This window comes from Pholis gunnellus (assembly GCF_910591455.1).
Source record: "Pholis gunnellus genome assembly, chromosome: 8".
Lineage (NCBI taxonomy): Eukaryota > Metazoa > Chordata > Actinopteri > Perciformes > Pholidae > Pholis > Pholis gunnellus.
The window spans coordinates 21,396,504-21,673,936 of NC_136534.1; the positions used below are offsets into that span (position 1 = coordinate 21,396,504).

At 41.7% G+C, this 277,433-nt stretch overlaps 17 protein-coding genes and 1 long non-coding RNA gene across 20 annotated transcripts in view; 5 read left to right on the forward strand and 13 right to left on the reverse strand.

Annotated features, from left to right (window-relative positions):
* The window catches only part of LOC306699461 (uncharacterized protein), an 11,941-nt gene extending 11,797 nt beyond the window's left edge, over window positions 1–144 (forward strand). For both annotated transcript variants that reach the window (XM_079164085.1, XM_079164086.1), the window contains one exon: window positions 1–144. This exon is cut by the window's left edge and continues 1,613 nt beyond it. The gene's annotated coding sequence lies outside the window, so the exon portion shown is untranslated.
* Window positions 145–13,476: 13,332 nt separating this feature from the next.
* Window positions 13,477–14,912, forward strand: LOC306700510 (free fatty acid receptor 2; the record flags this gene model as incomplete). The annotated part of the gene is made up of 1 exon (XM_079165541.1): window positions 13,477–14,912. The coding sequence occupies one exon, from the start codon at window positions 13,477–13,479 to the stop codon at window positions 14,482–14,484; it is 1,008 nt and encodes a 335-aa protein (XP_079021667.1). The 3' UTR covers window positions 14,485–14,912.
* A 2,036-nt stretch (window positions 14,913–16,948) lies between these two features.
* LOC306700511 (tyrosine-protein phosphatase non-receptor type substrate 1-like) lies at window positions 16,949–21,002 on the reverse strand (the record flags this gene model as incomplete). Its single annotated transcript, XM_079165542.1, has 4 exons — window positions 16,949–17,049; window positions 17,888–18,319; window positions 19,942–20,256; window positions 20,903–21,002. The coding sequence occupies 4 exons, from the start codon at window positions 21,000–21,002 to the stop codon at window positions 16,949–16,951; spliced, it is 948 nt and encodes a 315-aa protein (XP_079021668.1).
* Window positions 21,003–30,374: 9,372 nt separating this feature from the next.
* On the reverse strand, window positions 30,375–123,455 carry iglon5 (IgLON family member 5; the record flags this gene model as incomplete). The annotated part of the gene is made up of 8 exons (XM_079164092.1): window positions 30,375–30,478; window positions 32,733–32,884; window positions 33,965–34,085; window positions 34,362–34,493; window positions 41,120–41,239; window positions 42,954–43,186; window positions 45,655–45,733; window positions 123,395–123,455. 8 exons carry the CDS (start codon window positions 123,453–123,455, stop codon window positions 30,375–30,377), a joined length of 1,002 nt encoding a protein of 333 aa, XP_079020218.1.
* A 42,512-nt stretch (window positions 123,456–165,967) lies between these two features.
* hamp (hepcidin antimicrobial peptide) lies at window positions 165,968–166,533 on the reverse strand (the record flags this gene model as incomplete). The annotated part of the gene is made up of 3 exons (XM_079163977.1): window positions 166,417–166,533; window positions 166,239–166,316; window positions 165,968–166,075 (listed from the first exon to the last, which is right to left on the reverse strand). Exons 1-3 carry the CDS (start codon window positions 166,501–166,503, stop codon window positions 165,968–165,970), a joined length of 273 nt encoding a protein of 90 aa, XP_079020103.1. The 5' UTR covers window positions 166,504–166,533.
* An 8,177-nt stretch (window positions 166,534–174,710) lies between these two features.
* On the reverse strand, window positions 174,711–187,106 carry usf2l (upstream transcription factor 2, c-fos interacting-like). 2 transcript variants are annotated; one of them, XM_079164336.1, is made up of 11 exons: window positions 186,952–187,106; window positions 186,419–186,459; window positions 186,058–186,161; window positions 184,095–184,214; window positions 183,246–183,399; window positions 181,633–181,720; window positions 179,793–179,831; window positions 177,451–177,509; window positions 177,007–177,101; window positions 176,785–176,913; window positions 174,711–175,780 (listed from the first exon to the last, which is right to left on the reverse strand). In XM_079164336.1, the coding sequence occupies exons 1-11, from the start codon at window positions 186,984–186,986 to the stop codon at window positions 175,691–175,693; spliced, it is 954 nt and encodes a 317-aa protein (XP_079020462.1). In that variant the 5' UTR covers window positions 186,987–187,106; the 3' UTR covers window positions 174,711–175,690. The 2 variants fall into 2 exon arrangements, with proteins under 2 accessions (XP_079020462.1, XP_079020463.1); XM_079164337.1 differs by lacking the exon at window positions 179,793–179,831.
* A 2,095-nt stretch (window positions 187,107–189,201) lies between these two features.
* On the forward strand, window positions 189,202–195,132 carry etfb (electron transfer flavoprotein subunit beta). Its single transcript, XM_079165555.1, has 7 exons — window positions 189,202–189,342; window positions 190,704–190,862; window positions 191,778–191,936; window positions 192,499–192,561; window positions 193,169–193,327; window positions 193,495–193,710; window positions 194,541–195,132. The coding sequence occupies exons 1-6, from the start codon at window positions 189,289–189,291 to the stop codon at window positions 193,663–193,665; spliced, it is 765 nt and encodes a 254-aa protein (XP_079021681.1). The 5' UTR covers window positions 189,202–189,288; the 3' UTR covers window positions 193,666–193,710; window positions 194,541–195,132.
* A 904-nt stretch (window positions 195,133–196,036) lies between these two features.
* On the forward strand, window positions 196,037–199,869 carry vsig10l (V-set and immunoglobulin domain containing 10 like; the record flags this gene model as incomplete). The annotated part of the gene is made up of 10 exons (XM_079165544.1): window positions 196,037–196,123; window positions 196,413–196,742; window positions 197,105–197,347; window positions 197,443–197,721; window positions 198,317–198,409; window positions 198,814–199,038; window positions 199,151–199,270; window positions 199,380–199,420; window positions 199,621–199,707; window positions 199,795–199,869. The coding sequence occupies exons 1-10, from the start codon at window positions 196,051–196,053 to the stop codon at window positions 199,867–199,869; spliced, it is 1,566 nt and encodes a 521-aa protein (XP_079021670.1). The 5' UTR covers window positions 196,037–196,050.
* A 6,971-nt stretch (window positions 199,870–206,840) lies between these two features.
* On the forward strand, window positions 206,841–209,548 carry lim2.5 (lens intrinsic membrane protein 2.5). The gene is made up of 4 exons (XM_079163860.1): window positions 206,841–207,021; window positions 208,420–208,569; window positions 208,834–208,968; window positions 209,354–209,548. Exons 1-4 carry the CDS (start codon window positions 206,844–206,846, stop codon window positions 209,413–209,415), a joined length of 525 nt encoding a protein of 174 aa, XP_079019986.1. The 5' UTR covers window positions 206,841–206,843; the 3' UTR covers window positions 209,416–209,548.
* Window positions 209,549–209,739: 191 nt separating this feature from the next.
* On the reverse strand, window positions 209,740–210,663 carry LOC306700515 (free fatty acid receptor 2; the record flags this gene model as incomplete). Its single annotated transcript, XM_079165546.1, has 1 exon — window positions 209,740–210,663. Exon 1 carries the CDS (start codon window positions 210,652–210,654, stop codon window positions 209,740–209,742), a length of 915 nt encoding a protein of 304 aa, XP_079021672.1. The 5' UTR covers window positions 210,655–210,663.
* A 1,257-nt stretch (window positions 210,664–211,920) lies between these two features.
* On the reverse strand, window positions 211,921–215,973 carry LOC306700516 (myelin-associated glycoprotein-like; the record flags this gene model as incomplete). The annotated part of the gene is made up of 5 exons (XM_079165547.1): window positions 211,921–211,953; window positions 212,890–213,053; window positions 214,489–214,752; window positions 214,861–215,160; window positions 215,625–215,973. The coding sequence occupies 5 exons, from the start codon at window positions 215,971–215,973 to the stop codon at window positions 211,921–211,923; spliced, it is 1,110 nt and encodes a 369-aa protein (XP_079021673.1).
* Window positions 215,974–217,255: 1,282 nt separating this feature from the next.
* LOC306699978 (uncharacterized protein) lies at window positions 217,256–220,328 on the reverse strand. The gene is made up of 4 exons (XM_079164828.1): window positions 220,158–220,328; window positions 219,109–219,187; window positions 218,340–218,439; window positions 217,256–218,246 (listed from the first exon to the last, which is right to left on the reverse strand). Exons 2-4 carry the CDS (start codon window positions 219,177–219,179, stop codon window positions 217,911–217,913), a joined length of 507 nt encoding a protein of 168 aa, XP_079020954.1. The 5' UTR covers window positions 219,180–219,187; window positions 220,158–220,328; the 3' UTR covers window positions 217,256–217,910.
* A 7,163-nt stretch (window positions 220,329–227,491) lies between these two features.
* On the reverse strand, window positions 227,492–229,984 carry LOC306700517 (sialic acid-binding Ig-like lectin 7; the record flags this gene model as incomplete). The annotated part of the gene is made up of 3 exons (XM_079165548.1): window positions 227,492–227,772; window positions 229,427–229,738; window positions 229,888–229,984. 3 exons carry the CDS (start codon window positions 229,982–229,984, stop codon window positions 227,492–227,494), a joined length of 690 nt encoding a protein of 229 aa, XP_079021674.1.
* A 250-nt stretch (window positions 229,985–230,234) lies between these two features.
* Window positions 230,235–239,817, reverse strand: LOC306699710 (uncharacterized protein; the record flags this gene model as incomplete). Its single annotated transcript, XM_079164431.1, has 11 exons — window positions 230,235–230,238; window positions 230,661–230,934; window positions 231,084–231,434; window positions 231,828–231,875; window positions 234,869–235,183; window positions 235,470–235,733; window positions 237,389–237,700; window positions 237,904–238,200; window positions 238,570–238,875; window positions 239,253–239,378; window positions 239,772–239,817. The coding sequence occupies 11 exons, from the start codon at window positions 239,815–239,817 to the stop codon at window positions 230,235–230,237; spliced, it is 2,343 nt and encodes a 780-aa protein (XP_079020557.1).
* Window positions 233,031–234,518, reverse strand: LOC306699979. The gene is made up of 2 exons (XR_013767185.1): window positions 234,469–234,518; window positions 233,031–234,342 (listed from the first exon to the last, which is right to left on the reverse strand). It is a non-coding gene; the product is annotated as an uncharacterized lncRNA (long non-coding RNA).
* Window positions 239,818–243,406: 3,589 nt separating the features above from the next.
* On the reverse strand, window positions 243,407–247,027 carry LOC306699711 (B-cell receptor CD22-like; the record flags this gene model as incomplete). Its single annotated transcript, XM_079164432.1, has 4 exons — window positions 243,407–243,687; window positions 245,777–246,088; window positions 246,463–246,588; window positions 246,982–247,027. 4 exons carry the CDS (start codon window positions 247,025–247,027, stop codon window positions 243,407–243,409), a joined length of 765 nt encoding a protein of 254 aa, XP_079020558.1.
* A 1,295-nt stretch (window positions 247,028–248,322) lies between these two features.
* Window positions 248,323–253,662, reverse strand: LOC306699712 (B-cell receptor CD22-like; the record flags this gene model as incomplete). Its single annotated transcript, XM_079164433.1, has 8 exons — window positions 248,323–249,504; window positions 249,631–249,736; window positions 250,054–250,317; window positions 251,216–251,527; window positions 251,677–252,024; window positions 252,409–252,720; window positions 253,098–253,223; window positions 253,617–253,662. 8 exons carry the CDS (start codon window positions 253,660–253,662, stop codon window positions 249,396–249,398), a joined length of 1,623 nt encoding a protein of 540 aa, XP_079020559.1. The 3' UTR covers window positions 248,323–249,395.
* Window positions 253,663–270,141: 16,479 nt separating this feature from the next.
* LOC306700368 (NACHT, LRR and PYD domains-containing protein 12-like) lies at window positions 270,142–275,879 on the reverse strand. Its single transcript, XM_079165377.1, has 8 exons — window positions 275,850–275,879; window positions 275,396–275,750; window positions 274,870–274,947; window positions 274,677–274,727; window positions 272,758–274,567; window positions 272,388–272,474; window positions 272,073–272,240; window positions 270,142–271,948 (listed from the first exon to the last, which is right to left on the reverse strand). Exons 2-8 carry the CDS (start codon window positions 275,721–275,723, stop codon window positions 271,615–271,617), a joined length of 2,856 nt encoding a protein of 951 aa, XP_079021503.1. The 5' UTR covers window positions 275,724–275,750; window positions 275,850–275,879; the 3' UTR covers window positions 270,142–271,614.
* Between the last annotated feature and the right edge of the window lie 1,554 nt (window positions 275,880–277,433).

The window sequence follows — 277,433 nt, forward strand, 5'->3', positions numbered from 1 at the left end:
ATCCTTTAAATCAAAAGACATAAACTGAACATCCACATTTGAAAACCGACATGAATAAATACACAGCACATCTGGCAGATCCAACCAAACATCTGGAGCCTGAGATTTACTTTACTGCCTTGAAAAATAGTGCTGTTTTTCAGAAAAAGGAATGCTTGTACATAGTTAATACAGATGTTGAATATTCATGTGAGAAGCTGCAAGCACGGTGTTTCAGTATCTTTGCTCCTCAGGAAAGGATTTGTACAGGAATTGTTCCAAAATCATATTTTCTCAATAGTAATAAAGTTTTTGTAGAACTTGGGTGAAGTCTACTGCTCAAACTGTTCACTCAACTTCGGCGCATTGTTATATTTCCACCACAGTTGAAGTCATTTGTGTAGACTATTCACAGCGCAATGCACAATCATCACTTTATTTTACCTCTACTTTCAAAACACAGCACATTCTCCCAAACATGGGGATCTTTTGATTTTCAGTACAAAACACCTCCTTGTGCATGTTGAGAGTAAAACATCTATTTATTCTGGTGCTCCTCTGAATCACAGAGCTGTTTGCAGTCTGAGCATATTCCTGCTCACTGTGTCTATAGTGCTAATTATGCATGGTGCCTGTGTACGCCGAGCGCTGTTGTTGATTCTCCTCAGATGAATCTGTTCCTCTGGCTTGTTGTGGAGGTGCAGAGCGTGTGTTTGGATCACAGCATCATCAGTCTCCCAATCCCCTGCTCCCACTTGTACGTCACCTCTGATGAACAGTCCTGCTGCTCACTATTGGAGACACTTCACGGTAGTCTAGCACCGTAATGAGTGGAGATGGAGTGCATTTGAGTACCTGGTGCTAGAAAAGGTTGCGGCATTGCCTACACCGGCTCCAGATGAAAGCTGTGATTTATGAAAAGTTTGGAGCAGTTTTACAAAATACTGTTCCTGCCGTTTTTCAAGTGAAGTGAATTACAAGACCCTGTGACGTCTTAAGACGCACAACACAGTAAACCTCAAACGCTGATGTGGCCTCCTTTCCTCGGCCAATTTGCATGCAAATCTGCTGGTGTTGTTTTATTATACTGATTTGCCGTGATTTACTGTGACTGCCGCAAGTAATTGTAATTGTTTACGCATCCCTTTGGAAGCATAAATTAAAGGCAAACATAACTCAAGTGCGCTGTGTGCAAATAGGCATTTTTTTTTTTTAGTATTGATGAATGCTCGTTTTTTGGTGTGTGTCAAACTGCAGCAGCAGAGAGCTTTCCGGCCTCAAGTGTGTTGATTTTACTCTGGAGACTATTTGCACAGGAAAACTTAATACAACAAGATGGCCAATACAATCTGAATCCAATTTTAATTTAAATTCAGTCCAGCTCAGCAGGCACACACATATTTTTCTGGATTTGATGGCATTTTGTACTTTATAATAACATAGGCGGTTCTATAAGGCCCAGACAGAATTAAGTCGAATTAGTGAATCCCCTCGTGTGAACAAAAAGTCATGATGCCGCCTTTATTTTTTGTTCTTTTGTTCACTGCAGTGATTATTCTCTACCACCACAATAGTCCTCAGAAGTCCATGTCATCATTGAAGTGAGCGGGTTAGTCCTTTGATATCCATGAGCCCATCCCTGTCAAAGTGTCCTTGAGCAAGACACTGAACGGCTGCATCTGTGCACTGACCCCCCCCCCCCCCCCCCCCCCCTCCCCCCTTTTAGTAAAATGCCACATGAGTCTCAGAGGAATATGAAATGAAACAAATTCATGATTAAACTTTACACACCAGGGCAGCTGAACAAAAAGACCCAACATGTTGGAGTGTGACAGCATGACCCTGAGTTTATAGCTTGAGTCTGTGCCACGGCCATCTATCCAGTCGAGATGTCCTTGAGCAGGACAGTGAATCCCCAACAGTTCACTGGCTGTAAATCGCTCTAGATGGGAGTGTTAAAAATGTAAATCACACAAACGGCACTGTGGCAGCCAGGGACTCCATGCCTTGTCATCCCACAAGGGGGAGCCGTGAGAGAGGATTTTTTGAGGTTATCTGTTGATCACTTTCCAACCTTTTTTTTTTTTTTATCCTCAAGGCCTTCACCATCTGTGCAACTTTGATGCTGACTGCTGAAATTAAAATACAAGCCATAGGCAAAGCTATTCCTGTCTTTAGTCCGGCACACAGAAAAGCAAAAGCAAAAAAAAAAATCCAGTCGTGTGCAGCAACAAGGAAATCCTCAGTTGTCATTTGGCGTGTTATGCTTAAAGGTGAACTGTTGCCTTCAGGGATGCATATCAAACACAAGAACTTCAAAGAGTTTTGTGTCTTATCGTAATCTTTTGTTGAGTGTATCATGTCGTGTTTCATATTGTCACCATGCTTTCTCTTTTGAATAAAGACAGGCTTATTTACTGATACTTCTCAGTAAAACAAAACTGAGGAGTTCTTGTTGAAATTCAGCGCTTTAAAGCCTTTGAAATAGTTCTTTTGATATCCTCCGTGGCTTTAAAATAGAATAACTTGTCCTAGATAGTATTGTAGTTTAGATACACATTCATATTTACAGATGGTTTCCCTTGTTGTAAAGCCGATGTTTAAAGCAATGATGTTGCATGCTGAAAATGACACCAATCATAGCTGCACCCATAACACCAAACCACTAAACACTGTTTTAACGGAAACATAGAGCCACGGTTTAGACTGAAACCACAGACGGAAGGTGTGAAGAAGATGCACAGCGCACAGACGGCTTCTGTTAGGAAGTTCAAAGAAACGGCACTTTCTTCGAATTGCAGCGCAGATAGTTCTTCTCATAATTAAGCCATGTGTTGCAGCAAAAAAAAAAAATCCAAAGTCAGCAGAAGGAAAGAAAGATGATCGTACAAAACAGAGCAGATGCACGAGTCACTATATATGAGCCAAGAACATAAAGGAAAGCATCGCAGTTACTTGCCGTTAGAGGAGGCGTGATTAACAAAATGGAGCTAATGGCTTTTGCACAAGCTCTCTGTTTATATATTCCATTTTAATGCGTTTTGATCCGCCTTCTGCGTTTCTAGCGACGCTTCTTACGAAGGCTCAACATAAGAGAGATTAGTGTTGGTCACAGCAGAGCAATTGAGACAGTAGCAGCAAAACCAGTGTATTGATTTGAGCAACAGTGTTTTCTATTGCTGTCATTTTCTTTTTTTTTCATTTGTAAAAAAAGAAGAACGTGTTATTTCTTCCGTCAAAAGTGACATAGGTCTGTGTGCAATGCTCGCACAGCACACTCCAGTAATTGCGGAGCCTTGTTCAGACTACACCAAACACTGCTACAGGCCATGTAACCAACCCACACACCTCAAAGTAAACAGGAGGTTCAAACATCCCAACAAACCAACACGAGGTGACAGAGATCAGTGTATGAATCCAGAGGGAGAACCGCAGCGTGTGGACGGGACAGACGGCTCAGCTGAGTGTGTTTGTGTCTACTGTGCAGATTAATAGTGGAGGGGATGAAGAGAAAGAGAAAAGTTGCCTTTATCTCTCCATCCCTCTTCTGTCATGCGGAGTAATGGTGCTGCAAGTGGCAATACGAGGCTGATCAAACAAGCATTTCTGTCCTACCTGCCATGCCTGAAGTGTAGATCCATATACTTTGTTTTATCATAAGTCAGTGGAACTTTAAATACCCTGCAGGATGGAGGCTAAACTCTGCTTTTAGCTTGACTTATGCTTACACGACACTGGGTGGATGGATTTCAGTCACTCCTCGTCTGGTTTATGCCACTGGCCTACTTTCCGTAAAGTGAGACCGTAAAGCAGAGCACACACAATCAGAAGTACTCATAACAAAAGGTACTGTGTGTGTGTGTAACTGACGGCAGGTTTATATCTGAACCACTGTGTAACTGCACCAATATCTGCACAGCTGCTCTGCAAAGCTCGCATGCTGCAGAGTAGCCTCCTATAAACTATAGAGGCAGTTATGATGTGCTCAAGTGCTCTTCCTTGCACGGTGGACTGTATACACGTTCAGCCATCACCCATGCCAATACGGATACCAGTCGCCTATTGTCAGCCGATAGCATTGGTCAAGCTCTTGTGGACGTCCCTGCATCCTCAGCCATGTGGATGAATGTGTGTTATTTGATATGGATGTGTTGCCCTACTTATTTGGGCTCAGCAGCTCAGTCTGACTACTTTTTAAAAATTCTAAATATATCTTTCTACACCCACGGGAGGAATGGAGAATGGATGTGAGTGACAGATTTGCCGACGGTAATTAATTTATCTGAGCTTTAGCGACTCATTTAACACTTCTGATTGCAGTATCTTGTCAAGTCAAATTTATTTGCATTGGTTTCAGTCACAGTTGTAGTCTAAAAAGAACATTAGGGGTTTAAAACAATGACAACACGCACCCACACACACACCCACACACACACATACACACACACACACACACACACTCTCAGTATATGTTGAGAATAATATGCTGTGCCATTAAATATGATTACAGCTGTGTCATACTGTGTAGTCAATTATTCATTTACTGTCTATACATCATTACAGATGCTTCGAATGAGAAGTCGTAGTTTTCACAAATTCATTAATAAACATTTAAATGGCCCTTTATCTGCCTACGTCTACATTATAGTGTTAAACCATTTATACAATGCTAAATAGGGAGGTTGAAATAAAGGAGCCGGCTTGCTTCAGAACTGCTTGTTGGGTGGTTGAATAGTCTACTGACCGAGCTGTGTGGAGGTGAGAAAGGAACAGAGGGCATCCCTATGAATGCCTTCCAGGAGAGACCGTCTGAAACTGTGCACCGTTATCCCCATAAACATAAACAGGATACGATAAACGTCTCCCTCCTCTACTGCTACTGCTGCTACTCATATAAACACGTCATCCAGTATTGATTTTTGAGAATCTATTCATTGCTTTAGTCGTACATAAAAACTACCAAACCTGTGTTCTTTTTAATTTCATTTGGAGCAATACGAATTAGTTTATTTCCAGAAGTCATTTCCTAACATCGCTTTAGACTCTGCTAAATCCTGATGGGCTTTTGTCATCATCTCTGCCATTTAAAACCAAGTGATTAATCCTGAAAATATAATTGATAATCAAAACAGATTGGTTGCAGACCTGCGAGTACCAACATGTTCCTGCTTATTATTTTTTTTGTGCTTGACCTTATGTTGCAAAATGTGGCCCAGAAAGCCCTGGAATGTCTCTGCCCTTCAAAATGCCACCGTTGAGCCACGTGACCTCATGTTCAGCAAGCCTCCAGGGGAGTTAACGGTGACATTTACAAAATGTTTTGGCAGCGCTCACTTATATAGAATTGCTCACTATCATATATTTTTAAACAGCATTTGATAAGGAGAATATTTTCAAAGGGACGTTGAAGGTCTTTAGGAAATGACATTTTTGCTAACCTTAAAAAAGTCTTTCTATCAGCCTGACTAAACAAAAGCTCTTCAAAGGAGCACTGTAATTTACATTTCTTAGTATTAATCTTTCCATTCTGCACTGGCAAAGATTTACAAGCTGATGTATAGAGCCCTAAAAGTCGGAATCTTTATGATACACTATTCCTTAACAGTTTAAATTATTAATGCATTTTCAGTTTCCATGTTGATACTTTAGAAGTCATCAGTACATCGATGCTCTAATCTATGTATTGATACTAGTGTCTCTGAAAAACACATTTTCCTTAATCCGCTATGAGCATCTGGGTCCTGCAAGTACTCTTTTTCTGTTTGTCAGAAACAGTTTAAGATTTCTGCATTTGTGTTTTTATTCAGTGCTCATCTCGCTATTTTGAGGTGGGTGGAGCTCTGTTGGAAAGAGCCGATGTCACATAATCCGTGTTCAGAATTTAGAAACATATTGTAAGAGTGCAGTGAGGTTCTAAGTGCAGTAACTGACAGGACACTGGTGAACTGTTTCAGGAGTTTAGTTTTCTTGCAGAACGACATTCAACAAGGCTCTCTTACTAAATCAGTTACGACCGTCAATCTACGGTGCAGAAGTACTGACACGTGTATGCAAATCCAAGATTCAGCAAGCAGATAATACTAACAGGAAGTATATATATATATATATATATATATAGTTTCATTTTCAAGAAAATGAATGCTTGTACAGCTCAATCGGACCACCAAGCGTAATACTGACAAACACAAGATGATAGTCTATACAACCATTTGGTTTGAGGCTATCATCAGCAAGACACGCATTAAACTAAAGAACTGTTTCTCTCTCCTTTGACCTTTTGAATGTATTTTTATGTCTTAATGTGCATCCCAATAATAAAAATAATAAAAAAGTAATAAGTAATAAAAGTAATTTCTCGTAAGAAAGGGAATAAGGAAGAGCAGTTATTGGTATAAGAGATACGTATTTTTTTTTTAGAAGAGTGTTAGCGTGAAGTCATCAGCGGCTGACTTCTCATCCAAATGCTCTCAAATGTTACCAAATGTTCCCCACGGCGATCATTAAAATTTCATCTTACCTGAACACGGCAGCTCAGTTGCTTCCCCGCTCCTTTTTTACGCTGCAAAGATATTAAAGAGGTGTATTCTGTACATGTATTGAGCAATTTCACACTCTAATCAGAAGAGCAGGGACTTTCAAGTTTCATCGACCTCCAAGAATGAGCGTGATGCCGCCGTCTCGTGGCTCCGGTCCAATCGGGGCTTCCTTTTATCTCGCCAATCACCCACTGTTTGACAAAACCATTGATTCAACTCTCTTTTGCTCCCATAATGAGATGCATTTTAAGTGCTATTCTTTTTGATCTTTTAAGATATTATCTTCTAAGCTTCTGGTCTGAGGATCAGCAGCTTCTCAACATCAGTTCAGTGTATTTATCGCTCTGTGCAGTTGTTCAATGAACTAAATTCTATTGGCTCTGAACTGACTAAAAGCATTTTTGTATTAAAGACCTTGAACCATCACTGATTAACTGGGACAAGTTTTGCCTGAAAGTCAGAACTATATTGGTCATCAAGGATGTTTGGATTGTAAATAAAAAGAAGACAAATAATGGAGGCCCGCTTTTCAAATAAAGGCAACATAATAGACTGTCTGCGCAGAGAACGGCTGTACAAGCTCTGTAAACAATTAACAAGCTGTTTCCCGTCGTGCATATTCATCATTTTCAGGCTCATAATAAAGGGCTGATGACGCGAGAGCATTATTGCTTCGGAACCTCAAACATGAACGCTGCGCTGATCTCTGGCCACTTGTCAAAGCACGTCCATACATCCATCAACTTCCATATCGGCGGTGCTTTTACAACCACTTTGTGACTTCCCAGCAGCACCAGATAACCCAATAAAGGCCCGTGACTTGGATTCATTGTACAGGTGTGTGACTTGGCCTTGTTCCCAGAAGGGAGAGAAGTTTGGAAAATCTTCACTGTGATCATAAGCTTTAGCGTAAAACTAATCTTGGGTTTTCCGTGTTTACAAGACTCACACAAAGCCCGGGTATCGCCACATGTTGTTGGCTGAAATAATAATTGCACATGCTGGCAGTGAGAGGAGACTGCAAAGCGCTTTGAAATGAGACTACACAATAGTTTCCTTTTGATATTTCTCTTTAAAAGGAATTGATGTGATGATTATAAAACTGATTAGTTGGTATGGGCGGGGAGCCAGGGGCTGAAAATCTATTTTGCCTCCATGGCTTTCACACTGCCATCTATTTTTCTCTCAGATTTCTCTCCTCGTACATTCGTTCTTTGGACTCAGGTCAGAACTTGATAAGGCTGCCAGCCAAATGTACAAGATTATCTTTTCAACATAGCCAGCTTTATTTTATGAATGTGTCACTGGGAATAAAATGAGTCCAGCTACTGTATATTGGAAGCAAAGTCACTCTTCAAATCACAATATGGTGGCTTAACAGCCACTGAACTCTTCTGTCAGGAAGGGAGAATTATATTGTTATTTTTTCTTCCCTCCTCTGCCATAAATATAAGGAAGCTTATAGGTTCATGCTCTGGGTATTAACAGAGGGATTAGCAAGGAGGCTCAAGTCCGTGAAGCACAGAGCCACAATCTCTTCATTGTTGAGATATCTACTTGAGGTAACACAATTAACTATTTATTTCAAATGCACTGGGGTCTTAAAGAGGCAAGATGGAAGTGGATTTCAGTGGCAGTCATGTGTCGCGTCTGACCTGTTGTAGCTGTGCTCACAGTCCTGTGTGAGACAATGGCTATAGTCTCCTCGGAGGCCGACCAAGACCAATGTGCTGATAAGAGGCTGCTGAGTCTGTCCACATTAAGATGCTGCTCTGAAAATGGAGAAATCAGCTGTGTGAGGTAGCAAGCCTAGCTGTTTCTGTTGTGTTCATTAAAGTGGAAATAGTGCAACGTATTACAGTTGATATCAACGACATAATGCAAATTGATAAAGCCCATTAGGCCTCAGATAAATGCAATGCTATTAGAGGCCAGCAAGTTAAATATTCTGTATAACCAGTGCTGTACCTAAGTAGTACTGTACTTGGGTACAACCTAAATGTAATTGTACTTCCTCTTATTGAGTATTATGCTGCTTTTATATTTTGTTCTCCACAACAATTCAGCAGGGCATGTTAGTTTTCAGATTAATTTTTAAGATTTAACACAAAAAAACATGACAATCTTACAGAGTATTGTTTCATCATCTCTCATTAATCATCTTGTGTTCCCTCAGGTTTATCCTGTGACCCTTTAGAGGGCCCTGGCCCCTATAGATTGGGAACCACTGTGCACTACCCAAATGAGCTCCGCCTTGAGCAGCTTCAACAGTAAGATAGTGCTCATAAACACTGATGGTCAGTATTACAATGCCATAAATAACAACATATCAGTCTCATGAGCCAACATGAGTACTTTTAAAATGATACTTCAAAGGAGCTGTAATCTAATTTCAGAGTCTGGTCAGGATTTCCTCCACATGGCTCCCTCTAGTCTGACTGACCAAACAACCAACAGAGCGGCTCAGATAACAACAAGCACAGAGGGAGAACGACTTCCTCATTCTCTGCTCAGAACACCATTACCTCACTTTATCTTTAGCAAATAGCAGTGTGCGGCTACATTAATGCTCTGTATCCTGTATATAGAACCTTTAATTTTTTAGCAGACCTAATAACATCTGTTTATTTATCGCAATATATGTTACAGCATACTTTCCAAATATGCAGCTCTCATTTTTACTGCCACTTATAGATCATATTTGTCTTTAATACAGCAGCAGAACTCAGTAGCAGGTGATGAAAAAATTTAACTTTTGTGTTTTCTTCATATGGAGTTTCATATGTTGACACCTCAACAGAATCTTTATTTTTGTTCCTTCCTCTTTCTTAGAAGTCACTAGGAAGCTGAGAGGTTGTTGATTTACTGTAAATGATGTAAATACAAAAATCAAGGAGGGGGAAGCGGACAATCACGTCCGCTTGTTCAGCCACTCCATCGTCTCCCACCTCCTCTTTCTCCTCTTTACAGCTCTCCAACAGGCTGTTGACGACATGCAGAGCAGCTCTTGTGCACGCTGCCCATGTTTGTGCTCTTTAACAACGCAAGCACTCTGACACTTGGCTCGCAACAGCCGTGTCAATTGAACTTCAAAGTGGCCTTTCACAAAGCAGAGGGACGCAGACGGACACTTTATTTTCCGGTTCATAGTCCAGAATGGGGGCTCGCATCAAGCTCCAAGCAGGTTTCTGAAGGCCGACACTAATTCCTCTATTTTTTCGGTTTATAATTTCGGAGTCTGATGTTAATTAACACAAAAACAATTAACTACTTCCGCCACATTTTATTCCGTAATGAAATATTCAGAGACTCCACTGGAAACACTCCTTTAAAATACTCATGAATGCAATTCGTCTATAGTTAGCAGCTCCATTAAGCACTGTTGCCCACCCTCTCTATTTAACCTCTAGGATACTTAAGAGGAAACAAACATAGTGAGGGCAATAAAGTATATCTGTTAATATATAAAAGAGAAGAAAAAAATCATTTATGGATTGCTCCGATGTGGAGAAATTGCTTCTGATATTTGGGACCTGATACATTGGCACGCTAATAAATCTTTCTACTCCTCGGGTTTTTGTAATGTATGATTCTATTCCTGCTGCTTCAGTAACCACAGACTTCTGCTCTGCAGGCTTTTCTCTGTACCTCAACACTGTGCGTCTGAGCCGTGTCCTTGTTCTATTCTGTGTGCTCCTTCACAAATATCACTGTTTGTTGCATCAGCTTTGTCTGACTTCATCCCCAGTGTCCCAAACTCTGAAAAGCCCCTCAGGGTTGTGGGTCTGCTGCTGCCATTCACGACCTGTTTTCAGACACTCAACCTGTCTGACGCTACTGGGGAAAGTCCATTATTTCCCCTTTACGCACAAACACAACTGCAACACCTGCCTGGAACCTCCTTCTTTGTTTGTTTTGTTCATTTATAAACACACAAATCAACTCGGGAAGAATGACTCAGCCCTCTCTGTTGCCCCAAAGGCTTGTCATTGCCCCCTGCAGTGCCCTACTGCTACTGCTGCTGTCGCTGCTGAACTGCAAACGCTATCTCTGCACTCATCATCATCATCACTATTGCTCAACAAGTCCTCCAAATGAAACCACAAAACACGTTGTTTGTCCATCCTCTCTAAAACAACACATTTCTGATTTTAATTTACATTTGACTTTTACGCCAGCATAAAATAAGGCGACTTTTTGTGGATTTGCATTCAGACCTCCATGTTGGCAAATATGTCATAGTTTCATGTAAGGTACCTGAACAATATGGTACATCTAAATTTAGTCTGGGTTTATTTTTGCGGCCCTGCTCCACCTCCTCCTGCTTACTCTGATAATAAAGATTATATGAATAATACATTATAATAATTATTGCACTTAAAGCTATCAACTAAATGAGTAAATGTTTACTGATCTATCCTTTTTATGCTTAAATTCAGCTCCATGTACAGTGCATAATCTTCCTTCGGCCTTGGCTTCATGTGAACAGTGATATTCTGCCTCTGATATCATTTGAGAAGATGAAAAAAAGTCAAATACGGAAAGTGAAAGTGCAAAATGGGACTCCGTCTACAGATTTGCTCCTGTGTCTCTTGCTAGGAGGGAGAATAGTCTCTTTGCTATACTTGCTGAAGAAGATTGTCCTGAAATGATGAAATATCACCAAGCGTTGCAGGGAAGTTTGAGCTCAAACAACATCTCAGAAACCCCCCCCCGATGTCACTCTGTAAAACCAGCTCTTACAGTGGAACACACCAGCTTGCATAATACAATGTGATCGTCCAAATGTATGTGTGGAATACAAATGTGATGATTTCAGACAAGAGCACATTGCCTCAAACTCAAACATTTTCTTCCGTGGTTGCTCGTCTGGGGTGCAGAGGCATGCAAGAAGTTGAAAGAGGGTTTCAGAATGAGATTAATAGCGTGGGGCAGGAAGTGACTGACGTCGTAAAGGGGACAAATACTTAATAAGGACTTGAGTCATACGGGTAACAAAATATCCCAAACTCACACATGGGAGTCAAGTGTTTAAGGACTTAGCTCAAGTGAAGGTGCCTCAGAGTGATTTACATACATTAGCCAACATCAAATAGACTCTTTGTACACCTCTGAGTCATTATTGCTTCAAAAGCTCGTTTCTCTCACTTTGTGGAATTAGCCGTGACTATCTGCGCTTTCACCTGTTTCACCTATTTTATAGAAACTTGACCCCGCTGTGATATAAAGAGGTAAATATAAAAAGGCCATTGATCTCTAACATCCCAGGGGGCTTTTTTTTCTGCAGCATACAGAATAATCTCACAATGGGAAGTCTAATCAGTCTCTCTGAATAAACCACAAGTCATGTTTTTTTTTTTTTACTACTATTGTGTACAGTATATGGCTTCTCAAACAACTGGCCTCTGTTTGGATAACCATACAGCTGGCCCTGCTGCCCTCACCACATGACGTAAAGGGAGGGAATGCCCTGACAGCCAGCCATCACTTTTGTGTCAAATGTCTTTTTCTTTCTTTCTCATAATAAAGAGGCGTCCATGGAAGCAGTAGGCACGGATAACTAAATAAGGTTTAATAACCTATGATCAGACCGGCTTGCAGGGACCGTCTGCGCCACTCATATTGCAAAAAGGCCAGTTGTTTCCACAGTAACCGTGTTTGGCGAGCGTGGGAGATAAATTGCTGCTAGTATCTCCCTAATAATAGTTTCCATTATCTCCGCTGGTTGTTTAGATTAGCATGCAAATAAGGGGACGTGCCGGCCGGCCGGCCGAGAGCAGGTAGGAGCTGAAGGCAGGACATCAAATAAAACAGTTGAGCAATCACCACATGTGGGTGTGCCAAGAAACCCGCAGCGGAATACGGTAAGCAACGATTACTACTTTTTCTTGACATGGTTTCTTTTTTAAACTTAAATAGGAAGTGTGCAGATATTTTGTGAAATGTGTGACCTGAAAAACCACCACCGCAGAAAAGGAAGTTGCTTGAATAGGTGGCAATTCTTCAGTTTCTTCACACGTCTCTGTAAAGCATTTAAAAAAAAAAAAAAACTCCCCTCTGGACTATAAGAGTTAACTTCTGTCTCACATTGCTCACTTTTATGTGATGCTGCTCATTGCATAAAGGGTAAGAAACTAGCTTTCCTTAATTCTTTTCTTAAGATTATTTTCTCTTGAATTATTTATTTTCTGCTAATTTTACAATTTTGCTTCGGTCTTTATTCTCTATTTCCTTTTATAAAGATATGCAGGAATTAGATACAGATGTTGTTTTGATGAGAAAAGTGTGTTGTGACGCTGGACCAGCTAAAGCGTTGAGACACTCATTTCCCTGGTGTAGTTAAGTCATTGTGTTTATGAGGGTCATCATTTTCTCAACATGTCTAGTAAATGTGCATGTACTGAAAACAGGGGCTGGAAGTTAATGATAAAAGCATCATTGTACTGTATTTACGACACGGAGGAAGCAATAACACAGAATTATGGTTTGTACACAAACACATGCGCCAGACCAAAACACTGGCTTCTCATTAAGAGATAATTGAGCTTCACAATAAACTCTGAAGTAGGGTGATAGAAGGAAATTAAGAGGGAATATAGAAAAAAAAATGAATTAGAGTTTATCTCTCTTCTTCCTGTGGTCTTTCAGCTTGTAGGCTAAACATGTAAAAGTCTAGCAGTGCACTCTTAAATCAAGTGTCAAATGGACAGTAGGTAGAAAGACTGTGCTGTGCAGTGTTGTAATCTCCTTCCATTCTCTCTTATCAGCAGAGCTCAAAACCCTCGAGGAAACGATGAGCGTTGGTTTATCGGTTGGGACAGGAAAACCACGCTGTCTCGCCGGGTTTGTTCCAGGCCACTGACCCAATAAAAAGCCTTCGTCTCCTGCGGTAACAACTGCCCGGCGGATCAAACCTCCCTGTGCCGCCGTGTATTCATTCCCCCCCGGAGTCAAGGACATAATGTGCCACCCTGGACTGTGTCTGCCTGTTTACATCATTACCTTTGTGCTGGGCTTCCCAGCCAACGTCCTCGCCTTCTACACCTTCTGCAAGAAAGTGAAGCAGAAACCCACCCCGATTGACATCCTGCTCCTCAACCTGACCATCTCTGACCTCCTCTTCCTCATCTTCCTGCCCTTCAAGATGCAGGAAGTGGTGAACAACATGCGGTGGAACATGCCCTACCCCCTCTGCCCGCTGTCTGGCTTCATCTTCTACCTGACCATCTACAACAGCACCTTTTTCCTCACTGCGGTCAGCGTAGAGCGCTACCTGGGCGTGGCTTTCCCCATCCAGCACACCCTGAAGAGGCGACCAGTGTACGCTGTCGCCGCCAGCATCTTCTTCTGGATTTTCTGCTTCATCCACCTCAGCATTGTGTTCATCGTGCCCTTCATCCCCTCTGACAACTCCACCTCAAGCCACGATGCTGCTGCCATTGGTGGCGACAAGAGGGAAGTGTGTTATGAGAATTTCACAGAGAGTCAGCTGAGGGTCCTCCTGCCTGTGCGCCTGGAGCTCTGCGTGGTACTTTTCTGCATCCCCTTCCTGATTAGCAGTTTCTGCTACATCAACTTCATCAGGATTCTGTCCAAGCTGCAGCACATTGGCCGGCGCCGGCGCCTCCGGGCCATCGGCATGGCTGTAGGAACACTGCTGGTGTTCGCTTTATGTTTTGGCCCCTATAACGTCTCGCACATTGTCGGTATTATTACGTGGAAAAGTCCCGACTGGCGAGACATAGCCCTGCTGTGCAGCACCTTTAACGCTTGTCTAGACCCCCTTATTTTCTACTTTTCCTCCTCCGCTGTGAGAAAGACCGTGGGTAGTGTGATGAAAGGGGTTAGGCGTCGCCTTAACAGGTGCATGTCCTGTCACATGCTCTGGGCCATGTGTGGGGGGATTAACAAGACTGCAAAAGATAAGGAACAAAAACAAGAGGAGATCAATGCTATCGGAGCAGACTGAAAGAAAGCCGTGAGCGGCTGCCTTCATTCATTTTGTATTTCTTCATCCCTGGAAGCAGAAAATGAATGTCATGTTTATGTTTTTACACGTGAGAAAGGGACTTTGCAGACTATATACAGCAAACTGTTTGACTCTCTGATGAACTTCCTATTAGGAAACGAGACAAGAGAGGACACTGGCAGACCACAGCCGTTTGTATGCATTGTAATGAGCAAGCCACAGAGACGGACCACTTTGAACAGTCGTATTCAAATGAAAAATACGTCTTACATAAGAGCAGGATTTCATAAGAACTCCGTGCAGTCAGGTGTTTTGGAGTGCTGCACCAACAAAATCAATATCTAAGCAACAGCTGCGGACGTCACGTCTTAGCAATAAGAGATAATTCTTTCCTAACACCTTTGACCATAAACAGGATATGTCGTCTGTTTGTAACAACATGCTCATTATGTGTCGACTGTCGAACTGAAGTGTGAGATCTTGAAGAAGACTCAAGTGTCTTTAAAATCAAATGGCTTTGTACAACCTTACAAACACACATGCAGCTAATATGCAGTTTGCTTTTAATGTGAACATATATTTGTGTATTTTGTATTTTGCATTACATGGCTATGACCATTTTCATGCAGATTCTAGTTTACATTATTTTTATTTTATTACATGATATATATTATAACTATATGTGGAAATAAAGTAGCATAAATGTTTGAATATATGTTTGAATGCATAAAACACACGTCTGAAACGTTGTATGACAGGTGACAAAATACAGAAGTACTATTTTCATACACAAATCATGTAAATAATATATTTTGCATAATGTAATTGTCATATAATAGGAGATACATGTGTGAGCGCACATGAGCCGAAGAATAGAAAGTGACAACATCAAGACAACCGCTATTTTCACAAACAAATCATGTAATAATAATAATATAATCATACGTTTTTGAAAGAGTAACGAATGTGAAAATTGCATTTAAATATGTAGATGTGATCACCAGATCAGTCATGTATACAATTTACACCTTTTAAAGAATGACGTTCATAGAAAAATAAAGTAAAAAATAAGCATGATTTTTGAGCGATATCAAGTTTATTGAGCAGATTTTTGTTGTTGTTTTGACACCTCCAAGCTGGTTGTACAGTAGATACATAATCTTGCTGTGAATGTAAAGGTCACTACTACTAGCAGTATTTGGTGCTCTTGGTACGGTGGGCAGGCCTAAATTAAAAATCAACTTTCCCCAACACATGAACCAAGATCTCACCCCGCACAGGTAAACAATGCTATCACACCAGCGAGCGCTGGCGTCGGCTGTAATCCCGTTTTGCGAGGATTAGGCCTGCGCGGAGGTTGAGCCGATCGCTGTATCTGTTTGACAGGTGGATCATGCATGAGGCATTCATTCTTCTGACACACGGGCCCGAGCGAATGACTAAGATGTGCGAACTATGTGTATATACTATAGTGGCACAATTGAGCAGATACCAGAACAAGCTAGTCAGCACGCCACGGCGATAAGGAGTTACAGAGAAAAAATAGCTTTGATGTGCAGAAAGACATCAGCATTGCATTAATGTTTAAAGGGATATACAGTGGGAGAAAAGCCAAGCAGAATATACAGCAAGAGGTTTAAAAAAATGGGAGACAGAGGGGATTTTACGCAGTTACTCATAGTGCAGAATAAACCGTCCAGTCAGTAAATTCTCATTTCTGAGCGATGACTCTCTGGACATGATTTGTGTGATGTTGTTTGTCAAAGGTTGGTCGGCTCAGATGAGTCGCACTGAAAACCCAGCGGCCCTTTTTTTGTTTTCTCTCCCACTTCATTTTGTATTTCCTGGAAGACAATAATTGGTCATTGCGTCGGTGTTGACTTTTTCCAAACAATGTGTGATAGGTTACAGGGATAAGGCAATAAGAAAACACAGCCCCGTGTGTATGCATTTGTGTGTGTGTGTGTGTGTACATGACTTGTTTGCCAAAGGCAGAGGAGAAAATTGTACTCACCTGGCAGACATCATTTCCCCTTCGCGCAGAAATGTTTGACTGCTGTTGAGAGCAAGATCACATAAATTAAATATAGTCTTTCAACTGCTTCCTGTTATTCTAGCTGAGAGGTTTACTCATATTTACCTTCCAATAAAAAGACGACGGTCATTGCAGAGAGGAGACACATCTTCAGAATGTTCAAGTGTACAATCAGCTCGTTAGGGGAGGCATCTGGAAAGTAGAAGAAATAAAGGCAAACACTGATTAGCACTGACTTATCATGCTATTGAGCACGAGATAATTAAATCAGGAAGGTTGAACTGGCTTCGGTTGATGGACATTCGCCTCCTCGCTGGGAGGAGAGAGGTGTTTAAACATTGATTGGGTAAATCATTAATTTGTTCAAGTATGCAGTAATGCAGGCAATCTGTTGCCTTGGAATGATCGATGTCTGACCCACATTAACAGTCAAGTAGGGCAAACACCGACCAAGCGACATGTGGTATGTGAGGCACTGTCGTCCCGGAGCTCTGTGTCAGTGCAGACTGTGTTATTTGGAAGGAAGTTGCCTGTAGACCCGCAAAGAGGAAAGAGTACAAATCCTGTTCACGTTCTACAAGGTGCGGTGGATCGCAGTTGTATCTATCAGTACAAGAGTCAGCTGCATTAGTCAATGATGTAAGTCTGTGTACATAAAAACCAATATTTGTATATGACTAATGGATTAAATGACTGTGTAATGTGAAAGGAGTTGCATGTAGTGATAAACCCACACAGAATTGTACTTCAGCTCTCCTTCAGTCTTTCGGCTATTTCATTTTCAGCTTTCTGGCCCGCCACATCACTGTTTAACTTTTGGTTCAGTCTCATCGCTCTCATCGAAAGTATTTTCCAAACAGAGGATGCAGCAGTTATTTAAAAAAAAGTTATTTTTTTTCTTATAATGTTGGTGGAGACCAAATCAGAGCTAAAGGGACTTACATTTACTCTAACAACATGACCCCAAGTTAATGATAATGTCCACAACATACACGCATTATCAACTTTGTAAGGTGTAATATCAATGTTGTATTTACAGTTTACTGCAGGCTGTTGTTCTCTTTCCCCCATAAATGCATTGACATGTGCTCCTCATTTGCTATACCAGCGATTTATAATATTTTGAGACATCTGTGACACCAAACTGTTAAAAAAAAACATGATTCAAGTTAAATAGTTAAATATTTAAAACTGGTTGGCATAATAGTTCCATATTACAGTCACATTTTCTGGTTGAAATTGTTAAAAGAAAACTTCCAAATGGGAAATTAAACTAATAAAAAAAAATAGCTCATGCCTCCAAGACAAATTTCAAACTGTAAAAACTGATCATATTTGGGAAATGGATTGAGTCTCCTTTTTTATTACCCCAAGTGAAGGAGGCAGTCAGAACCGTGGTCATGGCAGGGTGGTCCTGCACCCCACAGGTGAAGGTGATCCCTGTTTCCAAAGACTCCTTCTGTGGGAGGCCAAGCACGCTGAAGAGATACACTTCCCGGCTGTGGTTGTCCATCACCTGGAAACACTTTGAGTGGCTTGTAGGCATGGACTTCACCAACCAATCTGAGGACAGCGGGGCTCCGTCGGCCGGGTGTTCAGACAGGTTACCGTGAGGGTTGAACGCAGGAAGGGTGCAGTTGGTGACTGACAGGTGATCGATATTGGCTGCTGCGCTCTGGTAGGTCCAGGTCAAGGTGAGCTCGCTGGGGTGGAACCCCCCAGTGAGACAGAAGAGAGCCCACTGACCAGTCTGTGGGTCCGGGGGAATCTGGAGGTAAATCTTGGGAGCAGAAGGCGGTGCTATAGCAGTAGAAAAGGGATCAAAAACAAAGTGGGTAAATAGTCTTCAGCACTCAAATAAGTGTTTTTAATGATGCACAGCAGCAAAAGTAAACAGACGTGTTTCAGCCCTGGGCTTTCCTGAGGGTTTCTGAGACATTTGTGTAGGAGAGACCTCTAAAACAGGAACCAGCTGTTGATTAACACGCAGCGGATACACCTCATAAATAAAAATATAAATTATAAGGAAAGTTAAAAGAGAAGTTATTTCAAAAAAATTATATTCTCTTCTTGCAACAACTAGATAAATGACCAATTGATTTACACGCATGTAAACCCATCATGTGCATATAACCTACAGATACAATAAATACAACAATCAATACAACATCATCAAAAGACACTTTCTCACTAGTAAGAAAACTAAAAAGGTTTCTTTCTGGTGATGTGACAACCAGATAAGTGACCACTTGCACTCTAACAGTAAGAAAATGCACATGACATCAATAAACATCATGTACATCGATAATGCTCATTTGTATTCATATAAACAAGAAAGCAGTAATTCCTCATGTACGCCCCCAGGATACTCAATAGACCTCTCTTTGGAGAAGTGTCCTCTCCTTAGCTCCTCCCCTTAACAATGGACAAACAGCCTCAATGGCCAGCAGAATTCAAGTGTTTACAGGACACTACTCTTCATTTTAATATGCTAACTTATTATGCTAATCTTTTAACTGACTGACAAACAGGTGAGATGATAGTAGTCAGGACAACAGGCTATCGTTTTCCAGGAGGAGGATTAGGTGCTTAAAAGACATTTTTTTAGGAACCTTGGACAAACATGCATTTCAAATTCTATTTTCTATTTTTAGATAATAGGCACCCATCAATATCTAAAGACGATTAAGCAGAACACGCCAGTTCCTTACAAATTAAAAACATCAGATGACATAAACTCAGAGTGTTAAATCAGGTCATTGTAGCAGCAAATAATAATACGCAGCAAGGCCAAATACAACAGAAATATGAAAAGTATATATATATATATAGTGTAGTGGTAGTCATAATGCAGCCATCTATTTAAAAACAAGGACAAATTAAGATCAAACGTGTTGATGAAAAGTACAAGAACACAGTATGGATAGTGCACAACATGCACATTTAAACAATTAAACAAGAATAAAAGAGGTATAAACATGCAATATGGATTGGTATTTCGGGGAGGCAATAATGCATTCAGAGAAACTCAAAGGAAGCCTTTTTTTCTGCATGAATGATTTCCACATAATAATTTGGCCATCCCTCCATGCCTTGTTTTCTGGTGAGTTTCAATTCCCTGGGCAAGATCGATACAAGGCACTGCACATGGAGCCGGGGTGATTATTTCTAGATCTGTCATGAAACTGCTCAGGCAAAAAGATGAACTCTGAAGGAATTTCACATGGCTTGATTTCTTTATGGATTGAGAATGGCCGTTCCTGTTATGGTGAATCATGGTCCTCCCCGGCGCTTGTATCGAGCTGCCTCACACTAAACACCGTGGCCCTCTACAAATGAGACATAATTACCGGCAACATGGCAACATCACCCAAGCACAGCCCACCCTAATGAATTTCTGAAACGAACAATTTGTTTCTCACCCAAGACGAGCAGCTCGGTCCCGTTGCCACACTCTGGGTCTTTCTGCAGGACGTTCACCTCGCAGTAATACCACCCAGAATCCTCCAGTGCTACCTCGGTGATCACCAGGGAGGACGTTTGATTCTTCTCCACAACGGACGTCCTGGGTGACTTTGGGATGGGCTGCTTTTCCGACTTCAGTTTGAACCACTGAACCCCGTACTTGAGGGACTCAACTTTGAAATGACAGGACAGGGTGGCCGATTCACCCCGCATCACGCTGAGAGAGGGGGGGTGCTGTCTAACCCTCAGTCCCTCTGGAGTTGCTGTCAGGGCTAAAGACAGAGCCATTAATAAAACGTGTCGTACGAAGAACTTTTAAAAAGTCTAGAGCAGACCTGCGGGTCAACTATAAATACTTTAAATGTGTGTTTAGTATTCCTGGGTGACAGAAAACTCAAAGGACTAAATTGGAAGTCGATTCAGTACAATTTTATAATGCAACAAACACTTATTGAATGTCTTTCAATGTGACAAATTTCACCGAACAACACATTTTTTTTTTCAATCAAAAACGAAAGCACTCTCAAGTAAAAAACGATTTTAACAGCTTTGGAGTATCTCTTTGATTGTGGTGACGGCTTACCTTGCTAAGTGTGATGAAGTGATTATTAAGTGCGATGATGCAATACTGCAGATAAGATAAGCAAAACACTCAGACGCACACAATTGGAGTGCAGCTGAAAAAGAAGACCAGCAAAAAGCAGGTTGCGTCTCTTTACCTTCTACTTCTCTCTCTCTGCTCTAATTAAATCATTTTAAATAATGAAAATATATGCTGTATAATTCCAAATGTCATATCAAGCTTTTGAAATGGATATTGAAAGAATCTAAGGAAAAGACAAGCTCAACAAAAGGTGGGTGACAGTTTATACAAAGCTAACACATGTTGTAACATGACTGACGTGGATTCGGACTGACCTGGTACTTGGCCTGCCAGCAATAGAAGCAAACACAGGTGAGGCATTTTTGCCATGCTGCTGTTGTTCCCCACTCCAATCTTGAGTGGTGGTGAAATCATTTCTCAGGCAAGTCTGAAGCCGGCTGTGCTTTAAAACATGATGGTGTCAGCTTGTTTTGTTGTTGCACTCTATGGTTAGAGATGATGGTTCATTAATAGGTCACTCTTCAAAAGAAACCTGATTTCTGGGTGAAAGAAACCGTCAAATGTCAGTATCTTGCCAAACAAATAGACACACTCTGCTGAAAGAAACCACAGTGCAATATTAAGCAAGCGCTGCGGCCGTCATGCTAAAGGTTTCTGTTTTCATCCACGGTAGTGCAGACGCTCTTTTAATCATCATTATTTAGATTTTAAGTAATTACAGTAATTTGGAATGAATGTGATGTTTTCCCCAAAAAGCCTCAGGTTTGTTTGAACTGCTTGTTCAAACAAACCTGTAATACTGGGTGCATGATTGGGAATACTCTGGTTAACCATATTATGTATGCAGATGAGCTTGTGATTTTTTAGTCCATGCAGCGCTGGTCTTCAGCAGCTCCTCACCATATGTACTGTTTATGGTGTGGAACATGACATCAAACACAACGCCAGTAAGAGTGCTATCTTGATCTGTAGAACCAAAGAGGACAAATGTCTAAACTTCCCTGACTTCAAATTGCCTGATAACAATCTTGGTGTGTGTGATAAAGTAAAATATCTTGGTCATTTTATAACGGAACACATGACCGACGATAACGACATTTCCCGGCAATGTCGTGGGATGTGTGCACAAGCAAACAGTCTCTCACGCAAGTTTGGTATGTGTACAGATGGAGTGGAGATGTCTCTGTTCAGAGTATATAATGATGCCATGAGATTATTGCTAAAGAAACTGAGATGGAGTAGTGCCAGTGTGGTGCCTGAGAAACAATTGATTAATTAAAAAAATAGCCATAACACAAAGGACCCTTGGTATTGGAAGAAGCAATGATTGAGTATTTTGAGTTTTGTCTTCTATTTTGGAGGATTTGCAGCACATTACATGTTGATGTATTCCAAAACTCTTGTTTTGATTTTGTTTTTTTGAGTTTTTCCTGTGCAATAGCTGTAAATATGAATTTCCTGAGTGGCCTAATGAGCATAGTGAGTGTAATGAATTCAGATCTGCGTCCTCCAGGGGGGAAGGGGGGGGGGGGGGAGACTTGTGATACTAGGTGCAATCATCATCATCATCATCAAAGCAAGACACGCAAGTTTAAAAATATGAGTTCAACTTGAGGAAAAACAGTCTGCTTAAAACTTTTCACTCTAAATTGAAAACGTCAGATGATAAAAACATTGAAATTGCAATGACTTGAAGGGGCATTACGTAACGCATTACTTTGCTGTTTGTATGTCAAGGGGCTTTAAAAAAAAGCGACACGTGTGACCCAACTTAAACAATAAAGTCACATTCCTTTCAACAGAGAATTATTCCAAATAAGAGAGCAGCAGTGAAGTAAACATTTCATTACTTTTCAGATTCACATTGTTCTTTAAAATGCCAATATCATTTATGGTCGCAGTATTGGTGAAAGTCAATGTCACCTTTTCAAGTCCAACATATCCAATGAACACAACCCCGACTTTGTAATAATGCTCCAAAGTTAGGCTAAATGTTGGCAAAGGAAAACGGTCGTGGCGATATTTAAAGGTGTTCCTTGAGCTCTCGCCTCAAGATATGTGGATGAGAATGGGTTCTATAGGTACCAACGAGTCCCCCCTTTACATACATGCTCACTTTATGGTAATCCAATAAAGTTTTAGGAAACAAAATCAAGTTTTTTTGCAAGCAGTATATGTGTTATTTTTGCTTATTCTAAAAAAACTTCTGCATACTGAGGTCCCTAAAGAGTCTTCGAATTGCACTAATTTGATATCACTGCAAAGCTGAGACTCTTGTGGATCCAATGAACCCCGAAGTATTCATGTGTGACGATGGTATTCCCCATAGTGTAATAGTAAGACCATTTTTTGCAATGTGACGTCCCTACTTTAACAAATGTAAGCTTTAAATCTATGTAATGAATGGAATAGACCCCAAAATTGCTCCAACAACTTATGAGACACAAGGGATTGGCCATCATTTAATTCCATCATGTTGTTCTAAGCCCCTATATATGTTCATATTTTCTTTTAATTATCTAATTGATAATTTCATTTTAATGTATGATACCTTGATACACACTGCTAAGCTGGATCTCAAATGAATTGTTCGGTTCCCAGCTTTCAGATGTTGTGTATCACTTGTATGCGATATATACTGTTGACCTGCTATCTCCCCCTAAAAATCCCCTTCCTCCACTAAAACAGACTAAAAAGGGGTCTATGTGGGTCTCTAAGGGTTTTAACAAACAGAATATTGTTTCAATATAGAAATGAATTAGAGCAGATTTGCTCCTGAAAATTATGATCGATTTGATTGATAATTAAATACCAAGTGGAGACCTTCCTCCAGCCTGTAATAAATTAACATGAACAGAATGACAACAGCCAGTGTTAATCAAAATGGACAAACATTTTCCCATTAATGATTGATAATCACTGCGGATCATTTCTATTATGACGTTCTCACCCACTCATAGCATTTAAATCATTTGTTGTCAAGTGGTTTGGTATGAGCCATTTATTCTGACAGATGCTCATCAAACTGAACATTCAGACATTTGAGTAAAAACAAAAAAGAAACTCTGAGATGAACCTGCAAACTCAACAAAAGCAGAGGATCTTTACTCAGCAGGAAGCAAAAAAACAAGCTGAAGCAACTCTCCTGACCTCACCTCCTTTCCAACCACAGGGGCCAACAGAGAGCCTCGCTTCCAGCAACAAACCACACACAGCGAGTTCTCTTAAAAACAAAACAGATTTTTTATTTTTTTGTCTCCCTCCACATGATATGATTTTTAACTCCACTTCATGGATTTTGAAAAAAAAAAAAAAAAAAAAAACACACTCGGAAAGAAAAGTCAAAGAAGACACGTTCAGCAACTAAACGGATTAAAAAGAAGTACAATCATCGCTTCACAGCACTGAACACCTGTCACGGTGGAAGGCAAATGTTTTGCTCCTTTCATTGTTTTGTTTTTTTGTCTTGTGTGTTTACATTGATGAGATCTTGAGGAATGGAATACTGTCTGTAATTCAGGTCTGTGTTATGAAGGAACCAAACACGCCTGCCCTGTGCAGCTCAGAGAATACACACACAAACACACAAACACACACACACACACACACACTTCTGTGCTGCTACACTGTTCAACTTGTTGGACCTGTCCTTTGTCCTCACAAGTCCACGATGTCCTCAGAGTAAGCAGGTATACTAGAAACGTCCTCATAATCCGGCGAAACCAACACACACACAAATACTAACACATCATTTATATCACAAACAGCAGAGTGGGCAAACCTGGAGTACTGAGAGGTGAGAGAGCTGGACTTCATCACAGGTTATCACAAGAAATGGAGGACAGGAAGAATGAAGGAAATGTGTGTGTGTGTGTGTGTGTGTGTGTGTGTGTGTGTGTGTGTGTGTGTGTAGAGAGAGGGAGAGAAGAAGAGGAGAGAGAGGGAGATGGGCTCCATATTCCACACTAACCTAAGACAACTCATTCCCTCAATTATACACGGTTGGTTCTCTTCTGGTAAAATGTGTTATTAGTTTCCAAATGGGTCATTTTCCATTACTCTGCAGTGAGGTTTCCTGCAGTCTGTTCACTGTTATTGCCCTCTTGAGGCACAAAGCACATGGCCAGCCCCCTATCATACATCCTGTCGTGTATCCCAGCCTCTAGCGCACCTAACGCGGTAATAAGACACTTGTAGCCCGCATCGGTGCCTTCACCACAGCCCCGCCGACACAGAACCGCAATACAAATCAGCACAAAAAAAACACCAGTTGGTGCTGTCACTTGTGAAAGAAATCCAAGTTTCCCCTGTCAGTTCTCGGCACCACAACCAATATTTACCCCTGCGGTTGATTGACAAGCAAAATGCCAGGCGTGGGCTGGTGATTCAGAGAGGCCAAGTAATGGGACTCCTCCTATGTTGGGAGATGTGAGGTGGGCGACTTAATGACTAGGGGAGACGTGGTGGGCGAGATGCCTCCATTGTGTTGCCTGGTCCACGCGAACGCTGCTCAACTGGAGGAGCGCAGCACGCCATTAATTAGCCAGACGCTCCTCTTCTTAGAGAGGTGAGTGATTGACAAGACGCCATCTGTGGTCGCGCTGAGGAAGAGGGCGAGGCTGGCGTCTCTGTGACCAGGCATCTTTGCTGCAAGCTGAGGTTTCAAATATATACAGAACACCTATTTATCTACTCTTAACAAAATGCTAACACTAAACACTGCATTAAAACATCTATCTATCTATATATCTATCTATCTATATATCTATCTATCTATATATATATCCCAATTAATGAACACGAATCCCGATCTACACCTTCATCTTGCAAGTGTCATGCGACTCTTTAATTAACAAATCTGAACACCTGAAGTGTGCTCATGCTCACTGAGACTTTCCGTCATCACAATCCCGTCTAGCATGCTGTATACTAATGCACTCATTAGCTGTGGTAATGGAAAAGTACTGGGCCTTAATAGACTTGCAATATGGACTTTGCCCATGAGGACTGAATGAGCCTGTAGATAGTTGGTAAACAATGGATAATTAGGATAATATATGGGAATTAGGCGTGCTTTGCTGTAAAGGACGTGAGCAGGGGATTTAGAGCAATGATAATCATTCATATATAATTGTCACTCTGCGTATATAGCCTTTTGGTATACTGACTCTGGTGCAGCAATGTTTGCAATTTCTCACATCATTAAATTATGATCTTTCTCTTTGTGTATTTTACATCCAGAAATAAGCCTCTGGATACAGAATGTCAATAGCTGCTGACATTGGCAACCGCAAAATGATGCAGGTTACATCTCTGTCATTACTAATAAAGTCTAATGTAACATCACAGCACCCACTGCGCCTACTGTTTAAAAGCCCAGTGAGCGTGTACGGTCAGAGCAAAACAAATACCAGCCTGGATTGACTTGAAAAACAAATGATTAATTCTTCATTCCCTGGATCTGAACCGTAGCTTTGAACACATAGTTTACTGAGCTGACATTACAGCTTGCCAAAATGGTTTTAGAGAAGGGTTTAAAAATCAATGCGCAATTAGGGGTGTCTTGTATCAGGCATGATGAATTATGCTCTCTGTTCTAAGGCTGGTCTATAGACACTTGATCAATTCAGCTTCTGGGGACCTGGCAAGGCCGGCCGAGGAGAAATTGCTCTATTCCAAAGCCATTTGGTCGAATGTATTGATTAACCATTGCATTCAGAATTGAAAGTCGGTCCTGGTTCTGTTCCGCGTAAGGGAGGGTGTTGTAGGAAAAGCCACAGCACGAGCCGGCCACATACAAAATGAAGACAGCAGTACATTCAAACCTTCTTCAGGCTTGCACTTCTTCTGCCATTCTACAGTCTTGGCTTCAAAGCACCATAATTATTTTACAGTTCAGGAACGACGTGCGGTATCTTTCCTTACACTCTGAAGAGCTTAATTACCTGACTCCTCTCTGCAAAGGCACAGTGCTCTGAAACTGTAACAGGTCTTTTACAAACCCTATACTCCAAAGTTCCTGTCGAAACACTGTACTGATATGTTTATAAAAGCAAAAAAGGGCCATTCATTTACAGCTATATACATTCACCTCCTTTTCCGCCGGTGTAAATCCATAACTCAAATCTGACCGTAAACAAAAGGTACAGCTATTAAAGTGCAACACAATGCTATACACTGTCAACTGGCGCTACGTGCTAGTTTTGTGAGCTCAAAATAAAAGCTTTGTGCCATCTTATTAACAAAGATTCTGTAAACAGATCACATAACCTTCAGCTGCAAAAGCCAATCAACACTTTTCTCATCAGGGTGCGCCGAATGTAATTAGAGGCCGAGCAAACGTCTTGTTTATATCACTGTAAACTCATTGAACCCCAGTCGGGGTGTTATTTATACACTTGAAGTAGGCCAGTCTGTGTTTGCGATCAAGGCTATGTTAATGCTGTTCATGTTACATAGTGCAACCATAAATAGTGTGTGGTACACCTTCCCCTGGGAAAGACCACGGCGCTCAAGTTTGGAAATGCAATATGAGGGCCTGTCTGTCTTCTCCCCCTAACTGGAGGGTTCACAGCCTGGTTAGTGTCATCCCATCTCCCTCTGGCTCTCTGCTTTTGGATTTGCATTGTCAGGGTATCCTCCCACAGGCCCGTCGGACCGGGTGCTCTCTCAACAGCATCCTCTCCTACCCTACCTTCAAATTCTGCACCCAGGGGATGTGCTGCCTCCTTCCCCACACCCTCTCCAAGTGTGATTCATTTACATACGTCATGACTCATGATTCTTTAGCTGCTTGTTTGTACAAATGCCCACATTCTGTTCATCATCACTCCACGATTTCAAGCCATGTTGCCCAAATTCCCCCCCATCTGGACCCCGTTACCCATAAACCTGAACACAACAATGTTTGCTTGTTTCTTTTTTTCATTTTCATTTTTTTTTTTTCAAAATCCACCCATACACCAACATTGACGTGCTTTTTTTTGAATCCCACATTGAGAAACATGACAGTATGTTATTTTTTTTTGTCCGTGTTTTTTTTGTGGATGTTTTTTTCTTCCATTTTTTGTTCTTTTTCTTCATCAAGGACAGATTATGTACATAGAGATGTTATATGCCACCGACAAACCCAGTGGGACGCTGACATGGAACAGTAAACAGTATTTGAGTGAGAAACAGAAAAAAAAAAAAAAGACCGAGATATTGAGAGGATGAAAAACAGAAGCACTGACCAAACAACCTGCTCTTGTGCTTGAAATGGAATCCGTCATTACGTTTGGAGCAACAAGATGCATGCACAAACAGTGTGTGCTGTCACACAGACAACCCGACTACATCGCAGAGGGCAAGACTTTTTGAGTACAACATGTAGTGTTTTAGATTAAGGGCCATTTAAACAGAGCTTCACAATCATTTCAGAGTACTGTACACAGTAAAAGCACAACAACAGACTTATTTGATATACCTTGGTAATCTCTTCAGATATTACACCACAGCTTTAACCATATCTGATACTTCTCGCACAGTAGTGTTAGGGGTTATTGCTGGTTTGAAACAAAATCAAACATAACACATTCAGACAATTGATTCAATACTGAGTAATTCCCCTTTAAGGTCGCAGTAGTCAGGGTTCAGCGGGGGTAAACTCATCTCTCCGTGCAGGCTCGTTATGGCAAATTTGCATATAGTCGCTGCATGTGAGTGGAAACAGTGTTTCAGCAGGGAAACGAGTGCCACCGTATTGAAATATGGGCTTACCTCCCACTGTTTGTGCTGTGCGGGGGTAGTGGATGGATAATTGTGCCATGGGGGTTTTGTAGTGCCCATGCCTGCATGTCACAGGTGACACATTGTAGGGAGGACTCGTGCACCAAGGCGGGGTTGTCCTTGAAGAGGATTCCTGTCAGTGGCAGGTATGAGCTTGATTTATGGGGGCCATCACTGGCTGGCAGGAGGGACAGGTGGAGCCCCGACTCCTTCACTTAGCCAGCCACAGGTTACGGCTAATTACATCTTTATCTCCCTGTGGTCTGGCCCAACAAGAACCGACTTACAGCCACAATCGGAGACTTGACATGGATCCAAATCATTTATCTCTCTGGTTGGAGAGAGACAAACACTATGAAATATGCTGTAAATCTGTGATGCAGTTCAAAGCATGGAAAAGAAATAGTCCAATACATAAACTGTTACAAATTATAAATAACATCATCATTCACTGCTTCTTGACTTGGATGAAATAATCCCTCAGACTGTTTCAAATGCGTTTTTAAAAAGCTTGTCATGGCAAAATAGAGCACATCACTTCGAAAACTTTACATGTCTCTTTTTTTCATTTTTTTTCATTGTGGTTGTTCAATGTGTGTGACTTCTCAGAGTAAAGTACAAAAAAAATCTTTTTTCCCACGCACGGCTCATTACCATCAGATTTTGTTCTTTTTTTTTTCTCACATGGAATTACTATTCATAGTTATTCAAATACTTATTAACATCATCATCATCATCTGTACTATTATTAACACCAAAAAAGTAAAAGCAGGTAACCTTGCAGAGTAAAACAGACACAGTGCAGGGAGGGAGGGGGGGATGGGGGAGGGGGGGGTGAAGGGAGTGTGGACTCACAACAGGAACATCTCTAACCGGTACATGCTATCAACAAGCGACAAAGAGGATGGGAGTCGCAGCTTTGAAACAGGAGATATCATTGTCACTGGACAGTCTCTTGCTGCTTCGGAAAACTGGAGCGCAGTCGAGGCTGATGGGAGACGTCGTTCAGCGCCGGGCAACTCTGAAGTCGCCGGCGTGGCCTCTTAACTGCATATATTTACACTGGAGGGAAGGAGACGGAGGGAGGAGGGGGGTCGACACGGAGCAGAGAACACTAAAGCGATGCGGAGGGCGACTAGACAGAGCACGTTGAACAGAAGGGCGCGGGGGGGTGGGGGGGCTAAAAAGGTTTGGGTAGTGAGGGGGTCTACATGCGAAACCTTGGTATAAACCCCCAAAGTTACATAAAGGGGTAGTTAAGACTGACGCCATCACCACCCACCCTTTTTTTAATACATTTTGACATCATTCATAGCAGCTTCACTGCTACACAGTTAAAATAAAAAATCCATACATGTGTGTGTGTGTGTAGGTGTAGGTGTGTGTGATCAGAGGGTGACACTCCACATGGCCACCAATTGAACAATTTTCAAAAGGTCACATGACCGTTTTTAACACATTATTACTATAATTCTATAAATATCCACCATTAAATTGAGATTTTATGTGTCATTTCCATAAGGCAAACATTGTAGGTCAGTCATTAGTCTATGTATATTACATAAATGATCGTCCAGTTGTTAGATTATCTACTTTCTCATTGATCACCGACACAACAATTGATTGTTAATATACACTCTCTATTAACATCGGCCCAGTGGTAATAATGAGGAGGGAAGTACCAAGTCAGACAAATCTGCAAGGCATGCTGGGAAACGAAAAGAGAGAGACAGACCGTGTGTGGGAGAGAGGGAGGAAGAGATGATGACAATGGTTTGACCTCGAAATTGAATCGAGGCAGCGGGGGTTTTGGGGAAGGGAAGGGGGGGGGGGGGGTAATGTGGTTGTGTGTTTGATGCAATGATTCAATGGCTCCTGGAATAATGCATATTCTTTTTGTTCACAGTGATGGGTTCGTAATTAAAGAATTTCATTTCCTTCTTCCTTCCGTAGAGGGGGAGAGAGGGAGGAAGAGGGGGGAGGGGGCGTTTAGGGACAATTCCAAGTGGAGCTCGATCTTCACACCTTCAGCAGAAGAACAGCAGAGAGGGAAAACCAAAAACACGCGCTGGCACCCATCCCTGCATGTAGACCGGTCCCTCGCCCTTGTATGGCGCCCGGTCCTGGACGAAAAAGGAGAGAGGGGAAAAGGAGAAATGTGTATGTTTGAATATACACAGAAATAAATCATTACTGTTACAATTCTAATTCCTGACCTCCACGCGTTTTCCGAGTTTACAAGTAAGAACATTGACTTTAAATTGCGTCCCATTGTACTTTTTCCAGCAGCATTAGCCGGCGTTTTTTCCAAATTGTAACTAAATTTCTAATATTCCAACAGCTTCACACTCATTGCACCATCTGAAGATGTTTCGTTAAAGCTTTGCTTTTCATGTGAGAGAACGACAGAGCTTCTGGATCCCATTTAACATCATTCTTATACTTAAAATGGACACAATATAGAAGGCTGTGACATCGTGAACATGATGGCTCTGTGTTTTTTAGGTGTGCCAGGAAGCCGCACTACTGAAACCTATATGCACAAAACATGCACCCTGGAACTACAATGTTGCCTATTTGACACGTCTAAATGACCTTCGTGAGAGAGGTCTATTGAATTTCTCAATTTGTAACATGGTTAATCTCAAGTTTACAAAGCAATGACATGCTAGAGTTTACATGTTCTATGCATTCAGCGCTGACATTTTGACGTGAAACGATTGACGTTAATCATGGCTCTGTTCCATAACCGTGTGACAGGAAGGCAAGTCGCTGAGCCTGTATGCGCAGTACAAGAACACGGCCATTATTAATGTTATTAGTTCTACCTATTTGATACGTCGAGATGACCACCGTAAAAAAAAAAAGGGTTGATTGAATTTCTAAATTTAGAAACATATATGTGGTTCAGGGCTTACATTCTGACTAACAGGTGAAACTAATAACATTTAGAATGGCTCTCCTCCATTTGCGTGTGCCAGAAATCTAAACCAGCCAGCCAGCAAACACAATACAAGCACCATGGCACCGGGGCAACTCGATGAAATGCAACCCTTGTTAATGTCATTAGTTACACATGAGTCTGACAAGTCAAAATGTCCACAGTGACAAAAGTCTATTGAATTATAAAATTAATTTAAATGCTGGAAAAATAACATAGAATGGTTCTCCAACAAGCAAATAATTCAATTTACCATCAAGAATATCATATTTGGGCAACAAAATCACATCACGATTTAATGGACAACTGGAAAAAAAAACACGCTTTAATTACATTCTCTCTTCCTGTTTTGTGCCATTTTGTCAATCTAGTAGATTGACAAAATGCAACCTGGTGTCTTATAATTGAACAGTGTAGAGTGAAAGCTGGTACAGGCTGCCAGTGGCCTCAGTAATGGGCTCATTACATCAATTTTAATGTGATGGTGGGTTGTTAATAATAAAAATGCTACATGTTGCACCTTTTTTAAAATGGTTAGGTACAAAAGGAACAAAAGCACCGAAACAAAGATGGCAGGGAGGCAACGACAGCGAGGAGCAGCGTATCAATAGAAATACCACAAAAGTGATTATGGTCTGATTTTCCGTGTCTGGACCAGAACAGAAAGGGGTTTGTTGTGTTCTAATGATGGCTGGGGGAGATTAGGAAGGAAAGAGGAGGCAAAAGGACAGATGACGGAGAGATAGGCTGACAGAAGTGGCAGCGGCGGTGGAAAAAGAGAGCAGGAAGATGTATGGGTCTGAAGAGAGAGTGAGTCATTGAAGGGAGACTGGCCGGGATAATGGGTAAAGCAATGAAAGAAGAAAGGGGATAGATGAAGGACTCACTTAAGATGGTAATGCTGAATGCACTAAAGGGGTGGGGGGGGGGGGGGGGGGGGGGGGGGGGTGCAAGGGTAGGAAATCGCTCATTGGGGACGGTTAATGTGAATTGGGCATGGAGAGAAATGACAACTTCTTGGGTAACGGGAGAGAGCAGAGCGACTGTGTGTGTATGCGGGAATGTGTAAGGACGAGAGATGCAGGGTGAGAGCGTGAACGAACGAACGAACGAGAGAGACGGTAATATAGGCAAGCAAAGCTTTAATGGGGCGGAGAAGGACGGAAAATGGGGAGGAAGGAGGCAGGAGAAGGCTGAGAAAACGCTGTGCTGTGTGCAGAGCTAAGATGAGAGTGGGCGAAGAGGGAAAAACAGTGTGTCATTGCATATGTATTGTGTATTTTTTTATTTTTTTTTAGCATGTCACGTCTGTTTGATAGTCACGTCAGATAAATGCGAGTGCACTTGTGTTCTTGTGGCAGCTTGGGCTTGCACACATGTGCACACTGTGTCATTGTGTGCACGCACCTGCGTGTGCCTTCTACGTGATAACTTACGAAACAGCAGCATGCTGGCGTTGGAAGCTCCCAGACGGTTTGAGGCAAAGCAGGTGTAGTTGCCAAAGTGTTTCTCTGTCACGTTGGTGAACAGCAACAGTGAGCGCGTCTTCTCGTTTTTGATCCTAAGGGTGTTGTCACTCTCGACCGGCCTGGGTGGTAGTGGTGGGGGAGCAAAAGCGAAGGAGGGAAGCGGGAAGAAAAAGAGAAAAAGAGTGTGTCAGAAAAAGTGAGATAACACAACACCTAGAGACTCAGCCAAAGAGGCTTTTTGTTTCTCCGTCTCTCCAGAGACGACCTTGAAATACAGTCCCCCTCCACACACTCTGTCTCACCTTGTACTAATAGTGAAATCTAACAGTCCATAAATAACAGAGACCTCCTGCTGGGGCCCATTATACTCTATTAACAGCTCTCTCTGGCTGGTAAAGGCTTGTCTAAGTACTTCTGCGTCTTATTTTGGCTGATGCCAAATCATTCGAACTCTTCTTCCCTCTCTGGGACCTTTTACAAACTTGGAAGGACAGATTATGTGTGGGTTATAGAGAGCAAATAGGTTTCCAACGAGCTAATATTTCCCCAGAGATGGCGAAAACATTTACAATTATCTCAGACCTTTACTAATGTCAGAGGGTAGGTGAATGGATGGCAGCCAAGAGTATACATATGTCCGCAGTAAACTGGCTAAATGTGAAAACGTAACTCATGTGGGAAAATGACTAGATTGTTTTTGTAAAGATCTCATGTCCCCACTAACAGATGCAGCCCAATTGCACATCTGTTCTGTTCCCTCCTTTTCTCTGTTATCACCTGCCGTATCTGTTTTTTAATATCGCTGAACTCACAGTTCAACAGGTCTCATTTACATACTTTCTGTTTGTGTTGTCAGGTAAATGATTGGTGTAGTAATTTGACGTCATTGTGGCTCATAAAAGCTACATATTAACCAGGCAGGCTGTTATTCCTGTGCTGCTGCACTGAGACGTTGACCAATCAACGACGTTACAAATCAAAACCTCTACAGCCTCCAAACCGTGTCTTTACGGCATTGTTTCAGAAGCTGAGTTTTAGACATCAATACTGAAATGCAAGGCCAGCGTTTATTGATTTATTTCACTCTGAAGTGCATTTTTCAAAAAGGTTAATTTTGTGCGTGAAACGCATCAGCTTAGTGAGAGCTGGCTTAAAGTCTGGACCAGAAACATGAACACTGAACTCTTTGCTGGTCTCACCTGTGGTCATCTTTGTACCACTCGAAGGAGGCTGGCGGGACCGCCATGGCTTCGCAACGCAAGATGGCGGTCTTACCCAAATGCGCTGGCATGTTCTTCATGTCTGTGATCATGGGAGGGTCTGGCAGAGAAAAAACGAGGGAGGAAGAGGGAATTCAGCAATTAGTATACATGTGCATTCACCGAGAAGTCGAGTCAGGTCAGTACAGGGTTGCAAACCAGGTTGAAAACTCCCACCGGAGAGAGCAAAATTAAGATGTATGAATTCATACATAATAATGCATGTTTAGTATTAACATAAATCATTTATACACCATTGTGCTACAACACTTGGAGGTCCAGTGTGACTTGAATTATCACCGTTGGGCTGTTGTGTGGCACAGAGAGGAATACTTACAGTTGACCGTCACCTTGACTTTGCGCTGATCGGGTGAAGCCACTCCATTGTTGGTGATGCATTCGTAGTCCTCGGCCTGCTGCCTCTTGATCTCTGTGATGTCTAAGAACTCGCCGTCACTCACCAACCCGTCTATTGACATAAGGCAGATGTCAAGGGTCACTATACATCAAATGCATGGTGACTCAGGCTACTGATTTAAGGGTTACCGTGTGATACTGCGACAGGTGGACAGACAACCAATTTGTAGATGAGATGATTTATGAGAATGGGGGAGGCACCACACATACATCAGATATCAACATGTAAGGAAATCAATATCATGATTTTCATAAGAAATTGATGTATCAAAAAACCAGATTACAGATATGCACATCAATGTTTAATGCAATGAACTGAGTTTTATGTCTCAATTCTTTTCTCCCTTTTCTTACATTGCGTCTTGGAATCATTTTTCGTCGTTTGTATAACATGAAATCAATGAAGAATTATGACACAAAAAATAAATAAATATGATGACACTGATTTAACAACAAACCCTGATTAAATATCTGTGATATCTGTAAGAACAATGTATTACATTTTAATAATTTTTGTCCCATGACCCAAGCTTAGTGACTCAAACGGTTTTGTTCATTCAAATAATGGGTCGGTTGGTGAATTTTTGTATCGATGCAAACATGACTTGACAGCAGTGACACCATTACTTTGAATGCGTCGGGGGAAATTGTAAGCTCTTCTTCCATGCATTGGACACACCAGGGTGATCGCCTGTTCTTTAGATTAAGTATTTGGAAGAATATTTGACTCTTATTTGATGTTGACAAACTCCCAGGTGCACCCAAACCGAATTAGTTAGTCTCTCACTCTTTTTCCTTGGAGCGACAAACAACCATCGAATGTCTTCAGAGGGGAGAGTCGAGGAGACGGGCTACAAGTTATTGCTCCTTCATGTGAGGGAATGGATGTTGGGAGTGTTATTGGATCGACAGCGGCAGAGAGAGAGAAGAAGAATGAGAATGAGAGTGCACCCCCCCCCCCTCCTCCTCCTCCTCCTCCTCCCTGCAAGTCTTAGCAGCCAGCTGTCTCATAGCCTCCAAAACCATTAGGCCTTCTTTTCCTCCCCTTTACCCCATTAAAGAAGTCAGACTGTGGAACATGACATAATATATAATCTCACCACTAACAAGGAAATCCAGCACTTAAATTGCCGCTCACTTTTCCCTTTCAAAGCCCTCCTAAACATACACACAACCATTGTCAATCAGTGGACCTTTACTTGCCCTCGCAAACACACAAATGGCGCCTGAGCGCGTTTGTGAGCAACACCGACTCAAAAACACACACACTAAAAAGACGCTAAACTCCATGATTATTCCTGTCAGAGATTACCGCGCCGGTTCTAATTGAAGATTATACTGGAGGATTATTAGTGTGGCTACTGAGCTGGAGACGATTATTTGCAGCTGCTGCGGCAGAGGCTGAGCAGCAAGCGACAACCGCGGTGATGGCTGCTTGTGCCACCCGAGCAAGTGCAGGCAGGCGCGCTTGCTGATGTGGTGGGTGCAATGGTATTCACTCATTCCATTAGTTTGATAAATATAGCTCTCCTGTGACATCTCCGTCAAGCAAGCAGGGCACCCAACTTTGCCAAAGGGGTGGGGGGGGGGGGGAGCTGAGGCGGTATCTCGGGGGTGGGTGGGGGTAGCGGAGAAACAGGTATAATCAGACAACTAGCACTGGAGAAATTACACACAAGGCTGTTACAGATGACTTCCAAGGAATAAAAAGGACAAAGAAAATAAAAAAAATGAGAGCAATCGAGCGCTAGAGAGCGCATTACAGACACGGAGAGCGCAGTAATTTGCAAGCGAAACCGAGCCAGACACTGAAAGAGATACACGGATATAAAGATAGAGCAAAAAGAGAGAAACAGCAACATAAAAGTTGAGACGTCAAGTTGAGTATTTGATGTGGTCAGTTCTTTCATGGACTTTTCATCTTCGGCACCTATGTGTGATGTAATATGACAGCGCAGAGCAGCCCTCTCACACTCCCTTTCCCTCCCTCCCTCTCCCTCCCTCTCCATCCCCTGAGATCTCTGGTCTGGCATTGCACACCTCTCTACACTTTGGTGGGAGATCATATCTGACTGGAGCCGGCCCCTGGCACTCCTACAATGGCCTGTAAAATACATCTCCATCAACCACTTATGGCTTTTGAAGGAGCCTGACTCCTGACCACCAGAGATAGTTGGATTGCACCTGAGAGAGAGGGGGGGGGGGGGGGGGGATGATCAGGCGCTCTGGCCTGCCCTACAGTGAAACTGTGCTCTATTTCCCCGGCAGCACTTTGAGCCTGTCTAGATCATCAGGGCAATTGATTTCTCTGCTCCTCTTATCCATTTCCATTACAAAAACTACCGTCCAGGCAGAGAGGACTGATGTTGGGTAACAACAGAGCAGGATGGACAGCCTGACAGACTAAAAAAACCTGTCCTTTGGAAGAATGAAGAGATGAAAGGTGTGTTAGTCGAGCTAAATGTAGCTACAGCTGAATTTAAACCAGCAAGGCCACTTTGTCCCAGGGCTTCTAACGCGCAGATACCTAAAATGAATCCACAGTCTTCCATTCAGGTAGTTAACTACACACTCTTTCCACAGTTACATTTCTTTTATGGAGCCTGACACCGGTATTCTTTATTATATTTTCTTGTGGTCAACAAATCCCATAAAAAGACCAACAATAAATCAATCCTGCATAACTAAAGCCTGATACATCTTATTCATTGATTTGTATTAAGTAAGTGTCCAGTCCTTGCATTCAAGTCCCAAAACAAGCAAGTCCTGAACAAGTAAAAATGCATTCTTCACCAAATGTAATACCATTTGCAGTTTTGCATACTGCAATTCATTTGTTGTTGACCACCGCATGGTTTTTGTACAAGGACGAAACCATCTTTGGTATCTTTTGGTAATGTTAGTTTCATGATTCTCTTTGGTCTTGGCGGAAGATATAAAGTATTTTAAAGTCAAGAGGCTCAAGTCCAAGTCAAGTCTCTTTGATTTTGTCAAATCGAGTCTAAAGTTATCATATTTGTAACTCAAATAGAGTCCACACCTCTGGCCAGAGACCTCCATTGATACACCTTTGAATCGTTGACATGTTTCTTCATCACCATAAACATGGGCACTAGTTTATCTTTAGTAAATCCACCGTCCACCTTCCTGGTGCTGTAATGTGTCTTAATCCACGGCAGAAAAACAGTTCCCAAGAAACCCAATATTTACTCCTGTTTCAGTAACATTTGCTCAACCCTGCAGTGCCTGACTGTTATAGGAAATCATTTGTCATTTAAAAAAAGATTAAGCTGCATATTTCAAACCATTTTTTTCCAGACATTTGTCTTCAGTATGAACAAATGCGCTTGAGGCTGAGGCTACCCAAAGGGAAGAAAAGTTTCAGACACGGATTAAAGCACTATTAGTTTTGGTCTTTTAGAAGAATATTGCCTTCAACTTTAACATAATAAACATTTTGATAAGGACCCAATACATGCGTTTACTTAAGTAATTGTGACAAAAATATGTACTGAGCTGGACAAATTACAGTTCAAAAATAAACTTGTGAGTGCTCTCTGGCAACGCTTTCCTGCCTTTTCCAATCATCTGACTTCCACACTCAACCTGCACACCTGCTATTCATTCTCTCGTAAAGCCACACCTGTCCCTCATCAACTCCACTCAGGATATATGCCCACACACGAGCGCGTCGTTTTTTAACATCAGCCTTGCTGCCATAGCTGTAGCACAGCATTTGAGTCACTGTTCATGATTCCTGTCAGTTTCTGTGTTTTACACGTGTCCTTTTTGGATTTGTTTGGGTCTGCTGACTGCTTGGCTACCTTCCCTTTTCAATCCTACCTGCTCTGTTGTCGTCAGGCATTTGGATCCACACAACATCCAAAACGTTTAAGTCTCAAAAAATCTAACTCCCTCACAAATGTATACACTCTTTATGCTTATTATGTTCCTTACTTCTAAGTGAATCGTGCATGCCTCCTCCTCCACACCACAAGAAGCAACCATGCATTCATTCGTTCAAGCTAAGCCCACGAGTGTTTTAACGGATGGGATGTCAAATGATAAGGCCCTGATGCGCTGGTGTATTTAACAGAATGAGACAGCGTGTCTGTATGTCTCTTGAGTGGGTCAGCTGATGGATGCCAGTGAGAGTGAATGGGTGCGACAGATATCTGTGCTTTGGTGCAGATGAAGCTGGCGGCGCCTGCAACGAGCGCAGATTAGCGCCACTATCTGTATGTAAGAAACCGGTAACCGCTCAAGTTGCAAAGGACTTGAAGACTGAGCAGGTCTCGGTCTCAGCTCTAAGGTGTTGCACCTCCTCATCTTCCACCACCGCCTGACACACAAGCACATTTTCCACTCAACCTCCACGTATACTGCTCGCCACAACCCCCCCCCCCCCCCCCCCCCCCCCCCCCCCCCCCCCCCCCCCCCCATGCAGTTTCTCTATGCAGTCTCTGAGTAATGGGGACAGATGGCTGGCAGCTTCTTGCTGTTTCTTTGGGCTAGTCCGCCCCCACCTCTTCCTCCAAACGCCCCTGGTCTCCTGCAACTGATGGCTTGGTTGCACAAACTCCCACGGAATAGCAATGCAGCCCCTATCTCTTCCACTGCAAGCTGAGGGGGTTTTTGAGGGGGGGGTGGCTAGAGAGGGAGGATTACTGCTGACAGAGGAGAAATGCTGTAGGCTTGCATATGAGGACAACCGCACAGTTTGTGATGTAAGGTGGTGTGTGTGTGTGTGTGTGTGTTTGCTGCAGGTGTGCGTTCTTGAATGCTTTACTTTTCTCCTCTATTTTTGGGTGTCGATGATCACTATGGGCTTGTCCCTTTTTTGAGGTTCTGTGAAGGTTCACAAACACTGACTGTGCAGAAAAGGACATTACATGCACAGCAGACTAACCCAGGGACAAACAAGGGAGAGAGAGGAGGAGGGACAGACCTTTTGAGCAAGCCCAAAGCTGTCTGCAAGTACAGCAGTGCAGTATAGACTGTGCATTTATTTGCAGTGTACAGTATGATTACAGCGTGTTGAGTAGTTGTTCACACTGACCTTTTTATCATTGCTGTCTCTGTGCTGCAGTTGATCTGCGTTTCTGCTGCTGTCGTCAAGCTACAACTCAGCCAATACTGCTGTGTGATGAAAACGCTTTAACCAAGACTTTTGCGACACGGATACAACGCCAGCCGCACAAGAGTCCATAACTTAAATTTCAAAACACAGAAACCTTTTAGAATGAGGATTTTTTTCTGTAATATCTCCCTTAACTGTTGAAGTTCAAAAGTTCAATCTAAGATAAACTTTGGAACTTATTGGCATACATCTCGCACAACAAACAAAATTCAGTGTCATGGAGCTCATGCAATATATTTGAGCCAAACTGATAGGAACAACAAATAATAGAACACTACATAAGTCAAAAGAGATAAACATTCTTTGCTTAAATGTTGAAAGTTACATTAGGGTCATTTGAGTCATAGCACAATTGTATATTCAGTACAGAGCAATTTTCTTCATGTACCAAACAATGATACAGCACTGCCTTTACAGTTTTAACAAGAAAGGCGTTTAGGGTTGCGTGGTGGCTATCTCTGTCGACTCAGAGCAAGAGGGGCCTTGACGGCCCTTCTGTGTGGCGTTTGCATGTTCTCCCCAGCGTAGGTTTTCTCTACATTCTCCTCTCGCCCACAGTCCAAAAACATGCAACGTAGGTTAATTGAGGACACTAGAGAGTGTCAATGTCCTGATAAACCAGCTGATGTGGTACAGTAGAATAACGTCATTCATGCAGATGTATAATACAACGCAATTGCACGTAGGGCATCCAGATGGCCAGCAGCTTCACTGGCAGTATCAATACGGCCCTGGCAGTATCAAATAGGCAGTATAAAAGGTGTTTTGAGAGAGTGTGAGTCGCTGCAACCACAAGAGGTCCTTGATCATCTGTCCATAAATGAGCGCCAAAAATATTATGCAGTTTGATGTAGCACTATGCAAGGTTAGCTGTGGACAGACACGGAGATGTGCACACACTCATTCATACGACCGATCTCTTTATCTCTTGGTGGAGATAAAAAATATAATAAAATCTCTAAAAGCCATGTTTTGTTTTTTTGCCATTTGTGGTGATAAAGGTAGGAACAGAGAAAAAGGGAATAAATGCAGTGCTGAATCTAATGGATTTAACTTCAACTATCAAGTCCTGCATCCTGACCACTCTGAACTAGTTCTGATTCCACACAATGATGGTTGCTAAAAATAGCTGATTTAAGTGGCTGTTAGCGTAGGTTGGCATCGTGATGCTGGTTGACAGGGTGGATGAAGACAGATGCTGATGATTACAGGTGGCACGGTGGGAATAATTACGTATAATGTGTGGTTATTTGGGAGAAAACATTGGGACATAAGGAGACATACCGAGAGTATGAATTTAAGATGGTGACAGACTTAACAGCTGGGTTTAAGAGTGATGACACAGGTATGTGGGATAAAGACTTGGACATGAGCTGAATGCTGATAAGCCTTTAGGAAGAAAATGGGGAGGAAAAAATAAAAGACTATAAGACTATAAAAGAGGTTAGGGATGAATGTGAAGTCAGGGAGATAAAGGTGAAGCTGTGAACAAGAGATCTCTGGATGTGGTGACAAGCACGAAAGATGGGGTGGCTTACATTTCTGGTCTTTCCAGGTGACGGTGGGCTCTGGGCGACCCACTGCCAGGCAGTAGAGGTTTACATTCTCGCCTTCGTTCACCGACACATTTTTTGAGATGTTGACAATTCTGGCCGGCACTGAAAAACAAGATCATGCCATTAAAATATGACCTCAAAATCCCCCTTTTATTTCATAAATTATTGATGAGGTATGGCCCTCAGCCTATTAAGGTGCTTAAGGTATGATGCAAATCCGTGCACCTAAGACAGAGAGGCAATCAGCTGATTAATGATCACTGCGCTCACTGAACTGTGCAACAATATGCTTGTCTGTCTGCTTAAAATGCACTGAATTCTAAATTACTGCAAATGGGAATTGAGAAATCTCCTTCTCCTGACATTTAATCCATTTTAAAGAAAATTCATAGAAGTGGTTGTCAGAATTCTGACTTTTTAGGTGACTGGCCACTCCTGGATACTGCTTTGCCCCGAACTCACAAAGTGTTGGCGCGCTATGCATGTATTTAGTTTGATAACATGATGGCCTCTTGAATTTAAATGGCCCATTATCATTGCTTTTAATGAGCTCGGCCCTGAAATTGCTTTTTTTTTGCAAGACATCTACCGAGGATCCCATTTTTCTCTATCTTGCTGGAGTTGAATACTTGCAGCGATAAAGCACAGATTGGAGTGGCGGTAAAGCTGCTCCTGCTTGATGCACTGACTTGAGGGTATAATTATTTAGTGTGATATCAAGCTAGGACTCGAATTGCAGGCGACTTGGAATTAGGTATATATGGTCATCTGTGCCAAGCTTTGCACCCTGCAGACAAGAGTTGTTTGTTTGGCTGCAGTACGATGTGAAAACTCTCTTAGTAAGCAGCTGACATTGTCTCCGCCACCCGTGAGCTGTGAGCCAGACCTCGTGTTTTTCATCCCAGCAGAATTTACCCTAATATAGCCCGTGACAAATTTTTCACTTTCATCCTGTCGGTGGTGTATTAATGAAATCTGCACAACGGACTATCCAAAATATGCAAAAAAGTAACACATGCAGGGGGAACAGGTCTGAGATCCATCCTCTGGGCAGTTCTGTGCCAATACATCATGTCACTCAGGATCAGTCAGACTCTCACTCACTTAGTTACTGACTTGATGACTGAGCCCCAGTCGTGGTCCTGCACTGTCAGTTATTAAGTCAGGCACTATGGACAGCCCCCCCCCTGTGTACCGCATCTCCTCCTCATCCATCTGATCTTCCTAACTCTTATGAAGACAAGCAACCCTACCTGGCCACATGGAAATAACAAATGAGCTTAGACTTGGCCTTGTTATTGAAACTGACTTTCTGCTTATCTGTCTGCTGCAGTAGACCTTCTTTACTGAAGCCGCACACATACACAGGCCAGCTAAGCTTTCAAAACACCAGCAAATAATTGCAGTTTGATATAAGCATAAATACCAACCTTGTATACTCAAACAAGTATACAAGGTTGGTATGATGGAAAACTATCTACCTAGTTTTCCATCATAAATGTAACTCTGATTTAATAGAAAAGGAACACTGAAACGTAACCATAGAAAATCTTGTTTGCTTCCCCTGCTGTCAAACCTCAATCACACCCAATACACAGCACTACGCTTGGATGAATGACGAAATGCATAATTAAGCCATTTAATTTGTATCCAAGGGTGCTTACAGTAACATCGATGCACACATTGCTTTTATTTGCATCACATCTGCAGGCTCCGGATATATCAGAGAAATGAGTCACTTATACTGGAAACAGTAAACACTTTAAAATCCCTTTTTTATAACCGATTCCTGTTCAGTCTCGACTCGGCTGTTCACCTTGGACAATGAGGTAGACGTGGGCAATGCGGGGCTTGTTATTGGCCTGGAAGCTGCAAGTGTAGGGCCCCTCGTCGGATACTTGCACCTCGTCGATGTGGATGGAGAAGTCACTGTTGTTGCTGTTGGCCAGCGTCACACGCTTGTCCAGCGACCACTTGTCCGTCCCCGTGAACAGGATGTTGGAGCGGTTCAGCCAGGCCTTGTGGGTCACCTCCTCGTCGATCCGACATCTGAGAGGACCGGAAGTGAGAGACACGAGTAGGGTTGATGCTATATACCGCTGAGAGGTTTTTAATCGTTACATACAGCTGTACAAACGGGTGACATGTCAACATAAAAGTGTTTTGGTACAGTGTTGCACACAGCTGACGAGCGTCAATGCACCTCAAAATAGTTGGACACCATTTTCCTAAAGTATACTCCCTCTTTTGGTGTGTTTTTTTTGGTGGGGAACGCTGAAAAACATGTTCGTCCAAAATCTCCCATTGGTGTTCAAATACATGGGAATACACAATACAATGGAGAAAAATGGGTCGAATTATAAAAAATACGGCGGGGGTCAGTTATAGGAAATCCAAGAGGTTGTGAGCAAAGCGTTGCATGAAAAGTGTAAATCATTATTCTCTTTACAGCTTGGTTTTGTCTTTAAGATAACATGAATGAAGTCCAAGATAGAAATGTGTGGAAACAAGGAAGGATATGAGTGAGTGTGTTGATTAATAAAGTGCAGTAAATCCCTGGCGTTGTTCCAAAAAGGATGTGGCACGCTTCAAAAACAGGAACCACGGTCCAAAGGTGTGACTTCAGTTCTTGGCTTGGCCACTAGATGTCCTTACCCAGCTTCAACTAGCTGCAGGGCCAGGCCTCTATTGTCCTCATGTTTAATTGATGTGACCTGGATAAATATCAAGGTTGAGGTAGATCACTTGCCAAGTCAGTGGCAGTGACACCACAATGCAAAACAGCTACAGTGCAGGTTAGCCTGGAAGTCTTTTATAAACTGGGCTGATGGTCAGGTGGACACGTGACCTGAGGGCCAAGCAGGTTTAGAAAAAGAGCAAAAGAAGAAGAAAATACTTCATGTTGATTAGGTTTTGCGCCTGGTTAATTTAGATAAAGAGACGCTAAAGTAAGAAATCCCACCATAAAGAAGATCATTAACTGTGTACAAACAATCTATTCATCTATTTTTAAAATTAATCACTTCTGCACTGATGGTGTTGCTACAGGACTGCAAACCCAGAGGAAATGAGCACCATAATAGCATCAAATGTGCCTCGTCTTAATGGGCCGCATCAAAGCCAACACAACGGCATTGTCTCAAGCATAACACAAGTATTTGTGCCACTTGGGCAAAAGTGATTTTACATGAAAATGGATATTATTTATGAAGCTGTTTAGTCTGCTGTTTGTCAGCTACCGACTGTCCAGAGCAGACTAAACGTACACGCATCTGATTACAGAATGTGCCATCACATCACTACTGAGTGTCTGTACCCTGAAATCAAACTTCCAGAATAATATCTGGAGCATCGCAAGTACAGTTTTGAAGCGGGTTGTGTTTCGACAGAGGGGACTCCAAGGACACGAGCCTGAGGCATCGGGAGATGGTCAACAAGAAGGAAACTCAAGAAAACATATTTCTGGCAGAAGAAAAACCAGGTTTATTTTTTCAGACTTTGATCTCATTGAGTTATGTTACCTCTTTAAAAGTATTCAAATAAAACACTGAAGGAATAATCAGCCTTTGCTTGAAGTGGTCAAGTGTAGACTCAAGCAACATGTATAAAAGGAGCCACAAGTAGTGGCACAGCTTTATGTTTTCACAGTGAATAGTCCAAAAGGTCGGCTGGTTTAAAGAACTGAAGGGGATTACCACTAGCCAATAAAAAGGATTTGAATTTGCTCGAGCACAGCTTTACAGATACCAAATTGTAAAGGAATAAATAGTGACATTGAAAGCACATATTTTCCCGAAACCCAAGTGCGTTCAGTTTAGAATTGTTGGTCTTTAAACACCCAGATAAATTCTATAGATTTGACTTCTCCACTGCGTCAATAGAAGAGCTTCAGGCTACACGTCCTGATCACATTATAGATCAGCCTTCATGGTTGTTTGATTCCCAACTTTGAGAGAGACTTGTTGATGTTGACAAATATTGACAGACCTGTAATATGTTTGACTTTGGTGGAAGGCTCTTCTTGCAAGAGAAAACTAAACTTTGTTCAGAGGCTTAAATGTGATGTAAGTAATGTTGACTTGGATTTTTTTTTTTTCGCTACTGAATGCACTGCCAAGCCTGGTCACATCCACACGACAGGAAAAAAAACCCAACTTGGCTATTTTTCTGCTTGGTTGGGAGCCGGGGAGAGCTGTGATTTCTACTTTACCACTCACAGTTAGTCAAGTGTGGTTGGACGCGGAGGAGGTCCGCCCACCGAGCTGACCCATACATCATTATTGTTACACCTAAGTAAAAGGTGATTGCAGACAGACGGCATGACTCCAGCGACATGTGACAGTCATTATCATTCAATTAGCTACAGGACAAATATGGCACAATTTGGGGCGCCTAATTGAAGTTATGTGACGGAGAATTGGCAATTAAACCAGCATGACAGGTGGGGGGGGGGGGGGGGGGGGGATGCAAACGTTTTTCATGTAATTAGTGGGTGCAGGTGTAGGATCAGTAGTTACCTCAAAGTGACTCTTTCTCCTTCCAACACTGTAATGTTGTCCGGCAGGTGTCCGAACTCTCCTCCGTGCACACTGGAAGCTGCAGAGAAAAATGAGAGAAGAGACCGGTGAGCATCCAATCATGGCACCAGACGCTGGCGTTCATCAATCTCAGGTCGGGTGCTTGAGAATCGACTACCTCGCCCAATGAGGTTGGGCGGGGGGGATGTGCTCCGTATCCTGAAGGGAAAGTAATAAATATACTAAACAAAAGAGTCACAACGTCTGCACTGACCCCCATACTTGAATAATGATTTGGTTTTACCCTGCATTCTGGTGGGATGCGCGCTCATTGAACAGCGCTGATAATGAGCCAAGGGAAGAGGATTCACGCGGAGCTGCCGGAGCGTGAAATGAAGGGACAGCAACGGTAACAGAAGGGATGCTCATCCTGCCTACCAATACACACACGCACTCCTGAGAACAGAGGCACATGCTTACAAAAGCACAAACACGCACACACTTACTGAGTGCCATTAGTTGAAGAGGAGATTCAAACTTGGCATCTGTGAGATGTGTTTCACTCAGGTGGGAAAAACACTTTAAAGTAGTTTGAAGTAATTTTTTGTGAACTTGCTTGGACTGCAAACAAAGATAACCAAAGACCTTATATGCTGGCAGTTATATTGCTTACTGCGACGGACTGCTCCCCGGTAAGACACCTGGCTCGGTCCATCTGGACTCTGCCAAATCACAGCATGACACCAGATACCTCAGCTTGTGTCTCCCCTCCATCTCCAACAATCTCTTTCTCCCTCTGCCTGCAAAATGACCTCAATATCTCCAGTAGGCCTTTGCTGTGTTCTAGCCTTGAGGTTTAATAAATGGTGACTTTATGAAATGAAGCCGGTGCAGTGAGTAGCTTAGAAGCACCTCAAGGTTTGTTGAATAACCGCACAAGGACATGTTAAGCATGCCGATTAGGAAACCCGGGAAGAGATGCGACCCAAAATGAAGGCAATGCAGCACTACAGCTTTGAATTAAAAAAGGGTCTTTGTGGAATCATGGTTTGATTACAAAGAGTAATTGGAGAGGCTTCAGAATTATGATGCACTTCGTGGATTCCTAATCAAAAGGTTTTCAAACCGCAGAGCTGAAAGACCTGAGAACTGCCAACTTCTCTAAATATGAATTAATCATCTTTCAAATAAAGACAAATTATGCCTTTTCTGCGTGTTTGCGAATGCAGCGCTGTTTGGCATATTTCTGTGGCTATTTCACAGTAAATATAGGTTACATTGTGTATTCATATATTCATGTGTGTGTGTGTGTGTGTGTGTGTGTGTGCACCGGTGCATGGTGTTGCTCAGCAGTTACTGTAGCTGTCTGCTGCTCATTTGTGTGAATGTGTGCGTTTTGTTTGCTGACATACCGGTGGAGAACAAGAAAGGAGGACAAACTAATGACGCCTCAAAAGAAAAGTGGCCCTGAAAATCTCCTGCTAAAAGCTGTAATCGCATTAATGGGTGCTGCCGCTGCCACTGCTGCCGCGCTATCTAGGCCGGCCAAGGATCCCAGAACTGGCTGCATCTTTCTCTCTGAAAGCCTGGGGGGGAGGGGCTTGGCACATTGGCCATTGTGCCCAATGTTGAAAAACTGTCACAAGCTTTCGTTCATCTCTGGCTTTTATTACAGAGTAATGTTTCATCGCTGTGCTAATGCTTCCTGTCTTAGACTCAGACAGTCCTCAGCTCAAGCGCTCAGCTGTTCCCTTTCAAGTGCTCTGTACTCTACACACAAGACTTTATTTAGGTTAATTCAATTCAGTTCCAGGGCTTGGGGCTTGGAGACGGGTGTGACACGCTGTCATAAACACACACTACCCCACATTCGCAATCGCAGACACACACGTAGAGAAAAGGCGCTCTCTCTATCACATAATGTAACCAGTGGGACACGCGTGTGACGCACACATTTTGATTGAATGCATACGCTGGATGCTCCAAACAACACTGCGAAGGTTACAAACCAGTGGGGAGCAATTCCCATTTCCCTACTCAATTCCCATCTTCACAGCTCGATTGGCACCTCGCATTCTAAAACCTGTATCACCCCGCCTTCACTTCCACACGCTGCACAACACGATAACCAGGCCAACACATTCGGCCCATATTTCCTCTCGCACACTGCGTCACAGGACAAATCACAGGACGTGTTAACTTACGCAAACCTACGCAAACACACTCATCGACGCGACAGACGAGCTGTAATGGAGGTTGGTCTGAGTTCATTGTGACAACGATCGAAGCAAAGATCCAGGAGACAAACGCACACGGATATCTAGCATTCACTCTCCCTGCTTTATGCACACTGTAAACGTTTTCTGACCCCCCTCACTTACTCTGAATGCTCCGTGTGCAATCAAAGCTTTGAGCTTGGCACAGACGCAACAGAAAAACTGTTACGGATACCAACAGCTTGTGTAGAACACATACACAGGACCAGGATCTGTATTTGAGAAATGGGAGACCAGCTCTGTCCTGAGAGAGAAGTTGGCGTTCATCCTCCTCTTTTTTTTCTCCACCGTGCTTGCAAAGCATTGCGAGATATATCAATATTTGCTTGACAGCAAAACTACTTTGTTTTGGCACCTATAGAAAAGCTAAAGCAGACCACAATGCGTACAACGCAAGGCCTCAGGAAAACTGTGGACTGAATATAAACTGGCTGCAGACTATAGTAAGGTCGATGACCATAAATTCAAACAATCATGAAAACATGCACACATATGGGGTTTATGATTGCTGTGGCTCCACTCTTGAAATTCTCTTGAGAAACAAAGACTTGCAAAATACTTATTACCCCCAAAATGTATGTGCAAAACAATAACTCACTTGGGTGTCTTACAGTTAAACAAGACTAAAATAGCAGCACTGCCAGACTGTACTTGCCAAAGTATGTTTTCTACTATTTTGACGACGAAATGTGTTATTGTTTGACAGCATCATCTGACACTTTCTTTAGGTAGATGAAATTCTGAATATATGATGCATTCCCTAATCTGTTACACCTGTTTTCAATCTCCATGCTTTCCAGCCCAAAATGTAGGAGTGCAGGACTTTGTCTGAAGAGTATCGCACATTGGTAATTCTTGTTGTTCAAAATTGGCCACAGCAATCAAATCAAATCAAATACTATAACGGTTATTGCTTCGACAGATAAATTAATCTAAAGTGTGCATCTGCGGCGCCTCATTAATAGGACAGTGGGAGTGTTGGGTGTAAACATCATCTGGCTGAATGACAGCATGTGTTGCAAACCCTTTGATGTAATCCACATGATTTATCCCTTTTTCAGGAAATCATTTCAAATGTTGCCGTCCGAACACAGCGGACATGATCAAACAGAACAATAATGAGTCCAGAGTGCATCCAGCAGGCTGTTGCTTGGCCAAAACAGAATCGTCAGACAATACTACAATCACTCCCAATTCCTGGGCCACTTTTGGCTTTATTGATCTCTATCTCAAATTCAGCTTTTTTGTCTCTGCTCCCTCCCGGGGCTCAGCATGCAGGCTGATGAACTGCACCCACCAGGAGGATTCAGGAGTCTCGCCCATTGACACTCTAGAAACGAGGCTGTGCTTGCCAACAGGGAAGCTTAAACCACCGACTACCCTGCAGACTCTAAATGCGGAAACACAAACACAATGGGAATTCCAAAAGAAAGCTTTTTGTCTTCAATGCTTTGGTACCCTACTTTACTAAAACAAAAATGGATTTGTTTAGGAGAGAGACAAATCCCGAGCCTATATAAACCACGAGTGAGCAGAGTATGACTAGAGAAATGATAAATAACCGTGTAAGAACAGTATTGCTGGTGAATACTGCAGTGGCCCCCTGGTGTTGGGGAGAACTCAGGCATATTAAATCTCCCTGCTCACTATTGTCTACAGTCCGCCATGGCTACCCGTATCTCTTGTCCTTGCTATGACCTGCTGTTTTGGCACACAAAAGGAAGCCCCGTCTCCATACCATACATGCGCGCGCATACACACACACACACACACACACACACACACACACACACAGACACACACTTGTATTCTGTCCAAATGACCCCCTGCAGCCTTTGTCTGCACACAACATTGAGCCTCTGGGCTAGATTTGTCTGGCGTTTTTAAGAGAATAACATTTTATGGACATGCCTGAGGGATTACACACAGGAAAATACTGTGCTAGTAGACCATTACTTTACCGGTACGGGAAGTGTTTCGTCAATCAGTTCAGCCGTTTCACTGCAAAAGCAAAAATCTGTTTTACTCATCTGTGGATAACACTTTATCTACTGCTGGACCCTAGGTAACCATTCATAAAACTCTCTCCACTTGTGGTTCAGTGTTATAGTCTCTGTGCTCTCTCGCATTGTGTTTTTTTGCAGGAACGCAAGGCTGCTTGCTCAGTACCCATGAGATATCTATTACGTGATCTGTATTCTCTTGACTTTTACATGTGCCTGTTTGTAATTGCACTTGCTACTGGCAGACACTTATGAGTAGAGCTCTATAGAGCTGTACAACTTTAGCCTGCGTAGTCCTTGCAAGGCGGTCTTTGTGCTGTTCATCTATTTTGCATTGCCCTTGACGATCGAATACACACAGAGAGGAGGCAAAGCCACTTCTGAAAGCATGATTGGCGTCAAGACGGATAACAGCGGAGGCTATAATGACACCCGTAACAATAATCCGTTTTAACGGAGACTGCCGTGGTTTTGAAATTGAAAGGAGAAGGAGAGCGGCACAGCGCAAGGTTGGAAGGGAGCGGTGGAAATAGATAACCAGGGTGAGGTGAGGTCCTGAAAACAAACGGCAATCGAGAACGAGGCGAAGCTGTAGTAGAATATGGAACTACAGGATGTTGCGTAGCAGCAAGAGGTAGTTATACAGTTGTAGCGGTGTGAGGTGATAATAGCAGTATTGGTGTTAGTAGTAGTAGCAGAGAGAGGGGGAGCAATGAAGTGGCATCAATATTAAGAGGGGAGGACAGTGCGAGGACACAGTCAGTAACGCTGGGGCATAGTGCAAAGCAAAGGAAAGACACACCCGCATAATTAACATCGGCATGCTGCAGCCAATTAAATATTTACAGAGGCACTTCCCTCCGACACCTTGATGATGAACAGAGGCAGCCCAAGGATTATCAGATGCTGGGAGCCTCAGGCAGGAGACAAGGGGTTGGGGGTGTGGGATTAAACATTAACCGGCACAGATATCCCTTTCTCTTCCTCGTCTGATCCCATTAACTCTGGACGGCCCAAATCCAACCTCGTGTCCACCTCTCTGGAGCCTCATCTTCCTGCCCTCCTCCTCTCCCCCTCTCATTCAGCCCCTATACTCTGCTGATGAAAATCCCTGACTCCCCTCCTGGCTCCTTCCACCCTCAGCACCACCTGTCAGGGACAGAGCAACGGGAGAGCGAGGAGTGAGAAACCACCTGGGCGCCACGCTCTCAGAACCAGCACAACAAGATGGATATACAGGTCGCCTGCTTTCCACGACTGCTGGTGAAGCAAAATGGATGTCAGCAGGATCCCAACTTGACAGGAAATCTAAGAAATGTCGGAGAAGTCACGGTGAATGAATTGTTTTGAATCTGTTTGGTAAAGTCATTTTTCCACCCTCTCAGACCACGGATGTTTTTTTTTGTTTTTTTCCTCTGTTGGAGGAATGTGGTGGAATGACGAAAAAGGAGCGTTTACGTGATCCGTGGCTCTGGTGAGCTCGTACCGACTCGTCAAGAGGATCGATTACACACTTTGCTGCTCGTCACTCAAGGTCATACATATATCTAGCTGCTCTTCTTTGCCCCCCATTCACCAACCATTCTGACACGCGTACAACTGCTAACACCGCTTGATCTCAGAAGCATGTCAAAACCATCAGCATTTACAGAGAAGCATCACCCTCGGGTGTCTGACTTGGCCTGTACCAAAGATGTGACATCTGCCCCTTTTTTTTTCTTTTTTTATTGTAGACATGCTGAATCCACAATTCTGCCTCTGGTCGCTCTGCCCATCCATCCCTCCCTCCCTCCCTCCCACCCAGCATCTCCTCCACTCCCTCCCTCCTTCTCACTAATCCCTCTTCACACATCAATCAATAGAGCACTGCAGAGAGCACAGAGCCATACAGTACTCAATGCAGCAGTTGTACAACTTCAATGGGCAGCCACAGATCTTTACCATTGAATCAAGCGTGGCTGGGGAGAAAAGCCGAGCGTGCTAAAACCAGGGACGAGCCCCACTCCGCGTTCTTTTACCCCCCATTTTCCTTGGACGGACGCCTAAACCTCTTAGCACTCTTGAAATCAATACAGTAGTTAAACTGTTACTTCCTTTTCCAGTGAGTACATACACACGCTGTCCTTACACAAAGCCCTGCAGACCGCCCTAAATACACCCCGTGCACTGGTAGTTTGACAGATTTGTGGGCAAGTGCTGTCACTGTTTTAAAAGAGAACCTTTAAATACTGATTCACCCCCAAGTAGCTCTGCATCTAGCATCCTCTGACAATAACACACATTTTAAGCATCGAAAGTAACTTAACAGCAGCATGGGGCCTTCACTTCAATGATGCTGAGTAAATCTGAGTTCACATATTAATGTCTACATTTTAATGTTATGTTATAGCGAAAGCAGTGTACGAAATATGGAGGGTTGCCCTTGAATGACACTTCCGTTAAAGCCTCAACAAGAAATTGTTGGGTGGTCTCTGCATGGACAAAAACTAATTCACTTGCAATTGCCTCTAAAAGTGTCTTTCAAAATATTACTCTGTCCAGTTCAATTATTCACAAATGTGAATAAAGACAAATATTACTGTGGTGTTTCCACTTTCTTCCATGGGTGACGCTGTTGCAAATGGCCCGCGATGCAAGTGTTTTGTAGTTTGGAAAACCCTAACCTCATATTACCCGAAAAGCAGTGGATGAAATTAAGCTGCTTCATCATCATGATTACACAAAAAGATACGAACTATTAGCTGTGACTGAATTGTAACAGACTGAATGAGGGGGAAACTTGTACAGCGAGAGACGTGAGAGTCCTGTGTGGATTCTGTTGCAGGGTATAGATATTGTGGAGTTGTGTAGTTATGAGCCTTGTTGATGTGTGTTTGAAAGTGTGTATAGTAGTAGTTGATTGTCTTGACTTGCAACCATGAAATCTTGGAGGCATTTATTGCTTATAGAGTCTGTGTAAGAGTTCAGTAATACTGGAGCTCTATGTAAGGGGGACAGCATGATTGACATTGGTATTTCGCACATTTAGTAAAAACATACAGTTACGGTACAGTGGATGGAAAGGCTGAAATATTAGTGTCATTGTCAGTTTAACGTTCACATTCATGTCTATTGTACTGGATATTATGTGTTATATTAAAGTTACTCTTGAGGGTTCTTACAAGAAATTGTTATATACATGATTATGTTTATGTAGTGGCTCGTCCCAAATGCATTTTGTATATCCTTGAGGTCTAACAAACGTGTTGATTTAATTTCCTTCCACAGGGAACTTTTGCAAAGATGTTTTGTTTACATATGTGTCTGAATGCCGTCAATTTTCTCCCTGCCTGCTTTTTATGGATCGAACGTTTCTTGGTGCCAAACCGCCACTGACGTTACATAATCGGCAGGAGTGTGTATTGGGTTCATATGTGTGTGTGTGTGTGTACTAGAAAACAACAAGATACAAACACAGCTGGGACCTGCTCTTCAAATCATTTCTCCATATTGCCATGTCCAATTAGACATTGCGTTTTGGTTCAAATATACGTAGTTCAAAAATGACAGTTGTGCCGACAATATGCTGTTACCACAAATGGGCCTATCAGCTAGTTTGCTTACGTTTATGTAAGTAAGTAAGATTTATTTATAAAGTGCTTTTTACAGACATAAGTCAAAATGCTTAACGGGCAGAATTAGAGACATAAAAAAACACAATGTGACCATATAACGGCCAATAATTTACATACACACTGAAAAAGCTAAATTAAAACATGGTTTAAAAGCAGGCCGAGGACATGAGTTTTTAGTCAAATGCCAGTCTAAACAGGTGTGTCTTGAGCCGATTCTGGAATGAATTCACAGAATCTGTGAAACACGGGTGCAGGCAGAGCATTCCACAACCTTGGTGCTACTGCCTCAAAAGCTCGGTCACCACGGGTCTTAAGGCGAGAGCACAGGCGGGTGAATAAGGGTGAAGTAAATCAGTAGCATATGTAGGAGCCTGGCCGTGTGGTGCTCTGTAAGTGAGAGTGAGAATTTTGAAATGGATCCTAAATGCTACAGGGAGCCAGTGGAGAGATCGGAGTACGGGGGTGATGTGAGATGTCGATTTGTCCTCGTGAGTAATCTGGCGGCAGCATTTTGATTTACCTGCAAACGGTTAAGAGCAGATACACTGAGTGATGAGAAAAGTGTGTTACAGTAGTCGATGCGTGAAGAGATAAATGTGTGTATGATCATCTCTAGGTCAGGTGTTGATACTACAGATCTCAGTTTACTGATATTTCTTAGGTGGAAGAAACATGATCTGGACAACATGGATGGATCAAAAATAACCCCTAGATTGCGCAGGTTGCAATGAGCAGCAGAGGAGAGTGGACCAATACTCTGCTTGATCGTAGGGACAAAGTCATCTGGAGCAATAATTAGAACCTCCGTCTTATTGTCGTTAAGTTGTGGGCAGTTTTCTGCCGTCCAGTCTCTAATAGCATTTACACAGTCCAGGAGCCTAGTTAATGCGAAAGCCTCATTGGGTTTGAATGATAGATGGAGTTGGATATCATCTGCATATAAATGATAGGCAACATTAGAACTTTTTATAAATCGGTCCCAAAGTAACAAATATAGAGAAAATAACAGAGGCCCCAGAACCGAATACACATAGTGTATTCAGCAGCTTTATACATCCTACAAATTAAAAATAATAAGTCAACTAAGTCTAAAAATAGCAACAACCCTCAACATGGACTTTGTCACTCTTAATACTACGTCTCCTGACTTTCTGACAGAAAGCCCTCAAGCAGATTCCTCCCATGTCCAAAGACAGCCTGGAAGACTTTTGGGTCTTACAAACACCACAGGTTTAAAAATGAGACGGGGATATAATTTACACGTAAACGGCATGAAGTGTTTTTAATTGTTTTTAAAAAATGGTTGACGAGTAATACTTGTCCAAGGAGTGGACGTCCCAGTGCGGCCATCTGATCAGAACCACAACCAAATCAAATGTCAATCAAATTTTGGTGTATTTAGAAAAGAAAAAAAGAAGACGCATGCATTTGATCAATATTCTCTGGTTAGTAGGAGTGTTTTTTAACTGGACTATTATTGGATGTGGAAACGTCACCATCTGGCCGCCCATCTCATAACCACGTTGCAGTTTTTGGCGTCCGACCGAGACCATTTTTGGCCAGGGACATGATAAACATGACATATGGCAATATGCAAAAAACTAGTCTAAATTACAATAAATGACACCAAAGTGTTTGATCCAACATGCTGGACAACATCATTTATCAGTTGTCTGTTTCAAATCGCTTTTGCACAAATTAAATACTTTTCTGGCGTTGGCTGAAACAACCGATTCTGTCATTTTTCTAAATAAATAAAACCGTGTAATTAAACTGTGAATACATTCTGGTGTGCCATATTTTTAGTGGTCATAGGAGCTCTTTCAGATGCTGTGAGACTGAACAAATATTTCCAGCCATGCGGTTAAGCTTCCAGCACAGTGGCGAGGCTTACCCTATAGTTTACACTCGAGCCTCTAAGAGGCTACAATAAAAACAGCAATTACTGGGCGATAGTGACAGGAGACAAAGGAGTGTAATAGCATGGGAGCAGTTATTTCGATAGGACCATTGGCTCTAAAGTGGAGTCAAAAAGAATGAGGCATCAAAAAGTCAGTTGAGTGTTGGGCAGTATGTGTGTGAAATGGATGACCAGGCAATGCAAGCTGCCAATGGCCGTTCATGACACACTTGAAAAGTAGGACTAATGGGAAAAAACAAACTTTGAGGGCTTGAGAATTACTGCCGCTGTTGTTAATCTGGACATTCATTTACAATGAAAAAGCTGAAATCATGCAATTTCCTTTTAAAGACAAAACACAATGTGCTGAAAATGCATTCAGTGAATTTTGAACAAAATCGCGATTGTGGGGCTGAATAAAAGATCTCATTTAGCTTTTGTTTGGATGTTTTTTTTGCATGCATGCATAAGCTTTTACGGCACCACCACTGACTTAGCTTATTAATTCCCCCCCCCCCCCCCCCCCCCCCACAATTCATTTCATACTGATGACATATTTCTGTGGAAATGTGCAAAATATGTAATATACTCAAACAGAGTAATAAGACCAGTTAATTGTGATGACTGAATGAGGGGCAATTTGCCGCTGTCTGAAGCCGCCGTGATAATGAGCAATCTAAAATAAGTCGTTCTTTGTCTGTGCCTTTTGCAAACAGCAAAACAAAAGGGAACAACATTTTGGCTTCAGGGGAGCAGGAACATTTTCATATCAACACACTCCATCTCAATAAATGCAGACAGTGTAGTGCTGGAACGTGGCAGGTTTCAAGTGCACCTGGGTTACATCTCAGCATGTGGGCATCTATGTGTGTTATGTCCTGGCATGTGTGTGCGAGTGAACATTTTTAAAGTGTGTGTGTGTGTGTGTGTGTGTAGGACCATCTCAGCATGCATGTGTGTTTGCTTATGCGTGTGGGTGGACTGATGTGGTGTTCTGGGCAGCTTGTCCAGGGGTCTCGCTACCTGCACCACAGGTGGGGTTGGTGAGAGAGAGGATGAAAGGAGGAGGTCCAGGCAGGGAGGGAAGGATGGGGGAAGCAGGATGCAGGCAAAGAGAGGCAACAAAGTTGGAGGCAGAAGAGGGGCGGTGAGGGCCAGTGCCCAGGAGTAAGGTGCTGTCAGGATAATTCACAGCAGCAGTACTTGCTGCGAAGAACAAAACAGAATTACCTGAGGGAACAGAAATCCGCTAACACCTGCTTAGGAGGGAGCTCCTGAGGGACGGAATGGGAGAAAGGGGGGAATAAAGGAGGGAGGCATGGTGCAGTGCATTGGGAAGCTGGCGAGTACAGATGAAGTAAGCATCAGTGTGTGTGTGTGTGTGTGTGAGAGAGGGTCAATGAATGTGCATTTGTGTATTTGCAAGCTTGTGTAAATCCGTTTGCTGCGTGCGTGTTTATGAATCTGTGTGTGGTTCAGTGTTTTTCATGCACGTGTTTGCATACTTCCGTCTGTTTGTGTGCAGTTGGATTCTGCCTGGCTGTGCCCACAGCCATCCTTACAGCTGTGGATGGGCTTCATTTGCATTAGGAATCGCGGCAGCTCTTGCCATTGTTGCTCCACTGCTGTGACTCGGCACCGCTAGCTCCTGCGTGCATAGCCGCCGTGCCAGTTATGTTTGGCTACAGCTGGGCTGGAGAGCTTGTGGCAGACATTCAAACCGCCACCACCAACACCACCACCGCCACCAAGCTCGGGCCTAGGACTGTAGGTTGGAGGGAGTTTGGAGGGGGCTGTTCCTTTTGTGAGCTACCTGGTCCGCTAGGAGTGCACTCTTCTCAAACATGTCTCCTTTTCTCTGTCTCTCTACGTCCCTGTCTCACACCAGATGGAGGGCAGATGACACCCCGGCTAGCTTTCGGCGCCACCGGCGTGCTTGTCACTGCTCAATTGCAGGCAAGCCCCTTCCCATTCTGTGTGATGGTCTTGCTCACATGCTCCCCGGTTGCTCTCTTCATCTTGTTGAGTTAAAATTATACCCCGACTTTGAACACCAGTCTCCCTCCCTTTTCACCCTCCAACCCCTTCTTTCCGCCTGGGTGATGACATGCTTTCGGTATTACTTTGGAGAGAGGCCGGTGTATTAAAAAGCAATCGATAGAAAGCCCATTTAATCTTTGCAGCTGAGCAGAACTGAGAGGGGTCTCTTGTATGACATGCAGGAAAAAAAACACTGAGAATGAAGAAAACAAAGATGAGACGAAAGTTAAAAGGTGAATTAAAGTGTCATAGTCTGTTTGAGGAGGAAACAAGCATGCAGCCAGGTACTTGGGGCGAAGCTAAGCTGTGTGTTTATGTCAGCCCTGATGGACTGAGCCACTGATGAATCTGCTGGCTCATCTTACTGATAAAGCTGTTTTACCAAAGCCTGAGGCCATTGAGGAAATCAGTGGCATAACTAAAGCTGTGATAGGAGTAATGTGTAATTAAATACAATGCCACTAGCTAATTTGCTTTTCATTTATCACTACACATCAGTTTCTCTGCTGTTTTCCTCTTGTGTTTTCACGCAGAAAGGGTTGTATAACTCATATTGTGTGGGGTTATTAATCTTTCAGCGCACTGTTACAAACATAAACACATTTCTAAGTCACCATAACTTATTAAGGGTCCGTCTCCTCGGAGCTGTTTGAGTTGGATTAATGCTCCTTCATGTGGAGCACTGAAAATGATCTCTGGCTCCCCCTCTCCCTCCTGTGAGAATGAGCTGCAAAAATGTGATTGTGCCACAAGCACACACAAGCATGTGAAGACTGCGGACGTTCTTTATGCATTGGCATATACCCACACCAAAATATACAAGCAGACATTCTATACACATACATTCCCACTTGAAAAAAACCTGGAGAATCTTTTGAATTTCAAGCATCTCACAAGCCAAACCTTTTTGATTGTGGGCCATACACAGACAAATATAAGAAGTCATGGGCCAAACAACAGTGAAATACGTAGTTTCCAACCAGTTACACTGCAAGAAATGTGGGTTTCATAGCGTGTTCTAACGTTCTACTCTTTGATCCCCTTGACTTCTGTGATCACTCGCTATCTTTCATCTTTTCTGTTGCGCCATGTTTATCCAATCCCCTGAGGTAAATGTTTTTCATCCACGAGTAATCAATTAAGGTCAAGTAGTTGTAAATAATGCCAGCAATATCGAGTGTTGAAACTAAGAAGTGCAATGAACATACAGTGCATTATATTACAAATATGCACAAGCCATATTGTAGTTTCTTCCTAAAACTTAACCGCAGGCCGTGGTGTGGCCACCCAAGCTTTACAGCATGCAATACTCTACGGAAACAAACGGGCATCAAGACGTAGCCATCAGACATGAATTGAAATAATAATAATAATAATAATAAAACAAGCACAGCTGCCAGGATGTATTGCAAATGCCAAAGACTAAGAACATATGAATGGGCATTGCAATGAATCTTGCTCAAGTGAAAGCTTTTTCTGTGCTGTAAGAAATATTTCCCCCTAAAACACTACAAAATGAACAGAACCTTTAAGTGTAAAAAGCTGCATGCTAATGTAGCAAAGCGGTTGTCATATAGCCTCAGTCAGTTTACAGTAGTGTGAATCACACGGATAAAACCATCAGACAGCTTCCTTAATTGACATGTCATTCATTATTACTATTCAGCAAGTGAGCAAGTGCATGTGTCGTAGCAAGATTGCTTTTTAGCACATCATTTCGAACCTTTTTACGAGCGCTCTCATTATCTTTACTCACGCCGTACTTCATTTGCAAATGACCCGGCAAAACATTAGCCAGATGTTGATTCCTTACATTTGCACAAGAGTCTGGAGTAAAAGATTGAAATCAACTCCCCCCGAGATATAAGTTAACCTCCAGCAAGACTTTATTGCTCAATACATTCAGAACCTGATTGAAAAAAACATTTTAAATAAAAAGAAGATGGAGAAGATTGGGTGAATATTTTCATGGAAAAATCCTACCTCGGATCCTCTCACACTGTTACGTAAGTTATCATCGATCTGTGATGTTCAATGTGTTCCAGGAGTTATTTTGTGGTAATGTAATTAACTCTGTACCCGCTTTGCCGCAATCTGCCTCATCCACATTTATTAAAGCTAGAGATTTCATGTGGTTCTTGTAAATGATTATTCAAAATATAATATGTCCTTGAAACTTAACATTTTTTTTTAAACCTGCTTTGCATTTTGTTCTATTTAGACTACTGTGAGCTGAGTAATTGGTATCTTAGTCAAGGCTACACTGAATTTCTCCCTTTAATTTTGGTTGGCCTTGGTGCATATTGGTGAGTCCTGGAGAAAAACTGTCTCTGATTAACTAAAAACTAAACTCCACTTAAGTTAATACTATTTCCCCAATAAACTACATAAAATACCGTAATATATATTTTTACATATCTAAGTAAAGTGCCACAACATGAGAATATGCTATAGTGCAGGCTGTTTTCTGCAGCCTATTTATTTTTATCACATTGTGAGATTGCATTTTGATTATTTTCCACTAAATATTGGCCGAGTGGTGCAATCAATGTTAGTGGAGGGGGATATAGATTCTGGCATGTTAAATTGGCATTAAACATTTATTTTATTTTTGTGTATGATCACATCCCCTATATGTCTGCATGAGGAAAAGACGAGTCAAAAGTGAAATATTGCTCTACTTGATGAATTTAATAAAAACATATTTTATTATATATGCGAATGCAATGATTATGTTACGTTTTTTTTGCTCTAGATGTTATTTTAGCAGCTGCAGGAAATAGTGTAACATGGTTCATAGTCTATTTAGGCAGACTGTGACCCCCCCCCCCGATTTCCCCACAAATCGCATCATGTTTAACAGCATTAAAAATGTATTCTCCTTGAGGAGGAGGATGATCTAAGAAGCTGACAGGAAGAGGAAGCAATAACAAATGGAGAACACTCTAAGTGGCAGCTCATTGGTGTTTTTTCATACATTTTCTGACCTAAAATGACATTTTACCTTCTGCAGTTGTTTTCATCAGGGGGATTTTTATTCAGTTTAAATCCTGTACACACTGAGCTGGACACATTGTCAGAATCAAATTCGATGTTTTTCTCACTCTGCTTTCTCCTTACTTCTCTCGATAGCTGTAACAGTTTGCATAATTCTTTAACATTGTGTGCATGTCTGTCATTCTTTGTTGTTGCCATAGGGTACACAGTGTATGTTTGCATACAACGTTGTGAGCTTGCATGCAAAATAAATCTGAGGACTGATAATACAGTTAGAGCTAAACCTCTCCCCCCCGAACACATTTATCCAATAGCAGCCTAGCAAATAACACTCCGGCGTAAGTTCAGCCAGGAAGGCTATACTCTTGTGTGCTCGCTTGTAGTTTATTTGTCATACATCTGCCATTCACTCCTCACGCATGCGTAATTTCCTTGCGGTCGTTGTTCGGGGCTGTCAATCTTGATATCAGCTGGTGTCTTCTATCCAATAGCACAATGAAACAATGACATCGTTGCCTATCATCTTGCTGCTGTCTCTTTTTAAATAGGATTGTCTCTCTACCTTCAGTATGTTCATACTGCTGTTAAGCGGCCCTCCACCTCCCAATCGTCGCAGATTCATCAGCTTCATCAGCTTCATCATTCTATCAGCCTCTTCACCACCAGTGTCTGGACTCCACGGGGGGATTTATGTTGCTGGTGCTGAGGGCACACGCCCCTCCATTACAAATCTCCCTGTAGAGTCCAAGCGCCAAAGACTCTGTCATCACATATCATCTGTTAGTAATAAACTATCTGTTCTTCATCCGACTTGTCTCTGATGATTGAACTGTATTTCTCCACATTGTGATTCAGTGTGCATGGGGATGCAGTAAGAACTGGATGTTTTCAGATTTTAGCGTAACGTTAGCAGCTGTCAACGTCTGCCAAGCACGTCTGTCAGTTGTCGTCTCTTGTTGCATAAAATGGAAAAACATATTTAAATACATGGGAAAAATACCAGAAGTATGTAAGCTAAGCAGCCAAATTGGCTTTTATTAGAATGAAATAACCATCTGATTGTATTTTTGGTTGTAGCTTAGCCGCAGTCTTTTAGCACCGTGAGAGTGAAATTAAGTGCATAGTTAAGAACCCGTTAAGATTAGTCGGCCGGAGACAGCATTTGAAATCAATGGACACATTTTTAAAATAACTTCAACTTTTTAGAAACATCTGCCAGCGTTATTGGAAAGCTTGACAGGTGTAGCAACCGTAAATACCCTCATCTCTTTACTCTTTCCAAATACTTTCCTCATCCTAACCCAACCGCTTTGCTTTCCCTTTGCCGTCTTTGTTCAACCCCTTTTCCTCCTCTCTTCTATACACCTCCCTGCATTCTTATCTTCTCACCTGCTCGCTCATCTCCTCTCCACTGCAACGCCACAGCTGATCGTCTACACTCTCTAATTCAGCAGCTTATCTGGGCATGCAAGTTCCACAAAGCTCCATGATCCCTGTCACCTCGCAGCCATCATGGGGAATCATGAGTCAGTGCTGCGGATAGATGACGGTGTGAGAGCCGGTTGGGGGGGGATAAAGGAAAGTGGGAGGTTGAGACGGTGACAGAAAGAGAGGTGGAGGAGGAGGAAGAGCAGCCCGGGGAATGCTGAGGAAGACACAGAACGATATGGAGCGAGGGAAAAGCAATGAAGTGCAGAAAAGAGGGGAAAGATAATAAAAAAATGAGAAGTATGAAATAAAATAATGGAAATGAAAGCGAGAAAATAGGTATCCTATAGAATGGGCAGCATAAACTAAACGCTTGGGCTTCCTGTCACAAATCATCACTGCAGATTGTGTCAGCTAAAGCAGATATGCCATGGAGTAATTCCAAACAGAAGCAGGAGAGAAACAAAGCAGATGTGGATAATGGTTATAAATTAAAAAGAATATGGAGAGAGTGGGAGACGAAGCTCCCCAGATAAAGACAGAGACAGACAGAGTGTCGTCGTTAGAGATTTAGTACAGACGTGTCACACAAATCCTGATCTTTAGTCTTGACAGGCACAAAGAACATCTCGCTGCCATACAGAGGCCCCCCCCGTTAGTCCTCCTCATCGCCTCCCCCTCTTCGGCTCCCCATCTCCACAAGCTTCTCTCTCTGTTGTCACTTCCTCATTTCTCGCCTCATTTCTCCATTTGCTTCACTCCATTCCTCCCGCTTTTTTTCCCTCTTTTGCTCTGGATCATCTCTCACTTCTCTCGTTTGCTCAGTTCACCTCAACCTTCTCGACTTAATTGTCATGCTCTGAGTCCGTCTCTTTCCCTCTCGTCTCTGCTCTGCATTCTTTTGAGAGCGATGTTTCAATCAAACGCATCAAAAGTCCGTTTCCGCTGCCCTCTCGGTCCCCTCTGTTCCCTCCCTGTCTCCCGTTGTGTCACTCTCCTGGTGGATTCTCCCTTGTCTCTCTCCACTAATGAATTTTGGGCACTTTGCAGCCACAGATGGTGCAGCAGGCGGCCGCTGGCGGCAGGGCCCTGGCTTAACAAAGAGGGAAAGGGAGAGAAAGAGAGTGCTGCAGCGATAAACCGTCTGCCATTACCTCTTTTAAAAAGGATGATAGAAACCAACACGTCGCTGCATACAGTATGCCCACAACTAAACCCCACTTCCTAGTTGCATGGAGATACTGAAATACGCACTTCAGCCAGAGAGTGAGCACACTGACCACTTACTCTCTTTTAATGTACTTTCTCCTTTTGCTCTTTTCTCCACCGCCCATCTTTCTGGCTAATTGTAAAACCTTGTTTCTTTCTGGCAAGCTTGTAACATCGTTCCCTGCAAGGGAGCCTTCGGGCAAAAAACAACAACCCTGAAGTCCTACTTCTTTTCACCCAGCAGCACCACTCCCTTTCCTTCTTCTTCTTCTTATTTTTTATTCCACTCGCACAACTTGCTGGATTCAATGCTTATTTCATTCTGCCCTTGGTCTTTGAGAGTCTAAAAAAGCATCAGAGTGGGTAAATGAACCAGTAATGGAAGTTTGCTCACTAAGATGACGGCGGAAGCGGGGTTTAGAACAATTACCTCGTCAATAAAAAAACATCCAAGGTCTCCATGAAAATCTTAAGCATTATTCTTGTCTATTGCAGCTTGAATCTTATTTTTGTGGTGTGATGAATTTTCTCTTACCAAGGTTATTGCTGACAACTGCAAACACATCAACATGTAACATACCATACATACAGTATGTATGGTATGTTAAGTGTTGATATATATATACACACTATATTATCATACACAACTCAAACAACATCATGAAGGACTGCAAGTCGACACGGCTTCATTTTAAGGGATCAGAATGTCAAAATGTTTGGAGCCACTTACATCAAATTTAAGATCCAAACTAGATTATTTGGAGGTACAAGTAATTGTTTGCATGCCCAAATTTACATTTGATGTGATTCGGTGAGCTCACTTTGCCATTTCCAGATTTAAAAATCTCAGTGCTTAACTTGAGTACAGTGTTAATACTGACAGGAAAGAGGGTGAACAAACTAAACAAAATGGGCTCCATAAACATAAATGATCCTTTAAGACGCATCCCCTTTAGCCTGCTGCTGCCCTGATAGCTTTACCGTAGCCCAACCCTCAGCTCTAACATCATACTGAGAATACTGTATACAAGGACATCAGAGAGTAAACTGTGTTCACTCAGTGTATGTTGTGTGGGCGTCCATATATGGTCAGCACATCCTGAGGTAACACTGAATGATTTATGAATTCTGGAAGATTCAACAAGCTCAAATAGTACCGCTCTAGACTATTCTATGGTAACCTCTATAGGGAGCTATGTATAGCACCAATGGGTGCACAGGTTAATTGTGTTAACTCAAGGGCGTCCCAGCTGTGGTGCACTGGAGAGTTCTACTAAGATACATTTTAAGGCCAAGCAAGCCTTCCCCTAAAAGCTTTCCTTCTATTCTCCCCTTTTCTCTCCCTTACCCTCCCTTTTTCTCATGCCTCTGTCCTCTCTGCAAACAAACCGCCTAGTCATCATCATCATCATCTCCCTTGACAATGCTGGTTGCTTTCGGTGCCCCAGGTGAAAGCTGTTCTCCCACGCAGAGGTCAGAAGTTCAAGTCCTCTGTCTACTAAAACTTTTTGGGAAAGTAGGCAGCATCACCTTGCTGTGCTTTTGTACTCTTGACATGTTAGACAAAGCACATGTGATAAAAAAGGAGGGCAAAAAAAATATGCTGGACTCAGGATGTTCAGGGACTCAACTGAGTATTGAGGCAGACTTGAAGTTACATCTGTTCCCCCTGGTGTTACATGGTTTTCTGTGAGGAACTTTCACTTAAAAAAAATCTCACAGCTTTTCTGGAGGTGTAATGGCTGTCACATGCTGAAACACTGACAAACATGTTATATAAAAATGTATTTAATTCATTTTTAATAACTGTCTCGCATGTTTTTTCAGAGCATGTCTTGAGCTGCTTGCTTTTAATCAAACTGAGCAGTGGGCGATATGAATATGTAATATTATATCATGGTAGTGATATATTATGTGTTAAAGTACATTATCGAAAACTGTGTTAAGTTTAAGATAACAAACTAGCTAACAAAATTAATTTACATAGCCCTTTTTAAAACATGAGTTACAAGAGACAGAAGTCAGGAAATGAGAACAAATACAGTGTATGATCTACAAAATGACAACAAAACAACGAATGGGCTTCAAGATGGTTTTAAAAGACGTGCACCAATGTGGCTCCTCTGAGACTAAATAATAGAAATAAGAGATGGTAATGTCTGTTTCACTAAATGACAAAGAAATCATAGCAATCAAATTAAACAAATTATTTAACTTTTCGATTAATCAATCAATCAATAAATAATTTAGTCGGAAAATAAAGGAAAATGGCGATCACAATTTCCGTTGCCGGTCTTTAAACCAGTGCAAAAACCCAACAATATTCCATTTACATCGATAGGAAGCGAAGAAAAGAAGTAAATCCCAACATTTGAAAAACTAAATGAGTAAAACGGTCAATTGACCCTTCGCTAACCGCGCCCCCTCTGCTTCTCCCTGAAGCTGTCAGGGTTACCATGGTGCCCACACTGTCACTAAATGCACTCACTGAATAAATATTATGTAATTCTTTTGAAAAACAGAAAAGAATATGCATTTGAAGGATATATTCAGGATGTCAAACTCACTTAGCAGCAACATCAGGTTAAAAAGCTAAAGATAGAAGCCTATAGATCACAGTATAAAAGTGAACCACAACATTATCACTCTGTCAAGACAGATGACAAGGAACAACACTGTTCCTGCAAAGCGGGGTATAGGTCTTTATTCACTGTTTCAATCATTAAAAAGCAAAAGCAGCATGTGTATGCGTTCAGCAGCTCAGCATATAGATAGTTAATGATGTGCTAACATACTCTGCTAATGTTAGCTTTGAATTCCACAAAACCAGCCTGAAAATAAAGACAATCTGAAACAATTGCATGAGAGTCTATGGAGCAGAGCCGGCTAGTTATTGAACCGTGGCCGATGCTATGCTATACTATGCTATGATTGGTCAGTCTGAGTCCGAGAGGGGACTTTAGCGAAGGGTCATTTATAAAAGTAGACGAGCTCACCGATTTCAAAAGCTCCAAATGGACAAGCAGTAGTTTTAAAGAAATAGCTACCTTGGTTAAAAAAAACAAAAAAACACAGCATCTCTAACCAGTTGACATATCGCCTCAGGATATCTGTCTTCATATCGCCCAACTCTAAACTGAACTTAATTACTGCTTCATCCAATCATGAGAGCAGATGATGACTGTATCATCTCCTCTCTTGCCCATACTCAACACTCCTCCCTCACTCATACAGACCTTGTCCCTCCTTCTATCTCCTTCCCAGAGGAATAAACAAACCACAAAACAAGTTTGCTGCAACTTTTTTTTTCTTCTTTTTTTCCACAATTCATCTCTCATCATTGCGTCTCCCTCTGTCGTTTTCTCATTCTCCATCATTCCCTGAGGTAGGCGGCGGTACGGGGGAAACTGACAGCCATCATTGCATCGTTTGTCGACTCGGCTGCTAATCTGCATGGCGTTAATAATTGATTGAAGCCTGCAACCACAGATCTATGATGGACTCTCTCCCCCTCCATCTCTCTCCCTCATTCGTTCCATCTTTTCTCCTCCGCCTCTCAATATACTCCCACTTCACTTCCCCCATGCTATCAAAAAGCATTTTTCGAGCATTTTTCTTCATTCTCTCTCTTGATGAATCTACTGAACCATCCTAATTCTTTTTTTCTTTCTCATACATACACAAACACACTCTGTGCCCTCCTCTCTGTCTCTCGCTGTGGAACCTCTACATCTCTGTTTCAGCTTTTCATCCACCTGTTCAGGTTTTCAGATGAGCCTTTTCAAGTCGTTCAGCTGTCTCCGTCTTGTGAGGTGGCTTTATGTATCCCTTTTTCAACAAACAGCATCTGAACAATGCTGTGTCAATGCCTCGCCACCTGTCCTACCTTAGGCAGCAGCACTTTGGACACGGACACACACACACACACACATATATCACATTTTTTTACTTGACAACATAATCCTGCCATGCTGCTGTCTGTGATTTATGAGACCCAGTTAAAAGGATGTGAGGGTTCTCTCTTGCCTTCACCTCTCTCTCTTTTCTTATATCCTCACCTGTGTGTGTGTGTGTGTGTGTGTGTGTGTGTGTGTGTGTGTGTGTGTGTGTGTTGTGAAGGAGGGGGGGCATCTATATAAGGCGCAGGGCGAATCAAGTCACTTGTGTCCCCCTGTGATTTCTAACCACAAGCTCTTGCACCAAAGCACTGCAGTGCTCATCCTTCACCTGCCAAGTATGCATACAGACGCACATACTATACACACCAACATAAAGGATGCATGTACACTTGAAAAAAAACACACACAAGCACCTACACCCAAACAGAAACATGTAATAATACACATCTATACCCACCCACACAGACACACACACACACACACACACGGCTGGCCTTGTATACAAACGCTGGTATTTATGTATTTGTGTCTGGATTACCAACCAGCCAACATAAGTGCCCTCGGTTCATTGTGTAGCAACTAGTTTGTGGATAAATTGCATATAAAGTGGATTGTGAATATGCACAATTTGAGTCTCGTATCATCAGAAATGCCATGGGCCTTAAGGTAGGCTGACCATATTTTCATGTGTTCAATTCATACGTGTGATCCATTGTTTGTTTTTGTATTGGGTTCGATAATAATAAGTGTGAGAGAACATGATAAATGTCTAAGCCTTGAAAACGAGTACTAAATAGTATAATCTAATTTTTATTTTAATTCTGTTGAAAACCAGGACAATTTAGTGGTGAGCATGTTTTACAGATATTTGTCCTCAGGACACAAACTGGGAAAATCCCGGACTAGCCAGGATGTCTGGTTACCGTACCTTTTTAAAGGAGCTATAGAGCTGCCATATCTCAATCGTATTTCTTATTTCTAAGGCTAGGTATTGGACCCCCGTACTTTTTGTATACCTACCTTAATGTGTCCATATTAACATTTTCTCTACTACACTACAACTCAGAGGCAAATATCGTGCTTTTTGCTCCACTGCATTTATTTCAGAACGTTAATTACTTGTTACTTTGCAGGTTAAGATCAATAAAACGATGATGTGTTGTTATAGGTTAAGATAAGATAAGCCTTTATTGATCCCCTGGGAGAAATTCACAAGATACCATGCAGTATATAAAGTAATTATAACTGACCCGCCTAAACCACCTGCAACATTAAAGTGATGTCAATCAATAATGCATTTAATAGGATGATAACCATTAATACATTAATCTGAAATGGACCATTTTGGTTATTTAAGTTTTTTACTTCTGTACTTTTACTTATGTAAAATCTTGAATGCAAAGTATTTCTACACTTTGGTATTGCTACTTGTACTTAAAGTAAAAGCACGTATTCAAACACAGTTTGTATACCAACAAGTATCAAAAAAACACTCACAACAGCACTGCTATCAGAGAGCGTTAAAGCCGAGCCAGAACTAAATGCAAATATTTGTGTTTGTGTCAAATTACAAACTAATTGACATAAAACAAACCTGAGGCAGTATAGTATTCTACCAGAGCATAGTACTGGGTTACAGCATCTCTATTCTGTTATGTGCACTGTACCTGATGGATATTTAAAGGCAACAGGTTGCATACATAACGGGAGGTCGTAACGAGGGCTGAATACCTATCCTGGGGCCCCCCTGCAGGGTAATACAGCCCTAGCTTAGCATTTTCCTTTGGAAACAACATACATGTTTTTGCTGCTGCGGTATTTCACGGCTGCACAATCAATCTCACCCTTTCATATAGAGATACACTCAACACATATATGTTTGCTGCACTCGCACACACATTTCTACCCTGCAGACACATAAATTCATAATAATGTCTTAAGGCAGCCATCCACAGCAACATAAACCCATTTAGAGGAATCTAAGCAGCAGGAGACACCGTGATGTGTGCGCGCGCGTGCGTGTGTGTGTGTGTGTGTGTTGGGCATAAGGGCTTGGCTGGGGCCGGGGCTTTGGCGGCAGCCAATCTGCCCAAGCTGTTAGTCACGACGCTGTGACACCCCCAGCTCCCAGGCACTGCACGGGCCATTAAGGAGCAGCAGCACAGCCGGAGGATGACCTCACACACACCCACACATGAGCACACTGGCACACATCAGCACACAAACACAAAATATTGTGTTTGTTGTATCCATCTCTCAGTCCCCTTTACCCACACGTGCTTCCTTCCACAGGGGGAGCTGGCATGGCATGAGCCAGCCAAATGAGAATCATCTATTCAATTTACTAAATTAAATCCAAAGCCCCCGACGGCCTGGGAGACTCAGGAGGAGGCTAATTGAGAGGATGGGATCCTCGCAGGAACCCCAGTGTTGATCTAAATCCTGACCCTTGCCACTGCATGTTACTGAGGCCAAGCAAGACAGCATGGGGACAGGGCCCAAGATAAGATCTCCAGAGTCAAAGCGAGAAGGGTCAGAGCTGTATGAATCAATGAGAGAAGTGGATTAGAGTTGATTTCTGCTTCCGTGGACTCAACTTTGAACCTAAGGTAGGGTAGCAACAGGATAGATAATCGTGAATAGTTGGTTGGGCAATATCTTTCCATTTAGACCCCCAGAGAGTGGCTGTTTACTGTGGCAAGGGAATAAAGGCATTTTTATGAACCCTTTTTTGGACTTTAATTGCGCTGATCTATAGGTGCAATAAAAGAAGCTGCAAAATAATCAGTGTTCCAGGGAGTGTTGAGTGGTTTCTTGGCCACCAAAGTGAGATGCTCCCCATCCGGAGGGGAAAGTTGTTTCTGTTAAGGGCGGTGAAGGAGTAGGGGAACAAGTTAAAGGGCTTTTAATTAAATTTGAATCAAGAGATAATAACCCCTTTCCCAAACTGGTTACGAAGAAGAATTGGATAGACCAGAGTAGAAGGAGAAAAAGGGAGCCCCATGATGGATTAGATGTTTAAACCAGTAAGAAAGCCCACCACTTGTTAAAATAGAATTGATCAGTTGATCCTCGATGTAGCTGCCAGATCGTAAAAAAGATGAAGCCGCTATAAAGGTGAACTTCTTCCACCCGGCTTGGCCCTACTCATCTGTGGATAATCTCTCGGGGAAACCTGTTGCTTTAACAACAGTTCAGCGTGAGACAGATCTTTGTAAGTATATTTCTGCTCTGAAAATTGAATCCAATTATTGTTGTAGTTTTTTTTGGAACTCTGACATTATTGTTAATAATGCCACCACCTTCTGTACAGCCAACACCTTAAATTGGCAACCAACAATGACCCGACCTTTAAGCAAAGCCCATTGCTCAATACGACTTTATTACTTTATTGACTTGACTGGCCTAGCAATGCCAGTGCTGCACAGTAGACATTTCATCCTGAATGTCAGACTGCTGATGTCATAGTTGCTGGACCCATCTTCATGAAACCATAGAGCCATGTAATCATCTCAACTCCCCCTTGCTTCGCTCCACTCTCTGCTCTTTATGAGTAGGTGGGACGGGCCGGACGTATTCTGGCCCGCAGCCTGAACCCAACATTACATTCTCCTCACTGATGTGCAGCAATATAATAATCACCACCGGTAATCACATTATTACATTGACGGCAGCATCTGTGTGACTTAAAGAGGAGCGTTGACAAGCTGCGAGCTGGATGTGGCATTGGATTACATTTCAGCTGAGTGTTTCCTGTCGTTACGGCTGGCTATTACTATTATCACCTTTCTCGCTAGGCAGGATGGGAGCGCAGTGGCACAGAAAGTGAAAATGTCACGGAGGTTTTAGAGGGTAGGGAAGAGGTTTAGAGGGGGAGTGTGGTAAGAGGCTCCGGTGCACAGGGCAGAGTGTGTTTCTGACATGGTGTGTGACGAGGGGCAACGCGCCGACCCCTGCTCATGAATAAGACATTGGCTGAGAGGGCTGCCGGGGTGCCCGCTGTCCATTTGCCATTTGCACGCTTGGCCAAAGCCATGGAGGACGACTGGTGAGGGAGTGCTGTATGGAGTCACTCTAGGAATACAGCGTGGAGATACAGAGTACACAGAGGAGACTGCTGCATGCAGGTGTGCCATTTGTGGATTGAGGTTTTGAGGTCTACTACACTACCATAATTAATGAGTGGCTTTCCTGATTACATGAGCATGAACAGCATGTCAAGGGAAAGCATCTGGGATTCTAGTTTGCAAGGCTTTGGGTCTCCACATCACTTTCCTACCGTATTGGATAACACACAATTCTCCATATTCCTGTTCAGTTTGTGTCAGGTATTTGACACCAGTCTAACGTAGAAAAATAGCTGCAGGGGAAGATATAGTAATGAAGTGCAGAACATCTCCAGTGCCTTCTTTGGATACGGATATTTGCCTTTATCGTTTCCGAATTTGGCCTTGAGCTCACAAATTGATTGAGGTAGCTTTTGGAATTAAAACAACAAACTAAAGAATTACCGTTATTTTGTTCCTTAAGCTCAGGCTGGAAAACCAGAAATGGTTAATGACTTTCATCCGAAACGCATCCGACCCATCCCCCCCATGGGAGGTCAAGCGAACATCGATCCACCACCCTCCTTTCCCGTCTTACTCCATTTTATCTTTTTCTTCTCCTTGTCCACCCGACCAAGGCAGATGGAAATCAATAGAAAATCAAGGAAACAGCCGGAAAATAAGTTGGTCGTGAAATGTTCCAGCCTGAACTTTTACTTCAAAAAGGAACTTCTGAAACGGGGAGGAAGACTGATATACCAGTCACAAGGTCTTTGAAGCCTAGGCCTTGTGGATGTAAAGCGGCAAATTGAGGTGAAGCGACAGAGGGGAGGATGCTCGCAGCTCAGATAGAGGATAAGAGTTCAAAAACACTATGGATGAATGGGGCAAATAAGTGCTGAGCTTTTAACTCAACCTGACACATGTGCAGAAAGTCTAACCCCTGTTCAACATGGCTGTTCTTTATTCTCTGAGCAAAGGTTTGTCAAGAGGGTTTGAGGGTTTCCAGCTCAAACATATGACCAGAGTGTTGCAGGTAAAAAATTACTTTTAGCAGTCACTAACTTTATATAATTTCGATGCAAAGTGGTAACCACTGCATGTGAATGCATGGATGGGTCTGGAACCAGGCTCCATTTAACCGTAGCTCTTGGACGCTCATCTTCGATAATATTCACCGTATTGTCTCCGACCGATCGCGGTTCTGCACCCACGTCCTCCTTCTTCCTCTTGAGTGGTGAAGAGCTCATCCGCGCAAAATAGGAGGGCACGCATCCTTCGGTTGGTGCTTATGGTAAAAAAACAATGTCAGGCAAGTAGATAGTAGCCCAAATAGAATATAAAAAGCGAAGGGGCGATGCTAGTCCATTATACAAAGCGGTTAGAGTGATGAGATGTTGTCAATATATTGTTGTCATAGAAACAACCCACAAGCAGCGCTGAAGCGCTCCCCAGGCCCCTGCGAGGGATTTTCTGCCTGAGACACATGGACACATGGCCTGAGGCTAAACAATAGTTCCCACCACTCGATTTGAAATGATCTGCGATACACTTGAGCTCCTGTGCTTTGATTACCTGCTGTAAAAACATTCCCCTCTTCATTTTTACGATGCCTATAGTCACACTTTAGCAGTTATTTTGGTGAAAGTGTAGTACATTACTTCACACAGCCAGTAATATTGTAAAGTAATGTATATGTAATATGTAATATCACATTTTGGAAGAAAGTTGCCCAACACTGATAATGACTGGAAACACAGCACCAGTTCTGCCTGCTCTGTCTTTATTTTGGAGTTCTGATTGGAGTCTGTGCAATCCTCCTGCACATCAGTGTGACACCTGCCTGCTCTCCTGAAGGCTTGCTCAAATGTAAACAACTCCAACTGGTTGACACAGCCTTAACCTCGAAGCCCATGAGTCTCCTCAAGCTTTTAATACACCTTTTCAACTGAAAAATGGTGTACTTCAGGAGGCAGCAGGATAGTTCTTGGGAGCGGTTAACCACTGACCTTGTGGCTCACAGTGCCTGTTAGTAGATTGACACGTCCAACCCAAATACACTAGGCCAAACAAATTAGGCAATACACCAGGCAAAGGTCTGGAGGCACCTAGCTGAAAGCTTCAGCCACTACAGCTTCAGTTGGGTCCAGTAGACAAACAGCTGCAGCCCCATACTAAAATATCTCTTGTATAAAGAATTGCTGCAGTGTAGGAAAACCCCCAGATTGATTGGTTCCGTCTAGACAAACCTGCAGAAAAACAAACTCAGAAGTACCACAGCCCAGAGTTTTCCAAACCTCCAAGCTTTTTAACCCATACGTTCCAAAAGGAAACACAAGTTTGGCTCAGTGTGCAAACAGTTGGATTAAGAAAATTGAAACTTAAGTCTTTTAGCTGATCCGGGAAATATTGCTTCAGTGCTGTACTAGAAGACATAAGACTAAATGACAGAGATACCCGTTAGCAAGCAGTAGGCACTCATTATGTAACAGATACGTATTTAATTAGATCACAGTACAAGGCTGCTGCACGCTCAAGGATGAGGACAGAGAAGTAGAAAATGGGTGTTCATATCAGAGAGCCTTTAATTAGAGCCGAGTGGAAAACATCTAGCAGACCAGGAAAGCGTGCTCAGCGGGGACTTTGGTTGGACGGGAGCAGAGGAAAGAGATGAAAAATATCAAGAAACAATTGGATGAAGAAAATAATTTGCAAGGGTACACTGCTGCTGGAGCATTGATGGAGTAGTTGGAGGTGTAAGACAACAGACGATCCTCACTCTGTATGAGGGAGAACTTTGGTACTTAAAAGTGATAAAAGAAGACTCTTCTGAGTGAGGAATGTAACGGAAGAAGGAAGTGGATGGAAATAGATTGAGGTGCGGAGGCACACAGGTTGAGGATGGGGACAGGTGGCAGGGTTGGTGATGTGCTGTGGTAATTGGTTAGCAGGCAGCTATGCTGAGCCTATTTCTACACTCTGGGGCAGTGTGTGAGTATGTGCGGCAAATGTGAGAGAGAATTGACCATCAGATTTGTTCAATCCCGTGGAAAGGCTGTAGGCCGGACAGGGTACTAAGTTGTCAGAAGAATTGGTCTTGTGTAAGTTACAATCAAGGGAGAACAAAGGTAAACAAGGCAGACATGGGGCATGAGAGAGAGCGAAAGTAGTAGAGGGAGTGCGCTTATGAAACCTAGAGAGGGGAGCAAGCCACAACACAGAGAGAGAGAGACACACTGACTCATGGGAGGATTGGGAGCCGAATGCAGTGGTGGAAAAATAAGAAACTCATTTCCAGAAGCCGGTCAGAGGCATCTTCAGAGTTTTTGGAGTCTAAGAATTTCAAGCTAGCCAGCCAGATTTCAGTGAAGCCACTCCGAATGCTGGTCCACTGAGAGAAAGACATCTTTTTCCATTCAGGTGGCTCCGACAGCGGAGGCGCATTATGTAGTCGCAAAAAATTGTACGTCCAACTCCAATTCTCTCCAATCTTTCCTCACTCTAAATAGTGCAGCACTGCTTTGACATTTTTTTTTAACAGGAAAGGCAGGGAGGTTGTTGAGATTTTCTGACTTTCTCCCAGAAGGGCAGAGGAATTGGAGTGCTGTAGCAGAGCTTACTGTGTGATGAAGATTGAGGTGTAACTCTATGATGAAAAAAAGCTTCTTTCCCTCCATAACCCTGGCCACATGCCTCAGCAGTACTTTCTCAATCTGCAATGCTTACGTGGACTGTCAGCGAGAAGCATTATCAAGTATCCCAAACGTCTACTTCTGTACAATGTTTGAGTTCAACCTTCACAAATACTATCGGCTCACACCTACACACTCTACACTTCACCTTGTGAGCCGGCAGATAAGTGTGCAAACCTGTAAATCCATCGGGATCAAGTGGAGGAGAAATGCTGTGAATGAAATGTCTTCAAACGTGTGTATATGTCTGACTTTAATGGACAAAACTTCATTTTTAAAAGTCATGTGTGCTGTGGGATTGCTCTTGGATATGTCAATCAAAAATCATTTTGAAGTGCAGCTGGAGAAAGAAAGCCACCGCGATAGAAGCAGGGGTAAGGCGACGGCAATGAGCGGGAACGGGAACAAAAAAACGGGAAGGTGAAAGAGAGACACCAAGAGCAACGAGCCGATGCAAGGGAAAGCTCAGATGTTTGTCGCAGTCACATTGCAAATGTCTCCGGAGGGGATGTGAGGTGAAGGGAGAGGAGAGCGATGAGAGACATTAATATTGCACTAAGTCAAGCAAGACTTAGGTGTGAAAATGGCCTCCAGTTTGTTTCGCCAGTACAACTGCCAAACTATCAGCCTATCCCTGACAGGCAAATTCTCCACAACACAAACAGACACTCGTATTGCATGAAATATAGATTTTTTTTCTTGCAGCAGATAATCAAGCTGCAGTTGCACGGTGCTGCATTTGTAACGAGTTTTTCCATGCTTAGGGTTATAATTCAGGACTGGAGGATAACACAGCCTTGGTCACTCTGCTGTCAAGATTGTACTGTAGGTGAGACATTGATAAATATTCCATGAAACCAGCTCAAAAGTGAGCAGAATAATTATACAAGCGCCGAGACAGGAGGGGAAAGGACTTCAAGGAAATGCAATGGGAGCGAGAGACGGAAAACAGACACACTGGAAGAAATGAGCAAGCTGTCTATCTCCAAGCACCCTTGACCTACATGTCAGGACTTGAGGCTGAGCCATAAAGCCCACCCCTCATTTGCATGGCAATACATTTTGGCAGCAGATGCTTTGATGTCAATCGGGCGTCCTTGATGCATTTAAACAAACTGATTTATCTGAATGAGGGAGCGCAAGCCAGGAAGACGGATGAACAGAAAGCACCAGAGAGGTGTAATTTAAGGCTTGAAGGAAAGGAAGAGAGAATAATTGGTCACTATTGAGACTGTACAATAAACTAGCATGCATCTCCCGTCCTGAAACCTGCCCCCATCCTGCAGCCACCCTCTGGAACCCGTAACTCTTTAACTCCACCTCCCCCAACCATCTCCCCCTGCCCGCCCCCTGGAGGCCGCTCATACTTCCTGTAAGTTTCCACTTTTCAGTGCCAGAAACTGGAGCTTGTTGCCATAGAAACAGCCTTGTATTGGAGGAAAAAAAAAAAAAAAAAACTCTGCCGCATTGCTCGACTTGGATGAGTGTTTTGTAATGTGTGTGTGTGTATGTGTGCGTTTGTCTGATAGAGACCTTATGAATGAGTGCACAATCGGGCACTTGTGGAGACGGGATGCTGTGTGTTTCTGTACTATGTTTGAGAGAGACATACAGACGGGGAGGGAGAAACAGAGTGCGCTTATTAATTATGTTTCAAAGTACATCGTAAAGTAAAGTTAAACCTCAACTGTCCATCAACCTACTTTGGATGCTGTGTGTGTGTGGTCGTGTGCATCCATTAACGTGTGAATGTGTGTTACTGATCTTATTTCCAGCCCATTAATGTATATCATTAATGTAAATGAGACAGGATGTTTGAGCGGTGACATCACTTACATTTGCTGCATGCATGCCAGGCTCATTAAGCACCACGGCCCGTTTAAAGCATCTCAGTCAATCCAAGAATTGCTTTGGTGGAATTGAATCTGTTCAATTTGCTTTTGGATCCCAAAGACCTTAACAGCCTTTTCTGTTGATTGCCCCCCCCCCCCCCCCCCCCCCCACTTCTCTGGCTCAGCCCCTCTGGTAACTGAGGTGACATAACGTATTAGACCATCACAGGAAGGTTACGGAGCCTTGGTCTGCGCGCCCCACCCCCCAATTCTCATTCAGGCCCAGCCTCGGCCTCCTTCGCCTTTCCAGGCGCTCAGTAGCCTGGCAGCCCCCGTCCTCTATTGATCCCACAATCTCATCAAGCACGTTTCCTTGAAGATGCAATTTCCACCACATCAACACACAGGGCCGGAGCACTTTGTTCTAGCCGCACTCGCCGTGTCATTGATCTAGCTCGCCGCTTGCTCACTGGTTCCTTATCCTCTCCTCCCCATTCCGCCGCCATTGCATTGTTGTCAGCGTCGCACAAAATCAGACACTCCCCGCCCTCCGGCGCCACGCAAAGCACACCTCTCCACCCTCCCTCCACTTTGGCGCAACGTCCACCCGCTGTTCACTTTCCATCGCTGCCCGCGCTTTTTACTGAATACGGTTCAGAGGAGCGGTGAACCATAGTGCACCCGCAGGCACGCACACACAATGCGTATAATCCCACACAAAATGCACATGCAAACACGCAAAAATCCTCTACTGAAAACTGTCGCACTCAATCAAACCTTTACTGATACACACAAACAGCATCTCTCAACCGCTATCTATTTATACTTTACAGTAGACAAATCTGCCAACAAAATCATCCCCAGTATATTAGCTTTATAGCTCACCTTTATTCCCTTTCATCCCTCTGTGTTTCACACGCATCCACACATTCTTTAGAACACCCACAGATATGCATATACACACAAAGCCCTCAGCTGGGCTTCAGCTGAGGGGTCATGGCGGTCTCAGTCTACACCTCGGGGCCTCCGAGACCTCATCCAATTCCTGCCTTCTCCTACTCCTTCTCCCATTTCTCCTCCTCCCCTCTCGAATACGCTTCTATTTTCTTTCTCTGTAATCGTGTCGCAAACTCGTTTCAGATATGACTAACACATCCTCCCATCCATTCCCCTTTCTTCCACTCCTTTCTCGCCTTCTTTCTTTAATTACCGAGGCAATTATATTCACCAATCCCCCCCACACACACACACACACTTGTTTATCCCTCCCCGCAACTGTTTGAATATTGAAATTGCAATATTTATTTGTCTTCACTACTTTACATTCTTGGAGAAAAGAGCAAATGTAAGACGGAGTCGTGGGGGATTTAATTGAGTGGGTCAGTGGCTTTAGGATGAATTATTAAATAAGCAACAAACTTCACTGACATGCAGGCGGCCGCACTGGTAAATTTGTGATTAAAAACGCCACACGCTCTTTCTGTATCCTCACTCTGCTCCTCGCCTCCCCTCCCTCCCACTGCTTCTCACCTCATCCCCCATATTGGATGTCAAAACTGTCTGTCACAGTTCTTTTTAGCAGGCAGACAAGACACAGACTTCGCTGCAAGTGGCTTTTGAGGCACTAATGTCAGTGTTTATTTTCCTGTGCCCACAATTATGCCGCACGATATTTGATGACAGTGTCACCTTGAGTTACGCCATTAAAACGGGGTGGGAAAAACATGAAAGCCAGTGAGAACTCAAACAAATACTGAGTATTTTTAGGCACACGCAAGACATTTGGGTGCATGCATGTCTTCCTGATTTACCTGCTGCCGCTGGATGCCTCCTAACTGATGCCGCAAAACTCCGAACTAGACAACAGTGTTCCTACTTTTCTAACGATCACACATCTACAGCTTTTATGGCCTCTGACATTGTTTTTCCTGCAGAATAAAATACGATGGGACCAATTATCACGTCACTGTTCATGCACAGTCTCTCACACCATGGCAGGTGTGCCATTTCTCCTGTGTAGAGTAGTAACTGCATACACTAAGAGATCCATTTAAAAGGATAAATAAGATGACAGTTGCTTCGATGAGTCACAGAGCAGCAAGCCGCGTCCGCTATCTAAATTGAGAATCATTGGCCGTGGCGCAAGCGTAACCGGACCGTCATCAAAGGCTGTCACTGTTGACACGTTTGGCAATCAGCACAGAACTCCTCTGGAGGCCGGCCTGATTACCCCGTAGGGGGTAACGACATTTCTGAGTGTAATTAATCACGTGTCGAGCACCACTTTCCTTGGCAGATGTGAATCATGCGAGACATACATACTGAGAACATTTTTTTTTTTTTTAAAGACACCTAGTGACTACTTTTCCCAGCTTGTGTTCCATTTACATCCAATTACCTGGTGGTGGGAGAGACACACACATAAGTGGGCTTTGTTTCCAACGATGCATTGACCTTGTTTCTCCTTGCTTATGAAACCGAAATTAGAAAGCCTCCACTGTCTGACCAATCCCTCCAAGTGTCTCATTGCCGTGCTCTTGGTTTTAATCAGGAAGAGGATGGGACTTGCTGGCCTGTCTGAGGTAATCAACATCAGGGTCCATAAAGCGATGCTAATTGAATGGTCTCCTCATTGTCATGCACAGGGGGTATCTCTCCTCACTCCCTTTCCCTCCCAATCCTTCTTTCCAATCTGACTCTCCCAACCCTTTTTCTCTTGTATGCCTCTCATACAAGTCCCTTGGAGACCCTCCATTGCTGGCACTGGCTTTTCCCACCGACAGCTCTAAGAAAACAGGCCTTGTTTGAAGTGGATGGAGGAGCTGCTGAGAGAGTTTAGCCCCTGTTTGGATCCAAATTTAAGGAGGGAGGGAGAGGGGGGAGCTACCGATGAGAGTGGAGGAATTGGCAGAAATGGTATAAACATTCTAAGGAGATCAACAGAGCAAGTGAGGTGAACATGCACAAGTGGGTGTCAGTCGGTATGTGTCAGAAATACAGTATGTGTGTTAAGTTTTCCATGTGGTAGGTAGCAAAAGACGCTGCCTACACAAGAGTTTGTATTGAATTTCACTTTTATTTCAAAGATTCATGAGTTTATCGATTGGAAAAGTTAGTCATGTGAGGAATTCTACTTTGGCTTTGCTGAAACTGCTAAAAGGTATTGACTGTTTTAAGTGTTCTTCCCTTGCAATGGCCCCTCACTCAGACCCACACTGTGAATACCCATACAGACAGAGCCAGAGCCGTGACCGATCACATTGGCTAGAACAAAAGGCCACTGATTTCATATCCAGCTTTGCAGATGAAAGGAATTAGGGTTACATCATGTAACAGGGTATAATGGCACAACAGTGACTCAGACTGAAGCAAATATTGTGGGAGGATATGTTTTTTGTTGCAGACGTTGTTTGACAAATTCATGTGGTTGCATAACAAGTCCGCTTAACCTGAACAAATGGCGTTGCTCACACTTAGATCACTGCCTCTCCCGCATATGGAGGCGATTCCGCATTGAGACTTTCCTCCAGGCTACCATGGCAGAGGGATGTCATATGTGAAGGCATGCTCGCTACTTCCAGGACCAGAGGCGGCGTTCTCCAGCGATGTCTACAAAGCCCAATCATCGTCACAGCACCTCCGGTGACAGAGCGGAAAACACACAGCAGAGATGCTGCTTGTGTGCGTCACACAGCGTCTCAGCAGGCAGAACATAGCTTGCTGCCGACAATTGATTTTATTTTCTGTGTGCCCATTTTAACCTGGAAATGCAACAAAACTGTAATCATCCCCACGCTCCCCATCTTCCTACCCGGCAACCCCACCCTCCACCCCATCACCACCCACTCTCCCACCCCCAGGCAGCTGCTGCTCAGGCTGCCATCTGGAGAGAGGCTGACCACCGCTTATCAGCCCCTGGCTCATCACACAGCTGGCACGGTGAGACAGAGAGAGACAGACAGACACAGAGACAGAGACAGACAAAAGAGATGTAGCTGTGGAGAGATAAATGTGGGACTTTGGAAGATGAAGAGTGACAGAAAAAAAAAAAAATGACAAGAAGATGGAGTAGCTGGACAACGTGACTGCCAAATCAGGAGATAAGCAAAGATAGCGCAAACCAAATGACAATGAGGGGAAATCAGAGGCGAAAGGGTAAAAAAAAATAGAAAGAAACGGGAAAAAAATAGAAAGAAACGGGAATCAAAGCAATCTCAGGGGCAGGGGGTGGGCAGTTGGAGCTGCACCAATGTGTCTGTCCTTTATGCCTCATAAATTGTCTTTCAGGGCATCATTGTAGGGACTATTGATCTGAAAAAGACTAACGCAACCCCCTCTGGTCTGGGGACACAGTCGCTTGTTGCCTCCATTGATGATGTCGCCGTTCCCCCACACTTTCATTACGATCCATTCACCTCTCGACTAGAGACGGGCGATCTTTACACACAACATTCTCTGTTGGACTCTCAGCATCCTGGCCTACGCCTCCAAAAGAGTAGGAGAGTAGGTGGCTCCAGGAATAGCCTCCTGGGTCTCCTCTCCTCCCCTCTCTGTAATGAGACTTTGTGTTGCTGTGAGTCACTATGTCAGTCAGCTCACTGGAGGTGGAGGCAGTGTGTCTGTCAGACAGCCAGCGTGAATCAGGCAGTGTGTCATGTGGGTTAAATGGTACACAGTCCACTGTATATCTCCCCATCAGCTGTCACAAAGTGCCTGACATTGATGCAGATTAAATCAAAGCCCCCTAGCTTTCCGTTTCCGCCTAAATACCCCAGCCTTGTTTATGAATTTGAGGGCTTCTCTCTGTCGGATGGTGGACGCTGCATGCTTGGAGCTGCGATTTCCCCGGAGGCTTGAAAACCTGCCTCTTGTTTGGCTGTTGTGTTCCGCCTCCTTGTTACCCAACACGCATTTACATCAAGGCACTGTTGGAGTGCTTGCATAGCACATGGAGACCCAGTTTCATTCCTGCAGGATTTCATGATGAGATCAGTGAGTAGGACTGGCGAGAAATGATGTGTTTCATATGCTCAGCCAGTATTATTATTTCTATGATTCAATCGTCCAACTTGGCTCTAAATTGGTCTTCTAGTGCCGGGATCTCCTACTGGGCCTGCAGCTGTGGGAGCATGTTGAGGCTCTGAGGGCTTGGGCAACTTATAGGTTAGCCAGCACCAGGTGTGGTCCGACCACCTCCTGAGAGTCCAACTGGCTTGCTCATTTCCTCTCCACTGCCGTCCTTAATCATCAAATTCAACTGGTCATTTGGATAATAACTCACACTGGCTGTTTTATTCAGTTTTATAAAGTCTTGCAGACATGCCCTAATGAGCTGATAATTAAACAGTACCTGAACTTGTGTGCCCCCCAGAGGAGTGACATTATCTCTTCCCTTGATTACACTAGATCAGTGAGATGCTGCTTGTCGCTGCCAGAGCTTCCTCCTGTCTTGGAGGCAGGGAGTAAACCCTCTCGTTGAGAGACAGCCAGAGCAACCTGATTAAATCAGCAGATTTATATTTCTGTGTTGGTCCCCGTTGTCTCTTTGTTCAAGTTTGCTTCCTTTCCAGAATGCTTCTGATGGGGAAGAGGGGAAACAAAAGGAGCAGCAGCAGTAGCTTTCTTCTTCTTCCCTCTAAAGAGATTATAAGTGCTTGTGAAATGACTTCAAGGAAAACCACGTGGAATTGTCTTTTTTTCCCCTTCATATCAGCCCGCAACTATGAGCATGAGATGGCTTCCGGGGAAACAAAGTGGCTTCAGACATCTAGCAACACACGCAGAGTTGCAGCACACAATGGAGAAGCCTTGTTTTAAGCCTGTTCCCACAGCCCCAGTAACCATCTGGAAGATCTAATGGCTTGTTAGCCTGAATCCAGTGGACCAGTCAGCGGGCTTGTGTAGTGAGGAGAGTTGGCCGGCTAAAGGCTGAAGGTCAGAGTGTTGGACGGGGCTCGCCCGCCTGGCATCCACGGAGATGATTTACAGTGATCTCTTTAATTAGTCTGTTCAAGCGTGTTACTACTTCCTGCCATGCAGACCAAGAGCTGACTTATTACACATGCGCTGGACGGGCAACACCAATGAACCGCAGGCTTGGATTTAGAAGATGTGTAGGGGGGGGCTGGGGAGCTTCATTTGGGATTCCTTCGTTTAACGCTGACCACACTTTCTCTGTGCAGCTGAATATGGCCGGGGACAGCCGGTGCCGCTTTGCCAGGAGTTAGCATTACCGTGGGTTTAAAGCTCATCCATCAAAGCTGGTGTTTTGCGATGCTCCTTGTCTCTGATGCTACCCGTTTCCCACCTGATCAGTCAGCTAAGCCCACACCACCATCCTAACGCTCTCCCTTGTGAATTGCTTCTCCAATCCAAAGTGACTGATCCAATTCCACATGTGATAAAAAATTCTGGTTCTGCATGGATGTGTGGGCTCCACTCGCTCAAATCGTTGAAAGTCAATTGTATCGCCAACTCCCTGCTCCCTCTGTCCCGTGACACTCATTTCTGCTCGGTGGAAGATCTAATGAGTTTTTGGCACAGCTTGGGCTGAAGCACGAGGCGCTGATATTGGAGGAGACTTTCTTGCCAGGTGGTGCATTGCTCTGTGGAAAAACACTTGGATATGGTTGTCCTCGGGAAGAATCCTATCCAGCTGTATTGACAAATTAAATTTAATGACTTAGTTTATTTTCGAGTTCGAATTAAATTCAAAAGGTGGTTCAAAAATATGGATGTGTGCAACACTTAAAGAATAATATCTGAGTGGTACCCTGGTGTTTCCTTTGTTCTGAAAGCCAGATGACAAGAAAAATTTATTTTTTGAGTCAGGAATCATATCAAAATATTTTGTCACCCGTTTCAAAATTTTTCTCAGCTCTCGAAACTCTTTTCATTGTATTCATTATTTGTAGTAAGAGCAAACGGTTACAGTGTAGACATGTGTTTCATGAAGTCAGTGAACATGAATCAAAGTTATTAATGCTATGATATTGGTAACTATTACAGTGGATAATTACCACTTCTGTGTGATTATTAGCCAATTTGTAAGAAAATAAATGGATACAGTGTTGCCCTCATAAGCACCGCCTTAGTTATATGGATAATGGGGATTTCCTGTACTGCAAAGAAATACATTAGCTCGGACATAAATCTTGACACAACAATCCTTTCTGTGTGCAGATGAACTCTCGTCAGAATGAGGGAAAAGGGGATATTGCTAATTATAGTTATTAAATGCATGCCTGTCAGAATCAGCTTGCTAGGAGGCAAACATTATGGGCTTACAGACTGATATAAAGAAACCACTTCATTTGCTAATTATCGGAGCAGCCGGGGCCACTTATACAGCTTCCGGAAAACATGAACGATGAAGCAAGAGGTTGTGTCCGTCACTGTCAAAAGAGGTTCCGAGCTGCCTCTTAGTGTGTCTACCCTGCTGGGTCAGGACACTTTTTAAAGTCACATAGATGGCTATATCAACGTTCATTTCCATTTGATGGAGGCATAAAAATGCACAGCGGCCGGCCGCTTAATGTGAGGACATGAAAAAACAGAAAAAACAACTGTCAACATGAGCGACAGCCGGCAAGCCAGAGCCGACGCATGATTGCACTCCACAAGCCACCTTCTGGGGAAAGGGTCAAATGAGACGGAAATCCTGACAGGATTCTGAAAGTCGGCGGGCTCATAACTCATAACTAAATATAATTTCAGGACGACAACAAGCGCTGCAGCTCAAAATAGCAGCTAATGAAACAGCCCCCGGAGTTGTGTTGTGGATGAAGTGACAAGGGGATGATAACGTGATGAGACATTTGATGGGTTGAGAGTTAAAACTGAAAGCAAGTAAGAGGAAAACACCACTTATTTTCTCCTTCTCCGTCTAACTGTCTTTCTCATACACACACACACACACCATGAGTACATATTGACTGAGTCAAGTAAAGCAGTCCCCAGTATTGCCCTGGGTGCTGCCCATCAGGGACAATTAAACCCAGTGATCTGTGACCTCCTTGCCACTCCATGTCACTGGTTGCCTTCTCAGAGATATACAGAGACTCTTGGTTTCCCCGGGATTCACTGGAGGCTACAGTCGAATCAAGGATATCGTGAGTATCTGCAGTGACTCATACGGTGCGTTTTCTTTCTCTTGTTTTCTCACTCATTGTCTCATAACCTTGCAAATGAATTTCCATGTCGCCTCTTTCGGTGACTAAATTTGAAATGCAACGGGTTGAGAGAGAAAAGCATGTTTTATTCTGTAATTAGAAGTGAATGAGCATGAGAGCAGGATATAGAGAAGAGGAGCGGAAAACTCCCCACAATGATCCTGGGTGACAGCGAGGAAAGAAATGATGGTGCCATTAGATAATCTCGCAATTGTGGTTGTTTTCCTGTTGTTCTTTTCCTGCTGTCTATCAAGTCCATCGTCCCACCGTCGCCCTAAACGCAGCACGCTGGAACGCATGCGAATTGGCTGATTTGTTGCCTGCTCTTATTTTCCCTGCAGACTCATTTGTAAGGCCTGGCGTCTGCCGAACACGAGCTGGATGCACACCAGAAGGTTCAGAGTCAATTAAACAAAACACAATGCTACAGTGATGAATAGAACGCAAATGGATTTGACGATAATTTTTGCCCTTGTAACACCATTTGTGAAACTTTTGCCTCTGAATCGATCTATGATGCTGTTATCACGACCGAGAGAAAGAAGCGGAAAGAGAAAGAGAGACAAATCCCATGGTGCTGCTAGCATCAGCATTCCACTTGTATAACAGCCAGCTAGTTATGAAAAGCCTCGGCGCGTGTGGGTGTTCTGCTTTTAGTCAAGTGCAAACATTTTAGCCTTAAGAGGGAGATCTGCTGGAGTCCACTGCTAATATAAATGCAGCATCGACGCCCACTCCATTCCCAGTTACTCAAATACACACCTCATGCATATGAACAGAGCAACAACACATGCTTCAAAACAAGCTGCATTTACTCATGTGTAAATACCTTTATGCTCTTATGTGAATTCCCACATTGTACGACCATGCAAATACGCACATCGAGTTAATTAGCGCGTTAAATCACAGCATACAGTGCAAAGCAATATAGAGGGCGATATAAATGGTGAACTAAAAATATCGATATTTTTCAATCATGAACCAAAGCCAGACAAACCCTGCATCAAACTTTACCATCGATTTACTAATAAAACTCCTGGACTTCAGACTTTTTAATGAGTGCTTTCTTCCTTTTTGATATTTCCTAAAGTGATTTCTTAGTTCATTAGAAAACCTATTGACTTCTCCAAAAAAACTCATACTGTATTAGCGTTTTGTGATATGCCAGCGCTATTATTGAGCTACGGTTATAATATAGCTACTAAGGCTACTTGGTTAAGGTTGGGAGAAGATCCCCGTGTTGGTTAAGAAACCACCTTTCCAGGAAATACTTAATATATTAATGTTATGCTTATAGCTGGGCGATAAATCGATTTTAAATCGGTTGATTGAATGAATCATGTTTAAAAATGAAAAAAAAGAATTTCGGGATGGAACTTCCCTGAGCTTTCGTAGTTCATTCTCTTCAGACATATCAATGTGGCAGCATGCCTTCATAAAAGAGAAGACTTGGTCGCAATAAGGTACCGGATCCTCCAACACATTCTAACTCCCAACTCGTCAAATGTCGACGCATGGTCGTGGCGCCACTCTCTCCTCTAGCTTTAATTTTGGACGTGTCAGGGACAGCGCGTCTTTTTAAAAGAAACTTTTGTCTTCAAAAGGAAGATAGGTTTAGGGAAAAAACACCTGCTGAGGTTTAGGAAAAGAGCATGGTAGTTAACTTTACTGACCAACGATTGACATCACTAACAACTCAAGTGACAAAATATCAATGTTCAACAGTTTTAGTTTAGCACGGGACAGACACAGCGGTGTCCTGGGCGAAAGTCATGTGTCCCATCCACCTCGGGTCCTTGACTAACCCTCGGCATTTGACAAGTTGGGAGTGAGACCAGGTTGCTCCTCAGCGAACTCGAGAAAAACATTGTCCCTATGTCTAAAGTCTGTGGCAACTAAAACACCTGCTAAAAGGCAGGCAACATTAGCGGAAACACTCTCTCACAATATCCCGTATGAGAGGAATGCGAGTGCAAATGAAAACACTGGAAATTCCACCTGCTGGTCCCCCGTCAGCTACAACAGCAACTAAGACTTGTTGTTTGGGGATAAGGCTTGAAAGCAAAACGTAAACCTAGGTTGCCATTTTTTTTAAGTCAACTCCTTTGGATTGTAATGAAGAAATAGATGTTGGACTTAACCTGAGATTTTACCTTTTCTTAATAAACTTTCCTGCTCTGAGAGTCGTCTTGAGTCCTTCCAAGCCACCGCTCCTGACGGCTTCCTCAATCAACATGAATCTCCTTCAATCAGAAATGTTTGCAGCTCTCTGCTGAACCAGTTCTATGAAGGAAACGGCGAGTGCAGCAATAAGGAAAATATTCTGCACCGTGCACCTTGACTTGTTAAAATATGTTTTACATTTCGAGCATTAGGAGAAACACGAGTATAGTAAATGTTTTGGGGAAAACACCATGTGATAAATCTGATTCACCCATTTGTAGAGTCAATTTACAAGCAGAGACAGCGATGCGATGGAAGTGTTCCTTTGATGCTCCAAACCTTGTAGCCGACGGCGGCATCATGCACAGGTCGCTTGCAATATGTACGACAATGAAAGAAATGTTGACCATATTGCTGGGTAATGAGGGTGATAGTGATTCTGGGCTGTCATGTGTGCACTCTGTGGGTCCCCCATCTGTAGCAGTGAAGGTTACAGCGACACGGCGACGGAACCAGCAAAAACCTCTCACCCCGTCACAGTGACGGGCAGGCGATGCTGCTGGTTCCCATTACAGATCACCTCCTCGCTGATTAATTAGGCTCATTCTGCTAATTGAAAGTCACCCCTCACCCACTGTTCCGCTGTGAGACTGAGGGCAGACAGAGACTGTGACCGTCCCACTCTGGAATGGCGAGCCACTGAACTGCCACAGTTTATTAAATCAACCAGCGACTGCCACATTTATTCTCACGGCGTTTTCTCCCCCTCCCTCCCCTTCGTGTCTCTCATTGGTCCGGACAAATCCCCCTCTTTTACTGTTTGTGGAGGCCCTACGATGAATGACAGCCAACCCACACCGGCTGCCCTGGGAGCAATCGGCGTAATAAGCCAATTAACTAATTAAGACCTCGTTTGGAAGCCTAACGAGGAACACGGACACTCATTTGTGTAAATAAACAGGCATTTTTTGTGTGTTTTTTGACGGCATTTGGAGAGCTCAAGTGCGTGTGTGTTTTTGCGCAGAGGTCAATAAATGAAAAACAAAATAACCGAGAGTGTACACAGGTTTCTGCCAATAAACGCCTCCTCATGTATGCATGCAGCGAAGAAGCAGAGACGGTGCAATATGGTGATTCATTTATTCTAATGATACTGCTGACATCAGCCAAGCGAAGGAGCGGATCAGATCTGTCTTATCACAGTTGGGAGAGGGAAAGCTCTTAGCATTCTGACTATCAACTCATTGGCAGCCTTTGTATCATAATGGCATGGCTGCATACCAAATTGTAAACAGACGCAAGCTGAATTGTTACCGATTCTCCTGCCGTCCGGTATCAAGCTACATCAGGAGACATGACGTCCATTAATCCCACAGCTCGGCGCAGGCTTTGATGAGAACGTTCAATAAATTAGGACTGTATGATGGAAAACTGAATGCCTTGCTTATTGGAGAGAGAATATGCATCGGATCTCACAGGGCCTCTGCAATGCTGAAAGGCGTCTGAGAAAAAACGTGTCAGCCATCGTCAGGAGATGCACTATTAAGAATCCTTTTACAGGTCAAATAGAATTCCTGATTGGCGATTGATTTGGAAAAATGGAGCTTATGGACTCTCAATTGGGGAAATGAGTAAGTTGTTTAAAAAAAAGGGTATATCACAGCTTTCTTTCTAGCAGAAAGATAAAATGTTAGATATTCTAGGGCACATCTGCCAATAATGCACAGCAGTGGGTTGGCTCTCCTTGCATCTTTCCTGTAAAAGAATGAATGCCCGTTCTCTGTTCCTCGATCTGTTTTATATTTGAATAGTTTTATTCCAAAGTGTTATCCATTTAGAATTAGCAAATAATGATCTGAAACTTATGATTAAATAGAGTAACTAGGAATACCAAGGGGACAAGTTAATCATCTTCAAAAATACCTTGATTTGTTTTAATTTCCGTCATAAATATGTTAGGATAGGTTTCAAATGCATCATATCTCCATTGTAGTGAGCTTACTCCCTGATTTTATAAGCTTGAGATATCTACTGACTGGAATAATGTGACACCTGGAGGGCACCAGTTAATGGAAGATGATGGGATCCGGTAATTGGCACATGACAAAACCTCTTCAGGTTGAAATGTTTTACTGGTGGTGCAGAAATGATTTGCGATGTGCTGGTCTCTCATTACTAAAATATCTTCATAAAAAGGACACTCATTTGAAGACAAGTATACAGCATGAGCAGCCCTGCCTGCCCCATAAAGCTGAAATACAGACATCAGGCTCAAGACACCAACATGTGTGTTATTAAGTGTCTTGTGTAAATCTTCATGCCACAGATTCAACTTTGGCAACCGCAGAGACTGTGATCAAGTCTGTGGCTAATCCCTTATGACTGAGCCTCCAATGTGGGCTACAAACAGCAGGTGGGAAGACAGTGAGAAATGTGTGTGTGTGTGTCTCTGATTACCCCAGGCGGGCCCTTTTATTCATATATTTCATTCAATTCAGGGAAAAATTTATGAAGTTAATTTAATTTTGTGAAAGGCTGTTTGTATCATGATCCTTATGCAAGATTCACAGTTTATTTTCGATGCCATATGATCTTCTTAGTCCCCACATACAGTGCATTTGTAATTTCGCCATTCATGAGTAACACCTCTCACCCCCTGCATAGCGTGACAGCACATTTAGCAACAGACGTATTGGTTGAAAGTTGTATTTGAGCTATATTTTATTCATGCTGACTGAATCTGGTCCAAACCCTCCCGGCCACAACAGGTCGATAAGCCCACGCTACAAAACATTTCAGGGAACCATCTGGAAAGCTTGAGCCGCTCTCAGTAGTTAAAACAACTGACAGGGACCGGGAGAGGTGGGGTGATATGAGACAGAAAAAAGCAAAAAAGGTAATATACCCCCCCCCCTCCCTCCCCACAGTTGAGTCTCCTCAGGACCAGCTGCTCTTATGTGCACGCCACATCAATCAACAGGGGCCAGTGAAAAGTTCCATTAATATTTACAATGAATTTTCATACATTACAGTGGATGAAGCAACTTTTAATCAGTCTAATTGTTTTTTTAACTGGAAAATTAATTTTGGGGAGGTTGATGAGGTAAATGTGGGGCATGCATTGCATCCTAATGCCCCACCTGTGTGTGTGTGTGTGTGTGTGTGTGTGTGTGTGTGTGTGTTTGATCGTCTGTGTCGGTGTACACGGGCCAATAGATGTGCAGAGCGAAGCAGAAAGGAGCAGATGCAAAGAGGACAGGGTGAAAGATAGATGGGCGGGAGGTAGAAATATGAGAGATGGGAAAGGAAATTGGAAAATTGGATCTTGGAATGAAAAAAAAAAGAAATGCTGAACAGGGGAGCAAACACAGGAGAAAGTCATATCTGATATTGCGTAAGTGTCGTCGAGAGAGAAAAGTGTGACATGGAAAATGGCAGGTATGATCATGGGGAAGGAAGAGAGGCCAAAGAGAGGAGGAGTGACCTGTATTGTTGATGGTTGTGATAACGTAGAGGTGGGGAGTGAAGAAAAGAGTTTCTTTATTTTCTGCCTGGAGTCAGCAGGTTTGTGTGTAGACTGCGGGCGAGCGGATCGATGAGAGTTTCAATAGCCAGAATACTCTCCTCCATCTCTGACAACCATCATGACGGCGTGATAGACCAACGGGATGGAGGCAGCAAAAACAAGTGAATTAGGGAACGGGAGAAGGCAAAGTGAGCATTTATGCTTTTCTAGTCACCGATCTCTGATAATGTAAAATTGTAAACAACCAATCCGTGTTTAAATTGACAGGATGAGGGTTGGTGAGGTTGGCAGCATCGCTAACGGCCAACGTACAAAGGTTCCGTTCAGTTACATTATTCAGTGAAAATGAGTATTGGGAGAAGGTAAATTATAACGTTATCATGATTTCAGTCAGGAACACTCTCGTCATAGATTTTAACCATTTATTGCAACAAATGGAAATACAGTTAAACTTGGCGCTGATGGCTCCGCTCTTTGAATGCTCATCGGATTAGCCAGCAGCTACCAAGCCAAAACGGGGAGCACCAACCCCCCCCAAAGGGTTTACAGGAATGAGCCAGAAGTACATTTTTTAAAATACATTTCAAACATTTGCCATAAAAGATGAACTCTGAACTAAAACAGGGTGAAGGCTGGGGTTGGAGGAGGCAAAGCGTTGCCAGCAGTATGGTTTGTAACAGCGTAGGTGGAGAATGAATCAGTGAGGAGGGAGTCATATTTAAATAAACCTCCTTGAAGTGAGAGTGGGCTGTGGCCGATTGGAAGCTATGATTCAATCGGCTGGCTGTCAGCCGGTTACAGCTGGGGGCGTATGACGTCCGTGTCCTGCATGAACTAACGCGATGCTTCATGTGTTCACATGTAATCTCCTAAAATGTAGTGTTGGTGAGAAACTTTAATAAATCCAGTTGCTTGAAGGGGATGTTTTCACAACAACATAAATGGATATTAGAGATGAATTATGAGCTGTTTACACTCGCTCTAAGCAGCCTATATTTTATTTGATTAAGATTTTAAAAAATGACTAACAATGTAAAAGGTTAACGATTATATATTTTGATGGTTTACACTGAGTTAAGCACGGTTTACATTATTTCGATTTTAACTTCAAGTATCGGCGGGAAAAAAAAACGTAACAAGGGATCTCTAAAAGTTATATTTTCTCCCCTTTTTTTTTTCTTTTGTGCTGATCCGTGATATGACTTGCTAATTTGCTTTCAAGCCATTAATATCTTTGACGCATTAACACAGCTCTACCTGAAATAATTCAGATCCCTTCAAGAGCCACCATCTTATCGAAGATTCACAAGTTGTAGGAAGACCAGAAAGCCAAAGTAGCATGGAAATTGGGACTACAGTGATTGCGCTCAGAGGAAACTATTGACAGGAGGAGAGGCCCTTTGCTGAAGCAAATTATAATCATGAATACATTAACGACTTACAGAAACAGGGTGCAAACTCCACCTTCTCTCTCACACACAATAATCGTCTCAGTCTTCAGTCCAAAAGTCACAATGTTTGGTGGCCAGATACGTACATGTATTCGGTAAAGAAAACCAGTGAGACATTACAAGCATACAACTACGTTGGTTTTGTACAAAACGTCAAGTTTAATAGCTTGCAGCCATGGACATCGGAGTTAAGACGGCCACACGTTAAACTGAATTCTGTAGAATGCAACAACCTAATATTTTGATACAGTTAATAGTTTTAATCCAATGTTTAAAGCTTTCTTACTTTGAGTGAGACTACGGGAACTTCCTTTGCCAACATGCACACCAGTACTGTTGATGATGTTGGCTGTGAAACGGTCTATACTTGACAAATCTCCTTTTAAAAGGTACATTTATAATGATAAAGTGTGCGATTTATTTGCAGTCAACCGTGAACAATCATGCGATTACGCGCGATTCATTATTTTAATCAATTGAAGGCCCTAATACAATATATTTTTTAAGTGTTAGATTAAAAGGCTAGCTAACATCTGCTTTATTTTCTATGTCCTCTCCCTGATAAATCTCACCTGGGCTGTTTAATCTACCAGCACAGTGCCATAAGCAAAGCTCAAATATTAAGTCCTGAATACTGAATGTAAAGTAAGGTCTGGCCTTGTACTGCCAACCCAGAACTTAACAAGCTGTATTAAGCGAGCAAGGGGAGGGTCTCTGTACAAGGTTGAACATACTCATCAGGGCTGAACATGTTCATAAACACAAGAAATAATGACACCCACACACACACAAACCCTCACAATTCATAATCTCCATTCTGCCAGATACTGTATATATATATAATGTAAATGTTAAGCCACAACTGTGTCATTTATGAGATAGCATTATGTTCTGGCTTAAGGGAGCCACTGAGAGATTTATGTTTGTCTTTATTTCCAGTACCACCTCACTCTGGGCCTTTCCCCTCACGCAGTGTGATATACTGTCAATAAAAGGGAAAAAGTCATGAAAACAAAAGGCTGTGTTTTGGAGTAGAACCAGGCCATTCAAGCCTGCAAATGAGTTTTGAGCCCCCTATTGAGGAGGCCCAGCGTGTAGTAGCCCTTACATCCACCTCGCACTGGGGGTAGAAAGAGAGAGTAAGAAGTATATAAGACAGCGGATAAGTCCCAAGATGAGGGAGTGTGTAACAGTGACAATGCCCTTCAGGAAGGTCCTTAACCTGGCCCACTCAGGCAGTACTAACTCGCTAATGTGCGCTGTATGAAAAATGTAAGTGGCTTAAATTGCATTAGATTAAGGCAGCCATGAAGCGAATAACTGACAGAATAAAACAATAAGTCTCAATGGGAGTAGCACCAGCAGGGGAAAAAAAAAGCATGTGGCATGTCGCTTTAGTCCCCAGGCCTGCTGCTGCGGGCTCCACGCCGCCGACAGCCAGTTGGACACGCGCCACAGCCAGGTGTAGGGGATTTTATGCTCGTTACCTTGTCCTCTGTGTGAATATTGAGTTAGATTACAATCCTATAACCCTCAATGTGCTCTAGCGACTTTGTTTTTTATTTATTTACTGTACCTCTACGGCAATTTATATCACAGAAGCGGCATGTGGCCGCGACACACCTGAAAATGGATCAAAGTGCCGTATTGCATTTTTTTTTTTTTTCCTCCACTGCTTTTACTTTTCTGCAGTGCCAGGTAGAACCGTGCTCGGTATGTATACAACACAGCAAATCACAGCCAACTCACTTCTCTTTGTCCCCAGCTGTGTCCCCTGATCCCAAACTGCTGTGCACCAAGTCTAACAGCGAAGAACCTTGAAGGTAAGCGCAGGATTTGCTTCTCGACACATTTGAGACACATCGATCCTGTACCCCTATAGAAAGTAGTTCTTTCAGATTAGTTATAAATACAACCACTTTACATCAATCCTCTTTTAAAAGCAGTGCTAGAATTCACAACGACTGGTGTAAAGACACAGATGTTTGTCAGAACAAAGACAACAGTGCAAGAAAAAGCTGCAGGACAAACTCCACTCTACTCTACTCTACAGGCTCAGCTGCAGATGGGATACAATGAGACTTCATTAGTGCAGTGCAGCATGAGGGAGTTTTAAATAAGATCAAACAAATCAAATGTGCTAAGAGGATTTTACAGCGTTGATGTGAATACTGAGGTTGTGTGTATCACGCCGACATAATGTTTGCGCACGTTTCTGCTGATGAACGACAACTTTGAGTATGTGCAACTGCATATTTCAAAACTTGAAGTGTATCTGTTAACACCCACACAGGTGTTTCCAGTTAGTCTGGCTGAATAAACCTCTTCTCGGGCCTGTGTGGGTGTGTACAGACTGTAGTTGAGTGACGTCTTCCTGAGTCTACTGTTGGCTTTGTTGCACCTGTTGGGGCGGGAAACATTACACCTTCATCATTCTTATTGGTAGATGGAGATTTGTTCCTGAAAAAGGCTCTGGCCTACTCTTAACCTGAGCAGAGGTCCAATCAGGCAGAATAACTGAAGACACCTGTGTGGCTGTTTAACTAGCAGACACTAAGGAGTTGTAAAAGAAAACAACAACATGTTTCTGCCACAGCTTTTAGTGGCCTATAACTGACAAAGATAATTAAGTAAAATTCTCAAAATAGAGAGTAGTAGGTTATCTCATTAGAGCAGAGCCCCTAAAGTATAATTTACTCAACAGATAATATATCACTAATTGCCATTTCTTAATTTGGCGCAAGAATGAGGTTCTTTGTCTTCATTGCTTGAAATGTTTTACATCCATCTTGAGAGTCTGAAAATGAAAGTAGTTCAGAAAGTCTGATATCTAAGCGACCGCTAATATTAGTCTTAAACTGCAGGACAAAACAGCTACCCACAAGTTGTGCTCATTTTGTGCTGTTAGATGGCAAACAACAAAATAATGAACACATCTTAAAACTTAAAGACATGAAGAATTCATGAGAATTTCTGATGTTGAGAGAAGAGGAATGTCGGCGAGAGCAGCGCCGACCGAGGAAAGTTCAGTTAAGTAGGCCAAGCATGGATGCTCCCGCTCACCTTGGGGCTCTGTGTGTGTCTGCCAAAGATCCACTATCTTAAGAACCAGAAACAAAGCCAATGTGACTTGTAAATAGCAATGTAATGAGTGAAAACCTTCAAATATACGGAACACTGTGCAAAAAGAGGAGACAGTGATGTTTAATTCTGAATTTGTTGACTAATTTAACTAAAAGCGAACAATGCAATTACCATAATCATATTCCCATTTGGATGCTGTGCTGCAGTGGTTGTTATTATCCCAATATTTACTTACTGATAACATTCTCTAAATATGTTATTACCGGGTGAAAAGTATTGAATCTAATGAGTCAATATTAGTACAAAAAGTGGCTCATCAAATAGATTTTGAGTCGCACATCCTCCCAGTCATCTAACACAAAAGTCCTGCCTGTAGACTACAGCACAATCAGCTGATTGGACAGAATACAATGAAACGGAGTTGAGTATAATCGTTAATTTATTCCCGAGTGGAACGGCTTTAGCTTGGTTCATTGGCCAGTTCCCCTCGATGATCTGAAATGATCCTTTCCCAATGATCCCCTCATAATTATCTGAAGGGCAAAACTAATTATATATTGCCTCCTCTAGTTCAGGATACCACCAGCTCAATGCTGAACATTGGCATTTAAAAAAGAGTTTAGAATAATACAGACGCTTTTCAGGAGAGGATATTCACATGCTCTATTGTCACAAGTTGTCTGTGGCTGAATACAAACGTGATCTCATGGAAAGACGAATAATTAGCACACCGCTTTTAAGGACATTATGTCATCCGACACATTTTAAGCTTCTTGCGTGTCATTTCACGCCACGTCGTTCACATGAAACGTTTTCAGTTATGTTTAGGCAACAAAACTGCTTTCAGGTTTAGGAAAAACATCACGTCACGAACGGAACTTCAAAATGTGTCAATAAGACTTTTCACGTTTCACGTAAGGATATCGGTGTCCTGGGTGAAAGTCCCAACCTCCTACTGAGTGGTCCCTCACCTTTTTATATTACGTCGCTTAGGCTCCCTCACTTGCTGTCTCGTTATTCTAGGTCACTAGCTCTGAACGTAGCATATACACGCTAGATTGGTTTACATTCCATAAAAGGCCTCAAGAGGACTTTCTGTGGACTTCCTGATAGTTTATTTGGGATGCAGAATTTGCCCAGAAAATTACCCCCAAATCTGGAAGTGACCATGGTTATTTTATAAGTTTATTGATGAGATGTTTGAAAATGCACACCATGGTTGAATCATTCGGATTTGTTTGTTGAAGACTGATCAAATGTGCAAAGTTTGCTTTTCATCCATCTATAGTGTGAGGATCCTCAGTTGAGGGGTTAATGTAAAAATAATATTAGCAGCTCATGTAAATTGTACTGCACATTGTGACCATATAGACATTTGGATTTAGCCTGTCTCTCTGTCCCTCCCTTCAGCCTCAGACCTGTATCTTCTTCAAGACCTGTTATTGAGCATTTCGGTCTTCGCCATGTCCACCAAAAGGTCTCAGATCTCCCCAGTCACCTGATGTCAACGCCCACCTGCACACCTGATCCTCATACCGTCATCAAGCTACACCTGTCTCTCATCAACCCCAATCAGAATGAATACCTGCCCACATCTTCCACATCTTGTTATTTGCCTTCATCCTTTGTTGAACTTGTTTGCCCTCGCTGACGTTAAGCCAGTTGCTGACCTGCTTCCTGAACATTCATCAAGTAAACCTCTTCATAACGTTGCCTGATCGGCCTCCTCTTTTGAGTCCACCCAGAAAATCCTGTATCAAAAATGTTTTTCTTTGTATTATTTACTTACTCTTTGATTAAAAATATTTTTTCTTGATCTATAAACAATTACCCTATAATTGAATATTTAGAGAATGCTCTTGTGTGATAAAGATGACATCAAACACTGACGCTTCGTAAAAGTTGGCATATTTTGTGAGATCAACAAAAGCTCTTTGAAGTAAACGTACCTTCAAATTCATTTCAAGTGTTGGCAACAAAACTTTTGTTTGACGTATAAATATTTAAAAAATTGGCAATCCCTATCATTTTTCAGGCAGAACAGCATTGGCGACGAGCATTAACGTAGAAAAAAACAGCCTAAAAATAAGTCAAATGTTTCCTATTAATACAATATTCCTGTGAGAGTAGAACAGCTGTGCGGAGTCAACTCAAGGTACAACGTTACCTATCAGAGTTGCCCTGTGTATTACAACCTTTAAGCTGTGTATAAAAACACTTTCACATCAGCACTGCCACAATCTGAGCACATCTCTCAGCACTCATCTAATTATGGGGGTCAGTCAGCACTGCAGAAGGAAGGAAAAAAACTTGACAGATTTGCATTCATGTCAGGAGTGGAGTTCAGATCATTTGCAAAGCCATCAACTGGATGTCCTTTCATATCCTAAGTCTCTGCTGTCCTATCACTCTTACACGCTGGGGATCTTAATGATGGCTCTCTTATTTGCAGTTATTTCAGGAAATTCAATGCCTTGCTTGCCAGGGTCATGAGCAAAATGAACAAGACAAGCATCTTTGAAGATTATGATAATGGAAACGGAGGGCAAAATTGGAATTGTTTTAAAATTCACCCACACGTTCCACATCTTATTATCCTTCCACTTGGCAGCCACCCACTTTCAAAGGCGTGATAAAAATACACATTAGATACATTCACTGCCACTGCTATGAAGCAGAGAATTTTATGGCCTGTAAAGTTTGGTATTTCAGGATGAGGAAAAATAAACACTCTTCACAGCAACAACTAAAAGACAGGAATCAGATCTACAGGGAAGACGGATGTTGGTCCATCCACAACATAGTCATTAGGATTTACTCAGCGGATTAAACACAGTCTTACATCATACCATTTCCAAAGGTTTCTGATGCTCATTGCTACAGACGCCCAAAGTGAGACGAAAATTGAAACCTTCCGTTCTGGGTGGGGGAATGACTATTCAGTGCTTGATACGGCACTGAACTGAGGACCAGATGGTGCAGACTAAAACATACTTTAAGAGGGAGGATGTTGTTTCAAAAGGCAAACTCATGCAAATCAGTTCCACAGTGAGGCTGTTGACTCATGCAATTTCACAGTGTTTACCAAAAACAAATTGGAATGGAACATTATTAGTGCTTTCTGTGCAAAACCCCCCGATAAAGCGAAATGTTCAGAGGAATGTGTTATTGTAGCTGACCTCAGAACCGAAGAGCTATATTAGCAAATTATGAAAGGTTTAGTAGGTGCCCTGCATGAAACGACTGGTGAGAAAGGGATGCATTGACCTCAGAAAAATACACACACACATTATTAAAGTTGCCGTGGGGAACTTTTAACTGGTTATGAAACAGCCAATTTAACACTGATACCTCAATATGACCTGCTAAAGTAAACGAGACCATCAACGAGAAGATAATTCTATACTGTCAGATGAAATCATGCAGGTTCACCGTACGCTACCACTCTCATCCACAGGGGCTGCACCATCAACACAAAATGAAAGTTCCTTGTCGTAACTTTAAGAAACTGTCAGTAATGGCGTTTGATCTTTAAGAGCTAAAAAGCTGATGTTCAATAGTGCCAAAGACAGTCTGCCTCACCACAAAATCATTCATATCATTCAGAACCTGCTGCTTCTGTGATTCATTCTTCCAGCCACTAATTAGAATTGTACCATATACTGTAAAAAGAAGTGGACATAGGATCTAGAGGAACATTTGCAACTGGAGAAGTCTTCCGCATTGGCTTAACTTTCCAGAACCTGGAGGTTGCTGCCTGAATTACACAGAATGAAGAGTTTGCATAGTTTGGACATTGTTTTTAGTAGGAAACAGAGATTTTCATGTAAGTGTAAATCATTTGAAACACATACGAGCATCTTGTGAGCTGTGTAGTAGTGTTGAAGCATTTACTTGTCTGACTAGGCTATATTTACAACATTTCCGCAACCAGCTCCCTCCTCCATCCTGTTTTTCCATCTGGAGTGCAGCAGTAGCTAAAGGAGGTTGGAAGGACACGGCAGACTGCAGGGGGAGACGGCTGTACAGTATGCGGGGGCGTGAGGCAACCAGGTGCTGTGAAGTGTGAGGCTCTGTCCTCCCAGCTGATGATCAAAGACAGGCATAACTGCCACTGATGACCGTGGCTGCCGGCCAGACCAAACGCACAACGTGGACTGTGATGATGCAGACATGAGCTGAATCAAGGCAATGCCAGCTATAGAAAAAGACCATCATTGCTGGCACCACAACGCCACAGTGGATCCACACAGAAACAAAAGCTGAATAATGTCTCATCAATTATCTATAAAATCATTTTGTCTGCTTTTACTAACCTTGAGTTCCCTCATTTAGCTGGTAATGACCACTTTGTGGTTGCACATTTTTAAGATGGTTTCGAGGACATTGCTGTGGAATTAGAGAGAGGATATGTCCCTCCAGCCAGTCGGCCAAGATAATGTTAATGATGTCTTGTGGGATCCTCGACTAGAAGGACTGTTGATATAGATCCAGGGGGATCCACTACGAATTCTGGGTCCACTCCGGAGCTCCAGATAACCCCTATTATTAATTCCCCTTTAATACAATTAAACTCTTGTAAAAAAAAAAAACTTTCCATAGTGACTGGGAATGGGAGATAAATGTCACGGTGTCCCAGTGCTCTATTATGTATAAGCATCTGTGTGAACCACATAAGAAAAGACCATTCATTGAATCAATGGCCTCGGGCGCATGATCTGCCGTCCTAAATGCCTTCACATAGAGGAACATTATATTCCATAACGCTAAATCAGAACTGCCTTGTAAGGCAAGGTCAAGAGTGTTTCAAATGCAAAGTGCCTTTAAGTACGTTGGAAAAAACAAGGAAGAATATGAAATACAACAATTAGGCTTTAAAAGCACAAATTTAAAGGATGGAAACAAACTAATTAAAATAATGAAACAAATGATTTCAGAGAAGGGAGTTCAGGATGTAAACTTGTTTTACAAGTATTATACCGTAAAGAGGATTTTATTTACTCCAAAACCAATTGGCAGTATTTGCAAAAATCCTGTCATCCTGGAATCTCGTGAAGAGACCTGAGAATTGCAGCAATGCACTCAGTAAGGTAAAAGAGGGCTGCGTGCTGCCTTCATACCATTACGTTCCATTAGTAAAGTTGGAATTTCATGAAGTATTCATTCGACATAAAGATGCATTGACAGCAATGCCGTACATTCTGCGTGCAGCCTCCACTATGTGGTCATAGTGCACCATGTCTTTAAGCCTTGCCTGGGTGTATTCCATTGTCAGGGATGACACTCTACTGTATAGTAAAAGCACTGAGAGATCAATGCATGCAGGGGCACCACCTGTGCTGCCTGGAGCCCCACTAAAAGCCTCTGTGTCTCCTCTGAAGACGGAGCTGGCATCCCCGGGGACTCACCTTACAGCAGACAGAGGGAACTCCCCACCCCCCTGCATCAGAACTGTGGAAAGCTCGTACAGTCATCCACTGCTGGGAAATCAACGCGACTCCTAGTAGCTACCCCATACTCTCCTCTTTTTTTGTCTCACTTGTGTGGTTCGAGCAGGCCTAATTAACTTTCTGTAACAAAGGGCTTTACCACCGTCGCTCCACAGCCCGAATTTTGGGTGAGCTTGCGGCGCGATACGAGCTGAATGTCACGCTCTCCTTGGGCCGATCAATTCAGGCGATCAGATATCAGACACCTGAGGGATGGCTCCAGCCGCAGATCACTCACGCCCACAGGCACGCGCACGAACGCAATCGAAACACACTGTCGGGCACGTTGCAGGCACGCACACAAACGCGGAGGAGCAACACAAGCGTGCGCCAAAAACCATGGCTAGGGGCCAAGGGCGAGAGCTCGAAGGAAGACAGACGCGCTGAACCGAAAGCTTTTCCCCAAACGTTCCGTCTTTCTCCTATTTCACTCATATTATCTGCACGTCAGGCTGATGAGATAACTCCCGTCTTGATAAGGCCGCTCTGCTCAAACGCAATTGCTGCACTTGTCACATGCTTACTGACTGAAAATTGTGCACCTTGCTCAAGGTCACAGACAGTGGTTTTCCCCGGGGTGGGAGGGGGGACGGAGCCAGACGTGCAACTCCCTCTGTTCACATGTCTACACCTTTGCTCGATTTCTAATTGCCTCTGCGAGAGGTTATGGCCTGTGGTGAGGGGGGGGGGGGGGGGGGGGAGTGGTACCTACATCAACAAGCAGTTTGTGTTTGCCTGTATTAGTCATTAAAAAAAACTATCAGCGATGGTAAACATGCAGTTTGCCCTCCCTAGGCGTGTTGATGACAATCATTCTGTTTGTAGATCATCTGCCTCTAACCTAGAGGGATAACAACGACTCCCTTATGTAAGTCTATGAAGCGATGTCGCTTACAAAGTTAGGATGAGCTATACACACTGCTCAGATATACTCGCTATATAGGCTCTGGGATGTTGTTCGCTGCGGAGAATGAACGCTTCATTCGTCTAAATAACACTGTTGTCCTCCCATCCGTTGCTCCTATCCATCAGTTTCAAGACAGTCGGTGTTACTCTTTATTTTTTTCTACCTCTCAGCTCGATCAATATGTTCAGCAATAATACATGACTGGAGCATGCGTCTGTATCTGTATCTCGCCCTTTTCTCCGTCTCCCTCTCTGATTCTGTCTCATCCTCGCAGTACAATGTGCCGCTGTCTTTTCCACCCTGACCACCTCATTACCCCCCCCCCCCCCCCCCCCCCCCCCCCCCCCCCCCCCCTCTCCCCACACCTCTTATTTGCGCCACTCTCCACTGAGGCTAACAATACTCTTCAGTGTTTCCGTCATCAGCAAAGTGTTTTCCCCCTGCCGACACTGGCATGACTTCTCGTCTCCATTAAAACAAATACTCTTATTTTTCTCTGTCTCCACATTCCCCTCTCCACTCTATTTCCTCCCACTCGGTTCTTGTTGAAATGCAGGGGAGTTGACGGGACCCCAGCCATTCTCTGTGGCGCATCCACGACCCCTCTTAGCAGCAAAGGAAGGCCACGGTGGACAGGCTCCGGTCTCCCACTGAGCTGCAGCGCTAATCAGCCTGGGGAATCGCATCAAATAGAATTGCTCTCATGTGTCATTTGTGTGAAAAAAAAACAACCCACGAAGCATGGCTAATTATCCTTGCAGATGTACTTCCTGTCGAAAATTCACCGTCATTAAATGGAGTAGCCAACTGCAACTGCAATTCCTTTGAGAATTCCACCACAAGTCACCATAGATGACGCGTTTGTTGGACGGCGCTGCACAAACACGGCTCTATAGACATATTAGGGTTGATCTGCTTGGGTTTTCAGGATAATTTGGCGGCCAAGGGAAACACTGGCGAGTAACAAGCGCTCCAGTGACGCTTGCTGCTAAATCAATCCCAATCTGAGCATGTCCACTTACTCTCCTCTCGCTGCACTGCCAACATATTGAGCAAGCATCTTCCTGGACACTGGGGTAATCCAATCAAAATACATCGTGGGCATACCATTATGTGCTCATTTGTACAGCGGCAGAGGATGCTCTTCGAGGAAATATGCAGAAATCAATAGCTCAAAACCCTTTCCTCTCTCAGCTTTTTTTTTTTTTAAGAGGTTCAAATTAGGTTTGCAGAGGAAATCAAATGAAAGTTTTGTTTTTACTCTCACAGCTGAAAAAAAGGCCTTGTGCCGATTTTAAGTACAACAGCAAAGTGAGTAAAAGGTTGTATCGCTCAATCTGAGCGCGGGATTTGCTTACACAGTTAAACTGGTCAGAGAATGAAAAGGCAAAAGATAGTCTTGGAGCGCTCATGAGATGCATCATTTTTGCTTCCACTCGTTCCCTTTCTGAAGGGAAATGGGCTTAGGAATTCAATCAGCTTTGGAGAGCCAAAGCTGCGTGTGATCCAGCTCCGCCTTGGTGTCCTGCGTACACGAGTAAAAAGAAAACAAACAAACAAAATAAAAGATCAAACCGAGGAAAAAAAAAGACATTCAACCAAACCGCAGCAGAGCGTAAAAAATAATGCTGTTTCAAAAAAAGCCACAGACGTCCTGGCTGCATGCACGTAAATTACTCTTTCAGGAAATGTAGACAAAATTAAACATACAACACTTATTTTTTTTACAAGACCATTTTTTTTTGCCATCTGGCTCAATCGTTTCAATCTCTGTTACACCTTTATGCTTTTGGCTGAACACAAGCGAGTGCTGTGGTATTGATCCAGTCGTATACCCCTTTTTATTATCTCTTCTTCCATCCGAAGGCAGCTTTCCGCTTTGATAGCACCACTGTCGCAGAAAAGCATAAATTCTCAAGCCCATTTGCTGTGAGGAGGCGGATAAATGGATGTGAAATCAAGCCATGAAAAGCCAACATGGCATGGTGGGGAATTTTATCCTGAGCTCATTAGGAAAAGCATGTTTCCTTATTCGTGCACCGTAATGTTGCACAATATGCTGATAGAATAATTTTTTTCTCTCTGCCGCCCACATTTTCATGAATGCTTTTTTTAATTGGGAATGTTTGTTTGGGCTTTTGTTCTGCAGATATTCTTTGGCACACAAGCCTTGGGAGAAATCAAGCCCGGCTTCGACTTGTCAAACCAACAGTGGGCCATAGAGGAGTTTGGGAAGAGGGTCCCCGAGACTCTCCGTGCTTTGTTGTGACAATAGGGCAGCTGTGTGTCAGGGAGACCAGAGTAAATAGGGCTGTGTGGAGTCACAAAGATGCCCTGATCAAAGGCGTCTCTCTCTGTTTGCTGTCACAGTTTCTAGTGTCCTCTCTGCTGCTCCTCTGCCCAGTCTGCATGGCTGCCTGTCAGAGGTACTGGCCTAAAGTGAAGGGAGGATAGCCCCAAAAGAAAAACTGAAGCCATCGCCTGCAGTACATTATTATTATTTGGTAACAGTCTGTGTGTGAGTCTGGAGGTGCAGGTTTGCTACTCGCGCTGCCTTTTAGGAGCCACTGTTGTCTTATATAGCTAGGGAAGGATCTAGAGAAGAAATCATGGGACGGCGGCATGGAGACTTTAAGTGTTGGCGCTGGCACAAACATCACACATATGAATAATTGCTTGAAAAAGAAAAAAGATGTTTCAACTCAAAAGCATTAAATTATTGTGACACACAAGTAGAGCGAATGTTCCAAAACTAAAACCAATACAAGTACAACACCAGTAAAAAAAGATAGAGACTAAAAGTTGGGGAAAATGAGATGGAAGTGCAAACTCTCAAGTGTTCAGCTGTGAATGAACTGTCACTGCATTGCTGGCTTACGTGTTTTTTTTCGTTTGGGTCTTGGAGCAAGTGCTTTTTTTTTTGGTGTCTTTTTAAACTGAGTGCTTTTATATGTTGCACATGCACGACTGATTTAAAATGTAGACATGTTTGTCTGGAGTATGAGAAGTTTCAGAGATGTTGGTAGCTGCAGGCAATCATAAGACACTCGTAAGCGCCGGTGAATGTTTGGATTTAGTCGGGTTTAATCTGTCCCTCACACAGAAATGGGTTACTATTACAAAACAAAACATGCCTCAACAAAACAACCCGCCACTATCCATCTGCGGCCGCTCTGTATTTCTACTAGTGGAAGTTGGCAACCCTACACACACATCTAGCAGGAAAGAAAGCCTTTCGGCAGTTGTCTTGTGTGCGGCTGGGATTGGGAGAGGCTGCACAGAAAGCTGCCGGGGCCGGAGGAGAAAAGCGAAGTGCTGCCTGCTTAGTCCAGGGGACGGGGAGCGTCATCTCCTGCTGCATTCACTTGCTCTCTGACATCGACGCTTTGCTATTGTAAACGTCCGACCAGCCACCATTTCCACAAGGCATCATAAGGCCTGTTGTTTTCTTTCAATGTACCTCCACCACGCTCGCCCACCTCTATCTCCTTCTCCCTCTATGTTTGAGAAAACTGCATATGTGAAAAAAAGGCCTTGAGGTTCGTGGTTCCAACAGGTATGCTAATGGGATTCACTAGAAGGAGGAATTTCTCTCTTAGATTTCTTTCCTCATGGCTGTGCCACGCCTCAGGGGGCCTGCTATGCATATATTACATTGCTGCACATGGTGGAGTTTGTGGAAGAATATGTATGTGTATGTGCTTTTGCATTCGTACATTTATGCAGAAGCTCTATGTTGCGTACCCTCAAAGAAAAACATACCCGCAAAAGATGCTCTGAGGGCTTGCTGTGCCACCTGCCCGTGTTTCATCCCCTCCTTCTTCTCCTTATGTATTTGCTAGAGCTGCAGGCCATCTCCAATTAGGAGAGCTACACAGCCCAGTGTGCATATCTCCCGCTCTTTCCCACATGGTGGGATCGCAGTGAGGTGATGCGTGACTGCTCATGATTGAGCCCTCCTTAGCTAACAGGTGCTATCATGTCTGCAAACGTCCGCCGACGCCTCACGCTCACTGTCCCCACAGAAGGTGTAAAGGAAGAACAAATGTATGAATTGTCTGATCACAAAGAGAGGCACAGCGTGAAATCCCAGACTGAATGATCATTGAAAATGGGCTTTTGGACTTCAGTAAAAGAGCAAAGAAAAAGTGCTGAATATCAGAGGCGAAGGTGGTTTCCTGGATATGTGTAGGCAAACCCTGGTGATTTCGAGAACTGATGGGCCATACCGAATTGTCTCAAGAAATACAATCAACACTGTGTTAAGATAAATTAGCCCAGCTTTTAAATACTGCTGCCCTTGAATTAGGACGGGTGTTAGAGGTGTTTGCTCCCGACAAGCTCCTTTTTTAAAATGCCCAGGAATAACCCAGAACCCCCTTCGTTCATCAGGATGACACATCTCTATTGGCTTATATTCGAGAGGAGCGGGTGCTCGAGGAATTCTACAAGGTGGCTGGTGAGAGCCTGGCTCTGTAACCCGGACAAGGTTTAAGAGCTCCCTCTCTCCATGTCCTCCTCTCCTTATCGCTCTCTCCGCTTCTCGACAACATCCTCCTCCAGGTTTTGCCTTCGCTTCCCTCCCTCCAAATCACAGTCTTTGTGCCTGTAACCCATGGGTGAGAGATGATTACACCTTTCCGAAGCAAAAAATTGAACTGAGAGGTCGACCCTGACCTCATATGCACACCTCCACCCACCTTGGCTTGGAAACGTCAAAACAGAAACCCTTAAACATAAGTGTACACCTGCAGAATTGAGAAGAACCCTAAATAGGATTAACATTTGTCGCATGTAGTACATATAAATTGGGCACCATGTCGGCATATCTTCTCAGACATGCACTTGCTCTTTGTCCGTTGATAAGCACGTCACTCCACGACCCCCAACACCCACAGCTGTTTGGAGATAGCAGGACAGTGGATCAACATGGCAATTTCTAATTCACTTATCCGCAAGGCCAGATGTCAGGTAGCCAATGTCCTGTTTCTCTGCATGCCAAATCTTCCACGGAGTTGGCGACAAACTAATTTATCCCACTAGAAAGAATCACAAAGTCTTTGTTGGCAAACTGAGAGAGCGGAGACAGAGAAAGAGGGAAGTAGGTATAAACAGCAAAGGGAAATTGAGGTTGAGGGCAAGAAGGAAAAAAAACTGGGGGAAAGACGTGATGGATTGAAAAGAAGGGGAAGGGCGGTTTGAAGTGAGACGAGATAGCGTCAAGGTGGGTGGAGGGAAGGGGAAAGAGAAGGGGGAGGGGGGCACTGAGAAAGCGACACACTTTCCGGGCTTATTTACACGTAGCTGCCAGTATGACAGGTAATTTGGGCAAATTCTCCACAGAGCCTGCAGCAGACGGCGGGGGGATAAAGACGAAAGGAGAGAGCAATAAGAGAGAAAAAAGGGAAGGGGAGAGCAGAGGGGAGGGGAGACGCTCTGAGGGGGACGTGCGCAGACTACCTGACACGGCCTGAGTTGGGTCTGAGCGCACGACAGCAAATGGGTTTCCAGATTCCAATCAGAGGAGAGGGGTGGGACGGGAGGTGGGGGCAAAGAGATGGAGGCAGGAGGGTAAAACGGGGGCGGAAATCATCCTTTTGACAGAGTTTGATCATTTTATTTATCTGCAGCAAGGAAGAGATATCAAAAGCCATTTTTAATTCAATTTCTCTTTTCCTGTTGAGACTGAAAGATCAAGCAGAAGGCAGGAACGGATGAGGCAAAAGAAAAGAGGGGAAAAAAAATACATATCCAGATCCCCCGATTTATTCAGGCTCTGATTTATTCACTTGTTTGTCTAAGTCGCGCTTCGTGTGTGCGCATATGTGTGTCTGAAGACAGGTGTGCATTACTCTCACTACACTTCACGTTGGGGCGAAGCAAGCCTGTTAGACTGTATTTATAGAAAGCTCTTGTACTTGTTTGGTGCGCGGCTGTCTGTCAGTGCTCAGGGCCAATTAGAAGACACTTGTTAATGGAGCAAGCGCTCCTCTTCCCGCTCGGTGTGTGTGGGTGTGATGACTTTATTCTCCCTCGCAGTGATGGCAACGGAGGAGAGGACGACGGTAACAGAGATGACAATAAAGGGGATAACGAAGCGTTTGTCCCTGTAGGTGGAGGTCCCCCTCAGGGTTTTGGGGTTGCACACTGCACTGGGCCTTCCGCTGGCTTCCACTTGCTGACTTGGTGACTCATGCGTTAAAGGGGGAGGGAGCGATTACCCTGTGTCGACCTTTTTAACCCTGCCTCCTTCTGTGCTCAAAGCCTCGGGCATCACAGACGTGACCCTTCCTTTTCTCCAGTCACACACACTCCAGTGTGCATGCACAACCATAGCCCTCCTGACGGTCCTCTTTCCAGGAATCTGGATTCATTCAGGCCACTTTCTCATATGAACTCCTGGACAATTTCCGGAGAATCCGGTCCGCACATTGTCCTGACTTTCACATAATGTAGCACACAACAGGAGACCGTCCGTGTCAGACCCATTCTCACCTGCTGGCAATACTCTGTTTGGTTTAGGTGAGTGATACAGCGTGGGTAGAGCGTGCAGGAGGCCTAACATGACGCGGGTCTCATAGTCGGTTCATTTTTTTTGAAAATCTTTGGACAGATGTTCCTGAATCTCCGCACAATGAGCGACTCTATTCACACGTGGGCTAAAATCGGACATTACACAGACTTAGTACTAGGGAGCTGGCAGGGTAAAGTCTGCCCGCCCAACAATTGAGACATTTGATAATTTCAAGGTTGCAGTGCATATGTGAAAGGGGCTTTAGACACACACACTGAGAATAGGTCTATGCACATGTACACGTGCATGAAGGCAAAATACGCACAGTACCCCGCCATTTCAAATACCAGTACCCCTGTTACACAAGATCTGCACCCAGCGCCCGGTGCTACTCAGCAACCTCAGAGAGGAACACCCAAAGGAACAGAAAGAGACTTCACAAGAGAAACCACAAGGAAACGGGTTTTAAAGAAGACATACACTGACATAGATGAAGTGGTAACAACAGGGACCTAGAGTCAACAACCGACACAAAGAGGTCAGGACAGATGTCCACATCTGGAGGGTGCACAGAGGAGGCGGGTGGGTTGAAGAATGAGCGCAATGAAATATAATCAAAGACAGTGAGAGAAAGGATTACCTCCTTTGCTTCAGTGAAGTATGTAATTGTGGTTAAAAACACAGGGACTCGCTGTGACAACAAAACACAATTGTGCTGCAGAGACCCGAGTGTGATGCTGGAAGTTAGCAGCAGTGATAAAGATGGAGATAACGGTGAGAAGATGGGGAGGAAAGATTCGGCTGATTATCAGTGCTGATGATAACAGTGTTGGTGGTTATCATAATGAAGGTGGTGAGGATCAAACGTGGCATAATATCTTGATGATATGAGCAAAAAAAAAGAACTTGATTAAAATTGCTAGTGATGCCAGCGATGATAGTGGTGTTTTGTTGGGTACAATTTTAATCACAGAGATTCTAGATTTTACACATTCTGCCATAATTCAGTATGCTATAGCGGAAAGCTGTTTTACATCACATTATTCCCTTTGGTTTTTAGCACTGTAGAACGCACTCCTCCATATTACTTCATGAATATTCAACCACCAATACTGCCCTGGGGTATCAACACTGGTGTCACTCATTTGCTTTTATTTGAAATCTAGTATGCCTGCCAACCCTACAAATTAAATTAGGGCTACGTGGCCAATTTATACCTAAATAAGTGACATTTTTAGATTCAATAAATTGCAATCTTTTGAGCTTTTCCAACCTCAGTTGGTGAGGGTTTCACCCCAACTATTGCCACCCATACTGATGAGCTGTCCACTATCTAGCCTGAGGCTAAGGGTACGCAGCATCCGTAAAGGCCCGCACCGGTGTGGAAGAACATGAAAAAAAATGGAAATTGGGCAACATCGATAAATAATTTTACATGTTTTGGTTTCAGTTCTGCCTGGGAATGTTCAGCCCAAGGGCCAAACAACTGGATGACTTGTTAAGATAATGCCATGTAGTAGAACATCTATCCAAAACAACTCCAGTGCCAGAGATGTATTACAGGCTGATTAGAGGAAGGATCTTTACTTGGGTCCCTTGGTAGTACAGCAGCACATTACATTGTGCTGTCTGGATTGAGGATATCAAGTGCTGTGAGTGGGGAGGAACACGTCACGAGTCATGTTGTATGATTATTTGATCCTCATACATGCAGGAAATCAAATTCTACAGCGTACAAATCTGTTTTCACAAACTGGAGCTACACCAGTAAAGGTGTGTGTGTGTGTGTGTGTCTGTGTGTGTGTGTGTGTGGGGGGGGGGACTACACACCTTAACATTTTTGTGATGCCAAATCTGTCCATGGACGTAAAATGGAGACAGAGTTTGTATGAAATGTGCTTTGTGAAAAAAAAAAATGTATTACTAATGATTAACCATGACATCCACAATGTTTTGACTTGTACACAATTGAAAATGTGCAAAAGCACAAGCAGGATCATAAACAGATTGATACGGTATGACAATGATTTTGTATTATTTTAATGTCAGAATTTGCATACTGTAGGTTTCGGGTACCCGTGTACCAATCTGATAATGTCGTCCTGCTACCTTTAACTGGTATGTCTAAGGTGACATCCGCACGTGCATAAACACAGCTTTGATTAAGTGGTCTTTACTCTGACCCCAATCTTAGAGGAGCCCAGATATGGCCTAATTCTGCGTTGTTTTTACACAGGTAATGTATGGCAAGGTCATCCGTCAACCCTGTGTAATTAACTGGCTGGCATGAAAATGCGCCTTTAGGATACCATTAACCCGTGCTAGCCTAACGAGGCTGTGCAAACACAGACTGAATACACCAGCAAACACACATCTGTGAATGGAGTGAGTGGGAGAGCAGAGAGGAAAATCCATTTCATGAATATTGGATTTCATTATGAGGGTGAAGAAACAGCTTTGCTGTGGATCATTCTTTAATGACCCAAAGTCCACATGCATGAATCTTTTAGTAGTGGCTGTCTGTTTGATATGGGGAAAGGACCAGGACAAAAAAGAAGGGAGAGCCGTTTTCCCCTGTGGGTTTTGACGCACCATGAGACGAGACTAAAGTTTGAGCACCTGGATCATGGACTCAGACATCTCAACAGGTTGGTCACCCTGTTGAAAAACAGAAAGACGCCAAGTGGAGATTCAGGTCTCAGACACACTTGTTGCGTTTTCTCTTATTTATTAAAACTGCAAAAGAGAAACAATTGATTTCTGGTCCAGATTTAATGTTTGTGTGAAATCTTACGATGTGACTTTTGGGTGCTTGAGGATGGTCAGTTGTCTTTGTTCGGGGTTTGTTTTTAAAATGAGAGAGAAAGCTTACCGCTGAGAGTCTCTTCTTTCCTCCTCACTGATTGGCCAAGAGGTCAGACCCCTCACTTTACTCCTCTCGTCTCTCGAGCCACTAGACTCCACCGCCCTTTAGTTTGGTTTGTGGCTGGCAATTTACAAACAACTCACCTTTCTGGCCACATTTGCCCCGACCAAATCTTCCGAGAATGTGACGACAGATGTGGGAGTCCGATTTGTTTGCAACACAAATTCAACATCCAGATATTTTCTTTGTGTCTTATTTTGGCAACGGAAGGCTGTCATATTTAATTCATTAAGTCCTAACATATATTTATTTTCAGTCTAACAAATTTTCCTTCAATCAATCGGTAACTCGGAGGTGATTCAACATTATGATGAGTACCTTGAAGGAACGCTGGCGAGAAATAAAGCTGACATGCCAGGGAACATGATGCAATCTAATAATAGTGCCACCTTTAGTTATGTTGTAAAAAATCAAAGCAAATCTGTATTCAACGATACAAAGCAGAATATCTGAATATCTTGCGTGTGCACAAGATCAAAAGCTTAGAGCCAATACTCCAAAAAAAAAAAAGCATATTATTAGTCACTTGTAATTACCTTAAATGCCACATGGGCATTGCTTTTATTCATTTCTTTTCCCGCAGTTTGAGGGAAAGCAAGTGTTTCCAGATTATGGAGATACTTAAAATCCGCAGCTTCAACCGAAGTCGCAGGTGGAGTAACACAGGCATGAAATGAATGTGGCAACCAACCTGGCAGAGCTAATAAATAAAACAACCAACCACAGCCAGACACAGCCCTCCATATGGTGTGCTTCTGTGTCAACCAACTCTATCTGACTCATCCATCCTTTTATATAAGGAGTAGCCGTACCCTGTCCAGCCCTGCCAAGTATTACCTCCTGTAATGCAGCATTCTTCTCTTACCATTTCCTTACATGCAGGAGCCATTACAGGTTCTGCCTCCACCTAAACCTTCTTTCAAACGGGATGAATCAGTTACCCAGAATCCATTGAATGACATCTTAACATCAGCTTTTTGGGGTCTATCGAATTATTGAGACATGTGAAATGAAAAATTTGATCTATGCAGTTTTTGGAATGAAAAATTGTCCTTGTTCTATTAGTTCTTGCAACTGCCAACTCGCTATTTTGTCCCGGGTACGAAGTAAACAATGTGTCTCCTCCGAAACACACGGATCCCTCACCAGCTTCCCATCAGCAACATTGCAATCTGTTGAAATTAGCGCCAAGCTGGAATCACTGCAATGTGATTCCAGCTGTGTTATTGAAATGAATGGAAAGTGTTTTATAGTATAACAATAAAGTTATAATAATCCCAATACCATATCAAATGTAAATCCTGTTTTCACATACATTTGCACAGGAATATTGCAAGATGTGCAAAGTTTTATCAAAGTGTGACTTTTATTTACAGTGTAATGTGTATGGCTAGTTCCTGGTTCTAATGAGCGAAGTACCCATCAAACCATCGCTGTTTTTGTTTGTGAGTGACGGAAGGCTGGGCAATAATTCAGCGTTACTGTATCTCAACTTTTGGTGGAATTGGACCTTAACAATATGCTCAATTGGGTTTTCAATTAACAAAATGTTAAACAAGGCAAGTTAAATTAGAAATTAACAAAATGAGATGGAAAGGTTTTCCTTTAGTGAAGCATTCTGTACAAGTATATACAATTACATTAGTTTATAGAAAAGTTTCCAGTCATTTGCCGTGTTGGAAAAGTATTTCAATTGTTATTGTGATATTGCTAACAGTCACATTGCCCATGCCCTAGGTTGATTTCAGCATCATGTAGTTTATTCCCCAACACCTGCTGTGACATACCATTTACATGACAAACTATTACATGGTGTCATCCTTTAACGAGCAAGGCATGAATCAAGTTATTCCTATCGCTCCCTTTTAAACTTGCTGCACAGGGAGCATGTTACAGCGGGCACCGCAGCAGGGGAGCCGCAGCTTTCATTACTTTATAAGTTGTGAAGATGTGGCGTTCCCCGGGGAATCGGGGCAGACTCAGAAAGTTGACGACTCTGATGGTACTTTTTTATCACATATGGCCGTATACCTGTAGGCATCCAGTTGCCCCAGAAAAAGCAAACAGATGGCCAAAGGTTGCGCGCTCGTGTCTTTAAGTATGAGCTGAGAGCAGGAAGTTGCATCGGTGTGAGTGGGCACAGTCAGAGGGCCAGGGGATCCCCGGGGGCAGAGCACCAAAGCATAGCTTATACAACACAAGTTGGCTGGGTTTCACATTATCATGATTGTATTGCAATTCTATCCAATTACATGTTTGACTGTGTAATTGCTGTCCTCTGAATTGAAATGTTGCTATTTCAAAGCCTCTGTATTTCAAAGCCATTCGGTCTATATGGCTTGACAACTTGTGTCGCGCCATCTTTGTGTTCAGCTCGCGCAGCACACGTCTATAAAAGAGAATCTCTGCTCATTTAGAAGTCCCCGCTATGAGAAAAGAAAAATCACTGCGCTGCATCAAACTGCGCTGTCAAAATGCTGACAACGGACATCTATATACTTGAGGATAAAACCCCTTCTGTGATGAAGGGAGTAGAAATGAGGCATTAAATGACACACATTGGCTAAAGCGTTTTCTTATTCAGTGCTTGATATCAAACATATTTGCTCAAGTGCATCATATTCAGCGCAATACCAAATTTAAGAGGCAAAACAGCCTTTAATCAAGTGCAATCAATTTCACATACGATGCCATTGCTTTGGCTGTCTGAAGTAATTGAACCTTAAGGCAACTCTCTTCCTGCCATCATAACTCCTCTCATTAATTCCCCACACAAAACCAGTCCAGAAAAAAAATCTTATTAAAAGGAAAATCAATCGCACCAGCAGAAGTCCTTCCAACACTTTTGGATTTAAAAATTTAAATGCAATTATTTGCACAGGAGTCGATCAGCTCCTATCTTTCTTTTCTCTCTCCCATCAAAAAAAAAAGGGTTAGGGTTAAAAAAAAAAAACTTAATAGAAGCCCAATGTCAATAAGGCTTGATCATGATGGATTCAAGAGCGGATCAATCACGTCGCCCTGATTGAGAAAACACCTGCACTGTCTGCCCCACATTTGTCATGTCTGATTTAGCTGCCTCCCTGCAGTATACAGATCAATTCTGATTACAGCTGTCAAACCCTAAATAACAAACAAAGGTAACTGCAGGTTTGATAAAGCAGATATTTTACGATAAATAGGCCAACATGGAGCTTCATGGCTGAATTGGGTTGTTTATCTTCTACGCTTCAGATATCGTCTGATTCAAATCTTTAATAAAGGGTCTTGCTCTGACAACAGCCTGATTTTGTTGTTTTGCAAAACAATTTTTTTCAAATCTTGAACCTTCTCATGTTTAATTTGGTATTGGTGGCCTCTCGCCACATCATCACTCAGTCTATGTCTAGATTTGTATTATATAGTATCATTTAAAGGCATCTCTATCACTGATTTACTTTCGTCAAGTCGATCGCAGCAGAAATGCATCTTTTTTTTTTTTTTTAAAGGGTTGTGAAATCGGTTTAGCGGGACATAAATCAACAAATCCATTTCTATAATGTCAATGATTCCAATAATTCCCCGCGTGTCTCAAAGCACAGCAGTTTCTGTCAGGTATAGATATTGACTTGTCAGCACAAATATGTTGTAGTAGAGTACTGTTGCCCAACATTAAGCAACTAATTGCCCCTCTCTGACCCTCTCATTATTCCCTAATGGAACTGGAGGTCTGCTGGCCAGATAAAGGTCACATTGCTACAGTCAGTGCCCCCTTGATGGGGAGAGAGAGTGATGTTTTGCTGCTGTGACAAAATTATTTCACAGTCTGAAGGGAGATTAAAAAAACAAAACTGTTTTTATGTGATAACCCCATTGAGAACTTCCAACACTATATTTGATGAGTATATCAAACGTTAGCCCAGAACATTTTGGGAATATTTTGGGGTTTTGGCAATCATTTTCATTGATACATTTACATATATGCTATAGTGTTGAAAAAACTGCTGCAACTAGGAGTACACCGCAGCTCAATAATGATGAGGAATGTTAACTGGAAATTTGACTTGAATCTCTGGAATGATATTGTGCATATTGTTTGGCCACATTCCTTTTCCAAACACATGAAAAGAGAACAAATTTGAATTAAAGTGAACCACAGCCACGAACGGCCTTGAAAGGTCTAAAGAAAAAGATTTTAAATAGACAAAATAACACTAACACACATATATAAGAAAGATATCACACACCAAATTAGACTAGCACTATCCACCTATATCCCTCCAATGAATAAAGGGACTCGAATGTGATTGAAACACAATTTAAAAGCACACCATATCCTTGAAATGTCTTAAATATTGTGGGAGTTGAATATTGTGCGAAACAACCGCCCCCATGCAGGTCCATGCACTAATGGAATTTCACTCACTGCATTACAAAACTGGGAAGAGCAGCACAGGCTTTTAGCGTTATCCAACCCCACATCTAATTAGTGAAATATCATAACACAATAACACAGCAGCGTCTTCCACTAAACCCAATTAATGGTCTATTGCTGCACAAATGTTTGATGAAATCTCACCTAACATCCCAATTACTACATTAGCGCCACAATATCACAAATATGATACTTTGTTGAAAAGAACTCCCTCTGATCTTTTGCTTCAAAATGGGTGCAGCAGTTTTTGACGCCATGGTGAAAGGATCCACCGAGGAACATTTTCTGCAAGTCCATTTATGGGCTGTCACAGCCAAATCTTTTGGTGAAATTCTGCTTAACTGAGTCTTACTGTCAGGATGTCGCACTAATATGGACACTTTATTACAGGAAAATCCCACCGGCACCTTCACAGCCGGAGCTGGACCCGCGTACCGGCCTTAGACGACAGGACAATTGTGGCATATCTCTCAATCGCAGCGTACGCTCCGAGTGGAGGGCAACGACTACGCCAAGTACCGACTTACCACTGGTCATCGGCACAGTTTGTTTTCGTAATCATGTAGCCTTCAAAATAGCGACCAAAACATGCAATGTTTCGCATTTGATTGCCGCGTGTGCTGGCAATTTTAAAGAGTGTCTAAATATAATGTTTTATGTAACCTGTGGTTTCTTGACAAGCTCCAAACCGCTCATTATGATGTGGGTGCACTGTGTGAGCGTCTTATTAGAGGTGTGCTGCCTCGCTGGAATGACTCCCTAACCAGCAGCATATCACATTAGCACCAGCTCCTTGATGCCGCAATATCACACAACAAGTGACCCTGAAACAATTTTACTACTCCCACTCACAGTGATATCACCCAAACACGGTTTACATTAGCAGGATAAACCTGCCATGTTTTTGATTCCACCTAATCATCCGACTGCAAAAAATCGATCCATCTTGATCACTGCCTGTTGCGGGTCTTTGAATCCCTCCTCCTCTTCCTCCCTCACACCATCTGTCTCTCTTCCCTCGCTTCCTCCCAGCAGCCCTGCTTCAATCATTTTTTCACAACTCCTCCATCTCTCCAGCCTGTCCACCCTCATAAGCGCTCTCTCTGTCTTTTATCCCCCGCTGCTTCTCACTCCCTGCATTAATAAAACATACACGCTGCATGTGAAGTGCGTCTTGTGTGTGCAAATTTCACGGCAGTGTGAGGAGACATCGGCTAATGATCGTGGGCATAGTGGCATCGACACTGGCCACGTCCGCAGCAGCAACGCATTAGCCGTCTCAGTTGCTGACCGGCTCATTATCATTTAGATCTGCTCGCTGCACAAGCTACACACACCCACACGGTATGTCGCCAACTCCTGACAGGAATTAGAATTATGTGAGAGATTCTTGCACTCACTATTATGTAGTGCCAAAGTCCAGGGACCCAGCCTCTGGTACGCCTTTTTTTTTTTTTTTTTTTGGTTCCCATGGCAGACAATGTTTGTATGTGCTGCTCGTTAGCACACCCTGTGTCGCTTCTCCACCCCTCACTCATGCCCCCTCTCTCTCTCTTGTCTATTTAAGTCTGGGACACAATTATCCCCATTCTCTGCCTCTCTCGTTCACCCTCCATCTCTCTCGCCCACTGTGAGTGAGAGTCTAGAACGCAATTACCCCTGTTCTCTCTCTCTCCCTTTCTTGCACTTTATCCATCCATCCCTCTCTATCTATCTCTCTCTCTCCACCTCTTATGGCTTCAGGAGGAGTCTGTGAAGGGAGCAGCTGCTGAAATATTTATTGATCTGTTTTCCACAGTTTTATTTATTTCCCTCTCTTCGCTCTCGCCCTGCCTTCCCCTTTGCACAGACACAAGCGACACCTCCAGCGCCATGAGATGTCGGAGGCGGCGGAGGGTCTGAGAATCCACAGCGTGAAACCATTATTTAGCATTTGTTGCGCCCGGTAGTTTTACCTGTGTAAACAAAACAAGAGGCGGGAGGATGGCATGACGGTAAATGTGAGAACAACGGCAGCGTCGGCTACGGCGAGAACAGACGCGGCACGGATTGAGCCGTGAGACAGGTGGATTGTTTGGCATATTTTGATGCCGGCATCCACTGCAGGGGGTTGTTTACAGGAAATGCCAAGGTGCTGCTCTTTTTTTTTTATTCTCCAGCGTCAAGGAAGTTGTACACAACTGCAGGCTATTGATGTAGTAGTAGTCATGGCAACAATACCCTGAGTAATTAGAATTACAACGGTAACAAATGATTTCACTGATGAATCTGACGTTATCTCTGCTTTATTATTAAAGGGCTTCCGTGCTGTCGCATGACCCCGTGGTAAATATCAGCGGAGTTAACCGGGAGTTTTGAGGTTACTCCAACTGCGAGCAATTCAGCAGTCGTTTGAAACTAATGTTTTTCTCCAGCCTTCTGTTGTAGCACAAATGATTAAACTTCCATGCACATACACACACAAGGGAAGGGTCACACACATAAACACGTGCACACACTGAGACACAAAAAACACACAAAAAGCTAAGTCCCATCACCAGGCATGGCCTGAATTAGTGCCTAAGCCTTTTCCATTGATTTGCCGGCGAGCTCCTTGTCTTTTGGTAATGAGGACAGGGAGAGAAGCGGGACCCTCGTTCCTCCCGGCTCCCACAGGACAAGCCGCCTGCACTAATCTGAATTGTGTTTCCAATGATGCTAACTCCCTGGCACAAAAAAGACTAGAAGGAAGAGGAACAGGCGCTCTCTCTCTCTCTCTCTCTCTCTCCCCCCAGTATTCATTCCCCTTAAATGTGTAACATCTGCACATCACCAAACAAGAAAACAACTCTTTTTCTCCCTCACTCTTTTTTTCTCTGCAGATAGCTCAATCTGCAGTGTGGACTGAAGCCTTGGAAACCAAAGGGCGGTAATTTGCACTGTGCTGAGACTTATTGATCTCTTTTTCAATGCCGTTCATATGAAGAAAATCCAATACGAGTTTTTAATATCCACATACGTATGTGAATACATATATATGTCCCCTTGAATCCTTCATGGCTGGGCTCCTTTGACTTTCCATTGATTTACCGCTCACACCTTTGGAGGGGAAATTGTTGAAATTCATCTTCCCAGTGGCCCATGTAAAGGGGCTATTCCACAGTGTATGCATGCATACGTTTATTTCTCTGTGAGGGCTGTGTGTGTGTGTGTGTGTGTGTGTGTGTGTGTGTGTGCGTGCGTGCGTGGGCGGTGGTTGATGCAAGTACACGAGCTGCCACTTATTCCTGCTTCTACAGCCACTCTGCTCCCTCTTGAATGATCCTTCCCCTGCACTAAATAAAACATAGCCTTTTTTCCATTTGTTAAAGTGATAACCCGAAGCCAGCGTTCATATTCACACCCGGACCGACGCAGGTCTTTGAGCTGGGACTGGGACGCTGGGAGGTTGTAACGAAGCAAATTACTACAGTAATTAAACACAGTACCTGTCCCGAGTTGAGTGCCGTCCTAGTTCCTTTTCCATTGCACCAAACTCCATATATTATAACTGTAATTATAATTGCAAACAAGCCTTGCTGTAATCATTATTTATGACACTGACACTACGTGTAATTGCCAACCCCCCGAACCAATATGTGAGGCCCAGTGAAGTGTTTATCAAAAGCGACAGGAGAAATCTCAAGGGCAGCGAGGTGGTGCCGCGGCCGCCTACCGTCCGCAGCAACACTGTGGCTAGCCATCCTCAAAGGATTTGAACCTGTGACCTCTCAGTCACCTGCTAACACTATGAGATGCAGAGTTCAGCTTCAGCCTGGAAGGTCGCGGGGTCACCAGCTCAGGGGTTATTCATCTCTGTCTATCCTGTAATTGGAAACGCTGCAAAATCTACGAAGTGAGGGCATGATAATGAATATAATTCAACAATCCCCTCGGTCCTGGTCGTTTAGTGTTGCTACTGATACCTACCACCCCTTAAAGAAGACGGTTTGAACTGCTTCCTTTAGGCTGGAGGAACATCCTCTCCTGAGCCAAGTCAACATTGACTTATTTTAACTTGCTTTTTCTGTACGTTCTTGAACGTAACGGCACCTAGTAGTTATGTAACAGGCATAGTTATTTTACACAACAAACATACTCAAACCACAATCTTTTCCGAAACCTAACCAAATCGTTTTGTTGCCTAAACAACTGGTTCTGTACTACAGGGGCTTGTGCAGGCGTACTGATCGCACATGCTGCTGGAAATTTGTAAAAGAACGCATGAAAAACTGAGAAACAACTTTTCATCAGATACTAGATCCCTTGCATGATGATTTGTTGGTTTTGGCCATGCTGCAATCCAAATGTCACATGAGTTACAATAATGACTGAACTGAACAGGTTGTATCTTACAGGCCTTGATGTGGTTCCTGAACACCTTGAAATCCAATGAGAATACTGTGAGTGGCTGTTACAGTAGGAATGACAGGAGTCTTTGCATTGTATTCAAAAGGCTGAAGTCACGGTACAATAGCTGTTTTAATTCTATATTAATGTGAGTAGTAATTTAAGTCAGATAATCAAAGTGATTCTACTGAATCTTGCTATTTTAACTCTTTTCAAAAACTACATTTTCCGAGTGTTTCTGCTATTTAAAGATGACATCTCAAGATTGTTCTCATTCGCTAATGCTCTTACCATAATAGCACCTATTCACTTGGCTACACAAAACAGTGGAATATATCAATAATAAACCAAATTCAAAACATGTCTCAAAACTGCTTTTCAGCACACCATCGCTTTATTCAACCATGCTGTCTTTGTCAGGTTGACAACGTGTTTTGATTTTGATGTATCAATTCTTAACCATTAATTCAAATGATGTTTCCATACAACACCAATTTGTTTTTACATCACAGCACCTGTCTCTGCCAGTCCTAGGTCAAAACGCAGCTAGATTTTCTTAAGGTTACTATCTCGGATCCACTATGTGCAAGGAATAGCACCACAGGCCCCCACACAGCAGCTAGAGAAATACAAAAAAGTGAAACCCGAGGGAAAAACATTCAGACCGCAGACCCACTCCAGGCTGGTTAAACCTCCAACCCTTGTCCCCCGGGCTCTTGAGACCAAATCCAGGCCCTCTCACTCCAACACTTGCAGATAAATAAAACCCGCCAAAATGGCAGGGCATTTCTAAGCCAAACATGGAGCACAACAGCACACAGAAACCATGGATTTCAAACGGAGAGAGAAAAAGCAGAGTCCCCTCCAGAATAAGAGCGCAAGGCATCTGTTGATGCTGGCATCTCTATTCTCTTCATCTCCAAGCCAAGACTGGTGATCCAGTTGAGTGTGTGTGTGTGTGTGTGTGTGTGTGTGTGTGTGTGTGTGTGTGTGTGAGGGCAGGGACGATGGAGGGTGGCTACGTGCTAACATGTGCGCTGCGCATTGACCCCACTTGGCCCCCATATGTTGCTGAAACAAGAAGGACGGCGTGCGACAACGCGACCCCACCTGTTTTCACCGTGTTCCATCCTTGAACACTTCCTGTTAGCAGAACCTCCATCACAGCGGTGCATGTGGGTGAGAAGACCCATCTGTAGTCTGTTTTACATTAGTGACAAACGTGCAGCATACAGTACAGTGTGAGAGGGTTATTCCCAGCAATAACTGCATAACTGGATACTGTAAGGCAGAAATATGCTTCCTAAATATCTAAATATTGCATTATCTTTGATATGTAACCTTAAACGTCCTCTGCTGTGAACCTATCTAGCCCCGAAAGCAGAAACAATTTCTCTTGTCATCTTCACTTTTCACTAAATCAATGACGGCATTATTCTCATTATCCGATCTTGCAGGTTTCTGTCACAACAGAAATCCTTTTGAGCGGAGGGTAAATTGTTTAATTTCGTGTGGAGGTGTTTGTGTGCGTGTGTGTGATACACTCGCAGCCTTAATGCTTCATAAGCCACACAGTGTCTGTTCTCATAGATGAAATGGGTTTTGATTTATTGCAGACAGCTTGTGTGCCAGAAATACATAGATGATATTTTACTGCATGTATGACTGGGCGCTTGGATGTTCACCTTTCTAGAGTTAAGGTACTCAAAGGGGGAATAAATGTGGAAAGGAAACAACATGCCAGGAGCTGGTCATTGCACCCATGGAGTGGATTGTACATTCACATGCCAAGCCATTCGCAAACCTTTTGAATAGCCTAATTGTGTTTCGCAGCAAAGGAAAAAAAGCCCTTTTTTCAACCTGGTTGGCATGCCATTGTACCGGTCTGAAACACATTTTACTAGTTGTTTCTGAGGGTACATGGAAGGTGTAATGGTGCTCTCTCTTAATAAATGTGTTGTGCATAATGCCAAGTGGCTAGATGAGTGATAATCTCTTGTCAAGAAGGAGAAATACCTTTTTAGGCTATTAAAATGCTGTACAGTCATTCAAGGGAATATGTCTTAATCCTCGTTAACCAGGCAATAACAACCCGCACACAATCTGCTAAACAACGGCGGTGAAGCATTTAAGCGTCCAAACTGGCCTGCCTCTCGGAGGCACAGATACAAAGGATTATTTCACTGCTGCATGATTTATCGAGCAGCGGACGGTGCCCTTTTAACAGCCATGTTCTTCCTTTTTATAATGCATGCTTTCTACTTTTAAAAGACGGACGTGCTGTGGACCTACAGCAGCTCAAAGCAGCAGGCGGGATCCCTCTCAACGGGATGAATCTGCTTCACATGTGCTGCAATGTGCACAACTCCCATCAATATCCAATCATTCCTCAACTGCGTCTTACATGATTGGTCACACCTTCACGTCACAAACCCCCCCCCCCCACAGGTTACAAATTCCCGAGGAGTAATGAGACTCGGTATGGCTGTTTGCGCGGTGCTGAACCCATTGCGCTTGTGTGCTGTGTACGTCCTGCAGGGCCGGCCGTCTGCTCTCTGCCTGGTGTGGAGAAGGGGCTTGCTGTGGCAAGCCAACCATGACCAGCTGGGCTCTCCTGCCCACATTGAGCGCAGGAGCAGGAGGCTACAGCCCGTCTGCATCTGCACGTTGTTAACCTCGCATCTTATTGCACTGACACATCAATTATTGTTATTAAGGGCCAGAGTAATTTATTTATATACTGATTTCCCACAGGATGAAGGCAGGACTAATTGAGCCAGGTGTGTGGGTGCGTGTGTGTGTATTCATGCTAGATCGGCAAGGAGTACATGGTGAGAATGCCGTGCGCAACTAATATATGGTGGGACATCCCATAGCATGGAGAAATTAGGAGGTCGATAAAAAATGCAAGTGGATGTTAAATATTCCCTGGTCAGCGTTCCTCGTGGGCGACAACAACATAACAACACTGTCTGTTTGTGTTATTAATAATGAAGCGGTTTAAAATGCCAACTGAATCTTCTGGTTGGGCAAGTTATCTCAACACTGTAAATGAGCGGATGAATGAAGTGTGTACGTCCCTTTTGTTGAGCCGTAGGGAAGATGTTTTACGCCAGCGATAAAAGATGATGAATTTGAGCTTCACTACCCAGTGCATGTTTTGTCCAACTGCCCATCTTTCTCAATTTGTCTCTCTCGACCTTGGTTTTTGAAGAGAGAGAGAGAGAGAGAGAGAGAGAGAGAGAGAGAGCGAAAGAGAGGGAGAGAGAGGGAGAGAGAACAAAACACTGGCTTTCTCTCCTGAGTCTCTCTGCATTGCTTCTACCCGTACTTAAACCCCACCACCACCCACAACCCCCCACCCCCCTTCTTTGCGCTGCTGGTGCGTCGTGTGCGTGGGATACCAGGCCATTCAAGTCACGTAAAGGAATGTTCACAGAAGACTGGGGATGCGAGGGTTTTTTTTCATAGTAAACATCTTAACATGCATCACTCGTTGCTTACACTGAACCACGAGGTTGGCTTGGAGATGAACCAGGCGCTGCGCTCGCACGCACGCAATCACGCGCACACCCAGACGCGTGCACACACAGACACACACACACACACACACACGCACACATACAGCATCGCAGTGGCACAGCAGACACGCTTGATTCACAGGCAGGTAGATCATTAGTATTCACCTCCACAACCTGCTTTCAGAAAATGAAAGGCGAACATACATGCGTCGTGGCGCAGCAGCACACGGAGCCGTCAGCGCGTCGCTAAAGTAGCTCGTAAGAACTTACCTTTCGACAGCAGAACCAGGATCAAACCAGCAAACGCGTTCCGCAAGAGGGGGCAGCCCATGATGGAGTTCTGATTGATTTTCTGCTTGTTTTTGCAGCCTCGGTATTCCTCCTTTGTGGTGCCGTTGCGGGTACTCTGTTCCCCTTATTTAAAAAAAACCCGAACCAGTGGATGAATGTCAACAGCAATAGTCCAACGCTTCTTCTACATGTGACTGGACGAAAACATCAGTTTTATCCACTTGACTTTTCCTTCTGATGACCGGAGAGAGAGGCAAAGGGGGCTGTTTGTCTTCTCCTGTGCAGACTCTGTCAGCCCGAAAAAAATATCAGAGCAGAAAAGAAACACATATCCTGAACACTTAGTTTGGCTCTCAGTGCCTTGAAGGAAAAATATTTAGAGAAAACGCATGGGAAGAAAAGGTTCAATGTAAACTGTCCAATGACGTGATACAAAATTATCTTTTGTTGTTGTTGTTGTTGTTGTTGCCAGCGAACAAGACGGGTTCTGCGCGTCCTAGCCGGTCGTAAGTCGCCACTTGAGCTTAATTAGCCTGCTCCCGCGTCTCTCTGTTGGTATGCAGCGCGTCTCGTCGCTCCGCACTCAGCGCGTCGCAGGGAGCAGCAGTGGATGCGAGGCGCACAAGAAACGGCTTGATTGACAGTTCAAGGAGAGACCCTTTCTCCCAATCACCGGCCCCAAGGAAGGAGGCGGGATTTACGATTACACCGATGTCCCGCTCGGAGAGGCCGGCCGAGGAGGCTCACCGGCCAATCGGAGCCGCGCGATGGGCGGTGGGGGGGGAGGTGAGCGCGAGGCGAAGCACGGCGCGGTGATAATGCAATGTGATTTATAGCGAGTTCGGTGTTGCTGCAGTACTCAGAGAAAAAACATTCCACAGGGGGACAGGCGGGAATAATAACTACAGGGTGAGTGAGGGGCAGGGGGAGCCATATGGGGTTTTGGAGACGATAGCCTAAATGAAAACAGAACGAGGTAGAATGACAGGTTCTGCTGCTGATAAGCAGATGTTACTCAATTTGCTGAAAATGAATTCTGTCAGACCGGAGGTGAAGTTGTGGGTACACTATGTGGACTCTGTAGAGTGTCGGAGCAGATTGTGACATTCCTGCAGAAAGCACCCCCATCTGACTTAATCACACTGCTGACTTAATGGCAGGCGACACGAACCCATGCAGGAAGACACTTTGTATTACGCAGAAGTACTAATGAGCCATTTATAAACATGTTGGTCTCTTAGTCTCTGCGCTGCATCTGGCACAAAAAAAGTGTGCGAAGCCATTGCTTATAGTGAAGATCTCATTTTCTTTAAAAGGCCTTTCACGAGGTGATAATGATCTTGCGTGAAGCCAGAGACAGACGCAGACTACCACACAGGAAGCTGTGAAAACCAAATGTATGCATACTCCCCTAACGTTTGGCAGTTCGTTACAGACATGTTGCATCACATCAGCGGACCTCCTCGGTCAGAAACACACAACATGCGGCTCACGCAGTGCCCTCTGGGTCCACTCCTTGCAATATTTACTGCATGTCTGAGAGGATTCTTTCTGTATTAGCTGATGTGTTGCTCTTTTGACTATTTGTTTCTTTATTCCCCAAATAACCAATTTGTGCTTTATTACTGCTGTGTGCATAAGTAACAACCTATTTGCTGATTTCTAGTGTTCAGACAGAGTTACAATAAAAGCAGTTGGGGATTAACTGACTGCATATCTGCCTCAGATTTGGGAGATGGAGAGAAATGAGCGGGCAAGGCATGCCGAGAAAACCAGGACTGATTAATGAGTCAGCTAATCAAGGCCCAGCATTATTTACAGCGTGTGATTTGTTCGTAAATAATAATAATAATTATTCCCTATTAATTAGGTTTGACACAGAGGAGTGAATAGGGAGACAGTCACTGGCTCATTAGGCCGTTATATTTGTATTGTCACGTTTATATTTTTGGGTAACTGATGCACAATTAATGATTTATGGGTACTGTAGGGGGGAGAAGAGAGAGAGAGAGAGAGAGAGAGAGAGAGAGCTTATACACCCTTTACTATATGCTTTTGTTAGAACAATGAATCCTTGCACATGCAGCATGCCACACTGTTCCTCTAATCAGCATGTTCGCTGCCTCCTCTTCACATACAATATTTGCACTGAAATGCCGCAGGACAGTTATTGTGTAGCATCCACATTAGCATGGAAACATTATGCGTGACACAAAAGAACTCTGATCCAAACAAGAGATACTGTACATGCAGTTGCGAAGCTTCATTAGTGATATTCATGTTTGCAATCAGTCATTCAGCTGGGTCTCCGTCAACACACAGACATTATTTATAGACCTGTCGCAAGTCGCAGTTTGTTTGTACTCAGTTGTTGCAAGTTATTCAATAAAAGTAGAAACACCTGCGAAAATGTTGACATGAATTTGCATTTTGACTCAGATTTTGCAGAGCCAATTACCCTCGGACCTCGACCGCTCGCATCACACTATGACATCCTGAGCACAGTGGGAGCGGGCTTAGAAGAGGACAGAAGAATATTTCTTCATTTTGCAAAGACTGACATGCATCAGCATAGGGAAATGGTGCTGCATTTTGCATTGTAATCAAATGCAAAATGTGGATACACAGCAGGTTCTCGTGTTCTTACACGCTTTGAGTGTCTGTTACAGTCAACCCGTTCCCACTCCCAACTTGTCAAATACTTGGCCAGTGACCCTCGGTGTTTGATTCCGACGCTTCGGGCTTTTAACTTACTCCAATGTAAACCCATCGGCGTCATTATTAGATGGTGGGAGTTTTGATTGGGTGGGTCCAACAAACACAGGACTTTCACCCAGGACACCGCTGATTGTGTCCCATCTGAAACAAGTCAACGTCGACTTATTTGACCATAGTTTTGTTATGTTACTTCTATAATTTGTTAACACCATATACATAACAAACTGATTTATTATAACCCAACCCAAATCGTTACCTCAGCCTAACCAAGTACTTTTGTTCCCCGAATCTAACCAGTTTCTTTGCATAAACCTAAAAAAAGTGACCCAAAGTTGGAAGTTTATTTTGAAAATACACTATGCATGTAATGAGCACAAACTGTACCTATCCTGTGAAAATGGAAGTTTATTTTGAAAAGACACTATGCATGTAAGAAACGGAGACTGACGCGTCCAAAACCGACAGTAGAGAGGTACCTAAAGCGCCATAGTTTGAATCTTATAGGCCCACTGACCAAGCTGCGGGATTTGACGTGCTGAGAGTGAGAATGTGTTGTAATACTTCTTACAGTGGTTCTCTATTTCAGCAATATCCTAAAGAGGCTTTCTTATCTGAACTTTAAACAATGCTGATGGGTGGAAAAGCACTGGGTGCAAAGAAATACACTGTATATGACACTTTCTGACTGCTGGGGAACTGCTGTGAGCCAATGGACACAGTCCCTGTTAGGGATGTGAGGAATCTTCCTTCACTACCATGAAGATATAAAAGAAAATGCAATTCGTTTTGCTGTGTTTTTATTTCTTTTTTATTCAAGATGTGAATGGAATGTTCCCAAAACTTTGGTTAGAAAGAAATTTAAAAAGCAAAAGAATCTGTCAGAAAGGCATACAGAAAGCAGATTGTCGAGTACAATTGGGCAGATTTATCATTATCTTCAGGCTTTTATAAAGCTTTAGGGAGACTTTAGTTTCACACTATACGGTAGAGTGAAACAAAAGGTTGCTGGAGGTCAGGGTGGGGAATATGCTCATGTAGCTTAAATTAACATTATGGACCAGGCTCGATCCATCGAAAATTACATTTGTATCTATGTTTTTGTAATACTTTAATTGAGTTGCCTAAACTTGACCAAATTGGTTTATTACTTTCCCCTAAATTCCACCATATTTTTTTTCCAGAATGGCTATCGCAATTTGGAGCAACCAAAACAAATATGTTTACTATCAGTGGAGAGCTGGAATGAAACTGAATTGGACATGAGCAAGTTATTATCTCTTTATATCTTCTGGCTGCTCAGTTTAGAGTCATCTTGGCTGTTAAGTCTGCTGCTGTGTTTTGAAATTGTCCTCAATTTATTGTATTCATTTATTTTTTGGATCTAAAAGCATTATTGTCTCAGATTTTATCCCTGAAGGCAACGCTGCAGAGAGGAACATGAACAATCATATTAATCCTGCCGCCATGTGGAGGATTAATATGAACATCCAGCTGGACTTGAGGGCTCCAAGAGACTCTGAAGGCCCGCAGAGACTCTAAAAGACAACTTACAGAGACTTACAGTGGACACTCATTTCCGACTTCATGCACGAGGAAGACACATATTGGTGGAAGGGGCAAATAGAAAAAGGAAAAATTCAAAGATGGTAAGTAATGTTAATTTAACAGTGGTAGGAAAGTATGTTTAAGGTTAGAAATGTGTGTGCTTGCTCAGGGTATTGCAAATGTTGGCTGAAGGGACGAATACAAAGTAATGCAAAACACATGTGGGTAATTGTTTAAACATGAGTCAATGCAATGGTCAGGACTGCTTCTCACGTGTGGTAAAAGAAAAATGTTGCAGTAATCTACTTTCAGATGAGCCAGGGAAAAGTTTGACTTCAAGCTTTTCCAACATTTCTCCCAGGTCCTCTTACTCACAGAAAAACACGAGACTTTTTCTGAAGAGGAAGACCTCATCTTCTTCAGCGGCAGCGCTAATTAGAGAAGTCATCTTAGACCTCTGACCTTTTGACGATCTTCTGTTTTTACAGCCAGTCTTTAATTTCTTTTTGATTGAATGTTCTCATAGCTGCCGCACAAGGTTATGATAACTACTTCTCGATTTAATAATCCCAATCAATCCTGCAAAAATGTTACACTCTCATCATCTGCATTTTTCATGACTTCGGTGACTGACCGTTTTCATGTCGTCCGACTTGTACTGAGATAACAAGCTTTGCCTCGCTGCCGTGGCTGCTCAGTTTTAGCATCGTTGAATCATTATTTAATTCCCTTGGCTTCTTTGAGTATGAGGTGAAATCTTCGAGCCACAGTAATCGGGGTTGCTTGATGCGTGATGGGGTCACGATGCAGAGAGTGTGATTGACTGTCCACGATGCCGCCGAGTGCATCATAACTCATCAGAGGGAGGAACAGTGAGGTTCCTTTTGAGGGATTGTAACTTAGCCACACTTTGCCGCAAGCTATTTATAATTCTGCAAGATACATTGCAGCATAATGTGTGCATATGTTTGTCTGCATCAGCTTATACTCAGGACTCTGAGGTCTTCACACTAGCTTCCTGTCTGTGAAAGAATTCATTTTCAAATGTCACTGTTGGTTTCTAAAGCACCGAGTGGTTTATTTCTGCTCTTCTGCTCCATTATGAACCATCCAGGTCGTCTAAGACGAGGCTGCTCTCTGTCCCCAGAGTCAAAACTAAATAAGGCGTTCAGTTTTTATGCACCATATATCTGGAGCAAACTCCTAGAAAACTGCACGTCAGCTGCAACTCTCACTTCTTTTAAATCAAGACTTTCTGTACAGAAATAATTTCTTACACTGTACTCTGACTTTTATTATTGTTTTTTAAACATGTCTTCTTCTATTTTACCTTGTAGCTAATATTCTACCCTTTTGTGGTGTGTTTCTTTTGCACTTTGTCTCGATGATTTTGCTGCTTTACATTAATTAAAGCACTTTGTATCGCCTTGTTGCTGAAATGTGCTATTTAAGTCAACTCGCCTTTCCCAAAGCCTGAGCCTACTCACCTATCACCCACAGTCAGAGTCACTGAGACACCTTGAGAGCCTGAGCTGAAATGACCTGTCATTTCACACCCAATTAATATAGAATAAAGCAGACTCGTGCTATGATGTCAGATGTTGGCACCTTGACAGTAAGGACAAACACAGAAGGACACTTCGCCGAGCTTGTTTGATGGTGCAGTTTATGCAAACACGTCTGACTTGGATTGCGTCTGCTTGGGGGAACATGCCCCTGAAGTGTCTGCTGTAGAGCCACCAGTCGGGCTGCGACGCCCCCATCAGCCTGTTTAGTATGCTAATGTAGGGAGATACGAGCATGGGCACTTTTTCCCCTCTTTCCCCTTGCTCCATCTTTAAGCCCCACACATTAATTGGCATGGCAGGGGCGGCAGTGACTTGGTTGTAATCATTGTCCCTCAGAGAACCCCAGTGAGAAGGAGAGAGGGATGGAGGGAGAGCAAACGACAGCCTTTGGTCTCTGAAGGCTTGTCCTCTGAGTTACGTTATCCCAAGAGGTGCAAGGAAGACTGGGAGTAGGGGAGTGGAATATAAGGAGGGAAAAGAAAGGGAGAATCTGAAGAGGAAATTGTGATATAAGCTCCCCTGCTCTCGGAGAAATGGAGGACTACAGATGGGAGTGGAGGAGAATTGGATGGGAGATTCATGTAGGGGATTACGGATGGAGATTGATAGCTGGATCTGTGGGCAAAGGGGTGGGGGAATGGGGTTCAGAATGTTTGAGTGACATGAAGATGATGAGAAGGAAAAAGAGGGGAGTGGTGGGTCAGAGGAAGATGACAGAGGTCGATTGATATTAAAGCTCCACCTGTTGTACTTAAATTGGTTCCCATCGTCTGTAAACGTTCCAAACTGACTGAAAAAGGAACACGCCTCACATTTCTAATTCAAGAAAATTGATTTATTAACCGTGACCTATTAATTTGGATAATTTCCACTGCCGATACAACCCTTGCGGTTTAGCGCCTCACAAGTTGTTGTTACATCCACTTTAAGCACACAATTGTTTTTCACCGATGATTGCTGCCGCCACAACACGCCACGCTTGTAAAGTACCTTGAAATTGAGGCGCTGCATCTGAATCGGAGGAGGAGACGACAAAGAGAGCCTGCAAAAAAAGAAAAAGTCGAAAAATAGGAAAGGTGAAGGTTTCTGCCTTTGAGGGTCAACATGTAAGTGTTGTGCTCCGTCTTGGCCAAGGCTGCTAATTACCTGAACCAAACGATGAGTGCATACATTGGGGCACACGCAGACATGCACGTGGATGTGTTTCCCCAAAGGCGGACAATGATGGATAGTAAATGAACGATGAAAGCTCGGGGAGAGTCACCTTTCTAAGAAGCGAATGGAGCCTGAATGCGTCAGAGAGTGCGGCCTTGAAGCCAGATCAAAGCCGCGAGCCGAGCTATAATAGATGATGGAATTTAATCATGTCTGCTGCCCAACTCTCTCTTTCTCTCTCATTCTCTTTCTCTCTCGCTCTCTTTTATTTTATGGCTTTCAAAATGCAACTGCCACTTTTCATTCCTTTTAATTCGCCACTCCATCAAACTGTTTCCTTCACGGCACTCTCAGACTTTCTAGATCCAAGTCCCTGACATGGGTTATTGAAATACAATGACACGGGGGAAAAAAAACCTATCAGTGTCATAAGTTTATTAGCGTAGACTGATGTTGGATCGGCCGGCCGTGTTTCATGTCACATCAGTGCCTCAGTTAGCGTCCGCTTGTTTCCTTTTGGTCATGAGGAGGCCTTTGCTGCTTCGTCGTTTTCCATCAGTCCGGTAATAACTGCTGCGTCTCACTATACAAACCATCCCCTGCTAATTGAAAACATCTTAATGACGGTACTTCAAGAGCATTCCTCGTGCCATTTATCATCCTAATATCTCATAGATCTTGAAACAAATGGGCAAATGGAATAAACTTTTCACTGGTTGGTGGAAGAAGAAAAACGTGCGTTTCATTATCATCAAGAGTACTTTTGCATTCATTTGTATCCATAACTGTTGCACTTAAGCAGCGACTCATTAATCAATGATGCATTTGTGGGGATTCTTGAGCTCTGACTCAGCCGGCAGGCAGCAGAAGGGTCCATAAAAGGCCCTTTGCTTGGGATCAGTCTAGTCAGAATCCTTGCAGGAGAGGCCATGCAACACTTTGCTCTGGCTCTCAATTGGTAGTCTTGCAGCCAACAGAAATGTGGCATTGATGAATAACTGGTATCTGAAGGTAGATATCTATCATGGCTAACCATGCCAAGTGCCATAGTTTTAAGCTCTGAGCGTGTCTGCTTATGACTGGCTCACACATCATCTTAGCCACTCCCGAGTTCACTAATGGATTCCCTGCCCCTGTCGTCCGTCTCTCTCTGTCTCCTTTGTCTATTTTTTCATTTAACCAGACTAAAAGCGAATCACTCCTTATCTCAACCTTTCTTTGATTTTTCTTTTTGTTCCCAGTTGTTGTCTCTCCCCTCTTGTTTTTTTTTTTTTTTTTGGTGTATTATTTCCATCTCTGTCACCCATTTCTGTTCGTCTATCCCCCGTCTTACTTTCTCTGCTTCCCAGCTTTCGCTTGCCGTCTCCCCAGCTTGATTCAGCAGTAATGAGTGCAGCTTAAGGTGGGGCTGGCCTGAGGTGAGCTGGAGAGAGGCAGGGAGGTTAATGAGGATAGCAACCTCGCTTTTTGCCTGAGGTGTAAAAAGGGAGTAAATGGAGGAGAGAGAGGGAGAGAGAGAGCAAGGGCCAGGGAGACAGACAGACAGACAAACGGACAGACGGTACTAACGTTTGCAATAATGAATTTAGCTGATCCACAAAAGCAAGTGTCTGAGTGTGACTGCCAGCCGAGGTCAAAAGGTAGGGTGGTGCGTTTGTGTCCAAAATAAGAATATATGTTGAAATCAATAACTGTTTTATAGAAACCTTTTTAAAAATTCACAACAATCAATAAACCAGCATTTATTATAATCAACCGTCATCAATTATTAAAAAAATGTATTTATAATTTCAGTACGATAAACTACTTAACCACGAGGGATCCTCAGAGTGATTCCGTTAATTGCATCGCCAAGGTTCCTGCGGATAAGAAAATTAAAAATCAAACAAGGACACGCAGGGAAATACATGAAGCTGCCCACGCGGTTCAGCAGCTCTGCCAAGAAGAGGCGAGCGAATGATGCTCCTTCTCATTCATCCAAACAACCACCGGGGACCGATTTTCTTACTGTGAGTTGGTAAGTAAGGACAGATGAATGAAAAGGAAAATTGAGAGAGGAATTAACAAATGACGGCCTTGCTTCAGATCTCAAAATACAAATTAGTCTTCAAACTGAAACTAAACTGAAATGGAAAATAAAAAACATTGGTACACAATAAAGCTTCCTTGATTGACACATTAAATGTAAGCAGAGAAGGTGTTTTTTGTGCTTATTTCCAATTTTGACGTTCTGTCACGTCCACTTATGGCTTCCAGTCACCTATAAGGGATATCTCACTCTTTCCTTCCTCCCTCCCATACCTGCCCCTGTCACTATTTTTCTTTGTTTCACTCCCAAATCAATCTCTCATTTCGTCCAGAATTGATTTCGCCACCTCTTATCGTTGACGCAATCTGCTCTCACAGCCTCATCCAGTTCTATCCAGCTCCATCTTTTGCTCTTTTTCCTCCTCCTCTATCTCGTTCTGCATCTATCCCGCTCCGCATCCCACTCTGGCTCATTACAAATGGGGCTCCTTTGCTCTGCACTCTTACTTTGTAACCTCTGCAGAGTTGTGGAACAATGTCTTGATTGGATGTGTCTGGCATTGCTAAGCATTCTGTGCTGCAGACTTGGTGCCATGCATAAGATATTATGTTGGCAGCCAGCAGTGTATTATCACCACCACTGATACACAGTACTGGGAAGACAGATAACCAATCAATCAGGATGGTTGTGTTAAAGTATACTGATGCACTGCATTTCTTTTTATCTCCAACTTATTTCTTGTCAACACATCTATCTCAAACATTTGAATACCTTGTATTTTACCATTTGCAGTGTAATTACATCTGTAAACCACATATGTCTGTAGAAGGCAGGAACTCTCACTGCTTCATTAACATGTGTTCAGAAGGCCCGCATCTGCTACAAATTGTAATTTTAGTTATACAAACACAGAGCTGCTCCAGCAGCAGAACAGTCACATTTGTCGACTGGGCAGTGCCAAAGAGCCGTGGCCCCGGGGAGGAGTGGGCAAAATCCCACTGCACATGCAAGTCGTGATGCTCTGAGGTTTAAAGAGATTTCATAAAAAAGAAACAGCTGTGACAATATAATGACTATATCCTGGGCATCCGTTTTTTGAGAAATATCCTGGCACTGTATTATCCTGACATTTATATTAGTTTATTTAATAATATATTCATTTATGAATAGGAGATTATTGATACTTTTTTTGTGTTCTGATAAAATAATAAAACATCATCGAGTCGTCTGACAACATTGGTCTTGTATGCGTTGTTACGGCCCTGGATGAATTTCTCATCCAGGGCCGTAAGCTGTGTCCAGTTTGCTGCTGTGTTTTTTGTGGCAACGAGAGTCTGTGCTCTGTTCCTGCACGGATATTTGATAAATATGTTAAGATAAGATATACAGTATTTTAGCTAGTGAGACTGAACAATTGTAATCAATAATGGGCCTCAAAAGGTAACTGTATGGCCCCTTCCCCACTTCCTATCCCCCTGTTGCAGGCACTCTTGTTTTGACCACACCCATCTTTAAACTCTGCCTTTACATTGATCTCAACTACACACCTGTCAAGTTTTGTGACTACACATCGGGCCAGGGGTGTAAAATGTGCCCCTTTGCCCCCTTTACTCGGACCACACCCATCATCAAGGTTTAGTGACTGTATGTTGCACGCTTGTAATTAAAAGAATCTATCAACAAACAGACATACAGACAGAAATATAGGCACTCAATCCCCCCCCCCCCCCCCCCCCCCCCGTGGTAGTTCCTGCTCCAGTAGGTGTCTCCAGGACCACATTTTGCCATGATGACAGAAACACAGGCTCACAAGGTGAAAACAATACAAGCTGTCGAGGCTGGTAAAAATGTCTCCGTTTAATCCAACCAAAGAGATGAAGTCTGCCTCTGAAAAATGCTTGTAGTCCTGAAACTGCAATCTGTAAACATCCACTGAATGATGAATACGGCTTTCAACACTACAAAGACGCGCTAAACATGCACTCACTTGTTTTCTACCATTAACTTCAGTGCTGCGTCATTGTATTACAAACAACCATACGTACGGGAGAATGCAGATATTGATTCCTCAACTTAACCCTCAAACTGAGTTAGAGAATAAACTAAATGGCCTTGCACACGGATGAGTTGTGATTTCATTCTCTTCTCTTTGATAGTAAGCTGTTGAAGTAGTTGCTGGGAAATATTTTCCTCCTGGAGAGGCACTGCCGTGTGTGATGTCTGATGAAAACAATGAATGACTAATTGATAAGCAGCTTCTGGATTGACAGCCAGAGATACAAAAACATATACATTCATTATTCCCGATAAACCTCTCGGTTTGAAGATTTCAAAAAATATATGTTTCATCATTTATTTCAGATTTTCACAAAAGTGCAGCAGAAAAAAAAAAAAAGCTACAGTCAGCTGTTTGTGCAGTGCAATCAGACAAGCATATATACTGGTAGATTTATCCATTTCCCCTTAACCGCTCAGCAACATCCGCGGTCTCCAATGCATTAGTAGAGACCCATAATCAATCTGTGCCATACTATATTTTCACAGAAGAATTCTGCTGTGTTTGTAATGCTAGAAGAGAAAAGAAGTGAAGAAAATAAAGAGATGGAATTGAGAGGTGAAGGACGATGCAGAGAGGGAGTTTCAGAAATTCAATCATTTTTGTGCACAGTTGAAGTATTAAGGGTTTCAACATGATGGTGATAGAAGCATTACATTTATCCCAAAACAGATTCGGCGCTCCTGAGATTTAACTTGATGGCTTTTAAAATTGATTATTTTCAGCCAACCAAGTTGCTAAGTGGAATGGAATGTACAATTAACTGTTTGATTGTTTACGGTGCTGCCATTCATTTCGCCGGCTCTCCCTTAACCCGTTTGCCACGGTCCATCAATACTCATTTAAACAGTCGTATACCGGATGTGTTATGCTGTTAATGTCACGGTTCTGGCGCATTTGCGTTGCACTTGGAATGATTCCCGGTAAAATCATTAATCAAAGAAGGACTGTCATCAACATCGCTGTGTGAATATTATACGCGCTGCCGTAATGAATCTATTGATTGTAGACGCTGCCAATCTCCTCTACAGTTTGTGTCACAATGCCGCTCATTCCCCTCTGCGCTGCCCTTGCTCAATCCTCTTAACATATACCCCTTGTTTTGCAGGTTAATTAAGAATATCCTTCCTTTCCCAAGCACGAGGGGACACTTGTCAATATACTTTGAATCGAAACTCCTCAGTGCTGATGTGGAATCTGTTCTGGCTCTACAGAGTGCCAATCAATGACGCATCACCCGGCTTCACAGCTTGTCCGTCCCTGTTGCTCTGCATCTCAATCACTCACAGCTGAAATCATCTCTCTCTCGCTCGGTCCCTCCAGCCTTTTCTTCCATCTCTTTTGACCTCCATCAGAAGCTCTCTGCTGGATACCACATTGATCATATTTAACCAGAAAGTTTTAGGTTGCAACTGTAACGTCGTTACTCAAAAGATATGAAACAGTTTGGAGCTGAAATGCATGCTCAGACTGGGTGCTTTGTCTTGTTTGATAGAGTTGTCATAACAGGTCAGCAGCTGTTGCTCTAACGTAGTTCTCTGACATTTGTGAAGCAAACAGATTTGCAACTCAGTGTGAACCTCATTATCATACATTTGCAAGTGTGCATCACCTTTTAGGATGATCTATTTTGGCATCAGGACCATGTCAGCGTAGCACCTGTTTAGAGAAAAAGGACGTCTTTTCCAGAAACAATGGGTTTCATTGACAAAATCAATTTGTATAAGGATAATGGAGTTTTTTATTTATCGTCTCCAAATACTATGAAAGACCAAAAACAACAATGCATTAGTATGTCCTTCACTTCCACTTTCTCACTTCCTTGTCCCCTCAACCCTATGTCCCCTTGCCTCTGATTGGCTTACCCTGATATTCTTACCCTAACTCTAACCAATTTCTCTCCTCATGTCAAAACCAACCCAACCAATAAAAGCAACAAGTACTGTTGACTTTTTACAACCCGTGAACGTAAGTTCCCATATCTGGACTGCGAGGGAGTGACGTAGAGAAGCTGTTTACGGCTCTGGTAGTCAATCACAGTAAACCTGCCTTAAAGCATACTCCCCTTTATATATTACTAAATGAACATCATGCCGAATTGAAGAAGACTTGAAACTAGCGATTGAAACTCATGTTAGCAACGTTTACTGAGGTCATAAATCAAGGGAGAGGTATGGTAATTTTCTCATAGACTTCTATACAATCCAACTTCTTTTTTTTTTTTGTCCCTCCCCCCCCTTAAAAATAAAAAAAAAAACTTTTCTTTAGTGCCACCTTGAGGTTGATATTTGTGGCCTGGATTGAAATGCCTTGACAACAATGGGATGGATTGCCACTCATGTTGCTATAAAGTTAATTTAATGACTGCGATCTAGCGGCATCATCTGGTAAAAAATTGTATTTGTCCGATACTTTTGTTAATAATAGCATGCCAACACACTAAATTGATGATCAAGGTAACCTTGTCACTGAGAGCACGTTAGCATGCTGACGTTAGCATTTAGATCTAAACAGCATGGTGCCTGATTACAGCCTAACGGAGCCTCTAGCATGACTGTAGACTCGTAGCTTCGTTAGCGAACGTTGCCTCAATGGAAGAAGTGTATGTGTTTGGGACTTCATCTTCAGCTGCAAATAAATAGACATTCATTTCACCAGTATGTATATGCACTGTGTTAAGAAGATAGAATCAAAAATGAAAGTGTATGGTCATTGTAATAAAATAACATATCACCCTGTACAACAGTGTGGCTCTTTGGTTTTTGATGGAGCTCTATGCTACAGGGTAAATAGTTGTATTAGGCTTTGGCTACACAGGCAGTGCTAGGTTAGTTTTTATTTTTTTATGGGATTTGTTGACGATAAGAAAAGTATAATAATAACAAGAAGAATATGATAATAAGAAGAGTATTGCCATACTTATCCTTTGACTCTCTCTACTGTTTTTGTTTTTTTGCATACAGCCTACAATGAAAATCTAACTTTGTTGTTGCTCTTTCCCCAACTGTTTTGCACAATTTTTATATTCATGGGTTTATGTGTGTGCTATGTATATATTCAGCTGACTGTGGTGCACATGAAAGTCAAATATCCAGTATCCTAGGAAAACAACTGAAGGTGCACGGAGGGAAAAGGGCCACATGTGCCTCCCCAAGCAAAACAGAAGGTGAAACCTGACCGAGTCATTACAGTAATTATTCCCTTTACCCCAACTAAACTAGTAAACATTGATATGTTAATTAGACAAATAGCTCCATACCGTTGAAACACAGGCTGACTGAATACATGTCAAGTAGAATTTATCCTTCTTTATATATTTTGTCAGTGCTTTCAAGTGACCGCTGGGATTCACAGCCTGATTCTTTGTGAAATGTGCTGCGCTTTGATCTACATCAAATGCAAACTAAACTCAGGGAGGGAAAACCAAACGATGTCTAACAGCACAGAGAGATATATGTCAAAAAGAAAAAAAAAGTACTACTCCTGCTGCAGCTTATTGTTGCTACTGCATTCGTATGAAAAAGGGCTTTAAGCTTTTACTTGATGTTGGATTCAGTCCGTGGTTGATTTATGGCAGGGTTTCTGGGCAAAACTCCTGGTGCATAAGCAACTGTGCAGAATGCTGATCAATGTAAACTGGTGTGAGAATGGGCACTGTGACCTTTGGAAAACTCCTCTCTGGGAAAGAAGAGAGTGTTCACTGATCTTATTCTGTGTCCTTTTTTAAACACCCAGTGCTTTCAGAAAACCCCTGCCACAGCAGAAACGCTCTCCAGCGCGGTCTTTCAAGTGACTGAATAATAGCGGAGAATCAGACTTCTCCAGGACTTCTCTGGGCCTTTTGTCTTTGACGCAACAGGACACGGGGCTTTGACACTCTTAAAACACTGCTTAGAATTTGACTCTGTAACCAAAAGAGGATGGTGAAAAGTGGCTTTGGCAGAAGGTGTCAGTGAATGATGGCCCTCATGTTCAGTCCCAAGGGCTTAACGCTCACTGTGAAAAGCTCCTCTCATTGAAAGCAGGCAAGGAAAAAAACTGCCAAGGTTTCTCTGCATCTAGATATGTTACTTTGAAGGTGTTGAGTTTATCACAATGCTCTGCTGATTGCAGTGTGACATAAATTCCAAGACTAAAAGGTTTACAGTTGACTACCTCCGAGATATACTGAAGTGAACTGTCGGCGAAGGCCGAGATGGAAGCTATAACTGAGCTAGAACCTCAGGCTGTTCCACCACCCAATCTGCTCCTGGCTAATGCCCGGTTGCAGGAAAACTCAAGCTAACCCAGTATCGGGAGGTCGGTGATGTTGTGCCAACATCTTTACTGAGACCTGGCTCCATCGTGGCATCCCTGATCAAGCTGCACTTGACCGGTGGATCGCAGGAGAGGGTGCAGAACTCCGGTGTGGCGAGAGGAGGCGAACCCTGTTTACATCAATGATGCTCGGTGCTCAAACATAGTCCAGGTTGATGGACAGTGTTTTCTGTTAAGATGTCGGCCATATTGCCCAGAGAATTGTCTTGTTGCTGCTGTTTGCATTCCTCCTGACGCAAGATTAAAAAGATTTGTTGTTTTTTCTCGTGTAGCAATGGGCTACAACTGCACTTTGTTGTGCATTAACATGATTATCTTTAAAACATCTTGTATTTCTCAGCTCCTAAGGACTTATCAAAGTGTGCTGTATGACAAATGAAATTCCTACTAATCTCTTGGTATCTATCCTCCACTACTAACAGTTCATCAGATAACTCTTGACATCCCTTTGCTTCATTCCTGTCTCTCCCAGGCTTCTGGAAGATGGTCAGAGCTGCTAACTAATGCCCTGAATGGACAAAATGCACCTGTAACCCAAGACTGCAGCTGGTGTCTGATGCTGAGCCTGCTTAAGGAGGCCAAAAGTGCCCATTCCCCACAGTTAAAATTGACTCTGAGTGTGGAGCGGTATAATTCTAGCTTCAGGCACCACGTCTGGGTGGCTGCTTCCAAAAGCTTAGCTTTAAGATGCACTGCTGGTCTTCCATCCAAGTGGGATGCATTTCTCTGCTATGCAAAGTTCACCGGTAATGCTGTATTCTTTTCATTCATCCTTGGTACGATGAGATATGGCTGGTGGGGAGTCATCAAGTGTTGATTTTTTTATTTATTTTTTGGCTATGAATTATGTGTTAAATCAGTTTTAACATACAATACAAAATAAATGTGACTTTTTGTAAATATTTCTGAATACGGACCGCAATCACTGACCTAAACTAGCTGAATCCAAACTTGATTTAATTTACATTTCATTAACACTTTTTAAGCTGAGGAACTGTGATAATACTGCAGGTGTTTTGCAGAATTTTCCATTTTGCAGCAAGAGGGTCAAACCGTTGTTTGGACATATAATTGTGAGACCATTTTCTCAGCCTCCGGCCTCAGTAAGTGTGAGCTTCCCATGATAGCGGTTGAGCGGTTAACATTTGCCCCCTCGCAACTGACTCACTCGATAGCAGGGCTGCCAATTCTCCCGCAGTTGCACTTTTAACACGCTCCCACGCCACAAGTCCATCTTCTCACTTAGGTAACAGAAATGTATATCTAATAAGTGCATGGACAGACAAGACAGAGCAGCACAGCGCGACAGCAGAATCATGAAACACTGCCGTCAGAGGAGCCGTTGTTTGAGAAAACCCAGTCTCGCTATAGCCACCGCTTCAATTTTGATGCACGCGTATCATATTGTTGCTGTTACAGTAGGCTACCGGTGCTCGGAGCGGCCAAAAAGGACGAAGAAAAAGCATTTCAGCAGTAATATCTCATGTCACCGTCAGCAAAGAAGTTCAGATTTGATAAAACGGTTTCCAATTAAGAGGTTTTGTACTGTCACGGTACAAAAATTAACTAAACGTAAAATTCTTTAAAATATAGAAAAAAAGTATAGAATATACTAATTTCTTAACAATATTTGTTATGTAATTGTATTACAAAAAAATATTTTAGTTTGGCTTTCAGACACGTCCCAAGCCTAAGGAGTTTAATATTGTTATATATCTGAAAGCAGCAACATTCAGAGAGAGAGCTCTGGGGAAGGTGTGAAGCAAAGCCAGTCGTTTTGGAATAAGCGATCAGCTCATTTGGCTATTGGCAGACCGATATATCTTTAAACTCGGGAGATCCCACCAAAGCTCAAAAAGTGACAAAGCAGGTGACATATATTAACACCTCTGCGGAATATTTCGGCATGATCTCATCTTGATAAATGAATAAAAGTGACCTGCAAAGCCGTTGTACATTCTCACCTAAATGTCACACCCTGTCAGCATTCCCTACTCTGCTCCATGACATCCTATGCCCTGAGGCAGAAGAGAGGCAAAGAAGTTAAATGAAAAAAGAAAAATGGGCAGACAGACACGAGGGGCTGAAGACTCTGTAGTCGGAACAAAATGTCTCGGGGCGCAGTGATGGAGGTGAAGAGAGGTTTTGTAAAGACCTGGGAGATGTATCAGGTAGCATATTTGATGGACCAAACTCCCTGAAGAGTCACCGATGTGGTTAAAAAGACTTATTGGACTGACACTTTTTTTTTTTAAATGATGGTCACTTTCTGTTTTGATGCATCCGAGGTTAATTCGGAATTGTGTGAAAATGGTGTCGGTATATTAAATTATAATTTGTGTATTATTTATTATAGTGGAGATGCAAAACCTTTCTGTTCTTGGTTCCACCAATAAAAGCAAATGCATGGATACATCCACAATACCGATGGCAAAATAACTGTATCTTTCTATGCATGTCGGACTCGCATTGAGCCGGGATTAGTTTTTCTACCTTATTGCTGAGCCGTGTCCTTTTTTCCCTTGATTACAAAAGGAAGAAAGGGAGTATTGTAGGTTGCAAGTCCCATAACTACTATTCACTCAGCTGCTGGATAAGAAATTGGAACTCAAGAGGTTATAAGGTGTTATGGGCTGAAAAAGAACGTGTGTCATGTAAGGACCCAGCTTTGCAGCCTGTCAAAGAAGAAAAAGAAGGAAAGGACAAATGAAATGATAAAGCCTAGTTCCTCTGTGTTCAAGTTTGTTTGGTTTCTTGAGGTTCTGCTGTGACGCATGCAGTTTTTTTTTCTTTTTATCAGCCAGCTTTATTTCCCCACCTGACGGGGAAGATTTCACTGATGACAAAGTAATGCATACATAGTGACAATGACTTTTGTAAGACTTGGAACCTATTGAACATCTCAAGAGAAAGATGTTGCTACCGAGTGGGTTGAAGAAATACTAAAACATATTCTCACTGTATTGAGGTCTCTCTCTGTGGCCTATATGGGATCACATGCTTCTGAAAGTTTCTTAAGACTGATAACTATACGTTCTCATGAACATAAAGACTATTTATCATGACCAATCTCATAAATAAATTGAATGCACTGATTGTGTGAAAGATCGCACAATATTGACAAATGACATCAAACTTTCTTCATCCAAATACAAATGTTGATAATTAGGATGTATGTTTATCAGTCTCACTTCCCTATTGAATGCATCTCTACATACATTGTTAGAAAAACCTGACCCAATTTAAAATGAATGAATGGAAACAAGACGTGAACAAAACACGTGTGTATCTAAATAATTTGTTAGCAAACAGCCTTTGGGGTCATTTTTGGTCACCTGGTGAATATAAGTCTCATTTACTCTCTTTTTAGCTCTGATTTTAGTCCCCACCGACTCCCGAGGGAAATTTCAGGCTCTTTTGTCGCTTCACTTGTTACTCGTTATATTATATACACATTTGGTCGGATCACAGTAGGCAGAAGAGAGGAAATTTCAATCCCTGAATGGCAATAGCAATGACTCTTTTCTATATTTGTTTTTCTGTTTATTGTTTCAGACATGATTAAATAATTTAATACGTATTTACAGCTGAACAGTTTCACTTGAAACACAACCTTTTTTTCCCCATTCCACTCTCCTGTTTGGATGCTGAGTGTCAGCTCTGGATTATCAATTATTCCAGTCTACCTACTGTAAGCCAATACTGCGCTGTGTCTCTCTGTTCAGTCTCTGCCAGGTTTTCTGCCCTCTACTCTGCCCTCTTCATCCTCCCATCCTCCCATCCTCCTCTCTCTCCTTACCCTGCTGAGCACCTGCACACACACACACACACACACCAGCATACACATGGTGACAGATGACACTGAAGGTAGGGGGTCTCTGCCAGTCTCACCCCTCTAGCTTGGCATATGCCAGCCTCTGCACCAGTGCAGCAATCACCTGCTCGACTCTCCATTAATGGCCCAGGCAGACAGAGATGCAGCCCCTAAGTACTTTGCACTAAACTGTTTGACTTTCAGTCGGCGTCCCAGGGCTGTCCATTTCAGGGATTCAGTCGGCAGCCTCCGTCTTTGTCTCTGTCTGAGCGCATTTAGGGGAAGCAGGGAAGACACTTCCATTGATACAGCCTGCTAGCGTATCGCCAGCCGTCAGGCTATTCTGTCACACATCGGTGCTTCCTCTCTGCTCTGTTGGCATTAAGGTGCACGGGCACACTCAAGTGCATATAGTCCCAGGCTTGGACCAAAGTGAGATTTTCTCTGCATTATAGACGAAGGAACACGCTAGAGGAGGAAGGAGAGATTTGCTCGTGGACCGTTATGCATCTATTTACCTCCAGTCTCTGCGATTTGTTAAATATTTTAACATTGTGAAATTAAAGCTGCACAGAACATTTTTCCATCACTGGTCGGCAGAAAGTATAGACTCCAAAACAAACTCACAGGAACAAGCCTTAGTAGCCGATTTCATTTCTAACCTAATTCATCACAGGGCTAATGTGTTAGCAAACAATTGCCAAACATTACTCACACATCCAGAAGAAACAGAGCAACATGGGCATTCGGTTCGAGCTCTCCTTCTCACCACCTGTTTGGAGAAGTCCAATATTCACTGGCGCTCTCTCCCCAATTTCGTGCGCCAACTCCTGAGAAAAACATCTGGCCCTCTCTGGCTTCCTGGTTGTTCGACTGTGTTCACCAGCCACTCAGTTACTTTGGCTCTCCACCATTTCACGCTGGGCAGGACGCCTAATCAGTTTGTGTGTGGATGAGAGCTGAGCGCGGCTGCCCACAGTTCTATGCGCATGGGGGTAGGTTGAGAGCCGGAGTGACTCAACAATGTGGACCAGAACAGTGAGCTGAAAGGGGCTGAAGCTGCCCCGTGGTGCAGATGTAAATGGCTACCTGTGGGATCAGAGTTACAGGGAGTCTTTTGATTTAATGTGTAAAGTATTGCTTAACAGACCCTTTTGGACTTTAATACCTCGTGCTCGCAAAATGTGAAGTTTCTGCTGAAAAGCTTTTTACCTCCTTCAATTGATGCCACTATTAGCTGCCTCCACACGGGGAAGATTACAACAGTAGACGCGTCAGATTCCCTGTGGATTAAAACCGCCATCGAGCACAGCAATTATTACAAATCACTTGATGAAAATTGTGAAATTAGTCCCACGTGTGTGGACTTTTCCCCTCTTTCGATCGGTCTTTGTTATATATTTTAGTTTTTGTCATTAGGCCTTCTTCATCACAATTATGTCTCAGTTTGGAACATGTGCTGCTGTTGGTTCTGCGCGACTTCCTGTTCCTTTGTTGTCTGTGTTCGAAACAGTAAATTCTAGGAATCAATTAATCCAGGTCTTAAAACAATAATCTGTTTTATCTAAATAGATTTCAACAGTTTATTTTACACAGCAATGATTCAACTTGTAACCAGCTCACACAAGGCCATTTTTTCCATTCTTTGTCGTAGCAGCTGGTGCTGGGTGAGGTCTTTTCCTGGTCTGATGCAGCTATTTAGAATAAATAGAAGAACAAACAAATAGACGAGGAGCTCATGCAGAAACTCAGACTTGACTAAAAGTTAAGACATCAGCACTATCCACACTGATTTACAGGAGCAATCCATGATCTTAAGAAAAAGGACACATCAGCAAAATTGAAAACACAAGATTGGATTGTGCTTTTAATCACAAATCTTTACTACAAAAAACCCCAACTGTGTGCAATGTTTTGTGATGCAGTTAAAGGTCTATTATTATCATCATATGTATCTTTTTTTTTTATCAAAACATTATCTGGGGTATGATCCCCCACACTCCCCTACAGTCGACTAAACCCGAATGTTTATGTCAAGTTTATTTTTTACCGCGTCTACATCTTGGCAGCGCTCCAGAAAATAGCGGCGTTGCACTTCCTAGGCTGCAGTCCAGGTACGCTTCATTTCCACTGACCTGTGTTAACTGTCAATGACTTCACTGTTGTTTCCAGATCATTGAAAAGGTGGTTTTAATTAGATGGTAAAAAAGAAACAGATCGGGTCTTTTAATTTGCAGCCCCTGTGTACTAAAACTGACGTTCCCAGACACACGGGGCACAGGGCTTTTACCCAAACTGCTGTTTGTGTCCCGTGTGAACCATGTACGTTTGTTGAAAAAAACATAAGTCAGAGTTTTGTTGCATTTTTAGTTTTCTTTCAGTTTCGCAATCATTTTAAGCCCCATCATGATGTTTTTACTAAACCTAACCAAGTAGTTTTGTAACATGTTTTGTGCTGTTTTATTTTCAATTTCTGAAACATCTGTTTCATACTGATCCAAAACGTATGGAAGCCCATTTCCACAACTGTGATGAAAATATAAAGATCGTGTAAGTCATATAATAAGAAACTTTCTCAAAATAATGACTTAGTATCTCATAATGATGAGATACTAAGTTATAGGTATGAGATGATAAGTCATAATTATGAGATGGTAAGTCATAGGTATGAGATGATAAGTCATAATTATGAGATGGTAAGTCATGGTAAAGGTACTCATCATGTTGAGAAAGGTTCTCATTATAATGACTTACAGGATCAGTTTTTTTTTATGGCAGTGGTGGAAATAGGCGACCGTCATCGGGAAGAATCACTTTTTCCTCGAAACGTCATCGAGAGAGCAACTTAGTTGTATGAAAAGGTAATTCTGTGAGAGACAACGTCGCTCTAAGTGCACTGCAAACCAGCACAGCTAGGACCACATGAATCTGAAAAACAGGGGATTTTGCAGATTACCACTTAAAACGTTCTCTCGCCCATCAGTGCAGATCCAAACTGCAGCCCCTCCCTGGGCGCTCGTGGTTAGCTACTCTTGCTGGGTTAATGGGCCTTGTCCGTCTCTTCTCCTTTTCCTTCAGCTGGTTCTATAGACCCTGGCTGCAACCGTCCCAGCTCCCACAGCCCACCCACCCCTCTCCCTGACCCAGTCGCACATATCCCCACGACACACTCCACTGGGCCCCCTGGCTCTATTCATTTCATGCCCTTCACTCCTCAGGCCACAAATCTCTCTCTTTCATTCTTTTGCCATTTCTCCCTGTGTACACTATCTCGATCTGCTTGATGTACGCTGTCCCATTTGCCGTACCTGTGATGTCAATTTCTGTCTGCCTGTGCTGTGTGTGTGTGTGTGTATCTCCTCCCACTACTCCTCCTTTCATAGCAGTTTGTCTTTTCTTTCTTTCTTGTTCCTTCTGTTCCTCCCTCTCTCATCTTTCACTGCTTCCTCCCTTCTTCCCTGCGCTAACCCCCCTGTTTACCATTCGTCTTTTTTCTCCAAATCCCCCAATGTGCTTTATTGGTACGGTGTGCAACTCATTGCCAACACATTTCTCATGGTTGAGGTGTAGCACCACATTCGAATATAATATAGAATCTGTCATGCAGAAACATTACAGGACATAAATATTTATTCTCTGCTCTTCATTGCTGCTTCCTCTATCTTCATTTGTTCCTCTCCAGGACTCTCTCTCTCTCTCTCGCTTTATTTTTTCCATAATCTTTTTTGACTGCTCTCGTTCCAACATGTGCTGGGTGAGGTCCAAGCCTGTGCCTGTGCTCACGCAGGGAGAAAAAGGCCCTTGTTTATCAAAGAAAAACACTTCTGAAGAAAATTGATCCGCCATATCAAAGACCTTACCCCTTTAATGAAAAAGAATAAATCCATTTCTGTGGTGCAAGCCAGCCCAAACAACCATACAACTGATGTGTTTTTGGCTGTCTCTGTGGGACTGGTAGAGACAGCACATTTAAGCAGATAAGAATAATACTGTGTAGGTAAGAACTGGGAGAATGCAATCATCTTTTTGCCTGTATTATTTCACATATCTCTCTAATTATCTCTTTCTAGTTCCTCGTGGCCTTTGAGGGACGGCATCCCTTGCAGAGGATCTCAATGAAAGTATATTTTCTGCTCGCAAACAATAAAACTGAATTGGTGTCCTTGATTACATTTGGCCACTTGCTTCAATTCTTTATCTATAGGGAAAAATGAAAACACTTCATTGGCTCAGACTAAACTAAAATTCAGTATCAAGATAATTTGCTCATTAAGCCAGAAACCCGCAAACAAAGCGACCTGAACAATTAGAGCAGAGTCCCACTAGCTATAGGCTTTGTGTGGCTGGTGTAATTAGAATGCTTATACTTTATCTGCCTCTCTTTGTGTTAAAGCAATTGACTTTTTTATGCTTTACCTGTTCTTTGATCTGTTATACTTTGACAATGTTTCTTTATTCACTCTCAATTACTACATTCACGAGTGTTTGACAACCGTTCTAGATTCCTCGATGTATTCCTCCTTACAAACACTGTACCTCTGACATGTCCGGGGCGTCTCTCACATATCTGATCAGCTGGTTGACACCGTGTGCAGTCACGACTGGGTCCTGAGTGAGTGACAGGAAGACGCACTACCTGGTAGGAATAAGAACCAGTGAAGTAGAGAGTTGGTTCCCATAGCGCCCGGAGCTCTGAATCAGCACAGGGACGAGCGAGACAGGGCATCAATCACAGTGCCAGTCTGTGTCAGCCTTTTTCCTCCTTTCCCTGTAGTTCTCTGCAGGATCAGTGCAGGTCCTACAAATGAGTCAGTGGAGCGATAAAACATGAATGACAATAGGTTTTGTGGTCATACAGGACGTTGCGTTTTAAGAGAAAGATCGATAGTTAATGCTGGTTCGTTTGATACGAAGTGGAAATAGGATTTACGCAGATGTGTTTTCATGCACGTGCGTGGCTTGTGTAGTATAGTATAGTACTGCATTTATGGTGTTTTTTAACACTAGTGACTGATTTCCTCTCCTCTGCACCCGAGTTCCATTTTATTTCTACCCGGCATAGACATTCGGCGCCCATCCATGTCAGCACGATGTACGAGCGTGAGTACGTCAAGGTATTTATGATATTGCTCGATGTATGTGTGAAAGCGAGTGCGTCTGGATTAAGGAGGTTTCTGCTCTGATGCATCCGTGTTCACCAGGGCGTTTTCTCTTCTACCTGTCCTTGTTACATGACTGCTGCCTGTAGCTGGCACCACCTGCAAGTCTGCGGTAATTAAAGTGTTTGATCTCCTTTCCCTCCCCGCCGAGACACACATTTCCAGACCGGCAAACACTGCACTATTGCCACTGTGATCAATGACTGAGGGTGAAGCGAGAGTCACAAACTGACAGCGCAGAGATTGAACAAGGGGGTGCGGGGACGGCGAGGGAGGGCGGCAGGGTGGAGAGGCGAGGCAGAATAAGTTAGTTAAGAGGAAGAGTGAACGGGACGGGGGTGAAGTGAAGGCTGATGAGATGAGATGAAGAATGTACAGGCTTCACGTTGGGCTGCACATTTGGGAAAAACATCAAAATCTCATTGTCGCCGCAATATTCATGTTAATAGAGGCTGCATTGTCCTCAAAAGATGTTTCACACTGCTCCCTTTACAAGAGAAAACATTCCTCCGCTGTACGAACTTCTTTCCAACACAAATCAAGTGTCATGACAGAGAAAATCACATTTTGGTTAAAGCGGATCCTGTAAGCAGTTGCTTGCTAAAAATGATGTAATTTAGTCCTTTTTATTTAAACTGCATGAGCAGCAAAAAAAAAAAAAAAGAGCCACATGATTTGCAGGCCAAGCTCTAAGTGTAAAGCTTAGCCAACACATTTAGAAAAAAAATAAAATGTTATGTGGTTTTTTGTTACCCTTATGGGGCACAACATTGATTTTGCTGAGCTATACTTACTCAGCCGCATCCACTAAGAGATGATCTAGTGACATTTATACAGTACACTCATGAGGCCCACATACGCACACTGACACTCAAATACACACAGTCACTGAAAACACACACACACACACACACACACACACACACCTAAACATGTGGGTGTAGAGAGATAACGGCGATAGCCGAAAGCATGTTTATCACAATCTCGATAAATACAGAGGTATCAGGTATCAGAAGAAAACAAAGACACCGTCACACATCAAAATTGGCCTCCACACTAAACGCGTCATTGTATTCTGGTTTATTAAAGCTGCTGTTGGTGGGGAAAATGCTGTATATCTTTCGCTTGCATACCTTAAAGGAAGCACTTGCTCTTTGACTCCAAAAAACGGAAAACGAAAACCTTGTAAGCCAGACGAGTCTTCCAAGTCTCATGTGGCTGGTCACATCTGGACCTTCCTCCCCCAGACAAGGAATAAGGTGGCAAAAAGTCCAGTCATAGTTTTAGAGAAAGATCTAAAGGGGGCAGATTAAGCCACCAATGATGCAGAAGAGAGACAATGGCAGCGTTAGCCAGTCAGTCTTGATTATAATTGTCCAAGAGATGTCACATGAGCAGTATACAGTTCTACAGTTTAGAAAGCTTTGAGTTTTTCCTTCATCCCCAGATCTAAATCCTAATCTTCACCAGACTAACCAACATTTATTTCTTAAAAAGGCTGAACACTCACATAGTTAAGATAAACTAGAAGAACCTCAAAGAGGTCAGTTTGATGGATTAACATTAAGTGTCGCATCAGAGGCCAAGTTGTTTTTCCTTTTTTTAAATCTATAACGATAATCTTTTCTTAACCATGGGTTTAAGATACTTAAAGTGCTATAATACTAAACACACAAAAGGCACATGAAAATCAAATCTGGGGTTTGCAACACTAGAGGGACCAGCAACAGTCAACTTAATCCAACTGAAAAACCCAGCCCAGTGTTGCCAACTCCAATGAAAGTAGCTGGCAGCACCAGCTCCAAACATTGCTAAATCTAGCAAGAAAGTCGGCAAGTCGGCAAAACACCGACAGCTTGTCCCTTCCAGCCTCCCTCTGAAGCCACTCCCCCACGTAAACATATAATGAACGTGAACGACGGACACAGCTATTGTTGGTTAGTGATGCGTGTCAGTGGACTTTGCAAAGCCATTGTATAAAGGCACAGAGAGACACCAGATACAGCAGGAGCTCATGTTTTCATCTGAACCAGAAGCAGGTTAATAAATAATGGCCATTGGGGCTACATATATTTATTAATAACTTTTGGGGAAAACACCAGAAACAATAGTAGAAAATATTACAAGAGAAATGGGCTTGTGGCGTATAACAAAGGGGGTGTGGTTACACAAAAGTTTGGAAATATTGGTGGAACATTCCAGCGTTTTTAAAAGGAAATAGATTTGTGCTCCTCCATGGACCAGCCCTAGGTTTGTTGTATTATTTTGGATACACAGTAAATCTATAATCGCAGCCAGCATCCACTAACTACTGCCTTATGACAAGTGATGGAAAAATGTTGCACTTGCTTTACTCAGTAAAATGTTGCCAGTGAAAATGATCTTGGCAGCAGCATTTATGTTTCCCTCAAAATGTATTTGGCAAAACAAATAAGGAGGTATAAACATAATTTATTGGAGGCAGAGTTGCACTGAGTGTAATCGTGGATTATGCTGAGGCGTCCAATATCAACGCTCCATTTTGGCATTTGAAAAAAAGGTTATCAAGTTGTTTGAAAATCAAATCTGTTCCCACAACGATGGAATCAGAAGTACGCTTATGGACAGGGACAAAAACACACTGTAGATCTCTCCCTTCAAGTTCTCCATCAAAGTCGATAGTAACTTCTTTTCTAACAGCAGAGTTGGGTAAACGTAAAAGTTGGCCCTGGTTTCATTCCGCGAGGCTTTGGAAACCAAAGCGAGACCAGCGCACTTAACTGCAGGTGAGCCAAGCGAAGCTGCATGGCGGCGGGCTCCGTGTCGTCGGCATGCCGGTGACGTTTGATGTATTTCTCACACAAAAAACACACACACACACACACACACACACACACACAGGACACACAGAGGGCAGACGAAGACCTGCTCAGACCCAAGTCATGTACCTTGCTTGCAGACTCCCTGACATCTGTCTTCCCCCTCTTTCTCCCTCTCTCTCACACACACACACACACACAGAAGCATATATACTTTCTCATCTCACCTCTGCCTCTGCCCCCGTGCACCTCTCTCTCCCCTCTCCTCCAGCCAGCCAGCCCTCCCAAACCTGCATTCCCATTCTCCACAACTCTGTGGCTGGCTGACCTTGGAGCAGCGAGGACGGATCAGAGACAGACAGGCCGGGAGAAGGAGCCCGCAATTCATCTTATGTCGGCGTGCCAGCCTGGCCAAACAAGCTTGGGGAAACAATCCCTAGCTGGGGAGAGCTGCAAGCATCGCCGGCCTGAGTGGCACGATCCGTCAAATTACCTGAGCTCTCTGGACTGAGGCCCGGCCACATATCGAGAGGCCGGCTGCAGGCTTATGGCCGAGCACATAAACACACACAGATGTATAACTCTCCCTCAGCAACTTGGGATCACAGTCTTTTCCATGACATTTATTTTTTTGGCAGTGTTGCTCCTCTGTTGTTGATGCCTTTATGCCTCTGACCTTGTCTCATCGCAGTGTACCCATACTTCATGGAGTCTTCCTTCTTCGCACTACACATTTGAAAATCTCATAACATCTTAGTTTGATAGTTTTTTTGGAGGGATGGGGCAGTTGAGGCTCTCTCGTTCTCGCTTCCCTCACACTTATTTTTTTTAGCTTGTCTAAAAGCAGCTCACCCCGTCGTCTTCTGTCACGCCCCATCCTGTGGGATGCACCATCACAATCAGCGCTATTGTAGCCTTCTTTTTTTTCCCCATCCTCCCTCTCTTTTTCCTCCCCCCCTCCTCTGCTGGCTTCTTCCACTTTCTGTGGTATTTGCTTCTTTTTTTTGGAAAAAAACCTGACACCTCTTCAGATCCACTGCTGTGTATTTTTTTTTTTTTTACATTGTAATCAGTTTGCAAATCAGCGCGGTGTCAGGGAGAGTGTTGCCAAGTTGTTTGGATCACTCTGCCTTAATCTGCGAGACGGCAGAATCGTTGCGGACTGCGGAGCACGCTAGTCTGGAGTGGATTTATGTTTTAAGGGAGGCTCAGAAGAAGGGATGGCGGAGAAGAAAGAGATATTACATTTTAGAAATGTAGTGCTCTATAAAAGCACCCACAATTCAACAGAATAAAGAGGCACAGTCATAATACTGTTCTTCATGATTCATTGATGAATTATATTTCTAAAAAGAACCAGTTGGATGGTTAGCTTTCCATGTACTGCTGTCCCACTCCGGCTGCTGTTTCTCAGTTTTTAAAAATGGCAAAACTTCTCAGCGTTAATAGAAAAAGTTTTCAAGTTTGGAACAATAACTGGTGGTGTTCTCAGCATTGTAATTAAACATTTTTATGTATGAAATCATCGATACAGATTTTATTATTCTGTTGTAGCATCCACCAGGAGTAAATAGTCACTGGTAAATTGTCAATGGCTTTGTTTTGTCTCGCCACGATAGTCCACAGAAAACAGCTAAAGGTCATAATGGTTTACAAGCTAAGAAGTCGATACTTTATCAGTCCTGGTAGACTAATGGAGACCATAAAACTGGAGAAGCAGGAGGTGGGTTTTTATACAAGTCACCCCCAGGGACCTTATCTTACCTCAAACTGTTTCTAGAGAAGATGAGAAAATGAAAAGGCTCTCTGAGTGTGGCGGTTTCTCTTGATAGTTACTTCATTACAACCAGATACCAATAAATACACACATTTAAAAACCTGGTTCTTGGCAATAATAAATTGTACGTGACTAACTGCTTGATTGCTTATTGAGTATAATGAATTATACCATATGACATATCAATAAATAGCTGCTGTTTTAAACGTCAAATAGCCCACAGCCATAGACAATAGGTCCCTGGACAAAGACCTGTAGAAGGCCCCCCACCCCATCTACATAGTGCAACACATTAACACTGAAAGAGACACGCAAACATGCTGTAGTTTTGTGTCTCTGTGGTAATTATTCGTGGTCATTTTGTGTCTCTGATCGACTCAACTCGACTCACTTTGGGTACCAGGTCCTTTTCTCTATGATGTGTTTCCGCTGCAGATAGTGTAGGCGGGATTCTCAGTTAGTCGCCATTGCCACGACATGTGAAACTATCATGACATAATCTTCAACAGGAGACTCGTTCAATCATTTCATCGGCAGCCAAACTGAGCAACGTCTGCTCTTTGTCAATTGAATGGCATAGTGCACGCAGTACGTCATATTTGCCAGCTGCAATTTAAAAAAAACTGAGTGGAGTCAAATAAAAATTGCAGTTGCTATTTACGATAAACGGCCGGTTTGTTCATGACTCTCCGTGTTGCGCTATCGATGATTCCCTCTGACCAATAAGTGGTCTTCCGTGTTTTAACTCCACCTTCCATTATCGGCTCAGCTCGCTTGGAACCCGGACCGAGGTGGTACCAAGAATGCAATGGTTCTATCGGTACCATCCGCAACTTTTGCGAATGGAAACGCAAAAAAAATGTGAATGTGTACCAAACCCAACTGAACTGGACTGCTTGATGGGAACATGGACTCTGTGGTCAATTGATTGCCTTTCCAACAAAGGTGGGGGGGATTCCAGCGCGGGGCCACTGGTCCCGCCTCTGCCTGTGATTGGCTGAAGGGGAGCGAAATGAGCTATGGTAGATGGGCACTTGGACAATAGGTGTGATGGCAGTGGATTAACAAGGTAGACTAACTCGAGCCAGGATCGGCACAATTCCCCCGACTGGGAGAAACAGCTGGATGCAACCGTGCTCCACCTTCCTAAAACTCTATTCCTCGCCATTTAGCACGTCACGCAGTGGCAAGCACAGATGGGATGTTTTTCGAGGGAAAGTCACATTAAAAGGGCCCAGGGGACCCCCCCCCCCCCCCAGCTGTGCCGCTCGGTGGGCGTTTGGCTCCGGAAATGCAATTGCCTTGTGAAATCCTGGGCATGAGTGGGGCATTTGGTTGCAACAGAGGACAGGCACATACTGCGCACCCTCAGAGGACCAGGAGCAGGGATAGATGGATGTTTGGGAAACGATGTCGGTGTTTGCTGATTTATGCTCTGGAGCGCAGCTGGAGAGCTGAATCAGCAGGATGGAGAGATGCGGCGTGTGTGTGTATAAATAACTCCTCTTCAAGTCGGTGTCTTCTACCGATTTCTACCCAGACTGGAGAGGAGGAACCTGGTGGAGGCCTTTGCCCCCTGTGTGGATCGATCTTTGATGAGAAGCTTCCCCTCAGGACAGGGGATGACAAGACAGCTGTTCCAACATGTTTATTGATAATTGTAATTGTCATGAAAGGGCTGAGTCATCTCTCACTTAAAAACACACGCACACACACACATAATGCATATAACAAAGCTTGGATTAAGCTGCAGTAGCTGCTCAGAGAACAAACACCTTTTTTGAAATCCCTCCAAGGTGACATGAAAAACAAATAATTCCGTGTTGTTATCATTAACGTGTTGCTTTCATGAGGTACTTAGAAAATCCCTCTAAGGCCTTCTCTTAGGGAATAACTTCAGAATTTCATAAGAGGGTGTAAGGAATTTGGGAGGCGTATGCATATGACAGCCCAACGCTGCAAAGAATCCAGACGAGGGTTTACTTAATTAAGGCTGATTTTCCCCCAGCAGTATAGCTTCAAATGCACTTTACTCCTCTCCTTTAATGCTTTGGTCTGGAGCATCCTCGGAGAGTCTGCACCACAAGAGATGAGTCACGCAGATATTCAGCTGGCCACAAATCAACACATGCACTCAAATATATTCATGCATCTTCTTCTTGTTTACTGACGTATTTTCAGATAAAACAACACTTTAACTTAACTGCTTTTGAGAGAAACTCCGCATCATGTTTTGTTTTTCTTATTTGAATTCTCACCCAGACTTTCTTGGCACTATCTGTATTGAACTGAAATTAAATTGCATTTTTCACCAAAAGAAAATAGCATAGGGCAGTGTATGTAACAGGGAAGCCAGCTGGAGAATAAGGAGGGCCTTGAGAGAGGACCTTGACAGCAACAGGGGAGGGGAGAGGGAGGAGGACCGTCGGATCGATGGATGGCGCAACCCAAAGCTCATTTTTAAGTCCGGGAGGAAGTTATTTGTGCATGAGCCGCGGCATTGGAGACGGGGGAGCAGTAGATACGCGCACATTTGCCTACAGATGTGATGGTGTCAGCAGGATACATAGCTCTCGTGGGACTCCGGAGGGCCTGCTAATATCCGTCCCCACTGTACCGCCACACGTGACCTTACAAATCACCAGCCTCACAGCGCTCAGCTCGCCATGCCTCTGTCGAGCATGTACACAGAGGCGGCTAATCGGAATCATCCATTATATGAGGGCAGGCTTGTTTCAGGCCACCGGCCATTCATGGTGATGGATGTGAATGAAGGCTGAGGGAGAGAAAGAGAAAGACCTTTAGAGAGCGAGAACAGATTAAGTAAGTCATCTAGGGCATTATATTATACATGAAGTGCACTGATGCATGATCTCAAAGCAATGTACATTCCATGTATCAGTTTGGGACATAAATCCAGGACTAATGTTGACTACTCAACTCTGCACACGCTCTCACAGTTGGACAATATGATTCTCCGCTACAGGTATGACTCTTTAAGTCGTTCCAAGAGAGGATTAGCATGCACCAATTCACAAAGCTTCTCCTTGGGGTCAGGCGGAGAACCTCGTTATCTTATATATGTTTTTTTATCTTTCACACTAATCTGATAAAGTTACATTTATGCAGCGACACTAAACGACATCCACTTTAGCGTCTCAGTGCTCATTGACCGGTAAGTGATGGAACGTGCGTGAAAGCTGGAGTGACAAATCCATGCTGTATGATTTTGCTGCACGGTTACATTGACAAGAGGCACACAGGGGAGCCTATAGAGCTCCATAGTGGAGTGTGAGCCAGTAAAACAATGACAAGCCCTATCTATCCACCCCAGGGTGGCTCCCCCCGAAAGTCTGGCGTATTAAACTGAGCCCTGAGATAAAGCAGCTTCTTGCACAGTTCAGCCATGGGGGGAGACGCTCCCACTCTCCTTATGTATTCCAATCGTGCTGCATATATTGTTTGATATAATCAACGTGGACCATGGGGGTATTGCGCAGCGCTCAAACACACTGCCCTCCCAAGGGTAATTTAAGTCTGAGTAACACTGACATGATTTATGCAGATTTCAAGACATGGCTGTGTGCAATGTTGTTTGTGAGGGGGACACAATTTTCTACAGGTTTTGGAAAGCACTGAGATATTTAAAGGACGCTGTGTGACATGCTGGTGTGTGTATATGTATGTATACAGTGTGTGTATATGGTCAAAATATGAGAGCAGACATTGCCTCGGGGTATTTTCTGTCAGAAGCCGGTCAAACGACTATGCTTTGCCCCAGATGATATCTTTTAACCAAACAAGTGGCCCCATATCCCACTGCAAGCTGAAAGTGGGAGAATACATAATTTTGCAATGCACTTGTATAGAGTTCCACAGTTTGGTTGGGACTCAAAATGCCTTGGAAAATGAAAGAAAAGTTCCACATGTCTGAACCAAGATAGGACTTTACATACCAATAGGACTGCCAGAGTGTTGCAGGTTTCCAAAACACTGGACTTATTCCCCCACTCATTTTGGCATACATGCATTTGGAAGATGAGGTTGAGCCTAAGCTATATTCCAGTAGGCTGGAAGGCTGTGTTGAGTATTTGACAGCGAGGGGCCGGAAGATTTGATAGGTAATGTAAATCATGAAATATGCCACAGTGGAAAGGAGGGAGGGGGGAAGGGTGGTGTGGAGCGGAGCGATTCTATCAGGAACCAAATCCTCCAAATGCAGCTTTGAATAAGAATGAAATAGATAAAGCTTGGGAGGAACCATCATAGGGACTGTAATATTAGACAAACAGTAGATTTGCAATACTGTTTTCTGAAATATCACAAGACATTATCAGTTCCTACCGGCTAATATCATGCTTTTGCCTGAATTTAGAGGACAGTGCACTTGCTTTTCCTCTACTTCAGCTAACATGGCGTCTGTGCAGTGTGTGGGTGGAGTGTCAGGGCAGTGTAGGTGACTACAGGTTTTATCAGTGTCAAGAGCACGGGTTAGAGAGGGGAGGCAGTGTCTACGGACACTGGAATCTACCGCTCAACTTTCTACAACTGTCAGGAGGTTAATCCCGTGAAATATCTGGGGAGAGCTGCCCACTTGATAAATCATATGTCATGCTCTCTCAACTCACTTTTTTCTCCCTTACAGCCAACACAGATTTCCTACAAAGGCCTCAGAATACAAAGTGCTGTCCATCCGGCGAACTACTATTGTGTCCCAGCAATTGGCACAAGAATAGATAGAAAAAAACTGCTTTAATTAACCAATTCAACCGAGCTCATCAACATGTTGACCTGATTATTTATTTCTCCATCCAAACAACCAATTTGTCTTGAATTAATAGGAGTACTGTGGTAAAATGAGTCATTCTGGTTCTGTTATGTCAATTAAACCGCAATAATAAAAGAAAAGGATGAACGTGCAGCACTAGGAGGGCGCATCAGTATTCAGTTGCTCTCCACCAGAGAGGATGGGTGGGTGGGAGGGTGGAGGAGCTCCTATCACTCCCCTCCGCTAATTAAAACTAACGGCTGCAGGTGCAGCACGGCGCCGGGCAGACGAACGGCCGGGCGGCGTGTTTGTGTTGGTGGTTCGCCTTCATTACCACCACCATCCATTCTCCTTAGGAGCCCACCACAGTATCGACTCGGATCCCGACACACAATGTGCAGTGCAAGAAAAAAGGGGTGATCTAAATGCAAATGGTGCGGAGTGATGCATTACACAGGGCGTGAGGAGAACCGATATGGGCAGCAGGAAGAAGACCCTTTCTTTTAGTGGAGGTGGTGGAATCTCAATGACGGCCGCTGGTCAATAGTATCAGGCCTCTAAATGTTCTCCAAAAGCTCGGGAATGGGGGAAGCTGTTTCCCAGCAACTATGAAGTCGATTAACATGTTCTCTCCTCAGCCTTCGAGCAAGATCAATGCAAGGCGGGAAGAGAGTGAGAGAGCAACTGTGTCTATTCCCATCCCTGTCTTTTTAAATCACACCATGTCTCCAGAGCCCTGAGGTCATCCCGGCACTCCTCTGACACACACATACACACACTGTGGAGTGTGGCTCTAGCCGAAGGCAGAACTGCACAGATCCATAATTATGACAAATGGTTACCTTCATGATACTGCCGCCAATATCAAGAGTGTAAAATACAACTGAATTTAATTCTGGGAAATGGATTTGACTAAAAGGAAGTTTGAAGCATATGATGACCTTTTTAAGTTCACACTGAATCCCCACTGACGGTAATTATCACATCCAGCCCAAATTTAAAAAATGACTTGATTAAAAGATTTAAAATATGACTTATGTACACATTAATTGTACAATGATCTTATTAAAATGGTGTCACTGTCTGTGTGATCTAGATGGAGAGAGAAAGATTGTTTGCCTCCTGGAGATTCTGCCATCAAAGTATTGAACTTTTTCAACATCAAAGTTTTCTCCTGCGACAAAGACTGCAGACACAGTGGCCAGTGATCAGTGTAAAGCATAGACTGTATATAAGAAGAGGACGTAGTAGACATCACCTATTGGTTTGTGGACTGCTGTTTTGAAGCCTCAAGTTCGGCCTTTTGGCCGTTGCCAACTTAGATGTTGGTTGTCGTCATCTTGGTTTTTTGCATCCACAAGTGACACGATAGGCTGGAGCTAAGTACAACTGGATGCTAAAAAATACATTTTGAGGCAACCAAAATGTTTTATTTATCTTGGGAATTATTCACATTTAAATAACAAATAAAACCTGAATCATTGGTAAGTAAGTCATTTTTAAAATTGAGTGATGTGATTGGCTAAAAATCCCTCACCTGAACATCAAATATTGTCCCCGTCATAGTCATAACTGCACCATCTCCCGATTTCCCGTCATCAGCCTTATCTTTGTAGCTGCATCCCATTTCCGGGGCAGGATAGTGGTTCCTCCTTCGGAAATGAGACGGTCTATCTTCACAGAGGCTAAAAAGGCATATCCCTGTAAACTTGTAAAGACAAATTTTTCTGTTGACGTCTGCAGCATAACTTAATGCAACAACATATTCAGGCATACTCTGAAGAAAAAAAAGAGTTAATGACTAATTTCAATTTCTGCAGTGGCTTTTTCATTTTCTCAATGTGATTTGATGTATTTGTCGGTAACTGATTTCCAACTGAAGGCAATAGTAAATACAACATGATCACATTATATTTCTTAACTTTACAAGTTGGTAAAGACTGCCTGAACGCATCGTGAAACAACTGACTGGTGCACAATGGATTGGATACACTGGCTCTGTACACCACATTTAGGCAAAAGAAGGTTGCTTGGGACAAAACTGAAGAGAGTCAGAGGGGAGATTATCTTGCATGGCAGCTTGACAAATATCACAAAATCACATGAAAATCCATGTTGTCAGGTCTCAAGTAATGTGTTTGTGTCCAGACCAATCGGTGTCCTGGGAGGAGAGGCAGCTACAGTTTGATGACGCAAAACGGAGAGTTGACTGCTCGTTTAAAGCAACAATGGCGGCTCCAAAAGAGGTTAGCCTAGCGTAGAATAGCATCGGTTATTTCAGAACTGGACAGTATTTCTTTATTAAAAGAAGAGTAAAAAATGGCATGTTCATGCATGTGAGCGTGCCCCACTGGCTAGTTCACAGCCGCCACTCTGCACTACTCTCATACGGCGGAACAGCTGAGAAAGCCACTCAGACCGACAGCTAGTTTGTACTGTGAGCACTGTTAGCACCGTTAGCTACAAGCCGCCGGCTCAGGGATCTCCATATTGAGAGGAGATAGAAATGCTCCCAATCTCTTAATATGCACCTTAATAGAACAGCTTTACGGTCTCACAGAGATCATTGGCTTTTTGCACAGAAGACATTTGACCTTGTCACATTAGAAGAAAGCACAGATGTAAATAATATTATCGAAGGCAATTTGACTTGTCATAGCATGACAAGCTCAGGTGAATGAAAAGTCTTTAACAATGCCTCGGTTCCATGCAGTGTCCCATTAAACCATGACAGCGGGACAGTGAGCCAGCATTACCAAGACCTCCCCTGTGTGGAATGCAGCCATCACGAATGTTAATAAATACACCTGTGCATTTTTTTTCTGCTACAAGGCATATTGTTGGGCTTTGTCAGGAACACATCAGAGAGCAGAGGTGGAAACATACACTGCAACACACTCATTACTCGGGCGGTTGCTATCTGCATAATTAAAATGAATCTTCTCCCAGACTGAATCAATAGACCGTTTTCCCGAAACACATTTTGACTCGTCACAGTAGGAAATACACAGGTGTAAATAATAAAACGAATGTTGGCTGAATTCCTGCTTTTATTTCAGGGTCGTGCATGCTGGTTCATTGTCCCTCTCACTGGGACCCTTGAATAAAACAGAGCCGTTAATGTCAGCAGTAACACCTGTGCTTTTTCTATGTGACAAGTCAAAATGTCTGCTGTGAAAAAAGACTTGTGAAAAATGGACAACAGAATCTGGTCGGGGGAAATGTGTCTCTATAAATGCTCTATGATAGAGAGAAAAATAAGAAGTTATGACCCATTTTCACTGAACTGGGTCCCAGCATGTCTTCACAGAGCTTTCCACATTCAGTCTGGTTGTACCTGTTGTTGTTGTTTAATAATGTTCCTGTCTACCTGTCCACCAGACACCTTCAGGGAGTTTCACCTGACACCTGATTGGCCACCTGCCTGTGCAGCTGTTTCTCATTTGCTCATCAACTCCCCAGTAGGGAGGAAGAGTTTCCCCCCCACACATCATTTGCGTGCGTTGGTTGAGACGTCTGCCTGGTTGTTTATTTGCTTCTAGTTTCTGCCTGTGAGCCTGATGTTACTCAAAATACTCTGTAACCCTTTGTCTGTTATCTGTTCCCAGAAGTGGAGTCTTCTTCCTCCTACACATTAAATTCCACACACGCATTATCGCACTTGATGAGGTAACTTTAATTTGAGTGAAATCCAATAAACAAATTTGCCTGGAGTGGGAGCGCTGAGCTATCAAGGATGAGACAACACAGGGATCATTGTGCTAGTTATGCCCATGGCATTCATTCTTGTCATTAAAAATTCTCATTGAAGTTGTATTACCACTCAACGATGTTGATTTTCTTGTGATGGGTCTTTTTTTTTTTTTCTCCTCTCTGGCATTTGACTATGTTGGGCATTTTAAAGGCCGGGTCCTGACTTTATTAAGTTTATTGGAGGAACCGGGGCTTGGACTGAGCTCTCGCTTCTCTTCCCCTGTTGTTGAGTACTGAGAAGTACCCCATGATGTGCAGACACTCGATTTCTAGAATAACTCGAGGTCTCGGTTGAAATAACTCTTGAGGAGGGCACAATTCTGCCAGGTTTGAGTAACTCTGAAATATAACATTTTCCCCTTTGAGTCTTTTTTATTTTCATTTCACCAGACACTTAAATGAAAGGGCATTTTAAAAGCTTTTTTTATATTTTACTTGATGTATTTCCAATAGAAACTGGAGACGTGTCGGGCTATATAACAGGGTTATTTCTTCCGAATTGGCACCTCATTTGATGTAATAATCTGCAATTTTTTTTTATGAGAACAACCCATTTTGCGACTCAAGTGCAATTTGATAAAATGTAATAGTGATTGATGAAAGCTTTTCAATATGTATTCAACAGGTAGAGCTTTTCTGAGAAAATTCATGATGCAGTTTACATTTACACCACAGTGACGACAGTTTATCGGCCTAATACAAAAAGGAGGAATATATACTGATCCTATTTATATGGATGCTCATACAAATAACCAGGCCAAAATAAAAAGAAAGAAATGCAGTCTACACATGAATCCATCATGTGAAAACACCAATGGCTGTTGTTGGATGATGATAAAGGTTGAAGGATGTCACTTGCAATCTCACTCTGGAGTGTGCATGGCGGTTGTGACGATGACGATACACAGAAGACATGACACAATGAACACACATCATTAGGCATTGATTATCATGATATGATGAATAGTCAAAACTGACTGACGGCAGCAAATTCTCCCCATACGTGTTTGTAGGTTAAGTGTCTATGTGTGCGCATGCGTGCGCTCAGTTGCGAGCCAACAGGGGACATTTTGGAGGTCCACCGTTGCATTAAATCATGCTGAAACTCTCTGGTGAATTTACAGGAATTGTGGCCAAGAGGGGACCTGCAAATGTGTGAGTGTTAAAGTTCAAACTCAGCGCTGCCTCTGCAGGCTGAAGAAGGGACTCGCTAACACAAGTTACTCCTCCATTGGGTGCATGGCCTTCAGCCCCAGGCAGGCCTTCAGACTACAGTGGGTCCATTTAATAGGCTACATTAAAAAATAATCAGTATTCTAAAACATTACTTTTTATTATCGTTTTGTAAAAGAAAATGATTCGTCTCAACTTTAGTGGATGTCCTAACTAGTTTCAGGCCTCACATTGTGTCAAAATAAAAAGCCAACCAAGAAGGCGGGGGACTAAATAAAATTATAAAATCTAAAAGAAAAGAGGAAATGAAAACAATCGGGATGAGAGAAATATGAGTCTGCCGTAAGATCATCTCTTTTCATTTTAAATGAATCACTCAAAATACATCTAACATCAGACTTTTCCCTGGAGCTTGAAACATTTTAGTCCAAATAAAGTCCCAAAGCAGGGTTACTTGAATTTACTCCAATCTACTCCAACAGGAATGCAATTTCTCTGTTGATGCACATAATATTAAAAAAAAGGTCCACAATTTAACTGTTCAGAATAACAGCGGTCCCCTGTCTGCCAGTACATAATGACACAAGTTTCCTCTCAGACAGCCTGAAGCGACATTCACTCCATTATGGATAAATAAAAAAGGATGTAAACGGTGTGTGAGAAGGATGTAAATAGTCTGCGAGTGTGATGTTGCATTTAACAGGGTGATGGCACTCAGTAGACAAATTACTAAAAACTACCCCATTTCCAAACACATTGCATTAGTGGCTCCATTGGCCCAACCTGCACATCCGTTAAGTTGAAGGATGGAGATCACACCGAAACAGAAAACACACGGTGAGGGGCGGAGCGGGGAGGGGGGGGGGGGGGGGGTTTCAGGTTTTTAAAATACCTTCAACTTTGTGTCATTTCCACTCAGTGTCTCTGACTGGATCAGCAAATCAATGGACCAAAAGTTATTTTACTGCCATATACTATATGTCCGCTCTAGCATTGTGTACTCCAGCATACTATAACAAAAAATAGGTTTCAAGATTAGCATATTGTGTTTACACCTAAATGATGTGCAGACAGATTTTTAGACTTTCTAGTGTCAAATGGCTTGGAAAATAGTGCATATAGCTGCCGTAAATGGGGGGGGGGGTGTCTTGCTCCACCTCTGCACATGATTCAATCTACGGTGGAGCACCTTCCTGAGACACTTTTGTTTCAGTTGGGTTTTTTTCAATTTGACCCCCATTTTTGTTATGCCTCTGTGGAATAAATAAAAGTTTGATGGGAGTGTTCGAAGCACAAAGTGGTTATACTCGTACGTCACTGCTCAATCTTGTTTGCACTCACTGTGTCTGGATTTTGTTTTTTTAAACCTCGCACACACACACTCACCACACGAACATCTTTTTGTCTGTTGCAAAATGTTGTCTACTGCTGCGAGGCATGAATAAACAAAGAAGAATCAGAATGGAGTCAATTGCAGACTGGTATAAAATATTTTCTTTAACCGTAAAAACACTTCATGTTTACCTCCTTTCAAGTGTCACTCAGCCTTTTGCATTTCTCTCAATTTTGACTGCCTGCATGATATTTCTAGTGGGAGAAAGAAGTCTGAGTTTCTGCATGTGGTGCTCTTCCCTCTCTTTTTTTATTTCAGCTATGGCGGCTGCCGCTGCCCACACAGGCACACACATCTTCTCTGTCTAACATACGAGGAGTGACATAATGACAACCAAGAGTATCTGTTTGAGACCTCGAATTCCCAACACCAACAGTACTTTATGTAGCCTGACACACCAGCGTGACATCCTAAAAGAGTTTTGCCTGCAGCGGTTGGTTAATGAAAAGCAAAAGCAGGAACGTAACTCACACGATACGACACACGTAGCCCCAAATAATCTTTGCCTTTTTAAAAGGCAAGTTACATGCCAGTCATTCATGTGAGCCACACTCTTACTGTTAAACCTAATGGTTTCTTTTTTTGTTTTTTGTAAAAACACCATAGAAACACGATTGTATTTCTTTTCTCTGGCTCTTATTGATTGATTTATTTGATTTGCAATGGTTCAGCAGTAGATATCACGCTCTCTGAGGTGGAATAGCGAGAGCTAGACCTTTTTGAGTTAACTGATTATTGTCTCACCGGTAGCGGCTGCAATAACTAGCCGAGCAAGCAGAGGGCACACTGTCGATAATGGTAATCTGACGACTCCAGTGCTTTCATGAATTTTCCACTACATGTAATATGTTTGACACAGATACTGAAGGAGCGTCTCTGCTCTCACAGATCAGACAGGATAGATGGAAGTCGCTTTCGAACACTGTCAGTACTGTGTAACTGCGTTGATACCAGAGGCCCCTGTAAATCAAGTTCAGCTGCTTTATATGTAGATAATATATTACGTCATGATGGGGATCTGCAATAAATCACCTGTTAAGATGGTGACCCCACCTGCGTTTTGAGAAGTGTTTTGAGAAGAACGCACGCATTACACAATGCTAAGATTCAGAGAAAGAACGGGAATGTATTTGTTGTTATCCAAACAGGGAAAAAATCATTGCAATGAAAAATGTCTTTAAGAGAGTCCTTGTCATCATCATTATAATATACGTATTTGTAGTGAGTAAAAAAAAAAATCATTAAACGCTTGATATGTATTGTGTCAAGTGTTTCAAGTGAAGCACAGAAAACCTAATTTTTCTTCTGCCCCACACAGTCCTGGTTCTAGTTCTCCCGTCCCCCATCTTCCTCCAGCGGGCCCAGAAGTACAGTATGGCCATGTTCTCCAGCAGCGGAGTGTCTTGTTGGACCAGCGCTCTCTTCCTCCCGCCAGAGCTCCTACTGCAGGTCAAAGTCAGCGGCAAAGCCGAATCTGGGTCTGGGCTTGTCACTGGCAGAGGCCCTGCTAGAGTCTGAGCTGAAGGGGTGTGTAGTGAACCTTGATGAAGAGTGCACATTGTGGCCAGTGCAGACTTAATAACCAAATGACGCCTGGGTGCTGCTTCAGGCCCCCTATACTGTGTTGAGCTCTTAACTTGATCAAATGCCAACTGTGTGTCATTCCTTCCGGTCTGAATGCAAATGCCCTCTTCCTGCCTTTTGTTACCACTTAATAATAATAATAAACTTAGTAAATACGTTATGTCTGATCATGGTCTCCCTTTACCTTTTTGTTTTCTACTGTTTACATGCAGTCTAGACACGGCTTTGGCTTACTGTGTAAAATGCTTCCTTTTCGTTTGCTCTAAGTCAACTCACTCAACTTCTGAACTGCATGATTTTCTTCAACAACCTCCATGGTTTCGCCTGATTTCGCCAAAATCGGATTCGATTGCACTGATGACAAGCATTAGGAATAAGTAGCTAATGTTGTCGCTGATGGTGTCGGTTAATTATGCAGGTCATGTAGAGGTTTCCTAACCCGTTAAAAGTTCCCCCTTGCATCTTTAATATCTTTATCTGACTAATAAACACAAACTGTATTATATTTAACATACGCCCTGATGGTCATGATATCTGATTCAGCAAAGACTTACTGTTGTTAAATATTTCCTTATTAATGACACAAAAAACATCTTAGCAGTTGCTTGAAATGTTCATAATTTATTCAACACCAGCTTTTAACTTGTTGGACTCAATTTCAATGAAGAAACATCCACATCTGGATTATATTTTGGAAACCAAAATGTACACATCATTGACTTTACAAAAAGACTCGCAGGGTAAAAGTATTTAAACATATCAAATAAATACAAAGTATATTACCTCATTTTTTCCCCATGACTCATATACCACCTTTAACATGATATAAAACAGTGTAGCACAGGCAATGCATTTGCGATAGAGGCCAAGAAAAGGTGATTTTTTTTTTTTCTGAGGACAAAAAAAGCATAATAAATTAATGTTGCGTGGCTGTTGCGGGAGTCCTCAGAACTTGCAGCAGAAGCCACAGCCTTTGTAGGCTCTGCAGCAGTTGCAGCACCAGCGACACATGGAGAGGTGGCTCTGGCGCTTCTGCCTGATGTGATCCGGCATCTGTGCGAAAGACAAGAGACATGAGCAGAGCGTTCATCTCCGGCATTTCATCCCCTCCTTGTGTGGCGGGAGCACCGTGGGCACTCCATGGAGAATACACATCCACTTAAATTTTAATTTGCTCAAGGTAATTGGCTTAATTCATTCAGTCAATTGAACATACCATCTTTGAGTCCATTGACATTTCTTGATATGCCGCAACTGGAGTGTCATTGCTCCCTGCCTCCTCCAGCTCTTGCACCTGTTAATGAATTATGCACATTTAGGAGCCACATTTTTGCATCCTGAGAAAACATTTATAGCTAATAAGCGCATGAAGTGAGTTTAAGTCAAATTCTTACCCCGGTGAATGGGACGGCAGAGCTCTCCAGAATGCAAATAAAGGCGAGCACGAGTGTCACTGCAACTGCAATGCTGAATGCCTTCATTTTAGGTTGGGGGGGGGGGGGTTAAAACGATTTAGTTATTAAATCCTTTGAAGATTGGAGTCGATAGGTCTTCTTTCTCATGGGTGTGGGGCCACCGAAGAGCACCACAATATCTTCAATGTGTTCTCTTTAGCTTCAGTGACGGATGTTGATTGTCTGGGCAAGTGGATTTCTTCAGATATTTGGTGACCCTTGTCAGCTCTTTAGAGTCCGTCCGCTGTGTGATGGTTGAGTATGCATTCTGGTATTTATACACACTTGGGCTCAGTGTTGCCACATCCCTCCAGGAGGCCCAGCCCATTCCTGGCAGCAGTTACCTCACTCCACTGGGGAAGTTTTGACCTCCTCCTCCTCTCTCCCCTCCATTGTGCTGCAACACTGGGGGGGAAACTGATCTATTTTTGATTGTGGGCCCCACTGTCCATTCAGCAATATCAAATCAAAAATGAACTTTCGAATTAAATTACTTTCCGCAGACCGAACACGTACTGTAATTCCACACATGAACAAGCTGCTGCTGCTGCTGCTGGAGACCGTCATTTTTTACAATATATGGGAGCAATATGTGCTCTGTAGTGTCGCAGAGCTTCATCTAAAAATGTGAACAAGCTGGAAAGAGCGCTGGAGATTCCCACAGCAAAGGTCAAGACTGCACGGGTCAATGTATTGCACGGCTGACTGAGCCGCCCTTTTTTTTTTTCCGACCCGGGAAATCCTTCACTAAGGAGAGGGAGCCACTTTGGAATATCCATTGCTCAGTCTAAAGGATGTAATTACAACCTCTCAAATGGAATAATTAGCCCCTCATTTTCAACACATTCAGTTTTTGCATAATACACAGGAACCTGCAGTTGAACCAAATTAAATCCCTTTGAGAGCGGTCGGGAATAGTAGCCGGGATTAAAATCCTCCATTTGACAGTCAAGGTGTTTCAATATGCATTTGTTAAAGATGAATATAATGTGATCTGATGAGGTTTATTATGTATGGAAGGCGTTAAGTTGCATTGCTCCATGCATTTTACCCCACAACTTAACAACTCTGCTGTTTATCATGACTACGTGACACAACCTTTCTTTGGTGTTTGTATCCCAACATGCCTACAATAAATAACAAAGGACAGCTGCTTTTGTTCCATTAAAACACAATTAGTAATTTCCCGACACACAGCGTGCTAACAGGTTGATAGATATTTCAAACTGTGTGGATTTAATGACAATGTCATAATAATAATAATAACCCCGATTGTTAACAATGGCGTGGAAAAAACGCAACCCTAAAAATGGTATGAATCATGTTTCCCTCTTATCACTGAAGCAGCGATAAAAACCTTGAGATTAATTAGCCTGTCAGAGAGAGAGAACTCTTCCACAACGGCATCAGGCTGTGAATAGCAGGAAAATCAATAAATGTGGAAATTAAATAACAAAAAAACAGGCTAAATAAAGGTATAAACTGATAAACGGGAGGCTGTGTGAGCTGATAAAATCGGGGGCCATTTGAATTCTCATTATACCTTCAAAGTGTCTCCAAATTGCCTGTGCTGACTCAATTAGTGAAACAACATGTGGCGGGACCCCTGCGTCAGTCTGTCTCGTTCACTGATAACCCCGCTGGCCCGCGTGCTTGCTTTGGGTGACCACAACATCAGTGTCAACAAATACAACCACGAATGGCTCCACATCTGTTGGAATCTACCCATGCTTGTGTAATATGAAGCGAGAGCATCACACACTCTCTGCAGTTCACGCATTTCCCCTTTTTTGTGCCTTTTTTGTGTGTGTGTGACTAAGGGGACAGAAACGGGCTCTGGTCCAGTTACTTGAACTAGCACACCATGTCGAATCAAGATGAACACTTGTCATTTTGTTTGCCATGCATCACTAGGCATGACTCATGAGAGATCTGAATATGACACTGGTTGACGGTACCAGGAACAAACAAATCCTATCCAGGTTGACTGTGAGTGTGAGCAAATGTGAGAAGATGGAAAACAGAGACAAGTTCACTTAAAAAAAACAAAAGTTAAAGGGGAAAAAAATAGATTTTTAGTTCTGGGTTTTCCAAGTGCTGTAGTTTGGCCGGTGTTTTCCTGAGCATGCGTGTCTCCTATCAGTCACTGAGGCTATCGGTAGGAATCTTCTGGCCAAACAAAGTCAGGCACCAGCATGGCGGACAGATTCACCTCAACAGGCGCCACTCTACCTTTCCCTCCCGGTCAAGGGCATTGCTCCCGTCTGTCCCTGTTATATCATCGCTCTCTGTTCCTGCCCCCGTCCATTCCCCCCCCCCCCTCCTTTCTGTCCCTACCTGCTTTGTATGGAGCTGCGATAGACTCCACAAATACAGCTCATCTTCTGGCTGCTTATCACCCACAACTCTCTTCGCCCCCAAAACACAGCCAGGGTGTCAATTTGTGAATAAACATGGGAAGTTTCAATAGTTATGGCCTCCTGACTGTCGCAGCGTTACACAAATGCAGCGTCACTTTTCAGACTCAGGGGGCAGGATGGAGCTCAGGTTGATGGGCTTCTGCATTCTGAGAATGGTGACTGTGGGGAATTCCCCATTTTGTGTGGAACTAGAAGCATGTTGCAACATATTACTGGGATTTCCAACAGTGTCAATCTTAATGGCATTCAAGAATAAGCCGAAATTCCCTTACAAATATTAATAATAATAAGAGGATTAAACCATATTTATGTGGTTATTTTTCATGACAAGAATGTAGCTCAAAGTGCTTTACAATAAGGAGTCAAGAAAAACGCACACAATAAATCGACTACAGAATTATATTGGAAAAAGTCATAAAATGAACATCAAGGGTCAAGGCCCTGTCCATGTTCCTGGTTCAAAGTCTGAGAGGCGACCCTTCAGTCCCCGTCTCTCTCTCCCCTCTCGATACTGTCCGAATCTCTAAAGGAAAAACATTTCCCCAAAACATACTGAACAGAGAAACATCTCATGGCAAAATACTAATAGTTTTCCACAACAAAATGAAACTAAAGATGGAAATAGTGTGAAAAATTGACAACGACCAGAGAAAATCCATTCAAAGATTTTTATATAATCACAAGATTTTTTCAAACAGTTACAGGGAGCTGGTGCTGTTGGTTAAAACCAGAGTGATACTACATGCTCTCTCTTTAAGTTGTAGTTAGCGGTCTAACGGCACAAATGTAACGGTTGACGAGTAAAAAGTGAATGAAAACAGTAACTTACTTGGGCGGCTGCGGCTCAGTTGTCCTCTTAACCACAAGGTCGGCGGTTCGATCCTTCGCAGCGGTTCACTGCTCCTAATGCTTCGGAGAGGTCAAACGCAAAGGTCAAATTTCATTCATGCACTTGTATGTTTGTGACGATTGTAATAAAGCAAGATGGCATAAAGCATGAATTAGCCTTTCGGCAACTTGCCGCCACGCCATGGCAATATTCTCTTTAAAGCTGAGATACGAGTCTTTTGCAATGGGGTAATGCATCGTCATGTAAATGTGAAATCCCATATGGAGGTGTCTGCCTGTAGCTGGGAGACTTTGCTCTTCAATATCATCTAAACTATGACTAAAGTGTATTTTTTGTTTTACTGCCTGAAACGTCGTTAAACCATGGCGATGTTTTGTCGGAATCCTTCTTTGATCATCGGGCGTCAACCATTTTAAGCACTGTACAAGCCTCACAGAGTCATTCAAATGCATCTTCAATCCAAATATTAACCATCTCCGACACTCCTGGTTGTGGTTAGAACATTTTTTTAAACTATAGAACGATCAGAAACAGCGACATCTTCAACATTATCGATGTGTCTTCCCTGCATGTGTGTCTTCTTCATTACATGAAACGTTTTCCAGACTCTAGCCGAACACCAAACCCTCCTGATTGGTGCGTCAGCTTGATCAGAGCCCATGACACAGTACAATCCAAGGCCGTGGATCCTCCAGTCCAGTGTTGACTTCAGCTGCTTTACATAAATAAGGTTTTTACCGACTGAAAAGGTGTTCAGTCGTATAGTGGTATATTTGCACATCCCTTTTTTTGGATCATTGTTTAATGTTAATCTGGTTGTTTATTGTACTGAGCAGGCCTCACTGACATAAATAAGAATGACAGAAAGCGTAACATCTAAGATCTGATTCTGACCTGACTCATCTGATGTTCCTATTTATGGCTCAGGAAGACTTATATAATACTTAATGACGATCACATCACACAACATATCCTCTACAATATCATATAGAGTACTGCAGAGATGACATATTTATGTAGGCCAAGTTGATGATGCTTACACGTTTTGTTCAGCAAGATAATCTTCACAAATGAACACCACTTTTATGATTTTTGAAGCGTGAACGCAATCAGCAGAAGTGCAACGCTAACATTAAGCTATTTACAAAACTACATCGCGGGAGTGTGAGTACACACAACGAGGCTGTGAAGGCAGACTCGTCAGGGTAATGATGTTTTGTAGTCCCATTCAGCCACTTGTTAGCAACTGCCCTTTTCAAGACACGTAAAAGCTTAAATAATTCACTCTTGTGGTATTTGCGGATGTCTTTGCTATATGTCGTAGAACAAAATGTTGAAAACGTCTTCAACTTGTGTGAACCACAGACCTTGTTTTAGCCGTCTTAACCAAAAACCCATTCAAAAGGCCCATTGACTTTGTGACGAGGGAACCAGAAGTGCGAAAAAAAACTGACTAATTTCCAGGTTTTAGGAAGTGCTGCGTTCCTACATCACTCACTGTTCACAAACATGTCTTTCAACATTATGCAAACTGAATTCCACATTTGTCAGTTGGATCAAAATACTGTAGACTCCAACAGCATGGTTGCTAAAAAAAAAAAATCTCAGCTGGTCCTTGTGCCCCATGTCATTACGGCAGCAACATGCCTTTGTGCTGATGCTACTATGAGCGAGAGAGATGCTGTGTAGTTATCAATGTAGGAAGATGAGTCGGTGTGGCACACAAGGCATGCGGAGCATTGTATCTTTGATGAAATAAGACTACTATGTCAGCCATATATCTATATATTTTTCCATCAAAAGACTACCTCCGAGGTGGGGGAATGTGAAACAGGCTGAGGCAGTAGACAATACGTGCTCCAGACTGAGAGCTCCTGTATCGCTCGAAAAGCACAAAGGTAAGACGAGCCTGCAGGACATGAAACTGTGCCAGCAGAATGTGTTGGCCGGCACGGGTTCAATGAAAACCAGTCAACCATGTGCTGTGTGGTAGACGTGCCTTAACACAAATTTAAAAGAAAAAGAAGGTATTTCCCAATTCACATCAAGGATTTTACAGTAGTCGGCTTTGTACCACCCTCCAGAAAAACGTGGGCGACAGACATGTGCTCGATACTGACCAGACTTGGGCCGCTGTTTCAAATACATTGCATATAATTACAGCAATAACAATTAACTCAAAGAGGAGGCACTTTCCTCTTCCAATTAATACATGAATTAATTGTAAGTGAATTATCCTCGCTGAGAGGTAAAGGTGACACTCCCTGGCACGTTACATTTTGTCGGAGAAGAAATGTGTGTCCTCTCCGGAGCTCTTTTTCAAACCGACTTCATTTCAGCTCCGCGTGGTCCTTCTTCAGTGAGCTTTTACAGGATTGGGGTGAAAGAGGCCGACAGACAGACAGACAGAGCAGTATGTCCCAATCAGAGAAGTACGTGTTATCAGAGATCAGCCACTTCAAACAGAGACAGGAACACACAGACGCCTGCCTGGCTAGCTGAGTGTGTTTGAATGGCAGCTGACGAGCCTGGAGACTCTGGAGGGGGGGGGGGGTCAGCAAGACAAAAACCGAGGCAAATGCAACACACACTTCGGCAGCCTAATGAATCCTGATAGATAATGAGTCTTGAGTTATAAATAGTCTCACGGTGTGGGCACGTGCGGCACCCCAGTCTGCACTTAAAAGATTATCCAAATCACGGCTGCTCCCTCTTTAAGAGCGGGCAGAACGATGCTCGAACGCCCCGACCGGCAAAGTCAGAGTCAATCTCACTGATGCGCCTTTTATCCACCATTGATCTCTCTCGCCCCAAGGTGCCCTCTGTGAGTTCTAACTAACTGGTTTCAATTTTACCAGTGTGCTGATCAATCGATTGGGTGAACTGAAGAGCGAGTGCACGCTTTCTCCGAGGAAGCACACTCCTCCAAATGTATCTTTTAAGAGAGGATGTCGATCTGGAACTGCTTAGTGAATCATGCTGATTGGCTGAGCGTCTTTAGAGAATACCTGCATACAGCGTGTAGTGATATTAGAGCTTTGTACGCTGGTGATTTGTGGTTATTTTCAGTCGCTCTGACATCTCAATGCATCATATTTCTGTAGATGAAAACCCCATCTGTTTTTTTCACCCCCCCAGATCCCTCAGAGTAAATGTATGAATCTAAATTTGATGGGAGTACAAGTGTGGCAGGTAATCTCAAGTAGCCCACGTCGATAGAACATTTCTTGGCTCATCTAAAAGGCTCTATTTTCTCAATCAGTTTCTAACTATGAGAGACGGAGTCCGACATGAACGCACAGTTGTTTTTTATGCCGGTTAGAACGGTTTTTGGTTGCTTTGACGGACTTCTGTGTTTGCGTATTGGTCTGTGTTCATCTGAACATGATGATTCCTTGCACTTCTGTAAACCAATCAGGATTTGGCATCGTTTGAATCAAACGCTGACAGTTGGTGGGTTGTTTTCTGCCAGCACTGCTAATCAAATCTGATCACCCACACAGTTCTGCTGAAGCAGTTTAGCTACATTTTTCATTATTAATTAACAATAAACAGGTGTCTTTTCCCCCTATGCTCAAACTTTGACTGTTGCAAATGTAGTCACACTTACTGAAGGTTTTAGAGAAATGCCTAAGATGTTAAACCAAGTTTTCATGGGCTTCAATGTTCTATGTTTTTAGTAAAGATCAAATAAAATGTGCAGCAGAGACGAGAACATTCCAGATGGCATATTTGCTTAGATATATTTATATTTGCAGTTATAATCTATTATCCTGCAAACAGATGGACAAACACCACTGAAAATCAACGTCATTCAAATATTGATGTTTGTAATGTTCAAGACCTGCAGAAGGAAAATGAGCCACAACCAAAGTCCATGAAGGTTATTAGCTAGTGAAAGTTTTATTCTTCACCATTTTACTTAGAAAAGGTGTCTTAAAATCTAACCTGAGAAAAGTGAGGCTGCTACAGAAAGGGTTCTTTTTTTTTCTTCATTCTTTTGCCATTCCTCAAAAAGAAACGCGAGAAAAATAAAATACAAATTAGCCACGAGTGACCTTTTCATTTGTGAACATCCGTCTTTCAAAAGCATTATTCATGTCTTCACATTCACTGCATTGCTCTCAATGAGGTGTTAAACAAAACACATCTACCGCATCACATCAATCATTCAACTCGTTTGATAGATCAGACACTCGCACTATCCATATCAGGGTTTGAATCTAGCAGTAGGAGCAGAACAAGCACTTCCACAGCCCGAGCTGTTAACTTGCAGAGTCTGAGATATTAAAATGTGATCGTCGGCCTGATTTTTGCTCTGCTGGATCCTCAGCCGTTGACACGGGGAGAAGCAACCGTGCTCTAATAAGTAGCTCGATGTCTCTCTCCTCCGCTTACATCGCCCAAAGCGGAACAAAAACACATCATGTATATTCATTCGCAAAAAAAAAATCATCAACAGTGTTAATCTTGGGTTTTTGTCATTTTGTACAACCAGTTTTACTTATTGTTCGCCTGAGTGGGTGGAGAAATATGTGAGCTCATTTCCAGGTTTCACCACTTTCAAAGTATTCCTTCATTTCACGGAGAGACCCGCGTTGTGCTCAACTAAGAAGCGCAACGCAGTATTTTCTGTGTACTCCTTTTCTATAGTGAGCGGAGTGCTGCTCTCCAGGGTGCCCCCTCCCCTCCCCTCCCCCCCACACCACACCACACCCTGGTGCGTTGAGCCGCATTTGAAGTGTTGCAATTCCAAAATAGAGCAAACAGCTTGAAATGAAACATGTGAGGATTATTCTTACGCGTATCGAGACACCGGTAAAATCACACACGAACAGAAGATGAAAAGGAAAAACCCACAGTATCCAGAGATAGTTTGACAACAGTTGGAATTTGCACCGCACCGCACCGCACCACACCCCCCCCCCCCCCCCCCCCTCCTCCTCCTCCTCCTCCTCTCCAGCACGTTTGGGTTTGTCAATCGTCTACATGTTCCACACTTGTACATTTCCATTTGTAATTAAAATCGCATTTCAGCGGTCGGATCTTTTAAAAATGATTTTTCTGGTTAAGCAAATGCCCAACAATTCAAGTATACCACTTTCTTCAGTTTTTTTCCCCCAAGCTTGCACACACTTCATGGTAATTACTATGACAAAGGGCCAGCATGAACTTAATGAGTTATTGATTGTTTACTCCCAGAGATAATCTGCTCTAACATTGTGTAAGATCAGTATTAAAACACAACAAGTCTTATTTAAATAGATGAGGCCGGCACGGCTCCTTGTTTGTCTTTGGGTCGAGGTGAGCTGCGTGTGTGCCACATTATTTCTGTCTGTAGTATCACAATGTTTTTCATCCTTTGATGTTTTCCCACTTAAAAATTCAATCTGCAACTCTGGGGTGCACGAGCTTCTGTGTAACTGGTCTCCATCAAGGCTTCTGCCAGCAAGCGGACTAATAAATTAAAGCAGCTAAAAAAAACAAACATTAAAACAGAACTGAAAAACACAAACAGAATAAAAAGCATGAACTAAATCAAAATCCCTAATACACCGACCGCGGGGAACAAAACTGAAACGACAAACATCGTAGTCCATGAGTGAGGCTGCATAAATACAAAACCAGGGAGGAGCAGAGGTTCTCTTTCATAGCTGGTGAAGCACTGATGGCGGTGAGTGGGCATCTTTTCTACTGAGTCGTAACAGGTGGTTATCTCAATAGGATGGGAACAGTCAAGTACAGCCGCAATTGGCCGTGAAGGGTTTCTCAACCTGGAAACTCAGGGAAGGATGCATTCAAAGAGAGGGATTCTTCTCAAGTCCTTTTATTTATTTTTATTTCCCTCCATCATCTTCTTCTTCTTCTTTCCCAGCGTGTCGGTTGTATGTCTGAGTGGTGGCGCCCCTCCCTGTTCTCTTTTTTTGTGTGTGTCTCTGCTTCACTACTGCGGCGGCGTCTCTCCAACCATCTCGATGCCGTGCTGCTGGAGTTGCGCTCGCAGCAAAGCGTTCTCATTCTTCAGCTCCTCAATCTTAAGAACAAAAAGAAGAAGAAGAAGAAGAAAAAAAAAAAAAAATCTCATTATCACGTCTTCATCTCCGTGACAGTTAAATATAGCTCCAAGTTTACAGACCAAACTTTTTTTCTGTTTGAAGACAGAGAGTGCTGGCTGTGTGTAATGCGTACACACACACACACACACACACTCACACTCACACACACACACACACACACACACACACACACACACACACACACACACACACACACACACACACACACACACAGGGGCTATTCAATCCCTGGGATTATGGAGTAGTGTGTGTGCAGGCCTTTTCAAAAGACACCCCTGTCCACAACCAACTGGATTATCAAATCGTGAGGTATGTCATCTCTGCTACATTTCCCTTGGGTGAATCCCGGATTCTCTGCGTCCCCCCCACTGGGGCACCTAGGAGAGCGCTTTGAGCGTCAGAATAAGAGTCTATTGCAAAGAGCCTCGCAGGCCCGGGACTCGACGGGGAGACGTGGCAGCCTCGGAGCTGCAAGATTTCACAATACTTTTGAGTGCATTAGCATGCAGTTAGTTCTCACACAACCCCTGTGTATATTATTCCCACAGTCTCTCAAAGCGCTGATTTCAGGTAACATTATATAAGTGCAAACTCTTTTGATCCCTTTTTGTCAGGCTGTGATGATCAGCTACACAGGCTGAAGTCTCAGGGGGGTTTGTCTTGGAAAAAAGTGAAGATGTATACGGGGAGCTAGGTGGATTTCATGCCTCTGAGGCTCCACTGAGAGGATGTTGCAATGCACTCCGAAGCAAACTCATCTGTTCAATGCAGGGCCAATCTTCACAGACACACATGCAGCCCGCTGTGGCCGCCTTTATTATTTGTGACTCTATTTATCCGCAACACCCGACCACCTCAAAGGAAGATTTTCACATTATCATTCATAGACCTTCTTTACCCATTATTGAATTCCTGGAAACTTCACGTGGTGCCAATATTTGTATTTGACGGATACTCCTACCTGCTGCCTGCACAACTCATTGTCCACTTGTATCCTATCCACTTCCTTCACGCTCTCCTGCAGTCGCTGGTTGCTTTGCCTCAAGTCGCGAATGTAGTCGCAGGCCTTCGACAGGATGCCCCCTTTGCTCTATGGAGGACAGAGACCAAGGGTGACCACATTAAAACAGAAACGTCAAGAGAAAGGTGGGCAGTGGTGCAGAAGTGAAGGGAGACTGCCTACTGCGCCGGTCTTGGTGCTGTCAATATTGCAGTCTGGGATGATCTTGGAAAGCGTGACAATCCAGTTGTTGATCTTGTCTCTTCTCCGCCTTTCAACTGATGGAAATGTTAAATGGAAAAACAGATTAAAATATATAAAAACTCTCCATTTATTTGTGTTGGATTGATAGGTCAGAGGTAGTTTGTGTTGAAAGAACCATGTTCTAATTTCTTACATTTGGTCATTTCAGCTGACACCCTCTAGGTATGAGATACTGCCTGACTTTGACAGCTTAACAGCACCCTCTAGTGGCCAGTCCACAAACATACGTTATCTATTCCTAATAGAATATTTAGACAGGGCTTGGTGATTTTCTTTCAACAAAAAGAACGCTCCATTTAGGCGCCGCACTGCATTGTGTTACACTGATGAAATCAAAAGCCACAATCACAGCTAATTACCCACCTTCATTGTGCTGCGCTCTCCTCCTTTCATCTCTCGGTGTTCGCGGTCCGTCCATTTTCCTGCAGACAGAGAGGGAATAAAACACTTTTCACACGCTACGGTATCTCCCATCTCTGGCTGCCCTACAATCAGGCACAAGTCCAATCCAATCCCCCAAATTCACCTAATCCTGTGCCTATTGAAAACTATTCTTCACTGTTATCTTTAAATTCAAGCCTATTGTAATCACAGCCCCTGCCACTACCAGTGTGCCATTTAAAAAAAGAAGTCGTGCAGTAGAAATACTGAGAGATGCACAGCCTCATATGAGGCCACATATGCAGCCCCGATGTCCTGAAGCTGGGCTGCTTTGACTGGAATACTGAGACCCATCCAACCATTCTATTCTTAATGCTGCCCTCTTCCCAGGTGTGGCCTGAAGGGAGCTCTCTGCTTTATTATGCTGTAAAATGACACTGAAACCCCCCCCCACCCACCCAACCCCATCCCCCACAGATGCTGTCTATTGGAGTCTGGGCTTATGGCTAATGACACAAATGTCTCTTGTCCGTGTCCTCCCTCAGGTATTCTGTTAATTAAGTCCCTGAGATGTGACGGGGAGACTTATCCATCCACCCACCACAGCGTGAACAGGCCAATAACACACTTGCATGTAATCATATGTCAATTAATACTTCACTCAATCTATTTATAATGAATCAACAAGCATGCAAAAGAACAGAAAATGATGTCTCTGTTGGGAAAGCTATTGTTAACTATTGTTTATTGGCTGCATTTCTGCTTACTCAAAGTTTTAATGTCCCGTACGGGCACACTTGTTCCTCGTCTGTCCCTCTACGACTCTTCTTTATTCTACAGCAGTGAGTTTGTGACCCATCAACACAACTCGACTGCTGATATCTCTGTTTGAGATAGTCAGCCAAGCCAAACTGCAGTCTCTCTTGTATCTCAACGCATCTTAATGGGATTTCAGCCGTATAATGGATTCAGCCCAACAGTACTCTTAGGCAGAGTGTTAAAAAAAAAAAAAAAAAAATGTGGCTGACTGTATATGAATAACTAAATGTAGGGGCCCAGAGGAATGTCTTTTCCCCCACTCTTTCACAAGTTATAGAGGCACACCTCATCTGAGTGCTCCTGAGAATTATTGTTGCCGGAGAAATCCAGAAAAATGAGCAGTGCACTATCCCGCTGCCGGAGTGCTTTATCCACATCATTTTAAAAAAAGGATGCAGACGAGGACTACATTTGTGTCGTCTTAAATTGATCCTCGGAAGGGAAATGAAATGGTTACTCCTTCTGCCCTCCCATTTCCCCTCGGCTGCAGTGTTAAATGTACATTGAGATACAAGTGACTGCAGCTTGGGCTTGATATTCTCTCCATGTGTGTGTGATTTAAAGGTGAGCCTTAGTGACCAAACAATTATATAGAAGAGATATGATGAAACTGACAAAACACATCACGTGTCCCCGTGCTGCTGTAACTGTTACTACCACTGTAACTTACTGATAGAGTGCTGAAGGAATGCGTCTAAAAAACCCAGAAATGAGCATTTTTATTCTTCTGGTTCCTTTTGTCTCAAAGTCGATTGGGTTTTGGTTAGATGGCTGAAGAGATTTTAACATTTTGTTCTTCCATATATAATATGTCTGTAGATACCCCCTCTTGTGTATTTTGGAGGCGGTGGTAACAAGAGGCTAAATGAGACTACAATACGTCATCACGCCGACGAGTCCTCCTTCACCGCCTCGTTGTGTGTACTCGAGCTCATGCGACCACGTTGTAGATCGATTATAGTCTACTGTTAGCTCGTCACTCATAATGTTTGCATTCACACTCAAAAATCCTAAAAGTGCTGTGGATTTGTGAGGATTATCTTGTTGAATAAAACGTGTAAACATCATAAACTTGTGTTTGCCACAGAGTGTATTTTGGCATTTTGCCGAGGGAACCAGTGTGAAGCTCACTTCCGGGTTTGGCTTCCAAAAACACGTCATCCCTGCAGCACTCTATTCAAAACTAGGCTGAATAAGTACAAAACTACAACAACTACAACAGGGGACACTTTGAAAATGATATTAAAATAAAACAAGCCATTTGTTTCCGAATGGAGAACAATGACCTGATTTTAAGCCCTAATGGAGAAACAAGTTCGCCACGAGCACAAAATCAGCACTAAAGAAACATCTGAGTCTCACACATGAAGAGCCGGGAGAATCACTGGGGACTTATAGGAGGGCAGAGGTTTGTGTGCTTCTCCTCTCTTCTAATTTGATTGGTTCATTTGCAGTAAAAAGAAAAAGAAAGTGAAGTGTAAGAGAAATGTGGAAACTGTCCTCACCAGTTTAAACCTTCATGCTGCAGCAGCTCGTTTTCATCTCTGCGAACGGCAGATAGGGTGGGAAATGTTCATTTTACTCACATGTCAACGTTCATTAGTTTACACCTAAATATAACTCTGAGGCGTGTGTCACAAGTCATAAATTATTCATGAGTGAGGAAATAAATAGAAACAAACATATTGCAGATAGGCATTGCGAGAGATGAAAAAACACTTTCACTTTGTATTTCAACACATGGCGATGCCGACGCGCACCGCGGCGAAGCTCGTTCGTTACTCTCGACTGGAGAGCGGTCGGTTGTGCGCTGTGAATATCAAGCGACATCAAAAGGCGACAGGGAGCGGCTGCCAAATTGAAGGCGGATCTTCAACTCCCCGTAATGCGGCCCACAACAAAAGGAGCCGGAATCTTTGGAGAAATCTTAAGTTCCTTGAAAATCACAGAAGCAGTCGACATCCTCGCTGTCGAAGCATACACTGTTCTACCCCCAAAGGGACAAATAATAAGAGAAAGGCAGAGACGGTTAAAAGTGTCTGTCTCCTGTTAGAAGAAATTATCAGAAAGAGGAGCAAAACCGGAGCGTATCTGCTTAATTGAACAACCAGAGTGAATATGTTAGATCACTGGTCGGTGATCTAGCTCAATAACTAATGCAGCTCCACGTGTTAAAGGTTAAGTTGAAGGAGGTGGAGGAATATTCACTTAGGTCAGTGCTAACTCAATTTGACTGAGGGTCATGTGTTCATTTTGGGTGACCGTATGAGCTTTGGCTTTTACCAAATCAGGGGGGGAAAAAAAACATAGTTCCAGGACCTTAAAGAAAGGTGCATTCCTCAGCACTGTGACTCTTGTGAAGCGAACCCTGAATCTGAAATAAAGCTTGTTGGAATTAGTATCCGTGGTCGACCAGAACAGGGCTGGTATCATGCAAATGAAACGACCGCTCACTTTGTCTTTGCTCACGAGAGCCTGCTGATTATCTTAATAACAGCAATCACCAGCATGTGGCTAACAGTTGGAGAGAGTCAGAGTCTTTTGATGCATGATTATAATGATGCATGTTGTGAATTTTAGAGATAAACATCAGAAGGATATTGGAAAAGGGAGAAAAGCCGGGATGGGTAAGTAAATAAACTACAGTAGCATTTCATGTCTCATGAACTGAGCCTTCACGGTAGTTTAAATAGGCGTGGAAGTTGATTTATAGTATGTACATGTACCATACAATAATTGACTAAACTGATTGACAGCTCGGCGGTCCATATAAACAGGATTTAGTGCTCATTCTCTCCGCTAAAGACCAAATCCTTCCACTTCCTCAGCCTTCTCTCCCGCATTAGCATTTAGATTCCTGGGAATTTAGCGCGTGCGTGTTCACTCAATATACGTTGCTGTTGATTTAAGGGTTGTATATCTGAGGCTTTGCCAGATGGGCTTTCCTGCACTGGAAGAAGTCTCCGTCATGCTTGCGGGGATTTGTGCTGAAGCATCACAAACTGAAATGCGTGCCGTTCTTGCAGTAAATGGTTAAAACCAGAACAAAAATGTCACATCGGAAATCATATTCAACGTAATGGCTGTGAGTGGCTCTGAACGCGAGACATTAAAAAGCAATTTGTCCCATTTTTTTTTAAAACTCCCAACCAATGTTCCCCTTCGAGCAATTCACAACTCGTCAGCTACAACCACCAAATGGCCTATTTCGAGTGGCAGTTCTATTGAAGGTAACAACAGTGTTTTACAAGAACTGACCAGCGGTTAGTTTGTTTTCAGACATAGCTGCGTCTCACACTGCATTATCAATGCTGTCTCCTTCTCCCAGACAGAGGCGATACTCACGCAGGGTAAGGCTGTGTGCGAGGAGCGATGCTTCGTTGTGTGCCCGTCTGAATGACATCAGGGGGGGTCATCATCACATAAAACTGACCTGTGGAAGGCAGGGCAGTCATCAGTTAGCAAATGCGGAGAGAAACAAAAGGGCAACGCGGCACAAAAGGCCGACTGTTGCTGCTCTACTGAATTATCTCACGACAAATAAAGAGTGTGAGGGTCGAATTTAACGATGCAATTCGCCCCCGGAGCGGCTTGATAAGCTCAGACGTTACTGGAAAAACGTTATCTGTGCTTCTTTGCGTTTTGGAGTAATTCATTATCACGCTGCAGCATCTCCTCTGCTCTCTGTGTCGGGTCTGAGCTCCTCACACTACGCTGCTTAAAGTGCAGTAAAACCGTGTAGAGTAAAAAAAAGCCAAAACTTTATCAACACACCTGTTTAACAAGCATAAACATATAGAAAAGTGATATTTCAATCTGTACCAGGACACTTCGATGCTCCGTAAAAAGGTCAAGCACTTCCCACCTCTGAACCCAGTCTTGCCCGGATGTGGTTCACTGCCAGAGCTCCATGCACTACAAGGAGATGGCACTATCCAACCCACTACAGTGCTCGCAGAAAAGAAAGACAGCTGCCCACTTCCTCCTACAAGGCCCTGGCTCCAGCCACTACCCACGGCAAGGGAAGCTTGTGGTCTTCTTCCCTTTCTGTGGCATCATCAGGCTGAGCTGGTTTTGTGGTTTTGTGCTGCAGGCACTAATGAGTGCATCATAAAAGTTATAATTGAGGTGTGCCAACTGCTAAATGGCCTTAAGTAAGTACAACGTATGATGAACCAAGCGATTAATCAAGAAAATAATCTGCAAATTAATCGATAATGAAAATAATCGTAAGTTACAGCCCTTGACTTGTATACGTTTATTATGACCACAAGCTTATCTCTCTTTTATAAAGGAATAACTCAAATACAACATAAAATCAGACTGGATTACAACTGGGTCTCTAGGAGCAGGTACAGGTCTTGTTTGGGTCTCGGTTTTTATGCTTGTCCAGAGGACGAGTCTGGGCCAACAGTGCGGCAGCACGCACAGACACCAGCAGAAACACAGGGTTATTAATTACACGGCCCTCTCATAAACACTGCGTAGGCGACGGTGTGCCAGAACAAGCAGATGCTGGTTGTGTATAACATGCTGCTCTCCAGGTCGACTAAGCCCTGACCACCCTCATTGACAGTCCACCAGCCTCTGCTGGATCACCACCATGAAACCGCAAGGACGCTTAAAACAGCCAGACGACATACGGCAGTAAAGAGGAAGAGAAGCAGAGTGGGTGGACATGTGACACGGGGAACACAGTAAATATGATTAGCGCAACTAACTTCATCTGGGCCTCTAATATCGTATTGTTACAGTATTCAGCAAAAGGAAACATAATTTATAATCTAAAGTACTTTGTAGGGTCCTACTTTTTGTGGGAATATTGGTTCATCTACAACTACTTGTTCTCTCATTTTGGAACTCAGTGCACTGCTCTTTGCTTTGGGGCTAATTCAGCCGTGATTTTCATTGACACTGTGGTGAGCTTCAACCCAAATTAAGTGCGAGAACCGACTCACCCCCCGCCTGTGTGAGTGTGGGGTCCGCGGCGGCCTGCACAGCCACCGTCCCGTCGCTCACCGCGGTTGCGGGGAAGTAAGCGAAGCGCGTCTCCCCTCCCACCGTCTCTCCCACTGGGCTTCCTCCATTACTGAAAGGGTTTTGGATCACAGCCTGTGACGGATAAGAGGGAGACACTTCAGCAAGTCGCAATGGAGCGGTCACAGTGGGTAAAACGCACACCTCAGTCTCTGTCAGACTCAATACTGGCATCCCCTTCTAGACCCCCCCCTCCCTGAGCAAGACACTGTGCAGTTTGACAGATGGGGAGAAAAACAAATTAAAAAAAGACAGAGCAGGGATCTTGTTAGCGGAGATAACAGCAAGGTCAGTGAAGCCATCGTTGTATTGCAAATTAAAACAAATTTGATCTGCTCTTGCAAGGATACTTGTATTTTTTTTAACCGAAAACATGTTCTGAACATTGCCATGGTGCCTTGCAACATCATTTGGAATCTCCATGAGTAGCTCTGTGTCGGGCACACGTCATGCTCACGACACATGCTTCACTATTTATACTGCTTTGTACAATGGTATGTCTCATTCATGTGTTTTTAATGGTGTTTGGACAACACTGACTTTTATGGCGTGTTTAGAGACGATACTTGCTGGCAGGGTAAATTCACTGTTGGTTTTAATATTTAATCAGGAAGACTGTTGAAATGATAAAAGTTTGATTTTGTCAGCCTTATCCTTAAAGGCTGTCGCATTACTTGAAGACTAAAAGCCTGCAGTGAGTCTTTAAAAGCGGTCCGTATCCCCGGTGGGTTCTCTTTGATCAGTAACAAGAGGGGGGGAGACTTTGGTACCTGAGCCACAGCCTGAGGAGCCCCAGCGAAGGCGGCTGTAGAGACGACACTCACTGCTCCTCCCCCATCATCCCGCCCTTCAAGTTGCTGGTCGGTCACCTGAACAACACGGTACGTCACCTGCAAGGTGGAGAGAGGAACAATAGAAAATGCGAGGAGAACAAACCAGAGGAACAGGTTGTTTATTCATGTGGTTTACTACAGTCCCTATGACAGGCGTACTGTGTCCAAAATCAAAATCTAACCTGACTTGTAGATTTGTTTAGCATGTCTATTGCTTCAGTTCTGTATTTAAAACTATAGTCTTTATTCCAGTAGTGCATTGATCTCTCTTCGGGCACAATCTGAAGCACGGGCATATTGTATGTCTCTCGAATGTGCTTATGCTTCAGAATGTGGCTGATTCAATCTTGACAGAAATTAGCTTGTTTGTTCCAAGAATCCGTATTTGTAACCCTCCATCATGTGACTCTCCTCCTGACTGACATGTGACAGCGTTGCCATGCCAATCCCACACCAGGCTGCAATCACATGATCGCTCACGCCAGCCTTATTTACGCCAAATGAGCCACATGGATGCCTGACTTAATTCCCTCCAGTCATCATCATCTTGTTCACAATAATCATCATGTGTACAATAATCATCCCTATAAGGATAAACCTTTTACTTTTTCCAATCAATTTTTTTTGCGCCACTGTCCCATTGTCAATCGCTGTCCACCCCTGGAGTGAATACCCCATTAGTGGACGGCAAGGAAACACTCTCGGTCACCAGCCAATCACGAGACTAGAAAAAGAAAACTCACTCATACCGTCGGGCAATTTACAGCCTGCTATCCTCCTGACTTGTGTTTGGAATAGAGGCCGGAGCCACAACATCCGGAAGAAAACACATGACAACATAACACCGTTTGTGAGAGGAACCCATGTTTATCTCCCTGTGAGGTGACGGCGCTCACATCGAAACGCTCAGCATGACAGACCATGAATTACAAAGCGTGCATGCAGTACATGTGGAGTGAAGTTGTGTTTACAGACAATCATATTATTCACCTCTGTCACGTTGCTCTATTCATGCGACCAAATCCACTCAACCCCATTCATCAATACGTAATGTGAAGCGCTGTCAGTTGCTAAGTATGTCTGCTTGTTTATTCCACCTCGCATCTAAAGTGATTCTGAAGTCTGTTTTCTGTTGTGAGTGCTGAACCCTAAACTCTCGACTTGAGGTACCTTACTTGAATATTGATCTGGGCGATGAATTGATTTTATACATTTATTTTTTATGAATCATTTATTTTTCACTTCAACTTGGAATATGTCCTGCCCCCAAAACTGCATTTTGGAGGCAAATATTGTACTTTTTACTCCACTACATATATTTGACAGTTTTAGTTAGTAGTCACTTTGCAGATTTAGGTTATTAATACAACAAATAAATATGTACAATTTAAGCTACCCAGGAGTATAAAAAGTGGTAAACATTAGCTCCATCTTTACCTGCTGCAACATCAGTGATGCTTATACATTAATGCATCACTAATTATGGAACAGGAGTACAATATATTTCATTTTATTGTTTATTTTAGCAGGGACAGCGCACAGTTAAAACTAATTGCACCAGAGTTAGCTAAAAGCTGATTTACATCTGTTGTCCCTGGACTGGTAGACACAGAAACAAAACCCCACATGACAATAAAAACAACAATACAGCATATACAATTCTGCATAATGAGTATATTTTGATGCTTGTACTTTTGTAAATTTACTTGAGTAAAGTTTTGCATGCAGTGCTTTTACAGAGTATTGTTTCACTGTGGCATCGCTACTTTTACTTTTACTACTTTTAGGTAAAAAGCTCTGAATAGTTCTTCCTAAACTGCACAGGGGCACTTTATGTCTTTCTGACATTGGCAGTAAGAAACAACAATCAGTCCCATATCTCCATCCATTAGTCACTCACCTGACCACCCTCAGTTCGGAACTGGTATTGTATGTTGTGGTCACCAAATCCTGCAGCCTGCTGAACACTGGCTATGGTGACAGCTGTCTGCTCTTCCCCCGTGTCTGAGGAGGAAAAGAGGGCAGAAAAAGTCAGATGTGAGAACAGAAGAGATGGAAAACTAATAAAGAAGGCTAACAAGCCCTGAGTTGCAGAACATAATACGTACAGCTGCATGATCAACAGCATAGGCAATACATGCTATACTTTGTGACACACGCCTTATGTATCAGATATCTTCTTTGAGCTATTGTACAAAATATATATACACATCACTGCTTTTTAGATGTTGTAACTGACAGCTTGGTGAATATATTCTTACCTTCAGATGTCTGGACAACCTCTTCTTCTTGCTTTTCTTGGCTGCAAACCAAGATAACAATTAAGTTTAACGCAACCAGTAACGTATCCGTGAGCATTCTAGATAAAAATAAATATAATTACTGATCCTCAACGTTGCCTTAGCTGATCACAAATGTGTGAAAGACGCCCGTCAACCAAAAGCACAGTCGCAATTGTAAAACACAACACAGCAAAGTTGCTGTACCCGGCTTATAACATACTTGTTTGTGTTAAAATACCTAGCTTACGCTAACTTAGCTATTGTGTTATTAGCGAATCATGATCATGTTTTCCACAACTGTACATGGGTGTTATGGGATACAACTAGTCAGCTATCCAGCTAGGAACGTCTTCCATTCTCTTTCTAATTCAACTGCTGTCTTTAGATTGAATTCGTTTTGACAACAGTTCTTTAGGTTAGGCCTTAGCTAGCGTCCTAAACTAGCTATCCGAAATAGCATGTTGTAGCTAGCTTGTCCCAGTTAGCCATTTTTTTATCCGACTCTCGGTTACCTTGCGCTGTCCAGACTCTGTTCAAGCATATCCATCAGGGTTAGAGTAAAAAGTGATATTCGGTGTCACAGACGGAGATGGAAGTGCTGATCACGGGAACAAACACTCGGGTCATGTGAGAGAGAGACAGCCCAGGACACGTGAGGTATGGCTCGGTGTCGGAGTCAAAATGGAGGCCGCTGCCGCCGCTGCTGCTGCTGCTGCCGTTGGATGACCCGAACTGACTCCAACCGTCGAGCTGGAAGATTTTCCCTCCCACACGGTTAACACGTTCAAAACAACGGTTTATAACCTATAATAATACACCGAAACGTTACCAGGGGGATTATTATCTGTTGGTAAACATGAGAGAAAGTGAGACAGACTAAAAGAGTCGAATACAAATGAAAAAAGTATAACTTAATCAGCAATTAGTGTCCTGAGAGTAATGTTAACACAAATGTCACAAAAGTATCTTCAAGGGATACAAGGTGGCAATATATGGAAGCCCATTTGTGCCAGCAAACAAAATAAAAATGATAGAAAATATGAGATGGAAAATCGAAATTATGAGATACTTAAACACAACAGTCATAGAAGCAGCTCTTTGGCAGGTTACCCTATTTGACATAGAAATGGATTGTGAGTACATTGAAGATGCACCAAGAGTGTTTTTTTTATTGCTGTGGAAATGGGCTTTCATACATACTACTCTGACCACGAATTCAAAATTCATATGAAACGTTTATTGGCTATGACACATACACATTATTATTGATCCCCAGAGAATGAAGGCTGTCCTTGCAAATCTCTTACATTCAGCTCATTTTAATATTTGTTTTAGTTACTTTGACTCTCATTTCAGTTTAATTTTACCAGTCTTTATGGACACAATTTGGTAATTTCTGCCAAAATCATGAGAAAAATAATAAGGAACCTTATCAAATAATGAATTATTATCTCAAAATAATGAGTAAATATTTTTGAAAAAATCAAATAAAAAAAATACTGACTTATTTATCTCGAAATAATTGCTTATTAGCTCAAAATATTGAGAATGTTTCTCATTATTTTTAGATAATAAGATCTTTTTTTTTCATTACAATGGCAGAAACTTTCGCACTACATTTTTCTATCACTTTGAATTTTACATTTACTTCTAAAATTATGAAGTTTATTATTTATCCAGGGAAAGCCAACTCTTCCAGCAAGACTTAAATGTAAAGAGTGCTTTAGCAGTGGTTTCCTAAGGGATTTTGACTTAGGCTACTTTACTCAAGGTTAACAACAAACCCACACCAGTTTATTAGTACACCTAGTTAAAACTAATACAGTCCAATACAAACTATTCCCCGTGTGAAACCAGATGTCAAAGTAGATTTATTTCTCATGTAACTTTTGTATTTCAGTACTTATTTTAATCCAAACAACGATCTTTTCCTAAATCTAACCAAGTGGTCGTGGCGCTTGGTCATGGGCATCTTTATAATATTTGGTCCGACCAACGTGTCAGTGAGGGACATGATATTGCTGTAATTTGAGATTAATGTTGCTCCCGTTCCCTAATTTGAAATTATATTATAATGAAAGAAAAGTGGATGAGGCTTTCTTTGAAACCATACAAAGGCAAGATAACATATACAGTACAATAGGCAAAGTCAAATTGTATGCAATTAATAATTAGGCAATTCACATTTAATAACTATGTGGGCAATTAATAATTGCCTACATAGCCCAGTAATAAAATGTATAGTATGACATTTTTGTTCTACTCAACTTTGGTATTAGAAGACACTTTTCTAAAAATCCTAAAATCAGAAATATGTTATCAAGTCACGCTTATGTATAACTTGCAATGTATTACGTTAACTCACTCTATAGCCTTGAACTTTGTCACACATAAAGCAGAACGTTTCTTCTTCGGCTCTTGTTTACGACACAGATATGAGGAGCGCCACATTATTCACAGGTGATTTTGTCGTTATTCATATAGTTTGAGCTATTTAAACCATCAGACAGTTGGACAGTGTGCATTAAATTAATTTAAAAAATGTTCCCGAAACTCTTAAATAAGTATTAGTTGTCATTAACTCACTAAAACCAGGACACCGACTGAGTTTTTTTATTTTTTTTATTGAATTTAACAACGGCTTCAAAGCGCTTCTTGGCCAATCAGTATAGAGAGCTTTCACTCTGGTCTGCTCTCATTGGCTGGAACGGGAGGCGGTCTCCTCCGCTTCCTCAACTGGAGTCACCCTAAAATAAGTCCGACCTCTCCTCCTTGGGTGAAGGTTCACTGCGGTGACACTTGTCTGGTTAGCTGTCTACTGTACCGCGTAGTCAAACGTTTCAGCCACAATGTCTGGCCGTGTCCTCGTTGGAGTTAAGCGTGTCATTGACTACGCAGTTAAGGTAATTATCCTTTCACCGTTCCAACGGGCGTATTCACCTTCTCAAGTACATTTGTCCTGTACTCACTCACTTGACTTTCTAGGTTCAGCTAGCTAACGTTAGCCTGCTGGCACCAGTTGGCTGTGATTCAACAGCTAAGGAGCAAAACTACCTGTTCACGTATTTGATAGATAAACCAGCTAATGGTCACCTAACAGGATGCAGTATGGGGAATACTTTAGATTATTGTTAGCAATGCTGCAATGTGAGACTTGCTAGTTTCCATAACAGTTGTGTAAGGCTGATGTTTTTAAGTTATGTAATTTAACTTCTGTCTGGCTGATTATATGGAGGACATGTACATTTTTCAGCTTTTCCTCCATCTCTGTACGATAACAGTGCACGGTCCAGTCAAACAATTAATGTGATTTCAATATTCTTTAGCGAGGTTACAGTCTCCTATGTACACCCACAATCAATATTTGCAGCTGTTTCATGTAACAGCAAGAACAGTCCTGCTCCAGCTGCTCTCAGCAGGATCTGTGCTGTGACACATCTTAAGTTTTCTTCTGCATCAGGCAGATGATCATAATATGAGTCAGCAAAAGTACTTTTGTTTAGATTATGTGTGTTTTGGGAGAATCTAAATTTGCTCTTGTTATGTATGCTGTAGTAAGGCCTATGTCAGATTGAGTCCTCTTAAAACATACCATTATTTGTGATGTTATTCATATTCATCATCATGTTTATATACTTTATATACAGGTACGGTATATGGCCACACAAATATGGCCACCCCTGCCCGCATACCCCTGTGTTTCTACCTCTGTGGCTGTTTTTTCGGGCGGTTTGGCTCGGTCCTTCACTTTTGTTTCAGGGAAATCTTAAAGCTACAGCATCCAATAGACAAATAATATACAAACCGTATGCGGTCCAACTTGGTGGCATCAGTTTGGGGAAGACAATCTTCTGTTCCAACATGACAGTGCCTTCCTGCTCAAAAGCTAGGTCCTAAAATACATTTTGTTTTATCGCTTTGGTTTGGAAGAACTTGTTCGGCCCGGCTCAGAGCCCTGACCTCAAACACATCAGATGCCTTTGGTATGTAAACTGTGAGCTAAACCTCATCGCTAGACCTCACTAATGCTCTTGCTCTTCTACAGCACATCAATACAACAGGTTTTAGAATTAAATATCCAGACCCTTTTTCCCCCCCTGCATCACTAGATGTCTTGTCTTCTCACCTCTAGACATTGTGCTGGCTCTCTCTCTCTCACTCTCTCTCTGTGTTTGGCAGTTGGCCCTAGAATCCAGGCTACCTGGATTGTTTATCATCTGCTGCCCCCATAGTGACTCTGTCCTCTGGTCTTCCTCCTCCTCAGATTCGTGTGAAGCCGGACAACAGCGGCGTGGTGACGGATGGCGTTAAACACTCGATGAACCCCTTCTGTGAGATCGCTGTGGAGGAGGCGGTCAAGCTGAGGGAGAAGAAGTTTATTAAGGAGGTTGTGGCTGTCAGCTGCGGCCCACAGCAAGCGCAGGTGGGTGAGGTTGGGCCAGCCTCTGCAGCCCTTTCTTGTTCATCAATGTCCGGGAGACTTTGAGGCCTTTTGGAGGAGTTCTTTTCATGGTTTCAGCTTTTACCTGAAATGATCTTTTAGCAGAATCATGCGGTAATGAAGTGCTGATTGTCTGCTTATCATTGTTTTTTTATTAATTGCCTTCTTTTTTTACATGTCCTACTTTGCATGGCGCTGCCTTACTCCTCTACTCTCTGTTTATCCTCTTCAGCTTTTCATGTTGTGCTATCTTTTGTTCTTATTTTATATGTTGTGCGTTTTATTTGTTGCAAATTAGCCGTTTGGGTAACACTGGCATATTCACAGTGATGTTGATCAATGTGTATTGTTCGTGAGAATAAATGAATACAAAGAAAATAGAAATGATATATAACTCAACTTGAAAATCTATTCCAGTGCAATTGGATATAAAGCATTTTGCTTATTCAATTTGTAATTTTCCTGTGTTGCAGATGACTTAAAAATAAGTTCATAATAATTTGTTTGTACATATCACCAAACCAGAGTGCAGGCTTAGTCTATATTTACTTATATTAAAACATTTTTTAAATTTAAATAAATTGTTGGAATATACACTGTAATGTATATAAACACCCTGTGGCATTTAAATAGTTTTTCAGGTCCAGAATGTTGAATTATTCATAATGTAATTAATCAGGGCAAACTTCTGAAGCAAGCCAACATGAGAAAGAAGTTTTATCAGCTATGTATTAAAAATGTAGTTATTATATTTGTTAATATGGAGATAAACATCATATACATTTGAGTCACTACCATATTGTGGTAATACAATTTAAGTTGGGGAGCAGCAGCTCCCAGTTCTTCTTCTTGACTCTGAAAAGAAGTTCCTTTGACCCGTATTTCTCCCTCCCTTAGGAGACCATCCGTACCGCCCTTGCCATGGGAGCGGATCGTGGCATTCACGTGGAAGTGACCGGGAAAGACTACGAAACGATGGGACCCCTGCAGGTCTCCAAGATCATGGCTGCTTTGGCCAAGCAGGAGGATGCTCAACTCATCATCCTCGGCAAACAGGTTGAAATCCGGATTCATTTCACTCTAAATCAGATCACACCTCCTGCTGTGTGAATGTGAATGTCACTATTGGGCTGCCCTCAACCACAAAAAAATATTTTTGTTGATTACTTGATTTAATCGACAGATCTGTAAAACACAAAACATCCCTCACAAGCACCACTTTTTTTACCAGAGATGTTCTGAAAAGTGTCAGTCGACTTAGCTTAAAACGACGAATAGTTGACTAATCGACTAATATGTATTACTTTTCATATGCACATACGTTACATTCAGCTCATTTATTTTCAATACTTCTTGCCATAAATTACTTTTTATTTTATATTTTATTCATGTTTATATATTGTCCCTATATTTAAACTTGCACTATTTATGTCTTAGATTCTCATTTTGAAATGTATTTGCGTGATTTAAGAAAAAAACATTTAATGAGCATTGTTGGAGGAAGCCTGATATCCAATGTTTACATTGCCAACAGTTGCTTTACTGTAATTGTTGAGCATATGATCATAAAGAACCTTAAACTTCAACTTGAAACCAATGACTTGTGTTGCTTCCGTAGGCCATCGATGATGACTGCAATCAGACCGGCCAGATGACCGCAGCCTTACTGGACTGGCCTCAGGTGAGTTCTATTTATTCCTAAAAGGAGTTTGCCGACCTGTCTCAAATCATGTTATGATCTGAAAATCGCCCAAATCCCGGTTTCTATTTTTTCTACTTTGTCTTAACAAGTGTCAGATATGTGACGTTGACATAGCAGTGTTGATATCAGGCTGAGCCTCTGTGCCGGCTTATCGAGGTCAGCTGAGACTAGTTTGAGTCAGTCAGAGCTACAGTGATCAGCAGAGCAGGTCAAACGCTGCTCAGACGGTTGAGGTGAAGTTCCACTAGCCGACCAGTAGGTGGAGCACTTTGTTGACATGTAATCTCACTGTGTACAGTCTGAGCAGTGTGAGGCACTGATTAAAATGTAAATCCAGACATGTCAACCAGCTAACTTCAAAGTTCCACTGTTTTAAAATGTGTTCTTTACATCTGTAACCAACCCCCTGTGCTGTTAAATTAAAGTGTAGTCACTAACTGTTACTGTCGAACCAATCACAAGCAGCACATTCATTGTCTCATGAACTCAAGTAACCTCACATCATTTTTGTCTGCCATGGCAAGGTTAGCAATGTTTTGTTTGTGGATTAAATGTTATGACTTTGTACCGTATGTTAATATCGCAGGGTACCTTCGCATCAGAGGTGTCATTGGAAGGAGACAAGGTGAAAGTGGTGAGAGAAATTGATGGTGGCCTGGAAACTATTAGGATCAACACACCAGCAGTGCTCACCGCAGACCTTCGACTCAACACCCCGAGATATGCCACCCTGCCTAATATCATGGTAGGTAGCAGGGGACAATAAAATGCTGTATTCAGAAAGCCCAGTTATGTAAATCTATACAAAATGTTCATTCCATACCGCAATCCCTTTTAATACATGTTGGATTGACGGATCGTGTTTTAAAGTAGAACGGAATCTATACTTCTCTTGTGTGTTCTTCCTTTCAGAAAGCCAAGAAGAAGAAGATCGCTAAAGTGAATCCTGCAGACTTGGGGCTGGACATGACATCCCGGTTGGAGGTGGTGAGAGTGGATGAGCCCCCACAGAGACTGGCGGGAGTGAAGGTGGAGACGGTTGAGGACCTGGTGAGCAAACTGAAGGAGCAAGGGACGATATAGAGGCTTCAGGAGCACGTAAAGGGGAGCACAGGACTTGGCAGAAGGGTGAGTGTTTACATCTTAATGATCCTATTCTTGTCTATCTAGGTATTGCTTCTTTCCTAAATTCAATGTTGACATTCAAAGTCTGGGCCAGGATTGCCTGCGCGCGTCTCTCACCGCTCTCCTGTGAATGCCCAGCCCGGTTAGCGCGCAGTGCAGAGCGACGGCCATTAGCCAGCCAGTGGCACATGATCACGGAGAAACAGGGAGGAAGGGGAGTTTCAAAGGGAGGGACTCGCATGCACTAACATGCACACGTGGCCGGCCCGGCTACCACAACAAAGAAACGATAAACTCGAATTACAACACACACACACTGAGGGAGTGTGACACCATTACTCCTCTTTTATACACCATTATACAGTTGCAAACGTACCAAGTCAAATGTCCCAGTTTATTTCCTGTCCTGCAGTGTATGTGATCATGACATGGCAAATAGTTGTTTGCTGCTATATTAACGTTTCGAATGTCGTATATATATATTGCTGCTTTTAAGTATTTGTAATATTCATATGGGTGGGCAATAGGCCAAGTTTGACTTTATATTAGTTTTCTAGGAAAGTGGGCAGTAAGTCATTGCTGAACAATTGGTAAGAAAAACATTGTATACCAAAGAAATGCATTATTGATCAATCTTTTTCAATTTTCATCTTGCGTATACGTGCAGCGAGGTTGCCACTTGTGAGAACTTATCTGTTTGGAATATTAATGTTACATCCTTTTAGATTCACCATCTCTGAGTGTCTCGTGGTGATGGAAACAAAGCTAATTAAAGAATGTAATTGCAACTCTTGTCTTGGATTACATATCTACATTCTCTTCTCTCCTTGCAGGACCCTCTAATGAATAACTGGACTGTGTTGCGCAAGCGCACCCGGAGGACTAGCTTACGTTTCGGTCTAATCCCTCTGTTTTTGAGACTGCGACTCCTGAGGATATGCAGGGAGGTACTGAGAAACACTGTCCTGCAGCAGACCAGCCCAAAAGGATCATCTTGTCTTTTATGTGCATTTTAACTTGCATTCATCTGTATCATAGGCTATTAATCTGACTTCAGACAAGCAGTCTTTATGCAACAATTGAAACCCAGACCTGCTGTTTGTTTTACACTGTACAATACCAGGACGATGCATTTCACCAACCGTTACATGACTCTGCTGTACATGCTCTCACATGTTAAGCGGTGCAGTTTTTGTAAATGATGTATGTAGATAAAGACCCGAACATGTTGAGATGATCATGTCTCTCAAGATCAGTGTCATGTCCGCTGGTGATTGTATAGTTTGTGTAATTGTAACCGGGTTTCAGACGGTGTCTCTCAGTATAAGTGAGGGAAGATGATCGGACTTTTACCGTAAGCGCCTCAATTCTCTGTTGATTGTACAAAACATTACCATGACAATAAAGCAGCCAGTCTTTTTCATATCTCAAAATGCCTCAGATTGTTCCTTTTGGTTTGAACTTGACATTGTTAACAAACATATTGTGGTGGATATTCATCAAGAGTGGTGGTGAGACCGGGGGATTTATCGGACTAAGTGTTTCACACTGGTGGTTTTATAGTATTATTTCTGAAGCTGTGTTCTTACCGGTTAACATGCTGTATCATCTTTGGCCAGTAACATATTTCTGCACCATGTTATGTTGAATAAAGCAGCAATACTTGAAAATACCTGCTTTATTGGGTTCACCTAGCTGAACCTAATTGAGTCTAATACAAAAATCCTGCAGTAACTCCTAATTTCGTGAAGGTCATGATGTTCAGTTTTGTAGAAGTGTTGACTCAACATGTATGATCATTTTTGTATTTATATTCAATATTATTATAATGCAGTAATCCAGTTGTAACTAATAAACTGGCACGTGAGTGTAAAAGAACATACGCAGTTCGCAGGTTAAGGGCTTGTTTACTGTCTCACATTACTGTTAGTCAAAGGTAAGGGTACCAGCAATGTGGATCCCGGCGCATAGACCGCATTAGATATGTACATTTATAAATTAAATCAACTTCATGTGCCTTATGTAGGCTAATGGACACACGTTCGAATGAAATGATATTGGAGTTGAAACAAATATAAAGTCGGCACTGTTATGTGAAATTAGACGAGGGGCGTGGCCTCATATGCACAATCAAGGCTTTGACTCGGTACAGGTGAGCCACTCACGCGCCCTGCTGACAGGAGGACACACAGGCGGATCCATTCACTTCTGTCCAAGACACCAAGGACATTTCTTCGCTTGGGGTTTTTTGTGCTGCGATTTTAGCTTCATAATCAGCTAAAAAAAGAAGTTATCTCTGGTGAATTGGTGAGCAACTCTGCTGTCGGTCCTGTTTTAACAAAAATGACCTGGCCGGATGAATTTGGGAGATTAAGCGCAGTTCTTCTGGCCATTTTACTCCGCTTCACTTTTCAAGGTAAGATGTGAAGTAAATGCTTGCTCTGCTTGGTTTATTCCTTGACAATTTACAGAGAAAAGCCCGTAACAAAGTAAGAAAATGCTTTAAATTGTGTTCCTGTTGCTAATATTCATTTTTCTTTCTAATTCACATTGAACCACTAATTATATGTATGTGTGCTTCTATAACGGACACGCAGTGCCTTGCATGTCCACTTACCACCAGCATGTATTGAACTGTAACAAGGATTTGGAGAACTGAGAGATGAATATTTCCTCGGTAAACGGATGACTTATCTCACGGACAGGTACATACTGTCAACTGGTGGTTTCCCCTGCTGGTCCTACGCTGGTGAACACTTTTGCTGGCCACAATGCGACTCTGGCTGTGTCCTTCAGCGGTGCCACTGACCCGGCGGTTATCTGGTTCATGGCCGGTTCACCTGTAGTCACGTGGGCCATTAACTCCGGGGCTCCCCCTGACATAGCCGACAACAAAGAGAAGGTGCTGAGGATCGAGACGGATGGGTCCCTTAGCTTTGTAAACGTGCCGCTTGTATATACCAGTAACTACACCATTGAAATGACCAAGTCTGGACTGGGAACATCCTCCACCACTTTCACTCTGAAAGTATTTGGTGAGTAGGCTACTCAGATTTATGGTGTGTGAAAAGCAGGAGTTTTTACCTCGTTGGTGTGCATGTGATAGGATTTGGTGTTTTGCTACTTTGTCTTAATTAATTGTTGAATAGGTCTTAACGAATATTTAGATTTGGTTACTTCAGGAAAGACAATTCAGTTTTTAATTTGCACATTACATGTAATGTTTTATCTTCAGTAGAGCTATGGGATTACAGCCTTCTACCATATTTACACCTACTGTTTTTAAAGACCTTTTGTATTAACATACTAAAAGGAAAAAAACTAAAATTAGGACCCAAAACATGAATGAATGCTTGTTTCAATTTCATAATGTCTGATTCATTTTCTGTTTGGACAGAGAGGCCGTCGGGCGACCCGATGTGCTCTGTGCAGTCGGTGAATAACGTGGACCTGCAGTACCTCTGTCTGTGGTCGGGGGGAACCGCACAGGTCCAGCTTTCTTTCCCAGCACTGAGCAACACCAGCAGTGGAGCAGGGAACCTCCGCCTGACCGTCGCCGCCTCACATAACCTCGACGGGAAAACTGTCACGTGCGTGGCGGACCATCCTGTCGAACCCTATAACTGCAATATTACTGCAGGTAAGTTTTAGATTTCTCAGATTATCAAGCTAGCAATCTGTTGTACGCATCAGTGACTTTTGTAGCCGGCCCCAAACAAGAAGTATCTTCCTCAGGTAGTCCAAGGATGTTCCTGCCAGCTGTGAGAACCACAGTTGACTCCGATGGCAAAATAGTGGTGACCATCCACTGCTTCAGTGAGGCCTCGCCTCAGGCCGTGGTGTCATGGTCCGAAGGCAGCGAGGCTGTCACCAGCACGACACCTCACCAGATCAGCAGGGACACCACACAGCTCCAGATACGGGGCTACAACGTCAGCAACTTTCTCCTCCAGAACTACACTTGTATCTGTCGCAACCCACTTGGCAGCCAGAGAAGGGAAATTCAGTTGAGAGGTACAGTATTGCTGTTCTTGGTTTGTTGGTTGTAACATTATTAGGGGTGGAAAATAACCAGATACTCAAGTGCTACGTATTAATTGTTGTTGAATACAGTTTTGCAGTACTTTTACTTGTATGCATCTACTACATTTTATGTGTAAAAGATTTAAGATAACCTATGGTGAGACATTTAAATACTAGATTAAACTACTCAACGGTATATAAACTACATACATTTAGTCCCACATGAACCAGCTGAAATATTGAAATGCTGCAACCCCACTTTACTACACTTACTTTGGATATTATATCATACTTGTCATGTCTAATACAAAGCCTATTTTGATGGTTATAGACTAGTACAGTGATTATGTGTGTCATTTTTAAATACTTTAACGATTCTGTTGCCTTCAGCTTCTAATTTTGACTTCTAGCATTACCAGAGTAAAAGGAAACAACGGGCCTTTTATATAGAGAGTTAAGGATAACCTGAGATTGCTCTTTCCCTTTTTAAACAAAGCTTTCCAGTCTTGGTATCCCCTCCCTCCCTCTCTCTCCCTCTCCTGCCCTCTCTTGAGTTCCCTCCAGCTCACAATCCCTCTCTTTCCAGGTCCGTCGATCTCAGATTCCAGTTTGTTCGCCAATCACGATGGAGCCATCGTCACATTGACCTGGGAGGTCCCGCCCACCTCCATCGTTACAGGTAAAGCAGTAATTAACTCTAAGAGGGGAGATCTGTAGACAACGCACACAAACCCAACCTTCTTGTTTTGAATTAGTACATCTCAGCAGAACTCACCAGGGTTGAAAACAGAAACTCCACATAGAGGATAGGGGTGTAAATAGTGTGCTATGTGCTAATCCTCTAGCTGAGCAGCGCTGTTTTGGTAAAAAAAGTATACCGTATGTTAAGGACAAAAGTAGTGTGAAAAGTGTCACTTTTCTTTACGTCTTATTCTCTATGTCCATAATATAAGATGTTCCTAATCAAACAGGCCTGTTGGACGTGTAAGTGAAATCCTGCCATGTGGTAAATATGCTTTTGCGATTGATCAACTTTGATGCTTTAGTATCATACAAAACAGAACTGCATGTGCTTTTGTAAAGGGTTTGACATCCAAATGAAAGGACCGCACAGCCTGAGCAGGAATCGTAATGGTACCCAAACCAGAGGCAGCGCAAACAGATTTCACACCATCCAGCAGAAACCTGGCGCCGCTAGGAGTGCCGACATCTTTAACCTCGATCCCAAATTGACGTACAGTTTTCAGGTCATCCCCAAAGCTCGCATGACTGAAGGACAGCCGTCTGAGGTCCAGAGAATCGGTCCAGGTATGGCAAATTGTTAGATTGTGTGTCTAAAGCGTTGCATTTCTTCTCACATTGTCACACATGGTGCAACGGAAGTAAAATCGCTCCTCACTGTTTGTCCTGGTCACACTAGGTGAGGGGCTGAGTGGATCTGCCATCGCCGGCCTTGCAGCTGGAATCCCCTGCGGCCTTCTCTTCCTAGTCCTGCTGGGTGGCTTCATCTACTTCTGTGTCTACTTTAACAAGAACAAAAGTAGGTGGCTGCTTAGCAAAAACATCTGAATCAAGTCTTCAAACACGATGACATGTTTTCTTAACATTCTGTGATGAATGTGTTTTGACTTTTTTTTTCTGTTTTGCAGGTCGGCAGGCAAGATATCCAAAATCCAGAGCTGTTGAGAAGGTTAGAATCACGTCACACAACAACAACACATTATTTGATAGTTATAGTTTAGGAGGAGCTAGTAGAGTATAAAACATATACCATACTCTGCATATCATGCATCAGATACAGTGTGTTTCCATTCATGAACATGTTGCTCGATGAACTCTGCGTTTCGTGGTTTTGGCTGGTTGTTTCAGCTTCTTTCTTGTCGCTCACAGGCAGTAACAACCCCAACAGAAACTTCTCCTCATAACCTGCTGACAGGAGGGCTGAAGTCTCCACCTGATTACAACGGATTACAGCAGGTCCTCTTTCTAATAAAACACATCTAAGTGGAACATTGTTTCTTTTGCGGATTTATAATATTTTACTTGGCTTGTTTTCTTTTTCAGACTCCCTCTGAAAGATCAGTGGCTCTTCCAGCTTTTGTCCCTCCACCGCCTGTCAGAACTGCTACAACTGTCTAAACTCCAAAAATGTGCTGTGATGTATATATTCATTTTGTATAGCATGCAATATTTTTATGCGTTTTATTTCAATATGAGAGTTTTTTGTATTATTTTAACCGAAATAAGGATTTTGTCATAAATGTGTTTCAGTAGAGATGGATATTTGTATCACTTTCTTTTATAATCTGCACCTTAAATTTCTATAATTTTGTAACTTTATTTATTCATAATAAATCCAAGTACCTGCCATGCCTGTAAAGTTATTTAGCTAAATAAAAACAAATGAGCTTAACAGTTTCCGTCTTATTTACTGTAACTTTACAAGTTGTATATCACATCTGTGAGTTTGCTGTTCCACTTGGTCCCTCAGTATATAATTCTCACATACACACAAACAAATCCTTGTGTTCTGCGTTATGATCAATGTAGTGTATATTCTGCTTTAGGTTTACTAGTGCAGTGCCTGTTCGGAGCGCGTGCCCGTCTGGATCAGGCCGATTGGCCCCCAGAGGTGCTGCTGGGGGGGCCACATTGCACCACATTCTACACTGCATCGGATCAGATGAATGGCTCTCGAGATCTGTGAAGGACGGACTCTCACACACAGAATAATATTTTAGGGATGCAATTAACCATTTAAAAAAAAAAATGTTGGTGGCTTTATTCACCTTTATTAGACAGATGACCGTGTGGTATGTAACAAAGGTCTACACTGTATCCATTTGGCTACCAAGTCACTGTTTACTTATTCTTTGATCAATAAGAAAATATCTGCAGAATGCATCAAATGTTAAAATGACAAATTATCAATTCATGTTAAAGTCTAACACAATATAAAATGGGGGGAAAAAACAATCCGTTGTACATAGTTTAACTGCAATCATCTCTGATGAAATAGCCAGTTGACTAATTCTTTCACAATGGACGTGTCCATATTTACTGTAAATATTCTACTTTGCAGGTTAAATTCCACCATGCAGTAATACTTGCATGCTCTTTGTAAGCATGTACGTTACAATAAAAAGATTAGGACCATATAAAGCACTATATCTAACTGTATATAGATTCTATGTTTCCATAAATTGAGTTAATAAGGTAATATGATTAATCTTGAATTCAATCCACGACAGTAAAGAGCCTTCAGTAATACACATGACACTGTTAAGGAAAAAACAGCCAAGGTAATCTTGTTTTTGTGTCTCCAATTACAAATACAACTGAATGTGAGGAATATGGAAAACGTGTTTACACTTCAAATACATTACGAGAGAAGTTCATTATGTTTATGATTCCATTGTGGAACAGATGAGTCACTCAACGTTTTTCTCTCCTGACAAAATAGTTTCTCTGTAAAGTTTACTACAAGCTTCGCTGTGTTCAACACACAATGTGACCGTGATGTGCTACTGTATGTGGATTCAGGCCTGACCTTGAGTGGGTGGATAACGAGATGAAGCATTTGTAAGGATGTCGGATCTGCTCCAGTGATTTCCTCCAGTGACGTTATATTGTGCTCGTATGCCGCACACAGTGTGTCTCACCATCATCATTCCCTTTCATTTGCTTGTGTTCTGATCAGTTTCCTGTCAGTTTTTCACCGAGGTGTTGGTTGGTGATAAGTGGAGGGTTACGCTGCAGAGCCTGGTACCTGACTTGACAGGATCGAGCTGGATCACCCATCATTCTTTAGTGTCTGTATTCCAAGCTACTTTACAGCAGCACACAAGCACAGTCCAAAGCTAGAAGAGGCATTTAGAGGTAAAGACAATTTTCTGTATTAACTGGCCCTTGACTTCAGCACCGTACAATGCAAAGAACTGATGAACCCTGATTGAAATGTTCTTTCTGAAGGGGATAGTAGCTATCAGCTTGCAAAGGAAAGCAATACAAGTGCATAGAAGAAAAGTCTCTCTTTTTAAATAAGTACTTGAAATCCTTTTGGCTTTTTCCTTGTACATGCCCCTCACCTCCTCCCCCTTCTCTCCTTTGGGAGGCACAGAGTTGAAGTAGCGGTGGACGACACACTGGAGGAAGAAGGTGAGTGACGCCTCCTCTTGATGTTGCTGTTGGTTGCCTAAGACGGAGGAGGAGGGTCATGGTAAGTTGGCAGGCAGGTCGCTGACTGAGGAGAACAGTGTGCACCCAGGAGTGAGAGTTACAGTGCATATAATACCCTGATGCATCGTCTGTTGTGAGCAAACACAGTCACATACCTCAGACGTTCCCCTTGTGGTGATCTGATGTTTTTATGTATATGTTTGTGCAGCAGATGGTGCTATTGTGCAGTACTAAAGACATCCCATCACATAAAGATTTTCAACAGCCGTTACTACAATGGAAATTGAAAACACTTTTTATGAATATATAATATGCTGCAGTCACTGTCTTTGTTTGCCTGCATCTCTGATATCTGTTTGTTTATTCCAACCAACTGTGACGACCCCTCCCTCCCACTAGGGGTCTGTGTCCTGGTTGCTGTCGTTCAGGATGTTGATCAGCAGCTAATGAGCCACACCTGAGCCTGATGTGGTGACGGCTATATAAATCCACAGCTGAACAAGGAGCGGCCCCTCTCCTCTCCGAATCTTGTTTGGGTGACACGGCTGCTTATTTGTCTGTTTGTTTAGTTTAGTTATTTGTTAAATTTTGTTACAGCCTTGGGGCCGGGTTGTGACACAACTCATACTAATATTAGCCTATCACTATAATTAAATGAAAAGAAGTTAATAGCCACAGCATGGTAAAGGCTCAATCCAATGCATATCTCCTAAAGTGACTGATAACTTAATAATACAGGAATTAAACCGAACTGACAACAACTGAATGTTAAGTTATTAATGTTTCCTGATGCTGGTAAAGATTCGTCCGCATCATTTGTAAATATTGCAGTAAAAAAATTCTATATAAAATTGTGATGCAAGAAAATGCAAATTTCCATCGTTATCCTACACTTTGAGGTAGAAATAACGCTTGCAATGAAGTGAGGACGCGCTCATGCGAATCAGTGGCGTAATGTTAAGATGAAAGATGTTGCAAGTAGTTAAATCCTTCAAAACACTGGTTTGAAGGGGCCTAGTGCACGCTAGTTACTAGTTATGAAACACACACCATATAGGCATATTTAGATTTGATCAACAATGTGTTTGATTTTATAGTTGAAATAGTTACTTAAGCCATTGTATTAGGAAAGTAGAGAGGTCAAAGAGAAAGCTAGCAGGATTAGCGAACACAGATTGTATCGCCTCGTCACATGATCAAACAGAAACTTTGGCCATTGCACAACATCAACATACATATTACCCAGAAACCATCTGTGTATATGACAAAAAAATATAGTTTTTTTTCCTTCAATTTTTATAGTTCACGCACTGTTTATTAACTGTCTGCTTTTCTTTTTAAACCGAGTCTGACAATTTGAATCAATCACAAGGGCCCATTCTCTTCTCAACGCATTGTTTGAGGGCCCGTTCTCTCTACAGGCCCCCACCCCCGACCCACTGGCCCCAGTGCAGTCGCACTGTCTGCTTTGTCTGTATTTAAGCCGCTGGTGCTAATTGAGGAAAGTGTGACATTGCAGATGTCACCACAGTTACACTTTTGTTATGTCCCGCAATCACATCATGTCATTTGTTCCCTTTTTTTATTTTCTGATGCCATCTTTACATCTCTCTGGACAAGACAGCGGTTCAGTTTAGTTAGCATGCGCCACTGATTGTAAACCTCCGACTTCCTGTGGAACATGAGGGGTGGATATTTCACAGCTCTGAACCAAAGTGCACACATCATCGTATTCACTATCCGAGAACTCATAGAAAACATTTTTACACTGCACATCAGTCAACGCCCTGGGCAGGGCCCGCAGTGCAGAGTGTAAGAACTCCCTACGTGAGTTTATAAGATTATATGTAGCGCTCATCGCCTGTTTCCACATTCAAATACAGATCCAAATGATTGTAATTCACGCAATGATTCCACATGCATAGGTGTTTTAACAAGGACCGTAGCTCTTTCTATCCAGCTGTTCTGTAACGTAGGTCAGGTTTAATCTTTGGATTAAACCTGTAATCTTCCCATTACACCTTAATAAATCATGAGAAAAAAAGGAGCTGAATGTCTAAACAATGCATTATGGTCCCAAATCCTAATCAGTCAAGAATGCTCTAAACTGAGTGATGCTCTTTTCCAAATGCCTACAGTACATTTTACAAGGTACAACACTACAGGAGGATGAGTTATAAGTTAACTAGTAACTACCTTACACCACTTTTAAGAGAGACCCCATCACATTCACCACATTTCAGCTCAGCTGTGTCGTAAAATCCTTTGTTTATTACGTAAGAACACTGTGGTAAATGACATGCTTATTATACTTGCTGAAAGCTGAAGTGTTCACCAGAGTTGTCTTGTGCAACGACTGACCACATAAGTAAGCGTGCCACTGCTAGAGTGTGAATGCAGACTAAACACCCCAATAGCTGTGTGCCGTTTAAAGACAGTGCTAGTTTTGTTTGACTCATATACAATGCATCCACAATAAAAAATAAGCCTTTCACCTTGGGTTTTTTAAATCTTTCATGATATTTATGTTGCAGGCAGGTTGCACATTTTTATCGCATTGTCAAATAAATGACATGACTTACAAAAATAGACTAATTAGGCAGTTAATTACAAAAGATGGAATGGCTGCTCAGGTGTCCCACAGGGCACAGCTCTCTGAGTATTAACACTGATTATCTGACATGTAATTAGCCGTGCTCGTATCACTTAAATAACCTTCGATAACCCACCTATTGTGGCAGCTGTGACTGTTTTGACAAAGTGTGCAAGCCGTGTAAATGATGTTGATGCATGCCAAATAGTTTAAAGTGTTAATACTAATATTGTAAATACTATAGGTGAACAATTTTTAAGTGTAATGTGTATTACGCAGTATTGGGCAGCTTTTTTTTTACTATCAGTGTTTTCACAACGTCATTACACATTCAGAGTGCTAAGCATTAAGCAGCTCTTTGGTCATGTGTCTGTTCTAAGCGTGTGTGTGTGTGTGTGTGTGTGTGTGTGTGTGTGTCCATGACCACACCCCAACCGCCCTGAAAGAAAGTGTGCGCTTCAGCATGTTCCATTGACCAAAGCAGTACTGCAAGCCTTTGCACATCCACAGTTCCAGAACGCCTAATAGAACAACAGATGCGGACTGCGGCGCAGCGGCCTCCTATCCCAGACCCTCCCCCATCCCCATCCAACACCATCACCCCTCCCCCCCCCCCCCACCCCCCCCCCCACAAATACTCCCATGTAGTTCAGTGTGAAAGAGTCACGTGGCTTTTGGCCCAGCAGCTCAAGTGCATTTGTTCTGTGCCGATTGTTTTAAAGGATTTTGCCTCCATCAACAGAAAAGTGGAGGGGATAACTTTTTGGAATTCAGCCTAGGGCTTCCTCTTTGACGTTTCGCTCACTCCTGGCTTGCACTCTCTCTCTCACTCTTTCCCTGAGGAAAGGCTGATACTTAAGAGGGTTGAATTTATCCTGAGGAATTCAGGTAAGATGATGCCGGGTTCTTCTGTTAATTGCTGAAGCCACTTGGATGGCAAGAATGTGGAGTAAATGAAATAAAGTAGAATGCGTATCATGGCATGCTAACTAATGAGTGTGTGCCTCACTGGTGGGCCTGGAGGGCCTTCACCATGTGATTTTGTATTAATGTCAGTTAGATGTGTTGTTTTGTTCAAAATCTGAAGTATTACAACATTATCCCTATAGGATTCATTTGACTTACTTCATGATGCATTTCACAGGATCATGTGCCGAACTTGAGATTTGAGATTTGTCTGGCTCCTGTCATGTGATAAATGGTGTTCAGACCCTCCACCTGGTTGACACAGATGTTTGACATGAACTGATGTGAAATGCTGATTTATTTGGCTAGGGTCATATCACTGTGTTTAGATTATGGCTATTTACAGTCAGTGCAGCTACATACATGTACCGGGGTTTAACTTGTTTATTTAGGGTTATCTATGAGGTGCCGGACTAATTCACCCCAAAAATACCCCATTGCTTTTTGTCATTGTCCTCATTTTAAAACCTTCTTCAATATTGAATTTGTTTGTATCAACCGTCACCATCTTCCAACGAATAGTGAGTTATGTGTGGGTTGACTGTGGTGTTCGTAGGATATTTTCGGATTCCTGGTTTTATGTGGTTGGACCAGGAAATTAACATACTTGGCTTGTTTAACTGCAGTATAAAAAACATGTTCAAACAAAGAGAGAGAGAGAGAGAGAGAGAGAGAGCACATGTTGCTATGAGCTGATTGTTTTGTGGTTGGTATGATTGCTCTGCTCAGCAGCTCTCATGATCAGTTCTGTGCTTTGTTGTTACAGCTAACTGCGTAGTCAAGACAAGCTGATATATATTTCCATATATACACATTTCTCTGACATCCTCATGTATCTTTGGGCAGCATCTTCTTTGAATGAAGAACTGAAAATGTTGCCTAGTGTGTCATATTCATATGACAAAAATAACTGATGTTGACCTCACATTTCTTTACTTTACCCTCCCAAAAATAGTCTACAAGAAGGAGTAACCTGCGTCTTTGAGGGAATGTAGTGGTACAAATTGACATTGTTTGCCTGGCGGTGAAGTAATGGTTAGAGTAGATGGTGTGTATCAGGAGGAATCTTGTTTTAACCCCTAGTCCTGAAGGGTGAATCAAAACAGGAAATGTAAATGAATATCTTTCCTTCATTAGATACTGAAATCATGGTGCCCTTACTGTGGCTCAGAGATAAGCCCCCATTTTCACCTGTGGCAACTCATTTTCCTGCATACACTCCTTCCGGCCATTCCTGTCTCCTTAATCCATTTCCTACTTACTAAACATTAAAACCAAAGCTACAATCCTTGTGTTATAAAATGACTATACTGACTCCCGTCTTCTTCTCTTTTTGCACAGTGCGTGAGCCTTAACCGCTGTCATAGTGTCACTCATGATGCACAGCTTCATGGGAGGGGGCCTATTTTGTGCCATCGTGGGGAACATCCTGTTGGTGGTCTCCACAGCCACAGACTACTGGATGCAGTACCGTCTGTCTGGCAGCTTTGCCCATCAGGGCCTTTGGAGGTACTGCATGTCTGGCAAGTGTTACATGCAGACTGACAGCATTGGTAAGTGGGAAAATATTTTATTTGGACACCTAAATAATAAACCATTGGGTCTCCCTGAGGCACAGCAACTCACACTATATTCTAGGTTTACTTATCTGAATACACTGGTGATTATAATGAGTGTCCTAACTTAGTGCCAAATCCAAAAGTTCTTGAGGTGACGACAGCAACAATAGTGAAAGAAATATTGACAAATATCTTTCACCTAAAGGAACAGTGTGGAACATTTCTGGGGAGGTATTGATAGAAATGGAATACAATATGTTTTCTTTAGACTATAATCACCTGAAAATAAGAATAGTTGTCTTTGTGTTACTTTAGAATGAGCCGTTTATATTTACATACGGAGTGGGTCCTCTTCACGGAGCCGGCCGCCATGTTTCTACAATAGCCCAGAATGGACAAACCAAATAGAAGGCTCTAGAAAGGGAAATTTGCGTTTTCCCGTCTGCCACCGTAATTCTCCTACACGCTTGGCACACGGGAGAGGTTTCAGCTGATTGCAATATACAACCAAGATTGGTGCCAAATCCTAAACTCTACAAGACCTTTAACAAGACTAAGAGTCTACAGCCATGCTAGCTCTGTGAGCCTGTGTTTAGCCGTCAAGCTTTGAGCTAGATGCTAATGTTGGTCACAATGACAATGCTAACATGCTAAAATGCTGATGCTAAGCAGGTGTAATGTTTACCATGTTCACCAAGTTAGTTTAGCGTGTCGCATGCTTCAATTTGCTAATTAGCTCTAAATACAAATTACAGATGAGGCTGATGGGAATGTCATTCTTTTTGCAGGTATTTGGTAAAAAAAACAAAGTTACATTTTGGCCTGATGATGGCACTAGAGGAAAGAACGAGGGGATCCCCAAAGTCATAAGGATGCTTTGTCTGGAAATCATCAATTTATATGGAGAATGTTAAAGAAAACCATCCTATAGCAGATATTTTATGTACCAAAGTTGTGGACTGATCAATTGACAGACCCTTGATTGATACGATGAGCAAAATTGTACTTCAAATTCTTCTTGAGTAAATTCACTTCCCTGTGCAACTTGGCTAGTTGACGACAGTTGACTGTAAATTTCACTTTATACGTATACCTTTACTGTTTTCTGATTGCTTGGCTTCAAACGGCAAGACACTGTTAATGATGGCTGCTGTGTGAGTCCAGCAGTGCACTGAAACAATTTTCAAACTCAAAAGTTATGTGGAATAAAATGTCTCAGTTCCAGTTTAAGGGGTCAATAGAAATAGTAGAAAATAGATTCCTTTCCAGTCAATTTTCTAATGACATTGAGTCCTTTTTTGGTATAAAAACAGTTCATATCAAATGTAAGGTTTATATGTTTTTATTTATCTTCCTGCACATATGTTTATAGTATGTTCTCTCCCTTGTCAGCCTACTGGAATGCCACTCGTGCTTTCATGATCCTCTCTGCCATGTCATGCTTTGCTGGCATCATCGCAGGAATCCTCTCCTTTGCCCACTTCTCGGCCTTTGAGAGGTTCAACCGCTCATTTGCTGCTGGGATCATGTTCTTTGTTTCAAGTGAGTTCTGCATACAGTGGATTCAGATTCATTCGGACTCTCTGCTATAGATGAAATGCAACCAAATGGCGTCCATTCATTTAGTTTTTTATATCACATCTGCCATAAATTACGTTTTGTATTTGTTGAATTTTCATATCATGTAAATCCCAGACAAATATGAGCAGCTTTATAGCAGGTGTACCTTGTGACTTCCAACTAATATGATCTTTACTCTCACAAATATTTGTTTTAATATGTGCCACTCTCTGTCCACCATGCCAGCTCTCTTTGTTCTGCTTGCAATGGCCATTTACACTGGAGTGACTGTGAACTTCCTGGGCAAGCGCTTTGGTGACTGGCGCTTCTCTTGGTCCTACATACTAGGCTGGGTGGCTCTGCTCATGACCTTCTTTGCAGGTTTGTTAATAATAAAAGAGTGCAGTAGAGCTCGGTGTAACTATTTCTTGCTGAGAGGAAGCAAAATCAGTTGTGAATATGTGAATATTATACACAGTTATTGCAGACCAAGGAAAAAAGTTAATATTCCAAATTTGTTCAACAGTTCTGTCAAATCTCAAAAAACAAATCATGATAACACCAATCAATGCTTTCACAGGAACACTTTCATTTATATGTACATAAATTCATCAGTTACTACATCTCATCTCATCAGCTTTGCACTGATTAAAATGTCCACTATACATTTTCAATCTAACATTTGTTCACACCATTGACTTGTACTTGATGTGTCTGTGTACTCCGTGGTAATCAAACGACATTTGTCCTGTGTTTTGTTTTGCAGGTATATTCTACATGTGTGCCTACAGAATGCATGAGTGCAGAAGAGTGGCTGGCCCACGTTAAAGTAAACAGGAGATAACGTGTCAAGGGTGCAAAGGATATCAATTCCCATTGCAAGATAGAGAATTCACTGTAAAATAATAAAATTTGGAATTTTGCAAATGCACGAAACATGTCCTATGTTTTTGTCATAAAATAATCTATGATTGTTTGGTATGGAAAGCAACTCAGTCCCTTTGAGCAGGATTAGATCCCCCATAGCAACTAAATGTTTTTTGTGGACATGTAACCAGCAAGGTCTAGATTGTCTGGTAAATGCAGTGAACTGCACAGCATTACACATTCTGATATACATCATTATATGTACATATTGTATGGACATGTATTTTACATTCTGCTAATGCTTGCGGGCTGAATTTCTAATCCTGAAACGGTGAGTACGTGCTTCCTGAAAATTGACTTTTTGCTTGTGCAGCGGAAAGAGGAGGAGGAAAAGTAGAAGATGATGGGATCAATACAGGTGTTGAAGGTGCTAAGCAGCAATGTGTAGTGCCTCCATTTCGGGCTCTCACCCTTGAAGTAACCCATTAAATGAGAGAAGTTGTATGGCAGCACACAAATGAGAAACACAGCTAGAGTCCCCAAGGCCATGCCCATGGCCTTCTTCCTCTGCATCCGGGATATCCTGGGGCGGCTGTACAGGATCATAATGCAGCGCAAGTAGCAGAAAACACAAATTAGAAGAGGTGCAAGGCAGAGCACAAAGAAAAACTCCAAGCGTACAGGGAGGAGGATCTCCAACTGCTTCTCAGTGAAGTTCTCATAGCAGACATTGGAGTTGTTGGTGACGGATGGGTGGTGCAGGGTGATGAAAGTGATGCTGCAGTGTGCGGACGAAACTAGCCAAATAGCAGCACTGATGACTACCGCGTACACAGGTTTGAGCAGCCGATGATAGGCGACGGGGAAAGCTACACCGATGTAGCGAACCACGCTGACCGCCATCAGCAGCAGGGAGCTGGTGTAGATCGTGGAGAAGAACGTGAAGGAGGTGATGGAGCACAGTAAGATTGGCAAATGCCATTGCATGCCTGACGCTGCCTCGTGCATCTTGAGAGGCAGGGTGATCAAAAAGAGCAGGTCAGAGACAATCAGATTGAGCAGCAGGATGTCTGTTGGAAGTGGCTTGGAGTGGATCTTAACGCTGAAGGCGTAGAGAGCCAGGAGGTTGGCCGGCAGGCCTATGAGGAAGGAAATGATGTAAACTGAGAGAATGATCTCACTCCACACCATTGACTCCATTGCCCTAAACCAAAGGAAGTAAACAAACAGCAATCAAAATGATAAAATAACAGAGACAGGTGGTTCAAACCTACAGATTATTTTGTAGCAGTGACAATAATGGTAAATCAGTGAAGTTTTATTTGGTCCAAATAAGAAACATTCAACTTGTTTCTGATACATAATAAACAGAGATTATTAGGGAATATAAAACATCTTCTAACAACCTCATCATCTTAAAGTCACACAATTGGAATCTGCCATCAATTCAAAATCGATTGTGAGGTAATAACTGCACATATACAGACGGTAATAGTCACTAGACACCAACACAATGATTACATTTGGTGCAGTTGTGGCTTTATTTACACCAGCAATTTCTCCATGTGGTCAAACACTTTACTTTGCAGTTTCTCATGTGTTTGCAGGTGACTTTTATTGTATATGAGATTTAATAAAGCGAGTTAGGAAATGGCTTTTCATGACTCCGATCACAGAACAAACAGGAAGAACACCAGATGTGGAATTTCAAAAAGCACCTGCAATGTTAGGTTTGATAAATAAACATATTTACTTACCTACAAGTAGAAGTTTTCAAAATATTAAGGCAAAAAAAACAAGACAAGCGTTTATAACTCCTGAGTTCAAAGATGAGCTGATACATAAGACGGTTCCAGCCCCAGTACGACTCACTGCTCTCCCCTCTTTTATACTGAACAGTTTGCAGACACCATTTGGTTAATATTAACTGAAATGCAAAACTCACGCTCATGTTGACTTTCATATTGTCGATAAAGCGCTTCCTCCCACTAGGTCTCTGCAGGAATAAACTCTGACATAATTAAGTTTGGATTTCACCAAGCAATAAGCCTGCATTTATTCAAAGTTACGCCTACACCACAAACTCAGAGCATCAATTTAGGTTAACAAATTATTCTTCCACACAGACATTCAATTTAGGATGTCCTTTTTTTTTACCCCATAGTGACATCATTAGAAAGAAATCTGAGAAATCTTTCAGCAACATAACGTAGAAGAGTAGACGTGTAGTCCTACCCGACAGCAGATCCGCTCTCTGTTGCTTGGGAACAGCTTGAATGTTGATTTCCTCTTACACTATTTACATGAGCATCAGTTACCACCGCAGCAGAAATAAACATGGACCCCTTTATACAGGAAACTACGCAGCACACGAATGTGGCACCAATCAGTTGTTTTATTCAATGCACTTAAGTTGGGCTGTAGGGACCCTACTATGTGAGAGCAGCAGCGGAAGATGCCCTCTGATCAGCAGTAGTCATCTGTGTTGAAATCCACACTCTGTGGGAAGCCAGAAGTAAAGTTTTAATAATTCTCAATGCATGAGCAATACAACAACAGAACAAAAATCTTGAAAGATTGGGAAATGACACTCAATGTGAGACAAAACAGTTGTGAACCACGGCCTAGATTTGATCTTCAGTCACATTCACTGCACCTTGGCCTGTGGCTGTATTGTGCCTTCTCTCTGGGGGGCTGCTACGTACATGTGCTGTAACCCTCTGCTCATTTCGTCCACAAATTCATTGTCATAAACACAGGAAAGTCTGTCCACCTCAGGGTTACTCCCGCGTCTGCATGGTCTCGATTGCGCGTCCTCATCTTGTGATCTGATGGCAATATTATATCAGTACATAAAGACAAATGCGTGTGCTGATATTGAGAATAAATGAGTTCACTTACATTTGAAGACTGCTGTGTGTTTGTTCTTGTCGGACATTGTCTGGTGAACTTTGTGGCCTTAAAAAGAAAAAAAGATGCGATTTGAATTCAGCAAATTTGAAATAAATCATTCTCAAGTATAAATTCCAGTTTCATCCCTGAAAAGGATACCAGTTTTGCACACAAAGCTCGATGTCGGTGCTCTATGGGTAATATGATAACCATCAAAAAATATTAATCACAGCAGAGTGAAGTCTACCAACCTGTTTTCAGAATGTTTTCTGTAAAGGAAAATCGCAGACCCAAACAGCAAACCAATCACTGGGAGCATTAAAGCTGACAGCCACAAAGAGGCTGCAAATGGAAAACAGCGTGATTAGTACATATGATCTAGTCTGCTTTTGAGTGTACAGTTTGGGAAACGGCAAACAGTAACTTACATGTTTTGGAGAAGTGTACAGACAGCTGTTTGGTGTCGCTGCCCAGGGAGTTTGTGGCTGTGCAAGATATGTTAGATTGGCTTTGAGCTGGGCCATACATTCCACCAGAGACTACTTTTTTGGTATTTGTGGAAACAATGCTGAAGGAGGATGGAAGAGTGTCATATCCATCAATGGTCCAGAATATAGCGGCATTAGGGGAGGCCTCAGCCCGGCAGACACACTTTAGAACTTCCCCTGTCAGGTGGCAGGAGGACTCGGGCAGGATCACTGGGGCATCTAGAAAGATGGAAAGATTGACAAGTAATCAAACCTCTCTGACATCTTGAATTGACTGCAGTGGTGGATTGTAACTAATATTGGGATGTTCTTGTACTTTACGCGAGTATTTCCATTTTATGCTATTTTCACACTTCAACCCCATTACATTTCAGAGGGAAACATTTCACTTTTTACTCCACTACATTAGTCTGAAAGCTTCAGTTACTGCAAATTCAGCTTGTTTATACAAAAAAATGCAATCACTATCAACCCAACAGTAAATAAAGTAATTCAATTGTCGAAAAAAATACATCATCTGCATAGTGAGGATACCTTTGTATATTTTGATGCAAATACTTTTGTGCTTTTAATTAAGAAAGATTTTGAAAGCAGGACTTTTGCTTGGAACGGAGTATTTTTCACTGTAGTTTCCTCCTCTCTTTATTTGTGCACAGAGAACGCCTCACATTTTGCAAGCAGTGGAGATGGAAGGGCCTAACTTCAGTCATGTAAGATTTCATAAAGTTATTGTCCCGGCATTATCAAGTTTAGAGTTCCAAGATTTGTATCATTACCTTTTATGTATATATTATTCATTTTTTTATTACAATTTCTGAAGCCACTACATAAATTGATGGTTCTCATCAAGACAAAAAACCTGCCCTAAAAAAGAGAAAATGTAACTTAAAATACAAATAAAGGAAATCAAAGCGATACGTTTTGCATGTTAACATCTTCAACTGTAAACTGCTGAAGAAAGACATTATTCCGACAGAAGTGTCTAACTAATTAAATGTCGTTTTAATATCCACTTATTAGCTGTCCTGGAGATTTTAATGCAATTGTTTGAAGCACATGGAGTTTCACAATTTCCATGCAAATTTATGTTTTTTGCTTTTCCTCCTTGTTGGCATAAAAAACAAGATTGAACCTGTGAAACTAGGACAGTAATCAACCAAACCGGTGCTGAAATATGAGAGAGAATAGATGCAATCTGTTTCATAGCCAAACTGTGTGAACTGTTACTCCACCTAACTTTAACTTAACACCCCACCCCTTATGTTAAACTAATCTTACATCACTCTGCCTGACAGTATCTCATGCATATGTATATGTATGTGTATATTCTGTGACAGGTTGTTTCAACCGTTCACGGAAGCTGTGCAATGTTTTATAGTGAAATATTATAAACAGACTTTTTATCCATGACTGTGCATCATTTAATACACATTTCCCCAAACTTCAGCTAGACATAAGTGCCATCTTTGAGCAATGTTTGCCTGCAGAGCATGCTTTTGTAATGGCTGACCCACACGCAAAGTGCTGCTGCTTGTTAAGTGTTACATTTCTCTGGTGGTGTGAATGTCTATCTCTGTATCCCCGCATTAAATTGAGATTATTTCAGTAAATTCTGGCACAATAAAGGAAATAGAAGGTAGGTTTTTTTTTTTACATTGAACATCCAGATCCACCCAGTGGGACTTCCCTGTGCCGATGTCGTTGTCGGCGATGCAGAAGATAGACGTATCTCTCATGACGTTGTTTAAGGGCCTTTTTCTCTCAGTGGAAGTTGTTTTGTTGTTCTGACCCCTCTGTCTTTTGAGCCATATGTACGTGTGCGGTTGTGGGTTACAGTCAGCCGCACACTCCATGGTGACGCTGCCACCCTCCACTATCGGCCCCTTCTCCAGTGTCAGGGTCACAATCACAGGTTCATCTGTGGATACAGGAAATTATAACATACAATAAAACAGTAAACCCTGGCAAGAAAATGTACTTCTGTCATTCATTGTGTTTTGAACGGGTAAACAACTGTATCACTTACACAAAATGTTGAGTGCTATTTGTTGACTTTCTGTGGTGAAGGTTCTGAACTTCGCAGAACAGCACATTTTGCTGTTATGCATTTCATACGTGGCTAGTCCGTGAAGGGTCTTTGTGTACGACCATTGGCCCTGCACGTTCTCACTGAAGGCCGTTGAAGTGGAGTTTTTTAGAAATGGACTTGTGTTCCAGTGAAGGGATGGAGGTGAGAAAGGGCAGGAGTACTTAACGCTGCAGTTAGCCTGGAAAATGTCCCCATTCACCATTTGCTTCTGAATGGAGATTATGGGAGCTGTTCTCTCTGGAAGTCAAAGCAAAGTGATGACGGAACGGAAATAGGAAAATATAAAAAAAAAAATGTATTTCTAGATTAACAACCGTGTAAATGAAACTATATTACAGACATGTGGTATGTGAAGGTTACATTGACCACAGCTTGTTGAGGGGAAGTGTTCAGGGTTAGTAACTGTGTAGCTCTCAGCATCTTAATAATGTGGAAATGCATGTTCAAGTATAAAGGGCCCATAATGGCAATACAACTGTCTTGTTAAGATGGTTTAGCTGCAGTGAACTGAGGTGCAGTAGTGTTTCCTGGACGCTGTACTAAAATGTTAAGAGTTAGGAAGAATTGCTGTTTTTTTTCATGGTACTCTTGTATCGCACAGTATATATTTTATTAACCTGAAAACCGTTGAATTTTGAATTCTTTTGCATTCAGGCTTGGATTTCCTAAATTCAGTTCAAGTTTACAAAATACTTACTTACCAACAATGATAGTTACAGTTTGGAGATAGAATTTCTGAGCTGGTTGAGAGTCTGGGTTGATCCAAACATAAACTTTAAGATTGTTGTCTGCTTTCTTCACATTATTAATCATCAGGGTGCAGTTGCCCTCTGCAGCTTCACCCAGTACAGAGGTGCGTCCTCGGAACCGGTGGTCCACTTTAGTTGGGTTGCGCCCGTCATACACCACAGGATAATGTATTTTATGGTACTGGTACCAGGCGACCCGAGAATGAGATTGTGTCTGACACGGCACCACAACACAGCTCCCCTCCACAGCGATAACTGTTGTGGGCACAGTGATGCTCCAGCTTCTCACCTGCTGGAGCATTGACAGGCCTTTGTGGGGTCAGAGGAGGGGGAGGGGGGAGTACAGGAGACAACATCAGTTGTGGTTGTTCTGTTTTGTGATGCTACTTTTGGAGACGAATGAGAAATTGAAATACGTGACACCACTGAATGTTCTTCTGCACAGAAAGACGTTACTGTCTGAGTCGATTAACCACAGAGCTGAGTTGGCTGCAGTATTTATATTATGCAGTATTTGGCTGCAATATTTAGAACATACCAGAGCGACATGAGAGAAACAGTGACTTCTCGAAAACAACGTTATTGCTTATACCATACTGGATGCCACAGACACAGGATTGTCAGTTTTCTTCTTAATTAAAACACATTAGGACCATACATCACCTTTTTTCTTATATGCATTGCAAATATAGTGTTTATGTATGGCAGTACTTTTTACAATATCAGGAAAGCTGTAAATACTTTCTTATTGAGTACAAAATATTATCCAGCAATGTACGTTACACAATTAGGACTTTTTGTTTCAGGTCGTGACAAGTCGGCCGAAGTCCACTCAACAGAAAGGGTACTACAACAGTGTCTAATAATAATCTTCGTAAGAATGAAGGGTCAGTAATATCTAAATTAATTTGTTTTATCTAGGACAAACTATCAGAATTTAGGTATTTTAAGATGACTCTAATATTTGAAATATTAGCTTATTGCATTATCTTCTTATGTTTAAGATGTTACTCAGAAACAAAAACAGAGATACAAACACATGAAGTAAAATATTACCAGTAAACAAGCTTAGCAGCCGAGGCAGATGAGCAGTCCCCATGAAGAGAGCGGTCGCTGTACACAATTTAGTGAGTCACCTTTTGACCTCCTTGATTTCAGAAACACAGCAACTGGAACAAATGTTACTCAAATTAGGTTTTTGACACTTAAAGGCCTCAAACACCTGTAAGAGAATTAAAAAAAGAAGTCGCTGGATTCATGTTTTTCTTTGAGTGATATTGATAAGAGCGCTTACCTCGCCAGATGAGCTGCTGCCTGAATGTGTCTCCAATGGCCCACTAATGTGTTACTGTGCACAAGTCTACCTTTTTACCACAGCCCTAATCCCCTCCTCACCCCCTCTGTTCTATTCAGTTTCAAACAGGAAACTTGCTGAGCTCATTTAAAGCAGTCAGCCTGAACGGCGAGATCGCCTGAAAGAGAGGCTCTCTTCTCCTGTTTTCTAAAATCTGGCATACTAGACACTTCACACCTCTTGTTGTACAGTAAAAGTTTAAAACACAGTAGCAGGGACAAGCTTTAAAATATGTATTTAATACAAAATTGAAGATTGCTGGAAACGTTCGGCTTACATACATGACATGGTCCTAAAGAAGAATGTAGGCTTGTTACTTTTGCAGAAACAAAACAAAAATACATATTCCCAATTGCACTTTCTTTGTGCTCAAATAGCTACAGCCACTTCAGTTTGAACAAAAAAATAAATGTTAACAATAATACAATTAATCAAAACATGGCAACACTGCTAAATAAATGTGAAACAGCAGAGCTTCTCCTTCAATTTACACATGGCAACATCATTATAAGAGTGAAACATAATATACAGCATTTTATATTATCAAGCATTAACAGAGTAGAAACTGTGAAAACTGTTCATCATCAATATTATTATTGTTATTACGCGATCAAAATATCTTCAGTCACAAAAAGTCTGTCAAGATCTTAAAAACTCCATAAACTTAAAAACAAAGGAACATAATACCATCGTCAAAATGTCCATGTCATAGCTGACAAACAAGAAAACATACATTTAAGAGAGGAAGACTTTCAAAACTTGACACAGCAATATAGATCTGTGATCTATTCATGCACAGCACGCTTGTTTTTAAATTTAACCTGAGCATATTCACTTTCCACCTCTTTCTGCACATTTCTGGGCTCCATGTTGTCGTATAGACTTCACATCTCCAGAGCGTTGCTCACAAAACCTCTGAGCGCGCCTCCCTCCATGCACATCTCCTCCTGCAGATAGGAGCTACCAGGCTGATGCACGTCCATCGAGTCTTCTGCCTTCTTCTTCTTGCTCTTGGTCTTCAAGTTCACAGTAGAGTAAATCACATCTTTGCCTTCGTCGTTCGCCTTCTCTGAGCTCTTGCGGGCTCCTTCTGCATTTTTTGGTCCAGAGCCCGGCGAGGTGGTGCTGCTCGGCCCGGAGACAGTTGCAGGGTGGGCGACATCTGCGCAAGTCAGTTCATCGCTGTTGACATAGATGTCCTCTTCTGCTGTGTTTGGTACCTATGCAATTAAAGAGAAAACATCAATGGCACACATACTCCGCTAATCCGCTTTTATTACGTAAAGTAGAATACTGTCTGGCTCTGAGAGTACCTCATTTCGCTCTCGACTTGCTAGAAGATGGCTCATTGTGACTGGGCCGGTGTCACCGGCGCACTGACTCTTCAGACGTTCATGGCGAGTCTTCTGAACCCTGGAAAATACAGTAGAACATTTACCTTACAAATACATGTGTATATTTGATTCATCTTTGTTTTCTCATGTATTAATCAACAGGATGATAGCTTTGATCACAGGGGGAAGCTAAAATAAAATAGTCTCACGGGAATGTTGTAACTTTTGTAACATAATGCCGTCGCAAACAGCATTTTAGTGTTTGTGAAGTGAAATAAAACAACTGAGAGAGCTTTCAAGAAGCAGAGTCATATGTGGTCCAATTGCATTTGGGTTAGAACAAATATTAAGAACATCCCCAATAATATGTTAGCAGAGAATAGTCTTGAAAATCAATATGGCAATTACAGTCAACAGGGTGCTGATTGATGAAACCCATTATAATGTGTTGGCTCTGGATTTATCTAATACAAACGCAAAGTTCATTCTATAGTATCGACACTATTTTGTCTGTAGTCAACAGATATTCAGTGTTAATAGATACAAAATGTAATTGCAGGGGCAATTTGATGACAATAGCTTGTTGCTTGTGGACCTCAGGACCTGGTCCACTCATACTGTAACTCAAATATGTAGTGTTACATTAGTTCTGATGGATGAAGACCCAAACACACGCTGCGTAGTGTCAGTATTGTATACAGGGTCCAAGTAAAAGTTACAATAACTGTATAAATAGCTGTTACCCTACCTGTTAACAAACAGCAAAACACATACTAGTACAAGTAGAGCGACAACGATGGCGATGAAAACTAGCAACATCACTCCGTCTGAAACGTACAAGGGACAATGAAAGATAAAGAAGTAACTCAGACAAGAGAGATAATTGTTGTGGTAAAACCTTGGAATGCTGTAAAAAGAATTCAGCGTGATGTGTTCATATGAAACACACTGCAAAGTAAATACCTTTCTTTTATCACAAAAGAAGTATGGTTTGAGTCATTTCAAAAGTTATGAAAACATACTAGATAAGAGGAAGTGGGGTGTTTTAACACCTCCAAGAGTCACACCAGATATTTCCACACACTCACCCAAACACTCAATTTTGAAATGTGTGAAATTTACAATAATAACTTCATAGCTTTAAAAGAAACAGTCTTTTCTAGTTAGGCTCTATCCTTCTCTCTCTCTCTCTTTGTGGTCCCCGGGCCCATTTGTAATAACAAATAATAATAAATAGAGTCTTTATTCTGTGTGAGCGAGTATGCCTGTCCCACTAGCTGCTGTGTTCTGCAATAAGATGACGTACTTTCAAGCCTTGCACCTCTTGAAAAAAAGGAAGAAATGGGTGGCACCACAAACCTCGCTACTAAGTTAAGAAGGTGACATGAGAACTGATGGTAAAGTTGCAGACACGACAGCCAATAAAGAGAAGTAACGCTAACGCTTCTATAAGAACAGCCTGGCCCTTACCTCCTACTGAAGGCATACATGGTTTCATTTAAGAGCTTACACCAGTAAAGCATTGTTGAAAATACAAACTTTAGATGCATTATCCTGCTTGAGGCACTGGTTACAATGTGTGATGGATCAAGTTTAAAAATGTTTGTGTGGCAGTACAGTAGATATAGTTTTTGGGACATTTTGTGATTCAGTATTCAAAACAAAAATAAGGCAGCAATGTGGTATTATGGAAAATACTAGAAATAGATCTAACAGTGGTCAGCCATGGGTGGTCTGCACTACAGTGTGCACATATGTAGTCATTAGCTAAATTTAAAAAAATGTCAGAATACAGACCTTGACTTTCTGCAGATGTCTGAGGCTCAAGGCTGTAGACATAAAATCGTTGAGTAGCAGATCCCAGAGAGTTGGAGCTGCGGCAGAGCAAGGTGGAAAGATCCCTCTCATGTGGTCCATTCACAGTGATGATGCTCCACAGACCTGTGTCATTTAGAGGCTCATTGCTTATTACAAACGTGTCAGAGTGATTGACAGGTGACCCATACAGATACCAGAGTAAAGTGGGAGAAGGATTTCCCAAAGTCCTGCAGGAACAGTTGAGCTGGTCTGCAGCTTTGATGCAGTCAGATGAGGACAGGATCTGAGGAGCAACTGCAATGCATTCAGAGAAGACAGACGAGTTTAGTCTCAAGTCATTTAGGTTAGCAGAAATAAAAATGATATCAATTAGAAAGCGATCACAGCATCGACTGGGAATGGGTCAAAGTCAGTGGCAGGAAGCCACATAAATAAGTAGATAAAATGAAGAGCTTTATGGAAACCTAAATACAACATTTGATGGATAAATTCATAACTTGATAGAACTTTCTAATCGATTTCAACCAATTTACCGAAATATGGCTTTAAGTAACATAAAACCTTTAAAATGTGATCCTTACACTGAACATCTATTTGACTGAGGTTGGATCGTCCAGCTCCAATAATATTTTCTGTCTTGCAGTAAAAAGAACTGTTGTCTTTAGATGCTTTAATGTTTAAAGCAGCTCCGGTCCCAACAACAGTCTCCTGTGCTCCATCAGCTCTGTACCAGGTGTAGTTCTCTACTGCTGGGTTAGCAGTACCGCTGCATGTCAGAGTCACATCACTGCCCTCTGGTACTGGACCAGAGGGACGGACTGACACGGTGGTGTCTTTGGGTGAATCTGAAAAACAAAATATAGATATTATTGGTATATGTTATGTTGTCTCTTGTAAGTTCTAAAATATACGTATTGTAATAAAGACAGATTCAGTATGCTGAGACTAATATTTGTTTTCTCCTCTCTGGTTTGTAAGACTGCTGGGCAGAGAGATAGTTTGCAACTCTTCCTTTCCCAAATAGATTTGACTTCAAAGTGCAAATACCTGTATAAATACAACATGGGAACTAGTATTATTTTAAAATATTAACTAGTACTTAACGAGTTTCCACCAGTAACTGATTGACTGGCCTGTAGTAACGTGTGGAGAATTGAAGCATAAAAAGGATAATCTAGTAGTATTGAATAAAAAAGTGTCCTTTTGATAACAACACGCTTGGGCGTTGAAATTGAAAATGTTCACATCCTAAACATAGGATCCTATAAACATTTAAATAAACCAAATAATGACTAAATATGTTAATTAAATCAGATGTTCAGGACATATAGAACAAGATCAGTTTGACAATTTGATACATACACTGAACATCTATTTGACTGAGGTTGGAACGTCCAGCTCCAATAATATTGTCTGTCTTGCAGAAAAAAGAACTGTCGTCTTTAGATGCTTTAATGGTTAGAATATGTCCGGTCCCAACAACAGTCTCCTGTGCTCCATCAGCTCTGTACCAGGTGTAGCTCTCTACTGCTGGGTTAGCAGTACTGCTGCATGTCAGAGTCACATCACTGCCCTCTGGTACTGGACCAGAGGGACGGACTGACACGGTGGTGTCTTTGGGTGAATCTGAAAAATGAATAATAAATAATTTGCATAATTTATAGAAGTAATATAATCTGGTATTTGTTTTGAAATAAAGGCAGATTATGTATTTATGGTCTCTTTATTTTCTTGTTCTTGGGGATCCGACCCACTGCACTTTGATGACTCAGCACGAGATAAAGCTTGATGCAGAATCATTGGAGAGAGAGAGCGAGAGAGCACAGCTCTGCCTTTTGTGAACGGACTTGGTTCATCATGGAACAACCCATTGAAGGCTGCAGACAACCTGAACATTCACTTCATTCATGCTGCTAAAGTCTAATTTAAAGCTCTCTTACTGCTGTTTCTGCACTTCCAGCCAGCTGTGTTGAAGCCTATACTAATTAATATGCAAATTGTAAAGCATAAACAAGATTTTAGAGTTGTGGAAACCATATGATGTTGGCAATAGTTTTCTCCACTGCACTTCAATTTCTCACGATTTATTTTTCATCCTGGAGCTCATTTGAATGAAAGTTACTGTTTCTAATGTTTCTGTGTCTTCTGAAAGTCACAAATTTGACCTTTGAACTGGAGCTGCAACTAAGGAGCTTACTTCATCATTTATTCTGACATTTACTTTTACGTTTAATACATTAATACTTCAGTCTGTAAAATGTAGTAAAACTGAAAAATCCCCGTCAAACCTTTCCAGAGGCGTATTCCAATCAATCAATCGCATTAAAACTATTAATCCCTTATCAAAATTGTTGACATTTATTATTCTGTCACATGATTAATGGATTAATAGACTAATTATTTCAGCCCTGATTCAAACTAAGTCAAAGAAAGCTAAGAGACGAGATAATTTCAATTATAATATCTATAATTACGATGAATGAGGTTAAATTAACTCACATGAGATATCAGCTGTTAAACTTGTATTAACAGCTGACTCAGTGCTGCCATCGTGTTTCTTGTAGGTGGCCGTACAGGAGATTGTCTCTCCGTGATGGTTTTTAGAGGCAGTGAAGGTCACAACAGAGGTCTGGACTTTAGTTTTGTCCTGATTCTCCTTCAGTGTCTTCACACTCTCACCCAGGTCGGGGGTCCATGTCAGAGTTGGAGGATGAGACAGACAGGGAGCTGGAGCAGAGCACGTCAAACTCACTGAGGCTCCCTCCTTCACCTTCAGTGCTGACGGAGTCAGAGTCGGTCTGGGACGATCATCTGGTGAGAAGGTACATTTGAACCAGTCACTAAACAATCAGTTCTCCATTTTGTTCACTATTTGACAAATGCAATGAATGCAAAACAAGGTCAGAGCAGTTCTACAAGAGAGATGAATGAGTGAAATGTAAGTAAACAGACTTTAATACCTGTGACTGAAATAGAGATGTGTTCATGAAAAGTATATATCAGGCGATAGTCACATTCCAGCCTGAAGATATATGTTTTGCTGTTTTGTATGTTGTTCAGGGTTGTGGTGCAGTCTTTTCTTGTCAAGTTTCCTCTCAGTTCTCCATTTATTGTACTTGTTTGTGCATTACGGCTGTTAAACACAACAGTTGTCCAATCATTCATCCACATTGCTCTACATGTGTTATCTAAGTTTGATTCGTATGTGTCCGGTATCTCAAAGGAGCAGGGGATGGTCACACAGGATCCTTTAAGAACCTCTACAGTCTGCAGCATAGATGCCTTAAACTCTCCACACAGAGCACCTGAAACACAAGAAACACATCTTGAATAAGAACAAGTGAATAAAACTTTACAGTCATGAGGATTTTTTATTGTTTGGTTGACTTGCTAAAATCTTACCACTATATCTTATTTACAGAATAATCCAAAATCATGACTGTAAAGATTCTGCTTTGTTCCCACAGTGTTTATTTTTCTAGATGTTTAGTTTAAATAAATTATTCAGCCATCAGATTAAAGTTTAAAGAAAAAGGAAGCAGAACACTTTTGTAGCTCACTGTGTTCTTCATTTGCTGCAGCATGTATTACAGATACTGTTGTTCTGTGGTGTGAATACTTGACTAACATTGCGTAGTTATAGTTTGTGATCATTTTTAATACTCAGTGATTCAATATGTGAATGAACTTCAGCTCACCTTGCAGCAGAGAAGCAATGAGAAGGAGAGTCAGAGCTGCAGCCATCTCTGTGTGTCAGGAGAGGCAGAAACTCTGGAGATTACACATGAAACAATTCACATGTTTACAGCATTTCATCCCTAATTAACTACGATTGAAAGATTATTTAAGATTTTAAGAGTAAGGTTTATTAATGAGGCAACTATTGAATGCAATATTTGCAGAGGTTGCTGATGGAGACATGTTTTGCTGAGCCTGCATTTCTTCTTGATCTTCATCAATGTGAAGACTGTTTGTGATTCTGAGACAATGAAACTCAACTGAATCCAAACTAAATTAAATTACTTTAGGTGTGTCAACACAATCACACAATTGAACAATTAAATTAAACATTACTAATTTTAAATATTGTTTATACTAATTTGCCAGGCTTTTATGAAAGCTGTTGATGGAGATATTCAACTAAAGAGTAATACTGGTTTAGTGTTTCTACTGAGTGTGAGAGAAAAACAAATACTTGTTTGTTATGCTTTAATATTCAGTCTATCACTGAAACAACATGCTGCTTATTTTAACTTGTAAAACTTGTAAGAAGAAATGATGATGAAATGGATAAACAGGAAGGTAATTGCTGAACGCAAAACCAACGATCAAACAGTTTATTTTATTTATATCTTTAAATGTATTAACAGAGTTATTGTTTTAGGCAAATATTTTCAAAAGGAACAACGTCCAAAAACACAAACACATGACGACTTAAAAGTTTCAACGTGTTGCCCCCTTAGACACATTTATTTTAATTTTTACTTTTAATTAAAGTATATTTAATCAATGTTTACGTTTTAAGTATTTAATATTTAATTTGAAACCCGTTTTGATGATTTATATTTGTCATAAAAAGAGATGATGACTTACATTTTCTTCGGGTCTTTCGAGCAGATAGATGGAAGATGTGAAGAGAAGTGAAGTTCCTTAAAAGTTGTGCTGCTTTTTCAAACAACTAGACTTGAAAATGAGGAAGTCACTGAAGGAAGCATGGGTGTGACTATGAAATGTACGTATTTATCAGAAATGATTTTAGACAGTCCCACATTTGTTCTAAACCGAGCTTTTACTTTACACACATATATATTCTTTTTTTATCCAAATATTGAGTCTTTTTGCCTAAAATGAAACATGTTTGCATTACCAACCTGGTAAAGGGAATTTCTGCAAATGATGAAGACACAATAAAAAACCTATAATGAGCCTTTATTGTCAAAGCAATTTGCACAGATATTATAAAACATTAATATATTTAAACTATATACTGAAATCACACCAACTAGACTGGATAGTATAATCTACAGACTGACCAGTGAATCTGGATGGAGAAGGCGATGACATATAATCAATTAACTTTCCCGTGATAATTAACATAATCATAAAACAGTAGAGAGATCTTGCAGCTTTGTAAATTATTACATTTCTTTAAAAAAATATGGTGATAGCAGATTCATCCTCAGTCAAATTCAATTCAACACTGAATTATAATATGATTTAATGCAACACTTAATGAAAGCAAGTAATAAAAATAAAGCTGCATCCATGAGAACATCAGTCATACAAAGTGAAAAATAATACAGAACTGTTAATTATTGTCATGTAAGGGAGGCAGACAGTAATACAACATGTTATGATGTGAAACAGTTCAACTCAACAGCTCTACATATGAACCTCAGAATGTGAGAGAAGAGTTCACTCAGTTCAGCCGTTTGCTGTGTTGATGACATACATGGTCCCTATGTACTGTACCTTTAAGAGACAAAGTACACCTGGAAATATAATACAGCACAATACAAAACCATCCCCCCCAAAAACTACACAGAGCTAGTATCTCTAGTATTTATTGCAGTGCTCTGTTGCATTGCTTTGTGTATCTGCTCATGTTACTGTGTTATCGTGTACTGTGATTACACTAAAACGTAAATATATATGCTACGTTGGAGTACCTGTCGAAGTTTAATAAAGTCCAAGAAATATTTCTGTGTTGTCGCCAAATAATCATCGAGGCACTTAGTGGACGATGTCACCGTCATTCTGTAATGACTCTACACTACTGAGACTGGTCTGTTTGATCCAATGCTGTGTAAACCGTGTTCTCTACATTTGGCTTCACGTTCTTTCTTTATTCATGAAGAAAATCATTAGAAGGAGATGAATATCTCCTCAGTCAAAATGTATTTTCTGTTCTTAATAAAACATTTACTCTTGATCAACATAACCTCAAACATTTAAGAAAGTATTTAAATGACATTGTTTAAAGCCCAACCCCGCGCAGAATATTGATTTAATAACATTCATATCACTAATCACACGTTTGTCTCAATATATGAAACACAGAAATCCTTCAGTAAAGTTATTTGATGATTATTAAGATCAGTGGATGTTTACAGAATCATCTTGAAGTTTGGGCGATGACATCATACTCTGGAGATTTGTCTCTGGGATCCAATGACATGTAAGTTTGGTCCACTTCTTTTGGCTTCACTCTCTTTCTGGATTTCCTTTGAGGACAACAAAGAACAATCCATAGATATAAATAAATATGTACTTTGTTTTCTAAAAGCAGCACTGCATTACAAACAGTACAATCCAGTGAAATCACATACCAGAGGAACGCCACGCAGACTGTGTACAGGACGTTCACACTGAGAGAGACACCAGCAACAGCCAAGAGAAGAACTGCAACTCCTGGAAATAAAGGAAGAAATGGGTTGCACCACAAACCTCGCTGCTAAGTTAAGAAGGTGACATGAGAACTGATGGTAAAGTTGCAGACACGACAGCCAATAAAGAGAAGTGACGCTAACGCTTCTATAAGAACAGCCTGGCCTTTACCTCCTACTGAAGGCATACATGGTTTCGGTAGGAGGTTACACCAGTAAAGCATTGTTGAAAATACAGTTTACTACAGTGTGCATATATGTAGTCATTAGCTAAATAAAAAAAAAATTTAAAAAGGCTTCCATCTTACCAGTAACATTTACAGTCAGTGCACAGAATACAGACCTTGACTTTCTGCAGATGTCTGAGGCTCAAGGCTGTAGACATAAAATCGTTGAGTAGCAGATCCCAGAGAGTTGGAGCTGCGGCAGAGCAAGGTGGAAAGATCCCTCTCATGTGGTGCATTCACAGTGATGGTGCTCCACAGACCTGTGTCATTTAGAGGCTCATTGTTTATTACAAACGTGTCAGAATGATTGACAAGTGACCCATCCAGATACCAGAGTAAAATGGGAGAAGGATTTCCCACAGTCCTGCAGGAACAGTTGAGCTGGTCTGCAGCTTTGATGCAGTCAGATGAGGACAGGATCTGAGGAGCAACTGCAATGCATTCAGAGAAGACAGACGAGTTTAGTCTCAAGTCATTTAGGTTAGCAGAAATAAAAATGATATCAATTAGAAAGCGATCACAGCATCGACTGGGAATGGGTCAGAGTCAGTGGCAGGAAGCCTCATAAATAAGTAGATAAAATGAAGAGCTTTATGGATACCTACATAAAACATTTGATGGATAAATTCATAACTTGATAGAACTTTCTAATCGATTTCAATCAATTTACTGAAATATGGCTTTAAGTAACACAAAACCTTTAAATGTGATCCTTACACTGAACATCTATTTGACTGAGGTTGGATCGTCCAGCTCCAATAATATTTTCTGTCTTGCAGTAAAAAGAACTGTTGTCTTTAGATGCTTTAATGTTTAAAGCAGCTCCGGTCCCAACAACAGTCTCCTGTGCTCCATCAGCTCTGTACCAGGTGTAGTTCTCTACTGCTGGGTTAGCAGTACTGCTGCATGTCAGAGTCACATCACTGCCCTCTGGTACTGGACCAGAGGGACGGACTGACACGGTGGTGTCTTTGGGTGAATCTGAAAAACAAAATATAGATATTATTGGTATATGTTATGTTGTCTCTTGTAAGTTCTAAAATATACGTATTGTAATAAAGACAGATTCAGTATGCTGAGACTAATATTTGTTTTCTCCTCTCTGGTTTGTAAGACTGCTGGGCAGAGAGATAGTTTGCAACTCTTCCTTTCCCAAATAGATTTGACTTCAAAGTGCAAATACCTGTATAAATACAACATGGGAACTAGTATTATTTTAAAATATTAACTAGTACTTAACGAGTTTCCACCAGTAACTGATTGACTGGCCTGTAGTAACGTGTGGAGAATTGAAGCATAAAAAGGATAATCTAGTAGTATTGAATAAAAAAGTGTCCTTTTGATAACAACACGCTTGGGCGTTGAAATTGAAAATGTTCACATCCTAAACATAGGATCCTATAAACATTTAAATAAACCAAATAATGACTAAATATGTTAATTAAATCAGATGTTCAGGACATATAGAACAAGATCAGTTTGACAATTTGATACATACACTGAACATCTATTTGACTGAGGTTGGAACGTCCAGCTCCAATAATATTGTCTGTCTTGCAGTAAAAAGAACTGTTGTCTTTAGATGCTTTAATGTTTAAAACAGCTCCGGTCCCAACAACAGTCTCCTGTGCTCCATCAGCTCTGTACCAGGTGTAGCTCTCTACTGCTGGGTTAGCAGTACCGCTGCATGTCAGAGTCACATCACTGCCCTCTGGTACTGGACCAGAGGGACGGACTGACACGGTGGTGTGTTTGGGTGAATCTGAAAAATGAATAATAAATAATTTGCATAATTTATAGAAGTAATATAATCTGGTATTTGTTTTGAAATAAAGGCAGATTATGTATTTATGGTCTCTTTATTTTCTTGTTCTTGGGGATCCGACCCACTGCACTTTGATGACTCAGCACGAGATAAAGCTTGATGCAGAATCATTGGAGAGAGAGAGCGAGAGAGCACAGCTCTGCCTTTTGTGAACGGACTTGGTTCATCATGGAACAACCCATTGAAGGCTGCAGACAACCTGAACATTCACTTCATTCATGCTGCTAAAGTCTAATTTAAAGCTCTCTTACTGCTGTTTCTGCACTTCCAGCCAGCTGTGTTGAAGCCTATACTAATTAATATGCAAATTGTAAAGCATAAACAAGATTTTAGAGTTGTGGAAACCATATGATGTTGGCAATAGTTTTCTCCACTGCACTTCAATTTCTCACGATTTATTTTTCATCCTGGAGCTCATTTGAATGAAAGTTACTGTTTCTAATGTTTCTGTGTCTTCTGAAAGTCACAAATTTGACCTTTGAACTGGAGCTGCAACTAAGGAGCTTACTTCATCATTTATTCTGACATTTACTTTTACGTTTAATACATTAATACTTCAGTCTGTAAAATGTAGTAAAACTGAAAAATCCCCGTCAAACCTTTCCAGAGGCGTATTCCAATCAATCAATCGCATTAAAACTATTAATCCCTTATCAAAATTGTTGACATTTATTGTTCTGTCACATGATTAATGGATTAATACACTAAATATTTCAGCCCTGATTCAAACTAAGTCAAAGAAAGCTAAGATACAAGATCATTTGAATTAAATTATCTATAATTACGATGAATGAGGATAAATGAACTCACATGAGATATCAGCTGTTAAACTTGTATAAACAGCTGACTCAGTGCTGCCATCTTGTTTGTTGTAGGTGGCCGTACAGGAGATTGTCTCTCCGTGATGGTTTTTAGAGGCAGTGAAGGTCACAACAGAGGTCTGGACTTTAGTTTTGTCCTGATTCTCCTGCAGTGTCTTCACACTCTCACCCAGGTCGGGGGTCCATGTCAGAGTTGGAGGATGAGACAGACAGGGAGCTGGAGCAGAGCACGTCAAACTCACTGAGGTTCCCTCCTTCACCTTCAGTGCTGACGGAGTCAGAGTCGGTCTGGGAGGATCAGCTGGTGAGAAGGTACATTTGAACCAGTCACTAAACAATCAGTTCTCCATTTTGTTCACTATTTGACAAATGCAATGAATGCAAAACAAGGTCAGAGCAGTTCTACAAGAGAAATGAATGAGTGAAATGTAGTTAAACAGACTTTAATACCTGTGAATGAAATAGAGATTTGTTCAGCAAAATTATATTTCAGGCGATTGTCACAATCCAGCCTGAAGAAATAGTTATTGTTGTTAGCAGGTTGCATGTTGTTCAGGGTTGTGGTGCAGTCTTTTTTTTTCAAGTCTCCACTCAGTTCTCCATTTATTGTACTTGTTTGTGGATTACTGCTGTTAAACACAACAGTCTTCTGATCAGTCATCCACACTGCTCCACATGTGTTATGTAAGTTTGATTCGTATTTGTCCGGTATCTCAAAGGAGCAGGGGATGGTCACACAGGATCCTCTAAGAACCTCTACAGTCTGCAGCATAGATGCCTTAAACTCTCCACACGGGTCACCTGAAACACAAGAAACACATCTTGAATAAGAACAAGTGAATAAAACTTTACAATCATGAGGATATTTCACTCTTCAATTTCGTTGCTAAAATCTTACCACTATACCTTATTCTTTAATCCAAAATGATGACTGTAAATCTCCTGCTTTGTTCCCACTGTGTTTATTTTTCTCGATGTTTAGTTTAAATAAATTTACCATAAATCGCATTAAAACTATTAATCCTTTATCAAAATTGTTGACGTTTATTATTCTGTCACATGATTAATGGATTAATAGACTAATTATTTCAGCCCTGATTCAAACTAAGTCAAAGAAAGCTAAGAGACGAGATCATTTCAATTATAATATCTATAATTACGATGAATGAGGATAAATCAACTCACATGAGATATCAGCTGTTAAACTTGTAGTAACAGCTGACTCAGTGCTGCCATCTTGTTTGTTGTAGGTGGCCGTACAGGAGATTGTCTCTCCGTGATGGTTTTTAGAGGCAGTGAAGGTCACAACAGAGGTCTGGACTTTAGTTTTGTCCTGATTCTCCTGCAGTGTCTCCACACTCTCACCCAGGTCGGGGGTCCATGTCAGAGTTGGAGGATGAGACAGACAGGGAGCTGGAGCAGAGCACGTCAGACTCACTGAGGTTCCCTCCTTCACCTTCAGTGCTGACGGAGTCAGAGTCGGTCTGGGAGGATCATCTGGTGAGAAGGTACATTTGAACCAGTCACTAAACAATCAGTTCTCCATTTTGTTCACTATTTGACAAATGCAATGAATGCAAAACAAGGTCAGAGCAGTTCTACAAGAGAAATGAATGATTGAAATGTAGCTAAACAGACTTTAATACCTTTGACTGAAATAGAGATTTGTTCATCAAAAGTATATATCAGGCGATTGTCACATTCCAGCCTGAAGAAATAGTTATTGTTGTTAGCAGGTTGCATGTTGTTCAGGGTGGTGGTGCAGTCTTTTCTTGTCAAGACTCCTCTCAGTTCTCCATTATTTGTACTTGTTTGTGGATTACGGCTGTTAAACACAGCAGTTGTCCGATCAATCATCCACATTGCTCTACATGTGTTATCTAAGTCTGATTCATATCCGTCCTTCATCTCAAAGGAGCAGGGGATGGTCACACAGGATCCTCTAAGAACCTCTACAGTCTGCGGCATAGATGCCTTCAACTCTCCACACAGAGCACCTGAAACACAAGAAACACATCTTGAATAAGAACAAGTGAATAAAACTTTACATTCATGAGGATATTTTACTGTTTGGTTGACTTGCTAAAATCTTACCACTATATCTTATTTACAGAATAATCCAAAATGATGACTGTAAAGATTCTGCTTTGTTCCCACAGTGTTTATTTTTCTAGATGTTTAGATTAAATTAATTATTCAGCCATCAGATTAAAGTTTTAAGAAAAAGGAAGCAGAACACTTTTGTAGCTCACTGTGTTCTTCATTTGCTGCAGCATGTATTACACATACTGTTGTACTGTAGTGTGAATACTTGACTAACATTGTGTAGTGATAGTTTGTGATCATTTTTAATACTCAATGATTCAATATGTGAATGAACTTCAGCTCACCTTGCAGCAGAGAAGCAATGAGAAGGAGAGTCAGAGCTGCAGCCATCTCTGTGTGTCAGGAGAGGCAGAAACTCTGGAGATTACACATGAAACAATTCACATGTTTACAGCATTTCATCCCTAATTAACTACGATTTAAAGATTATTTAAGATTTTTAGAGTAAGGTTTATTAATGAGGCAACTATTGAATGCAATATTTGCAGAGGTTGCTGATGGAGACATGTTTTGCTGAGCCTGCATTTCTTTTTGATCTTTATCAATGTGAAGACTGTTTGTGATTCTGAGACAAAGAAACTCAACTGAATCCAAACTAAATTAAATTACTTTAGGTGTGTCAACAATTAATTTAAACATTACTCATTTAAATTACTTTTTTTTACTAATTTGCCAGGCTTTTATGAAAGCTGGTGATGGAGATATTCATCTAAAGAGTAATACTGGTTTAGTGTTTCTACTGAGTGTGAGAGAAAAACAAATACTTGTTTGTTATGCTTTAATATTCAGTTCATCACTGAAACAACATGCTGCTTATTTTAACTTGTAAAACTTGTAAGAAGAAGTGATGATGAAATGGATAAACAGGAAGGTAATTGCTGAACGCAAAACCGACGATCAAACAGTTTATTTTATTTATATCTTTAAATGTATTAACAGAGTTATTGTTTTAGGCAAATATTTTCAAAAGGAACAACGTCCAAAAACACAAACACATGACGGCTTAAAAGTTTCAAAGTGTTGCCCCCTTAGACACATTTATTTTAATTTTTACTTTTAATTAAAGTATATTTAATCAATGTTTACGTTTTAAGTATTTAATATTTAATTTGAAACCCGTTTTGATGATTTATATTTGTCATAAAAAGAGATGATGACTTACATTTTCTTCGGGTCTTTCGAGCAGATAGATGGAAGATGTGAAGAGAAGTGAAGTTCCTTAAAAGTTGTGCTGCTTTTTCAAACAACAGCAAGACTTGAAAATGAGGAAGTCACTAAAGGGCGCATGGGTGCGACTATGAAATGTACGTATTTATCAGAAATGATTTTAGACAGTCCCACATTTTTTCTAAACCGAGCTTTTACTTTACACACATATATATTCTTTTTTCATCCAAATATTGAGTCTTTTTGCCTAAAATGAAACAACATGTTTGCATTACCAACCTGGTAAAGGGAATTTCTGCAAATGATTAAGACACAATAAAAAACCTATAATGAGCCTTTATTGTCAAAGCAATTTGCACAGATATTATAAAACATTCATATATTTAAACTATATACTGAAATCACACCAACTAGACTGGATAGTATAATCTACAGACTGACCAGTGAATCTGGATGGAGAAGGCGATGACATATAATCAATTAACTTTCCTGTGATAATTAACATAATTATAAAACAGCAAAGAGATCTTGCAGCTTTGTAAATTATTACATTTCTTTAAAAAAATATGGTGATAGCAGATTCATCCTCAGTCAAATTCAATTCAACACTGAATTATAATATGATTTAATGCAACACTTAATGAAAACTAAATAAAAATAAAGCTGCATCCATGAGAACATCAGTAATGCAAAGTGAAAAATAAGCCAGAACTGTTAATTATTGTCATGTAAAGGAGGCAGACAGTAATACAACATGTTATGATGTGAAACAGTTCAACTCAACAGCTCTACATATGAACCTCAGAATGTGAGAGAAGAGTTCACTCAGTTCAGCCGTTTGCTGTGTTGATGACATACATGGTCCCTATGTACTGTACCTTTAAGAGACAAAGTACACCTGGAAATATAATACAGCACAATACAAAACCACCCCCCCAAAAACTACACAGAGCTAGTATCTCTAGTATTTATTGCAGTGCTCTGTTGCATTGCTTTGTGTATCTGCTCATGTTACTGTGTTATTGTGTACTGTGATGACACTAAAACGTAAATTTATGCTACGTTGGACTATACTTGTCGAAGTTTAATAAATTCCAAGAAATATTTCTGTGTTGTCGCCAAATAATCATCGAGGCACTTAGTGGACGATGTCACCGTCATTCTGTAATGACTCTACACTACTGAGACTGGTCTGTTTGATGCAATGCTGTGTAAACCATGTTCTCTACATTTGGCTTCACGTTCTTTCTTTATTTCCTATGAAGAAAATCATTAGAAGGAGATGAATATCTCCTCAGTCAAAATGTATTTTCTGTTCTTCATAAAACATTTACTCTTGATCAACATAACCTCAAAAATGTAAGAAAGTATTTAAATTACATTGTTTAAAGCCCAACCCCCCGTAGAATATTGAATTAATAACATTCATATCACTAATCACACGTTTGTCTCAATATATGAAATACAGAAATCCTTCAGTAAAGTTATTTGATGATTATTAAGATCAGTGGATGTTTACAGAGTCATCTTGAAGTTTGGGCGATGACATCATACTCTGGAGATCTGTCTCTGGGATCCAATGACATGTAAGTTTGGTCCACTTCTTTCGGCTTCACTCTCTTTCTGGATTTCCTGCGAGGACAACAAAGAACAATCCATAGATGTAAATAAATATGTATTTTGTTTTCTAAAAGCAGCACTGCTCTTCCATCAACAGAGCTTTCATTACAAAAAGTACAATCCAGTGAAATCACATACCAGAGGAACGCCACGCAGACTGTGTACAAGACGTTCACACTGAGAGAGACACCAGCAACAGCCAAGAGAAGAACTGCAACTCCTGGAAAAAAAGGAATAAATGGGTGGCACCACAAACCTCGCTACTAAGTTAAGAAGGTGACATGAGAACTGATGGTAAAGTTGCAGACACGACAGCCAATAAAGAGAAGTAACGCTAACGCTTCTATAAAAACAGCCTGGCCTTTACCTCCTACTGAAGGCATACATGGTTTCGGTAGGAGGTTACACCAGTAAAGCATTGTTGAAAATACAGTGCACTACAGTGTGCATATATGTAGTCATTAGCTACATTAAAAAAAAATGTAAAAAGGCTTCCAGCTTACCAATAACATTTACAGTCAGTGCACAGAATACAGACCTTGACTTTCTGCAGATGTCTGAGGCTCAAGGCTGGAGACACAGAATCGCTGAGTCGCAGATCCCAGAGAGTTGGAGCTGCGGCAGAGCAAGGTGGAAAGATCCCTCTCATGTGGTCCATTCACAGTGATGGTGCTCCACAGACCTGTGTCATTTAGAGGCTCATTGCTTATTACAAACGTGTCAGAGTGATTGACAGGTGACCCATCCAGATACCAGAGTAAAGTGGGAGAAGGATTTCCCACAGTCCTGCAGGAACAGTTGAGCTGGTCTGCAGCTTTGATGCAGTCAGATGAGGACAGGATCTGAGGAGCAACTGCAATGCATTCAGAGAAGACAGACGAGTTTAGTCTCAAGTCATTTAGGTTAGCAGAAATAAAAATGATATCAATTAGAAAGCGATCACAGCATCGACTGGGAATGGGTCAGAGTCAGTGGCAGGAAGCCTCATAAATAAGTAGATACAATGAAGAGCTTTATGGATACCTACATAAAACATTTGATGGATAAATTCATAACCTGATAGAACTTTCTAATCGATTTCAATCAATTTACTGAAACATGGCTTTAAGTAACACAAAACCTTTAAATGTGATCCTTACACTGAACATCTATTTGACTGAGGTTGGATCGTCCAGCTCCAATAATATTTTCTGTCTTGCAGTAAAAAGAACTGTCGTCTTTAGATGCTTTAATGTTTAAAGCAGCTCCGGTCCCAACAACAGTCTCCTGTGCTCCATCAGCTCTGTACCAGGTGTAGTTCTCTACTGCTGGGTTAGCAGTACCGCTGCATGTCAGAGTCACATCACTGCCCTCTGGTACTGGACCAGAGGGACGGACTGACACGGTGGTGTGTTTGGGGGAATCTGAAAAACAAAATATAGATATTATTGGTATATGTTATGTTGTCTCTTGTAAGTTCTAAAATATATGTATTGTAATGAAGACAGATTCAGTATGCTGACACTAATATTTGTTTTGTCCTCTCTGGTTTGTAAGACTGCTGGGCAGAGAGAGAGTTTGCAACTCTTCCTTTCCCAAATAGATTTGACTTCAAAGTGCAAATACCTGTATAAATACAACATGGGAACTAGTATTATTTTAAAATATTAACGAGTACTTAATGAGTTTCCACCAGTAACTGATTGACTGGCCTGTAGTAACGTGTGGAGAATTGAAGCATAAAAAGGATAATCTAGTAGTGTTGAATAAAAAAGTGTCCTTTTGATAACAACATGCGGGGCGTTGAAATTGAAAATGTTCACATCCTAAACATAGGATCCTATAAACATTTAAATAAACCAATTAATGACTAAGTATGTTAATTCAATCAGATGTTCAGGACATATAGAACAAGATCAGTTTGACAATTTGATCCTTACACTGAACATCTATTTGACTGAGGTTAGATCGTCCAGCTCCAATATAATTTTCAGTCTTGCAGTAAAAAGAACTGTCGTCTTTAGATGCTTTAATGTTTAAAACAGCTCCGGTCCCGATAACAGTCTCCTGTGCTCCATCAGCTCTGTACCAGGTGTAGCTCTCTACTGCTGGGTTAGCAGTACTGCTACATGTCAGAGTCACATCACTGCCCTCTGGTACTGAACCAGAGGGACGGACTGACACTGTGGTGTGTTTGGGTGAATCTGAAAAATGAAGAATAAATAATTTGTATAATTTATAGAAGTAATATAATCTGGTATTTGTTTTGAAATAAAGGCAGATTATGTATTTATGGTCTCTTTATTTTCTTGTTCTTGGGGATCCGACCCACTGCACTTTGATGACTCAGCACGAGATAAAGCTTGATGCAGAATCATTGGAGAGAGAGAGCGAGAGAGCACAGCTCTGCCTTTTGTAAACAGACTTGGTTCATCATGGAACAACCTGAACATTCACTTCATTCGTGCTGCTAAAGTCTAATTTAAAGCTCTCTTACTGCTGTTTCTGCACTTCCAGCCAGCTGTGTTGAAGCTTATACTAATTAATATGCAAATTGTAAAGCATAAACAAGATTTTAGAGTTGTGGAAAACATATGATGTTGACAATAGTTTTCTCCACTGCACTCCAGAAGGAAATATTGGGAACATTTTTCAGGATTTAGTTTTGATCCTGGAGCTCATTTGAATGCAGGTTACTGTTTCTAATGTTTCTGTTTCTGTGTCTTCTGAAAGTCACACATTTGACCTTTGAACTGGAGCTGCAACTAAGGAGTTTACTTCATCATTTAATCTGATATTTACTTTTACGTTTAATACATTAATACTTCAGTCTGTAAAATGTAGAAAAACTGAAATTTCCATGTCAAAATTTACCAGAGGCGTATTCCAATCAATCAATCGCATTAAAACTATTAATCCTTTATCCAAACTGTTGACATTTATTATTCTGTCACACAATTAATGGATAATCAACAAGTTATTTCAGTCCTGATTCAAACTAAGTCAAAGAAAGCTAAGAGACAAGATCATTTAAATTATAATATCTATAATTACGATGAATGAGGATAAATGAACTCACATGAGATATCAGCTGTTAAACTTGTACTAACAGCTGACTCAGTGCTGCCATCTTGTTTGTTGTAGGTGGCCGTACAGGAGATTGTCTCTCCGTGATGGTCTTTAGAGGCAGTGAAGGTCACAACAGAGGTCTGGACTTTAGTTTTGTCCTGATTCTCCTGCAGTGTCTCCACACTCTCACCCAGGTCGGGGGTCCATGTCAGAGTTGGAGGATGAGACAGACAGGGAGCTGGAGCAGAGCACGTCAAACTCACTGAGGCTCCCTCCTTCACCTTCAGTGCTGACGGAGTCAGAGTCGGTTTGGGACGATCATCTGGTGAGAAGGTACATTTGAACCAGTCACTAAACAATCAGTTCTCCATTTTGTTCACTATTTGACAAATGCAATGAATGCAAAACAAGGTCAGAGCAGTTCTACAAGAGAAATGAATGATTGAAATGTAAGTAAACAGACTTTAATACCTGTGACTGAAATAGAGATGTGTTCAGCTAAATTATATTTCAGGCGATTGTCACATTCCAGCCTGAAGAAATAGTTAATGTTGTTAGCAGGTTGCATGTTGTTCAGGGTGGTGGTGCAGTCTTTTCTTGTCAAGTTTCCTCTCAGTTCTCCATTTATTGTACTTGTTTGTGGATTACTGCTGTTAAACACAACAGTCCTCTGATAATTCATCCACACTGCTCTACATGTTTTATCTAAGAGTAATTCATATCTGTCGTCCATCTCAAAGGAGCAGGGGATGGTCACACAGGATCCTCTAAGAACCTTTATAGTCTGCGGCATAGATGCTTTAAACTCTCCACACCGGTCACCTGAAACACAAGAAACACATCTTGAATAAGAACAAGTGAATAAAACTTTACAGTCATGAGGACTTTTTACTAAAATCTCACCACTATACCTTATTCTTAGAATAATCCAAGATAACGACTTTAAATCTTCTGCTTTGTTCCCACAGTGTTTATCTTTCTAGATGTTTAGATTAAATAAATATACCATCTATCACATTAAAACTATTAATCCTTTATCAAATCTGTTGACATTTATTATTCTGTAACATAATTAATGGATTAATATACTAATTATTTCAGCCCTGTTTAAAAAAGTCAAGAAAGCTAAGAGACGAGATAATTTCAATTTTAATATCTATAATTACAATGAATGAGGATAAATGAACTCACATGAGATATCAGCTGTTAAACTTGTAGTAACAGCTGACTCAGTGCTGCCATCTTGTTTGTTGTAGGTGGCCGTACAGGAGATTGTCTCTCCGTGATGGTTTTTAGAGGCAGTGAAGGTCAAAACAGAGATCTTAGTTTTGTTCTTATTCTCCTGCAGTGTCTCCACACTCTTACCCAGGTCGGTTGTCCATGTCAGAGTTGGAGGATGAGACAGACAGGGAGCTGGAGTAGAGCACGTCAGACTCACTGAGGTTCCCTCCTTCACCTTCAGTGCTGACGGAGTCAGAGTCGGTCTGGGACGATCATCTGGTGAGAAGGTACATTTGAACCAGTCACTAAACAATCAGTTCTCCATTTTGTTCACTATTTGACAAAAGCAATGAATGCAAAACAAGGTCAGAGCAGTTCTACAAGAGAAATTAATGAGTGAAATGTAAGTAAACAGACTTTAATACCTGTGAATGAAATAGAGATGTGTTCATGAAAAGTATATTTCAGGCGATTGTCACATTCCAGTCTGAAGAAATAGTTATTGTTGTTAGCAGGTTGCATGTTGTTCAGGGTTGTGGTGCAGTCTTTTCTTGTCAAGTCTCCTCTCAGTTCTCCATTATTTGTACTTGTTTTTAGATTACTGCTGTTAAACACAACAGTTGTCTTATCATTATACATCCACACTGCTCTACATGTGTTATCTAAGTCTGATTCATATCCGCCGTCCATCACAAAGGAGCAGCGGATGGTCACACAGGATCCTTTAAGAACCTCTACAGTCTGCAGCATAGATGCCTTAAACTCTCCACACAGAGCACCTGAAACACAAGAAACACATCTTGAATAAGAACAAGTGAATACAACTTTACAGTCATGAGGATTCTTTACTGTTTGGTTGACTTGCAAAAATCTCATCACTATATCTTATTCTTAGAATAATCTAATATGATGACTGTAAAGATTCTGCTTTGTTCCCACTGTGTTTATTTTTCTAGATGTTTAGATTAAATAAATTATTCAGCCATCAGATTAAAGTTTTAAGAAAAAGGAAGCAGAACACTTTTGTAGCTCACTGTGTTCTTCATTTGCTGCAGCATGTATTACACATACTGTTGTTCTGTGGTGTGAATACTTGACTAACATTGCATAGTTATAGTTTGTGATCATTTTTAATACTCAATGATTCAATATGTGAATGAACTTCAGCTCACCTTGCAGCAGAGAAGCAATGAGAAGGAGAGTCAGAGCTGCAGCCATCTCTGTGTGTCAGGAGAGGCAGAAACTCTGGAGATTACACATGAAACAATTCACATGTTTACAGCATTTCATCCCTAATTAACTACGATTTAAAGATTATTTAAGATTTTTAGAGTAAGGTTTATTAATGAGGCAACTATTGAATGCAATATTTGCAGAGGTTGCTGATGGAGACATGTTTTGCTGAGCCTGCATTTCTTCTTGATCTTTATCAATGTGAAGACTGTTTGTGATTCTGAGACAATGAAACTCAACTGAATCCAAACTAAATTAAATTACTTTAGGTGTGTCAACAATTAATTTAAACATTACTCATTTAAATTACTTTTTTTTACTAATTTGCCAGGCTTTTATGAAAGCTGGTGATGGAGATATTCATCTAAAGAGTAATACTGGTTTAGTGTTTCTACTGAGTGTGAGAGAAAAACAAATACTTGTTTGTTATGCTTTAATATTCAGTCTATCACTGAAACAACATGCTGCTTAATTTAACTTGTAAAACTTGTAAGAAGAAATGATGATGAAATGGAAAAACAGGAAGGTAATTGCTGAACGCAAAACCGACGATCAAACAGTTTATTTTATTTATATCTTTAAATGTATTAACAGAGTTATTGTTTTAGGCAAATATTTTCAAAAGGAACAACGTCCAAAAACACAAACACATGACGGCTTAAAAGTTTCAAAGTTTTGCCCCCTTAGACACATTTATTTAAATGTTACTTTTGAAATGATTCATTGTTCTGAAGTATATTTAATTAATGTTTACGTTTTAAGTATTTAATATTTAATTTGAAACCCGTTTTGATGATTTATATTTGTCATAAAAAGAGATGATGACTTACATTTTCTTCGGGTCTTTCGAGCAGATAGATGGAAGATGTGAAGAGAAGTGAAGTTCCTTAAAAGTTGTGCTGCTTTTTCAAACAACAGCAAGACTTGAAAATGAGGAAGTCACTAAAGGGGGCATGGGTGCGACTATGAAATGTACGTATTTATCAGAAATGATTTTAGACAGTCCCACATTTTTTCTAAACCGAGCTTTTACTTTACACACATATATATTCTTTTTTCATCCAAATATTGAGTCTTTTTGCCTAAAATGAAACATGTTTGCATTACCAACCTGGTAAAGGGAATTTCTGCAAATGATTAAGACACAATAAAAAACCTATAATGAGCCTTTATTGTCAAAGCAATTTGCACAGATATTATAAAACATTCATATATTTAAACTATATACTGAAATCACACCAACTAGACTGGATAGTATAATCTACAGACTGACCAGTGAATCTGGATGGAGAAGGCGATGACATATAATCAATTAACTTTCCTGTGATAATTAACATAATCATAAAATAGTAGAGAGATCTTGCAGCTATGTAAATTATTACATTTCTTTAAAAAAATATGGTGATAGCAGATTCATCCTCAGTCAAATTAAATTCAACACTGAATTATAATATGATTTAATGCAACACTTAATGAAAACTAAATAAAAATGAAGCTGCATCCATGAGAACATCAGTCATACAAAGTGAAAAATAATACAGAACTGTTAATTATTGTCATGTAAAGGAGGCAGACAGTAATACAACATGTTATGATGTGAAACAGTTCAACTCAACAGCTCTACATATGAACCTCAGAATGTGAGAGAAGAGTTCACTCAGTTCAGCCGTTTGCTGTGTTGATGACATACATGGTCCCTATGTACTGTACCTTTAAGAGACAAAGTACACCTGGAAATATAATACAGCACAATACAAAACCACCCCCCCAAAAACTACACAGAGCTAGTATCTTTAGTATTTATTGCAGTGCTCTGTTGCATTACTTTGTGTATCTGCTCATGTTACTGTGTTATTGTGTACTGTGATGACACTAAAACGTAAATATATGCTACGTTGGAGTATACTTGTCGAAGTTTAATAAATTCCAAGAAATATTTCTGTGTTGTCGCCAAATAATCATCGAGGCACTTAGTGGACGATGTCACCGTCATTCTGTAATGACTCTACACTACTGAGACTGGTCTGTTTGATGCAATGCTGTGTAAACCATGTTCTCTACATTTGGCTTCACGTTCTTTCTTTATTTCCTATGAAGAAAATCATTAGAAGGAGATGAATATCTCCTCAGTCAAAATGTATTTTCTGTTCTTCATAAAACATGTACTCTTGATCAACATAACCTCAAAAATGTAAGAAAGTATTTAAATTACATTGTTTAAAGCCCAACCCCCCGTAGAATATTGAATTAATAACATTCATATCACTAATCACACGTTTGTCTCAATATATGAAATACAGAAATTCTTCAGTAAAGTTATTTGATGATTATTAAGATCAGTGGATGTTTACAGAGTCATCTTGAAGTTTGGGCGATGACATCATACTCTGGAGATCTGTCTCTGGGATCCAATGACATGTAAGTTTGGTCCACTTCTTTCGGCTTCACTCTCTTTCTGGATTTCCTGCGAGGACAACAAAGAACAATCCATAGATGTAAATAAATATGTATTTTGTTTTCTAAAAGCAGCACTGCTCTTCCATCAACAGAGCTTTCATTACAAAAAGTACAATCCAGTGAAATCACATACCAGAGGAACGCCACGCAGACTGTGTACAAGACGTTCACACTGAGAGAGACACCAGCAACAGCCAAGAGAAGAACTGCAACTCCTGGAAAAAAAGGAAGAAATGGGTGGCACCACAAACCTCGCTACTAAGTTAAGAAGGTGACATGAGAACTGATGGTAAAGTTGCAGACACGACAGCCAATAAAGAGAAGTAACGCTAACGCTTCTATAAAAACAGCCTGGCCTTTACCTCCTACTGAAGGCATACATGGTTTCGGTAGGAGGTTACACCAGTAAAGCATTGTTGAAAATACAGTGCACTACAGTGTGCATATATGTAGTCATTAGCTACATAAAAAAAAAATGTAAAAAGGCTTCCAGCTTACCAATAACATTTACAGTCAGTGCACAGAATACAGACCTTGACTTTCTGCAGATGTCTGAGGCTCAAGGCTGGAGACACAGAATCGTTGAGTCGCAGATCCCAGAGAGTTGGAGCTGCGGCAGAGCAAGGTGGAAAGATCCCTCTCATGTGGTCCATTCACAGTGATGGTGCTCCACAGACCTGTGTCATTTAGAGGCTCATTGCTTATTACAAACGTGTCAGAGTGATTGACAGGTGACCCATCCAGATACCAGAGTAAAGTGGGAGAAGGATTTCCCACAGTCCTGCAGGAACAGTTGAGCTGGTCTGCAGCTTTGATGCAGTCAGATGAGGACAGGATCTGAGGAGCAACTGCAATGCATTCAGAGAAGACAGACGAGTTTAGTCTCAAGTCATTTAGGTTAGCAGAAATAAAAATGATATCAATTAGAAAGCGATCACAGCATCGACTGGGAATGGGTCAGAGTCAGTGGCAGGAAGCCTCATAAATAAGTAGATACAATGAAGAGCTTTATGGATACCTACATAAAACATTTGATGGATAAATTCATAACTTGATAGAACTTTCTAATCGATTTCAATCAATTTACTGAAATATGGCTTTAAGTAACACAAAACCTTTAAATGTGATCCTTACACTGAACATCTATTTGACTGAGGTTGGATCGTCCAGCTCCAATAATATTTTCTGTCTTGCAGAAAAAAGAACTGTTGTCTTTAGATGCTTTAATGTTTAAAACAGCTCCGGTCCCAACAACAGTCTCCTGTGCTCCATCAGCTCTGTACCAGGTGTAGCTCTCTACTGCTGGGTTAGCAGTACTGCTGCATGTCAGAGTCACATCACTGCCCTCTGGTACTGGACCAGAGGGACGGACTGACACGGTGGTGCGTTTGGGGGAATCTGAAAGACAAAATATAGATATTATTGGTATATGTTATGTTGTCTCTTGTAAGTTCTAAAATATACGTATTGTAATAAAGACAGATTCAGTATGCTGACACTAATATTTGTTTTGTCCGACCCACTGCACTTTGATGACTCAGCACGAGATAAAGCTTGATGCAGAATCATTGGAGAGAGAGAGCGAGAGAGCACAGCTCTGCCTTTTGTAAACGGACTTGGTTCATCATGGAACAACCCATTGAAGGCTGCAGACAACCTGAACATTCACTTCATTCATGCTGCTAAAGTCTAATTTAAAGCTCTCTTACTGCTGTTTCTGCACTTCCAGCCAGCTGTGTTGAAGCCTATACTAATTAATATGCAAATTGTAAAGCATAAACAAGATTTTAGAGTTGTGGAAACCATATAATGTTGACAATAGTTTTCTCCACTGCACTCCAGAAGGAAATATTGGGAACATTTTTCAGGATTTAGTTTTGATCCTGGAGCTCATTTGAATGCAGGTTACTGTTTCTAATGTTTCTGTTTCTGTGTCTTCTGAAAGTCACAAGTTTGACCTTTGAACTGGAGCTGCAACTAAGGAGCTTACTTCATCATTTAATCTGATAATTACTTTTACGTTTGATACATTAATACTTCAGTCTGTAAAATGTAGAAAAACTGAAAAATCCCGTCAAAATCTTCCAGAGGCGTATTCCAATCAATCAATCGCATTAAAACTATTAATCCTTTATCAAAACTGTTGACATTTATTATTCTGTCACATGATTAATGGATTAATCCACTATTTATTTCAGTCCTGATTCAAACTAAGTCAAAGAAAGCTAAGAAACGAGATAGTTTCAATTAAATTATCTATAATTACGATGAATGAGGATAAATGAACTCACATGAGATATCAGCTGTTAAACTTGTTCTAACAGCTGACTCAGTGCTGCCATCTTGTTTGTTGTAGGTGGCCGTACAGGAGATTGTCTCTCCGTGATGGTTTTTAGAGGCAGTGAAGGTCAAAACAGAGGTCTGGACTTTAGTTTTGTCCTGATTCTCCTGCAGTGTCTCCACACTCTCACCCAGGTCGGGGGTCCATGTCAGAGTTGGAGGATGAGACAGACAGGGAGCTGGAGCAGAGCACGTCAAACTCACTGAGGCTCCCTCCTTCTCCTTCAGTGCTGACGGAGTCAGAGTCGGTTTGGGACGATCATCTGGTGAGAAGGTACATTTGAACCAGTCACTAAACAATCAGTTCTCCATTTTGTTCACTATTTGACAAATGCAATGAATGCAAAACAAGGTCAGAGCAGTTCTACAAGAGAAATGAATGATTGAAATGTAAGTAAACAGACTTTAATACCTGTGACTGAAATAGAGATGTGTTCAGCTAAATTATATTTCAGGCGATTGTCACATTCCAGCCTGAAGAAATAGTTATTGTTGTTAGCAGGTTGCATGTTGTTCAGGGTGGTGGTGCAGTCTTTTCTTGTCAAGTTTCCTCTCAGTTCTCCATTTATTGTACTTGTTTGTGGATTACTGCTGTTAAACACAACAGTCCTCTGATAATTCATCCACACTGCTCTACATGTTTTATCTAAGAGTAATTCATATCTGTCGTCCATCTCAAAGGAGCAGGGGATGGTCACACAGGATCCTCTAAGAACCTCTACAGTCTGCGGCATAGATGCTTTAAACTCTCCACACGGGTCACCTGAAACACAAGAAACACATCTTGAATAAGAACAAGTGAATAAAACTTTACAATCATGAGGATTTTTTACTCTTTAATTTCGTTGCTAAAATCTCACCACTATACCTTATTCTTTAATCCAAAATGATGACTGTAAATCTCCTGCTTTGTTCCCGCAGTGTTTATTTTTCTCGATGTTTAGTTTAAATAAATTTACCATAAATCACATTCAAACTATTAATCCCTTATCAAAATTGTTGACATTTATTATTCTGTCACATGATTAATGGATTAATAGACTAATTATTTCCGCCCTGATTCAAACTAAGTCAAAGAAAGCTAAGAGACGAGATCATTTCAATTATAATATATATAATTACGATGAATGAGGATAAATGAACTCACATGAGATATCAGCTGTTAAACTTGTAGTAACAGCTGACTCAGTGCTGCCATCTTGTTTGTTGTAGGTGGCCGTACAGGAGATTGTCTCTCCGTGATGGTTTTTAGAGGCAGTGAAGGTCACAACAGAGGTCTGGACTTTAGTTTTGTCCTGATTCTCCTGCAGTGTCTCCACACTCTGACCCAGGTCGGGGGTCCATGTCAGAGTTGGAGGATGAGACAGACAGGGAGCTGGAGCAGAGCACGTCAGACTCACTGAGGTTCCCTCCTTCACCTTCAGTGCTGACGGAGTCAGAGTCGGTCTGGGAGGATCATCTGGTGAGAAGGTACATTTGAACCAGTCACTAAACAATCAGTTCTCCATTTTGTTCACTACTTGACAAATGCAATGAATGCAAAACAAGGTCAGAGCAGTTCTACAAGAGAAATGAATGATTGAAATGTAGCTAAACAGACTTTAATACCTTTGACTGAAATAGAGATTTGTTCATCAAAAGTATATATCAGGCGATTGTCACATTCCAGCCTGAAGAAATAGTTATTGTTGTTAGCAGGTTGCATGTTGTTCAGGGTTGTGGTGCAGTCTTTTCTTGTCAAGACTCCTCTCAGTTCTCCATTATTTGTACTTGTTTGTGGATTACGGCTGTTAAACACAGCAGTTGTCCGATCAATCATCCACATTGCTCTACATATGTTATCTAAGTCTGATTCATATCCGTCCTTCATCTCAAAGGAGCAGGGGATGGTCACACAGGATCCTCTAAGAACCTCTACAGTCTGCGGCATAGATGCCTTCAACTCTCCACACAGAGCACCTGAAACACAAGAAACACATCTTGAATAAGAACAAGTGAATAAAACTTTACATTCATGAGGATATTTTACTGTTTGGTTGACTTGCTAAAATCTTACCACTATATCTTATTTACAGAATAATCCAAAATGATGACTGTAAAGATTCTGCTTTGTTCCCACAGTGTTTATTTTTCTAGATGTTTAGATTAAATTAATTATTCAGCCATCAGATTAAAGTTTTAAGAAAAAGGAAGCAGAACACTTTTGTAGCTCACTGTGTTCTTCATTTGCTGCAGCATGTATTACACATACTGTTGTACTGTAGTGTGAATACTTGACTAACATTGTGTAGTGATAGTTTGTGATCATTTTTAATACTCAATGATTCAATATGTGAATGAACTTCAGCTCACCTTGCAGCAGAGAAGCAATGAGAAGGAGAGTCAGAGCTGCAGCCATCTCTGTGTGTCAGGAGAGGCAGAAACTCTGGAGATTACACATGAAACAATTCACATGTTTACAGCATTTCATCCCTAATTAACTACGATTTAAAGATTATTTAAGATTTTTAGAGTAAGGTTTATTAATGAGGCAACTATTGAATGCAATATTTGCAGAGGTTGCTGATGGAGACATGTTTTGCTGAGCCTGCATTTCTTCTTGATCTTTATCAATGTGAAGACTGTTTGTGATTCTGAGACAAAGAAACTCAACTGAATCCAAACTAAATTAAATTACTTTAGGTGTGTCAACAATTAATTTAAACATTACTCATTTAAATTACTTTTTTTTACTAATTTGCCAGGCTTTTATGAAAGCTGGTGATGGAGATATTCATCTAAAGAGTAATACTGGTTTAGTGTTTCTACTGAGTGTGAGAGAAAAACAAATACTTGTTTGTTATGCTTTAATATTCAGTTCATCACTGAAACAACATGCTGCTTATTTTAACTTGTAAAACTTGTAAGAAGAAATGATGATGAAATGGATAAACAGGAAGGTAATTGCTGAACGCAAAACCGACGATCAAACAGTTTATTTTATTTATATCTTTAAATGTATTAACAGAGTTATTGTTTTAGGCAAATATTTTCAAAAGGAACAACGTCCAAAACCACAAACACATGACGGCTTAAAAGTTGCAAAGTTTTGCCCCCTTAGACACATTTATTTTAAATTTTACTTTTGAAATGATTCATTGTTCTGAAGTATATTTAATCAATGTTTACGTTTTAAGTATTTAGTATTTAATTTGAAACCCGTTTCGATGATTTATATTTGTCATAAGAAGAGATGATGACTTACATTTTCTTCGGGTCTTTCGAGCAGATAGATGGAAGATGTGAAGAGAAGTGAAGTTCCTTAAAAGTTGTGCTGCTTTTTCAAACAACAAGACTTGAAAATGAGGAAGTCACTAAAGGGCGCATGGGTGCGACTATGAAATGTACGTATTTATCAGAAATGATTTTAGACAGTCCCACATTTGTTCTAAACCGAGCTTTTACTTTACACACATATATATTCTTTTTTCATCCAAATATTGAGTCTTCTTGCCTAAAATGAAACAACATGTTTGCATTACCAACCTGGTAAAGGGAATTTCTGCAAATGATTAAGACACAATAAAAACCCTATAATGAGCCTTTATTGTCAAAGCAATTTGCACAGATATTATAAAACATTCATATATTTAAACTATATACTGAAATCACACCAACTAGACTGGATAGTATAATCTACAGACTGACCAGTAAATCTGGATGGAGAAGGCGATGACATATAATCAATTAACTTTCCTGTGATAATTAACATAATCATAAAATAGTAGAGAGATCTTGCAGCTTTGTAAATTATTACATTTCTTTAAAAAAATATGGTGGTAGCAGATTCATCCTCAGTCAAATTCAATTCAACACTGAATTATCATATGATTTAATGCAACACTTAATGAAAGCATGTACAAAAATTAAAGCTGCATCCATGAGAACATCAGTAATGCAAAGTGAAAAATAAGCCAGAACTGTTCATTATTGTCATGTAAGGGAGGCAGACAGTAATACAACATGTTATGATGTGAAACAGTTCAACTCAACAGCTCTACATATGAACCTCAGAATGTGAGAGAAGAGTTCACTCAGTTCAGCCGTTTGCTGTGTTGATGACATACATGGTCCCTATGTACTGTACCTTTAAGAGACAAAGTACACCTGGAAATATAATACAGCACAATACAAAACCACCCCCCCAAAAACTACACAGAGCTAGTATCTCTAGTATTTATTGCAGTGCTCTGTTGCATTGCTTTGTGTATCTGCTCATGTTACTGTGTTATTGTGTACTGTGATTACACTAAAACGTAAATATATGCTACGTTGGAGTACCTGTCGAAGTTTAATAAAGTCCAAGAAATATTTCTGTGTAGTCGCCGAATAATCATCGAGGCACTTAGTGGACGATGTCACCGTCATTCTGTAATGACTCTACACTACTGAGACTGGTCTGTTTGATCCAATGCTGTGTAAACCATGTTCTCTACATTTGGCTTCACGTTCTTTCTTTATTCATGAAGAAAATCATTAGAAGGAGATGAATATCTCCTCAGTCAAAATGTATTTTCTGTTCTTAATAAAACATTTACTCTTGATCAACAAAACCTCAAACATTTAAGAAAGTATTTAAATTACATTGTTTAAAGCCCAACCCCGGGTAGAATATTGATTTAATAACATTCATATCACTAATCACACGTTTGTCTCAATATATGAAACACAGAAATCCTTCAGTAACGTTATTTGATGATTATTAAGATCAGTGGATGTTTACAGAATCATCTTGAAGTTTGGGCGATGACGTCATACTCTGGAGATCTGTCTCTGGGATCCAATGACATGTAAGTTTGGTCCACTTCTTTTGGCTTCACTCTCTTTCTGGATTTCCTTTGAGGACAACAAAGAACAATCCATAGATATAAATAAACATGTATTTTGTTTTCTAAAAGCAGCACTGCTCTTCCATCAACAGAGCTTTCATTACAAACAGTACAATCCAGTGAAATCACATACCAGAGGAACGCCACGCAGACTGTGTACAAGACGTTCACACTGAGAGAGACACCAGCAACAGCCAAGAGAAGAACTCCACTGTACGGTCCACAATGTTGATCTGAACCTGTCATAAGAAATAACACAACACTCTACATATCACCTCCTGTTCATGTGTTACATTAATGAAACAGTGGTTCAGTGGCTGTGGTTTAGCCTCACATCCCCATTTATGCCACAGGGCAGCTGTAAATACTTCAGTCAGGACACTTCAAAGGTGTGATCAGGTGTTGCAACCTAAAAGTCAACTTGAGCTTGGTAAATAGAAAGACACGTAATTTCTGATATAGAAACAGAGTAGTGAAAAGAGGTGACAAATGTTATATTCTTCATTAATGAATATCATAATCATAGAATTTGTAGATCAATATACATGATACATACCTTGAACATCTATGTGAATGATGCTGGAACGTCCAGATCCAATATTATTGTCTGTCTTGCAGAAAAAAGAACTGTTGTCTTTAGGTCCTTTAATTTTGAAAACAGCTCCGGTCCCAACAACAGTCTCCTGTGCTCCATCAGCTCTGTACCAGGTGTAGCTCTCTACTGCTGGGTTAGCAGTACTGCTGCACGTCAGAGTCACATTACTGCCCTCTGGTACTGGACCAGAGGGACAGACTGACACGGTGGTGTCTTTGGGTGAATCTGAAAAATGAAGAATAAATAATTTGTATAATTTATAGACGTAATATAATCTGGTATTTGTTTTGAAATGAAGGCAGATTATGTATTTATGGTCTCTTTATTTTCTTGTTCTTGGGGATCCGACCCACTGCACTTTGATGACTCAGCACGAGATAAAGCTTGATGCAGAATCATTGGAGAGAGAGAGCGAGAGAGCACAGCTCTGCCTTTTGTGAACGGACTTGGTTCATCATGGAACAACCCATTGAAGGCTGCAGACAACCTGAACATTCACTTCATTCATGCTGCTAAAGTCTAATTTAAAGCTCTCTTACTGCTGTTTCTGCACTTCCAGCCAGCTGTGTTGAAGCCTATACTAATTAATATGCAAATTGTAAAGCATAAACAAGATTTTAGAGTTGTGGAAACCATATAATGTTGACAATAGTGTTCTCCACTGCACTTCAGAAGGAAATATTGGGAACATTTTTCAGGATTTAGTTTTGATCCTGGAGCACATTTGAATGCAGGTTACTGTTTCGAATGTTTCTGTTTCTGTGTCTTCTGAAAGTCACAAGTTTGACCTTTGAACTGGAGCTGCAACTAAGGAGTTTACTTCATCATTTAATCTGACATTTACTTTTACGTTTGATACATTAAGATACTTCAGTCTGTAAAATGTAGAAAAACAGAAAAATCCCTGTCAAAATTTTCCAGAGGCGTATTCCAATCAATCAATAGCATTAAAACTATTAATCCTTTATCCAAACTGGTGACATTTATTATTCTGTCACATGATTAATGGATTAATCAACTATTTATTTCAGCCCTGATTCAATTTAAGTCAAGAAAGCTAAGAGACGAGATCATTTCAATTATAATATCTATAATTACAATGAATGAGGATAAATGAACTCACATGAGATATCAGCTGTTAAACTTGTAGTAACAGCTGACTCAGTGCTGCCATCTTGTTTGTTGTAGGTGGCCGTACAGGAGATTGTCTCTCCGTGATGGTTTTTAGAGGCAGTGAAGGTCAAAACAGAGGTCTGGACTTTAGTTTTGTCCTGATTGTCCTTCAGTGTCTCCACACTCTGACCCAGGTCGGGGGTCCATGTCAGAGTTGGAGGATGAGACAGACAGGGAGCTGGAGCAGAGCACGTCAAACTCACTGAGGTTCCCTCCTTCACCTTCAGTGCTGACGGAGTCAGAGTCGGTCTGGGAGGATCATCTGGTGAGAAGGTACATTTGAACCAGTCACTAAACAATCAGTTCTCCATTTTGTTCATTATTTGACAAATGCAATGAATGCAAAACAAGGTCAGAGCAGTTCTACAAGAGAAATGAATGAGTGAAATGTAAGTAAACAGACTTTAATACCTTTGACTGAAATAGAGATTTGTTCAGCAAAATTATATTTCAGGCGATTGACACAATCCAGCCTGAAGAAATAATTATTACTGTTAGCAGGTTGCATGTTGTTCAGGGTGGTGGTGCAGTCTTTTCTTGTCAAGTTTCCTCTCAGTTCTCCATTTTTTGTACTTGTTTTTAGATTACTGCTGTCAAACACAGGCTTCTGATCAATCATCCACACTGCTCTACATGTGTTATCTAAGTCTGATTCATATCCGTCCTCTATCTCAAAGGAGCAGGGGATGGTCACACAGGATCCTCTAAGAACCTCTACAGTCTGCAGCATAGATGCCTTAAACTCTCCACACGGGTCACCTGAAACACAAGAAACACATCTTGAATAAGTACAAGTGAATAAAACTTTACAATCATGAGGATTTTTTACTCTTTAATTTTGTTGCTAAAATCTCACCACTATACCTTATTCTTTAATCCAAAATGATGACTGTAAATCTCCTGCTTTGTTCCCGCAGTGTTTATTTTTCTCGATGTTTAGTTTAAATAAATTTACCATAAATCACATTCAAACTATTAATCCCTTATCAAAATTGTTGACATTTATTATTCTGTCACATGATTAATGGATTAATAGACTAATTATTTCCGCCCTGATTCAAACTAAGTCAAAGAAAGCTAAGAGACGAGATCATTTCAATTATAATATCTATAATTACGATGAATGAGGATAAATCAACTCACATGAGATATCAGCTGTTAAACTTGTATTAACAGCTGACTCAGTGCTGCCATCTTGTTTGTTGTAGGTGGCCGTACAGGAGATTGTCTCTCCGTGATGGTTTTTAGAGGCAGTGAAGGTCACAACAGAGGTCTGGACTTTAGTTTTGTCCTGATTCTCCTGCAGTGTCTTCACACTCTCACCCAGGTCGGGGGTCCATGTCAGAGTTGGAGGATGAGACAGACAGGGAGCTGGAGCAGAGCACGTCAGACTCACTGAGGCTCCCTCCTTCTCCTTCAGTGCTGACGGAGTCAGAGTCGGTCTGGGAGGATCAGCTGGTGAGAAGGTACATTTGAACCAGTCACTAAACAATCAGTTCTCCATTTTGTTCACTATTTGACAAATACAATGAATGCAAAACAAGGTCAGAGCAGTTCTACAAGAGAAATGAATGAGTGAAATGTAAGTAAACAGACTTTAATACCTTTGACTGAAATAGAGGTGTGTTCATGAAAAGTATATTTCAGGCGATTGTCACATTCCAGCCTGAAGAAATAGTTATTGCTCTTAGCAGGTTGTATGTTGTTCAGGGTTGTGGTGCAGTCTTTGTTTTTCAAGTCTCCTCTCAGTTCTCCATTATTTTTACTTGTTTTTAGATTACTGCTGTTAAACACAACAGTTGTCTGATCATTATACATCCACACTGCTCTACATGTGTTATCTAAGTCTGATTCATATCCGTCCTTCATCTCAAAGGAGCAGGGGATGGTCACACAGGATCCTCTAAGAACCTCTACAGTCTGCAGCATAGATGCCTTAAACTCTCCACACAGAGCACCTGAAACACAAGAAACACATCTTGAATAAGAACAAGTGAATACAACTTTACAGTCATGAGGATTCTTTACTGTTTGGTTGACTTGCTAAAATCTCATCACTATATCTTATTCTTAGAATAATCTAAAATGACGACTGTAAAGATTCTGCTTTGTTCCCACAGTGTTTATTTTTCTAGATGTTTAGATTAAATAAATTTTTCAGCCATCAGATTAAAGTTTAAAGAAAAAGGAAGCAGAACACGTTTGTAGCTCACTGTGTTCTTCATTTGCTGCAGCATGTATTACAGATACTGTTGTTCTGTGGTGTGAATACTTGACTAACATTGCATAGTTATAGTTTGTGATCATTTTTAATACTCAGTGATTCAATATGTGAATGAACTTCAGCTCACCTTGCAGCAGAGAAGCAATGAGAAGGAGAGTCAGAGCTGCAGCCATCTCTGTGTGTCAGGAGAGACAGAAACTCTGGAGATTACACATGAAACAATTCACGTTTACAGCATTTCATCCCTAATTAACTACGATTTAAAGATTATTTAAGATTTTTAGAGTAAGGTTTATTAATGAGGCAACTATTGAATGCAATATTTGCAGAGGTTGCTGATGGAGACATGTTTTGCTGAGCCTGCATTTCTTCTTGATCTTTATCAATGTGAAGACTGTTTGTGATTCTGAGACAATGAAACTCAACTGAATCCAAACTAAATTAAATTATTTTAGTTGTGTCAACACAATCACACAATTGAACAATTAAATCAAACATTACTAATTTTACTTTTTTACTAATTTGCCAGGCTTTTATGAAAGCTGGTGATGGAGATATTCATCTAAAGAGTAATACTGGTTTAGTGTTTCTACTGAGCGTGAGAGAAAAACAAATACTTGTTTGTTATGCTTTAATATTCAGTTCATCACTGAAACAACATGCTGCTTATTTTAACTTGTAAAACTTGTAAGAAGAAATGATGATGAAATGGATAAACAGGAAGGTAATTGCTGAACGCAAAACCGACGATCAAACAGTTTATTTTATTTATATCTTTAAATGTATTAACAGAGTTATTGTTTTAGGCAAATATTTTCAAAAGGAACAACGTCCAAAACCACAAACACATGACGGCTTAAAAGTTGCAAAGTTGTGCCCCCTTAGACACATTTATTTTAATTTTTACTTTTGAAATGATTCATTGTTCTGAAGTATATTTAATCAATGTTTACGTTTTAAGTATTTAGTATTTAATTTGAAACCCGTTTCGATGATTTATATTTGTCATAAGAAGAGATGATGACTTACATTTTCTTCGGGTCTTTCGAGCAGATAGATGGAAGATGTGAAGAGAAGTGAAGTTCCTTAAAAGTTGTGCTGCTTTTTCAAACAACAAGACTTGAAAATGAGGAAGTCACTAAAGGGCGCATGGGTGCGACTATGAAATGTACGTATTTATCAGAAATGATTTTAGACAGTCCCACATTTGTTCTAAACCGAGCTTTTACTTTACACACATATATATTCTTTTTTCATCCAAATATTGAGTCTTTTTGCCTAAAATGAAACATGTTTGCATTACCAACCTGGTAAAGGGAATTTCTGCAAATGATTAAGACACAATAAAAAACCTATAATGAGCCTTTATTGTCAAAGCAATTTGCACAGATATTATAAAACATTAATATATTTAAACTATATACTGAAATCACACCAACTAGACTGGATAGTATAATCTACAGACTGACCAGTGAATCTGGATGGAGAAGGCGATGACATATAATCAATTAACTTTCCTGTGATAATTAACATAATTATAAAACAGCAAAGAGATCTTGCAGCTTTGTAAATTATTACATTTCTTTAAAAAAATATGGTGATAGCAGATTCATCCTCAGTCAAATTAAATTCAACACTGAATTATAATATGATTTAATGCAACACTTAATGAAAACTAAATAAAAATAAAGCTGCATCCATGAGAACATCAGTAATGCAAAGTGAAAAATAAGCCAGAACTGTTAATTATTGTCATGTAAAGGAGGCAGACAGTAATACAACATGTTATGATGTGAAACAGTTCAACTCAACAGCTCTACATATGAACCTCAGAATGTGAGAGAAGAGTTCACTCAGTTCAGCCGTTTGCTGTGTTGATGACATACATGGTCCCTATGTACTGTACCTTTAAGAGACAAAGTACACCTGGAAATATAATACAGCACAATACAAAACCACCCCCCCAAAAACTACACAGAGCTAGTATCTCTAGTATTTATTGCAGTGCTCTGTTGCATTGCTTTGTGTATCTGCTCATGTTACTGTGTTATTGTGTACTGTGATGACACTAAAACGTAAATTTATGCTACGTTGGAGTATACTTGTCGAAGTTTAATAAATTCCAAGAAATATTTCTGTGTTGTCGCCAAATAATCATCGAGGCACTTAGTGGACGATGTCACCGTCATTCTGTAATGACTCTACACTACTGAGACTGGTCTGTTTGATCCAATGCTGTGTAAACCATGTTCTCTACATTTGGCTTCACGTTCTTTCTTTATTTCCTATGAAGAAAATCATTAGAAGGAGATGAATATCTCCTCAGTCAAAATGTATTTTCTGTTCTTCATAAAACATGTACTCTTGATCAACATAACCTCAAAAATGTAAGAAAGTATTTAAATTACATTGTTTAAAGCCCAACCCCCCGTAGAATATTGAATTAATAACATTCATATCACTAATCACACGTTTGTCTCAATATATGAAATACAGAAATTCTTCAGTAAAGTTATTTGATGATTATTAAGATCAGTGGATGTTTACAGAGTCATCTTGAAGTTTGGGCGATGACATCATACTCTGGAGATCTGTCTCTGGGATCCAATGACATGTAAGTTTGGTCCACTTCTTTCGGCTTCACTCTCTTTCTGGATTTCCTGCGAGGACAACAAAGAACAATCCATAGATGTAAATAAATATGTATTTTGTTTTCTAAAAGCAGCACTGCTCTTCCATCAACAGAGCTTTCATTACAAAAAGTACAATCCAGTGAAATCACATACCAGAGGAACGCCACGCAGACTGTGTACAAGACGTTCACACTGAGAGAGACACCAGCAACAGCCAAGAGAACAACTGCAACTCCTGGAAAAAAAGGAATAAATGGGTGGCACCACAAACCTCGCTACTAAGTTAAGAAGGTGACATGAGAACTGATGGTAAAGTTGCAGACACGACAGCCAATAAAGAGAAGTAACGCTAACGCTTCTATAAAAACAGCCTGGCCTTTACCTCCTACTGAAGGCATACATGGTTTCGGTAGGAGGTTACACCAGTAAAGCATTGTTGAAAATACAGTGCACTACAGTGTGCATATATGTAGTCATTAGCTACATAAAAAAAAAATGTAAAAAGGCTTCCAGCTTACCAATTACATTTACAGTCAGTGCACAGAATACAGACCTTGACTTTCTGCAGATGTCTGAGGCTCAAGGCTGGAGACACAGAATCGTTGAGTAGCAGATCCCAGAGAGTTGGAGCTGCGGCAGAGCAAGGTGGAAAGATCCCTCTCATGTGGTCCATTCACAGTGATGGTGCTCCACAGACCTGTGTCATTTAGAGGCTCATTGCTTATTACAAACGTGTCAGAGTGATTGACAGGTGACCCATCCAGATACCAGAGTAAAGTGGGAGAAGGATTTCCCACAGTCCTGCAGGAACAGTTGAGCTGGTCTGCAGCTTTGATGCAGTCAGATGAGGACAGGATCTGAGGAGCAACTGCAATGCATTTAGAGAAGACAGACGAGTTTAGTCTCAAGTCATTTAGGTTAGCAGAAATAAAAATGATATCAATTAGAAAGCGATCACAGCATCGACTGGGAATGGGTCAGAGTCAGTGGCAGGAAGCCTCATAAATAAGTAGATACAATGAAGAGCTTTATGGATACCTACATAAAACATTTGATGGATAAATTCATAACCTGATAGAACTTTCTAATCGATTTCAATCAATTTACTGAAACATGGCTTTAAGTAACACAAAACCTTTAAATGTGATCCTTACACTGAACATCTATTTGACTGAGGTTGGATCGTCCAGCTCCAATAATATTTTCTGTCTTGCAGTAAAAAGAACTGTTGTCTTTAGATGCTTTAATGTTTAAAACAGCTCCGGTCCCGATAACAGTCTCCTGTGCTCCATCAGCTCTGTACCAGGTGTAGTTCTCTACTGCTGGGTTAGCAGTACTGCTGCATGTCAGAGTCACATCACTGCCCTCTGGTACTGGACCAGAGGGACGGACTGACACGGTGGTGTCTTTGGGTGAATCTGAAAAACAAAATATAGATATTATTGGTATATGTTATGTTGTCTCTTGTAAGTTCTAAAATATATGTATTGTAATGAAGACAGATTCAGTATGCTGACACTAATATTTGTTTTCTCCTCTCTGGTTTGTAAGACTGCTGGGCAGAGAGAGAGTTTGCAACTCTTCCTTTCCCAAATAGATTTGACTTCAATGTGCAAATACCTGTATAAATACAACATGGGAACTAGTATTATTTTAAAATATTAACTAGTACTTAACGAGTTTCCACCAGTAACTGATTGACTGGCCTGTAGTAACGTGTGGAGAATTGAAGCATAAAAAGGATAATCTAGTAGTGTTGAATAAAAAAGTGTCCTTTTGATAACAACATGCGGGGCGTTGAAATTGAAAATGTTCACATCCTAAACATAGGATCCTATAAACATTTAAATAAACCAATTAATGACTAAGTATGTTAATTCAATCAGATGTTCAGGACATATAGAACAAGATCAGTTTGACAATTTGATACATACACTGAACATCTATTTGACTGAGGTTGGATCGTCCAGCTCCAATAATATTTTCTGTCTTGCAGTAAAAAGAACTGTTGTCTTTAGATGCTTTAATGTTTAAAACAGCTCCGGTCCCAACAACAGTCTCCTGTGCTCCATCAGCTCTGTACCAGGTGTAGCTCTCTACTGCTGGGTTAGCAGTACTGCTGCATGTCAGAGTCACATCACTGACCTCTGGTACTGGACCAGAGGGACGGACTGACACGGTGGTGTGTTTGGGGGAATCTGAAAAACAAAATATAGATATTATTGGTATATGTTATGTTGTCTCTTGTAAGTTCTAAAATATATGTATTGTAATGAAGACAGATTCAGTATGCTGACACTAATATTTGTTTTGTCCTCTCTGGTTTGTAAGACTGCTGGGCAGAGAGAGAGTTTGCAACTCTTCCTTTCCCAAATAGATTTGACTTCAAAGTGCAAATACCTGTATAAATACAACATGGGAACTAGTATTATTTTAAAATATTAACGAGTACTTAATGAGTTTCCACCAGTAACTGATTGACTGGCCTGTAGTAACGTGTGGAGAATTGAAGCATAAAAAGGATAATCTAGTAGTGTTGAATAAAAAAGTGTCCTTTTGATAACAACATGCGGGGCGTTGAAATTGAAAATGTTCACATCCTAAACATAGGATCCTATAAACATTTAAATAAACCAATTAATGACTAAGTATGTTAATTCAATCAGATGTTCAGGACATATAGAACAAGATCAGTTTGACAATTTGATACATACACTGAACATCTATTTGACTGAGGTTGGATCGTCCAGCTCCAATAATATTTTCTGTCTTGCAGTAAAAAGAACTGTTGTCTTTAGATGCTTTAATGTTTAAAACAGCTCCGGTCCCAATAACAGTCTCCTGTGCTCCATCAGCTCTGTACCAGGTGTAGCTCTTTACTGCTGGGTTAGCAGTACCGCTGCATGTCAGAGTCACATTACTGCCCTCTGGTACTGAACCAGAGGGATGGACTGACACTGATGTGTGTTTGGGAGGATCTGAAAAATTAGTAATGAAACATAACCAATTAATGACTAAATCTATGTCTTAAATGTGTTAAATCGGTGTATCAGGGTGTATAGAGGATATAAGTTTAACATTTGATACACACAGTGAACATCTATGTGTGTCTTGTTGGATCGTTCAGCTCCATTGTCATTTTCAGCATTGCAGAAATAATAGCTGTCATCATCCGATGCTTTAATGGTTAGAATATGTCCGGTCCCAACAACAGTCTCCTGTGCTCCATCAGCTCTGTACCAGGTGTAGCTCTCTACTGCTGGGTTAGCAGTACTGCTGCATGTCAGAGTCACATCACTGCCCTCTGGTACTGAACCAGAGGGACCGACTGACACTGTGGTGTGTTTGGGTGAATCTGAAAAATGAAGAATAAATAATTTGTATAATTTATAGAAGTAATATAATCTGGTATTTGTTTTGAAATGAAGGCAGATTATGTATTTATGGTCTCTTTAATTTCTTGTTCTTGGGGATCCGACCCACTGCACTTTGATGACTCAGCACGAGATAAAGCTTGATGCAGAATCATTGGAGAGAGAGAGCGAGAGAGCACAGCTCTGCCTTTTGTAAACGGACTTGGTTCATCATGGAACAACCCATTGAAGGCTGCAGACAACCTGAACATTCACTTCATTCATGCTGCTAAAGTCTAATTTAAAGCTCTCTTACTGCTGTTTCTGCACTTCCAGCCAGCTGTGTTGAAGCCTATACTAATTAATATGCAAATTGTAAAGCATAAACAAGATTTTAGAGTTGTGGAAACCATATGATGTTGGCAATAGTTTTCTCCACTGCACTTCAATTTCTCACGATTTATTTTTCATCCTGGAGCTCATTTGAATGAAAGTTACTGTTTCTAATGTTTCTGTGTCTTCTGAAAGTCACAAATTTGACCTTTGAACTGGAGCTGCAACTAAGGAGCTTACTTCATCATTTATTCTGACATTTACTTTTACGTTTAATACATTAATACTTCAGTCTGTAAAATGTAGTAAAACTGAAAAATCCCCGTCAAAATTTACCAGAGGCGTATTCCAATCAATCAATCGCATTAAAACTATTAATCCTTTATCAAAATTGTTGACATTTATTATTCTGTCACATGATTAATGGATTAATACACTAAATATTTCAGCCCTGATTCAAACTAAGTCAAAGAAAGCTAAGATACAAGATCATTTGAATTAAATTATCTATAATTACGATGAATGAGGATAAATGAACTCACATGAGATATCAGCTGTTAAACTTGTATTAACAGCTGACTCAGTGCTGCCATCTTGTTTGTTGTAGGTGGCCGTACAGGAGATTGTCTCTCCGTGATGGTTTTTAGAGGCAGTGAAGGTCACAACAGAGGTCTGGACTTTAGTTTTGTCCTGATTCTCCTGCAGTGTCTTCACACTCTCACCCAGGTCGGGGGTCCATGTCAGAGTTGGAGGATGAGACAGACAGGGAGCTGGAGCAGAGCACGTCAGACTCACTGAGGTTCCCTCCTTCACCTTCAGTGCTGACGGAGTCAGAGTCGGTCTGGGAGGATCAGCTGGTGAGAAGGTACATTTGAACCAGTCACTAAACAATCAGTTCTCCATTTTGTTCACTATTTGACAAATGCAATGAATGCAAAACAAGGTCAGAGCAGTTCTACAAGAGAAATGAATGAGTGAAATGTAGTTAAACAGACTTTAATACCTGTGAATGAAATAGAGATTTGTTCAGCAAAATTATATTTCAGGCGATTGTCACAATCCAGCCTGAAGAAATAGTTATTGTTGTTAGCAGGTTGCATGTTGTTCAGGGTTGTGGTGCAGTCTTTTTTTTTCAAGTCTCCACTCAGTTCTCCATTTATTGTACTTGTTTGTGGATTACTGCTGTTAAACACAACAGTCTTCTGATCAGTCATCCACACTGCTCTACATGTGTTATCTAAGTCTGATTCATATCCGTCCTCTATCTCAAAGGAGCAGGGGATGGTCACACAGGATCCTCTAAGAACCTCTACAGTCTGCAGCATAGATGACTTAAACTCTCCACACGGGTCACCTGAAACACAAGAAACACATCTTGAATAAGAACAAGTGAATAAAACTTTACAATCATGAGGATATTTCACTCTTCAATTTCGTTGCTAAAATCTTACCACTATACCTTATTCTTTAATCCAAAATGATGACTGTAAATCTCCTGCTTTGTTCCCACTGTGTTTATTTTTCTCGATGTTTAGTTTAAATAAATTTACCATAAATCACATTAAAACTATTAATCCTTTATCAAAATTGTTGACATTTATTATTCTGTCACATGATTAATGGATTAATAGACTAATTATTTCAGCCCTGATTCAAACTAAGTCAAAGAAAGCTAAGAGACGAGATAATTTCAATTATAATATCTATAATTACGATGAATGAGGTTAAATTAACTCACATGAGATATCAGCTGTTAAACTTGTTCTAACAGCTGACTCAGTGCTGCCATCGTGTTTCTTGTAGGTGGCCGTACAGGAGATTGTCTCTCCGTGATGGTTTTTAGAGGCAGTGAAGGTCACAACAGAGGTCTGGACTTTAGTTTTGTCCTGATTCTCCTTCAGTGTCTTCACACTCTCACCCAGGTCGGGGGTCCATGTCAGAGTTGGAGGATGAGACAGACAGGGAGCTGGAGCAGAGCACGTCAAACTCACTGAGGCTCCCTCCTTCACCTTCAGTGCTGACGGAGTCAGAGTCGGTCTGGGACGATCATCTGGTGAGAAGGTACATTTGAACCAGTCACTAAACAATCAGTTCTCCATTTTGTTCACTATTTGACAAATGCAATGAATGCAAAACAAGGTCAGAGCAGTTCTACAAGAGAGATGAATGAGTGAAATGTAAGTAAACAGACTTTAATACCTGTGACTGAAATAGAGATGTGTTCATGAAAAGTATATATCAGGCGATAGTCACATTCCAGCCTGAAGATATATGTTTTGCTGTTTTGTATGTTGTTCAGGGTTGTGGTGCAGTCTTTTCTTGTCAAGTCTCCTCTCAGTTCTCCATTTATTGTACTTGTTTGTGCATTACGGCTGTTAAACACAACAGTTGTCCAATCATTCATCCACACTGCTCTACATGTGTTATCTAAGTTTGATTCGTATGTGTCCTCTATCTCAAAGGAGCAGGGGATGGTCACACAGGATCCTTTAAGAACCTCTACAGTCTGCAGCATAGATGCCTTAAACTCTCCACACAGAGCACCTGAAACACAAGAAACACATCTTGAATAAGAACAAGTGAATACAACTTTACATTCATGAGGTTTTTTTATTGTTTGGTTGACTTGCTAAAATCTTACCACTATATCTTATTTACAGAATAATCCAAAATCATGACTGTAAAGATTCTGCTTTGTTCCCACAGTGTTTATTTTTCTAGATGTTTAGATTAAATAAATTATTCAGCCATCAGATTAAAGTTTAAAGAAAAAGGAAGCAGAACACTTTTGTAGCTCACTGTGTTCTTCATTTGCTGCAGCATGTATTACACATACTGTTGTACTGTGGTGTGAATACTTGACCAACATTGTGTAGTTATAGTTTGTGATCATTTTTAATACTCAGTGATTCAATATGTGAATGAACTTCAGCTCACCTTGCAGCAGAGAAGCAATGAGAAGGAGAGTCAGAGCTGCAGCCATCTCTGTGTGTCAGGAGAGGCAGAAACTCTGGAGATTACACATGAAACAATTCACATGTTTACAGCATTTCATCCCTAATTAACTACGATTGAAAGATTATTTAAGATTTTTAGAGTAAGGTTTATTAATGAGGCAACTATTGAATGCAATATTTGCAGAGGTTGCTGATGGAGACATATTTTGCTGAGCCTGCATTTCTTCTTGATCTTTATCAATGTGAAGACTGTTTGTGATTCTGAGACAATGAAACTCAACTGAATCCAAACTAAATTAAATTATTTTAGTTGTGTCAACACAATCACACAATTGAACAATTAAATTAAACATTACTAATTTTACTTTTTTACTAATTTGCCAGGCTTTTATGAAAGCTGGTGATGGAGATATTCAACTAAAGAGTAATACTGGTTTAGTGTTTCTACTGAGTGTGAGAGAAAAACAAATACTTGTTTGTTATGCTTTAATATTCAGTTCATCACTGAAACAACATGCTGCTTATTATAACTTGTAAAACTTGTAAGAAGAAATGATGATGAAATGGATAAACAGGAAGGTAATTGCTGAACGCAAAACTGACAAACAAACAGTTTATTTAATTTATATCTTTAAATGTATTAACAGAGTTATTGTTTTAGGCAAACATTTTCAAAAGGAACAACGTCCAAAAACACAAACACATGACGGCTTAAAAGTTTCAAAGTGTTGCCCCCTTAGACACATTTATTTTAAATTTTACTTTTACTTAAAGTATATTTAATCAATGTTTACGTTTTAAGTATTTATAATTTTATTTGAAACCCGTTTTGATGATTTATATTTGTCATAAAAAGAGATGATGACTTACATTTTCTTCGGGTCTTTCGAGCAGATAGATGGAAGATGTGAAGAGAAGTGAAGTTCCTTAAAAGTTGTGCTGCTTTTTCAAACAACAAGACTTGAAAATGAGGAAGTCACTGAAGGAAGCATGGGTGTGACTATGAAATGTACGTATTTATCAGAAATGATTACTTACTTTGTGTCACTTTAAAAACATTAATGGTGTAAAAATGTATTCTGTAATCTCTAGCTACAGATGGACCAATAAATATTGATTAATAAGATAAACACAACCAACTTTTATGTAATAATTGTAAATTAAACAACAGAATCATAAAACATTAATTTACAATGAATTAAAATGGAAGAGACTCTGATCAAATAGTACCACGAATGTAAGGAAGCCTTAAAATGTAACTTCTACATTTTTCTCCTTGGACCCTATTTTCTAATGTTTTTGTGTCTAAGTTACTAACAGGGACAACAATTTCTTTTATTTTTGGGATAACGCTGCAGGCAGCACCCTCTAAACAAGCTACAATGTAATCGCTCTGGGCAATTATTACCATCAACGTGCATCAAATAGAAGTGCTTGTTTTTGCTATTGACAGACTACGATTGTTGCAATAAGTATGTGTACAGAAGATTGCAAAGCCCTCTCAGGCAAACATGTGATTTGTGATTTTGGGCTGTACAAATGCATTGAAGAAGAGTTGAGTTAGTGTCTGACAACATTATGGAAAGGACCCAACAGAGGAATAAAACCGTTTTCTTTACCTTTTGCCTGATCCAGTCTGTTTGTTATTGTGCCGTGGCAGTGAGATTTCACAATGAGACTTCTCCTCGAGCAAGACTTAGACAAAGTGGAAAATGTGTTTTTCAAAAGAATGTTGTCGGGCGGACTTGGTGGTTAGTGGCAAAATTGTAGAGTGAATGGAGATGGACGTCTCTAGCAAGTTTTGTGCGAATCAGACAAAGCTGACCTTTAATTATCTCGTCCCCATCGGGCTGATTGGGGTCATATTGGCAACACTTTGCACACAACTTCTAATCATTGGGGAACATTTCATGTGTCTATGTACCACCTCACGGGAATTTGCACAAATATTTCTGAAGAAAAATAATATTATACCAGCACAAAACTCCTTGAACTAACTAATAACGGCTAAGATCTCCACTGACCAGGAATTGATGATGAACCCTTTTTGAACATTTTGATCAATGACAAAACGTTGAGTCACTTTAATAAGTAATGTATTTCATTTGAAACACTTACAGTCCATGTTCAACAGATAAGCTTGAAAAAAAACCTGAGAACTGGTTTTAGTTAATACCATTATCTATGTTTACACAAGAATATAAACTTCACTTATTTTCTGGTGATTTCTCTCTCATCAGATCTGGAGACGACTGAGGCAACTCTACCATCTTTGTCTGGAGCTGCTCGCCATCCGGTCCTCACCTCTCAAGCCGCCTGAAGGGGCCCTTTCAGCACAGAATTCGGGGTATCTGCATTCTTCAGTGGGTCAGTCTGATCCCACTCAGCATAGATCGTCCCCAGCCAGTCCAGGTAGGCCTGAAGTGGATCCTGAAAGTTTGCAGTAGAGACCTGGTTGTATTTGCTCCAGCTCCCTGTCCCTCCTTTTCCCCACCAAATGTGAGTTTGTTACCCAACAAAGCTGATAAAGGAAGACATAACCATTAACTAACACTAGATGGCAGCGTGTTCATTCGTTGTAACTCTGAGCAGGAGAGGGTTTATTTTTCTGTAACGTCATCAACTTTGCTGATGGGTTATTTCTACTTATTAAAAAAATATTTTTGTTTGTCATGCTTGGTAACATGCCGTCTGTCATTGCCAGAACATGCTGCTTTTTCAATCCAAATGTAGAAGATGAAAATATTATAAAATGATAATAATAATATTGAATAAAAAGACTCTGTGTTTCTTTAATCTGTCCATTTTGTAAGAGGTGCTACTTAGTTTGCAGTGTTATTTGACAGATGTGAGCCCTTCATGTATGTACACGTAGGGGACAAACCACTGACAATATAATGTGAACCAATATATAATCATAACCAGAAACGCCACCGCAAATGCAAAAAATCCATAGAAATTAAACAGTTTCAGCAAATATTATTGTTGCATCATATTTTGGTCTCTAAAATTAACCTGGGCATATTCAGTACACACTGTCTTCTTTGCATCTTTTCCAGTCACGATCTTGTCACGTAGACTCTCCATCTCCAGTGCGTTTGTCACATGGGACACGCCTCCCTCCATGCTCCTCTCCTCCTCCAGATCGGAGCGAGTAGACGGATTCCTGCCCCCAGAGCGTTCTCCCTTCTTTATCTTGCTCTTACTCCTCCAAATCACGCTAGTGTAAACCACATCACTGCCCTCCTCATTCTTCTTCTCTGAGCTTTTACATGCAACCTGTTGATGTCCTAGGTGATTATTTGGCATATTTGACATTCTCATCATGTCGGCGTTGACATAGATATCCTCCTCTGTTGTGACAAATGCCTGAAATAAAAAAAAATGGAATCAGTCAGTGGTGCAGATATTCTGTTCGATTATTCTTGTCCCAAATTAGGAAACAGTCCGTACCTTATTTCCGTTTTCACCTGTAAGGCCTTGGCTCATCACAGCTGAGCTGGTGTCACCTGTGCACCGACTCTTTGTAGAGTTACGGCAGACAGTCCTCTGAGCCCTAGAAAATAGGACAGCAGGACGCTCCATTCAACTTACATGAACATATTCATTACAAGTTTAGATGTCAACCTGCTTATGTATTAGTTGACAGAATGAAGATGTGTGATCAGTGAGACAAACTCCAATAGGCACATCTGGAATAGCATAAATTATAAGAGTTGCTACACAGGTGGTCCTATTAGGTGAATACATAGCGCTGATGAAATACAGAGCTGATCATTATCTATAAATACTTAGATTTTCAAAGAAACATGAGACTCCTGATAGATGTAGAGAGGCCAACTTCTCTGTGCAAAAACATCTTAAAACAGACGATTTGCATGGGCAAAGAACAATACCAGTCACTGTAACACATTGTTAGTAGGCTTTTAGCCACTGTGACTTTACATACTTCAAATTTAAGTTATTTTTAATAAAAAATGTATTCGTTATTTTGTGAATTTATGATAAATTGAAAGTGAAACACTGGTCTCGGACAGGAGTTAGTCCACTCACAGAGCGGTGAGACTATATAGAGTCATTATTTATGCTAAAGTTGAATTAACAACGATAACCTTGATGCGTAGAGGTAGTCGGAAACGTTCATGGTGTCCCAAGCTGTTACCTACCTGATAGCAAACAGTAGAGCACATACCAGCGCTGCTGTTAGAACACCAACTGTGACGATGAAGAATGTCAACGTAACTCCACCTGAACAATCTGTTTGAGAGAGAACAGAAGATCGTGAAGGTTAGTCAGAAGCATTAAAATACTACTTTTGACGAAGTACATTTGGACGCACATGAAGATTGATGTGTTGTATTAAACACAAAAGCTTAATTATAATGGCTCTGTTTTGAGGTATTACATCATGATAATATTTAATAAATATGAAATCCAAGAAATAGGTTGCTATTAATTTACAGTATTTTTGTTACGTTTTAGATTCATCATTATTTAGTCTTAGTAGTAGCAGTGTAGGTTGAAACAGACTGTGATGTTGTTGTAAATGCTTGACTGCTATTTGTAATAAATGTGTTTGTTTTTCTGTTGTGCAAATCTATCACAGACATGATGGATCAATATTCTAGAAGATGAAGCCACGAGTGTGACTAAGTCATGTCCCTTCCACGTGTCTCCCCTCCACCATGTAAAACTGTTGAATTAGGAATTTACAAGGCAGTCAGTCTAAAATTCTACCAATCAAAAGCACTAAATAGAGGTATTATATGTAACAGATATAGAGAATATGGCACTGGGTTCCAGATCAGGTTAATTTCAAGTAATCCTGATAGTTTCCGACTTTTCAATTAGACTTGTTTTCAGCACAGAATACAGACCTTGACTTTCTGCAGATGTCTGAGGCTCAAGGCTGTAGACATAAAATCGTTGAGTAGCAGATCCCAGAGAGTTGGAGCTGCGGCAGAGCAAGGTGGAAAGATCCCTCTCATGTGGTCCATTCACAGTGATGGTGCTCCACAGACCTGTGTCATTTAGAGGCTCATTGCTTATTACAAACGTGTCAGAGTGATTGACAGGTGACCCATCCAGATACCAGAGTAAAGTGGGAGAAGGATTTCCCACAGTCCTGCAGGAACAGTGGAGCTGGTCTGCAGCTTTGATGCAGTCAGATGAGGACAGGATCTGAGGAGCGTCTGTAAAGAATATAAAATGAATTAAAGAGTTAAGACAAATCGGGTCAAGGAATGTTACATTTTCAATAATACAAGAAAATATGTCTTGCTGTAGGAAAACAATTAACATTTGATGATGTTGGGGATGAAAAGGAGACTATAATCAAATTGTCATCCATTTTTATATTTAAATTTGTTTACAGTTTAACCCATAGTTGGTGTGAAGGTGGTTTGATCCTAAAATGTGTTTAGTTTTCTTTTTTTAAGTGTAATTTGTTTTGTGTTTAAATTTTACAAATGACAAATGAACTCACATGAGATATCAGCTGTTAAACTTGTATTAACAGCTGACTCAGTGCTGCCATCTTGTTTGTTGTAGGTGGCCGTACAGGAGATTGTCTCTCCGTGATGGTTTTTAGAGGCAGTGAAGGTCACAACAGAGGTCTGGACTTTAGTTTTGTCCTGATTCTCCTGCAGTGTCTCCACACTCTCACCCAGGTCGGGGGTCCATGTCAGAGTTGGAGGATGAGACAGACAGGGAGCTGGAGCAGAGCACGTCAAACTCACTGAGGTTCCCTCCTTCACCTCCAGTGCTGACGGAGTCAGAGTCGGTCTGGGAGGATCATCTGGTGAGAAGGTACATTTGAACCAGTCACTAAACAATCAGTTCTCCATTTTGACAAAAGCAATGAATGCAAAACAAGGTCAGAGCAGTTCTACAAGAGAAATGAATGATTGAAATGTAGCTAAACAGACTTTAATACCTTTGACTGAAATAGAGATGTGTTCATGAAAATTATATTGCAGGCGGTCACATTCCAGCCTGAATAAATAGTTATTGTTGTTAGCAGGTTGCATGTTGTTCAGGGTTGTGGTGCAGTCTTTGTTTTTCAAGTCTCCTCTCAGTTCTCCATTTTTTGTACTTGTTTGTGGATTACGGCTGTTAAACACAACAGTATTCTGATCAATCATCCACACTGCTCCACATGTGTTATCTAAGTTTGAGTTGTATTTGTCCTCTATCTCAAAGGAGCAGGGGATGGTCACACAGGATCCTTTAAGAACCTCTACAGTCTGCGGCATAGATGCCTTAAACTCTCCACACAGAGCACCTGAAACACAAGAAACACATCTTGAATAAGAACAAGTGAATAAAACTTTACAGTCATGAGGATTTCTAACTGTTTGGTTGACTTGCTAAAATATTACCACTATATCTTATTCTTAGAATAATCTAAAATGACGACTGTAAAGATTCTGCTTTGTTCCCACAGTGTTTATTTTTCTAGATGTTTAGATTAAATAAATTATTCAGCCATCAGATTAAAGTTTTAAGAAAAAGGCAGCAGAACACTTTTGTAGCTCACTGTGTTCTTCATTTGCTGCAGCATGTATTACAGATACTGTTGTTCTGTGGTGTGAATACTTGACCAACATTGCGTAGTTATAGTTTGTGATCATTTTTAAAACTCAATGATTCAATATGTGAATGAACTTCAGCTCACCTTGCAGCAGAGAAGCAATGAGAAGGAGAGTCAGAGCTGCAGCCATCTCTGTGTGTCAGGAGAGGCAGAAACTCTGGAGATTACACATGAAACAATTCACATGTTTACAGCATTTCATCCCTAATTCATTATTTAAGGTTTTCAGATCAAGGTTTATTCATGAGGCCACTATTCAACACAATATATGCAGAGGTTGCTGATGGAGAAATGTTTTGCTGAGCCTGTATTTCTTTTTGATCTTCATCAATGTGAAGGTTCAGAAGAAGCCTGTATGTGATTCTGAGCCTCTGAAACTCAACTGAATCCCAACAAAATTAGCTTCTTTCAGGTGTGTGAAGCAGCACACCTATTTATTATTCATATGGAGAAAAGGGGGATCTAATTATCGGTCTGTCTGGGAGGATCAGCTGGTCGGAATGTAAATTTTGATAAAAACAAACAATAATTTCTCACCATTTTGTGTACTATTTGCAAATTGCAATAATCGCATAAACAAGACCAAAGCAGTTCCTCGAAGGAAATGAGTGAAAGAAAGCAGACTTCAAACCTTTGGATGAAATGGTGAAGAAATGTTAACTGATATGCAAAAACCAAAAGGCTGTTTCACACATTTCACAACATGGTAAAGAAGAGACATGATTAGAAGAAAAAAGGAAGTGATATGCTAAAAAAAACAGTGACACAAATTGTATCTGCTCATTTTATTTAAAATTATTTTGAATTAACAAATAATTGTAGAGCAGTGTCAAACTATTTCAAAAAAATATAATTGAATGCTTTTCTAAAAGTTCAACATTTTAAAAAGAATCATCTCTCAATGCTCTCATTTTGCTCTCCTTTCAAAATTTGCAAATATGTGATGGTTGATTTAAAGCAGAGTGAATCAAACTTACATCCATCAAAAATCTTTTTATTTTAAACTTAAGTTTAGACTTATTCATATGTTTTGTTGTGGAAATGATAATGACTTACGTTTTCACCAGGTCTGTTCTACAGATGGATGAGAGATGTTCTGTTGAAGTCAAGATGTTGCCTTTTCAGAGAGTTCGTAGGAATTATTTTACAAATGAGGAAGTTGCACAAGTCCAAGTAGGTGAGTGATCTTTGCATCACATTTTCAACAGAAGAGCTACACAGTTTTTAACTAATACGATAAGGTCAAAATGTGTCTCCTAGCAGTAGTGGTCCTCAGTTATGACAACTACATGGTGTTCAAAACAAGTCAAAATTCAGAAAGGTCTGCTGTTCAATGCTGTTGAAGGTGAGAAAGAGAAAATAAGAGTCAACATTAACATTCCATTCTTGGGTTTGCAATGTCACAAGTAATGGTTGTTTTGAAATCAACTTCCTCATTGTTTGTCCCACAGACACCACTTCTGTATGTATAAACAATATAAAAATCAACCATTGAATTTCCTTCAAATACACAAATGACCAAAAGGATTTATTATTATACTAATTAGGGAACCGTGTTTTAAATATCTGGGCTTTGCATCACAACAAATACATATATCATTTGTCTGTCAGAATGTGTCCAAAATGTGGAAATATGTTATCAAACATATTGACGTTAGTTAAGTTTTATGTAAATTAAACCCCAACGGGTTCTACCTCCCCGTTTGACCTCTTATGGAAATTATTTTATACGACTCCAATAACACCAAACAATATCAATACACTTTAGGATCTGGGAGGTGAAGTGCTGCGTACAAAGTGTTCTCAACGCCGATCTAACTGATACGTCATATTCTGTATATACGTAGTTATCTTCAGTCCTGATCGGTCCCCAGCTCCAGAAGAACCACTGAACCCAAATTAATGCCACGCATTCTTAATACAATGCTAAACATACAATGAATGAGGAGAAGAATCATGTCGTGGTGAAGTATAAATCGTGTCTCTGAGACCACAAACGGAACATAGCTGACATCTGAAACATTTCATTTGTTCAAAATTGATTGTTTGTAAGCAATTCTCATAATAGTCATGAAGAATTAAGCTGATAAAAGAATGTTGAGTATATTTTTGAGTTGTTAAAGAGGGTTCAGCTCTATAGTATCCCAAACAGAGCAGATTTATATGAATTCCACTTTTACAGATTGAAGTCAGATTGTTAGTTGACTCATGGTGGATGATATGAAAGCATCTGCCCCCAACCCTTACACACAATCTGCTACAGAACTTGTCTTCCTCCAATCAGATTCGTGGAAGACTTCAGCAACTCTTCAATATTTGCCCGGAGCTCCTTAGCTTTCTCTGCGTTCTGTCCTTTCTCCACCTGTTCTCCTGCCACCTGGAGCCCCTTCAGCACCGACTGCAGGGCATCGGCATTCTTCACAGAGTCCATCTGGTCTCTGTCTGCCCGGATCTCCTCCACCCAGTCCAGGTACGCCTGAAGTAATCCAAGGTCATCCACAAAGTTTGCAATGATTCGGAGGTCCGGCCGACGTTGCTCCAGCTCCCTCAGCCTCCTCCTCCCCACCTCTCCGATGTCATTCCCAACAATGCTGATGAAGGAGAAAATACCCGGATAAGAGTTCCTTTCAAGGCATTAAACTCACACTAGATGGCAGTGTTTCCACACATTATTACATTGAAAACACACAAGAAGTTGATGTGTTTTAGTCTTACGTCAGTGTCTTCAGAGAGGTGTTTTTGCTGAGGCAGGTGACGATGTTTTCTGTTCCTCGCTCTGTGATGCCGGTGATGTCCAGATAGAGTTCCTCCACAGTGGTGTTGTGCTCCAGAGCGTTCCACAGCTCCAAAACCCCCTCTGGACCCAGGTTGTTGCCACACATACTGTACACACAAGTAGAACAATTGTGTTGCAGTTAAATACATATATAGTATTGTGTCTAATGACTCATAGCAAGGGCTTGGAGCCAGAAGGATCAGCGTATCTCAAACCTTTTTTGTCAAAGTGGTATTATGATAGTAATGACTTACAAGAGCTTCTTAACTTGGCACTCATTTGATTTCAGAACCGCTGATTCTAAAATAGCTGCTTGCTTATCCAGGCAGTTGTATCTCAAACTGAAAGAGAATAGAAAAACATTAGGTCAACAACGTTGTTCTTGGCAGTCCATTCATCCCTTTTCACGAAGGCATATTATGCTCAGGGTCGTGCATGCTCGGGTACACGCAGCTCGTTAGTCTATCACACACGGACTGACAAGCATGCAGACACAGGAAGACGATACAAACTCTACACAGAAAGGAATCGGCCAGCCAGAAAATTTAAACCCAGACTTATTCAATTCAATTTGTATTTGTCATCTGTTTTGACGGGTTAATAACAGTCAAGTCAGTTACTCACTAGAGGGATTCACATCGGTGTAGGATTGGCCCCAGTCTCTTTAGTCCTCTGTTTCCAATGTTGGAGTAGCCTAAGTTGAGCTCCTGCAGCATGTGGGGCGAGAACTGCAGCACGTAGTGCATAGCGGCACAGTCCACAACACTCAGCTTCATTTTAAACAGGTTGAGAATCTTGATCTCCGGCGCTGCCATGCTGGTGGCTTCCTTCGTGTGGAACTCCATCAGGCAGTGGAGGAGATTCAGGGCTGCCCGGTTCTTGAGCTTTCTACCCTTAAACTGGTCTTGGAACCACAACCCCAGCCTGGCGGGGATGCCACCCTCTCGCTCCATGGGGCAAAGAACAAGGCCATCCAGCTGACCTGCCAGCCGAGCTCGGAGCATTCCCACGAAGAAGCGCGTGAACATCTGGAGGCTCTCCAGCTTGTCCGTGTTGAGGTCTGTGTTTTGCAGGGGTGCAGCTGTGGAGGATGGTGGAGGTAGCCCAAAGCACCAGAAGTCCAGAGCTTGGATTATGTCCTCCTGGCTGGAGAGATTGATTGCGCAGTAGAGCCCAGCCAGATGTTCTTGAACGGTCAAGTGGAAGAAAGAAAACATCTCCACTGTCTCCTCTCTGAGAGGCTGGAGGATGTGACAGAGAAAGGTGCTCTGAAGATCAGCAGGTGTAACACCGAAGCTCTCCAAATCTGCTCTGCTGAACATGATCTTTTTCTGGAGAAGGTTTTCATAAGCCAGTTTTCCCAGGTTTGTCAGTTGCTGCTTTGCTCGTGAGAGAACCTCAGATCTCGGGGTGCCTCTCTCTGCACTTCCCCTCAGCGCATGGTGCTTGACTGCTGTAAACAGGTAGCAGAAATAAACCTCGCTGACTGTTCTGGGCGGGTTTAGCTCCAGAGACTTTGCGTCACCAACATCTTGATATCCTGGAGAGAAGAACTCAGCCATGGCGGTGCAGATGATGTAGCAATAAAGAGGGATGAAGGACAGCACGAAAAGGTTGTCATTGTTTAAGATGTAATTGTAGACTTTTTCTGCAACTTCTCTGTCTTTGTAGAACTTGGTGGTGTATTCCTTCACCTGGTCCTCCTCGAAGCCCAGCACCACGCAACATCTCTGGAAGAAGCGCTTGGGAGCTTCAGTGGTTGGTCTTGTCGTGAGAATGACTGATGCCTCTGGGAGAAGGCTTCCCTTGATCAAAGCCACCATCAGCTCTGACACTGGCACCTTCGAATGGACGTCGGTGTTTTTGTCAGGACTGCTCCAGTCCAAGGTGAATTTGAACTCGTCTAATCCATCTAAGATGAAGAGCAGGGAGCTTGGTGACGTGAAAAGATCCGGCAGAGCTGCCTTCAGGTACCGGAACCGTTCTCCAAGCAGCTCCAATAAGCTCAGTGGCGCTTCAATCAGATTGAGCTCTCTGAAGCGCAGGTCAAAAATGCAGGTGAATTCACGCATGTTCTTCCCAATCGCCCACTCATAGACGAGTCTCTGTACTGCTACGCTCTTTCCAATACCAGCAATACCCTTCACTTTAACCCGTTTGGGGGGCCGTCCCGATGTTCCTTGGGGGCTCAGCAGATGGCACGGCCGGATACGCTGGCAAGCCTGGTGGACATAGATGCGAGCTCGTCTGCTCGCCAGGTCAAAGTACTCATGTTGACTGCTGTCAACCGAGTCGTCGTCTTCTGTCACAAAAAGGTCAGTGTAGCGGATCTCGATGTGAGAAGCTGAGTTTGAAGCTGCACCCTCACCCTCTGAGTAGCACTTTAACTGCTCTGTGCGTTTCAGAAGGGTTGTTTTATGGGCAGAAATAGGAACTGCAGTGAAGGACAAGAAGATGAAATGTCTTGTCAACAAACTCTTCGTTTTTCTATCAGATCAATACTTTTACTCATCTCCTTCAGTTCGCCTGAGATATTGACGTACCTCGGATGTTGGCCAGCTTTACACTCCTGCTGGGTTTCAGTTCTTCTTTAGCTGCACAATGAAGATCATTTAACTTGAATGCATTTTTAAACATGTCAAGTCAAGTCTGTTTTACCACTAGCAAGACAATACATTATAAATAATATATATAATATACTAATACCTCATTTTTGATAAGATAATAAATCCATACCTTTAACCTCAGTAGTCAGGGTGAATCCCTTTTTCTTTGCTTTGAACAGTTTAGCAATGGGGCCTTTAGGCTTCTTCTCTGTGGATATAACAGGATTCATGTGGTAAATAATGCATTTGTATATAATATTACAAAAGTCATATTACAAAGTGAAATGGAATCATCTGCTGGGCACTAGGTATGTTTATCCATCCACAGTTGTTGTGATATTTCAGTCTGTACCAAAGTGGGGGACCGGCGAATTACTAGAAATGTTATCATAGCTGAACTAAATATTCGTTTTACATTTACACTCCTTCATTGCCAAAGTCAGTGAAAATAACTTGGCAAGACATCACAGTTGATTGTACCCTGTTAATAATCTTCTCACACCTCTGTAACACGCAGTAAAACTGGATTTTGTTCCAGTCTGTCATTTTGGACGGCAAAACATTGCAAACCATATTATTCACAGTTTCTTTAATTTGAAACGTACGTGTTTACAGAAATTCTCACAGGCATCACCAGTATATCAAAGCAACCTCACCTTCAACTTGTATGGGTGCAGGCGCTGGCTTACTGACGTGATCGTCCCTGCAGTGTCTCTCCACCCACACCTGCAGATCTCTGCCGTAATAATCCTGCACCTCCCTCAGCACCTGCAGAAACTTTAGGCTGCTCTCCTCGGTGGCGCACACCATCTCTAGAGCCTGGGCCACGGCATTGGAAGGTGACCTCTCCAGCAGAGACAGGTAGTGGGCAGAGGACAGCACATCAGCATCACGCAGCCAACGCAGCAAGGGTGCTGGGTGGTCAAGAGTCCACTTCAGCAGCAAGTCCCTCTGGGACCGGAGCAATTGCTGAGCTGAGCTCATGGCTTCAGCTAATACTGTTAGGAGGAACTAAACAAATACACTACAAGATGTCAAGCCAATAACTTAAACTCCAAATACTAACTATGAAATGTACAGTTCAGTAAGGAATTATATGCCCATGCTTACCTTAAAGAAATATTGTATTGTTATGTTCTGTGTCACTTTCCCTCTTGTCTAGTTTTGCCATTGCAGTCGTGAGTGTTTGCAGGAGAGCTTTTGTGTTCCGTCTTAAGGTGCAGGGAGGCGGAGCGCCATGATTTACAGTAATACAACCTTTCAAAGGGTCCATAGTTCAAAGTGTTCACGTCTTTTTCTTGCCTCTGATTAATCGCTTTTGTTTGATCTTGCAGAAATGCGGCAATTCCCTCAAGTGACTTGGAAGTAGCACGCAAGGTGGAGAAAATGATCAGACTGCGTGCATTTTCATAACATACTGTGACTTCAAAATCTGAAATGCTGAAAAATAACACTGACTAAAACAAACTTATATTGTTTTTTTTTTATATATGAACAGACCAGCGGTCTAAACAGTCTCTTGCTGAAATACAAAAGTTGTAGCGTGACACTTTTCACCTTTGCTTCCACCCTCTTGCATAACTGCGGTGACCTACTTACATTGACGGATATTTATTGTCGACTAAACAGCTATAGATCAGTGTCAGACAGAAAAGTGAATCATTAATCAGTTGTTGTCCAACTTTCAATGGAACTTTTATCGCTATCACTTTTACCACACTGTAAGAGGTTTGGTCAGGACGGTCGGTGTAGACAAAGGGAATCAGAAATGAACACATTCAGTTGTTGGAGACTTTGAGGAAATGGCCAACAGCATGAGAGTGACTCAGCCGTTGTCATGTGTTGTCGCACAGATACTTGCTGAGGTCTTTCTTTCCAAACAGTTCCTACTTCCACCGCTTGTATGAGCATCGGAATCTTTTGACATGATAATAATTGTAAAGTTGGAAACCTACCATTGCAGATTTCAAAATTACAGTTTTAGCCCTAATTTCTTTTACAAATTTATAAATTATCATAAAGCTAAAAAGTATGTATTTTACTATTGCACTGTTTATTGTCACGTACCAATCACCAAGTCAAACTCCTTGTATGTGTAACGTACTTGGCAATAAAACTGTTTCTGATTCTGATAAGCTCAGCGGTATGTAATGAATGGATGTAAACAACATAGAAGATATTCAAGATTTTGGAAGAGTTTAAGAGGTAAGCAGAGGCATCAAAGTGAAGTCATAGTGCCAGCAGCACAATGAAACACTCCCAACTTCCCCCTCTTTGCTCCCTTGTTCATCCTGTCCTCTGTCTGTGCTGGCAGAGCAGGGTTGCAGTCATGCATGTGGACACTGTCTTTCTTGTGTGTCCTCTGATGCTTGGTGAGTAATTTAATCATTTATATAATATAGATTATCTTTAGATTTCTGTAAAAATGTCAAGGTTATTAAAGTTAACCTCATTATATTATCCCCTGTTATCTCTGTTATTACCATAATTGCTAATGTAAGAGATGGATAAATTGTGTCTCTGATGTCTCCTGCAGAATATACTGTAGTGGATATTACATTATATTCACAGACATTTTTCTATTTGTATTATTTCATTACCTCCCTAAAGTTGATGACAATGTGATAACACATATGCAAATGTTTCCTGAAATAATGAAGATCATTTTGAAGTGCGGTACTACGTAGTAGATTT

Excerpts from the sequence above, each read along its gene's own strand:
- etfb (XM_079165555.1), top strand. The coding sequence starts at position 189,289 with ATGTCTGGCCGTGTCCTCGTTGGAGTTAAGCGTGTCATTGACTACGCA. Across the intron at positions 190,863-191,777 it reads GCGGCCCACAGCAAGCGCAG|GAGACCATCCGTACCGCCCT; the intron begins GTGGGTGAGGTT and ends TCCCTCCCTTAG. Across the intron at positions 192,562-193,168 it reads CCTTACTGGACTGGCCTCAG|GGTACCTTCGCATCAGAGGT; the intron begins GTGAGTTCTATT and ends TTAATATCGCAG.
- LOC306700368 (XM_079165377.1), bottom strand. The coding sequence starts at position 275,723 with ATGAGCTCAGCTCAGCAATTGCTCCGGTCCCAGAGGGACTTGCTGCTG. Across the intron at positions 274,948-275,395 it reads TGCACCCATACAAGTTGAAG|AGAAGAAGCCTAAAGGCCCC; the intron begins GTGAGGTTGCTT and ends TTATATCCACAG. Across the intron at positions 271,949-272,072 it reads ACCTCTCTGAAGACACTGAC|CATTGTTGGGAATGACATCG; the intron begins GTAAGACTAAAA and ends CTCCTTCATCAG.
- usf2l (XM_079164336.1), bottom strand. The coding sequence starts at position 186,986 with ATGGATATGCTTGAACAGAGTCTGGACAGCGCAAG. Across the intron at positions 186,460-186,951 it reads CAGAGTCTGGACAGCGCAAG|CCAAGAAAAGCAAGAAGAAG; the intron begins GTAACCGAGAGT and ends CTTGGTTTGCAG. Across the intron at positions 183,400-184,094 it reads CTCCTCAGGCTGTGGCTCAG|GCTGTGATCCAAAACCCTTT; the intron begins GTACCAAAGTCT and ends TATCCGTCACAG.
- LOC306699978 (XM_079164828.1), bottom strand. The coding sequence starts at position 219,179 with ATGTTGCTAGTTTTCATCGCCATCGTTGTCGCTCTACTTGTACTAGTA. Across the intron at positions 218,440-219,108 it reads GTTTTGCTGTTTGTTAACAG|GGTTCAGAAGACTCGCCATG; the intron begins GTAGGGTAACAG and ends TGTATTTTCCAG. Across the intron at positions 218,247-218,339 it reads CAAGTCGAGAGCGAAATGAG|GTACCAAACACAGCAGAAGA; the intron begins GTACTCTCAGAG and ends TTAATTGCATAG.
- lim2.5 (XM_079163860.1), top strand. The coding sequence starts at position 206,844 with ATGATGCACAGCTTCATGGGAGGGGGCCTATTTTGTGCCATCGTGGGG. Across the intron at positions 207,022-208,419 it reads CATGCAGACTGACAGCATTG|CCTACTGGAATGCCACTCGT; the intron begins GTAAGTGGGAAA and ends CTCCCTTGTCAG. Across the intron at positions 208,570-208,833 it reads GATCATGTTCTTTGTTTCAA|CTCTCTTTGTTCTGCTTGCA; the intron begins GTGAGTTCTGCA and ends CCACCATGCCAG.